Source organism: Pinus tabuliformis, chromosome 8 (genome assembly GCF_031772625.1).
Source record: "Pinus tabuliformis cultivar Carrire ecotype Pingquan chromosome 8, CPIR1, whole genome shotgun sequence".
NCBI lineage: Eukaryota > Viridiplantae > Streptophyta > Pinopsida > Pinales > Pinaceae > Pinus > Pinus tabuliformis.
The window spans coordinates 1,296,836,760-1,297,125,117 of NC_142294.1; the positions used below are offsets into that span (position 1 = coordinate 1,296,836,760).

The 288,358-nt window shown below is 40.3% G+C and overlaps 2 protein-coding genes across 2 annotated transcripts in view; one reads left to right on the plus strand and one right to left on the minus strand.

Annotated features, from left to right (window-relative positions):
- LOC149240211 (uncharacterized) overlaps positions 1 to 525 on the plus strand; it is a 960-nt gene extending 435 nt beyond the window's left edge. The window contains exon 1 of the mRNA XM_089370107.1: positions 1 to 525. This exon is cut by the window's left edge and continues 435 nt beyond it. Coding sequence (XP_089226233.1) covers positions 1 to 525 — 525 coding nt within the window.
- Positions 526 to 28,409: 27,884 nt separating this feature from the next.
- Positions 28,410 to 230,417, minus strand: LOC149240212 (sodium/hydrogen exchanger 4-like). The gene is made up of 12 exons (XM_089370108.1): positions 230,414 to 230,417; positions 229,894 to 229,953; positions 229,721 to 229,767; positions 229,374 to 229,568; positions 193,065 to 193,111; positions 192,838 to 192,904; positions 192,622 to 192,722; positions 129,921 to 130,022; positions 87,168 to 87,309; positions 30,074 to 30,136; positions 29,824 to 29,907; positions 28,410 to 29,421 (listed from the first exon to the last, which is right to left on the minus strand). The coding sequence occupies exons 1-12, from the start codon at positions 230,415 to 230,417 to the stop codon at positions 29,086 to 29,088; spliced, it is 1,248 nt and encodes a 415-aa protein (XP_089226234.1). The 3' UTR covers positions 28,410 to 29,085.
- Between the last annotated feature and the right edge of the window lie 57,941 nt (positions 230,418 to 288,358).

A 288,358-nucleotide genomic window follows, 5' to 3' on the forward strand; every position in this document is an offset into this window, starting at 1 on the left:
ATTGAATCTGAGCTGAGCTCTTTACTTGATGATCGAAGTTTGGGATTCATCTCTGCGGAAGATAAGACTCACTTGATTGAGCTGGAAAATCAGAAGGCTCACATCCTAAAGGAGCGTGAGGAATCCCTGAGGCTGAGGAGTAGAGCCATGTGGTTAAAAGTTGGGGACGATAATACTAGGTTCTTCCAAAACTATGCCAAGGGACGAAAGGTATCAAATACCATTTGGAATCTTCCTTTGCCTGAGGGAGGCTTTGCTGACACTTTCAACAAGCTATCCCACCTTGGCACTACTCACTTCAGGAACCTCTACAAATGCCCTCATGATACAAATCTTGCTGATATTCTAAATGTGGCCGGACATTTTCCAAGATTTGTCAATGAGGACAATGCAGAAGAGCTCTTCGCACCGGTCACTTCTGGTGAACTTGAAGGCACGTTAAAATGGTTCAGAAAGGACAAGAGTCTAGGCCTAGATGGCTGGACCATTGAATTGTATCTGGATTTTTATGAGATCCTGGGGTAGGACCTATTGAAAGTGGTGGAGGAGAGCAGAACTACAGGATCCCTATACCATGCCATCAATTCGACCTTCATTGCCCTCATCCCAAAGTCCGATTCTCCATCCTCTTTTGATGATTATAGACCTATATCCTTGTGCAATTATCTATATAAGATTATATCTAAGATTATTGCCAACCATCTTAGGCCGATTCTCTCTCGGCATATAGCCCCTCAACAATTTGCCTTCCTCGAATCTAGACAGATCCACGAAGCCATTGGATCGGCTCAGGAAGCCATCCACTCTATCTAGACCAAACATCTAAAAAGCATCATTCTCAAGACTGACATGTCCAAAGCTTTCGATCGGGTCAGCTGGCTTTATATCAAGATGCTTCTTATCCACTTGGGTTTTCCTCACAATTACATTACATGGATTATGGCCTGCATTACCACACCCACCTTCAGTGTGCTCATAAATGGCTCGGCCTCCCACTTCTTTCACTCTGAAAGGGGGCTTAGGCAGGGCTGCCCTCTATCTCCCCTCCTCTTTCTTATAGTCATGGAAGGTCTAAGTCGCTTAATTGCATCAGCCAAGAGGGATGGAGATATTTGTGGCCTCAAGATTACGGATGACTGCTTTCTCACCCACCTCCTATTTGTGGATGACGTGCTTATTCTGCTGGATGGCAGCATTCGAGATTCCAGATCTTTTTCCAAGATACTCCTCCTCTTCTCGTCCGCATCTGGGATGCTTGCTAACCAATCCAAATCCACCATCACCTTTACCCGCACTTCTGTTCATGAATCCCAATTTGCTCATCAGGTCTTTCCCTACAGTATCCACCCTTTGGACAGAGGTCTCAAATATCTGGGTTTTTGGCTCAAACCTACTGTCAGAGGATTGCAGACTGGGTCTGGCTTGTTACAAAATTGGAGAAGAGACTGTCCATCTGGAGTTATAGATATTTATCCAGGGCGGGCAGGTTGGTGCTTATCAAATCGGTCCTGGAAGCTACCCTAGTTTTCTGGATGGCTCTTGCATGGATCCCCAGGAATATCCTATCTCGTCTGAAACAATTATGCAACAGATATCTCTGGAACGGGAATCAGGATAAAAAATTATTTGCCTGGATCAGCTGGCAAAAGATTGCAATGCCAAAGAAATGGGGAGGATGGGGACTGAAAGACCTTCCCCTTTTCGCACAAGCCCTAGCTGCAAAAATGGGCTGGACCTTGTTGACTGGTCAGAATCTATGGACTCATATCTCATATCATAAATATATCTGGCCACAGAACATGTTGGATTGGGTTCGACTACCTAATTGGCCGTCGACTGGCAGCTCATCCATATGGAAGGCATTGCTACACTCCCTTCCCCATATAAGAGACAATCTGGTGTGGAGAATCAATGATGGTTCCCTGGGTCGGATCGGGCTGGATCCGTGGATTGGTAGTGGAGGAAGACACTTACTTTCTAGAGACCTCATCATGTATCTTCACGCACATGAGATCAGGGTTTTCTCGCACATTGCAGATCAAAAAAATACAGATATTTTTTCACAAGCATGGAAATCTGCTCGTCAACTCGACCTTCCCCCTCGATGGCACCAGGAATGGCATGAATATATTACAGCATTATCTGAATCTCACATAAGGATAAAAGAGGGACTTGATGAATTAGTTTGGTGCCTGGCAGAAAATGGTATATATTCCCCAAAGTCAGGTTACAGTTCCCTGATACAGCACAAAAGACCAGAACAAACATTGAATTGGTGGAGATACATTTGGAAGCTTACTGCACCTCCGTGCACCAGACTATTCTTCTGGTGCATTCTTAGAGACATAGTGCCCACGGGGGAGCATCTAGCTCACAAAGCTTTTTATAGGCCTACCTGGTGTACTCTGTGCAAATGTGAATCGGAATCTACGAAACACCTTTTTCTACTCTGCACCGCATTTCAATCTCTTTGGCGGAGCTTATCCTCATCTATCTGTTTCGCTGGTGTTAAATTGGCAACTAGGGCCAAACTCCATGTGGGTTAGCTTATTTCTGGCAGCTGATATTTTTATTGGATCCCTCTCGTCGAGAGGTGTAGGATTGATCCAAAGAACATCCGATTCCGATAAGTATTTATGGAGATATGAATTTATTTTGTTTATGTAATTATTATCAAGCCGACCAGCTCTTATGTAGGCTCTAGAAGCCCAAACGTCATGTCTATTCACTTATACATTTTTAGTATAAATTGGTGAGGATTCGAAGTCATTTTGGACATGTATTCTTGAGGTGATCTCCTCTCCACGTCTGGGTTTTTGGAAGGAGAGAACCAAAAGATACACTTGCCCAAGGTTGATGCCCTAACCGCAGGAAGCCGCAGGCATATGAGGATGAGCAGCAGACAGAGTTGGATACGAGGCACGCAGGCCCTAATCTATAATGAATCCGACAGCACAACTCTTATACGCACAACGATGAATGTTGAACGTTGGCAATGGAAGCAACTACGCACAACAAATGAACTCTATACGTTGTCATCTTTTGTATGCTCAGCAATTACTCATACACAAGTCTTTGGATTACAGACATCGAATATACAATGAATGGTCACATATATCTCAATACACAGTAAAGGATAGAGCTTCGACGTTTATCTCAGAAGCTCATATCTCGAAGGACAGTCTCGGCATTTATATCTCATGAATCTCGGTGTATCTAGTCTCGGTATATATATCTCAGAAGTCCCAGTGTTTCTAGTCTCGGCATACATATATCAGAAGCTCATATCTTGAAAGATAGTCTCGGCATTTATATCTCATGAATCTCGGTGTATCTAGTCTCGGTATATATATCTCAGAAGTCCCGGTGTTTCTAGTCTCGGCATACATATATCAGAAGCTCATATCTCGAAGGACAGTCTCGGCATTTATATCTCATGAATCTCGGTGTATCTAGTCTCGGTATATATATCTCAGAAGTCCCAGTGTTTCTAGTCTCGGCATACATATATCAGAAGTCTCGTCTCGGCATATGTCTCAAAAGTCTCATTGAGCATCGAAGTATATATCAGAGCCTCAGTATTTATCTCAGAGCATCGAAGAAGTCTCAACACTTATCTTAAGAGTCTCGATACATATATTTCAAGGTCTCGGTACAACTATAGGTCTTGAAGACCTAGCCGCAATTAAGAGGAGAACTAATTCGCAGCTAAGGAAGCAGTATAAGCAGCAGATCTGAGGAGCCATAATACACAGTCATCGACTGACCCTAAGCCGCAGCAAAAGGAGCCCTAAACGCAACAAGAACAATTCTGTTGACAGCATGAGGTAAGGGACTGTTTAGGCATCATTTTGTGACTGTGTTTTCTTCTTGTAGGAGGGCCGAGTTAGAGGAGCTCTAGATCAGATCTATTGGGGTATCTTTGAAGGATCAAGGATAACGTTACGCTGCCTGGAAGCTACAGGAGGACTGTGTGTTAGGCCACAGGCCATAACACCACAGTCAAGGTTTGTTCATGAGTGTTTAAGGGCTCATATATGCCCAGATCATCAACATAATCTAGGAGCTGTCTTGTGAGTTAATACTACTACAGTTAAAGGCTGTTTTGATGACTGTTGGAGGATTGGTGCTGTAATGTTTGGTGCCCTAACTGCTGAAGCAGTGACAGCTAGTGCAGCGAAAGACATCAGAGTTCTGGGAGATGTTTTGGGTCAAAGGTTGATCATGATTGGCTTAGTTTGCTGAACATCCTGTTGATACCAGATGTATGATCTTCAGAGGAAAATTCTGTCCTGTACGACCAGCATTGTCTTCTCTGGTCACGTCTTTTCTACTGCTGTCATAAATATCAGTCTTGTATATTTGTACTCTCTCTCTCTTTCTCTGCTGAACTTTGAAGATAAAAGAAGATTTGATCAAAGGGTTTCCCCACACATTGTGGGGTTTGTCCCTGGCTTGCGCCATATCTTGTGTCCTCTTGTCTTGGCTTGTCTTCTGCATATTATATTTATGTTCTATCTGCAGTTTATCGTAATGCTGATGTGATTGCTAACTGTGAAAATTTAAATTAATTGCTCTAGCATAGAACATACCAAAAATTAACAGCTGGGTCATGGGCTGGCAATGATCTAAGCAACGCTTGGGATGACTGGTCTGGCAGACACAAGGGATCTAAACTTCAGAACCCCCCCTTTCTTGTTAGCTGGTATATTTGGCAGGCTCGAAACCGTATTTGATAACAATGGTGTGTGTTGGCCGCACATAGAGGCTGGTATAATCTCTGCTTATAATGAATTGCCAGAACCTCCACCTCCTAGAGAGCGCCGCACACATCCACCTCCCAGCATTGACAAAACTACTCCCTGGGCTTTCTTTGATGGGGCTGCAAATCAACAGGGCTGTGGAGGTGGCTTCATTTTATATATAAATGAACATCATTTCTATAAAGTCAAGATGGGATTAGGAGCTGGCACCAATAATTTTGCGGAACTCATTACCCTCCGTCACTTATTGCATTTCTCCTTGGGACATCAGTGCTTCAACCTAAATATTTTTGGGGACTCAAAGATTATTATTAACTGGTTCAATGGCATATCTGTTTGTCACATACACACACTCAGCAACATATTAAACGAAGTAAATATTTTCAAGGCAGAATTTAACAATATCTCTTGCAATCATATTTACAGGGAGCATAACTGCAGTGCTGACCAACTATCCAAGGAGGCCGCGTCATTACCCAGAGGAGAATGGGTGATACAAGAGCAGAGGGGGATTAATGAATTCCACTATTATCATCGGCCTTATATAGACCAGCACTATCAGGGGGACCTCGGTCCTTGAACTACAAATGTATTTTGTTAAGTACTGTTAAAACTCAAATTTTTGAAATCTTTTTGAATATACATTGACATATATTTTTGAGATATTATACTGAAAGGGCCCTGCGTGGCCTATGTACAGGCTTATACAGACTTATAATAGTTTTATACAGCTGTTTTTTGGGCAGATCGCCTTGCGTGGTGTATCTGGATAGCTCAGAGTCCCTCATGTTAGTCCATGGTTGACTCAGTTTACAACATATGCAACAACATCTACAATATGTAATTTTTCTATATTAATGAAAAATTACGGATTTTTCCAGGGGATTTTTTTAAAAGAAAATATATAAAAATAAATGAATAAAAATAAAATCCCCAAAGGGATGTGCCAATTTAAATGCCGCCATAAGTTTTGATTATGTTTAATATTGATCAATTATCAATGGACTATATTTAAAGTTAAAAAGAAGACACGATGTGATGTTTTATTGCTTTCCATAAGGCATTAGCACCATTGAAAGGTTGAGATCATCCCCGCTCGGACCAACGGTGGGGGACGATGTTCGGGCCCCCAACCGAGCTTTCGAGACTTAATGGGGGGGAGGGGGTGGCCCGATCAGAAAAATGGATTATTAAAAAACGCCGAAAGCGGCGTGGAAGCTCCGCAGTAATTTCAAGGGCCTTCCCCCCTTACCACTTACCGTCTCTAACCCCCCTGAAAACCACCGTTCGCTACCTCCCGTGTCCCCCTGCTCCCACACCATCCACGACACGCCACTCATCATCCTCCTAGCCATACACATCACCCTACCCTTGGCCATTAAATTCTCGCGCCAACAATCATATGGACGTTGGCCATTAAATTCTCCCGCCAACATATAATTCCTTTAATGCCACGCTCCAAAATGGTAATATTTCCGTTAATCACCCCCATTTCTCACTTTAAAAATCCCATATCACCCTGCATTATTTCCTTTCACCATTTGTTTGATTAATGCAGGTTAAGACTTGAAGGTTTCCAAGTCTACGAGTGCTCTATGCAGTAGCATTTCCTCTCCTGTAACCGGTCAATTGCAGCCTAGTAATATTGTTTTCCCGAGCCTCCATTACAGTTCAAGATGTATTCTCATAAAGGAAAGGAAAAATGGTTTTCGAGAGTCCCGTTTTGCCTCCTGTTCATAATTTAAATGAATTCCCTTTGGTCGACACATAGTACATAACAAAAACCCAATGTGAGTTCAATTTATATGAACTTCATAACTGGGAAAATCAAAACTATTTAGATAATAGTGATGAATTGAGTATCTGGGAATCATTCTTGCCTCAGTTTATTTTTCCCCAGACTCATGTTTTCCAGGAATTCGTTACATGTTGTCATCTTAGGTATCTCCCTAGCCAGCAAGTTTTAATATCCCAAAATAATGAAATTCTATTCTCAATTACACAGAATCCATCTATTGAGCTCTTCAAGTTAATCCCTAAGCTTCCTTACATTCATTTTCCACTGATTCACTCATGGAAATATACTAGAAACTTACCTTCTCTCAACGATCCCATATCTTCGTGTCTTTTCTGTCTGAGAATTTTGAATTGCCCCGACATAATCCCCCATCTTCTACTTTTATTTTCCCTAAAATGTCAAGGCAAGTTATTTCTATGGTTACCTGCCTATTAGGTTTTACACAGATCAATGGGTAGATGAAGTAGTGTTAGGATTTTCGTCAATGTTTTCAATTGTTCAGAAGCCATCAATTATTTTTAATTACATTCAATACCTATCAAGTGTTATTCATGATCAATTTCTTAAGTTTAAAGCTAAATGTGCATTCAAACACTAGTTAGTCCTCATATATTTGATGTTGTTCTATCACACAGACAGGTTTAAATTTCAGTTGTAGAAGATGAATGAACAGGGAAGACCATTATCAGTTATTCACTAGACTTCTTAGTCAGAGAGAGCTCGGAAGAATATTCATTTAGCAATTTTATAGATCAGTTTTTGCATACATCCTTGTGTCTTTTTAGCAACAAAATTATACAAAGGATTTCACCAGAAATTAAAAGAGTTTTTCATCTCACAAAACAAGCTAAGGTTGGAGACTAGTATCTTTACCGGAATTATATAGAAATTCGACTTTATGGATGTGAACTCCCTCCCTACAAGTTTCCAGTTTTTTTACCAGCCAGAATTTTTTCCTAGTTGGAGTATATCAGGCAAATGTTAAATATGGATGACAAGCATTTTGTGTAAAGAAAGCAGAAAACACAGTTTAAATTGAAGGCACATATTGGTTCTTACATTGTCAACACCAGAGCAACGACAAAGGAAGCAAATGAATTACTAAAGAAAATTAATTTCAACTTGAGTTTCACATGGTCTTATGATCTATTGGGGATAATTTCAAAACTGAGAGTTGAGAAAAAGACCACACCATATGCACATACACCTAGACCAAAAATAGAGCAATATGCTATCAAGAGTGCACAAAGAATACACTGCAAGAGGCTAAAGAACAAACTTCCAGTCAAAAATATCTACAAACTCCCATTTCAAAGGACAAAGAAGTCAAGAGATCAAGGGAAATATGTCTCCTACATATTCAAGGTCTCAAGTTGCAGACTTTCATCTTTTCAAGAGGAGAAAGAAAGACCCAAAGACAAATACTAAGACTGATACTAAAAGTGATACTCAAGTAATAAATATTCAAGAAGAATCATCAGAAGAAAAGGGCTCACAGGAGAAAGCCACAATTGTTTTAATAGGTATTCCCACCACTTCATTCCCATAGTTTGAGGAGACAATGATGTCACATGTGTCTTCTACATCTCAAATTGCAACACAACAGAACATTTTTGCCAAATACAGGGAGATTAAGAAGAAGAATGAAACATTGAAGGCTACTACATATACATAATTTTGGACGCAGAATTCTACTACTCAGCATAGGTTGTTGTCCGCACTTGATATAGAGAAGGGATAATTCCAATTAGCATTCTTGGAACCTACAACTATTTCTAAGATGAGGGCCTATTAAGGACTTGATCCAGATTTAAAGAGGAACGCAACAAATTACAGAGATAACCATAAATACAGAGATGCAACGAAAATAATACGTCATTTCATTACTCTAAAATACTGAAATATGCTTACAAGCAAAAATGGATATAAACCAGCTAGGGCGATGGTAGCTTATCTCTGAGAAGAGATGTGGTGACTACATGCCTCTGAATTGTCTTACAATGAGGCTCGAAGGCCTATTTATTGTTGAGAAACAACGGAAAACCCTAAACATCCAAAAACCTAACCCTAGAAGATGAAACGCCAAACTGCGGGCCCCATTTGGGTAAATTGGTACATCAACTTCCTGGGGTCGTAACTTTGGCATACGATCTCCATTTGACGCGCACAATATCTCGTTAGAAAGATCTATTCGAGAATTACAACTTTGGGAAGAGAAATATCGGTCCATGGACCGACCAATGTTGCTCCCAGTTTTCCCAAAAAATGTCGTTTAGAGCCTCAAAATGGCTCCAAAAGTTCAGGACCCGAAAAACTGCTAAAAATAATAAATTGTGCTACAATTAAGGAAACTGAAAAGCTAAAAGAAACAATGGTGGGGGTCCAAGTGGACTTGGCGGGTGACCACCAATATCCACCTGGATCAGGACTCCCATTACAAGATAAACAACATCAACAAGACTAAATATACCTTTGCCAAATCTATCATAATCTACCACTAATTGATCTAGGTTTTGATTAATAAGGGGCTAATCAATATCGATTTACTAAGCATCCTACCACTCTATCTCCATCTTCCACTTGAATCCCTTCCCCACCTCATTAAAATCCAGAGAAATTAGCATAGAAATCAATTAGCACAATAAAAGATAGACCCTTAGGTGAGGTAAAATGCTAGAGAAACAAAACACCAACATACATGACAATTAACAACATAAGGACAACTCATAAATGATGCAAAAGTGAAAGAGTAAGAATTATTAGAGATCTTAAATGTGCCTCTTGGATAATACCAACGTCATCATCAACCTCTGCCCCCAAGAGTAGTGAGCCTCTATATAACCATCAAATTTGATAAATGCTTTTGGGCTTCAATAATACCTAATCATTGAAGGGTCAATTCAATAAGCCCACACAATGCCATCTTCCAAGTGTTGTGAGCCTCCATCCAACCATTAGATTCGATAGATATTTTTGGGTTCTAATAACTATTGAAGGGTCAACCAAGTAAGGTCGATGCATGTAGGGTACAAGCACCTTCATCCCCTATAGAGGTCAGGGTGTGCATGTTTGCAATTTATTTGAAGCTTTGATATGAGCACAATATCAACAATGCAAGAAGATACTCACACATAAGAATTAATAAGGAACCAAGTATGTAAATATGAAGAGGATTTTCGACCTATATATATATATATATATATATATATATATATATATAAGCAATCAAGTTTCACTGTCTAATAAAAGATGATAAAGTGGGTGAGTGATGAACTTAGATCAAGTGAATCAAAAGAGAGAAGGATAAAGTAAAACACCAGCAGGATGCTAGTTTCTTTTGGCTACTATTATCCATAATTGTGAAAGGTAACCAGTTCTTTATCTAACAATAAATATTCAACGTTAGAAGAAAAGGACTCACATGAGAAAGCCACAGTTGTTTTAACAATTATTCCCACCACTTCATTCCCATATGTTGAGGAGACAATAATGTCACATGTGTTTTCTACATCTCAAATTGCAACACAACACAACATTTTTGCCAGATACAGGGAGATTAAGAAGAAGAATGAAACATCGAAGGCTACTACATATACATAATTTTGGAAGCAAACTTCTACTACTCAGCACAGGTTGTTGTTCGCAATTGATATAGAGAAGGGATAGTTCCAATTAGCATTATTGGAACCTACAATTGTTTCTAAGATGAGGGCCTATTGAGGGCTCCCATTACAAGATACACAACATCAACAAGACTAAATATACCTTTGCCAAATCTATCATAATCTACCCCTAATTGATCTAGGTTTTGATTGATAAGGGGCTAATCAATATCGATTTACCAAGCATCCTACCACTCTATCTCCATATTCCACTTGAATCCCTTCCCCACCTCATCAGAATCCAAAAAAATTAGCATAGAAATCAATTAGCAAAATAAAGATAGACCCTTAGGTGATGTAAAATACTAGAGGAACAAAACACCAACATACATGACAATTAACAACATAAGGACAACCCATAAATGATGCAAAAGTGAAAGAGTAAGAACTATTAGAGATTTCAAATGTGCCTCTTGGATAATGCCAACATGGTCATCAACCTCTGCCCCCAAGAGTAGTGAGCCTCTATATAACCATCGAATTTGATAAATGCTTTTGGGTTTCAATAATGCCTAACCACTCAAGGTTCAATTCAATAGGCCCACACAATGTCATCTTCCAAGTGTTGCGAGCCTCCATCCAACCACTAGATTTGGTAGATATTTTTGGGTTCTAATCACTATTGAAGGGTTAACCAAGTAAGGTCAACGCATGTAGGGTACAAGCACCTTCATCCCCTACAGAGGTCAGGGTGTGCATGTGTGCAATTTATTTGAAGCTTTGATATGATCACGATATCAACAATGCAAGAAGATACTTACACATAAGAATTAATAAGGAACCAAGTATGTAAATATGATAAGAGGATTTTCAACCTATATATATATATATATAAGAAATCAAGTTTCATTGTTTAATAAAAGATGATAAAGTGGGTGAGTGATGAACTTAGACCAAGTGACTCAAAAGAGAGAAGGATAAAGTAAAACACTAGCAGGATACTAGTTTCTTTTGGCTACTATTATCCATAATGGTGAAAGGTAACTAATTCTTGATCTAATAAAGTTGGGTGCATGAAATTCCTTCATGATCATCCATGTAATATGTGGCCATCAACATTAAATGTGTTGTAGAGGTGGTACTAATAAAAAGACAATTATATAATCATATAAAGAGTAGGAAGATTAATTTTGATTATAAGTCCCTTCATACTTGATGGTATTAAAATATGTTAGTATTAAAAACACACACAATAGATACACTTTCAAAATAATAGACATGAATCTAAATTTCTTATATGCTTTGTATTCAATGGAAAAAATTTCCCTATACAAGCTAAAATATTCAATGAGGTTATGAGGACACCATTTAAATGGTAAGAAATCACATAATGTAATCAAATTAAGGAGATGATGCACATGATCCAATCATCTTTACAATCAAATCCATCTTTTGTTTATTTTCTCTTTCTAGCATAAGTTTTTAGTAAAAAAGCATTAGTCACTAAAATAATCACATAAAATAATACATAAATCTAATATTATCACATATAAAATAAATAAGTATTCTCTTTCCCTCTTTTAACTTTGAATAACAAAAAAATATTCCATAACCCTAGAAATATTAGTTAATTTTAGCATTATCATTGTTTCATATATGAAAAGGAAAAAGTAAGAGATGCTAATCTCTCTGTATATACACTGCGAGAGATTCTAAAAAATATAAAATTGTAAATGTGCATGTTTTTATTTTTGACATTGGTTGAATGTTTTTTTTTATGTGCTCGTTTTGTGAGTCTTTGTCCCATTTATAAAAATATTTGAAATGAATTTCCAAAATCAACACAAAAGAATTCTATTGAAAATATACAAGTATTAATTTAAAAAAGGGGGTGTATATATGTGTGTGAAAAGAAGTATAAAATATATTTATTGTAGTTACAGAATAATGTTTGAACCCCATTATATATCATTAGTAATGGGAGGATCAATTTATAGAAAGGTAATATATTCATTGTGCTTATAGAATAACGATAAGTAATTTTTTTCGAAAATAGCTTTAGCAGTGTAATGGCAGTTTTGGAGAGTGGTGTAGTTTAAATTTTAAGAAACGAAGATGATGGTGTTTTCACAAGAGGGTAGAGGATGCATGGTTTATATTGCATGAGATCCAACATATCCCCATGGTGGTGATGCAAAGGGGAGTTTTGATGTTAATGTTTGATGCTTCTACTTTACAACCATGGGGACTTTTTGATAATTAAGTCATTATTTAGTGTGAAAATTCCTTAAACCAGAATCCCTACTGCAACAACTGATGATATTTCTTCTACTTGTTAGATTTACATGGACACGTTATTTGCAATTTCCTATGACAAACATCGAAATACATACACTGCAGCCTACACCAATTACATAACATGTCGAAACAAGAAACTGAACAATAGAGAAATATACACACAAATGACAGTTGTTTCTAGACAAACATCCCCAGAAAAAACTAATGTGGGAAAACCGGTGCAATAGATCTAAGGGTTTTTATTATTAAGCTTAAGTATTTCTGAATACAAGTATTGGATGCCTTCCCAGCAATTCAATTACAAAGAATATCACTCGGCAAAAGAAATTAGTGAGATTACATCACTCTACATTGCAAGTCCCGACTAATCTTGCAACTGAACCAACGAGTCCACGATTACTTCTACCCTGCCCCTGCGTGGACCTTGTGTCAGCCTCTAAGGCACTATGTCACCTCTGCTGGGAATCAATTTTCCCTCTAGAGCTAATTCCAGGCCTCCCGAATCAGAATATCCAACTCCCCAACAAATTTCGAACTTCTACATAGGAGACTCTATGCTGCTCTGCATGGGGCCTGCGTGATCCCTTCCTGGCTCTGCGTCACTCTCTCTAGCCTTGCGCTGCCTTCTTTGTTCTCTGCCTCTCTATTGAGTATCCTTGGCTCTAGAGAAGATCCTCTAGCCAAAACTCCCTTTGCCCCTCACTGCATCATCACTAAAAATCACTGCATCGTGTCTAGCTTCAACAATTCAATCTGACTAACCAACTCTCTATGTGTTTTCCAAATGACCCTCAAGCTTCCTTAAATAATCTTTTTGTTGACATTCAACAACCCAGATTAGAAGCTAATCAATGGCTAAGATCATTTATGCTTGATCCTCGTCTTCTTCTAGAAGTTACACCCATAGTTAGATTAATACCCATTAATTATTTTAATTTCCTAAGTTTAGACTTAGGGAACTGTTAGCGCTTGGAATTCACCTAGGCTGAGATAGACAAACTCTCAAGGCTACATCAAACCATTTCACCTCGTAGCTAGCCCTACGAGGTATGAGAAGGCTCTCTCGGGTCAGATTCGGTAGATCTTTCAATATGATAAGCTGACCAATTAGGAATAAGATTTTAGGCTAGTAAATTGATAAGGGAGGTTGATTTAAAGATTTTTGGGGTTTTTGGTGGCAACTGGAGGGAGTGCAATTCAGGGTGCGGGGATTGGGCTCAGTTTTTGCAGGGGGATCTTTGGGGCAAGGTAGGAGTGAGTGCTGATGCCTTAATCTGAGATGGATAATCAGGAATGATAGAGGAGGAGCTAAAGAGGGCAAACTACAACTTTGAATCCTCTTTAGACAGTGGAAAACATAGATATTGAACAAAATTAAAAGCTGAGCATGGCATGCATGAATTCAAACTTTATCACTTCATCTGTTCAATTAGCAGCAAAGAAAGAGATGGAACACATAAACACACTTACAATAACATGTAGAGAACACACCATCAACACAACAATCCACAAGAATCCACAATGATGTCTGCAAAACCCTGGCCTTCCTTTTCCTTAAATTGCAGTAATAGATGTACAATATACAATAATACTTCTCCCACAAGAGTCCAACCATGAAAATGAGCAAGAGAAGGCATAATATAGACCATCTAACTCCTTTCCCCACCTCTAGGGGTCGAGCTCAGCTTCCTAGGAGCAGTTTGAACTGATTCTAAACTAAGCACTAGATAATAGGTAGTCAAACAACTTGCCTCTATTACTTAGCTAACTCATCCATGCATTAATTATTCACTTTTTACATCAAGGAAGCTTCTAGAAGGGTAAAGAGAGATAAAATCTATCAATGTGCCATGAAAATTATACATTCATCCATCATCTACAAGTAAAAATCATCAACCAAGGTGAAAACAGTGTTTTCTGGCCTGAAAAGTCAAAACTGCCAAATTCAGCTCGAGTGGTCGCGCCCCTTTGCAGCAACTTTTGAGTGGGTTCCACTGGTCCAAATCAGGTGCAAGATGGCTCATTGGAAAGCTTGGTCTGTCTACTTTCCATCCCAAGTGGAATTTCTGGATTTGGAGTTGATTTGACCCCTCAAAAGTCAATTCTCCCAAGGTCACTTTCTGCAACTCAAAAAGTGGGCAGAAAGTCAAAATTTTGATGTATTTTGAGCTTTTGGAGGCCCAAATCTCAAAATCAAGTTGACCCCAAGTATAGGTAATTCTAGTTTTTGCATGCCCTTTCCAAAAATGTCAACTTTTTGTGATTCTGAGCAGTCCTCCCGAGTGGTCGCGCGGGGGTTGAGACCACTCCATAGGCAAAAACCTGTAAATTTCCAAAAAATTTCCAAAATGCTCCAAAACTCTCAAATTTTTTTGATTTTGCTGCTGGATGAAGGCTAATGAGTACCATGGTGAGTGAGGGATGCCTCAGCCAAGATACAGAGTGGGTTTGTCCTTTTCTTCTTCTTCTGGGCCTCTGACAGCTTCCTTTGGAGAATTTTCATTTTAGCCTTGCAAACATGCAATCTTGCCCAATAGTGTGTTTTCATGTTGCGTAGCAGCTCTTTGTCATGATTTGCCTTCTCCAACAATCTCTCCAAGTGTGCATTCACACGGATAAGCATGGACTCCCGGTCAGCAGGTAATGGGTCACCGGGCCTCCTACGGTTCAAAGTTCGATCATTGTGGATCCTCCATAGCTCATCAAGTTCTTTTTCTTCTTCTAATTGTTTGGTGCGCTGTTCTAGATAAGTGATGGTCCATTGAGCCATTTGGAGCTTTTGCTGCAACACGAGGTTCTCCTCCTCTCTCTACCTGATAATCTCATAAAAATATGAAGAAAGAGAGTGGGCATCACGACCAATGAAATCATCATGTGTATCACCAGCTCTCTCATCCTCAATCATGGGCTGCTTGCCCTCCCGTACTGCCTCTGCTGATGAAGAATGCGAGGCCCCTTCCACCTGGTGTGGAGATAACACTCGCCGATCTGAAGAAGATGACGAGACCCCTTCCACCTGCTGTGGAGAAAATACTCGTCGAGCTGCTGCAAATAAGGTCCTAGGACCTCTCTGATAGGTGACCCGAGGGGAAGAAGCCACATGTCTCGGAACAATAATCTCGGGCTGGTGTGATGGACCTCCCACCTCATGAATGACCTCTGGCTCTCGCTGTGGCTGTGTGAAGAACTCACGGGAGATAAAATCTGCCCAAGAAATGCCCTGCTGACTCAGCTGATGGGAAACAACCAGCTGGATGAGACCATGATGACACAAGCTCCTGAGCTGCTGAGCTGGGGACTGCCTCTGAAACACGGACACCATCCTCTGTATATCCTGGAAGAAGTAAACCGGGATGTTCATCATCCTCACTCGGGTAAAGTGCATCAACAGGCGAATGTGACAAACAAAGACTCGTGAAAACCTTCCCTCACATGTGAAGTAATGCATGATAAGCCGCATGATAGGAGCATACTCCTCTTGGAGGAATCTGAAAGGAAAGTTCCCTGACAAGTTGTGTATGTATGTTGGCCTGACATATGGCTCAAAGTAAACAAAATCCAGCCACTTGCGCTTTGGCCACACCTCACCCACATTGGGTATCCTGGTAGCCAGTGAAATAGCCTCTGGAGAAAACACAAAATTCACCCCTGCAAGGGTGACCTGCCCGTCATGAAGGTGTAAAACAAATAACCGGGCCAGCTCCCTATGATGCTGAATCTGTGCAAGCCTCTCGCAAAACTGATAGCATGACATGTACTGAAAGCCAGTCACTGCCAATGGGCAAGCCTGCAACTCTGCCAAGGATGTGGGCTCTTCTCTCTTGTGGTGACCACCCTTGCCACCCTTACGAGGCCTCCGCTGTGTCTCAACCTCCGTGGATGAAGATCGGTCATCACCTTGCTCATTAGTCTCAGTGGTTGACATGATGTTATTGAGCAAGGTGGAACAAATAAGCCAAGATGACTGCTGCCCTGCCTGCAAAATGCTGTGAAGTATGCTGTTTTCAAGGGGAAAAATCATGAGGGAAATGTTAGGGGAGGGAATTTACATAAGGAAAGGGAAAATATATATATAAACAACAGGGAATTTCGAAGGAAACAATCACACAATGTTAAACATGTCATTCTATCTCTCATCATTTGCAAATTAATACTTTATTAGGGAAAATTTGTATTTTGAGCACCAAGGGAAAGGACAATAAAAATCTCCATGATGGAGGAAATAATGGCATGGGCATAGGGGAATAGGGTAGCATCAATGATGTACAAGTAACAGGCTGCTCCTTTGCTTATTTTGTCTTTTAATGCCTTTCATAAGCATACTCTGTTTTTTCACATGTAAAAATGGCCATTTGATGCTAATGGAAAACAGGGGTTTTGGGTATTTGATTACAAGGGGAAGAGAAGGGTTGCTGTGATTATTTTGCAATGGAAGGGAGAGGGATTGTATCAAGGGAATTAGGGGAATGAGGGGATATAGGGAATTAGGGTTAGGGAGTAATGAAACCTATTAACAAAGTCTGCCAACCAATTTTCACAACAGCAGTCTTTCAATAGTGCTGGCAGCTTCATAATTGCATTTGTCATGAGTGAATTAAGGTTTCATTGCAAGTTTTGACAATAGGGAAGGAGATTCAATTGCATAGGGAGTTTGAAGAAGGGATAGGCAATTGAATTGGGTTTTTCATGAGGGGAATAGGTAGGAAAACAGAGTCTAGGGAAAGGGAGATGATACCATGTTAATGCACAAACCCTAGCACAGCAAAACTGCTCCTTTTTGATAGCTAGCAGCTGGTACATTTGATAAACTTTGTCATGATTTTCACACAACTTCTAACCTTTGATATTTACAGCAAGATGACATTTTTCTTTTGTTTTTTATAACGCTATGCAAGTTATATTTTTTACTCTGTTTTTGTGTGATTATAAGCATGCCTTGTCATCATTTTCTTTTCTTTTTACTATATTTGTTTTCATTCTTTTGCTGTGCAATTTACATATATAATTTGCTGTGTGTAATAGTGTAGGGTTTGAGCATGATGCATGGTAGAAAACTAGGGTTTGAAATAGGGTTTAGGAGGGGTTAGGGTTTTAGCGCTTCTTTGCAAATGAGATTAATGAAAATGACACTCTAACACATGTGAATTTATAATGGGAAAATAATGGAAGGGAATAAAGGAAAAATTACCTTGAAAAACAAACAATACAACCTAACATAAGCTTGCAAAGACATCAAGTCACTTAACCTATTTTTCATTAATTTTTTGCATGATATTTATGACCATAACCCTCCTTTGGATCCATGACACAATTCAAAACTTAATAAAGGAGGCATACCTTGTAGAATCCACGAGCGAATTTGAGAGAAAATTGAAGTTTGGGTGAGTTTTTGTGAAGGCGGAACGAGTGGTCGCGCCCCTCCTTGGAGTGGTCGCGCACCCTTGGAGTGGTCGCGCGCGACCAAAAATACACTGCGAAAATTGGATGGAGTGGTCGCGCACCCCTGTGGAGTGGTCGCGCACCCTCCAAAGCCTGGAATTTGCTGGAAATCGCCCAAATTCGCCCTCTTTGCCTCTTGCTTGTAATTTTTCGCTCTCAAATGCACAATGAAACTTTGCAAGGAGGGAATTTACCTTTATAGGGTCGTTTTAAAAAAATTTGACTTTAGAAACCCACTTTATAATGTTTTCATTTTGCATTCTCTTTTAACACTGTTTTGGAGTTCATTTTGTCCTGAAATTAGCTCTTTGAGGCGTTTGACTTCGTTCTTTTTGCAGGTTGACCATCTGATGGGCTGTGGCGAAGGAACCAGGGTTGTTGCCGGCACTTTTGAAAACTTTTGAAAATTTCTTTATTTTTACAAAGTTCTCATGACCTTGGACTTAAAAACAGGGTTTTTAAATCCAAGGCATTAAATGACCTGTAGCTGATGAAAATAACATTGAAACAGATGTACATACCTCCTTCTGGCTTGCTGGGCACTCACTGGGTTTGGACTCATGACCTTGCAGTGATTTTTGACTTAAAACCCTAGACCTAAGACCATGGGACCTCAAGACAAAAACAAAAACAAGTATGACTCAATTTCATTGTGGTATGACTTGATCCAGCTAAGCCAAGAAGGGAACAAAGACTAGCCCTCCATTCAGTTTTATGGCATGCCTAGCGGGATGCAAAAATTGACACTAATGAGACACCTACCTATGCATATGCAAAGAGCTATTGATTACTGATGGAGGGCTCAAGACCGACACTAACAGGAACCATTAAAAATAATTAATTATTTTAATAAAACTGTCTCCGGGTGGAATTTCCCAAAACACTTTCTGGGTTCTTTTGAATACATGTGCCCAAGCTTCCCTACAAAATTTGAGATTTAGAGCACATCTGATGCTACCAAAAATCAACACTCCCCCTCAGCGAGGAATTTGCTCTAACAATGCCTCCCATTGAAGCATCACCCTGACTTCATAACATCATTCTTTGCGTTGTTGATGTTTGACATGCTGTCAGCGAACTATTGTGTTGCTGCTGTAACTATACTATTGTTGACCCTTCCACTGTCAACACTGCATCCGAACTACAACTCCCTCTGAATTACTACATTCGTGCTATTGTTGGCACTGGCACTGGCACTGCCAACTGCCTCTACATTGCAAATTGTTGCTGCTACTGCATTAGGAACAAAAAAACATCCCAAATTACTGAACAAGTGTTAAGTATAGATGCATCTCAGTACTGAAGATATAACTAGTACTAGTCCCACGCCATCCCTCTGAAGCCACTACATTGTTGCTGCTACTTCAATGTTCCTCCCTACACTGCTGGAACTCTACACTATGCTACTCAGACTTGGCGTTCTAGCCATTGCATCTGTTGCTCCAACACTCTTCTGCACCATATGATACTTAGTCCATCATGCTACTACTAATCTGGGCTTCCGTAGCAAGGTATTGATCCTAGAGGTGGGCTACTCAAATATCCTGCCCATTTGTAGCTCTTTCGAACTATAACTCTAAATCAACCCACCTCCCGCCTGCAGGTATCTTGGCTGTCATGGCGAAGTCTTCCTCCTCGATCTTCGCAGGTAGAGTCTTCAGATCGTGCTTCTCATCTTTGTCCTTCTTCCTGAGAGGACATTGTGTTGTGTAGTGACCCATTTCATCACACCTGAAGCATTTGATCTTCGAGACGTCCTTCTACCTCTGCTCCTCCTGCTGCCCCTTCGATGCAAGGGTTGCATTATCCTCCTCCTCCTTGGGTTTCAACCCACTTCTGCTACTTCTGTCAAGTTTACACTTGACGAAGTTTCTCCTTAGCTCCTCTTGCTTGAGAGTTGCCCACATCTCATCCCAATTCGGCAAAGTCGCCTTGCCCAGGATACTCTGGACAAAGACTTGACAATCTTTAGAAACAAAATTTAGGGCCAGTCTTACCAAATTGGACCCTTGAGGTGTAGAGCCCACAATTTCTAACTCGTCTCAAGTCTCCTAAAGCTTCGCGAGGAACAGATCTACGTGCTCCCCCTTCTGCATCTGTGCATATCTCAATTTCTTCTCTAAGTACATCTTTTGCTGCTCGGAAGATCCTTGATACAGCGTAGACAACACATCCCACATCTCCTTAGCAATGCCTCTGCTAGCGATGTGGCCGACTACATGATCCTTCACTCCGTCAAGGATCATTCTCTTTGCCTTTGCCATTTTTGCTCGATACTTCTTTAGTGGACCCGGATCTGCTGGCTCAGCGACCACGCTGTTGACATAGGTCTTGAGAGAATGCTCATCTAGAAGGAATGACATCCTTGCCTTCTAGATGACGTAGTTAGATGCCCCATCCAACCTGTCCTAATCCCTCATCCCACTGGTTTCCATCTCTGCCACGAAAATGTCGAACTGCTCATCTCTGCTCTTACTACTGTTGCTCAACCAATAAGAAGACGAACTTCTCAGGGGAAAGTCTAATGAGGAAAAATTCCCTCACTGTGCTTCTCTTCTCGCTTCTGACATCTTTCTTCCCAACAACATCGACCTGCAGAAAAACTGCGTCCCACCAGCTCTTCCTCACACTGAGGTTTCAGCGCTGCTCCCTCTACCATGGAAAGATTTTGATCTGGAAGCCCTTCTATCTGTTGACTCACTCAGAGAGAGACTACCTCAAAATTCAGTGCTCCTAGCTTGGACTGCGCAAACCCCTCTAAGGATTTGAACTGCGACCTCCTATAGCTATTTCGATCTCCTTTTCTACTTAGTGCTGGGATCTTTGGCATTGTTCTTCTTGCTTCACCTGCATTGCTCTGATACCATGTGAAAATTCCTTAAACTGGAATCCCTATTGCAACAAGTGATGATATTTCTTCTACTTGTTAGATTTACATGGACAAGTTATTTTCAATTTTCTACAGCAAACATTGAAATACATACAATGCAACCTACACCAATTAAATAATATGCTGAAACAAGAAACTGAACAATAGAGAAAGATACACATAAATGACAATTGTTTTTAGACAAACATCCCCAGAAAAACCCAATGTGGGAACACTGGTGCAGTAGATCTAAAGGCTTTTATTATTAAGCTGAAGTGTTTATGAATACAACTACTGGATTCCTTCCTGGCAATCCAGTTACAGAGAATATCACTCGGCAAAATAAATTAGTGAGATTATCTCACTCTACACTGCAAGTCTGTGCCGATCTGGTAGTTGAACCAACAAGTCCCCGACTACTTTGCATTGCCCCTGCGTGGGCCATACATTAGCCTCTAAAGCACTACGTCACCTCTATTGGGAATTGATTTTCCCTCTAGAGCTGATTCCAACCCTACCGGCTCAAAATATCCAACTCCCCAACAAAATTCGAACTTTTGCATAAGAGGCTTTGCGCTTCTTTGTGTGGGGCTTGTGTGAGCCCTTCCTGGCTCTACGTCACCCTCTCTGGCCTTTGCGCTACCTCCTTTGTGTGTCTCTCTGCCTCTCTACAGAGTATCCTTGCTCCGAAGAAGATCCTCCAGCGAAAATTCCCTCTGCCCCTCACTACATGATCACTACTAATCACTGCGTTGCCTCTACGTTCAACAATTCGCTCTGACTGATCAACTCTATATGTGTTTTCCAAATGACCCTCAAGCTTCCTTAAATAATCTTCTCGTTGACATTGAACGACCCATATTAGAAGCTAATCAATGGCTAAGATCATTTCTGTTTGATCCTCGTCTTCTTCTAGAAGTTACACCCACAGTTAGATTAATACCCATTAATTATTTTAATTTCTTAAGTTTAGACTTAGGGACCCATTAAAAATAATTAATTATTTTAATAAAACTATCTTCGGGTGGAATTTCCCAAAACGATTTTTGGGTTCTTTGGAATAAATGTGCCCAAGCCTCCCCGCAAAATTTGAGACTTAGAGCACGTCCAATGCTACTAGAAAGCAACATTCAACACTTATAATTTTGCTCAGTGTGGGTGGACTTTGTTTGATAGTGTTGTTTCTACACAATGAAGAAGGTATCTTGTTTGGTGGCAACCCCATTCAATGCTTCATTTAGGTGGCTACTCAAAGTGGGGAGGTACATTTGATGGTATTTGTAGATTGAGTAGAAATTACCTCAAAACCTAGTAGTATGCACCCCAAGGTTGTGGGCTCCTTAAGTTTTGGTAAGCTCGGTGACTCTAGATTATGGGAAATTTGGTGCTAGGGTTTATTTTTTCTAGCTGGTATCATCACGAAGAACTGAAGCAGCTAAAACCTATGTCCTTTGACAAAGTGATCCTCCTCTTCTTATGAGGACCGAAAGTAATATATTGTTGACCCTCAAAAGAAGTGTATACTTTTCTATACATTGTCCTCACTAGTTATTGTATGACATCTTCTAGCTTTTATTATAAAAGTTGTGCTCTAAAACTCAATTATTTTATATTTGAAACATCATGTTTATAAACATTATGTTGTATATGAGTACTATAAATAAAATGAGGAGACTTTTTTCACCAGGGAAAAAATTTGGGAAAAAACTATAGAATAATAATTGAACCTCTTTATATTAGGAAGACAAATATATGTTTCAACAAACAAGGTTCCAATTCATTATTTTTTCAAAGAACACTTTTTGAGATTTCCCTTCTCTCAAATATCTCGATGAAAGACAATGTTAAATGCCAACTACAAGAGTAGCAAGTAGCCTCAAGGAACTCAACTAGAATTAACTTTGTGACCTCTAGTCTCCCCATACCTCTAGTTTCCCCATTGACAACGAAGCTTCGATAATTGTTCTCACTAATTAAGCTAACCCTTAAGGATTTTTAATATTGAAGAAGACTATGATGGGTTTTGATCCACTTACGTATGCACGACACAAGACCATTAAGGATAATTTTTGAAGGAACGGCCATATAATTGACCACTACTTCAAGAGGAGCCCATGGATCTAGGGAAAGTCCTTTGGGGTATTAACCTTATCTGCTGGTGAAAAGCTTCTCAACAATGGATCCAACTCCTTTGGACTTTAAAATTTGAATGGCTTTTAATACAACTCCTTTGGATCAACAACATTTAATATAATCTCTTTGGTTATAACTACACATTCAAGCACTACCTCAAGATGATTGCATGGCTCTAGGGAAAGCCCTCGCAATAATTAAACATTGTTTGTTGGTGAAAAACTCCTTGCTCCTCACCAATGGATCCAACCCCTTTTGAAAATTCTAGTTATTAGCTTAGTAAAAAACTTCTTGTTTTGCCCTATGACATGTTTAGGCAACCTAAGGAAAACATAAGTTCATCACACAAGTATCATAAAAAAAGGCAAAAATTGCATATCATAATTATGTTTTCCAAAGTTTCAAATCTCAACATAAGTTTATTCTTGGGTTTTGGAACCGTGACATGCTAAAAAAATGACTATGGTTTGTGACGCTTATAGAATACTTTTTTCTTCATTTTGAAAGTGACTACATTACCCTTTCCCTCCTTACGGGGACAAAATATTTTCAAAGACAATAGTCTTTGTTCATGCCTTTGTTTCAAAAATGATCTTATTACCTTTTGACTTTGTTTTAAAATTACTGGGTTATTCTAATTTTTGAGAGAGAAGGTTTTCAACAACAATGTTCTTTGTTCCTCGTGCTTTTTTTGTTGGTGGAGACAAATATAATTTTTTCTCTTTGTTGAAGATATCATTATTTTATTATTCTAGCTTCATTATATGTTCGAATCTAGGTTTGAGTTTTGATCATAAGGTTTGTCAGCCTCACTATGTATTGTTCAAGAGATAAGCTTCTACCGTATAGGATACTAGAATGAAGCCTCTCATGGGATTCCTACTTGCGATGATTTATTGAGCTGTTTTTTCATGTAGATTTTCATACTAAAAGCAAAGACAAATGGATCCATTTATTGACCTATGTATTCCTTAATATCTGCCCCCATCCCACAAACATACCTCCCTCCAAATTTATGTCCCCATCCCACAAACATACCTCCCTCCAAATTTAGCACAGTACATTCCTACATGCAATAAACATCCTCTGAAGTATATATGTAAGATCCTCCTTGGAACTGTTTTTCATGTAGATCCTCGCACTAAAACTGAAAACAAATGAATCCATCATCCACCGACTGATCTTTTCCCTAATATCTGCCCCTATTCCCACAAACATTTCTCCGAATCTATTACAAATCTCTTTTTTTTAAGTTTGTTTTTTATCTGTAGACTTTAGTAGCCCAGGCTCTAGGAATAAAGAGAGAATTTAAATTAGAATAGGTTGAACATCAAGTTTCCATTTTGTTACTCGCATCATGCTTTGGCACTAGTTTTATGTACCAAGCTAAACGGAAAAATTTACTAAAATCATGCATAATTTTGTAATATTACGAAACACTTATTTGTATAAAATTTATCATACACGAAGATGGATCGGACCATAAACAAGAATGCAAATCAGCCCTCCTGGCCATCGTACTGCACAACTTAGGTTTGTATGTTTCCCTTATATAGCTTTTGGTTAATTTCTTAAATGGTGAGCATTTGCCATCTTATCAGTTTCCCAGACACAAGGAGCAACACCATGCCGATGAAAGATTTCCCACATACCGATTGTAGCAAGCAGTGATAATGAGAATTTGAGAATTTGGGTAGTCTACACACCATTCTTGGTTTCAGTGAAAACTTCAGCAGTGACTTTGCTTACATCTTCACGTGCAGATAAATCCAGAAGTCACAAGATGCTTGACACAATTCTTCGACGTGGGTGTGTTGTAGAAAAATGAAGATTTGGCAAGCGGTGACGGGAGCATGCAAGACATGATGCAAGATAAACGAGGCACGAAGCGAACAAATAAACTTCACGAAGATTCTGGCCCAGCTTAGGCTTCAAGGGGATTCCAGTCGTTAATTGTATGGTCACCAAGTTCAGCCTTTTAAGTATGGAATATCAGAGAGATTATGCAAAAGATTATGATGTAAGCGGGAGAAATAGCATAAGCTACACAAAGGAAGGACATTTGTAAATGTAAGAAAATATGGTATGTGATGAATGGTTCATTTAATGTGAAGACTTATTTTGTCTTACGCATGGACAGTGAGGTGTTCTTCTTTTCTCTTTTATTTTTTTTTATTTTTAAATCTAGGATAATCGGTAACTGGTGAGAGTTATCCTGAATAGACCCAGGATCAAATCTAAGTGGCTGCCACTATAAACCTAGGCTACGTGCAACAGCCTACAAGCCGCACAATAGCAGGAAACTTATGCCTCAACAAGAGCCGAGATGGTATGTGATGAATGGTTCATTTAATGTGAAGACTTATTTTGTCTTTACTAAAAATATGTTTGCATGGACAGTGAGGTGTTCTTATAGTTTGAAATGGGAGAGACCTGTGAACATGCATAGGTCGTTAACATTAATAAAATAAAATAAAAAACAATTTGATATGTTTTTACAATGAAAAGAAATTGTTCCAAGTACCAAAAGATTGCACTTGGGTTTCTTCTCGTCTGATCCAGCTTGCTGCTTAATAAATCTGGGGTTGAGATGAATTTATATATAAATATACACTGCAAATCAGATGCATGTAGATATGATAAGATAAGATAATTATATTTATGTCCAACTAATGACCACAAAGTAGGTCAAAGGGGCTATTGAATACAATGATGTCCATACAAAGCGGGAGAACCAAATGGTCTCATATAAAAGATACAATGCATGAAGTAAATCAACATCTGGCTCTAGTGGAAAAGACCCAGGAGCTAATAGGTTTGAGGATCAAACCCATCTCTCCTAACATCCGAGACTAAATGAAGAACACTAAAAAAACTCAACAAAGTCTGCTGGCCTGATGAAGAGCCGGTGGAAAGTGCGGACTGTCCACTAAATCATTCCCTGGGGGGGTTCGCGCGTCACTGAAGTCTGTAGTACCTAGTCTGTCTCCAAGGAACGGATCTGAGATAGTCTGCTGTTGAGATCTTATGTAGCGGGGTGAGGTCCCACAGATCTTCACTGATCTAGACTTTGAATATGTACTGGTTTCAACTGGTCTCTTGGTGCCCCTTTTTGAAGTTAGTACCCTGAAAAATGTTGTGATCCTCTGTGTGGGGTCTAGTTTGATGGGAGGTTGAAGAATATGCACTCGGAACCTGAGAGCCTCCTGCATATATAGGGCCAAACATCCCTGATTGGGATACCTGAAAAAGTCGGCAATGGTCCGAGAATCTTTGAACAAGCAATGAAGTGCACCTCGTAGTAGACAGGGCATCCAAGCATGAAGTGCACCTCGGTCTCCACTTCCTGTAAATGACATACCTGGCAGATTCTGTTTGGTCTATCCACCTGGTGGTCTGTCTCTACCCGAAGTCTATGAGAACCTACTCTGAACTGACCTAGAGGAATACGAAGAACATGCATCCAATGGTGAAACATATCCTGGGGTCGAACAATGAGCTCGTCTCTCAACTCCAAGAAGTGCTCAGCGTAGAAGGCCATCTTTGGGCGCAACCCTCTCAGAGGATTGACCCAGGGGACCTGGACGAACTTCCTGTAGATGTCCTCCCTAATTTAGCTTCTGTCTAGTAGGTAAAAGGTGACTAGGAGCATCTAAGGAATATCAGAAAGGAAGGAGACGATCCAACTGAATTCCCACTGAATCTAAGAGATCTAAAACTCCTACAAACCAACATTTGGCTCGGCCTGAGGGAGTAGAGCAGGGAATAGTCTCAGAACAACAATATGCCAAGTAAGGAAATCGGTCCCTACTCTTTATCGAGTTTGCAAAGCCTTGGACACGATGCAAGAATGAAACCAATTTGAAGAACGTTTCAATAGAAGTGAAGGTCTGAGGTTTTCTTCACCCCGTTGAAGATCATAACCTTGGTTTTACCCAGGTTTATCATAAATTGTCAATGATCACAAAATAGAGCTAAGGCATCCAATTGCCTCTGTAATCCTTCTGGAGATGAGGAGAGGAGGACAATGTCGTCAGCAAAGAGTAGAATAGATATCAGAACCTGATGAAGAAGGCAACCACTAGTGTCTTGGATATGTTCCTATAGAAATGCCTCCAACTCATCAATATAGATCCCAAACAGTGTAGGGGGCCGTGGAAAACCCTATTTAACCCCAATAGTGCTTCGGATGAAATCAGACATCCCATGAGCCACGTGAAGACGACCAAGAACAGACTCATATAGGCACATAATAGTAGTCAATAGGGTTGCAGAGATGCCAATATCTTTGTGTCTCTGGAGCAAGGCCTCCTTCGGAACAGAGTCAAAAGCTTTCTGAAAATCTACGAAACAACAATAGACTTTCGAAGAACAGTGTCGTGCCTTGTCAAGCACGGCGCAAAGGGTGAAGATGTGGTCAATGGTCTCATGAGTTGGTTGAAAACCTGTTTGTCCCCTTGCTCTGAGTTGTCTTTTCTCAAGATCACAAGAGAGATTCCTATGTAGAACAATAGCATACAACCTTGTGAATGTGTGGCCCACCATGATCATTGTCTCTGCTCAAGATCACAGGAGAGATTCCTATGTAGAACAATAGCATACAACTTCGTGAACGTGTCGCCCACCATGATCGGGCATCTGTGCCAAGAAGAATGGGTAATCCTACAACGTAACCAGGGCCCATTTGCACAGTGCGAAGGCACTCGGTTTGCCACGGCCCACCACAAAAACGAAAACCCAGTGAAATGGTAGACTGGAATCGGACTGTAGCGGGCCACAGTTAGCCTGGAGGAAAATAACGCACCTCGTAGAGCCTGCAATTGCCAATCTGGAGAGTAGAAGGTTGAATGCAGTGTGATGGACGAGATGCTGAAGCAGACTCTGTTTCATGGATTGCGATGATTGCAAGTTATACAAAGCAACAGCCAAAACGAGATGGTCTTTTAATATAACTGTAGAGGAGATTATATATATGTATGATGTGAATATATACATATAAGCTGAATTTTTCCAAGTACCATAAACATTTCCTGAGATTGAATGTCCATTGCAAAGATTTCAAATGTTTAAAGCTTTTGCCTAGCCTTGTACCATTTTTCTTTGGATGTATTCTTTTTACATAAGAAAAACCCTTTCATAATTTTTTGGAATATCCGCCATGTTACTAGGTATTAATACAGTTACCAGATCCTTGATCCTTGAGAATATTCTTCTAAATTATACATGGTCTTTCAACAACATTAAAGTAACAAGCTCTGAGAATCTAAAGATCGAAGAACCAGCAATATGTAAAATTATACATCAAGGTTTGGTTGATGCAAAGTGAAAGATAAACACTGGTAAGACCTTGCATGCCCAACAGAAACTACCCACATAAGTTAGAAGTATAACAACCCACAAGCCACACAAGTTGCACGCAGAAGCATCTAACATAAGCATGTGAGAAAGGAACAAACGGGAATTTACAATGATAGTGTGTATCAAAGAAAAATGAGAAATATTAAATTGTACATGTAATGCCACAAACTTGAAATCAATATTTTTATGTTAAATTAGGGCTCAAGTGACACTTATGTCACCTGCTAACCATTTCGAAGTTCAATGGTATTTGCCTCGTGGCTTTATCCACGTACCAAAATACAAAACAAGTAGATCATGCATCCACTCTGTATGAGGACACTACAAATTGAGATAATAAAAGAACATCAACAGGTATGTCCTGTACAAGAGCCAATTTTCCACAGAGGTGTTGTAATTCGAAACTTAAGCATTATAATGTACTTGAAGAGGTCATAATGATTATATCTCAAACAACCTATAATACAACCCACTTACAATGCCGGTGCACAAAACTAACATTCCGTCAGTTGGCAGCTATCTTATACTGGACTGGGTAAAAGATCAAAGAATGGGAAACAGGACACTCTAATCAATTTGACCGACCAACCTATAAAGCTTATTCATAATGCTTCTACAAACGAAGCATCCGAAGTAAAGGACAAAAAACATATGGCATGATCTCATTTCTCACTGTAGTAGCCAATCCATAGTGGAAAGCAGGACAGCCACAAGTCACAACTACAGGGTTGATCAAAGTATTTTCTTGACCATACTTTATATAACATTGACACAGCTGCCAGTTTGACTACATTAAGGGTTAAACAGTTTTAGACGTGTAGATTTTCAATGATTGTTACAATCAGAGGAGTCACCTTCTTTCACTGATCCGGAAACACATGGAACAAATCCTCGTCCACCAAAGATTGGTCGCATGTATGAATCATCGAATTTCCGCCAAAAATAATGAATGGTGTAAGTCGGTCTATGTAGGAGCATTGATAGACTGCTTCTTCGTCTAAGCACATTACCCTGATTAGGTTCATTTTGTGAAAGAAGTGGAAGTCCCCACTCCGCTTCAAAAGCTCTCTCCTTAGGAGAAGATGGATCCGATACATCACTGCGCCTCATATGATGAGGAATGATCCACTTTATCAATGGTTTGGTCAAAATACCAAAAACCTGAAAGATTGATGAGCCCACAGTACACCAGAATCTCAGATTTAAACTTTGAAAGAAGTAAAACTCAAAAAAATACAAATAATTTAATAAAGCATACACTACTGTAATACTCATAAGCTGTGACCAAATTCTGCCACTATATTCTTGGTAACCCCATCAGTATAAGACCAAAAACTTATCGATGAGCCCACAGTACACCAGAATCTCAGATTTAAACTTTGAAAGCAGTAAAACTCAAAAAATTAGAAATAATTTAATAAAGCATACACTACTGTAATACTCATAAGCTGTGACCAAATTCTGCCACTATATTCTTGGTAACCCCATTAATATAAGACCAAAAACTTACATTAACGGTAAAATATTTCACTATATTAATGTAAATAAATGATTTTACATTACCGTTGTACTAAAGAGGACCAAAATTATGGTATTTGTGATCATAGTGGCTTCCACGGGATTCCAGGTAATTCCAGAAACTGTGAACTGCAAGAGAAAGCCAGAATACATGCATGTGTGAAAAGATATGAGAAACTCTTGATTAAACTATATCAGAAAGAAAATTCCAGATAGAAACACCAAAAGGTATACAATATGTTTGGAAAACATACAAATCTATGTGCATAAGGCTTGAGATTTTGCTTTTACTAACCTGATTGAATGCCAAGGCAATTGAAACAGCTCCTCGCATCAAACCAGCCCACCAGATAACCACCTAAAAACACAACAAATGAATAAAACATAATTAAATCCCTATTACGAGAAAGATTGGATGATTTTTCTTTAAATAGGAAAGTCAACTTCAGTTTGCGATTGGTAAACGTGCATTGTGTTTCCAAGGGAACAGAAAACACTAAAGCCAATGGAAATAAACATCGGCATTAAGTCCAAAGCATATAATTCTTAGATTGTTATATTGAACCAATACCTTGTTGAAGAATGTAGGGCAAACATAATTAAAGAGATTCTTCTTAACATGATAACAATTTGAGAAGTGTTTTTACAATTTATCTTAGCTTGATCTTCTTTTTATTATTAGTGTGTGTGTTTACTTCATCAAACTGCTACCAAAAACAAAGAGACAAGAACACAAGATATTTGGCTTTCTGCCAGGGCCAAAACCTCTCCCTCTTGGAGAGGAAAACCCGCACAAAATTCTTCTTATAGAGATTCCAATTGACGAATACCAAGACCATGACCCTTGACCTGCTACGCCACTCCAAGACCAAGACACCAATCCTCTTCTTCGTCACTGCTGAGATCATCATCTTCGCTGCACCTCTGAGATCATCACTATTGCACCACCAAGACTTTCATTACTGCTGCAACACTATTGCTGCACCTTCACCTAGGTCTTCAACATAGCAACGAGCTCTTCTTAGGCATGAATAAGAGCTGTACTGAGGTCACTATTACATCACTGTTATATCACTGATATCTTTATTGGAACACCATTGAAACCATGATTGCATCTGTGTTGAGATCATGACTGTATCTAGAATGTAAGAGTGTCACTATGAGATTCTTTCATTATCATTGTCATGATCCTTCCTTCTTATTATGCCGACACTGTAATAGTCACTGCGTATTATGCCGAGACTGTGATGGTCACTTCCCCTTCTCATTATACCAAGACTGTGATTTTCTTCTTGCATCGAGCGCCAGCGAAGGCGGAAAAGGAGGTAGAGGATGATGACGATTGTACCATGAGTGCTCATGTACCTCTAAAGAAGAGGTGGGGAGACATCGAGTTGTAGTCAGGAAGACTACAGGCAATGAGGGGCGGGATCCTTGAGGTACCCAAACTCTTGGATCATACCTAGCTACGAGAGCCCCGAAGTTACAGTAGCAGGATGGCGGATGTCGGTAGAAGTGGATGCGGATGAAGCGGCAGAAAGTGCTAGAGTGCAGTAGTCCCAGGAAGCGCAGAGAGGGTTGTAGCAATGCGAGAGGCACAAAGGAGGTTGCAGAAGTGCAAGATGGCACAAAGAGGTTTGCAGTGATGCGAGAGGGATAGAGTTGCTGCAATAGTGCAGAGACAGCAAAGGGAGCACAGGGTAATGATAGAGAGAGCTTCAACATCAGGAGGGCATCTAGCCTGACAAGGATGTCAGTAGTTGGGTGGATCAGTTACTTACTTCTCAATAACTGAGTTGCGGTGTAGTAGCACGATGTAGCATGATGAGAAAGAACTACAGTTCAGATGCAGTGTGTTGGGAGAAAGGACCAGCAACAGCGCAGATGCAGAGGGAGTTGCCATACATATGTAGCAGTGGCAGTTGTAGGGCCATGGGCAGCAGTATGGGATGCAGCATTGCAAAGGATGTTGGGTGGGGAAGCCTAGCATCAGCACAGGTACCAGTGTCGTATAATCAGCGTCATTGTCAGTGGTGGTGTATTACTAGAGCACATTCTTCGCTAAGAGGGAGTATTGATTTGGGGTATCATCGGATGTGCTCTAGCCATGAAAATTGGTGGAGAGGCTAAAACACATGAGATCTCCAAGACCCATAAATGGTTTGGGCAGATTCTACTTGGTTAAAGAGATATTAAAATAATTAATATTTTTAATGGAGTTGCTACGTCTAAACTTAGGAAAAATAAAATATTAATGGGTATTAATATAAAACTGTGTTAGAAGGTTCTAAAAGACATGGATCAAGCCAAATCTAATCTTAGCCATTGATTAGAGATGTAATCTAGATCGTTGAAGACTCAACAGAAAAAGTATAAGAGGAGGCTTGAGGGTCAGTTGGAGATACACTAGAGTGATCAATGATTCGATTTTCTAGAGCGAGGTTTGCTAAGAGAAATCGAATCAGTGATCAGAGTTGCAGCGAGGAGCAGTGACTACGACGTAGAGAGGCAAAGATAGTGCCGGAAGACCAACGCAAAAGCAGACGCAGAGCCAAAGGGAGCCACACAGAGGCCAACAGTGACTGTGCAGAGGCCAGAAGGGCCTGCGTCATCCACACAAAGGCTGCAAAAGTGATGCAGATGTCCAGAGAGGTCCAGAGAGGCTACGTAGAGCCTCATAGGCCTGACGCAGAGGCCAGGAGCGTTGACTCAGTGCTTCAGAGTGTGCTGGAGAGGGTTTTGTGGGGCAAACTTACAAAATATTTGCTTTCGAAGAGAAGTATTATTGCCAGAATTTTTATCTCTGTCGGGTGAGCCAGTTTGGCACCCAGTTGTACTCAGAAAAACTGCATAATAATAAAAGCCTCAGAACTGTTGCATCGGTTTTCCCAAGTTGGGTTTTTCCGGGGATGATTGTCCAAAAATAACGGTGTCCCTTGTGTGTTTGTCTATTTCTTTCAGCGATTGATCTATAGATTGTTGAAAACTATATTGTGTTTATTTCAGTGTTTATATGGTTAAATAACTTGTTAGTAATTAAACAAGTAGGCAAAATACACTAGAGAATATAGATAAAATTTCTAACAAGTAATACTTAAAAATTGCAACAATTTGTAATAAAACAATTTAGCCAAATAGCTTAAATTATTCCCAAATCACTTTGACAATAGACTTGATTAAGACGCTAGAACTCACTTAACACTTCGACAATAAATTCCACCTTAGCTTTGGGGTGAGATTGGAGGGAAAAACTCTATCGATCATCCGTGTTTAGAAACACAAATAATTAGTGAGATGAAGAACCTCCCAGGATGAAATTCATCGCTAAAATCATAGGCTTACCTAGGTTGTTACAAAATTAACGGTTGTACTAACATCATTTACATTAAAAAATTTGCAAAATGGGTTTACAATGACATGACAGAGTGTTGGCTGATGATTTTGATTTTTGAAAAAATTGGCACAACTGTTTCCTTGGAATTGTGAAAAAATGGGTGCAACATGTTAGTTTTTGGTAGCATCAGAAGTGCTCTAGCCTTGAAAATTGGTGGAGAGGCTAAGGCACATGAGTTCTAAAGGATCCAGAAACCGTTTGGTGAAATTCCGCCCGGATTGTACTTTATTAAAATAATTAATATTTTTAATGGGGTTCGTAAGTCTAAACTTAGGGAAATTAAAATATTAATGGGTATTAATCAAAATATGTGTGAGAATGATCTAGAAGGCAGATCAAGTCATATTTTATCCATTGGTTAGAGGCTTAATCTTGGTCGTTGAAGACTCAACAGGAAAAGTATAAAATGGAGACTTGGGGTTCATTTGGAAATACACATAGAGAGATTAAGGAAATCGATTTTCTGAGGTGAGAAGTTCTCAAGAGAAAAATTGATTGGGTAGATCTTGCAGTAGAGGGGCAATGAGAATCCGGGAGAAGGACTTTCCGGAGAATACTAACAGAGAGGCGGAGAGAGCTTGCAGAGAGGTAACTCAGTAGCCAGGAGAGCTGACAAAGAAAAGTTGTCTGTCACACAAAATCTAGAATTGTCGGAACAACAGAAACTGTTGGGCACTGCCAGAACCGCCGAGAACTGCCGGAACAGTGGGGAGAGATGACATAGAGGCAGTGCAGTAGCCGGGAGAGCTGACATAGAAAAGTTACCTGTCACGCAGAATCCATAACTGTCGGAACAGGTGAAACTGACGGAAACTACCGAAACAACCGGGAGATCTAACACAGAGGACAGAGAAGGTGATGCAAGGCAGACACAGAGCCAACGCAAAAATAGTTGGGGTTAGCCAGTCTTGTGCCGGATCAGTCAAAATTTTTCCGGGTGAAGTGAGGTAAAACTCACTCAGATTTTTCGCCAATATTTTCTCTGTAACGGATTGCTAGATGAGCATCCTATAATTGTATTCAAATATTTCCCCTGCATAATAATCAACCCTCAGAACTGTTGCCCTGGTTTTCCTGCATTGGGTTTTTCCGGGGACTATTGTGTCCAAAAATAAATGTGTCCTATGTATCTTGTTCTTTGCTCTGTTTTTGTTTCATGGGATCAAATATTTAATTAGTGTAGGCTGCAAAAGTAATTTGCTTCAGTATTCAGAAGAATAACTTGATGAATATAAATTAAAAATCAAGTAGGTGAAGTAGATTCAGATTTGCTGCAGTAGGGGTTCCTTCGAGTCTAGGAATTTTCACATGGTATTAGAGCATTGATTTTGAAACAAAAAGAGCAGATCCAATATTGAGCAGTGAGGCTGAAAGTTGCACTTCGCAGCAATTTGAATCCCCTTGAAGGGATTGTGCAATCCTTGTCGGGAAGCAGATCCAAGGAAATCTCTCTCTGAGTGAGACGACAAAGTGGTACAATTTCCAGTTCGTGAGTTTGCAGAGGCAGAGGGAGTGATGCAGAGCCTCAACGCAGTGCTTGAAGAGCGTAGTTTCTGCTAGGGCAGAAATCCGTTGGAAAAGAACAAAGGCACGTAGAAGGGGAATTTTCTCCTCAAAGAACTTTCTGCCAGAATGTTCGAATTTCTCACTCGCTAAGCAGCTGAGCAGTGCTAAGCAGTGACTAGAGGAGTCATTTCAACAATTGGGTGAGATGGCATCACATGGGCTCAGAGATCAGGACAGGCTGGAAGGTGCTTTCAACTATGTCATATGGAAGACCAGATCTTAGCTGTTATGGAGGAACATGATCTCGAGACCTACGTCAATAGTGTTATAGATGTTCCTGCTGACAACGATCAAAAGAAGAAATACGAGGCCGAGCAGGGGAAGGAAAAGAGGTTCATTCTCAATGGAGTTCGAGATCATGAGGTCTCACACTTGTAGGATAAGGATACAACGCAAGAGATGTGGGAAGCCTTGTATTCTCTCTATGAAGGCTCTTCTGAACAGCGGAAGATGTATTTGGAGCAGAAGTTGCAACAGACTTTGATGCAGAAAGGAGAAAGGGTTAACCTCAATCTTCAACGTCTTCAGGACACTAGAGACTAGCTTGGTGCAATGGGGTCCACTCCTCAGGCAACTGCGATGGTGAGGATAGCCTTGAATGGAGTCTCGGATGAATGGCAAGTTTTCGTCCAAAGCATATTGGGCAGAGAGAAACTACCTTCATGAGAGGAGATGTGGGCAGCTCTTCAACAGGAGGACTTAAGGAGGGACCTAGAAAAGGTCAACCTCAATGGCAGCAGTGGGAGTGACACAAAGACGAAGGGGGGGAGGAGGAGCGTGTAGCTCTGGCATCGAAGGGACAGCAAAAGCCGAAGCGAAAGGAGGACATTTTGAAGGTGAAATGTTTTAGTTGTGGCGAGTTGGGCCACTATGCATCCCAACGTCCTTTGAAGAAAAAGAATAAGGATGAGAAACATGATCCTAAGCTGCTTCAGCAAAGATTAACAAGGATGAGTTTGCCATGAATGTCCACGCATCTCTCGGAGGGAGATGGGGCAATATTGAGCTGTAGTCGGGAGAACTACATGTGGGCAGGATCCTTGAGTAGTCCACCTCTTCGATCAATTCCTTGCTACGAGAGCCCAAGATTCAGCAGTAGCGAGATGGACTTAGTGTCAGATAATGCAATGGGGTGTTTGGAGGACAGATGCAATAGCTTGAGACCAGAGACTGATCAGCGCAAAGCAAGGTTGGCAACAGTGCAGTTGGCACAGTGTAGAAGTCAGCAACAGCGCAGAAGATTCAGAGGGCCAGAGACTAGTAGCAGTCATATTCCAGAATTCATTGTATTATGTTGAACACAATTAAGTTTAGCTAATTTTGGATGTTTTCAGTTGCTTCTCTCAACAACTAAGTTGCAGTACGGATGCAGTGTTAGCAGTGGCAGTGCTAGCAGCATAGCAAATGCAGCGTTTGAGAGGGAGTTGTAGTACAGATGCAGCAGTGGCAGTGGCAGTGTCATGGGCAGTAGTACAATAGCAGCAACAGCACAGTGTTGGTGGCAGCAATAGTGAAGAAAGGAGGTGCTTTAGAAACAGAGTAGCATGCAGGTGAACATTTTTGCTAGAGCACTTTCCTCGCTAGGAGGGAGTGTTAGTTTTTGGTAGCATCGGAAGTGCTCTAGCCATGAAATTTGGTGGAGAGGCTAAGGCACATGAGTTCTAAAGAACCCAGAAACCGTTTGGTTAAATTCCACCCAGATTGTATTTTATTAAAATAATTAATATTTTTAATAGGTTCCTATGTCTAAACTTAGGGAAATTAAAATATTAATGGGTATTAATCAAAATATGGGTGAGAATGATCTAGAAGGTGGTTCAAGTTGTGTTTTAATCTTAACCATTGATTAGAGACTTAATCTCGGTCGTTGAAGACTCAACAGAAAAATTATAAAATGGAGGCTTGGGGTTCATTTGGAAACACACACGGAGAAAACAAATTAATCAAGAATTCGATTCCTAGGGTAGGGTTTGCTAAGGATTTCAAATTAAGTGATCATTCTGCCACAGAGGGGCAGTGAGAATCCGGGAGGAATTTCCAGAGAATACAGATAGAGAGGCGGAGAGAGCCAACAGAGTAGAAAAATTGCTTGTCATGCAAAAGCCGGAACGGCCAGGAACTGTCAGAAAAGCAGACGCAGAGGGAAGAAGCCAGAACAACCAAGAAAGATGACGCAAAGGGAAAAAAGGGTGACGCAGAAATCGTTGGGTTTAGCCAGTCTTGTGCCGGATCAGCCGGAATTCTGCCGGGTGAAGTAAGGTAAAACTCACTCAGATTTTCCACCAGTGTTTTCTCTATAAAGGATTGCTAGATGAGCATCCTAGATTTGTATTCAGATATTTCTCCTGCATAATAATAAAACCCTCAGAGTTGTTGCACCGGTTTTACCGCATTGGGTTTTTCTGGGGACTATTATGTCCAAAAATAAGTGTCCTATGTATCTTGTTCTTTGCTCTGTTTTATGTTTCATGAGATGAAATATTTAATTAAGTGTAGGCTGCAGAAGTAATTTGCTTCAGTATTCAAAAGAATAACTTGATGATGTAATTTAAAAAATCAAGTAGGTGAAGTGATTTAGATTTGATGCAGTAGGGGTTCCTTCGAGTCTATGAATTTTCACATGGTATCTGAGCATTGATTTTGAAACAGAAAAAGAAGATCCAACAATGAGCAGAGAGGCCAATAGCTGCATTTGGCAGCAATTCGAATCCCCTTGAAGGGATTACGTAGTCCTTCCCTAGAAGGAGAGGTTCTGAGGAAATCTCTCTCTAAGAGAGTCGACAAAGAGGTATGATTTCAGAATCGTGAGCTTGCAGAGGCAGAGGGAGTCACGCAAAGCCTCAGCGCAGTGCTTGAAGGGCGCAGTTTCTGTCGTGGCAAAAATTTGTCAAAAAAGAGTGAAGACACATAGAAGGGGAATTTTCTCCTCAGAGGACTTCCAGCCAAGGAGTCTGAATCTTCACTTGTTGAACAACAGTAGAGGGGCAGATCTACAAGCTCCAGCAAGGAGTGCGTAGGCCGTTCTAGTGCTATGCAGAGGAGAGAGGAGGTCATTCGACATTTCGCAAAGATGGCGGCCGCATCTCCAGGATGGAGATGGGGAGATTTAGAGTTGTAGTTCAAAAGAGCTACAGATGGGCAGGATCCTTGAGGAGTCCACCCCTTGGATCAATTCCTTGCTACGGGAGCCCAAGATTCAGCAGTAGCGAGATGTTCTTAGTGTCAGATAATGCAGTGGAGTGTTTGGAGGACAAATGCAGTAGCTTGAGACCGGAGACTGATCAACGCATAGCAACGTTGGCAACAGTGCAGTTGGCACAGTGAAGAAGTTAGCAGCATCGCAGAAGATTCAGAGGGTTAGAGACTAGTAGTAGTTAGATTCCAACATTCATTGTATTATGCTGAACACAATTAAGTTCAGCTAATTTTGCATGTTTTTCAGTTGCTTCTCTCAACAACTGAGTTGTAGTATGGATGCAGTGTTAGTTGTGGCAGTGCTAGCAGCATAGCAAATGCAGCGTTTGAGAGGGAGCTATAGTTTAGATGCAGCAGTGGCAGTGGTAGTGTCATGGGTAGTAGTACAGTAGAAGCAGTAGCAAAGTGTTGGTGGCAACAATAGTGCAGAAAGGAGGTGCTTTCGAAACAGAGCAGCATGTAGATGGACATTGTTGCTAGAGCACTTTCCTCGCTAAGAGGGAGTGTTAGTTTTTGGTAGCATAAAAAATGCTCTAGCCTTGAAAATTGGTGGAGAGGCTAATACACATGCGTTCTAAAAAACCCAAAAACCATTTAGTGAAATTCCACCCAGATTGTATTTTATTAAAATAATTAATATTTTTAATCGGGGTCCTAAGTCTAAACTTAGGGAGACTAAAATATTAATGGGTATTAATCAAAATATGGGTGAGAATGATCTAAAAGGCAGATCAAGTCATGTTTTAATCTTAGTCGTTCATTAGAGACTTTATCTCGACCATTTTAGACTCAATAGGAAAAGTATAAAATGGAGGCTTGGCGTTCATTTGGAAAGAAACATAGAGAGATTGAGGAAATCGATTTTCTAAGATGAGAAGTTTTCAGGAGGAAAATCTATTGGGGAGATCTTGCAACTGAGGGGCAGAGAGAATCTGGGAGAAGTGCTTTCCGGAAAATACAGAACAAAGAGGCAGAGAGCGCTGCAGAGAGGCAGCGCGGTAGCCACCAGAGCTGACACTGAAAAGTTGCTTGTCATGTAGAATCTAGAATTGTCGAAACAACTGGGAGAGCTAACGCAGAGGCAACGCAGTAGCCGGGAGAACTGACGCAGAAAAGTTGTCTGTCACATAGATTCCAAAACTGCAAGAACAACCAAAACTGTCGGGAACTGTCGAAACTACCGGAACCGCCGAGAACGCTGACGTAGAGGGTAGAGAAGGTGACACAGGGCTGACGCAGAGCCAACACAGAAACAGTCGAGATTAGCCAATCTTATGCCGGATCCGCTGTAATTCTGTCAGGTGAAGTGAGGTAAAACTCACTCAGATTTTCTGCCAGTGTTTTTTCTATAAAGGATTGCTAGATGAGCACCCTAGATTTGTAGTCAGATATTTCTCATGCATAATTATAAACCCTTAGAACTATTGCACCGGTTTTCCCGCATTGGGTTTTTCCGGGGACTATTGTGTCCAAAACTAAGTGTGTCCTATGTATCTTGTCTTTGCTTTGTTTTCTGTTTCATGAGATCAAATATTTAATTTAGTGTAGGCTGTAGACGTAATCTACTTCAGTATTCAGAAGAATAACTTGATGAACGTAATTTAAAAAATCAAGTAGGTGAAGTAGATTCAAATTTGTTGTCGTAAGGGTTCCTTCAAGTCTAGGAATTTTCACAGTGGACATATTATGATCAGAAAACATACTACACGCGAATAATCCAACATGTGATTCCAATCAAGGGGTCAAGCCATTTTAGTAAAAGTTGAGGAAAGTACATTCGTCAATTGAACCCCTCATACAGAAAGACTTGACTAAGTTGTTGGATGCATGAATCATTTACAAAGTTCGTCATTCCACGTGGCTTTCTAACCTAGTTCCTGTATGAAAGAAGTCTGGGGAGATTCACTTTTGCATTGATTTCCGAAACTTTAACAGTGCTTCAGACAAAGATAACTACCTCGTGCCGTCGATGGAGCATATTTTACAGACAGTGTTTGGGGCAGAGATGTTTTCCTTACTCGACGGTTTTTCAGGATATAACCAGGTTCTGGTAGCAGAACCTGTTGACTAAAAACTACTTTCTGTACCAAGTGGGGTACGTTTGCATACAAGAGAATGTCATTTGGGCTCGTGAATGTAGGCGTAACCTTTCAGTGTGCCATGGACATTGCCTTTTGTGGACTCATTGGACAAAGCATAGTGTTGTACCTTGATGACGTGACTGTATTTTCCAGAAAACGGTCAGACCACATATGCCATCTGAAGAAGATATTCGAGCAATGCTAGAAATACGAGATTTCCTTGAATCCCAAAAGAGCGTATTTGTAGTGTTTGAGGGGAACCTCCTTGGGCACATCATTGCCAGAAGTGGGATCAAGGTTGATCCAGACCGAGTCCGGATCATTACACAGATTCCTCACCCAGCCAACAAGAAAGCAATGCAATCCTTCTTGGGAAAGATAAACTTCCTCCAGAAGTTCATCTTAGATTATGCGCAAATAGTGAAACTGATGCAAGACATGATAAAAAAAGGATGCTGTCTACAACTGGGGTAAGAGGGAAAAGAATGCATTCCCCGTATCAAGTACGCTATAGCAGATGCGCCTGCACTTTACAGCCCAGATTTTAACAAAGATTTCTTGTTATACACCTTCGCCTCCGACAACTCGCTTGTTGTAGTACTCACTCAGAAGGATGAGTTGAACGACGAACGTCCCATCTCCTTCATGAGCGCAAGCATGCAAGGACCCGAACTGAACTACCCCGCCTTTGACAAACAAGCATCCGCAGTATGCAAGGCAGTGAAACACTTCGAACCCTACTTGTTGAAGAACCATTGCACAGTCTATGTGCCTAACCCAGCAGTGCGATCACTGCTTGTACAGCAAGAGCTAGGTGAAAGATGTGTGAACTGGATGACCGGCTTGCAAGAGTATGATCTTGAAATCAAGCTAGTTCACACTGTCAAGGGTCATGGTCTCTGCAGACTCGCAACTAACATAATCCTTTCCTGTGATCTGTAATGCTCTGATACCATGTTGAAGACTCAACAGAAAAAGTATAAGGGGAGGCTTGAGGGTCAATTGGAGATACACCAAGATTAATCGGTCAGTTCGACTTTCTGGAGTAAGGTTTGCTGAGAGAAATTGAACCAGTGATCAGAGTTACAGCGAGGGGCAGTGAGTGCATAACAGAGAGGCAGAGATAGTGCCGAAAGACTAGTATAGAGGCAAAGAAGGCTACGCAGAGCCAACAGGAGCCACGCAGAGGACCAAAGTGACTGCGCAGAGGGCCAGAGGACCTACATGGGTGAAGCAGAGGGCCAGAGAGCCAACGCAAAGCATCAGTAGGCTGACGCAGAGGCCAGGAGGGTTGACGCAGAGCCTCAAAGAGGTGTTGGAAAGATTTTCGTGGAGTAGACTTGCTGAATATCTGCTTCTGAGAAGAGGTATTATTTCCAGATTGATTTCTCCATTGGGTGAGCCAGTTTGGCACCTAGTTGTACTCAAGAAAAGTTGTTTAATAATAAAACCCTCAGAACTATTGCACCTATTTTCCCAAGTTGGGTTTTTCCAGGGACGATTGTCCAAAAATAACGGTGTACCTTGTGTGTTTGTCTATTCTTTTAGTTGATGATTTGTAGATGGTTGAGACTGTACTTGAGTTTAGTTTCAGTATTTATATGGTTAAATAACTTGTTAAGAAATTAAACAAGTAGGTGAAATAAACCAGATAGTGCAGGAAAAATTCTAACGGGTTAGACTTAGAAATTTCAACAGAAGGAAGAAGAAGAGCTCGCTGGTTGGGAGCAAGAAATCGAGATGTATGATGTAGAGTGAGCACCACCCACTTCATGCGGAAACTCTTGGTATGAAGATGTGCGCCAGTACCTCGAGCATGGCACCATACCCTCTCACTTCTCTGTGAGACAGAAGAGGGCACTGCGCCTCAAAGCCTTATCGTATCAGTTGGTGCACGAAGTGCTTTATAGAAAGCACAGTAATGAGATTTTGCTGAAGTGCCTGGAGGCACATGATTTAGAGAAGGTCTTGCATGATCTGCATGACAGACCAGTCGAGGGCCACTTCGCGGGAAATACCACTGCGCACAAAGTTATGCGAGCCGGTTTCTACTGGCCCACATTGTTCAAGGATGCACACACCTACGTCCGCAAGTGCTTGATCTGTCAATGATGCGTCGGCAGAACACGAAGGTCAATAGCCCCACTGCACTCTGTTGCAGTAACTGAACCGTTCCAACAATGGGGCCTCGACATCATTGGGGAAATTTTCCCACATTCGTCAAAACAACACCTCTACATCTTGACAGCTACAGATTACTTCATGTGGTGGACAGAAGCAATTCCTCTTAAGCAAGTGAATGACCAAGAAGTCATCAGCTTCCTCCAACAGAACATCACCTCACACTTTGGTTTTCCAGTATCACTTGTGTTTGACAATGCAACTTACTTTTCGTCTTTAAAGCTTTATGATTTTGCATTGCAGTATGGTATTGTGCTTAAACACATCTAACTACTACCTGTAGGGAAATGCTCTCGTAGAATCCACAAATAAAAATCTTATCTGCATTATCAAGAAGACCATTTACTCTAAACAACATAACTGGCACTCTGCTTTGACGAATGCCTTATGGGTTGACCACGTAACACCCAAACCCTCTCTGAACACTTCGCCATACTTCCTAGTTTATGGGAAAGAAGCCATCCTTCCGCCAAACATCTACTTGCTTGCACTCCAATTGTCCCAAGAATCCCAAGGCAAGCCTTGTCTGCTAGTTCAGCGTAGGATGGATACACTTCACAAGTTGCAGGAAGAAAGGATGAAAGCAAAAGAAAAATTCACACTCCACCAAAACCATATCAAGAGATGGTTCAACAAGAAGTCTGCAGGGAACGCTAACTTCAATGTGGGTGACTTAGTCTTGAAGTGGGACAAACCCCATGAAGACAAAGGCAAACATATGAAGTTCCAGTCCTTGTGGATTGGTTTGTATACTGTCCAAGAGAAGCTTGGCCCACACACATACTGTCTACAATCACTAACGGTTGGATTGACAACCTTCCTTTCAATGGCCAAGATCTCAAACACTATTTTCAGTAAGCCGGGGCTGCGCCCCGCGCCATGTACATAGTCTGTTTACTGCTTCTTGTCTTTTGGCTTTTCCTTACTATTTTTGTTTTGTTTTGTTTGGTTTGCTTAATATCATGTTATTTTTGGTTTTGTAAATAAGTGTTGCCCTCTACTGACCTCTGGCTTTTGAATGAGTATGTGGCTGAGCTCCAAAGAGTCTTGTAACACTGCAACACTTGGCCAGTCCTGAGTCCATCTTCTTTATGCTTGGTTATAACCTTCGACCGATGAAGTCCTGATGGAAAATACGAACCGTCTGTAAGCAAATATTGGGTCCAACCATGAACTTGTGTCCACATTAGGAAGCCCCATGCCTGTACTCAGTCTTCTGCTCTATGTGTTCAAGCTCATCCAACTAGTAGAAACGGAGAAGTGGAAAATCTAAATGAGCAAACCTATGTCAGAGGTCTTACATGCTTCTCTGAAGGAACAACCTCTCCTGCTCTCAATAAGTCGGAATCCCTCTTCTGCCCAAAAATAAATAAGTGCCTATGCACAGTCCTCTTTTAAAAAATACAAAGGCAAAAGAAGAGAAAGGCTTCTTGCGCAGAGAGGTGAACCATGCAACTCCACTGAGGCACTGATTAGGCTAGCTGGCAATGGAGCAATGTGTGTGTTCCTGCGTGACTCCACCAAGGTACTATCCAGGCCTGCTGGCAGCGGAGCAACACTGGAGATGAAAACTTATACTCTGAAATTTTTTGACTCGCGAGCCAAACTACACTTCCTGATTTCGAATCACTGTGATCAAGTTGAAACTTGTTGTTGTGTTTAACTGAGTTGGCAAAAGGTGAACCATGTTTGTCCATGGGGTGAATGGGGAAGCCGAAGTAACCCGCACAACGATTCAATACTCCTTGATAGACCAAGGTCCTGTACTGTCAATGGAACAAAACAGAGAAGCTGCTATTCAACCAGTGTGTTGCCAAGTGTTGTAGGGGCTGCAACACCCTCCAAAATTTTGGCCTGCATCCGATTTCGGAGCCTTCCTTGGTTTTTTCCTTGATTTTTGCATACACTCAGGCTCATCCCATGAGCTCATGTTGAGTCTTTGCACCCTCCTCACTTGACCGTTCACCAGACATCTTTTAGTATGTTGATCACAATGTCATGCTTGCAATCATGTTCTGGCTATGTTGAAGGTCTGTCTTCGTGTGTACAAGTTGTGTTCGCTATGTAAGCATCTGTCGCACTCACACACGAAGTTGTATGCAACGTCGCGCGAGTGTTGTCGTGGTCGTTCAATGATCTATCTCAAGTGCTGCACTTGTTGCTCGCACCCATTGGTTAGTCACACTAAGCAAGTTGTCTTGTTGGTTGGAGGTATCTTGTCATCGAGTCGTGTTGGGTGTGTGGTTCACAAGGTCATACATGCACTCGTTCACTCGTTCACACACTTAGTCATTTTGCCGAAGTACTATCGACCAGACCACCCTCCACCAGTCGGACATCCACTGAGCTGCACCGCGCAGTCTCAATCCCTCAATGATCATGTACTGCTGCCCAAAATTGTGCAGAGCTTGAGGCTTCCTCCCAGGCAGTCTGCACTGCACAATCCTAGAATCAACCCGATTGACTGTCACCCAGAACAATGCAAAAGTTGTTCAGCAAGCCATCTCAATCTGCGCTTCCCCCAAGCAAATCTATCAAGCTTCCCGTTGGTCAACTGGAGAGTTTGACTGAGCAGTGACCCCGGGCTCCACTATAGTAAATTGCGCAGAAGCTGCCAACTTGCCCACCTCCTCCGACTAAAGAAATTGCACAGACATGAAGGGCATGCACCCGATGCCTGTCAATGCATTGTCCCCGAAATTTGCGCAGTTCTGTCAGTCAGTCGGCCTGCTGCTCCTAAAAACTGCGCAGTTTTCTTGGGTTGTCCTCCAGCTACCCGACACCCCACTCAGCCTAGAGACTGCGCAGGATGCCCTGCAGGCCAGCCTCCCATTTCTGTACAGTTTTAGCCAGCAAGCTCCCGCAGCTAGCCTCCTCGGAGAATCTGCGCAGTTTTCACTACCAGTGTCCTCCCTGCTGCCTACACTGCCTCCCTGGAAAATTTGTGTAGTTCTGCCCTTTAGACAAGCCAGATCCCTCAAATGGTCAATGTTGTTTGGAACTGCTCATCCTAGCCTCCCAGTGACCTCTACGTAATTTTCCTTGACAGTGCCCTGGAGCTCGCATCCCAACCTGAAATGTGCTCTGCGCAGTTTCAAAGCCTTGTCCTCTCTCCTGGTCACCTACACTCGAAAATAAAAGATGATGCATCATGGTAGACTAGGAGATTTTTGGATTTGATGTCGTCTCGTCATGAGTGATTGCAGATACAGGTACATGGATGAGACATGGCACGACGACGAACGGGATGAACAAGGAGCGCATGCTAGGAGACTTGTTCGCGAACGAATGAACACATGAAGCATGCCAAGTACCAGCGAAGGAGATACATGCACGTGCGACATCAAGCGAACACCAAGACCATCGAAGACTCCGCACACCTTGCCATGCGGAGGTGAAGCTATGATACACCAAGAGCACACTCATCACTCAACAACACTGTGGCTCGACATGGACACCACCATCAGCATGAACATACCAGCACTGTCGTGTCGAGTCATGTCATGAGTCATCTCAGCCACATCACTACTGTGGGCCATACTGTTGTAATCAATGTAATGTAACATGGAAGTCCAAGAGACCCACATGTAAAGTTCAAGAGTCATGTAAGTGAAACAGTCATGAGGGAAGTTGAACAGTCACAAGGGTCAGTTTCACGCTTGGCTATATATAACCCTCATTTGTACACGCAAACGACTTTTTGCCTTGGCTCCTCCCACATAGCCCTAAGAGTCTGTAGTCTTTTCTTTGAGGAATGAGTAGTAGCTCCAACGCCCCACTATCGGGGTAAGTGATATATGGTGTACTGATGTGTCTTGGAACTTTCGCTTAATTTAGAAGCCTGATAATAGGCCAACACATTTTCACACATGTATTGTATTCGTTTGTAAGACTATTCTTTGGACACCTATAATGCATGTTTCTTTAACCTGTATTAAGACAATAGAACTTGTTGACCACTACCGGTCAACTACCCATGCAGTACCCCCCCCTTTTCTTGGCAGAAAGGGGTAGCACCTGAACGACATGTCCGTGCCATCCTGCAGTCATCAGTAGCTTGATAATTTTAATTGTAAACCCAGTCTGCATGTATGAATTGTAAATAATCTTAGCAGATATGAGTCGTTTATGTAAAATTGCCTAGGTGGACCTAACTTTCTAATGATGATCTACGTCCCGGAAGGTTTTTCGTCTCACCGATCTAAGATCGGCAAAGTTTTCCTTCAGCCTGACCCCAAAGCTGGGACGCATTTCGTTATTAGAACTTTAGGAGAATCGTAGTGTGTTAATCTGCTAGATTATAGTTGTGTCACAGAAACTGGGTGATTTATGAGGGTTTGTGATAAAGGGGTTTCCCCCCTTAAGATGTAAATTGTAAAAGTCATGATGTAATGTGTCTTGAGGGTTGGAAAATGTTTTTAATCCCCTCATGAGTCCTAAGTCCTAGGTCCTAGGTGATGTTTCCAAAGGCTTAGTTCGATGATCCATTTAAAAAAATAAATAAAAATAATAAAATAATAAAATAAATAAAAAATTAAAAAATTAAAAGAAATTAAAAATAACAAAAAATTAAAAAATAGAGCAAAAACCCTAAATAATAAAATAATAATATTTTAAGTGAATGCATGCAAAATATCATTTTTTTAATAAATCGACGGATGAGATTAAGAGATGTCTTGATCTCCATCGACGGTCGAGATCATTTCGACATGGATCACTCGAACTAGCCATTGGGATCATTTCCTTTAAGTAGGATGCTAGGGGTCAGTTCAGAGAAAGAGGATCTGTGAGTCTGGTACTGAAGAAGCTCTCTTGTAAATCTGTTTCTGGTTAATAAAATAAGACTTTGGGGTCCATATCTTGCTGGTGTTACTCTCTTGAAATGCTGTGAGATCGTTTAATTTTCTGCATATTTTATTTGCAGCCATTAATAATAGCTTATTGTAGAGTATTGTGAGCACAGGTATCTTGTTCACTTGCTAGGGTTTGAGTGTTGTTAGGGTTTCTGAAGTAATGGCAGGTATCTCCATTACTTTTTGAGATCTAGCAGCATTTTTGCCCTCTTTACTGATGGTTGTTCTGAGCTGTGCAGAAAACCCTTTCTGAAGGAAATTTGTGGGCGTTTGGGGAAGTTCTTGGCTGAACCAGCCAACTCCCGCAAGCATTTTTTGCTGAGCCCAGTTGGATTTGATCCTGGGTCTATCATTCAGTTTATTTTTCTAATTTGCATGAGAGATTTTCTGAAGTTCTTCACAGTGAAAATCTGAAATCTTTATTTCTTTAAAATATTCCTGTGCTCATTGCTGAATCTGGTTGTTAAGGGGCCAAAAATTTGTACATTAATCAGCTGTTTTAGGGTTTCAAATTTTTCTGATCTAGGGTTTCAAATTCTTGCTTTATGCAGATTTTTCATTAGGGTTTTGTTTTTGTGTACATGATTTTCAGTTTTTGGTCCGAGGCATATATCATCAGTACTTGGTTTCCTTGCAGTTGTCGTCGAAAGCCCTCAGATTGGATATCAGACGCAAGCTTGCAGAGAATCATGTGCTGGGCATCATTACGACCACAAAAGACTGTTCCATAAATGATTTCAAGCCGCCATTTAAAGGGAAACGTGTGCAGTCAGTTCTGCGTGATGCACAATTAAACTTCGATCAGAGTGGAAGCTCCAGTCTTTTATCCACGTATTCAACATCAAGGGTTATGATCATCGTATATCATTTGATTAAATGCGCCCTTATTGACTTCGCGTGGTTTCATTTTCATTCTGTCTGTCGTCGAGAGCTGGAAACCACAGTTACGCAGGTAAAATTAAGCCACGGTTTTAAGGGTCATCCGCATCAGAAAACGAGTATCTCTGTGGTCGAATGATTTGGTAAATCGACTCTCGGCTCCATAACTCTCAGAAACGCCTGAAGGGGCCGCGGGTTAGCTAGGCACGGGGGTTGAAATTCGACTGATAAGGTCTCATTCTCGTGATTCTCGGGTCGATTTCTCATTCAAACGTTCACACCACCGCCTCAGGCCATGCTCCAATCCTCGCCGGCAGCAGGGGTTACGATTCATCGCCGCAGGTAAGCTCCAATCATTCAGTATTAGGAAAATCGATCTTGTTCTGCGTGGTTACGTCCAGGTAAGCATTGTTTCATTTTTATTGCCGCCGTCTGCTATCAAAGCTGCCCAGGTAAAACCGATTCCATTTTAAATGCAGTCAATAGCATGAAAAATCGAGATTTGTTTTGGGCACAGCGTCAGATTCTTGACTGTTCGTTGTTTTTTCAGAAGTTATACGTTTGATGTAGTTCCGTCGTCGTAGTCTTAGGTTTATTTTTATTTTTTTTTGTTTAAATTTAATTGTTTTACGATTAGGGTCGTATGCGTTTTCAATTTTTTTTTTTGTTCATTTTAGATTTTAGATTTTAATTTATAGTATGTATATATTTGCCATGTTAATTCTTAGGTTTTAGTTAAATTTAATTAGTTTTGTTTTAAGCTTAGATTTTAAACTTTAATTATTGTTTTAGTCTTAGGTTTTATTTTTATATTTTTGATTTTAATTTATATTTAGTTTAAGTTTCGTTTTATTTAGATTTTAATTTAGTCCTTTAAATTTTGCTTTTAAAAAAAATAAAAATAAAATAATAATAATAATAATAATTATTTATAAAAAAAAAAATTTAAGGCTTAGTTTTAGATTAATTTTTAGATTTCCTTTTTTTTTTAAATTTTGAAAAGTATAAAAATATTGTGGAAATTTTCTTGTCAGATCCAGTTATTTTCGGGAATTATCATGTTATATCTTTCATGCTGAATTTTCAAGTCGAGATACGAAATATGATATCTGGTTAATGATTTATGATTCTTGTGGTGGTTTTAAAGCATTCATCTTTTCGAAATTTTCAGTTTGGATATCGTTTTGGTCATTCTAAGAGCATTGTGATTGAGCTGATTCCTTTGATGACAAATGATTGTTGTTCACGGTTTATGTTTCTATATCATCTAACAGGTAATCGTTTTAACCACAATCTCTGAAGGCACTGGTCTGCTAAATTAATCAAATCCATCTAGTGCTTTTCATATCGTGTCTCGTGTCTCCCAACCAACTGGTCGACAGTTGGTCTCATCATCTCACAGGGACTACCCCCCTTAGCCGCGGGAGACAGGCTTAAACGGAGAGATCGGGGATCAGAGTGACAGCCCCCGGTCTGAGCGTTGTCGTGTCAATCTGCGCGACGACTTTTTGCCTTGGCTCCTCCCACATAGCCCTAAGAGTCTGTAGTCTTTTCTTTGAGGAATGAGTAGTAGCTCCAACGCCCCACTATCGGGGTAAGTGATATATGGTGTACTGATGTGTCTTGGAACTTTCGCTTAATTTAGAAGCCTGATAATAGGCCAACACATTTTCACACATGTATTGTATTCGTTTGTAAGACTATTCTTTGGAAGCCTATAATGCATGTTTCTTTAACCTGTATTAAGACAATTGAACTATTTCGGTTGTTTTAGTACATATGCTATTGGAAATGTGTTGTATTAGTTGCTAACGTTGTCTCGCCTGTGTGGACTATTCCGCCGGACACTCGACAGATTCATTCTCATAAACTTGTTATAACGACCGTCGCACTCGTGTGGACTATTCCGCTGGGTGTTGTACGTGTTATCTGTTCACTGTGTGTTTGTGACTGCCGCATTTGTGTGGACTACTCCGCCGGAAGCTACGCATGTCCTATTGTGTTGTGTGTCTCTAACAGAGTTGGGACTATTCCCTTTCGACTTTAGACTCACTCTCATCCTCCCCCTTTGCAATGAAAGAACCTTGACACAAGTAACACTAAGCACTCATCAGGCACGTGAACCTCACTATTCGAAGACAAAGCAAACCACTCTCATGTGTTGACAAGCAAGAGCTAAGGCAAATCTTTAAGATAATGGCAACCGGGCCATCATACCGGATGGGACTCCTACACCAAATGGTGTGAGGTCTAGTTGGGACTTCATACCAGGGAGATCCCCTGAATGTTGGTGAGTCCAACACTGTCAACATGTTCTTGATCAATGATGCCCCTTGTCAGGAGGGTTCACATCCATCAATCCAAGCCGCTCTCTGAAGACCAAGAACTTCCCTTTCGGCAAAGACTTGGTGAGAATATTTGCAATCTGCTCATCTGTCGATATATGATGGAGTCTAATGACTCTCTGCACCATGTCTCGAATATAATGATATCGGATCTCTATGTGTTTGGACTTGTAATGGAATACGGGATTCTCTGCCAGACGGATCCCACTCTTGTTGTCGCAATATATCACTGTAGTGTCTAGGACCTGCTCAAATAGCTCTCCAAAGAGCTTCCTCAACCAAACTACTTCGCAGCTAGCCATGCTAGCGACAATGTACTCTACCTCGGCGGTACTCAGTGCTATGGATTTCTGCGTCTTACTCATCCAAGATATGATGGAAAATACAAGGCTAAAACAACATCCAGACATACTCTGCATGTCGACAACATTTCCTTCCCAGTAAACATTAGTATATCCATGAAGTCGAACATCTCCCGTAGAATATCTCAAAACAAGGGTGATCGTCCCATGCAAATATCTCAAAATGTATTTGGCAGTAATCCAATGGGAATGGAGAGGCTCAGTCATGAATTGACTCAACGTGTTCACTACATAGCATATGTCCAAACGGGTGTTCACTAAGAATATTAGAACCCCAATCAATTGTCTATACTCGGTTGAATTCGCCAAATTAGGTCTTGCAGCTTCTCCGCATAACTTTTTGAAATTCATTTCCATTGGTGTGGGCAAGGACTTGCATCTTGCCATTCCAAATCCCTCCAACAACTTCACGACATATTTTCCTTGTGAACGGAAAATCTCACCGAGCCTTTACCACATCTCAAGGCCTAGAAAGTAGTGCATGAGTCTAAGGTCCATCTCAAATTCAAAGGCTAACTCCCTCTTACACTTGATCATCAGGGGCTCACTACCTGTTAAGAATAGATCGTCAACATATAAAACCAAAATCAGCGACATATCGTGGACTACCTTGAAATAGAGGTTGGGATAAAATTGATTCTTGTGAATCCCAACTTCACCAAATAACTGTCTATGCAAGCGTACCATGCTTTGGGGCCTTGCTTCAAACCATACAATGCCTTCTTCAACCTGCAAACATGTGTCTTTCGATCTTCTACTTCAAATCTCTGTGGATGCTCAACGTAAACTTCTTGTAACATGCCATGAAGGAATGTTGTCTTCACGTCCATCTGATGAAGGGTCCATCCTTGAATTGCGACAAGAGAAAATATTGAACGAATGGTTGTATATTGAGCCATAGGTGCAAATATATCGTCATAATCTTCTCCCTCTTTCTGGGAGAATCCTCGAGCCACGAACCTTGCCTTATATTTCTCAATGCTTCCATCGTCTCCATGCTTGATCTTGAATAGGAACTTTGATGTCACCACAGATTTCCCCTTTGGTCTCAGCACAACATTCCATACACCATTCTTCATAATTGATTCATATTCTTCGGCCATAGCATCCTTCCAAACTTGTTCTTTCACGACTTCTTCAAAGGTGGGAGGTTTGACTTGAATCATAGTGCTCATAGCTGCAACATATCCCTGGTACTTGCATGGCTTCTTGCTTTCTCTAAATGATCTTCGAACAGGAACGCGTCTCTCATCATCCTGTAATGTGTCACGAAGCTAAAGTTGCCTCTTCTTGGCAGGAAGATCACATGGAGGAGGATCACATGGATCCATGGGCTCCATGGGATCATCAACAATGTCTCTCTCGGATCCAGGCATGGAAGGACCATCTAAAATATCCATATCATCATTCATCTTCTTAGTAGGTGGAGGAAGGTCCCTTACTTTCCCAAGGGCAGTGTCTTCATCGAACATTACATCCCTACTAATTTCAACCTTACTTTGACCAGGAATATATATTCTAAATGCTTTAGAATTTTCACAATATCCAACAAACGTACATTTTCTTCTCGTGGCTTCCAGCTTGTTTCTTTTGTCCTTTGGCACATCAAAATATGCAAGGAAACTAAAGATACAGAGATGGCCAACATCAGGCTTGACATCTTTGGGGGTCATGTTGTCCAATGCTTGATGAGGCACCCTGTTTTGAAAATATATGGAAACATTCGTTACTTCTCCCCAAATGAACTTCTGCAACTTTTGATCATGGAGCATGGCACAAGCGACTTCTACAATAGACATGTTATTTCTTTCAGCTACTCCATTTTGTTCAGGATTATAGGGCACAATTGTCTCTTTCTTGATACCTTCCTTCTTGCAAAAATCGATGAACTCATTCGAAATGTACTCTCCACCATTGTCGAACCTGAAGATCTTAATTTTCTTCCATATTTTATTTTTGACCAAAGCTTTGAACTCCTTGAATATTTCGAAGGCCTCATCCTTGTGCTTCAAATAATATATCCACGTCTTTCTTGAAAAGTCATCAATGAAGGTGATGTAGTAGAGATGGCCACTAATAGAATGTACAGACATCAAACCTGTTACCCACCAATTTGTGGGTGATATTCCTAGGAGAACAAATTTCTCCTAGGTGGTCCTCAGTCAACAATCAATAGCCCCTTGCAACCACCAGATTGCTCGATGTGCCACTTTCTCCGCCACCTGAGCCAGCCATGTGGTCCCTCACCCATTTGTTATGAACGTATGTTTGAAGGTGGGCCTCCCTGTGAAAATCCGGCTAACCCCGAATCCTATTGCAACAACTGATGTTATTTCTTCTATTTGTTAATTTAAATAAACAAATTATTTGTTTTGTGCTATGGCAAATATCGAAACAAATACACTGCAACCTTCACAAAACAAATACTGCGGAAGAAATAGATGCGCACACACAATATGACACCGTTATTTTTGGAATAAGTCCCCAGAAAAACCCAACTCGGGAAAACCGATGCAACAGCTGAGGGTTTTAATATTATACAGTAGTGAAAATCTTAGTACAATCTATGGATGCTTAAACTAGCAATCCAAACAGAGAAATAACTAGCAATAATAATAAGTGAGAAAAATTTCTCACTCCACAGGCGATCTGACACTGACCTTAGCTCGAAATTGAGTCATCCCTTGCTACCTATGTGCAGTCTCTGCGTTAGCCTACGTAGTCATTGCATCCCTCTAGCTCTCAACTGCGTCACCTCTTACTATCTCGCCCGCTGTTGTCTGGGACACTGATTCTCTCGACCTCTGGAAACTCTATCCAACTTTTGGCACCTTGTCTCGACTTCTCCCCTGCAAAACGAAATCTCCTCTAGAGGGCTTTACGTTGCCTCTCTATGGAAATCACTACCTCTCTGCAATGTACTCGCCAGAACTAGAAAAGCTTCCTTGGCCTATTTATCTATGCCCCTCACTATTTTGATCTCAATCAATCACCTCTGGCAACTGAATGCTGCTACTCTAGAGATCGATTTCCCAGCAAAATCGAATGCTCAACTGATTTGGTGTGTCTTCTCCAAGCCCCATCGACTTTTTCTTATAATCCTCCGTTGAGACTTCAACGACCACGATTAAATCTTAATCGATGGCTAGGATTAACTAGAAATCAATCCATGTAATTTTCTAGAACATTCTCACCATGACTTAATTAATTATGATTAGTTAATCATATTTCCTAAGTTTGGACTTGGGAAATATTAAAAACTGACTAATAAATCTAATTAAGTCGTCTCTAGGTGGAATTTCCAGAAACAATTTCTGGGCATTGAGGAATACATGTATTCTAGTCTCTCCACAAAATCTTGTGGCTAGAACACATCCGACGCTACAAAAACTAACACTCCCTCTTAGCGAGGAATGTGTTCTAGTGTTGCAAGCCACTGAAACAACATCCTGTCTCTGTGTCATCTCTTGTCATGCTACTGATGTCTGGCCATATTTCCCACTAATCACTGTGCAACTCCGATATATGTTGCATCTGTGTTGTTGTTGACATTGCAACTCCTTCTCATATGTTGTTGTTGCAACTACAATTGAGAAGCATCCTAAATATTGAATCAACTATGATCAGTATGATGCATCTGTCTCTCGAGAACTGACTGCTACTAGAATTTCTTTGTCTACTGAAGACTTTGCGTTGCTGCTGACTCTGCGCAGCGCCAACTGCACTGCTGCCAACTCTTCACTACGCTCCCCAGCATCTGACTACTACTAGTCTGCAACTGTCACTCGTCCTCTAACTGCATCTACTGCCACTAATCCATCCTGCTACTAAAAATTGTGGGGCCCCGTAGCAAGGTGTTGATCCATGAGGTGGACTCATCAAGGATCTCGCCCATCTGGCACATTGAAGTCTCGTACTCCTCCACCTCCTGGATCTAGTGCCCAACTATCTCCTTTTGAGCCTAGAACCTGGTTGGGGCCCTTCCTTTGCAACCCACACTAGAGACTACAAGTTGCTCAATGAGGTAACCTTCTTGTTCATGGATATTTGTTACCTTGCCAATGCATCAATGATGGTTGTCTTCATTCATAGATCAAATTTCATTTGACCTTCTTTAATGCACCTTAAGAGAATGCGTTTATCATCTACATCACTTTGATGTCTCCAATTTTGCTATGTGAGGGAATCTTCAATAAATATCCCTTTTCATAAATTCAAAGGAGACCTTTTGATGACTTCAACTACTTAGAGGACTATGTCTATTCTCCTTTTTCATGCATGGAATCTTGATAACTCATCCAATTCATAGATGTCCTTGCAATCATGAAGTCATTTAACCAAACTTGAATATAGAATGAAAAGTTACTTGTCATGTGAAGATGAAATCTTCACCTTGATGCTTTCTTGAATGATCTCCTTCAATGAGATTCTTGCTTGAGCTACCTGGTACACTAAAGTTCCAAAACCTTTCTTGAGACTTCCTTGCATTGTTCAACACCAAGCACTACTGCCTTTTATGATATGTTGAGGTTATTTGATTCCTTGACTGTGAGGGTATGGAATCAAAATCAAGAATTTTGAGAGCACTGTCATTAAGATTGTTGTGGTATGACATGGGTTGTAATGACACCCAAATTTTGAGGCTAGCACCAAGACTGTGAAAGGTACTATGTTTTCCTTTTGTTATAGTGTAGATTAGGACTGCTTCTCAAATTTTCGACCTTCTCCGAGATGATAATATTTGGCTTTGAGTTATCATGCTTTGTGGTCATATTGATAAGGTTCTTGGTGACCTTTTTGATGACGACTGTGGAGAAAAGGTTCTTTGCTGATGTAGACTGCTTGTTGTAGACTTGATCCTTTACTCTTGATAAAACCCTTAACCTTACTTTGATGCCCTTCTTGAGGACCGAACATTGTATGTCTCTTTTGCTACCCTTCCTTTGACTTCTACACCTTAGCTCTGATAACATGTTGAAGAATCTAGGGAAAAATGGGATTAATGTGATCCTTCTAGACTTGATAACAATTTATGAAGTGCTTTTACAATTTATCTTAGCTTGATCTTCTTCTTATTATTAGTGTGTGTGTTTGCTTAATCAAACTGCTACCAAAACAAAGAGACAAGAACACAAGATGTTTGGCTTTCTGCCAGGGCCAAAACCTCTCCCTCTTGGAGAGGAAAACCCACACAAAATTCTTCTTATAGAGATTCTAATTGACGAACACCAAGACCTTGACCCTTGACCTATTATGCCACTCCAAGACCAAGACACCAATCCTCTTATTTGTCACTATTGAGATCATCATCATTGCTCCACCATTGAGGTCATCACTACTACACCACAAAGATCTTCATTATTGCTGCACCATGACTGCACCTTCATTGAGATCTTCATCACTACTGCACCAATGCTACATCTTCACCAAGGTCTTTGTTATAACAATGAGATCTCCATTCCGAGGTATATATATGATAGCTGAACTGAGTTTTTCATCATGACTGCAACTATGCCGAGGTTATGACTATGTTTAGAATGTACGCCACATCGAGATCCTCCTCATGAGACTAACTCGGTAACTATGAGATCACATGGATACTCCACATCACACATGACCGTGTTAGGTATGCCGAGACAGAGATAATGATGTCCATCCGAGAAACATAGGACTTCTGTCCTCATCTAAGATTCTGAGCCACTTCATTTATCCGAAATACCTTCCCACTGCACTTTATCCGAGATGTCTGCTCCCCTATACCTTGTTTGAGATTTCAAAGGTCCGAGAGACTGTTCTCCTATAATGCAGATTACAGTCCTTGCTCTGTTGGACACAGATTGTCAATGATGTCAATATGGCAATATTCGAGGAGCAGACAGAACGGAGCCAAGAGGAGCAGACGAAGCCAAGAGGAACAACAGAACAGAGCCACCAGAGGAGCAGATGGAGATGAGAGGAGCAGACAGAGCCAAAGAAGAGGAGCACACAGAGCCATCGGAGCAGATGGAGATGAGAGGAGAAAATATGCCACAGATAATGCTATCGGGAGCCATTGGGAGCCATATAGGCCACAAAAGAGTTATATGCTAGCGATTACACTATCAGAAGCTTATCGGGCCTGTAAAACCCATATATGCGTTTAATACATTATCGGAGCAGAAACCATATAAATATGCATTAACGTAAACGGAGGCGGAATACTTGGATATATGCAAATACACCATCAACAGCAAACAAACATGAGCCGTCAAATTTCCAGCGAAAAGATCCGACGGCTACCGAGTGATAAAGATGTGCGGAGGTTAACCGGCAGGGATGAGCGGATGGGCGGTAAGCGATATTCCCCGCACCGCTTTCGAAGGTGGGTGGTAAACGTACCATGGCGTGCGATACCATTCATTGCACGACACGTGGATGACGGGACGTGGTGGAAAACCGCTTTATCGCGCGTTAACATGCGGTTAAGTTACGGCATCAGGAGGAGCGAACGTCGTCAGATCGCCTGATGAATGATCGGATGGCAGGATTAACTTCACGTGTTTTTTTGACTGATTGCGATAATGAACGCGAACCCGATGCGGAATTATGTTATGATGTAATACCATATCGCATCCGCCCATCGCCTGTCCAACTAGAAGCGCCGATTGCGATTTAAGCATGGACCCGATACAGGAATAGGTGCGAGTAAAGTAAATTTGAAGTCCGCCGTTAGCATTTTTCACCTGTTTTTTCATAATTTTCCTGTGTAATTGTGTTTCTGAAAGGCTTACGATGGCTGTTTCCGGTGGTTTTAGAAGGTTGAACGTCAGGTAAATGGGCTGATTCATGGCAATACTAATTGCGATTGGACGCGGCAGGTCCGTTAAACTGGAAAACTTGCACAGTGAACTTGCGATTGGAGCATAACGTCATGATTGCGATTGGAGCATAACGTCTCAGTGAACTTGCACAGCGCAGAGGAAGGCGCAACAACTGAGGAGGAAGCCTAAGAGGCGGTGTAAGCGGAAATGAATGGACAGAGGCATGGGAATGTATAAAACAGTAAAAATAGAGAACTGTTGCCGCTGTTGTTGTGGTGAAGAACCAGAGGGTGAGGTAGTTGAAGCAACAGAGGCAAAAGGGGCAGAAAAAGCAGCGGAGGTTGTAGAGGTAGCAGAAGCAGTAGAGGCAGGAGAGTAGGAGTGAATGAATCTCAGCTGAATAGAGTGCAACAACATACTAGTGTATACCAAGATTGGGTTGGAGCCCAAGAGGATGGAGCCTCAAAACTGAACAGGACTGAAGTCATTGGGGGTAGGTGCTCCTAAGTGCAGAACCACTGCAAAACAGAGTTGGTGCTTTAGAGGTTGGAGCCTCACTGAAGTCCAAGTTGGAGCTTGGCAACTATTCACAATCAAATTTATACTTATATTGTATTTATTTCATTGCATTGTTTTGAGTTTTGATAAAAGCATTAATTCTAGTTGTTGATTTCTGTGTTCTGTGTATACATATACATATCTATATATGTTTTGGAAATCACTAGAACAATTAAAAAAATTATAAGAAACACTGATTCACCCCCCCCAGTATTTCCAACATGTTCTTCATCGAATCATCTCAGAAAAATGTGAGTTCCTACACCTTTGAAGTTGCAGAGATATCCAAAATTATCTAACTGTAATTCTGAACTTTACACGCTTACTTATAGTGGTTTGACCCTATATTTGAGCCGACACGACCAAGTGACCTATTGTGTCATTTATATGAGCCAACATGTCATCTTTTAGTTGTTTAATTCATTTTTGTAGGCCAACATGATGTTCTCTTCATCGTTTTGCTTGTAGTCTTCTTTGTTGAAGAATGATGTTTGTCTTGGAGGGCTTCTTGACACTAGGTTGACCCATGTACGTTACATAAATTCTCATAAAGAGCTCTTTAACATAATCTTGACTCTTTGACTTTCTTAGACCTATGGAATGAGCAAGAAAATCATTCATATAATTATATAAAAATAATATTTCCTTTTCTTGACAAGTACAAATATCAAAATTACATTGACAAACACTGAACCTAGTTACACTTTTCTTAAACACCAATCTGCCTAGAAAAATAAGATCTATAAAGCTCGAGATCCCCTAAAAGAAATTTTTCCTCTGTGTGTGCTCTTCTTCCACCCAATGCTAGCTCTTCACTAGCAAACTGCTGCAAAACTATTGTGTCCAGCTAGAGATCTTCACTGTGAAAATACTGGGTTGCTCCCTCTGCCTCTAGAATCACTCAATCCGGAGAGATCGATTTTTCTGTCCCTCACTCAAAAAAATTGAATCTCCTCAAGAAACTCGGCCTCTTGGCAAAGTGATTGCATTGCCTCTAGGGTTTCGATTTGCAGCCCACACTGAGCAACGAATCTCCTTCTATCTTTTCTACTGAGCTCTCCAGCTGATCAACTACGCTCTGATACCATGTGAAAATTCGGAAACCTGGAATCCTACTACAACAATTGATTAAGTTTCTTCTATTTGTTAAATAAACTGAACAAATTATTTATTGTGTGCTATGGAAAATATCGAAACGAATACACTGCAACCTTCACAAAACAACTATTGCGGAAGAAATAAAAACGTTGGAAGAAATAGATGCGCACACACACAATATTACACCGTTATTTTTGGACTAAGTCCCCGCAAAAACCCAACTCGGGAAAACCAGTGCAGCAGGTGAGGGTTTTAATATTATGTAGTAGTGAAAATATGAGTACAATCTATGGATGCTTAAAATAGCAATCCAAATAGAGAAATAACTGGCAATAATAACTAGTGAGAAAAATTTCTCATTCCACAAGCGATCCGACACTGAACTCAGCTCGAAACTGAGTCGTCCCTTGCTACCTCTGCATAGTCTCTACGTTAGCCTAGGTAGTCACTGCGTCCCTCTAGCTCAGAACTGCGTCACCTCTTACTGTCTCGTCAGCTGTTGTCTGGGAAACTAATTCTCTTGGCCTCTAGAACCTCTATCTAGCTTCTTGTTAGTTTTTGGTAGCATCAGATGTGCTCTAGTCATGAAAGTTGGTGGAGAGGATAAGGCATATGAGTTCTAAAGAACCCAGAAACCATTTGGTGAAATTCCACCCGGATTGTATTCTATTAAAATAATTAATATTATTAATGGGGTTCCTAAGTCAAAACTTAGTAAAATTAAAGTATTAATGGGTATTAATCAAAATATGGGTGAAAATGTTCTAGAAAGCGGATCCAGTGAAGATTTAATCTTAGTTGTTGATTAGAATTTTAATCTCGTCTGTTGAAGTCTCAACGAGAAAAGTATAAGGAGGCTTGGGGTTCATTTGAAGACACATAGAGAGTTGATCAGTCAGTTCGATATTCCTAGGGCAGGGTTGGCTAAGGAATTTGAACAAGTGATCAAGTAGTGAGGATCAAAGGCAGTACTGGAAGGAAGTGATTTCCAGTTCTAGTGAATATATATACTTCAAAGAAGACAATGAAGGATCAAAGAGCCAGCGCAGTGCCAAGGAGGGACAGCGCAACAACTGGAGGAGGATGACACATAATTGCTAGGGGATAGCAGAGATCAGTGCCAGGAACCACTCTAGGTGATTGGTAGGAGATCTCAATTTCTCAGCAACAGAAGCAGCATCAGTTAGGGTGACGCAGTCAGAGGGATCCAAGCAGAAGCCACGCAGTGACTATGTAGGCTCACGCAAAAATTGCGTAGTGGGTCATCCAGGAGCTAGGGCCAATGCAAAATCTTTCGATTCAGTGTGAGAAAATTCTCACTATTTTTCCATCACTTATCTTCTCTGAGTGGATTGCCATTTCTCTGGGGAATACAGATTGTATTTAGAAATTTACTGCCAATAATAGAAACCCTCAGTTCTGTTGCACCGATTTTCCCACATTGGGTTTTTCTAAGGACTATTGTCCAAAAACAAGTGTGTCAATGTGTTTGTTCATATGTTGGTGTTTCTCTTGCCTTTTATTTTCAGTTCATAATTTGTGAAGTCTACAACTGAATTTATTTTGATATTTACTGAAGCATTGGTAAATAACTTATTATTGTAAATAAGTAGGAGAAATAAATCAATCACTGCAGCAAAATTTTCACACTTCTAGCACTGGGTGTCGACTTCTCCCCAGCAAAACAAAATCTCCTCTAGAGGGCTCTGTGTTGCCTCTACGCTGCCTCTATGGCAATCACTACCTCTTTGCAATGTACTCACCAGAACTGGAAAAGCTTCCTTCGGCCTCAATATCTCTGCCCCTCTCACTACTTCGATCTCAGTGAATCACCTCCAGCAACTAAATGTTGCTGCTCTGGAGATCGATTTCCCAACCAAATCGAATGCTCAACTGATTTGGTGTATCTTCTCCAAGCCCTATCGACTTCTTCTTATAATCCTCCGTTGAGACTTCAACGACCACAATTAAATTTTAATCGATGGCTAGGATTAACTAGAAATCGAGCCATGTACCTTTCTAGAACATTCTCACCATGACTTCATTAATTCTGATTAATTAATCATATTACCTAAGTTTAGACTTAGGAAATATTAAAAACTGACTAATAAATCTAATTAAGTCGTCTCTAGGTGAAATTTCCAGAAATGATTTCTGGGTATTGGAGAATACATGTATTCTAGCCTCTCCACCAAATCTTGTGGCTAGAACACATCCGATGATACAAAAACTAACACTCCCGACCCCAACGGTATCACTTTTCATTAGTTTAGTGGAGTAATTTTGTTTACTTACCATGGATACTTTTGGGCATGGATTGGTGGGGGAATTTGGCGGAAAGAGTGGGTTAGGTTTGTACACTTGTCTCCTATGCCTGATTTGGTGGTTAGCATTGTATCCTAGTCCCGTGGGATCTCCTTTAATGGCCATTAACTTTAGGGTTGGCACCATATATATCACTCCCTTCCACTCATTTTAACCCCATTCATCACTTTTCCCATTTGGGCCCACATGTGTCCACTGGGTCCACATAGGGTTAGCCTCCCCCCCCCTTGTCCACACTTTAGGTCGGGCCCAGAATGATCCCTGGAGGTTGATGCAACTAAAAATAAAAGAGAAAGCATAATTTGGTCACTTACAATAGGAAATGTACCACAAAATGCAAAAGATGGTTGGGACATACAAATTTAGCATGTGGGAAAAAGCCAAACATGAGCTCTACCCCTGATTCATGGCCATCACCCTGGTTCCTATGGGTCCTAGATGAGCCACCTTCACACTAAGGAACCAATGATTGTCCCAACCCCTGGTGGGCAATGAGCTACCCCACCTTAAAAGGGGGTATCTGCTACTATATCCTACACTTCATGCTCTCATCCCCTGGAGCCCCAAGCAGTTACAAAAAGAAATCAATCAAAGGCAAAAGGCATATGAAGAAGGGTGCAGAAACAAAGCTGGGGTAATTCATGTACCACGATTTTCTCCCTCCTACACTCATATACCCAAGTGTGGGCTTCTCTAATGATAAGCTACCCTTGTACCATGACATGTGGCCTGGAGCCTTCCCCTGATCCCCACTCTATTCCATCACTATATCACATGCCACTTACCCATTGATGGATGTACCATGGACATGTCACCCCCTTTAAAGGTTGAAACCACCTAATAGGGTCTTTGGTTAATCTCCTTATTGAGCTTGGAGATACCTGTGCATGCCAAAGCCCACTATGGAAGGGCATGCCACCATGAAGTGCCCAATTGATTCCATGATTTGTAAGCTCTTTTACTTGATTACTCTAATGATTTGTTGTATTGGAGGGCAAGGGGACGCATTGGATCTTATGCAAGATTGTAGGTGGGTCTCCATTTGGGGTTTGGTCTCCCTATACGGGGTCCAAGCCCTCCAGAGGGTCACAGTGGCACTTGTAGGGTGAGTGTAGAGAGCCATGGGCCTCCACCATAGCAGACAACACTTCATGGATCCCCAATACCATTTAGTGATTACTCGTGTTCCACCTTTTCGATGAGGATGATGCACCTAGTTCACCGTGCCCAAACAGCTCCACACTTGCACCATACACTTAACAAATGTTCAGGGGTCCAAATGAGGATGTATCTCACTGCAGGAGACAAAGGGAGGTCTTATGTCATCATCCTAGCCCTTACAAATGGTTTACAGGCATTATCAATCCACTTGGAGACCCATGAGGATGTCATTGTGCCCCCACACCCACTTGGGAGCACCACATGTGACTTGCTTGGAAAACAAGGGGCCAACCCCTTGTCCACTATGTTTGGAGCCTTTTCACTCAACTTGGCACATTTGGACTCCATCAGGCCTCCTCAATGGCCCAACGACTCATCATATTCATTATGTTGCCCACTTGAGAGGCTATTCTTTATATTATTGAGCTATCTTGGTGGGATTGTCACCAAGTCATGTCATTATTATGTATTATTTTATTATTTGGGGCTAAATTAGGCCAATTAGGCAAATCGAATCCCCTTTAGAGTTGTATAAATATGAGAGAGGCTCATTCTAACCTCTCATCATCACTTGGATTGGACTAGTATCTCTTGATAGATTTTCGCACTTTTTGTTGGGATGAACTTCTTGGAGCTTTCTTGATGCACTATGATGTTTGGATTTTCTCTTTTGTCTTTGGAACTTCTTTCTAATGCGAAATGGTAAATGGATATACTCTCTTTCTCATGTAAGTCAAATTTTTTATGTCATTCTTGTTATCTTACTTGTCAAATGCATGTATCTTGTTATCATTATTCTTGTATGGGTTAATGTAATGCGAAATTCTTCTGGGACCTTGAATAAGTGATTAAATGCATGCATTGATCTTTGAGGGATTGGGTGAATGTTCCTAGAGGCACCTCTTAGGTTGAAGACCTCGAAACTTTGTCTCCTTCGCAAATTTGAAGTATAAATCCCTATTGACCTAGTTGTTTCCCTTGGAGAGGCTAGCGAAGATCAATTAGGGCTCCTTAGCTCACAAAAATTCTCGATCTATGTGTATCTTGACTCCATTAAGCCCAAGAAATAAGGCATTGATCCTCATATCCCTTTGGTGGTCAAATTTACCTCTCTTTTCTTCACTTTTCCAAATTCTAGGACTAACCTTAGAGGGTCACCTACTGCATCAAGTGAAATTCATTCTAGCCATTCAAAACCCTTGAATTTTTGTCCACTACTGCGTTGGGGTTTTCTCAAGAGGTTCTCCAAATTTGAGGCAAATTCGCCATTGGAATCCCAAGATATAGAAAGCCCTATCAGCAAGACCATTTCTTTCCCTAGGTTGATTTTGGGTTAGTGTCCTCAATTGGGTCATTGCATTTGTATTTCAAAGAAAATTAGTCCTTTGATCCTATTCTCCTCCCTAGTCAGGTCAAGCCCCTCAATTGGTGATCAACTCCATACCCTTGACCTAGCTTGGGTCCACTTGGGTTCTTTGTGGTCCCGCAACTTTATAACTCAAATTTCACAAGGATTACATAGAAGCTATTCCTCCACAAGGATTCTTAGGTCTAGGAAACTTATTATCAAGAGATATCATCCAAACCTAGGCTCAAGTGTCCTCTTAGCCCTTCCTAGAGAGCCCATCACCTTCCTTCTCAAGCAAGTAAGCCATTTATTTGAGCCTCTCTTATGAATAGGCTTTAGGAATCACTCCTTATCTGATCATTGACCTATTCATCATTGTGATTCCTCTTATATTGAATCTCCTCCTATCGGTCAAAGTCCATAACAAGTAGGGAGCCTTAGCTGAGGTGACAATGGTCTATCACTTCATTGTCGCCCCTTCACCTAGTAGTTTCTCTATAGGATCCCCTCCTAGGACCCCTGCTAGTTGTGAAAATTTAAACTATTGTAGCAACTGGAAATTATTCTTCTAATTGTTAATTTAATTTAACAATTTATTTTCTCCCACAAACAACGAATAATTCTCTACTGCAATTTTCACAAATAAACTGCGGAAGAAACATAGTGCTAGAAACTGAGAAAATCTAGCACACGCATAAAAATATGACACCGTTATTTTTGGACAAATGTCCCCGAAAAAACCCAACTTGGGAAAACCGGTGCAGCAGCTGAGGGTTTTATATTATTAAGCAGCAGTGAAATCTAAGTACAACAATCTGGATGCCGAACCTGACAAACCTACAACGAAAAATATAGGCAAAAATCTAGGGAGGAATTTTCCTCACCCCACAAGCAAATCCGTCTCTGAAGACTAACCTCTGAAACCCTCTACGAATTGCCCTGCATCACCCGTTGCGCAAGCTCTGATTCATACGACCTAGATCTCAATCTGAGTTGCTTCTTCTAATTTCCATTGACTCTGGAAATGCTTCTCCCGAACTCTGCAAAATTCTTCTGCCACTGGAACATTGAAACGACTTCCCGAATCTGCAAATCGAACTTCCTTTAGGGGCTACTGAACAGTCCATACATCAGCCTCACTATGGCTCTTCTACCTCTTTGTAAATGCACTCACTGGATCTTGAAATATTCCTCCAGCTTCACTGTCGCTGCCCCTCACTGACTCTGCTTCCTCACTGAAGCTCGAACTGTCCAGAAACTTACTGCTTCTACTTTAGAAAATCAAATTCTCCATGTGACTGGTGTATTCTCCATCACCACATCAATCCCTTCTTATATCTTCCTTGTTGGGATTCCAACAACCAAGATTAAATCTTAATTGATGGCTCAGATCATTTTTGGATCAATCCGTGTGAGTTTCTAGAGAATTCTCACCTTAATTAATTCTAATTAAGTTATTAACTAACCAATTTTCCTAATTTTAGACTTAGGAAACATTAAAAAAATAGGTTAATAATCCAATTAAGTCATCTCTAGGTGGAATTTCCAAAAATGATTTCTCGGTTTTGGAGATCTCATGTATTCTAGCCTCTCCACCAAATTTCGTGGTTAGAACACATCCGACGCTACAGAAACTAACACTATTTTGAGCGGTAGCAATACCACATATGTCAGAATGAATGAATTCGAGGATGTCTTTTGTCTTGTTCTCGCTAGAGGGGAATGATCCCCTTGTCTTCTTTCCACTAGCACAACTTGGACATAATCCATGTTGGGCTTGAACTTCGGGAATTCCAGAGATCAATTTCTTCAATTTCGGAAGAGGATCATAATGTAGATGGGCCAATCTTCGGTGCAATTTAGTATCATCGACCAATGCTAGAAGAGGTCTACCAGTGACTCTATAGAGTCCTTCAAATCTCGATCCTAATGTAAATGCATCTCTCATAGGAGTTCCAACCTGCCAAGTAAAAACCTTTCTCTTGATGAAGGAAACTCTCATCCCTTTGTCTTCCAAAGCAGATATTGATACCAAATTCTTCTTCAATCCCAGCACATACATCAGATCATGGAGCAAAACAGATTCCCCATAATCCAACTGAAATTTGACGGACTCAAAGCCTTTAACGAGATGAGTGGAGTCGTCTCCAAGAATAATTTTCAAATTCGACTCCCTCTCTTCCAAATTAGAGAGAACTTCCTTATACCCAAAGAAACAATGAGTGGCCTCACTATCAACCAACCAACTATCCCATGAATCCAGAGGAGAGGAACTAGTGAGAGAAAAAACAAGAATATATTCAGATTGAATGGCAACATTACTTTCATACCTAGAGAATCTTGACTTCTTTTGAGGACGAGAATCTTCTTCATGATCACTTGGAGCATCTCTTCTTCTTCTTTCATCTCTTCCATTATGATCATTCCCTCGATCATCTCTTCTTCATCGATCATTAAAAATGTAATTGTTTCTTCTAGCGTTGTGGCATGAACCATTGTTCTTCTCAGGGAAATCTCAAGCATAATGACCTTTCTTGTGACAATTGAAACATTCAATGTGTGATGATTCTCTATCATTCCTTCTCTTTGAGTTTCAAGGAGCTTCCTTGAATTGGAAGGACCTCATTTTCCTTTCTTTTACTTGTTTTAAGTGACGAATGTAGCGGGCTCTCCTTCTTCATGCTTTTGAATCCTGCCCCTTAATATCATCCTTGCTTCTTTTTTAGTGAGATTTCCAACAATATTATCAAATGGTAGGAAGGTATTGTTGTTGTTGTTGGCAATATGATACATGTGTTGTACTTGATGGCAACCCACTTGTAGCAGAGCAACTCACTTGTATAAGGTGACTAGATGAATCTACGTAACTAGATGAATCTACAGGAGAGATATCAAATGTGACAGAATGCATGGTAGTTCAAAGGAATCATTTTAGAAGTAATATGGCAAATTACAGTGTAACAGGTCTATTCAGAAGTAACAAAACATTGGTACAGAAGAACGGGAAGATGGAACTTAGATCTACTGATCAGAATAAAGAATTTAAAGGAAAAGGTTGATGTAACGCAGTTTAAGAAGTATACGCAGATCTACTTAGTCAAAACAACGTATACACGCTGGTCCATAAAACAAAAAGAGCGTATATGTATACACGCACTCTCTCAGGAGGAAAAGCGCGTACATGTTGGAAAACCAAGGTTTTGGTCCGAGGTATTGACCCTAAGTATTTGGTCCAAGGTATTGGTCCTAAGTGGTTTTGGTCTGAGGTATTGACAAAGAATCTAAGTATATAAGGAGGAGAAGATCAAAGGGCTAAGTGCACAAGTAATGAATATCTTATGAAGTGTTATATCAAAAGCAAATATGCATGTTATGGGTTTCTAATGCTTTGCTTGATCTAGACTAAATATGCACCTAAGCATTTGATGATGGATGAGATCAACGATAGATCAAGATCATAATGACTTATCATTATGTGATCTGATAATGGATAGGCTAGATCTGATTGGTAACACATGTTTTATCCTTTAAATGTGACGATCTGGGTATGTCTGAAGTCGGGAATTGCAGCGAAGTTATAAGTAAGTATTTGCAGATCTATACGCTGGTTCGCTTTGGTGAAGATGCGTATACATGCTGGTTCGGCTCTTCCAAGTAGCATATGCAAAAGAAAAGCTTGATGTTCAAGGATGACTGATCTATCAAATCAGTGATGTTGTTTTACTATTGTCTGTCAATGAAGTCTTCTTAGATCTGAACATAAAACTAAATGCATAAGGAGGCTGGTATTTGATTGATTGATTTTATAAGTGAGAAGAAGTGATCTTTGTTGTTGCTTGTGTAAAGCTCTGTAAGTTGACAGTAGATGTTTAGTATATTGCTGGTTGGTACAGACTTGATTCAAAAGTTTATATTTGCAGTAGTTTTGAAGGTATACGCAGGTTTTATTAATGGAAGTAGCGTATACACGCAATTTGGGTTTAGCCAAGTAGCATATACATTCTGATGCATGGTTTTTGAGGTTACAACTGGTTCTGAATGATGATGCAGTGTTCTGGGTTCAGATCTGTGTACTGGTTACAGTGATCTGTCTATTCCAGTTGATTGGTTGAATTTGATTAAGTTTGAATGAATGGTTGATTCAGTTGTGTCAGAGGTTCAGTGATTGTTTGATTCAGTTGTTCAGTGATTGTTTTATGTCAGAGGTTTCAGTGATTGATTGATTCAGAGATTGATGATTGGGTTTTAGTTATATCAGAGATTGATGATTGAGTTTCAGTGATTGGTTGATGCAGATGTATTTGATGGATGTATTGCAGTGGTGATTGAATTTGAGCTTCAATGTTACTAATGGGTCCAGTGTGAAAATTTGATGAAATGTGGCCTACATATAGTGTTGTTGTGTACCAGGAGCATCCAGTGTGAAAATTTATGAAACGTGGTCCCTGGAGGATACTGAGGGTTGGAGCCTTCAGTGAGGAAGTCGAAGCTTCCTGCCAATAGTGGCTGGTGATTTGATCAAGGGGTTGGAGCTCCCTTCCAGTGGCAGCTAGAGAACGAGTGAAGGTTGTAGCCTTCTGTAGGTTGAAGCCTATGTACTAGTAAATATATCGGCTAGTACAAGAACTAGGGGGTTGTAGCTCCCTTCCAGAAGAAGCTAGAGAACGAGAGAAGGTTGTAGCCTTCTGCAGGTGGGTGCCTGCGTATTGATATGAGTCTGCACTAGTACAAGATTGTAAACAGATTTTCTTATTATTAAAAGAAAACAGAGACGACAACAGCAAGTGGTTTTCACCCACAATGGGTTTCCACCTTAAATCTTGGTGTTCATGTGTGTCGCTTATGTGTGATGGTTTATTCTATTATTACTACGCATGGTTACTGTTTAATGTTTAATAATGTACTGATGCATTGATTAAAGATCAGCATATGATGAATTAACTGAATCATAAGTTCATTGGATATACGTTGGTTACCTTAAGAACAATTGCGTGCACAAGCAAGTTCCCTTCACCGAAGTAGCATATATAAATCTGATTATGGAAATGAAAAGGTTATTGATTTATAAATACTGATTCACCCCCCCTCTCAGTGTTATTTCCAATAGTTGCTTATAGCAATAACAAAGGTTTCCCAAATGGGAGGGAGACCTCTAAGAGTTACAATCACCAATTCCTTGTCAGGCACAGTTTCCCCAACTCTTTGCAATTGATCTTTAAGACCTGATATCCTCATTATGTAGGATTGCACGAACTCTCCTTTATTCATCTTCATATCTTTGAGTTGATCTTTCAAGGAGAGGATTTCATTCAAATTGTTGACTTCATACATGCCAGCTATCTTATCATACATACCCTTAGACTTCTTCAAATTTCCAACATTTGCAAGCAAATTATTTTGTAGACCATCAACTATAACTTGCTTTTCTTTTAACTCACCTTTCTTGTGCTTATTCTTGGCAGTAGCGAAAGCATTCTCCGAAGGCTCAGGTACATTTCCTTGAATAAATTCCAAAACATCATTGTTATCAGCTATGATCTCAAACTAATATTCCAAGCGGCAAAGTTAGATGAGTCACCCAACTTCTCATGTTCCTTGAAGAAAGAGAAGACATCTTGATTTTATTAGATAGGCTCCTTCAACTTTCCAAAGATGATTGCTTCAATTCTTGTCTCCTTTTGGACTTGTCCTTCACCGTAGCTCTAGTACCATGTTAAATTTGAGAGTGCTCTATGTTGTTTCAATTACCTTAAGCCCAATTCAATTCTTCAATTAGCAATCTTTCATCAATATTTAATATTCCAATCATCAACAGTAATTGACGATAGAACAGTAAGTGCAATGACACAAGAGATAATCAACACATCAACAAGAGACACCAAATTTTCAGTCAATGACTAAGGAAAAATCCTCTATGGGGAAAACCCTTTGAAATTCTTCTTCTATTAGATTGTCATAAAATGTTCAACAAAGAGTACAATGTGCCAATACAAAAATCATCCAGTAAAATTAAACCAACAATATTCAAAAATATGTTCCCAGCATCCAATCCAGATCAGAGACAACTTTTCTTGTTTGCAGTCAACTGCAGTCAAATGTCAAATTGTAACCCTAGGTCGCAACCACAAGGAGGAAGAAGTATGTGTGCGGTTGAGAGCTTCCCACCGCACGGAGGAGCCTCTATGCTTGCGGTTATAGCCGGAAATTGCATGTGTCAAGCCTATGGCTGGAAACCAAAACCCTAACATGTACGAGGTTCGGACCCTACACTCTCGGACCTGTAAAAACCAATCTCCTTGACCCAGCCTCAAACTTGTGCGAACCAATCAATGAAGACGAGAAGAAGAAGATGCTTGGTGATGTCCAAATGAGCTTGGGGTCACTTGTATTTATAGGCTTCCAAGGGTGTCCAATTTCCTTTTCGGGCCGACCTGTCCTTTTGTGCACATGTGGACTTTTCTTCAAAAATATACTTTCTTTTGTCCAAATTGAGCGCTTCAAAAGTCAAAATTGGTCCTCTCGAAAAGAGGAATCTAGTCCCATGGTTAGAATTTGTCACTAAGCTACCAAATTAACACTAGGTCACTCGTGTGGTCCCAAACACATTATATATGGTCATATTCCAACGAAACCCTAGAAAGACCTAGTTTCTTTGGATCTAGGAGTACCTCCTGGCATTGAGTAACCTTGCCTCCTAGCTCTAGGTCTCTACATAAGCCCTTCTTGGAGAGCCATTCGTTTCTCTTTGAAGCAATTGTGCTATTATTTGAGCCTCTCCTTTGAATAGGCTTTGGAAATCACTCCACTCCTCCAAATTGATCCTATCATTATAGTGATTTCCTTCATACCTGGACTCCTCCCATCAGTGAAAGTCCATAAACAGTAGGGGACATCAACTGAGGTGACAATGGGTCATTGTCCCGCTTTTGCGATTTGGTCTAGTAGTCGTCCCTTAGGTACCCCTCCCTCCTAGGAACCTTGCTAGAATGTGTGGTAACAATATTCATTTGAATAAATCTATGTTGCAGGAAACGTGGTATAGAGGTCTTAGGTACCCCTCCCTCCTAGGAACCTTGCTAGAATGTGTGGTAACAATATTCATTTGAATAAATCTATGTTGCAGGAAACGTGGTATAGAGGTCCGTTTCCGTACGGAAACGGGTACGAAACGCGGAAATGCGTTTGGTACGGCCGTGAAATGCGTTTCCAGCCGTACTGCCACATTTCTCGAAACGGAAACGTGGCCAGTACGGCCGGAAACGCATTTCAAGGCTGTATGACCCACGTTTCCTCATTAACTTGTGTTTTTTTTAATTTTTTAATTTGTTTTTAAATTTACTTTTAGGGTATGTTAGTGACGTCTTGTTGCTTCTAGATGCGTGTCTAAAGTTATAAAATTGAATTTTTGCCCTAGTGTTGATATGCAATTCATGGTAATGTTAAATTCTTAAAGTAAAAGTGATATTCTCCTTTATTTTTCATTTTCATCCTTTTACTTAAATTTTTAACATTACCATGAAATGACTCAAGATGTTTGAGAGTGGTTTCACCCTCATTGGATTTCATATGGAGAAAGTAGAATTTTAGATCTCACTCAAAATCCAGTAGACTTATTTGTTTTTTAGGATTTCAGGATTGGAGGGATTACAATGTTTCCATTGGATTTTATCATGTACTAGGGTATGGAACTTGTATTTAATCAAGAGAACCAAGCCCTCTATGCAGGGGAAACTCCCAATAATCAAGATCATGTAGGGTACTAGGGTATGAAACGTGTATTTAATCAAGAGCACTAAGGTCGTTCGACTATGTAGGAGGAGACTCCCAATACAACAGTGGTCATTCTAAAGAATGAGATGTGGATCCAAAAAATCCTGATTTGGATCTCTCTCTTGCAGCCTTATAGTCTTTATTGTACTTGCAGCCTCATATATTAATATAAATAAAGGCTAATTTTGAGATTTGGATATATAATAAAGGTTGCTTTTTGAATATTCTGATATTTTTATTTTCATTATGTGATCATTCATGAGTAAATGTGATGTAAATTAAATCTTAATGTTTAAGTGTAATAAATTATAATGTATCATTTATGCTTTATGATTGCACACACAGATATATATATATATATATATATATATATATATATATTCGCGTTTCCCCGTTTCCAAAATTTGGGGAGGTCGCATTTCGTATCGCTTCCCGTTTCGGAAACTCGTACCCATTTCCCCGTTTCATGCAACTTAGGAATAAATCTTAAGAAACCCTTTCTCCTCCTTGCCTTGACCTTAGAAGTACTTCTTCACACCATTATTCATAAAATCCTAGGTCTTGTGCAAGTTTCTTCTAGGTCTCTTAGAGGGAGGGAAATACCTTTTAAAGCCTCTTATCACCACATAGTGTCTCCCTTGAGAGCTCCTACCTCATAACCTAGTACCATAAACCCTAGAGCATTGATCAAAGGTGATTGCATATTTATCAAGACTCCTCCAATCAGGGAAATTCCATAAAGAGTAGGGGGCATTGGCTATGGTGACAATGGACCTTTGTCCCATTGTTATCACTTGGTCTAGTTCTTTGTCCTATAGGGTTTCCCTCCTTAGGGCCTGCTAGTCTGTGTGGTAACATGTCCTTCATCACAAAATCAAGGTAGTGATCCATAGAGAGACAGATGATCACATTGAGGGAATATTTTTATCTTTCCCTTTGCTAGTCACTAAGAATACACTCTTCCAAGTGCTGGACAAACCCTCTGGGGGGAATCTCCATCCAAATATGTGGGTTATTACTTATTAATGATGTTGTTTCTACCTTGTTTGGGGCATCTCAAATGAGAAGATCCTCCTAGTGAGTAGAATTTTGATGCAGGCAATTCAAGGCAAAGAGTGTGGGATTTTTCGACCCCAACTCTTTACTCCTTTCTTGCCTCTAAATGGAAAAATGACAATGGAAGGGTTGTGATAGAAACTCTAAAATTTTGAAAGGTAAAAATTTTAAAAAGGCAAAGGTAAAGCCCCCCATCTCAACTATCTATTTAGTTAAAAATTCCCAAAAAAAATATCCTTTTTATTTATTTACTAGTTTGCCGAAAATTTCATATAATTCTAGCTAGTAAATACTAAAAACCTTTGAAGAAAAGAGCTTCTAATTTTTATTTTAACCATGGAATAGATATATCTAGTTTTTTGAGTTGTATTTGCATATTTTACACAGGTAAATCTAGTTTGTGTATACAAATCTGCAAAAACACTTTGTTGTAGGAAACTTTCAGATTGCAAAATTTCATCATCAAGTGTTAAGTCATGGTATGTTCTATGCTTATAACAATTTACTTCTTTTTCTTATTATATTCCACAGATTAGCAATCACATGTACATAAAGTAAAGTGCAGATAGAACATTAAACGATCGACAAAAAACAAGCCAAGACAAGAGGCACAAGATGTGGCGGCTAGCCAGGGACAAACCCCACAATGTGTGGGGAAACCCTTTGATCAAATCTTCTTTTATCTTCAATAATTCAGTAGAGAGAAATAGTATAATAAATCTAATTTATATCAGCAGTAGCAAACCCTAGATCAGCAGCATCAGCATTAGCGGCTTCATCATCAAAACTAGGGCAGACGATATCTCACAAATCCACCGTTGAATCGGCTTGATTCCACCACCAAAAGTTGCAGCTTCCAGAGGAGGTTCAAATGAACCTACATCGCAGTTCAGATGAGGAGATCTTCTGGTCCACGTAGGTCAAACTTCACTTCTGCAGTTGCAGCTTCAGTTTCAGTAGCTTCAAACTAGGGCAGTCGATATCTTGCAAACCGTCCGTCAGATTGACTTGATCCCACCACCAAAAGTTGCGGCTTTCAAAGGAGGTTTAGATGAACCTACAACACAGTTTAGATGAGGAGATCTTTTGGTCCACGCAGGTCAAACTTCACTTCTGCAGTTGCAGCTTCAGTTTCAACAGCTTCCTTCAAACTAGGGCAGTCGATATCTTGCAAACCATCTGTCGAATTGACTTGATTCCACCACCAAAAGTTGCGGCTTTCAGAGGAGGTTTAGATGAACCTACAGCGCAGTTCAGATGAGGAGATCTTCTGGTCCACGCAGGTCAAACATTACTTCTGCAGTTGCAGCTTCAGTTTCAGCAGCTTCTGGCTTCACATGTGTGAGGGAGAGACCTTTTTCTGCACAGTAGAGAAGAGACACTTTTCTGCGCAGTAGAGAGAGAGAGGGATGTGATGAGATGAGTGAGTCCAAATGAGGAAAAGTCCTCCTGTATTTATACACAATGTTGGTGTTTGAATAGATGCAACTGTTGGGCTTCTGAGCCTACATGAGTTGTAGGTCAGCTTGATAATAATTCCATAATCAAAATAAATTCATATCTCCATGAATACTTATCAGAATCAGATGATCTTTATATCAATTCTACACCTCTTGATGAGAGGAATATAATAAAAATATTATCAGCCATGAATAAGATGACCCACATGAAGTTTGGCCCTAGTTGCCAATTTTAACACTCCCTCTCAACTAGGGAGAACTTCATCTGCAATCTGTCTATCGGTCGTTACTATACATCCATCAAATGCACTGCCCTGTATAGCCTGACCCTTGTCCTGCTCTACTCTATTCTGTCTGTTCTGCTTTGTCTTGTTCTGCCCTGTACTGATTTGTACTGCTCTGCTCTGTTCTGCTCTGCTCTGCTTTTGTCTGAATTATGAAGAAGAAGAAATGATCGAGGATGTATCATACTGACTTAAAGTCAGCCTCAGAGTATGTACCACTGGTCCCAAACCAGTCTCAACCGACCCGAAGTCAACGTCATAGTATGTACAACTCCTACCACTAGTCCCAGACAAGTAACATCCTCCACTAACTCAAAGTCAGTCTCAGAGTGAGTACCACTGGTCCCAGACCAATAACAACCGACCCGAAGTCAGTGTCATAGAATGTACCACTCCTACCATTGGTCCCAGACCAGTATCATTGATCCCAGATCAATGGAGGTCATCCTAGCGTAGGGAGTACGGTAGATACAACGATGCGTCCATCGGTACTACTATGGTCCCTAACTTCATTTCCCTGCTCTTTGATCAGATGAGAGGTACTTCCCATGAGTCCCAGACTGCATGGGTAGGATGTCTCAACAGGAGAACTTAGTCAATCCCGTCCTCACAGGAGAACACATCAATCCTGCTACAATCACCATGGAGAACACATCAATCCAGGCCTCACAGGAGAACACATCAATCCTGCTACAATCGGCATGGAGAACACATCAATCCAGGCCTCACAGGAGAACACATCAATCCTGCTACAATCGCCATGGAGAACACATCAAACCAGGCCTCACAGGAGAACACATGAATCCTGCTACAATCGCCATGGAGAACACATCAATCCAAGCCTCACAGGAGAACACATCAATCCTGCTACAATCGCCATGGAGAACACATCAATCCAGGCCTCATAGGAGAACACATCAATCCTGCTACAATCACCATGGAGAACACATCAATCCAGGCCTCACAGGAGAACTAATCATCCTGCTACACAGGAAAGCAAATCATCCTGTTCCACACGAGAGTGAATCATCTTGTCCCACACGAGAGCGAATCATCATGTTTCAATGTGCACCACCAGGGGAGGGTGAGTCACCCTGTGGTCGTATGTTGCTCCAGTAAGAACTGCAAGCCCTCAGAGCTCCCAGAGCTCAATGTATGTGTTGACCACTACGTGTCAACTTCCCAGCAGTACACCCCCTTTTCTTCGCAAAAAGGGATAGCGCTTGATCGACATGTCCGTGCCATTCAACAATCATCGACAGCTTGATCAATTTATGTTGTAAACCCAGTCTGCATATTGAATTGTAAATAATCTTAGCAGAGTTGAGTCATGTATGTAAATTTCCTAGATGCACCTAATTTTCTAGTGATAATCTACGTTCCGAAAGGTTTTTCGTCTCACCGATCTATGATCGGCAGAGTTTTCCTTCAGCCTAACCCCAAAGCCAGAATGGATTTTGTCATTAGAATCTTAGGAGAATCCTAGTGTGTTAATAGTTGTTTAACAAAACTGGGTGGTTTATGAGGGTCTATGTCAAATGAGTTCTCCCCCTTGAGATGTAAAGTTGTAAAAGTCATGATGTACAGTGTCTTGAGGGTTAGAAAATGTTTTTTTCCCCTCATAAGTCCTAAGTCTTAGGTCCTGGGTGAGTTTTCCAAAGGCTAAGTTCGAGGATCCATTTAAAATAAATAAATAAATAAATAAAAATAAAATAAAATAAAATATAAATAATAAATAAAAATAATAAAATAATAAAATAAAAACTTAAAAAATAATAAAATAATAATATTTTGAGTAAATAAATGCAGAATTTCAATTTTTTAATGCATTAAAAATTCGACGGATGAGATTAAGAGATATCTTGATCCTCATTGACGGTCAAGATCATTTTGACATGGATCACTCGAACTAGCTGTTGGGAATTTTTCCTTTAAATCGGGTGCTAAGGGTCATTTGAGAGAGGACTGGATCTGAGAGTCTGGTGCTAAAGAAAGCTCTCTTGTAGTCATTCTTTTGTGCAATAAAGAAGACTTTGGGGTTAAAAATCTTGCTGGTGTTACTCGTCTGAAAATGCTGTAAGATTGTTCTATTTTTTCTGCATAATTTTATTTTCAGCCATTAATGATAGCTTAATGAAGATTGATCTAGGCACAAGTATCTTGTCTGATCTTTGGGGTTTGAATGATAGTTTAGATTCTGAAATATAGTGGCAGGTATCTCCATTTGATCGAGGTTTCACTATTGTTTTCTCGTTCTATGTTGATGGTTGATTTTGAGCTGTGCAGGAAATCCTTTTTTTTAGATTACCGGGCGTTAGGGGAAGTTCTCGGCTGAACTAGCCAACTCCCGGGTTGTGTTTTCTGAAAGAGCCCAGCCAGTTCTTGATCCTGGGCTTATCATTCGAAATATTTTTATGAATGCATGCAGGGTTTTCTGAAGCGTTTTATATTAAAATTAAATTCTGATAATATTACTGTGATTAATGATAAATCTGGCTTCTTAAGAGCTTTCAGTTTGTAAATACTGTAATTTTTTTTTTTGCTGGGTTTAGGGTTTTCAGTTTTGTTTTATGCACATATCATTTCTGGGTGTTTGGTTTTTGCAGGTTGTAGGTACAGATTTTGAAAAATTTTCAATATTTCTATCAAGCAATCTAAAGCAGGAAGGGTTTTAAATTTTAATTAAGTTTCTGGACTACGGTTTCAGTTTCTATGCTCCTCATCAGCTCTGTCTTTCCCTCACGCACCTTACGCCAGCTGCAGAAAATCACGTTTTTTACATACACGGGCTTATGTAAACGATTTAAAGTTTTTGGGGCACGGGATCAGCGGGCATCTGCCCGTCGGACCACCTGCGAGTTGATTCCTCCCGCGTGCTTCAAGTCCTCGTCCTGCCATCCATGTGAAGGACATCGGGCCACCTGCAAACCTGCGTGAGTCCTTCCATGCTGTTGCTACATGCATCTGTCCGCCGTCAAAAAACCTGTAAAACAAAACATATACGGGCCAGTGTTTTATTTCATTGCGTTGGATGGTAAGGTGACGTTAGTTTAGGTTTGAAAGTGCATTTTTTGTTTGTTAAATTTAAGCTTTATTTAGGTTTTGTTTAAGTTTACGCATTAGGCTATTTTGATTTAGTTATAAATTTATTTTTTAGGTTAGAGCTTTAGACTTAGATTTAGTTTGATTTTTTATAATTTTAGACTAGATTTTAGTTTTATTAAAGTTTTGTTTTTAGATCTTAATTTTAGTTTTATTAATCATAAAAAATCATAAAAAATTTAAAATCATAAAAATTATAAAAAATTAAAAAGAGTCTTTTATTTTAGTGTTGATTATTTTATAGTTTTAGATTTAATCCTTATTTTAGATTTAGATTTAGGTTCTCAGTTATTTTGCTTTTCATTTAAATAAATAAAAAATAAAAATCTAGAAAAAGTTTAAAAACTAGAAAGAAATTGAATTTGGATTTTTATTTTTATTTAATTTGTTTTGATTTTTATAAAAAACAAATAAATAAATAAAAATGTTTCTTATAGTTTAGTTTTATATAGATTTTTTGATTTAGTATTTAATTTTCTTTGAAAAATATAAAAATATTTTGGGAAAATTTCAGTCTTGGCTCGGGACTTTTTAGGTTTCATCTTTTATGCTGAGGCTAAAATTTTGATGTGGGAATTAATGTTTAATATGATTTAATGTTCATCTGAAGATTAACTGCATAAATGTGATCTCTGATTAATATTTTTCGTGATTGTTTAAAGCACTTTATCTTTCGAAATTTTAACTGCTGGAGTATCATTTAAGCATTTTCTCGCATTTGAATAAAAATTAATTTTTTTTTGAATGGTTGCTCTACATGGTTTATATTTCTGCAGCATCTGATAATTGATCGTTTAAACATTAAATTCGCAAGGCACTGGTCTATTAATCTTAAAAAAATCAATTTAGTGTTGGTTTCCTTTCGTGTCTCCCAACCCAACTGGTTCACAGTTGGTCGTCCATTTCCCTACAGGGTCTACCCCCCTTAGCCGCGGGAGACAGGCTTAAACGAAGAGATCGGGGATCAGAGTGACAGCCCCCGGTCTGAGTGTTGTCGTGACAATCTGTGCGACAACATTTTTTGGCGCCGTTGCCGGGGACAGAGTTTTTTCTGTCCTTGGTTTATTCGACATTCATCTTCTCTTTTCTCATCATTCTCTCATCTTTCTCATCTCACGTTTGAGTTGGCAGATTCAACATTTTTTGGCGTCATCTCATCTTTTACGCCATTCATTAGCCTGTCAAACGGCCAACATTCTTTGGCGTGTTTTGATCTTTTCATCACCTTATCTTTCGTCATATCAGCAACTTCTCTTCGATTCATTTCTTGTTTGGGTGGCGACTCCATTCCATTTCTTTTATTTTTTCCCAGGCAAGAAGCCTTCCTCATATCTGCTTGTTGGTTGATTTTTTGGATCCTAGAATTAGATTCATTGTTCAAGTGGCGACTCCACTTCTTTCATCTCTTAATTTTCTTGAGCAGAAATCTCTTTCTATCATCCATTTGATCCCTTATTATTCATCATGGATTATTCATTTAAACCAATGTGGAAAAAGTCGAAGTCGGGATTAATTCGGCAAGGGTCCAAAAGTTGAAAAACTCGGCAAAGTCGGGAGTTTTTCGAAAAAGTCGGCAAAAAGTCGGCAAAATTAAAAAAATACAAAAATATTCATTTTTAAAAAAATCCGGACTTTTTCAATAAAATCCCGACTTTTTCAATAAAATCCCGATTTTTTCAAAGAAAAAAAAATCATTAAAGAAACTACCACGATTTTTTGGAAAAAGTCCCGATTTAATCCCGACTTTTTCGATTTAATCCCGATTTTTTCGTTTCTTAAAAAGTCGGCAAAAAATCGGCCGATTTAATCCTTTTCTTGAAAAAATCGCGTTTTGGGGAATAAATCCCGATTTTATCGGGACTTTTTCCACACAATTTTAAACCATGTCATTTTACTGATAATCTCCATGATTTTCCGGAAGAGGCCATTTCTAAATTATTTAAGTTCTCAGGTGGTGACTCGGTTGCTGTTAGACAACATTTAAACAGGTTTACTTGTGTAATGATCATATATTGTAGACTTCCTCAATATAATCATGAAGATGTCAAGATGTGTCTATTTGTCCATTCTTTAAAGGGTGATGCTTTGAACTGGTTTAATAGTTGTCCTGAAGATTCCTTCATTTCTTTGCAAGACATTGTCGATGCTTTTAAAGATAGATATGGTGATCCAGATAGCTCGCCTTGTGCCCCTAAAATTGTGCAACAAAATGAAAGTAATCTTGTAAAAGGTCCAACTGTCCAAGACAATTCTTCATATCAGAATGTGCCATCCACTTGTACCATTGCAGATCATAGTAGTGTTGACAATGAAAAGGAAGATCATAAGCAAATTATACAAGATCTATTGCTACTGGTAAGAAATATGGAGATAAATCAAACTAATTATGCTAATGATGTGAGAACTTTATGCACTCACCTGGCAAAGCATAATAGGGAGATGGAGATCATGCAAAATCAACATAGTAAGGAAATTGAAGCCATGAAGATTAATCATGACACAGAAATTAGTTTTATGCAAAGCAAGATGTCAGGCTTAGAGGAAAATATGACGACCATGCAAGCAAATCATAAGAAAGAGATAAACTCTATGCAACATTGCTTGATGACCATGGAAGAAGACCATGCCAGAGAAATCAGTGCTATAAGGGCTGAACACTCTAGTCAGATAGACGCCATTAAAATACAGTTTCAGAAATTTCAACAGCAGTCGGAAGATGAAGGAAACTAGGAAGAATCAATAGATCAAAAACCTTCTCATCCACTGCAACAAGCTCCATCTTACTATGAGGAGGTCATTGGTTCGATTGAAAGGTGGTTAATTGAAGGTGATCCAGATAGAATTAAAAATGATAAAGATCAGATGCAGGATAAAGAAAGACATGTCACGCATATCTTACATACTTCATCTGATAACTTTGAAGCAGAAAGTTCCATGTCATCAGTGATGCAGCCTGCCAGGAAGAAAAAGTGCAAAAGAAAGAGAATGAGAAGAAGATTTGATGCATCAGACGACCACGAGCAGCTTGATTTTCGGATAGGAAAAAGTCCTACCATATGTAGAATTTGACATGGCACATCCGACAAGCAGCCGACAGATTTGCCTGAAAGCAAACAAATGCTCAGTATACACTATATTGAACACATCTGATGCCATGGGGCATCCCCTGTATTTCTAACCTTACTCCTTGTTTTTTCAGCATTTTCATTTCTGTTTTAGGATTAAGATTTACTTTTCATGTTACTAGATAGTTAATAAATGAAGAGCTTATATTTTTCCTGTGCTTAACGTTATATAATGATTTTTTGGATGGACGCTACATGTTTTGTTGTGTGTTGCATGCGTGCAGATTCTGGATTCTCACATTCCTACAGTGCAGCAACGTGTCCCCAAGTGGAGCCAGATGTTGACCACTACGTGTCAACTTCCCAGCAGTACACCCCCTTTTCTTCGCAAAAAGGGATAGCGCTTGATCGACATGTCCGTGCCATTCGACAATCATCGACAGCTTGATCAATTTATGTTGTAAACCCAGTCTGCATATTGAATTGTAAATAATCTTAGCAGAGTTGAGTCATGTATGTAAATTGCCTAGGTGAACCTAATTTTCTAGTGATAATCTACGTTTCAGAAGGCTTTTCGTCTCACCGATCTATGATCGGCAGAGTTTTCCTTCAGCCTAACCCCAAAGCCGAAATGGATTTTGTCATTAGAATCTTAGGAGAATCCTAGTGTGTTAATCTGCTAGATTATAGTTGTGTCGCAGCACTGGGTGGTTTATGAGGGTCTATGTCAAATGAGTTCTCCCCCTTGAGATGTAAAGTTGTAAAAGTCATGATGTAAAGTGTCTTAAGGGTTAGAAAATGTTTTTTCCCCTCATAAGTCCTAAGTCCTAGGTCCTAGGTGAGTTTTCCAAAGGCTAAGTTCGAGGATCCATTTAAAATAAATAAATAAATAAAAATAAAACAAAATAAAATAAAATAATAAAATAATAAAATAAAAACTTAAAAAATAATAAAATAATAATATCTTGAGTAAATAAATGCAGAATTTCAATTTTTTAATGCATTAAAAATTCGACGGATGAGATTAAGATATATCTTGATCCTCATCGACAGTCGAGATCATTTTGACATGGATCACTCGAACTAGTTGTTGGGAATTTTTCCTTTAAATAGGGTGCTAGGGGTCATTTGAGAGAGGATTGGATCTGAGAGTCTGGTGCTAAAGAAAGCTCTCCTGTAGTCATTCTTTTGTGCAATAAAGAAGACTTTGGGGTTAAAAATCTTGCTGGTGTTACTCTTCTGAAAATGCTGTAAGATTGTTCTATTTTTTTTGCATAATTTTATTTTCAGCCACTAATGATAGCTTAATGAAGATTGATCTAGGCACAGGTATCTTGTCTGATATTTGGGGTTTGAATGATAGTTTAGATTTTGAAATATAGTGGCAGGTATCTCCATTTGATCGGGGTTTCACTATTGTTTTCTCCTTCTATGTTGATGGTTGATTTTAAGCTGTGCAGGAAATCCTTATTTTTTAGATTACCGGGCGTTAGGGGAAGTTCTCGACTGAACTAGCCAACTCCTGGGTTGTGTTTTCTGAAAAAGCCCAGCCAGTTCTTGATCCCGGGCTTATCATTTGAAATATTTTTATGCATGCATGCAGGGTTTTCTGAAGCGTTTTATATTAAAATTAAATTATGATAATATTACTGTGATTAATGATAAATCTGGCTGCATAAGAGCTTTCAGTTTGTAAATACTGTAATTTTTTTTTTGCTGGGTTTAGGGTTTTCAGTTTTGTTTTATGCACATATCATTTCTGGGTGTTTGGTTTTTGCAGGTTGTAGGTACAGATTTTGAAAAATTTTCAATATTTCTATCAGGCAATCTGAAGCAGGAAAGGCTTTAAATTTTAATTAAGTTTCTGGACTACGGTTTCAGTTTCTATGCTCCTCATCAGCTCCGTCTTTCCCTCACGCACCTTACGCCAGCTGCAAAAAATCACGTTTTTTACATACACGGGCTTATGTAAACGATTCAAAGTTTTTGGGTGCTGGATCAGCGTGCATCTGTCCGTCGGACCACCTGCAAGTTGATTCCTCCCGCGTGCTTCAAGTCCTCGTCCTGCTATCCACGTGAAGGACATCGGGCCACCTGCAAACCTGCGTGAGTCCTTCCACGCTGTTGCTACATGCATCTGTCCGCCGTAAAAAAAAAAACCTGTAAAACAAAACGCATATACGGGCCAATGTTTTACTTCATGCGTTGGATGGTAAGGTGATGTTAGTTTAGGTTTGAAAGTGCATTTTTTGTTTGTTAAATTTAAGCTTTATTTAGGTTTTGTTTAATGTTTACGCATTAGGCTATTTTGATTTAGTTATAAATTTATTTTTTAGGTTAGAGCTTTAGACTTAGATTTAGTTTGATTTTTTCTAGTTTTAGACTAGATCTTAGTTTTATTAAAGTTTTGTTTTTAGATCTTAATCTTAGTTTTATTAATCATAAAAAATTTAAAATCATAAAAATTATAAAAAATTAAAAAGAGTTTTTTTTTTAGTGTTGATTATTTTATAGTTTTAGATTTAATCCTTATTTTAGATTTAGATTTAGGTTCTCAGTTATTTTGTTTTTCATTTAAATAAATAAAAAATAAAAATCTAGAAAAAGTTTAAAAACTAAAAAGAAATTAAATTTGGATTTTCATTTTCATTTAATTTGTTTTGATTTTTATAAAAAAAATAAAAATAAATAAATAAATAAAAATGTTTCTTTTAGTTTAGTTTTATATAGATTTTTTGATTTAGAATTTAATTTTCTTTGAAAAATATAAAAATATTTTGGGAAATTTTCAGTCTTGACTTGGGAATTTTTAGGTTTCATCTTTTATGATGAGGCTAAAATTTTGATGTGGGAATTAATGCTTAATATCATTTAATGTTCATCTGAATATTAACTGCATAAATGTGATCTCTGGTTAATATTTTACGTGATTGTTTAAAGCACTTTATCTTTCGAAATTTTAACTGCTGGAGTATCATTTAAGCATTTTCTCGCATTTAAATAAATTTTTTTTTTTTTTTAATGGGTGCTCTACATGGTTTATATTTCTGCAGCATCTGATAATTGATCGTTTAAACATTAAATCCGCAAGGCACTGGTCTATTAATCTTAAAAAAATCAATTTAGTGTTGGTTTCCTTTCGTGTCTCCCAACCCAACTGATTCACAGTTGGGCGTCCATTTCCCTACAGGGTATACCCCCCTTAGCCGCAAGAGACAGGCTTAAACGGAGAGATCGGGGATCAGAGTGACAGCCCCCGATCTGAGCGTTGCCGTGACAATCTGTGCGACAACAATATGCAACATGCAGGACCCTTGTACAAGGGTTTCTTGACGACTCCAAGTCGTTTGGGAAAATCATAGATTAGATCTTTCCTCGGGGCTTTGACAATGTGTATTGACCTGTACATCATCTTAATGCGATGGAGCCTCCTTGCTCATCGACTTACCATATCCCAAATGATGTCTATCTGCTGGAGCAATCGACGAATACTGGATTCCTCAATAATCAAATCCCACCTCTAGTTGTTACAGAGAATCACAGTGATATGTGTTCAAACAGCTCACTGAAGAGCTTCCCCAACCAGGCAGCTTCATATGAGATCATACTCGTAGATATGTACCTAGTCTCGGCGGTGCTTATGGCAACCGACTTATGCTTCCTGCTCATCCATTATAACTAAGCAGAATCCAAAGAGAAACATCACTAAAAGTGCTCCAGTGATCCTCCACACTGCTTGCCTAATTAGCATTCGAATAATCATGCAGTTTCATATTTCCGCAATGTATCTCAATCCATGAGAGATTGTGTCCTGAAGACATCTCAAAACATTCTTGGCACCAATCTAGTGAGACTCAACCAAATATGAGCTCACAATGCTAACTGCAAAACATATGTTTGGATGGAGGTTCACCAAGAACATCAATGGGAATGAGTTTTTGAAACTCAAAGGCATTTCCCAAATCTGGTCCGACATCAATACCATATAACTTCTGAATGTTAAGATCCTCGAGGTAGTCACAAGCTTGCAGTCCATCATTCCAAATCTTTTCAGAATCTTTACCACATATTTTCCTTGAGATAGGAAAATTTCCCTTGGCTTCTGCCAAACTTCAATTCCTTGGTTCTTCATTTCAAATTTCCCTTGGCTTCTGCCACACTTCAAGTCCTTGGTTCTTTATTTTAAATTCAGAAGCCAACTCCCTCTTACATTTGTGAATGAGAAGGTATGCACCTATTAGAAAGAGGTCATCCACATACAACACCAATATGAGAGGCTTGTCATCTTCAACCTTAAAGTAAAGGTTAGGATCGGCTTCACTCCTAGTGAATCCCAGCTTCATCAAGTAGCTATCGATCCTCTCATACCATGCTCGGGGTGCTTGCTTTAGCCCATAGAGAGCCTTCTTCAACCTGTGTACATGAGATTTTCAATCATAAATCTCAAATCCTTCAGGTTGCTCCACATAGACCTCTTCTTTGATCGAACCGTGCAAGAACGTGGTCTTGACATCCATCTGATGTAGGTTCCATCCTTGTGAAGCCACAAGGGCTATGATCAAGCGGATGGTCGTATCCAAGATCTAGTTATGTTCCTGCACATTTGGGTGGCTCTTCAAGGGGTTGACTTTTTTTATTTATGAATTTTCCGCAAAAATTACAGACATGTAAAATCAGGGCAGCAAGCAATGTTACACAACAACCCCCCTAGCCAAGTGTCTAATCATAGAAACACTTAGATATTTGATTAGGATATTTTTAATACACCAAAATTGACTGTTTACATACTATATTTAATGAAATTTTGAGTGTCTTGGCTTGTTGTTAGTAATTTATTTACATATTTTCAGACCTGTTAAATAGGACAACAAGCAACTTTCTATAGTAACTCATCTAACCAAGTGATGAATCATAGGTATAATTGTATTTCTGGTTAGCATATTTTGAGTACATTAAATTAGACTACTTATATTGCATCTTGTTCATATTCAGTATTTGTGTGCTGGTTTAATTCTCTTTCATTTGCAGGATTTTATATCAAGCTAACAGATCACCATGAAGAACTCCTCCATTCAATCATTTGACTCCATTACCAGGCACTGGTCATGGCGTAACTTGGTTGGAGTTAAATCATAGGAAGCCTCCAAAAGCCCTTTTCATAAGAGGTGGGCTTAAAGAGTGGGGACTTAGGCCAAGGTGACAGTGGGCCCCTATCCTATGTGTCCCGACCAGAGCACGTTGTACAAGAATCTTCAACAATCTGCTAAAAAGAATGGTAACATAACCATAGTGCCTTAAACGACCTTATCAAAATGAAAAAATTGGGCGATAACTTGAACCAAGGATCTCGTTGCACTCATATAAATACTCCCACAATTAAGAAGATTCTAACTTTGTCTTCATTTGTGAGCTTTTGTTCTTCATAAAAGGAATCTAGCTACCTCAACCAATGATCTAGTTGGAATTTGGAAGGCATCCATCTAAACATCACAAGGTAAAATCGCCACCTTGATTTCCACTTTAAGAGAGGAACCTAGATTTGCAATCATTATCTAGTACTCCTAATTTCTGAGTTGGAACTACTTCCTAGGGCCTTCTTTTGGTTAATAGCCTACAAGGTTGCAACAAAATATGTCATGAGCTGTAGCAAATGTGGAAAATTCATCAACTATCTATGTATAGACTTGTCCTTGAATTTGGCTTTGAGTAGTTCAACATGACTCTCTTATTCATCCTCCGTTGCCTTCTTTGTTTGAGAATGAAGTCACTACAATAAACTATGTAGGAACCCAACATCTATGTGCAAAATGATTCTCTAATATCAAGTGGTTCCAAACTTGAACCTAGAGAAATTAGAACAACAATGATAAATTTAGCTTGCATAAAGTGGTCTGATTATGGCTAGAAATTAAATGATGCTGGCCATATAGGAACATAAATGAAATCACAAAACATCCATACACATTGATGCAATAAATTGGACAACACTTTTTTTAACTTTGAAATTTCATTAAAAGAATAAGTTTGTATAGTATGATATGAATAGCATGGATCTTTACAATAAAACTATCTATCTATTTGTTTATCTATGAATGGGTATTAATAATATCGCTGAAAGGAATAAAAATCACTCGATAGCCCCTTTGTTCATATTTAAAATACACTAAGTACCGTTATTGATAAGACGAAGAGAGAAAGGGGAACAAGGCAGCAATGTATTATGGCTCTTGAGCTTCCACATGTAATTGTTTATTGAGATGTCCATCCATGTCACACTCATGTTCGCTTCATCACTAATAAATGGTCTGGCATTGAATTTCATTTTGGAATGTCTAAATGCATAAAAACTTGCCTTTTAAAGTAAGAAATGATTATTAGCAGAAGGCATGGCAGTTCAGACAGCATAGTGAATGGCATTCAAATCAAATTCAGAAGATATTATCTTGTACTGAGTACATCTTCTGCTTTAAACATGAAAAGAAACAGAACATTTCAAGGATAAATACCTGATTCCTAAATGAAATCCGTCTGATCTCAGAATCCCTTCGCATATAATTTGATAAAGCAGAAAGAGGGAACACAAAAGCAGCTCGTCCAAGTAGAATCAATGACATAACTGAAGAAAAGATCCCAATGATTGTCCTAGGGCTGCAACCAAAAGGTAATTAATAGTAAGAAATTTTATAAATTCATAAAAAACATTATACATTAACACAGATCAAATGAATAAAAATCTGAATCTGGTCAATTATCCTTGCAAGCACTGACTTAAGAAAGTGCGATTATAAAATTCATTACTCACATAAATGGGATGCAGAATTCAGAAAGAAACAACAATAGTCCACATTTGAAGAAACTTAAGCCATGAATAGGATGGCCAACCTGGACTAATGTAATCTTACTTCCAACATTTAACAAGATGTTTATAATGAGCTTGCCCAGACCCAAAACGCACAACACCTGAACTATCTTGTAAAAATATTATAACACCACATTTTAATATTACAACACATATCATAACGTTAATAAACAAATGACATGCTAAAAAGCATTTTGGGGGGAATATCACAATTTTGCAAAATAGGATATCAATTGTTGAGACTATAGTCTCCATTAAGTGAGGGATGAACTTGTGTTGGACAAAATATTTTTTACACTGTCTATTTTATTATGTTAATCAGTATAACTAAAGTCATAAATATGATTTTGGGAAAGACTTCCTTGGGACTGTTTCCTCTAAATCTAACAGGCATTGTGAAAGACCTCACTGCGAAACCTAGGTCAAGGGCAGCAAAAGAGAACCACCCACAATCACCGCGATCATTTGTTTTGCAATCAAGTGCTTTTACATGTTTCGGGCATTCTAACATGGATACAGGGTTGATCTGAATGATTGACCAATTTTCACTATAAACATGTTCTCTCACCTTACTAGGGGGGTTAATCTTTAACCCTAGTATAGTGGACCTCCTCTAAGGCCTTAGGGTTATATGAGGAGCACTAGGAAAACTTAGATTGAAGTAGAGTGTCCATAACCATTCCACGCTTAACACCTTTCATAATTCCCTTGATCTCACATCCATTCTTCCAGTTTGTTGACATTTGTTCATTGGGATTTGGCACTCATATATCCACATCCTTGAGTTAGGACCGGAAAACCTTTCCCTAGAGGTTGATGTAACTACGAAAAAGATAAAATCATAAGATGGCGACAACAAAAGTTAAAATGAAAAAGATGGCTGGATCATAATTGGCACGTGGAAAAAATCCTAGCTTGATCTCTACACCCCTCATTAGCCATCATTTGATTCTTGAGTATTGGATGCTCCATCACATGACTAGCCATTGCTTGATTCTTGAGCACTAGATGCTCCATCACATGATGAGGAAAGCTTGCATGTCTATAATATCCCTAACTCGGAATAATCCTCAAACCCCAGAAAAACTCCAACAAATATGTGCAAATGATATAATAACCCAGAAATGACAAAATAACAGTGGCACAACATATAATAATGTAAACAGGAATTATAAGTAGAAACTCAAGAAATGCAGCGGGAAATGCTAAGCCATTTTATTATACTGAGCAATAAAATGAGTACAAGAGGTGATTAGACAAATGGCACCTCAACTTGCACAAGGCAAGTGAAGAAATACTCTCAGAATAACAAGGAATGGCCTCTCTGCGTGTATGCTGCTGGAGAACTGCCGTGCTGCTACTGCTGCTAGAAAACAAATAATGATTTGGGGCTGCTCCCCTCCTCGAAAAATGTTGAAACTCTGGAATCGGGCTCTACTCCAAAAACCCAAAAAAACCCAGAAAGCTCTCCTGGAATAGTTGACCCCCGAAAATCACCCCCTTGGGGTTCTGCGCAGTTCCTCAGTGCTCTGCATTGCCACTAGAGGAAACCCCTCTAAACTCTGCCTGAAACTCTGCCAAAAATCCTCCAATAGGCAAAGGCTGGTCCCCTGTTCAATCACCCAGCATGAATCCTCCAACAAAAACCCCAATCCAACACTGCTGCAAGAAAGAATTGCGTCCCTCTCCCAGTGTTGCGCAGTCCTCCAAAATGCTGCTGAAACTATTGTTGGAATGCTGATAAAACTACTGTTGAAATGCCAAAGGAAATACCTTGCCCGAGCAGGCACTCGAAGTCCCCCAGGGCTAAGGGTGAGATCTCTGAACGGAGACACTCAATGCACTAAACAGTGTTGCAGACTAGCTAAACAGCCAGCGTGCTCAGAAGTCTAAACGACTAGCTCCAAATGCACATAACTAAATGATCCAAAATGAGGGGGCTCCTCTCTATTTTATAACCTCTGCCTCTCACAATCCCTAGGCTCACCTCCTCCTTCGTGATTCCCCTCTTGCCATGTGTTCTTCCCTCCTGCGCGGTCCCTCCATGTGTCTGTGTGGGCCCCATTTCTGCGTCCCCCTTTGGCCCCCTTGGCTCCTCCTTAAGTCACAACGTTGTGCTACTAGGAAGTGACTTTTTATTCTTAAAGTGAGTTATGTCCCTCGTCCTCGCTTTTTATTTATAAATAACTATAGAAAGCAAAAATTGGGCAAAATCGAATATTCCAATTATCCATGGCTAATTAGGAATATTAGAGTCTCCCCCGGCAAAATGTTGCTTGTCCTCAAGCAACTGAAGTGATGGATGCTGCAAGATATTTTCACTCTCCCAAGTGGCATCCTCATCCGGCAAATTCTTCCACCTCACCAAGAATTCCCAGACCGTCCTGCTCCGCAGCTGCCTCTCCCTGGTATCAATGATAGCCTTCGGCTGCAATACCAAATTCCCCTCGTCATCCATGGGTGGTAGCTCATCTGTCATTGTCACCTGCTGCCCCAATGCCTTTTTCAGGCATGATACATGGAAAACGTTATGAATCTCGCTGCCTTGGGGCAACGCCAACTCATATGCAACCTGTCCAACCCTACGTATCACCCTGTACAGCCCATAAAAGCGGGGCTTGAGCTTCTCAGCCCCCTTCTGCTTTAGCGACGACTGTCGTTATGGCTGTAACCATAGGTATACCATGTCCCCTACCTCGAACTGTCTCTCCACCTGACCCCTGTCGGCATACAGCTTCTGCTGGTTCTGTGCTGTAGTCATGTTATCCTTGAGAGCTCAAAGAATATCCTGACTCTCTTGGATTCATATCTTGGCTCTGGGAGCCTTGCTATCACCAAACGTCATGTCAGCAAAAGATAAAGGATGATACCCATATAAGGCATAGAATGGTGACATACCAATGGACATGTGATGTGAAGTATTGTAGCAATACTCCCCTAGATGCAGCCACCTCAACCATGCTCGCTACTGCCCACTAACATAGTTACGCAAGTAGCCCTCTAGCCACTTGTTAACTATCTTAGTCTGCCCATCCGTCTGTGGGTGATAACTGGTACTCGGTGTCAACTCCGTCCCCACCAACCGGAAAATCTCCTGCCAAAACCCGCCCATGAAACGGTTGTCCCTATCACTGACGATGGTCTTAGGAAGACCATGTAGCCTGAAGATCTCTCTAAAGAACAACTCGGCCACTTGTGCTGCTATATAGTGTGCGGATATGGCAAAAAAGTGTGCGTACTTCGTCAGTTGGTCAACGACGACAAAGATGCAATCCTTGCCCTGTACCATGGGCAACCCTGTGATGAAGTCCATCGAAATACTCTCCCATTTCCCCTCCGGAATGGGAAGAGGCTGCAATAATCCCGCGAGATGGCTCATCTCTCCCTTGTTCCTCTGGCAAACATCGCACTCCCAGATGTGCTGGAGTACGTCCTCCTTGAGGCCCTTCCATGAGAACCTCTCCCTAATGGCCCTGTAGGTTTTGGTAAACCCCTGATGTCCTGCCAACGGTGAATCATGTGATGCCTGGAGTATCTTCTTCTTGAGCTGAGACCCCTCAATCAAGAAGATCCGGTCCCTGTAATAGATGATCTCATCGACCACCCTGTACATGTCATCTGCCACCTGCCCATCCAGAACCTCACATGCAAACCTGCCCTTGGAGTACTCTACTAAGAGTCGAGCCCTCTAGTCTGTATCCAAGCTCATAAGAGACAACGTGGCTAGTCTACGTGAAAGGGCATCTGCTACCACGTTGTTCTTACCCTTGACATACTCAATGTCAAAGTCATATGCTTGGATCTTGCTGATCCACTTCTGCTGCCTCTCCTGTAGCTGCTTCTACTCCAAAAAGAACTTGAGGCTGTTGTGATCAGTCCTTACCCTGAACCTGTTACCCACCAGATACTGCCAGTACTTAGCCAGTGCATGCATGATGGCCAGCATCTCCTTGTCGTATATAGAATACAACCTCTTGTGCGGAAGGAGCTTCCGGCTCTCAAAGGCTGTAGGCTGACCTCCCTGCATCAACACTGTGTCGATCCCCTCCTGACGCATCACACTCCAAAACAAAAGGCTGCGTAAAATCTGGCAATGCAAGCACTGGGCAGCTACTCATAACCTCCTTGAGCCTGTCAAAGGCTCGCTGTGCTGTATCTGACCAACTGAATGCCCCCTTCCTCGTCAAATCTGTCAGGGGTGTAGCAAGCTGTGAGAAACCTTTGACGAACTTCCAGTAGTAAGTACAAATGCCAATGAATCCTCGAAGTTCTGTCACATTTCTCGACTCCGGCCATTCTCTGATGGCCCTGATCTTCTCCCCGTGGACTCTCACTCCGTCCACTCCTATGATGTGTCCCAGATACAACATCTCCGTCAACCCAAACTCATACTTGGAGAGTTTGGCATAGAACTGTTGCTCCTGTAAGATATGCAATACCGTCTCAATGTGCTGGAGATGCTCCTCCCAAGTCCTGCTGTAAATGAGAATGTCATCAAAGAATACCAACACAAACGTCCTCAGGTGACTACAGAAGATGTGATTCATGCAAGACTGAAATGTAGCGGGGGTGTTGGTTAGCCCAAAAGGCATCACCAAGAACTCAAAGTGCCCATAGTGACACCTGAAGGCGGTCTTGGGAATGTCCTGCTCCATCACGCGAAACTGATGGTACCCAGATCTCAAATCAATCTTTGAGAAGAATCGTGCTCCCCTCAACTTGTCCATCAACTCATCGATCCTGCATATGGGGTACCTGTTCTTCAGGGTCTTCTTATTCACGGCCCTGTAGTCAATGCACATCCTCAATGTACCGTCCTTCTTCTTCACCAACACCACAAAAGAAGCAAAAGGACTCGTGCTTGGTCGAATGTGCCCAAGAGCCAGCAACTCCTGGATAGCCAGCTCAATCTCGTCCCGATAGGCCTTGGGGTGCTTATAGGGGGTGGTGATCACTGCTTGGATGCCCTACTCAAGCTCGATAGTGTGCTCAAACCCTCGATCTGGTGGTTGTCCTGGTGGAATCTCTCCAAACACTATGGCATACCGATAAAGGATGGACTGGATCTCTGGATGTACCGTTTGCCCTGTAATCCCTGCCTCTGATGCACGCAGCTCCACTGCCCACTCTATGTCTCCCTTCCAGAAGACTGCCTCCATCCGATGAGCCGACACTGTCTGAGGCGGATATGTGTGTTGTCCCTGTATCTTCTCATGCCTACCTGTGTTCTCATCATCCCACTCTATCTCTAGGGTCTTCCAATCCGTCGTGACCTTCCCTAGAGTAATAAGCCACTGAACACCCAGTATCATGTTGGTGTCTGGGATATCGACCACGAAAAAGTGGTCAGTCAATGTGTAGGTGCCCATCATCACTGAGAGCTCTAGAACATAACGAGCACATGTCATGGTCTGATCTCCTGGGACCAATACTGAAAACCCATCGAAGCTCTCTGTCTGAATACCTTTCCGCTCAACCATCTATGCATTGATGAAGTTGTGGGTTGCCCCACTGTCAACCAAAACCGATACACACTGGCCACGTACTGTCCCTCATACGCGTAGTGTCAGATACTTGGGAACTCCTCGCAATACTGCAAGGGCCCCTCCGGTGGGTGCAAAAGATGCACCACCTGCTGCTGGTGGTGGAGGTGGCAAAGGTCCCTGTATGGCATGGCTATCTCCTGCCTCCACATCCTCCTCGTCATCCTCTTCTCCACTGCTCTTGGAGAAGACCTCAATAAAATGTGCTTTGCCAGCAGCACATCTATGTCCTGGTGCACACGGCTCCTGACAGATGAAGCACAACCGCTTCTTCTTCAGCTCCCTCCTGGCATCGTCGTCAAGTTGTACTCGTCCTGGATTCCCCTTTGGAGGAGGAATCCTCACATCCTTCCCCTTAGACTAAAAAGTTTGTCTCTGGGGGTAAGGTGTCCGGGTCCTGGGTAAGACATCTTGTAAGTCCCGGGTCCTGCTAATAGCGTCCTGGAGTGTGCTGGTTTAGTGGATCGGACTAAACCCCGAAGTGACTCTGCTAACCCCTCAACATACATATAGACCCTCTATGCCATGGATAGGTCTGGCACCATCACGGAGATCCTCAAGAAATCTGCAATGTAGGTCTCTGGGCTCCCTGTCTGATTGAGCCTCATCAGCTCAACAAAATGATGCTCTGGATCCCTCTGATCAAATCGCTTCATCAAGGTCCTGGTAAACTCAGCATATGTCGTCACTGTGGAGTGCCCCAATGTAACCATCCCATGAAACCACCAATCCTTGGCCTCACCATCCAAATGCAATGTTGCCACCTTGATGGCCTCTGTCTCTGACATCTAGTTAAGCTGGAAATAAATGTCCATATTTTCCACCCAAGACTTTGCCAAACAGTTTGATGAACCATCAAACGTAGGCAAGTGGAATCTACTCGCTGCACGGTGAGTGTCGCCATCATGGTAATGCTGGTACCCTCTGTGATGGTCGCGAGGTTTGCTATCTCGCTGGAGCTGAACAAAATCCCTGACTGAGAGGGCTTCCCTGAACTCCTGCCCATAGGCCTGGTACTTTGCAAAATAATCGCCCATATGTCCAGGCTCTGCCTCCTGCTGGGCTACGGCCCCCGTGTCTGCTCCTAAGAAAGTGGGCATGGTAGAGCGTGTAGGGGCATGTGAGGCCACCTGCTGCGCAGTATCACGCTACTCTGGCAAGTGATGGGATGCACCTGATCCCTCACCAATCTGAAAAACTCATGGGCTCTCACGCTGTCTGGCCTCTACTGCCGTGAATCTCTGCCCCATAGCCTCAATCTGCCTCGACAGATCCTATACTAATTTGAGGAGCACATTCGCAAATTTCTTCCCGTCCTCATCGGCCATCTGTTCTGCGTCCACTACTGGCTCTCTCTGTTCTGCGTCTACCACAGGCTCCTCCTGTTCTGCGTCCACCACAGGAACACAGTCTCCCTCCCCGTAGGTATTCTCCAACCTACGTCCAGTGTCTCTGTACCTCCTACCTCTGTAACAAATGTAGGGTTTTTCCCCTGGTGTCATAGATTGCTAGCTCCATAGGCTAATACAGATCTATGCTCTGATACCACTGTAATATCCCTAACCTGGAATAATCCTCAAACCCCAGAAAAACTCCAACAAATATGTGCAAATGATATAATAACCCAGAAATGACAAAATAACAATGGCACAACATATAATAATGTAAATAGGAATTATAAGCAGAAACTCAAAAAATGCAGCGGGAAATGCTAAGCCATTTTATTATACTGAGCAATAAAATGAGTACAAGAGGTGATCAGACAGATGGAACCTCGACTTGCACAAAGCAAGTGAAGAAATACTCTCAGAATAACAAGGAATGGCCTCTCTGCGTGTATGTTGTTGCTGCTAGAAAACAAATAATGATTTGGGGTTTCTCCCCTCCTCGGAAAATGCTGAAACTCTGGAATCGGGCTCTACTCCAAAAACCCAGAAAAACCCAGAAAGCTCTCCTGGAATAGCCGACCCTCGAAAATCACCCCCTTGGGGTTCTACGCAGTTCCTCAGTGCTCTGCGCTGCCACTGGAGGAAACCCCTCTAAACTCTGCCTGAAACTCTGCCAAAAATCCTCCAATAGGCAAAGGCTGGTCCCTTGCTCAATCACCCAGCATGAATCCTCCTGCAAAAACCCCAATCCAACACTGCTGCCACAAAGAAATGTGTCCCTCTCCCAGTGCTACGCAGTCCTCCAAAACGCTGCTGGAATGCTGATAAAACTACTACTGAAATGCCAAAGGAAATACCTTGCCCGAGCAGGCACTCGAAGTCCCCTAGGGCTAAGGGTGAGATCTCCGAACAGAGACACTCAATACACTAAACAGTGTTGCAGACTAGCTAAATAGCCAGCGTGCTCAGAAGTCTAAACGACTAGCTCCAAATGCACATAACTGAATGATCCAAAATGAGGGGGCTCCTCTCTATTTTATAGCCTCTGCCCTTCACAATCCCTAGGCTCACCTCCTCCTGCGTGATTCCCCTCTTGCCATGTGTTCTTCCCTCCTGTGCAGTCCCTCCATGTGTCTGCGTGGGCCCCATTTCTGTGTCCCCCTTTGGCCCCCTTGGCTCCTCCTTAAGTCACAATGTTGTGCTACTAGGAAGTGACTTTTTATTCTTAAAGTGAGTTATGTCCCCCGTCCTCACTTTTTATTTATAAAAAACCATAGAAGGCAAAAATTGGGCAAAATCGAATATTCCAATTAGCCATGTCTAATTAGGAATATTACAATGTCGCAAACCCGATGAGCATGAAACTGACTCATCTTTAAGGGGTAAATAAATTCTATATCGTAAAATGCAAGCTTAGACACCTAAGCTATGCCACATATCAAAGCATTATGAAAAAGAAGTAAAAGGCATTGTTGCCTCAAAATCTAGCATGCTCTATGAGACGCCTCACAAGGCAAGAACTTGACTAAGATACAACAACAGGTGGCTGCCATTGCCACCTTAGCACTCCATCTCTTGCTTTTTAGTGAAATTTCACCACATGGGAGCCTTCCCAGTGTATATCACCTAAAGGGTATTCTAAATCAATAGGTTGAAGGTGATGTATGAGAAAAGGCTTAGTTAAGGTACTTCTCATTTGGATTTCTCACTTGGATTAGGGCACAATTCTTTATTCTTAGGAACAATGTACCATGAAATGGGCCTACTTCATCACATGATTAGCCATCGCTTGATTCTTGAGCACTGGATGCTCCATCACATGATGAGGAAAGCTTGCATGTCGCAAACCCAATGAGCCTGAAACCGACTCATCTTTAAGGGGTAAGTAAATTATATATTATGAAATGCACGCTTAGACACCTAAGCTATGCCCAATATCAAAGCATTATCAAAATGAAGTAAAAGGCATTGTTGCCTCAAAATCTAGCATGCATTGTCAGATGCGTCACAAGGCAAGAACTAGACTAACATATAACAACATGTGGTTATCGTTGTCATCTTAGTTCTCCATCTCCTGCCTTTTAGTGAATTTCTCCACACGGGAGCCTTCCCAGTATATATCACCTAAAGGGTATTATAAGTCAATAGGTTGAAGGCTATGTTGCAGGAAACGTGGGGTAGGAGGGCGTTTCTGTACGGAAACGAGTATGAAACGCTGAAACGTGTTTGGTACGGCCCTGAAACGCGTTTCAGACCGTACTACCACGTTTCACAAAACTGAAACGTGGCCAGTACGGCCTGAAACACGTTTCAGGGCCGTACGACCCACGTTTCAGCATTTGTGTTTTTTTTTATTTATTTTTATTTGTTTTCTAATCTATTCTTACGTTAGCCTAGTGACTTCTAGTTGTTTCCAGATGACTGTCTAAAGTTATAAAAGTGAACTTTTGCCCTAGTGTTGATATGCAGTTGAAAAATAAAGGAGAATATCACTTTTACTTAAATTTTTAACATTACCATGAAATGACTCAGGATGTTTGAGAGTGGTTTCGCCCTCATTGGATTTCATATGGAGAAAGTAAAATTTTAGATCTCACTCAAAATCCAGCAGACTTATCTGTTTTTCAGGATTTCAAGATTGGGGGGATTGCAATGTTTCCATTAGATTTTATCATGTACTAGGGTATGGAACTTGTATTTAATCGAGAGAACAAAGCCCTCTATGCAGGGGAGACTTCCAATAATCAAGAGAATGTAGGGTACTAGGGTATGAAACTTGTATTTAATCAAGAACACTAAGGTCATTCGACTATGTAGGAGGAGACTCTCAATCAAGCACGAGACAAAAAATTAGAAATTTCTAGTGGCTGATTTTGGATATTTCTATTTTCATTATGTGATTATTCATGAGTAAATGTGATGTAAATTTAGATACTTATAGTTTATGCATTGACAATTGACAATTTTATCATAATGTAATAAATTAAAATGTATCACATATGCTTTATGATTGCACATATTTCTTAAATGTCCTAATATATATATATATATATATATATATATATATATATTCGCGTTTCCCCGTTTCCAAAATTTGGGGAGGTCGCGTTTCGTATCGCTTCTCGTTTCGGAAACTCGTACCCGTTTCCCCGTTTCGTGCAACCTTGGTTGAAGGTGATCTACGAGAAAAGGCCTAGTTAAGGTACTTCTCACTTGGACTTCTCACTTGGATTAGGGCACAATTCTTTATGCTTAGGAACAATGTACCATGAAATAGGCCTTGAAAAGAATACTTCAGACCTAGGGTTTACTTTAAGGGTGTAATCAACAATATGGAATGGCAAACCTTCAACAAGTCGTAAGTAGAGGCCATTTTGCAAAACTATGGTTTTATGAGGCCCTAAATTGCCTAGGGTTGATGACATCAGCCCTAATGAGGCAATTATCACCAAGGTAGATGCTAGATTTTGAGATGGTAAGGTCAAACAAGGTGAAAAGGTGCCACATTAGCTTAACGTTGCACTAGCGGTTTTCCTTGAAGGGCCGAAAAAAGTAAGGAAGAGGAAAAGATAAGAGTTTTCAAGATATTTGATCATCAAAAAGGATCCCAATGCCTTTTACCTACTTCGGTGAAGGAGTCTTATGAAATTTTTGCATGGAGTAAGGGGGAAAACACTAGTTTTCACTTTTTAAACCAGCCTATCTTTTTATGAGTGTAGAAATTAACTAGAAAAATGCTCACTAGGAAGTTTTCTAGGGAGTTCAAGGATTACAGATTGCAACATCTTACCAAGAATTTCCAATGAACATTTGCATTTAGACAAGGAACAAAATAGAAACCCTAGCAATATTTCATCACATATAAGTTCATAAAAGATATGCAATAAAATACCCACAAATTATCCAAGAATATGCCTTCATTAATCCCAGAAAGATGTCTCCAACACAAAAACTAGTCTCTAATAGAAAAAATCCACATAATATCACATCTCCCCAAGCAACAAAGTATAATAGGCTAAATTGAGCTCTTCTAGTGAGACCGAAATCCACAAGCGTGATGATGACAAATGAAAAGAGGTGATATTCTTCTATATGAGGTCTAAACCTCTAACAATCAACTACAATCCCCTAAAGCAAGTTTAATTTTCAGTAGACACAAAGTAAAATGGGTTAGGCCAATGTAATAGCTCAAAAATAAAATAAAGCCAATGCCCACACGTGTGAGTTGCAAGCTCCTAGTAAGCATGAAATCATGCCTTTTAGGGCATGAAAATGCTCCAAAGGTGCACTAGAATGGCTAAATGAGTCTCTAATCATCATGATCAACCATCAATTTGAAGAAGGGACACATCCTGAAGCTTTGCATCAAGCTCCTCCTTCGGTGGGACACTCAACTCTTGCTCTAGAGAAAATATCATAGCCTTCTCCTCATCAAATTCGACATATCTCCTTAGTATTATCACCCTAAGATTCTTATATTATTTGTAGGCTCAAGTTTCTTCATGCTATCCTTAGGGATATGAAAATGGACAGTAGCTCAAAAAGTTATGAAATGAGATACATCTGACTTCCTCCCGGAGAATTTTTTTTTTTTTGGTGTGATCATGCCAAGTATTATATGAGGGCTCCTGTTCTATAAATAAACTGTGGTGTTTCATGCTTCTTCGCATAGATGCAATGGCAACCCCTAATCATGCAACATGGCTCTTTCTTCTCCCAATATGATTTTGTTCTTCCTTCCATCCACCCCATTTTTCTGTGAGTTATGGGGTGCTATCAATTCTCTTCTAATACCCTCTTTGGCACAAAATTCCTTGAAGGTGCTAGAAACATATTCTTCTCCATTATCACTTCTCAAGGCTTTCAATTTCTAACTAGTCTCCTTTTCAACCAATGCTTTGAATTCAACAAATTTTGAGAAAACTTCATCCTTCTTCCACATGAAGAAGATCTAACATTTCCTTGAAAATTCATCAACAAAAATTACATAATACCTATGATTTTCTATAGAGGCTGTAGAAAATGGTCCACATACATCAAATTGGACTCACTCCAAGATTTCTCTAGCTATTCTATCTCGGCCCTGGAAGGTGGATTTGACATATTTCCGCAATGTGCATCCCTTGAAGGCATCATGGTAGTTAAAGGTGCATTTCGAGAGACCGATGGTAATCTGCTGCATGATTTTTAAGGTTCCATGGTGTAAGTGTCCCACGTGCCTATGCTGAAGTTCTCTAACATCCCAACTTTGCACTTCTCCTGCCTTACTACTTAGTGCAATGAAAGCTTCCACCTCAAGTTTTTAAAGATTCCTCACTCAAACTCTAATCTATTTCACTTTCCTAGTAGCTACATGTCTCAGAAAGTATTTCCCATTACTAAAAACAACATCATAACCTCAATCCTCCAATACATCTACATAGATCAGGTTCTTCTTCAGCCTAAGTACATACATAACATATTTTAGATGAAGATGGGAGCCTGACTCCCTCTTAAAGGTTATAGTACCAATTCCTTTGGTATAGTACCAATTACTTTGGTATTGTACCACCCATCATCCCCAAGTTCTATGTGCATATGGAAATCCTTCTCCTCTAGGCTATTGAAGAATTCTTTGGATCCTATGATTTAGAACAAGGCACTTGAATCTAGATACCACACACTCCCCATCACAGTGCTGGCCATGCATGCAATAAGGGTGAAGTCTAATTCGAATTGTGAGGCAAGTGCTTCACCTTCTACTAATCTTGAAGGCTTCTTGTTATACTTCTTATGCAGACACTTTGTTGCATAGTGCCTGAATTTGTGGTAGTGAAAACATTTTATCTTACTCAAGTCCTTCTTTCCCTTCCCAACCAAGGAAAAACTCTTCCTCCTCGGAATTGGATGTTACTCTGTCTCTAGTGTTCTGCCAAATTTCTTCCTACACTAAATCAAGCCAAAGTCTCTCCCAATTTGGCAATTTGTCCCTTCCATTTATAGAGTCCTGGTAGCTGTGTTAGGATTTTGGAAGGCATAAGAGAGCTAGGATCACTAGAATTTCTGAAGAGATGATATTTTTTCCAACTCCTCCAAGATGATCTTGACACTGAGTGAACTTGGAGAGGTAACATGGAATGGTTTCCCCTTTCTAAATGCAAATGTTTATGAGCTTGTCCCTCAATGCCAATTTCCTAGCATCACTACTATTTTCGAATAGCTCAGTGAGGGTCTTCCACATAGAAAAAGGAGTCTCCTTTCCATGTAAATTCAAGACTATGTTGTCTCTCACACCCTCTAGGATGATTCTCTTGGATTTCTTGGTATCCGTCTTCCACTGTGCAAGTGCTTGTGCATCAGATGTTCCTGGTTGTGGAATGTTAGTTTTAGTATACTCCATCACACCATTATCATCGAGCACTTGTTCCCTCCTGTCCCTCCAAGCTATGAAATTCGAGATTCCATCTAGGGCATACTCCAATATCAATATGTTTAAAGACATTTTCCCACACAGAACAAAATTGCTTCACTGAACCTGCAAATTGAAATCTCTAAAGGAGAAGCTCTATTGATTGGTTTATAGTTTGGTTTCTGCTCTGATACCATGTATAAAATAATAGAATTTTTCTACTATTGATGTATTCGAACTAAAAATAAGATATTTCAAATTTCCTCTACTATTCTATGGAATGGAAATCACAATTTAGAAACACATGCAATGATATGCAACCATTAAAACACCACAAGAACACAATGATTTATAGGGGAACCCAACTAGAAAAACCCGATCCCCTGCTTTTCATTAATCAAATGAGAATGATAAACTATTACATTGTCTTAATTCGATCTTGAAGCACAACCTGCATTTTAAACCTGTTCTCCTACTGATTGTACTACTCCGGCCAACGCTTAGCCAATTCAAGGCCCCAACTCACTCCCATTTCCTTGCACAATCCTAGAGGAAATTAGCTCCTAAAAGACATGGAAATTCTCTATTTTCTTATGCAACTCCCAAGGAATAGATCACCTGCATTAATGCCAAGATTTTTCATTTTACACTCAACTAATATACAATTTACAATTACAATGTGCCTTTTCCCCCACTCCATCTAGGCAATTCAAATTCCATGCATGTTTGGACTATCTGTAGCTTATTGACTAGTTTAAATGAGAGATCATTGAGTTAACAACAATTCTACTACTCAAATGACCTTCAACTAACTTAATTAATTACTTGAGCTTAGTTAATTGAATTCAACTAAGAATAAGTAAACTATATTGCTAAAATTTAGGAATCGCTACATGTACAACTCTACTTCTAGCCTATAACTCGAATTTACTGAGTTAACTAATAGACAAGGCCATGTCACTCTAGCTAACTACCATCCAAGTCATCCTGTTGATGTGGAAAGTGGAATTACTAAATTTGACTAAGGCACAAGTCAAATTTAGCCTTTCTTGCTACAATTTATACCAACAAATACACAAATAAATGGAACAATTTGGATATCAACTCAACAATGTGTTTATATCAAAGCATCACAAATTGATATGATAAAGGCAACACGTTTCTATTATTTGCGTTATATATATATATATATATATATAATTTCCATTGAATTAGTAGCCTTAAATTTGTTGAAATGCCCACAACAAAGAAATATTTAATTTCAAGTGCAGGGGATATCTTTGAAAATCCACAAACCAAAGGTTTTAGGAGTTCTAGATATCATTTTAAAAAAGAAAATCAATAAAACGACAATTGTAATAATAGTTCAAACTTCAGTGTTACTATTGATTGTGACAATGGTAATTGGAAAGAATATTGTTGTTCCAACGAATCCTACTATTTAGGGGTCAAGGATTAAATATGCTCAGAAGATGAAGCTCATTGCCAGAGCTGGAAATACCCTTATTGTGGTTGAGTGGTTCAACGAGTTGTACAAAGGTCCAATTCCTAATATTTCTTGGTATTGGTCATGGACATGTGAAGGCATATCCCTTATTCTTGAGGGAAAGTCCCCTCCTACCCATCCATGATTCACCACATTTTAAAGTAGGTCTAGTCATAGTCGCACTTCAACTGTGATAATTCGTGGCTCTAGCATGTTCAGTGTTGGGTTGTGTTATATTCTTTCGACGACTAGCCCTAGTAGTAAAGCCGAGGGTTTAGAGGGGGGGGGCTAGAGCCCCCCTTTTGTTGCGGTGAGGGATTTCAGGGGGGCAGTAGGCCCCCCTGTATGGGGTTCTGGACAGCGCCCCAGGAAATTTTTTTTTGGACCCTATATTAGGTGGGCGGACCTACCTATGGTTTTGTGCATGGATTTCACACATGGTTTTGGGCGCGATGGTTTTCGGTCCATGGTATTTTGTAGATTCGGTCAAGGGAACTACGGTTATGTTCTAATCCAGGGTTAATGGATTGGGGTTTATGATGCTTCGAAATGTATATATATGTATTGTAACATTGAAAGGAACATAATGAAAAATCAATCTGGTAGTCCCAGTTTTGGGATCCAGGGGAAAATCTTTATGTATATTTGTTTTATGTGTTATGCTCTTGCCATTGTTTATTTTCTATTTTTAGAATTCGTATGCAGGTAATTTCTGTACAGGGTTAAAATATACATTTGGTATCAGAGCTGTTTTGGCTTCAAGGGGACGCCTTTGCTGTTGAGGGGTTTTTCTCGGGCCTGTGGTAGACCCTGTTCAATGGGAGATCTGTGGGATCGATTCTTGTGGTGAAAGAAGATGGAGAGCAGTGGAAAGATAAAGATCGAGAAATTTAATGGTCAGCGTTTTGAGTTGTGGAAACTCAAGATGGAGGATCTGTTGGTGAGTAAAGATCAATGGATCGCAATAGATCCGGGTACTAAACCAACGAAAATTTCCAATGAAGACTGGAAGAAGCTGGATGAGAGGAAAAAAAGCACGATAAAATTGTGTGTCTCAGATTCATTATTGCTGAATGTATCAGGGGAAACTATGGTGAAGGCTTTGTGGCACAAGTTAGGGACTTTGTACCAATCTAAGTCTCTGGTGAATAAACTGTTCCTATGGAAAAAGTTGTATAACCTGAGGATGAAAGATGGAGAATAAGTGACAGAGCATCTGAACGCATTCAATACTATGGTAAGCTAGTTATTATCTGTTGATATTAAAATTTCAGATGAAGATAAGTGCATCAATTTGTTGTGTTCTCTACCAGATTCGTGGGATAGTATGGTTGCTGCAATAGGTAGCAATGCAACTGCCTTGCAGTTTGATGAAATAGTCTCATCCTTACTGACGGAGGGGATGAGACAAAAAAATATGGAGAGACAGAATGGTGATGCCTTATCTGTATGAGGACCATCCCAGAACATAAACATAAATAAGTCCTCGAGTGGGAGATCTAAATCTAGAGGGAGATATAAATCTCCAGGAAAACTTGTAAAGGTGTGCTAGAAATGCGAAAAGGAAGGGCACTACAAAAGGGACTGTAAATCTAAAGCTCCTAAGAAAGGAAAGAGATCTGATGACGCTCCTTTTGTAGAGGCGAAAACCACCTCAGATGAAGGTGGTGATGTGTACTTGGATTCTTCTTCAAGTACACATATAGATCATGATGCATGGTTGATTGAATCAGGTGCATCCTTTCACTTCACTCCATAGAGAGAGTGGTTCTGCGAGTATGAGAAATATGATGGTGGTGATGTTTTCTTAGAGGATGACAGGAAGGCTAGAATCATTGGTTTTGAAAAAGTCAAGTTGCAGTTGGAAGGTGGAAGGATTAGAACACTTCCGGGTGTTCTGCATATTTCTGCATTAGCCAGAAATCTGATTTCTGTAATCAAGCTAGATGATGCAGGTGCAAAAACAATGTTTGAGAAGGATACCTGCAAGATGGTTTAGGGAGCACTGGTATTGATGCAGGGAGTTCGGATTGGAACTTTGTACAAGCTGCAAGGTAGCACTGTGATTGATGGGTGCAATAGTTCTGTGGTTCCTGAAAGTGGAGCAGAAAATCTAGTGGTCTCTAGAGAAAAGGCCATGCTATGGCATCAAAGGTTTGGACATAATGGAGAGAAGGGACTTCGAATACTTCATGGTAAACGTATGGTAGAAGGTATGTCTAATATCTCTCTAGATTTTGATTTCTATGAAAATTATGTATATGGGAAGCATAATCGAGTGAGTTTTCCCTATGGTGGTAAGATGGCGAAACATATATTAGAGCTTGTGCCCAGTGATGTGTTTGGACCTGTGTCGGTTCCATCATTGGGTAAGTCTATGTACTATGTATCATTTATAGATGACTTCTCAAGGAATACATGGATATATTTCCTCAAGAATAAATATGAATTCTTTGACAGGTTTAAAGATTTTAAGGCTCTGGTGGAAAACCAGACAAAGAAGAAGATAAATGTGTTGAGGATAGATAACGGTGGAGAGTTTTGCAAGAAGGAATTTGAAGAGTTCTGTAAGAAGTGTGGTATAGCATGGCCGAAGACTACTCCATACACACATGAGAAAAATGGAGTTTCAGAAAAAATGAACAAGACGTTGATGGAAAGGGCAAGAAGCATGCTTAGTGGTACCGGGTTAGGACAAGAATTCTAGGCAGGGGCAGGGAGATTGCATGTTACCTGGTCAATAGATCACCTTCATCAACGTTGGAGGATAAGACTCCATAAGAGGTATGGACTGGTAAGAAACCTTCTCTTTCACATATGAGGGTATTTGGACGTGATGCATATGTACATGTTCCAAAGGAGAAAAGAACAAAGTTGGATAGTAAATCTGAAAAGTGCATCTTTATTGGGTATAAGGATGGTTTAAAAGGTTATAAGCTTTGGAACCCAGAAACAAAGAAGTTTGTGTATAGCTGAGATGTGGTGTTTAGAGAGATGAAAGATTTTATTAAACATGAAGTCTTGCAAAAGGAAACTGAGAAGATAGAGTTTAGGCTAAAGGAGGAAGAATCAGATTTTACAACAGAAGAGGAATTTGAAGATGAAGAGCAACAAACTCCAATTGTGAGAAGATCAGTTCGAAAAAGAAGGCAGCTAGAAAGGTACAGTCCATCTGCTTTCTATTCAACTTTTTCTTTATCTATTACTGATGATGATCCAAAATTGTGAAGACATCAGTAAATTCAAAGCATGGCAAACTCTGGAAAGAGGCCATGGTTGATGAAATGACATCTTTTCACAAAAATGAGGCTTGGGATTTGGTGGAGTTACTGGTTGGAAGGGAATCCATTGGTAGAAAATGGGTGCTCAATAAGAAGATGAATGCAGAAGGAAAGGTGGAGAAATATAAATCTCGGTTGGTAGAAAAAGGTTATTCCCAGGTGCCGCGAATTGATTTTGTTGATATTTTTTATCCTGTTGCCAAGGTAGCTTCTATTAGATCACTTTTATCTGTTGTTGTTGCTTTTGATTTTGAGGTAGAATAGATGGATGTGAAGACAACATTTCTTCACGGGGATCTGGAAGAAGAGACCTACATGAAGCAACCTAAAGGATTTGCAGTGAAGGGTAAGAAATAACTGGTATGCAAGTTAAAAAAGTCTTTGTATGGGTTAAAACAGTCACCAAGGATGTGGTATCACAAATTTGATACATTTATACGGGGACTTGGCTTCACTAGAAGCAAAGTAGATCACTGTGTGTATTTTAAATTAATTGGTGACCGTGTTATTTATCTAGTCTTGTATGTGGATGATATGTTGTTGGTTGGAAATGACAAAGAAATTATCCAGGATTTGAAGACCAAATTGTCCTCCAAATTCAACATGAAAGATCTTGGTGCTACAAACTATATTTTGGGCATGGAAATTAAACGATCGGTCAAAGAGGAATCTGTGGTTAAACTAGAGGAAGTATGCCGAGACAATACTGTAGAGGTTTAATATGCAGGATAGTAAACCAGTGAAGGTTCCTATTCCTGTAGGTGTAAAGTTATCTACTGAACAATGTCCCAAGGCATAAGAAGAGGAAGAGGAAATGTCCCATGTTCCATATGCAAGTGTAGTTGGTAGTCTGATGTATGCGATGGTTTGTACTAGACCAGACATTGCACATGCAGTGGGAGTATTGGGTAGGTTTATGTCAAAACCAGGGAAGGAGCATTGGACAACAATGAAGTGGGTTTGCAGGGATTTGCATGGCACTAGTGATTATGGTTTGTGCTACCAAGGAAGACCGGGATTGGACAGAGTTTTGGACATCTATGGATTTTTTGATGCAAACTAGGCTAGAGATCTGGATCAGAGAAGATCTAAAAGTGGGTATGTTTTTAAGCTATTTGGCGGTGTAGTCAGTTGGATGAGTAAGAGACAATCTATAGTGGCACTATCAACTACAGAGGAAGAATACATGGTAGCCACTCATGCATGCAAGGAAGCATCTTGGTTGTAGAGAGTGTGTTCAAGTATGGGGTTAGTACAACAAGATATAAAGATAGATTGTGACGGCCAAAGTGCAATTTTCTTGTCAAAGAACCTTGCTTATCATTCAAAGACAAAACATTGATGTTTAGTATCACTTTGTGAGGGATATGGTAGAAGACAAAAAGGTGTTGCTGGTAAAGGTGGACACTTTGAAGGATACCGCAGATGCATTGACAAAGTTTGTGAGCACTGAGAATTTATCTTGGTGTATAGAAACAATGGGTGTTGCAGGGATGGATCAATGACTAAGCTCTCTTGTGGCCCCTTGTGGAAAGAAACAAGTGGGAGAATGTTAGGTTATGTTACATTCCTTCCACGACTAGCCGGGGGTAGAGTTCCCCCTTCGTTGCGTCGGGCGAAGTTGGGGGGCGGGGGGTCATGGGGGGGTGGTAGCCCCGTCTACAAGGTTCGGGGCAGTGCTCCGGGAATTTTTTTTTTGGACCCTATATTAGGTGGGTGGACCTACCTATGGTTTTGTGCATGGGTTTCGCACATGGTTTTGGGTGCGATGGTTTTCGGTCCATGGTATTTTGTAGATACAGTCAAGGGAACTATCGTTATGCTCTAATCTAGGGTTAATGGATTGGGGTTTATGGATGCTTTGGAATGTATATATATGTATTGTAACATTGAAAGGAACATAATGAAAAAACAATCTTGTAGTCCCGGTTTTCAGATCCAGTGGAAAATCTTTATGTATATTTGTTTTATGTGTTATGCTCTCGCCATTGTTTATTTTCTGATTTTAGAATTCGTATGCAGGTAATTTCTATATGGGGTTGAAACCTACATTCAATGTTGCCACTTTTTTCCTAAGAGGTTGATCTCAATCCACATTGAATGCATAATTAAGTAGGAACGAAACCTTGCAAGTAAGCCAACTCTCTATCCCGAAGAAAATTTAATCTGATATTAACCTTAAAGGAATCTAGTAGGGTTTAAATATCTCTCTAGCCATTCCAACCAATCCCATGAAGAGTGATAGGCATCAAGGCAGCCTGTTTTGCTACTTCAATGCATGCAAGTTTCCAACTTTCCACTGGTTGGACATGGTAAAACTCACTAGTAGTCTCCTCTTTCAAGGGATGCATAGGTAGTTATTGTAGTAGCCTAGATCCAATAGAAAAATAAATAATAAGACGAAGTTTGAATCTCTGCAAAGTTCTCTAATTGATTCGAATTAACATTAACTTATCATAACCGAGCACGACATAAGAAAAATAGTTGGTCATGCATAATGAAATTCAAAGTGTTCTTTGTGTATCCGTGATATTTCTAGTATAATAGTAACAAGGAAAAGGAAAATCGTCGCTAAATTTAGAAGAGGGATGAAAAGCTTGGCTTCCCCATAGTACCCAATCAAAATTTTTGCATTATCTCCACAGCTGGACCAAGGATACAAGGCTTACAACAAGTATCAGTGTAAGTATCCTTTTCATTGCCTAGGATATCATTACTTCAAGCTTGTTACTTGGCATTAATGGTGTAATAACCATGAAATTTCCTTATACCATGGGGATAGATTTCATGGCAGAGGCGAGGCAAAATGGTAGATGAAGGTCCGCATTGAACATTTTCAAAAGGGAATTCATATTGGCGTAATTATGTCTTGAAAAGTGTGCCCTAAGGGCTATAGAACCATAGTATTGAGGTAAATTTATATAATATTTATTATTTTGGGATGCTACATGAAATTGGGTTGATAAAAATTGAAATATTATTGTTGTAATTTAATATTTCAGATTATAACATAGTTACCAACTTAATAAGCACCCTCTAGAGTTCTCAATTTTTTAGAGGCCACATTTAGTCCCTATTTTTACTACCATTTTAGTGATATTAATAGTAGCACCATTTGTTTAGTGGGGGTTTAAAGGAAACATCTTTTTCAACTATTGAGATTCCCAAGGTTGAAAGCTCATAGGGAAAAAAATCAAGAACAAGGACGAGGTAAAATTTTATAAATTGCATTAATTTCCTAATTCTGAAAATATTTGAAGTCCCCATGCTATCTAGGGCTAAAATCCCTCATTGAAGATGCCCAATGCTCCTTGTCCAAGAAATATCCTCCTCCCAAGGAAGTAACTAAACTAAATGTTTGTATCCCATGAATAAATCCACGATCCACACATCTTCAACGCCCCAAGAAAGAATGCCACACAAACATGAAGACGAGCTATAAAAATCTATGATTAAACTATCTCTAATATGTAAATACCTCATGGAACATCCAAGGCTATTCTACACACTTTTCCACCCACATCAACTAAAGCACCCTTAGGAATGATGTAAATACTTTCAAAGTAATCCCAAAATCTAAGAGTGATTTTGGAAGATGAAAAAAAAGTTGTACAATTCAAATAATTGCAATCAACTAATCCTTCGGAAATATTCTAATATGTTTGGCTAGAGGTGAAGTCTAACTTAAATGCCTTTCTCTTTTCCACAAGTTAGACTTGTATCTGTTAGAAAACTATATATTACAGAGTAATGGAACACATAAAATATTGCAGAAACACAAACACAGAAAACACATAAAACAAGAGAGACACAGATATACGTGGTTCACCCAATTTGGGCTATGTCCACAGAGAAACAACCAGTAATTCCTTTATATTATCCAGCAAAATGAATAGATACAACCTACAACAGGTCTGCTGTAATTTCATCTTCACTCTTAGACAATCTCCTCTCTCTTTCTTGCTCAGAATAATCATATACACAACCACAATACAATACCCTGTAGAATGGTTCAAGCTAATAACCGTCACACAAAAAGATCATCAACTTCCAGGTACTTTAAGGGATATTGTTTTTCAATTGCAATATGTTTGGTCACAAAGCCATTGACTGCTTTACACGAAATATGAAACATATAAGATGTTATGCTTGTAACAAGTTTGGGCATATAGCAAAAAAATGCAGGAGCAAATTTCGGCCAGCATAACAAAAGGAACAAACAACATCACACTCCAAGGTATGGAAGAAGAAGGAAGTACAGTGATAAATATGTGGCATAGCTCAGTATACATATACATCAGACTCAGAAGGAACTAGCAGTATAAAATTTCAGTGCTCTAATTTTCATACGCAGTTATAATGAAGACAAGTTGCGTATATATGCGAGTTAGAAGCTGCATAGTCACATATATATTGGTTTGATGAAGAAGCAGTGGGACAAACTCAAGAAAAGGGGTTTGATATGGTTCAGTCAATTATCAATTATCTTTTCTGTTCTGATTGATGATTATTACAGTCTGTTGATAATATGTAGAAGTGATTTTGACCCTCATAAGTTGATGATGATGCCTTGATGATCCTTATCGATATATGCAATGATTATATCTGATAGTGAACAGTTGGCACAAGTTCAAGGGGAGAATATGCTATGCTTCTAATAATGCATTGTTGGCATTACGATTAGAAGTCTTTGGTACTTATGTTATTGAAGAATTTAAATGATACATCATGCTACGCTGCAGTCATGAGTTTCCTATGATGAAATCTCAGATGATACTTATATTGCTTGAGCCACATAATTGTTATTCAGATCAGATTTATGGATGATTGTGGATAACCTTTTGATAATGCATACACTACATATATGTTGCTTACATGGTGATCTTCATAAGGAGAAGGAGAAGTACAAAGCTTGAGTACACAACTTCATTATTTGACGATGAGTCACTCATTTCTTTTATGTTGTTGTCATCATGCCTTCAAAGATAAATAAAGTTCATATGGTGCAGTTATGATGCAAGATTCCTATAGTTCTTGGCTCTCACGAGGTTGAGGATTGTTGTTGTTGTTAGTATCAAGAAAGCTTGACAAATAACTATGAGGTAATGGTTTGCTAGCTACATATTGCTATCCCTTTGATGGATACACATTATCCTGGATACATGGATGATTACATAAGTTGCATATTGATAAATATTGTTGGTTGGCCAAGAGAATGGTGTTGTTACAGGTTCCCTGAAGACATATCTATTTGGTGACATGGCTTACTTAGTCATATAATGATGATTACTTCTTACTTTATGATCACAGGTTTGATACATCATGCTTGTTGATTATCATGGTTGATGCTTATCAGATATGGGATGTTTCCTAGTGATGATACATGGTTGATATATTGAGGGTTCTTGTGGAAATATCATGTAGATTTTGATGATGATGTTATGATCATAGATTATGACTATGGTGTTTTCACATACATTTGATATGATGTGAATGTTTTTGTGTTATTGCTTGGAGATATGACATATGCTTAGTTGATTCATGGAAGGTTATGATAAGGCTCTTTCTACCAAGGAAAAAAAGCAATTTGATCTTGATGAGATCAAGAGGATGAGTTGATATCTATATACGACATACTTTGTCACAGTTTGATGATATTTACTTTGTCATATCTTCGAAACTGATGATGGACATATACAGGTTGCGGGTCTGGATGTTGTTGACAGATGCTTATGGTGCAGATCATATATGGTGTATGATAGTTGCTGATGACTATCATGGTCTTGTTTAGATCTTTGGTCTTTGTTATAAATGTCATGTATATCACTCGATGAAAAGGTCATATAAAGGCCCATGATGTAATAATATGTCTATGTCTGTCGTAGTCTTTTTAATGAGTCCTTTTTGGTCATAGGATGTAATTTGTACCCCCACTATGCATGAGAAGGATGATGTAATAATTGTTATATTTCAGTCATGTATAAACAATTGGCATATCCATACTTGGTTGGGTGGATGAGTCAAATTTGGTATATCCCCACTTGGTTGGGAGATTTATGTATGTATGAGTCATTGGTGATAGGAAGGTCAAACTCACATAGTTGAGTTATAGAGTCATGTTATTCTTTTGGAAAATGTTTTTGTAGACTCTGCATGTGCTCAAAGGGAGCATGGACGGTTTAGTGCATTGCATCATGTACAAAGGAAGAGTTTAATCAGAGAATTCAGCATGTGCCTAGCGGGAGCATGATCAATGTTTATATTCAGCAATTCAAATATGACAATCTTCATATCAAAGGGGGAGAATATCTTGGTCCACCCTTGGCCCTTGATGTCAAAGGGGGAGAGTATTTTGGTGTTGCTTGTTATCTCTAACAGTTTCTACAACGTGCAATAATCAACACCAACATGGTTGAAATCAAGTCCAAAGGGAAGATTGTTGGCATTATGATACGCGTTGTACTTGATGGAAACCCACTTGTAGCAAAACAACTCACTTGTATATAGTAACTAGATGAATCTACGTAACTAGATGAATCTATAGGAGAGATATCAGACGTGACAGAATGCATGGCAGTTCAAAGGAATCATTTCAGAAGTAATATGGCAAATTACAGTGTAACAGGTCTATTCAGGAGTAACAGGACATTAGTACAGAAGAACAGGAAGATAGAACTTAGGTCTACTAATCAGAATAAAAAATGTAAATGAAAAGGTTGATGTAAAACAGTTTAAGAAGTCTACGCAGGTCCACTTAGTCAAAACAGTGTATACACGCTGGTCCACAAAACAAAAAGAGCATATACGTATACACGCACTCTCTCAGGAGGAAAAGCGCATACATGTTGGAAAACCAAGGTTTTGGTCTGAGGTATTTAGTCCAAGGTATTTGGTCCGAGGTATTGACCCTAAGTATTTGGTCCAAGGTATTGGTCCTAAGTGGTTTTGGTCTGAGGTATTGACAAAGGATCTAAGTATATAAGGAGGAGAAGATCAAAGGGATAAGTGCACAAGTAATGAATATCTTATGAAGTGTTATATCAAAAGCAAATATGCATGTTATGGGTTTCTGATGCTTTGCTTGATCTAGACTAAATATGCACTTGAGCGTTTGATGATGGATGAGATCTAATGATGGATCAAGATCATAATGACTTATCATTATGTGATCTGATAATGGATGGGCTAGATCTGATTGCTAACACATGTTTTATCCTTTATATGTGATGATCTGGGTATGTCTGAAGTCGGGAATTGCAGCGAAGTTATAAGTAAGTATTTGCAGATCTATACGCTGGTTCGCTTTGGTGAAGATGCGTATACACGCTGGTTCGGCTCTTCCAAGTAGCGTATGCAAAAGAAAAGCTTGATGTTCAAGGATGACTGATCTATCAGATCAGTGATGTTGTTTTACTGTTGTCTGTCAATGAAGTTTTCTTAGATCTGAACATAAAACTAAATGCATAAGGAGGCTGGTATTTGATTGATTGATTTTATAAGTGAGAAGAAGTGATCTCTGTTGTTGCCTGTGTAAAGCTCTGTAAGTTGACAGTCGATGTTCAGTATATTGCTGGTTGGTACAGACTTGATTCAAAAGTTTCGAAGGTATATGCAGGTTTTATTAATGGAAGTAGCGTATACACACATTTTGGGTTCAGCCAAGTAGCGTATACATTCTGATGCATGGTTTTTGAGGTTACTGTTGGTTCTGAATGATGATGCCGTGTTCTAGGTTCAGATCTGTGTACGAGTTACAGTAATCTGTTTGTTCCAGTTGATTGGTTTAATTTGATTAATTTTGAATGAATGGTTGATTCAATTGTGTCAGAGGTTCAGTGATTGTTTTATGTCAGAGGTTTCAGCGATTGATTGATTCAAAGATTGATGATTGGATTTCAGTTATATCAGAGATTGATGATTGAATTTCAGCGATTGGTTGATGCAGATGTATTTGATGGATGTATTGCAGTGGTGATTGAATTCGAGCTTCAATGTTACTAATGGGTCCAGTGTGAACATTTGATGAAATGTGGCCTACATATAGTTTTGTTGTGTACTAGGAGCATCCAACGTGAAAATTTATGAAACATGGTCCCTAGAGGACACTGAGGGTTGGAGCCTTCAGTGAGGAAGTTGAGGCTTCCTGCCAATAGTGGCTGGTGATTTGATCAGGGGGTTGGAGCTCCCTTCCAGTAGCAGTTGGAGAACGAGTGAAGGTTGTAGCCTTTTGTAGGTTGAAGCCTACGTACTAGTAAATATATCAACTAGTGCAAGAAGTAAGGGGTTGTAGCTCCCTTCCAGTAGCAGCTGGAGAACGAGTGAAGGTTGTAGCCTTCTGTAGGTTGAAGCCTACGTACTAGTAAATATATCGGCTAGTACAAGAACTAGGGGATTGCATCTCCCTTCCAAAAAAAGCTGGAGAATGAGAGAAGGTTGCAGCCTTCTGCAGGTGGGTGTCTGCGTACTAGTATGAGTCTGCACTAGTACAAGATTGTAAACAGATTTTCTTATTATTAGAAGAAGACAGAGACGACAACAGCAGGTGGTTTTCACCCACATTGGGTTTCCACCTTAAATCTTGGTGTTCATGTGTATCGCTTATGTGTGATGGTTTATTCTGTTATTACTGTGCATGGTTACTATTTAATGTTTAATAAAGTATTGATCCACTGATTAAAGATCAAAATATGATGAATTAACTGAATCATAAGTTCACTGGATATATGTTGGTTACCTTAAAAACAATTGCATGCACACGCAAGTTCCCTTCACTGAAGTAGCATATATAAATCTGATTATGGAAATGAAAAAGTTATTGATTTGTAAATACTGATTCACCCCCCCCCCCTCTCTCAATATTATTTCCAACATTATGTTCTATCAGCGTTTTACTTATATGTTAATGTGAGAATTGACATTGGTCTAATAAGAAGAATTGAAGTAAATTGCTCTGATCATAGAACATACCATAATTTAACAGATTGTCAGTTGGGCATCCATAGTTGTACTTAGATTTCACTAATGCATAATAAAATAAAACCCTCATTGTTGCACCAATTTTCCCAAGTTGGCTTTTTCTGGGGACATTTGTCCAATAATAGTTGTGTAAATTTATGTGTGCTAGCATTTCTTCCAGCGTTTATTCTTCCGCGGTTTTATTTGTGTAGATTGCAGTGAGTCGTTCAGTATTCGCTGTAGGAAACAGTAAATAAATTGTTAAATTCAATTAACAATTAGAAAAATAATTTCCAATTGCTGCAATAGGATTCCAGCTTTCGAAATTTTGACAATGCGCTGTAAATTGGTGCCATGAGTGTCGCTTCCTCCACCTTGTCCCTTTCCCCTGTTATTACCTTTCAGCTGACAAAAGTCCTTGAAGTTAATGGCCTCTCTAAATTCAGGCCCATATGATTGATACTCTACAAAATAGTCCCATGGGCATCTCCTCTTGCCCTTGCGGCCCTCTAGTGTCAGATGCTATAAATGTAGGAATCGTGGACCAAGTTGATGTGCTGGTAATGAGGGGTGCGTTCGGGCCATGACCCCCTTGGTGATGCAAAGTACCGGAGCCCTCACCAATTTGGAATTCTCCTTGAATCGCTTTGCCCTTGTTGTTACTGCAATTTTTTTGCCTCGGCTCCTTAATACCTTCGGACAAATCCTGCACGGCCTTGACAAAAGTTAGGGCAAACTCCTCCTCTTTACTCCCTGTGCCACCCAAGTTATCCCTCATGTTTGGCCTTTCGACCCCTGGTTCAGCAACCTCTGGTTCTGGGGTGATTTGTAGTTGCCTCTCTCTTCTTTTGTACCTGTGCCTCCTGTAAGTTACATTTTGTTGGTCTTTTGGTGTCATAAACTGATGCTGCTCCCCACGGCTAAGTCAAGACTATGAGCTATGATACCATTGTAATATCCTTAAGGAAAATTTACAGTAATAAACAAAGCATGCATAGACATAAACATAGAAAATTTACTCAAACATCAGAACACCAAATAAAGCGAAAAACTGCGTTGTTGAGCCATTTTATTGATAAAGCATGAAGTTACAGTGGGTGCTTGGAAAGTATGCACCTGGGCTTGCCCAAGTCAAGCTAGCTAAGCCCAAGCCCAAGTGATAAATATGAAGTCCCCCAAGCATACTAGTTGATCTTCCTTTGGCTCTACGCTGAAATGCCCAGAAAATTAGTTGTTGGTTGTGTAGAATAGTTGTTACGGCATCCTTTGGTGCTTAGAAAATTCTAGGAAATTAACCCCGGGCTCTCCACCAAATACCCAGAATAACCCAAGAAAGGAATTTTTCGATTATTGACCTAGGAATTTCAGCGCAATTTCCCTCAATGGCACTGCTGCTAGGAAATTCGACCCACCTGACAATCCTACTGCTAAAAGCCCCCAAAATGGTTGCAATCACCAAAAAAACTCCTCACAGGACTCCTCCTCAACTTTTAGCCCCAAACTCCCTTCTCTCCTCAACCCCCAAGCGTGAGTCCTCCAAGCACTGTGCAGTGCCTGCTCTGCTGCTCCTATAACCTCCCTCAAACTCGCATTTCACTGCTCCTGGATCAAACTGGAATGGATGAGACTCCCTCCTTGGGCTGGCACTTGAAGTCCATCGAAGCAAGGATTGAGATTTCTGCTTGGAATCACTCTTGTGCTAAACAACACTTGTAGGCTTGGCTTCAGCGAAAGCGTGCTAGTCTAAGACAATTCTCAAATAATCATGAATGACCAAAATGAGTGCCTCTTCCTATTTTTGTCAAAGAGCCTCCAAAATGCCCATGTGGGCCCAACTCGACTTTCCCCCACTAAACTTGTTCGAATGAGTGCAGGTTTCCCTTGTGGGACGCATTTCTCTATGGGTGGGCCCCACGTACCACTAGTGGCTCGATTTTCCTCCTCTGTCCTCTAATGTTTGGGCTTCACTTTACTCAAAAATGCATGTGGGACCTCTAAACCCACATTCCATCAGTGCAAGTGCAAATTTATCCAAGATTGGGAAAATTTGATATTTCCGCTTAGCAATGTTGTTAAGTGCGAATATCACAGTTTTCTTGTCTATGATGTGCACATAACAAGCTTCGGTCCCAGAGGATTGTTGCTGTTATCGTTGTTGATTTTTGGTAGCATCGGATGTGCTCTAAGCCTCGAAATTTGTCGGGAGGCTTGGAAACATGTATTCCACAATAACGAGAAATCGTTTTGGGAAATTTCACCAGAAGACAACTTTATTAAAATAATTAATTATTTTGAATGGAGGCTTAAGCCTAAACTTAGGGAATTAAAATAATTAAAAGGTATTAATCTAACTGTGGGTGAAACTTCTAGAACAAGACAAGGATCAAGCCAAAATGATCTGAGCCATTGATTAGAATCTAATATGGGCCGTTGGTTCTCAATTAGAGGACTATAAGAGGCGAGATGAGCATTTGGAAAACACATTGAATGGGAGATCAGAGATCGAATTTCTGAAGAGAGCAGTGCAACAGTTGCTAGAGAGAAGTTCGAAGTGATTTCTTGCAATGAGGGGCAGCGATAGTTTCGGTTGGAGGTTTCTCCTAATCCGGGAATACTCAGCAGAGGAGGCAGAGAGAGATCCGGGAGAGGCAGCGCAGAGGCTACGCTAGGCAACGTAGGCTGAGGTAGAGGCAGCGCAGAGCCTTGAGGAGATCCATTTTTCTGCTGCGCTCCCCTCTGAGAAATTCAATCTCTTGATCTCTCTCCGATGTGTTTCCAAATGCCCATCAAAGTGCTTATAATCCTACAGTTCAATAATCAACAGCCCAGATTAGATTCTAATCAATGGCTCATATCATCTGGACTTGATCTTCGTCTTCTTCTATAAGTTTCACCCTCAATTTGATCAATACCCTTTAATTATTTTAATTTCCTAAGTTTAGACTTAAGTACCCATAAAAAAAATGAATTATTTTAATAAAGTTGTCTCTAAGTGGAATTTCCCAAAATGATTTCTAGGTATTGTGGAATACATGTGTCCTAGCCTCCCTGCAAATTTTGAGGCTTAGAGCACATCCGATGCTACCATAAATCAACACTCCCTCTTAGAGAGGAATGTCCTCTAGTAATGTAACTTGTGAAACATCACCCGTCTCTATAACATCTCACTCTGCGTTGTTGATGTCTAACATCACTGCCCATCAACCACTACGCAAATGTTGCATCTGTACTGTTGTTGACCCTGCCACTGCGAACACTGAATCTCTACTGCAACCCTCATAAGTTCTGCGTCTGTGTCATTGTTGGCACTGCCACTGCCAACACTGCATTTGCACTGCAACCTTCTCGAACTATTGTTGCTACTGCTTTAGCAACGGAAAAGCATCCAAAATTACTGAACAGGTGTTCAATATGATGGATCTGTTGTTGAAGTTATGACTATTGCTAGTCTCTGCGCTGACCCTCTAAAGCCTCTGCATCGTTGTTGACTCTGCACTATGCCAACTGCACTGCTACCAACTCTACTACGCGCTGCTCAGTCCTTGGCGCTCCTAGTCACTGCGGCTATCACTCTGACACTCCTCTGCATCAATTGACCCAATCCATCCTGCTACTTTTGATATGGGCTCCCGTAGCAAGGTATTGATCCAAGAGGTGGACTCCTCAAGGATCCTGCCCATCTGCAGTTCTTTCGAAGTACAGTACTAGATCACCCCACCTCTCCTCTGCAGATATATGTGCAACCATGGCAAACTAATCCTCCTCGATCTTTACCACTATAACCTGCAAATCATCTTTCACATCCTTGTCCTTCTTCTTGAGAGGACACTACAAAGCATAGTGACCAAGTTCACGAGACCGGAAACATTTGATCTTTGAGACATCCTTCTTCTTTCTCCACTGCTCTTGTTGCCCCTTATAGATGCAAGGGCTGCATTCTCTTCCTCCTCCTTGGGCTTCGTCCCATTGTCGTTGCTGCCATCAGGTTTACACTTGACTAAATCTCTCCTCATCTCTTCCTGTTGAAGAGCGGCCCGCATCCCTTCCCAATCTGGCAATCTCTCTCTGCCCAAGATACTTTGGACAAACACTTTCCATTCTTCAAAGACTGAATTTAGGGCCAGCCTCACCATTTCGGTAGGTTGAGGTGTTGACCCCACAACTGCCAACAAGTCTCGGATTTCCTGAAGCTTCATTAGGAACAAATCAATGCGTTCCCCTTCTGCATTTGCGTGGATCTCATCTTCTGCTCCAAGTACATCTTTCGTTGCTCTGAAGATCCTTCACATACTGTAGCCAATGCTTCCCACATCTGTCGAGCAGTATCCTTGCCGGCAATGTGACACACTACGTGATCTCTCACTGCGTTGAGGATCAATCGTTTGGCCTTGTGAAAAATTCTGAATCTAATACATCAGAAACCCCTACTGCAATATCTGGTTTATTATTTCCTACTTGTTATTTACATTAACAAGTTATTTAATAATATAAACATCGAAATAAGCACAATTGCAGCCTTCACAAACATACAGATCAACAACTGAAATAAACTGAGACAACACAAGGGACACCGTTATTTTTGGACAATCGTCCCCGCAAAAAACTCATGCGGGAAAACCGATGCAGCATATAGAGGGTTTTATTATTAAGCAGATTCTGAATACAACTAGGCTGCCAGAATTGGCTCACCCTTCAAAGAATTTCCTTGGCAGCAATACTTCTATCCAGAGACAGATATTCTGGTTGATTAACAACCAGATGAGCGATCCCACAGTAACTCATGTTGTTCCTTGTGCTAGACAGCGAATGCTGCTCCACGCACTTTCTGGAACTGTTTCACCCTCTTTGGCTCAGCGTCAACCAATCAACTCTCAGTCTGTCCCACTGGATCACCTCAACGCAACTTCTGAAGTCCTCTGCGTCAACTACGTCATCCTCTACGACTTCTGAGTCAACCTCATGGCCCTCCTACATCCTCTGTGCTGGCACCCTCGGCTTCTGCGTCAAAACTTGTTGCCTCTAAGTCAGCCTTCCTGGGCTCTACGCTGCCTCTTCCAGCGCTCTACTACCTCCCTGATATGTATTCCTTGGCCTTCTGCCGAGCTGCCCCTCACTGCAACTAATCGCTTGTTTGATTTCCTCGGCAAACCATGTCGCTGAAATCGAATTAACTGCCATCTCTGCTCCCCTTCTAGACTCCCTCTGAATCTTGACTTCCCTCCTGGAAATCGGCCAACTGTCGAATCATTCATCTCCAATCCCCCTTTGTTGCTGCAACTCGGATCTGAATTTCTTGGCTAGAAATCCATCGAGGTAGTTCTTCCCTCTACCTTGATCCTGTCTCTTTAGACACTATTTTGCACCGACAGAAACAGCGTCCCACCAACTCCTCAAATAACAATCAGCACAGCTCCCTTAGCCTCGGCAACTAAAGAATCTGAGCACTTCAAGCTCTGCGTAATCACAGCGAAGGTTGAATCTGCTCCTTCGGCCAATTGCGTCAATCCCACCTGGCTGAGAAGGATGACGTCGCTCTGCGTGAACATCTTCTAACTCTACGCTGGCCCTTCCCTTGGCTCGAAACGCTGACGTAGGCTCTGTGTGAGCCTCTGCATCACCCTCTAAGAACTGCGTCACCTCTTCTCTTGCTGCTTCAACTCTAGAACAACGTTGTCTCTTGGGACAATTGCTGCTGCTGCAAATTTTTCAGATTTCTTCTACTGGCGTCTTCAGTCCTCCTGTGATCTGCAATCGCTCTGATACCATGTGAAAATTTCTGAATCTAATACATCAAAAACCCCTACTACAATATTTGGTTTATTATATCGTACTTTTTACTTACATTAACAAGTTATTTAATAATATAAACTTCGAAATAAACAGAATTGCAGCCTTCACAAACATACAGATCAACAACTGAAATAAACTGAGACAACACAAGGGGCACAGTTATTTTTGGACAATCGTCCCGGCAAAAAACCCCAATGCAGGAAAACCGGTGCAGCATAGAGGGTTTTATTATTAAGCAGATTCTGAATACAACTAGGGTGCTAGAAATGGCTCACCCTTCAAAGAATTGCCTTGGCAGCAATACCTCTATCTGGAGACAGATATTCTAGTCGATTAGCAATCGAATGAACGATCCCACAACAACTCCTATTGTTCCTTGTGTTGGACAGCGAAAGCCGCTCCACACACTCTCTGGAACTGCATCACCCTCTTAGGGACTGCGTTACCCACTCTGGCTCAGCGTCAGCCAATCAGCTTTGAATCTGTCCCACTGGATCACCTCAATTCAGCTTCTGAAGTCCTCTGCGAAAGCCTCTTGGCCCTCCTGTGTCCTTTGTGTTGGACCCCTCAGCTTCTACGTCAGCCCTTGCTGCCTCTGTGTCAGCCTTCCTAGGGTCTGCGCTGCCTCCTCCGACACTCTGTTGCCTCCCTGATATGTATTCCTTGGCCTCCTACCAAGTTGCCCCTCACTGCAACTGATCACTTGTTCCATTTCCTCAACAAACCATGCTCCAGAAAATCGAACTGACTGAACTCTCATGTTTCTTGGTGTATCTCCAACTGACCCTCAAGCCTCCTCTTATACTTTTCATGTTGATGATTCAACGGCAGAGATTAAGTCTCTAATCAATGCCTAAGATTAGATCTGGCTTGATCTGGCTTGGCTTTCGTCTCTTAGAAGCTTCTCATCCTTATCTTTATTAATACACATTAATATTTTAATTTTCCTAAATTTAGACTTTAGGGTCTCATTAAAAATATTAATTATTTTAATATCTCTCCATCCGGGTGGAATTTCCCCAAACGATTTCTGGGTCTTGGAGATCTCATGTGCCTTAACCTCTCCACAAATTTTCATGGCTAGAGCACATCTGATGCTACCAAAAGTCAATAGGCCTTTGCCATCTCACCGTTGTACTTCTTGAGCGAATCTGGATCCACAGGTACAACTACCACAATGTCGACATAGGTTTTGAGATCGTGCTCATCCAGAAGGCATGAGATCCTTGCCTTCCAGATCACATAGTTGGATGCACCATCCAACCGATCCTGAACTCGTAACCCACTAGCTGCCATCTCTACCAATGAAATGTCGAACTGCCTTCTCTCTCCTTTGCGCGGCACTAGGCTAGCCTACGCACTCCCTGTTGGAATTAGTAGATTTGCTTCTTCTCAGCACTGAAGAAATTGAATTCCCTAGCTAGGAATTCTCCGAGGAAAAAATTCCCTCAATAGTATCTCCTTCCCTCTTCTGACGTTTTTCTACCTCAGCAACTGCTGCAGAAAACTGCGTCTCACCAGAAAACTACTCTGCGCTGATGCGATGCTTCTAAGCTGCTCCCTCTAACACTGACAAACTTCGATCTGGAAATCTTTCTCTCTTTCAACTCACTCAGAGAGACTTTCCTCAAAAATTTTGCCCTCTTGGCCTGGACTACGCAATCCCTCTGGGATTCGATTTGCTGCCTACGCAACACTTCGACTTCCCTCCCTCTCTTCAGCATTGGCCTCTTCCAGTTTTGCTCTCTTGCTTCACCGGTGCTCTGATACCATGTGAAAATTTGGAAGACCCAAATTTCTATTACAACAACTGATTAAGCTTCTTCTATTTGTTAAATTATTGAACAAATTATTTACTGCATCCTATAGCAAATACCGAAACTAATACATTGTAGCCTTCACCAATTAAATTAAATGCGGAAACAATAAACTGAGAAAGAAAGAAATACACAACACATGACACCATTATTTTTGGACAAATGTCCCCAGAAAAACCCAATGTGGGAAAACCGGTGCAACAGCTAAGGATTTTAATTATTATGCAGTAGTAAATCCAAGTACAATTCATTGGATGCCCAACTGGCTCTCCGATACAGAGAGGAACTGGAAAAGCAGTGAGTGAGAGAAATCTCACACTTTTCTGGGAGATTCGATTCTGATCAGAGGCTTGCAGACTGGCCCCACGTTGCCTCTATGCAGCTTCTGCATCAACCCTATGCAGAACTGCGTCACTATTGTTGGGTTCTGTGTCAATCCCTCTGCTGACCTCCTACTGACTGGAAATTCGATCTCCAGGCCTTCTGGTCTCACACCCCGGCTTCCTGCATTGAATCTCGTCTCTCCTACCTGGAATTCGAACTCTCTCTGAAGCTCTGCGTTACCTCATTGAACTGCTCTCTGCCTTCATTGCCTTGCAATCCCCGAATCTGGAAAGCTTCCACCGGTCTACTATCCCTACCCCTCACTACAAGAAATCACCTTGATCGATTCTCTAGCAACTGTTGCGTTGCCCTCTCTAAGAAATTCGATCTCTTGATCTCTCTCCGATGTGTTTCCAAATGCCCATCAAACTCCTTATAATCCTCCAGTTGAGTAATCAATGGCCAAGATTAGATTCAAATCAATGGCTTAGATCATCTAGACTCGATCTTCGTCTTCTCCTAGAAGTTTCACCCTCAGTTTGATTAATAACCTTTAATTATTTTAATTTCATATTTTTAGACTTAGGCACCCATTAAAAATAATTAATTATTTTAATAAAACTCTCTCCAGGTGGAATTTCCCAAAACGATTTCTGGGTATTGTGGAATATATGTGTCCTAACCTCCCTTCAAATTTTGAGGCTTAGAGCACATCCGATGCTACCAGAAATCAATATCAAACCCGGATCTAGCCCCTCCACGGCTAGCATTAGCCTCTTAAGGCCCTGCATCAGCCCTAGAAGCCTATGCGTCATCCTTTCTGGCCTCCTAGAGCCCTGCCTCAGCCCTTAGGCCTCTCGGTTCTTCCTCCTTGGCCCTGCGTTGAGGGTTTCACGCCATTTTTGGCCTAGCCATGGCCTTAAGATTCCTCAGCCTCCCTCCTTGACCTTAGATAGTTGCCCTTAGGGCTAGCCGTGAGCTTTTCCGGCCCTTTCCTCCCCTCTTCCTCCTCCATCCTCTGTTTCCTCTTCTCCAACCTTCGCTCTCCCTTCTTTGCTTCCTTTGACCCTTTTTGGCCCTCATTCAGCCCTAAGCCCTAGCCGCTAGCCCTTAGAAGGCCTTCTCCCTCCAGTGTCAAGCCTTCTTGGCCTTCTTGTGCCTCCTTTGCCTCTTCCTTCACCTCCTAAGCCTTCTCTTGCCCAACGCTAGCCCTACTGGGCCTAGCGTTGCCATCTTGCCCCTAATTTGACATTTATCTATTTCTGAAATATATTTGGGACTGAAGCTTGGTGTATTTTGCAAAAAATTTTGCTCAGAAGCTTGTGCTTCAGGTGGAAACTTCATTGCAAAATTTTGACAGACTTGGGCAAGTTTATCTACAAGGCCTTGGGCCTAGGGTTTGTTCTCTAAACCCTCATGCTTTAAATTTTGATCTATAACAGTGAACTAAAAGCCCTAAAAACACATATAATTGGTCAAACTACTTCAAAATTTATATGGTACAATTTTCCTAAAATTTTGGCCACTTGAGCATTACATATATAGCCTAGATCTAGTTCTTAGCTTGCTAGAATATCTCTACATAATTGTGAAATCAGATCTAATATTTTCTGAATATCACATCTTAAAAGCCCTAAAAATCTAGATTTTTAGTTTCACAAGTTCACTCTAAGTTTTGGGCATATTTTGGTACTTGTAGCACAAATAACTAATTGTTTACACATTTACTTACTACTGTAATAAGTGTTTCAGATCTGATATAACAGTGAGTAATTAATCATAGGTGGTTTAAAATTCACTAAGTTATATTGGAAAGTCATTAGATTACTCATTGGTCATCTTATGGTTCATATGTTTGGCAATTTCCTTGATTTAAAGTGAGATATTTATTGTTGTCCCGTATCCCATCATAAGTAGCTCTTCATCATTTACTTGGTTTATAATGATTTATGTGTTAGGCTCTAAAAATTGTTTGTCTTGTGATTGATTTTGAGAATTTGTTAACTTGGCACTAAAATCACTCACACATCTAAGTTCTAATATTGTTAATGGTTTGAGTTACTTTGGGCATTTGAAATCTAAGTTGAAGTATCTCTCTCTTATATGTGTTTTGGGCATCCAATTGGCATTATAAGTTATAACATTGGCATATGATCAATGGTAACCTTGTTATAGAATCATTATTGGAATATCTTGAGCTGTTGTGATTGGCATCTTGTGCTGATAACCATTGGCTAATTGATAAGTGGATAAATGTTCCAAGTTCCTTTCATTTTTGTCATTGGTTAAATATTTTGTGGATTGATCTATTTTTGGCACAAAGCAAATTTGCACTTTCTTGGTTGTGAGATTGCACATAACTCATTGATAAGTACTCTTGTCGTTAAGGATACATCATAACTTAAAGTACGTAAAACATTAAGCTAATCTCAAAACTAAGAATTTCATTCATTATCATCAATCATAAGCATTATAAGCTTAGTTTTGCATTAAAACTTTACCTCCAAGCATAAGCTTGGTTGATAGACTCTTAGCACAACCCTTTCTCATTTAGCTTGAGGGATTCATCCCTTCTTAGTGGTTAACATAGTGACCTTGTAGTCCTCAGAGCCACAGTGTCTGCAGCACCTGAGGGACTAGGTGGTTGGAACACAGGAGCAGGTATCGTTAATCAAACCTTTGTTTGCTTCTCGTTGGCTTCCATCCCACAACCTACTCTAAAGATTGTTCTCAAAACAGTGAGCAGAAAGGTTCCATTTAAACTAGGCATATAATCTAAAACTAACCAAGATCCTTGCATCACACTTAAATTTTAGGACTTGCACTTCATATAGGTTAGTTATTCATTTCAGCAACAATTGTCCATCCGGTTACTTGGTAATAGTTTATAATAAGAAAGAATTTTGACTCCATAAGGCATTGGTCTCAACTTCAAATCTAATTAGATCCTTGAGTCTTGATATTTTTTATCAAGTAGCTAGGCCACTCAACTGTGTCTCTCGAGCAAATTGCTTCCCAACTTGCTTTCCATCATCTCACTTCCATAGGAACTACTCCCCATAGCCTATTGTTGGGAGATAGCTAGAACGGAGTGGGCAAGGATCAGAGTGACAACCCCCACCCTGAGTCGTTGTCACAGTGCCTGTACAATCTGAGCGACAATAGGATCTACATCAAACTTGTGTTCCCCAAAGGAAATTCCATCCCCTACTTGTTTTACACTCAATGAAACACCGACAGCTACAATCCATGAAGCCTTCAAGGATACTAGAGCATCTTTATCATCAGTGAATTCTTTGCTGATGATGGTCAAATATGTATGTAGGGCTGCTTTGCCTAGCTTAGAAGCAGATAAAGTTGTCTATGCCCATATAGGAACACTTGGAGCTTTCTTGTTTGGTAATTTAGTTCCACTACCAACATCTAGGATTCCTAAGAAACTCTCCCCATTTGTCCCATTCAAAATATCAAAGGTATGTATTGCTCCAAAAATTTTCCATCCTACGAAAGAGTTGAAAGCATCACACCTTGAATATGAATGACCAATGTTGCTTCTCAATGTTACTGATAGTTGTGAATCAACAAGAATCTCCATTGCTAGCAACTCAAGCATCGCCATAGAAGATGGAAAAGAAACTTCATTAGGCTTCATTAGGCTAAAATAGTTGAGGTAAACCTCATAAGTAGAGGTTACCTTCATTTCATTTGAATCATCACTTGTGGATCAATTCAGCCCTCTTAGAGATTTCGGCCTAGCTGAAATTTGTGCAATAAAGGGTTGATATGTGCATCTATCTTGTAAGTTCTTTCATGTTGGATTTTATTTTATGACTATTGCATGGAATGGTTACTGTCTAGAATTTCTATGTGCTACTAATTATTGAAAAGCTTTCTATGGAATCTTGGAAATGGTAGTGTATGCCTTACTCATCTTAGAATTTGTATGAAAATCCCATGAGTGAGTCTTTAAACTAGCTCTCCTCATTGACTTTGCGCCCTCAAAAAAATGGTTCCTAGGGTTTGAAGCCTAGGATTTCATATTCCCTTACTTCTTGTTAGGGTTTAGTATTTTCTCCTAAGTAGGTATTCCATAGACTCCATCACCCAAGGTCAAGGCACTGGCCTTGTTCACATTGCTGATCACACCAAAAACATTCTTGAATTTATACTTTTCTTCCCCAAACCTAAACTTTGACCTCTTAAGGAAAGCCACTAGCTAGGGTTAGGGCATTTATTTCAACTAGGGTTGCCTATGTTTCCAAGTGGAGGGATTCAACACTTGGTTGTGAGTATTTTCCTCAAAATCAACCTCTTCTCATGGCTAATTTCTCCCTTTTTGGGCCGATATCCTTTGCCCTGGATAAATTGTTCCGTAACGAAACCCTAGTTTTGTCACAAGCTTCAACTTGGGGCTTGTTGAAGGCTTGTTGTACCATAAATTGATTGCATTACAAGTCTTTTCTTGGCCTTGTGGTCCTAGATAAGCCTGTTGACCTTGCTTATCCTTGAAGCTAGGTCTTTTTGCCCTAATTTGGCCTCTTAGAGAATCCGCATTGCCCTGATTATGCTAGTTGAGCTTTGCTTCTAAGAAGAGGATCCCTCCTTTGCCTATTTTGTCACCGTTACCACTTGGACTTCATATATCCTTTAGGTGACCTAATATAGAGAAGCCTCCCTTGTGGTGGAGTCCACTAAAGAGCAGGAGGTAGTGCTTGTTGTGATAGTGGGCCCCACCTCATAGTGTTGGCACTTATTCTAGTTCTTGTTTGAGGCAATAATGTCCACGTGGATAGCCCCTTTTCCATATGTAATGGGGGCTAGCATGGCATCCTCTCAAATTATGGTGGTGATGTTGGAAACACTGAGAGGGGGGTGAATCAGTGTTTCTTACTTCCTTTTTTTTTAAATTGTCCTAGTGATTGCCATAAGCATATACAGATATGTATATGTATACACAGAACACAGAAATCAACAACTGGAATTAATGCTTTTATTAAAAACTCAAGACAGTGTAATAAAATAAATACAATATAAGTATATATCTGATTGTGAATAGTTGCCCATCTTCAACTTGGACTTCAATGAGGCTCCAACCTCCAAAGCACCAACTCTGTTTTGCAATGGATCTGCACTTAGGAGCACCTACCCCTAATGACTTTAGTCCTGTTCAATTCTGAGGCTCCAACCTCTTGGGCTCCAACCCAACCTTGGTATAAACTGGTATGTTGCTACACTCTATTCAGCTGAGGTTCTCTCACTCCTACTCTCCTGCCTCTGCTGCCACTACAGCCTCCGCTGCTTCTGCAGCCTCTTTTGCCTCTGCTGCTTCTACTACCTCACACTCTGGTCCTTCACCACAACAACAGCACCAACAGTTCTCTGTTTTTACTGTTTTATACATTCTCATGCCTTTGTCCATTCGTTTCCGCTTACTCGCTGGCTCTTTGGCTTCCTCCTCGCCTACTTCAGCTTCCTCACCACTGGCTTGTCTGTCGTTGTAGCTTCCTTTGTCTCATCATGCTCACAGGACACGTTAATTCATAAGAGAGTGCCAAATAATCCACGGAGAACACATCTCACTGGTTACGACTATAACAGCGCTCCTTTAACAATGATTGTGGGCATGCACAGAGTTCAGCTTCATTTAATGGATAGCCACATCCAATCGCAATCAATTTCGCCATGAATCACCCCATTTCCCTGACGCTCAACCTTCTAAAAACCATCAGACATAGCCATCGTAAGCCTTTCGGCTCAAAACCACCCCACAAGCAAAAACATGGTTACACAGGAAAATATATGAAAAAACAGGCGAGAAACACTAATGGCGGATTTCAAATTTAGTTTACCCGCTTCTATTCTTGTATCGGGTCCATAGCTCCATTGCAATCAACGGATTTAACATCCCTTCGAGACTAGCGACACAGTGGATGCGATATTACATTGGACCATGTTGCAATCGGACCAACGGGTCCGTGACTTACATCGCAATCAGTGCTCGGGAGAGTGTAATTACTTTGTGTATTGTTGCGATGGGCAGATGCGATTCAACCATAATACAATTCCGCAGCGGGTCCGCACTTGCAATTGCAATCAGCGTTCAAGACTTTTGGGGGTCCTTTATACATCGACCCCATGACATCGCCGATGGCCGATGGGCCAATCCTCCAGCGGATGCGATCTAGCATTAAGTTGTGTTACAATCGGACCATCGGGTCCATGTTATAATCGCAATTGCACGTTCGGGGGTGACCACTCTTTATTCATTGCGATTACCGCGGATGCGACATAACAATAGGGTGCGATATAATAGGACCATCGGGTCCACATACCTTATCGCAATCGAAGGTTTCGGGTGTGACACTTAATGAACCCGCCGATATAATATACTGCTCTGCCTATGATAGTGTATTTGTAATATGTATGCTATGGCCTCCGTTTGTGTTAAACGCATATATATAAGGTTACGCATATATATATGGTTTTCTCCTCCGATAATGCATTTGCCTATTCATATATATTCTCCACTCCTTTAACCCTAAATATATATATTGCTTCGTTGTTTCCTTTAACCCTATGTATATATATATATATATTGCTCCTCTAATGGCTCTGTCTACTTCCTCCGATGGTTGTTTGCGTCCTCTGTTGCTCTGATGGCTCTGCTTGTTCCTCTGTTGCTCCGATGGCTCTCTGCATCGTCTATTTGCTTTGTCTACACCTTTGTTGCTCTGATGGCTATTTATAGTTGTTACCTGCATGCATATAAGCTCTCCGATTACTTATTTGCATGCCTCCATTGGCTCTGTCTGCTCTTTGCGCTATTTGCTCCTCTGGTGGCTCTGTCTCCTCCTCTTGGCTCTGTCTACTCCTTGAATATTTCCATATTGACATCAATGACAATCTGTGTCCAACAGGTGAATCATAATTAGTCAAGTTTTGGGAGGCATAACTTTTACATTCAATCTCGTATTGATGTGATTGTTGTACAATTGAAAGGTTTTTGGGTGTGCAATAATGTTACTAGGTGTGGCACTTGAGTGGCAAAGTTTTACCATCAAAAAATGTCATTTAAGGCTTCAAGCTAGCCCTAAAAGCTTTCAAACCACATTTCTCCAAACTAGGTCTCGCCACTAAAACTACTCTTGTAAGTTGATTTCTTTGATTCTTCAACCCTTAAAGCATCAAGATGGATGACAAACAATATAATGATCCAATTCATATCAATTTGAAGCTAACGAAAGTAACCATACTATAGCATTTAAGTGCATCTTCAAAATAAAATCAAGGTAAGTGAAACCCAATCAAGGATTCTCATTCATCATGGACCAGTTTGGTCATGTAAATTGAATTTTTAACGATGGAATCTAGCATTTTTAGAAACATAACAACATGAGGATTAAGTTATTGCATTAAAGTAGTGCACACCTTGACTTTGTCATTCTCCATTTTTGCATATCCAATGCATCCATCCCCACATAGAGAAATATGAATGTTTCTGCAATGAAAGACATGGTGGCAAAGGAATGCCTGCACAAGAAGACGAGAATAAATACTTACCAACAAATTCAATGCAGAAAAAAATTGACTTTGGATATGTAATGTAAAAGTCACAACATGAGGAAATATTATACAAGACATCTAATATTATAGTTTTCTTAAGCTAAAAGTATAGAATAAAAGTTAAATGAATTACACTTGTGCATGGAATAAACTTCTCCCATGTTGTATTACCTCCAACCATGGCTTCATATGTGTGCTAAAGACAAAGCAAGTTAGCATGCAATGCACCTAATGAGACTCCTAAGACAAGTTGGCAACACATGTTTCATAATGGGTATCGTGAGTTAACTGTTAGACACCAAGGTATGTCGAACACTAAACCTTTGATTCTAGCATAAACCAACATAACTAGCACTAGTTCGCATTCATCATCATTATCCATTGCAACAAACATTATACATGGTCAGTTATCAATAATCTAGTTCCCACCAACTTGAAAGTTTATCATCGCTCATTCATGTTTTAAGTGAAAAGTCGAGAGCGATCTGGAACTCATACAACTCAACACATCAATACTTGTATAACAATATTTATATAGTGCTAGTTCCATCGTGTAGCGCTTCAACAATCATGTAGTCTTGTTCTTATTTGTGAGTTGTTTCGCTAGGCATGTTCATATTCATACATCCCCTTTCTATGCATATGTCCCACATTCACCTCAACGCATTAACACTTATACAATGAGATTCACATGATGTATTATTTTCACATTAGTATGGAGGCAAGGCAAGTATCAACTTAAGTTATATTTTTCAAGAAAATAGTTAGAGTTCACAAAAATGCATTTCAACATAAGTATCAATCTATGGCAAAATGGAAAACAAAGAAAGTCAACACCTATGAATAAGCACACTTGTATTCCTATGTTTACCTTGAATTTGTATTAGACATAGTGCTAATGATTACTTATGTCAAAAATACTATTCATAAATGTGTGAAAAAGATAATAATAAAACTAGTTCACCTCGTGACTAATTTGTGTATATTTATACACTATCATGATGCTCATTATAATCATAAATTTATATTAATCATTTATTACTCAATATTCTAGTACAAAATTGCAAAAATATTCATTCAAGCTTGTAATAAATAGCATTTGGTATTGTTGCCCCTCATATCGGATGATGTTTGCACTTGCGATTTCCATCACAACACTAGTGGTTTTTATAACAAGGAATGAACTTGCAAGATGATGTTCTTGGATCATTTGGACTAGTGGTGCATGTGTGCTTTGGCTTATAGATGATCATATTTTTTGGTTTTATTGGTGCTTGGGTGGTTGCTAAATGATGTTGCATAATGATGATGTGAGGTAGTGACAAGACTTTTCAAGTGTCCTAGTGATTGAGCATGTTATATTATTGATATCACTATGAGGGGGTGTTCCACGTGGTTCCTTTCTTATGTTCAACTAGGCTAGGTGGTTAGAAATGGTTTATATGTTGGGATTACCCTATCACTTTGGAGGTCTATTCTAAATGAGCATTGCACACTTACTTGGAGAGTGCCTAGCACATAGATCCCCTTTTTTACATTGTTTCAACATGGTTTATTGGTGTAATTGATATGGTTGTAGTTTCCTTATGTGAATGCCCTAGCTTATTTAGGTGGTTTTAACACATATTGTTGAAGAATTTAACTAGGTTCAGTGTTCATAGATTGTATTTGAGTCACACTGAAATGTATTTATCAAAAGAATGAAAAAGAAATTTTTATTATTATTAATATAACTTATTAAAGCATGGGTTTCATGCTTGGTTCATCATGTTTTAGGTCAAAGTCCCCATTGAGGATTTATTTTGTCATTAGAATCATTTTCCATTTAAAGAGACCCTTTTTGGGCTTTTCAATCAAGTAAAAAGATTTATTATTGAGTCAAATAAGTCATTTGTCACCTCCACACCAAGTCGGCCTTAAAGAGAGTAATTCAACCTCACCAGAAGCCTATATATTGAACCAGTTCGAATTCATTTGGAATATACTCTCACACACAAAAGTTTGATATTCAAGGAGGAGGCAGAAAAAGTGCGAAATTCCAAGAAGAGAAGGAGAAGTGCTGGAAAGATCAAGATCGAAGTTTTTGGGTCATCTCTCTCTCACACGTGTGGATTTTCTGGTCTACTACTGGAGGGTCGAAGTGTTGTCGCTGTGTCGAAATTTAACTATTATGTCGAAGTTGTTTTTGGGCTAATTGTTGGGCCGAATTTGTTGTTGGGCTAACTGTTGGGTCAAAGTCGTTGTTGGACTGACTATTGGGTCGAAGTTGTTGCTGGATCGAAATTCTATTGCTGCTAGGTCAAAGTTATTGTTGAAAGGGTTATCATCTACAGAAGGAAGAAAAGGTTGACTTGGTGTGGAGGAAGTCTGTGTCTAGGTCAAGAGTCTTGGATTATCTCGTGAAGTTATTAAGGAAGAGTTGTTGACTAGGTTTTCCCCTAGATAGGGGTTTTGCCTTGGTTGTCCGCCTACATCTGGGCTTTGTGATCTTTGTGTTATTGTCTTGGTAATTGCTTGATGAACTAAAGATAAAAGAAGAACATAAGAAAACATAAGATTATCACAAGTAATTATCAACATAAAGAAAATCTTTCTGCCTTTCTGATTTTCTAACATGGTATCAGAGCTAAGGTGAAGAAGGGAAAAAGGCAGCTCAAAGATCTATTGAAAGGAGAATAAGGAGTTCTAAGAAGCTTTGAATAAGGGTCATCAAAAGGATCATATAAGAAGTCAAATCTATCATCTTCAAGGACAATGTCTAACTCAATGAAGGGAGAAAACAAACTAGAAGGAGCATCTAACTACAGGGCTTGGAAGAAGAGGATAGACCTCATCCTCGAAAAGAATAAAGTTTTGGATCTAGTCAAAGGAAAGCTAAAAAAGCCTTCTAATGAGTTAAGTGATACCGAAAAGGAAAAGTTCATGGAAATAGAAATATCGGCCATGACTCTAATGGTGGATGGAATAAATGATAACCTCATCCCTATTTATTCAACATAGACTCTGCTCAAGAAATTTATGAGGCATTATCCAAATTATTCACTATCATGAATCTTGGTCAAATAGCAAGTCTTAAGCATTGAAGGAAATGTAACTAGGTTCGATCTTCATAAATGTACTTTTGATACTTGTATTTATTCAAGAAAAAAAAGAAATTATTTTGGTATTATTTGTCAATGAGTTTCTTGCTCATTGAAAATAGGTCAAGCACATTTTGAAGTGCTTCTACAGAATCAAATTCAAAATGTAACTATCATGAGAGCCTTTGAGGGCATGTTATATCATATATGTCAACATACAAGGTCATGGGAACACCTCCAAGGCAAGTCAAATCCTCTCCTAGCATCAACGAAGTCTCCAAGCAGCTGCATAACGAATAAATGATGAAATTATCATGTCAGCCTAATGGACAGTCAAGTCGGCCTAAAAAGGAGGGACAGACCTCTATCTATAGAGGTTGTCCACTCCTCATACAACACATCTTCTTCACACTAAAATCCACAAGCAAGAGAGCACGAAGAAGAACAAAGAAAAGCCAAGGAAAAGAGTTACAAATGCAGCGTGGTAAGGAGACAGACAGCAAAGGTAAGAAGATGTTTTCTAGGGTTTTCGCAGCCACACGTCCGAAGATAAAGGAGGCTTCTTGCAATCATTACAGCGGTAAATCTCAGTCACAAGTGTTTTAGTTTTGGGCTAAGAAACAAGGACCATAAGGCCTCCCCAACCAACAAAGAAGAAGGAAAAGACAGTGAGAAGGAGACTGTTTAGGGTTTTTGTCCACACGTGCAACAAGTAAACCCTTGCAAATTTGACAGCAGAAGAAGGCGGCAACATTCGATGTGTATCTAGGTCTACAAGGTATCCAAAGGAAAGTGAAGAAGACTCTCTCTATAACGAAGTAAAGAAGCCCTAATGTTCTAGGGTTTCCTAACTTAGACAAGCAGCAGAAGAAGGACGAAGTGCTAAGGAGAAAAGTGTCGGAAGACAGAGGTCCATGTGCCAGAAGTTATAGTGCAGAAAGAGGAAGGATTTGACTTGTGCTTGGAGGATATCCTAGTCAAGGGTCTAGGGTTTGGCAGTTGTTCAAATAAGAAGCTTCAATAACAGAAAACTTACCAAGGGTTTTCCTCTCAAGAGTGGAGAGGTTTTGTCCCTAGCAGAGAGCCAAACTTGTGTTCTTGTTATTTTTGGTAGCAGTTTGATGAAGTACACACATATGCACTAATTTTCCAGTCGTCATCCCTATTGAGATTTCTCGACCTTTTTTCAATTTCTATGGCCTCCCTAAACTTCCAGTGATGAAAATGCATAATCTTGGCAATAACACGAGCCTCTTCAATACATATGTGATACTTAGTCTTTTCCGCGTGTTCTGCCAAGGCAGAAGACCGGGTCCTCCCATGTTTTATGTCAGCTGAGTGCTCATGAATCCTTTGATTAATAGAGTGCCTTGTCTCACCAACATAGGGGGTCCCACAGGAACAAGGAATAACATAGACACCTTTCATGTCCTTGGGGTCAATAGGGTCTTTTACCGATCTAAGGGAGCTACGGATGGTGTTAAGGGGTCTAAAGGTAGAGGGAACATTATGCCTCCTGAGGATCCTCGCAATCTTATCAGTGGTCCCCTGGATGAAAGGGAGATGAACCCTTGACACTCGATCCTTAGGGTCTTTCTTAACCCTGGGACCTTTGTTGGCTTTAAGGAAAGCTTTCAGACCTTGGTGCCTACTATAACCATTATTAACAAAAACGTTAAGGAGATGGGCTTTCTCTTTATCAAGGTTCTTTTCATCAGAGATTCTTAGCGCACGAGTCACAAGCGTGTTGAGAACACCCAACTTTTGAGCAGGGAAATGATGGGAGCTGGCATGAAGATACTGCTCAGTATGAGTTTTCTTCCTAAACACTTGGTGGGAGAAAGAACCGTCATCATTCTTTGAAATGAGAACATCAAGGAAAGGCAAACACCCATCAACTTCTTGCTCCATAGTGAACTTTATGGATGGGGATTGATTGTTGAGATGCTAGAAAAATAGATCCAACTCTTTCTGGCCATGAGACCAGATGACACCAGTGTCGTCAACAAATCTCTTCCACAGCTTGGGCAAGAGACGGGCTGAGGCCAAAGCTCTAGATTCAAAGTCTTCCATAAAAATATTAGCAACAACCGGGGACAGGGGGGAGCCCATAGCAACCCCGCGGGTATATTCATAGAATTCACCTTCGAAGCTGAAAAAAGTAGACGTGAGACAAATTTCAACTAAATGAGCGGTATCAGGATCGGTTAGGCGGTTGATGACCTCAATGGCCTCCTTTATAGGAATGCAAGTGTAAAGGGAGACCACATCAAAACTCACAAGAATGTCCCCAGGGTCGAACTTTATGCCTTTAAGCTCATTGAAAAATGACGAAGAGTCTTTGACGAACGACTTTGTGAGGCCAACAAGGGGTCTAAGCTTCAAGGCAAGGTATTTAGCTAGGAGGTAGGTTGGACCACCTATGGTGTTGACAATGGGTCTTAGGGGAGCCCCTTCTTTGTGAATCTTTGGAAGCCCATAGATTCGTGGAGTGATGGGGCTACTCTCAATAAGTTTATGGCAAAAGGAACCCACAGAATTACTGGATTTAATAGCAAGAGCGACAGTTCTGGAGATCTTTTTCAGGGGATTCTTGCTAAGCTTTTTATAGCTGCCACTGTTACAAAGATGATCCAACATCTTCTAGCGATAATCCTCCTTATCAAGGATGACAACAGCCCCTCCTTTGTCGGCTTTAAGAACCACGATGTCCTTGTTGTGGTTCAAGGATTTGAGGGCTCAAACTCAACCTTGCTAATATTGCTTCTAGGGGGCTTTGCCTTCCTAAGGACAACAACGCAGTCTTGCCTTATAGTGTCCTTAATATTATCAGGCAAGCTCCTAATCCCAAACTCTACGTCACACATAATGTCTTCTAGCGGATCTTCTTAGGGGCGAGGGAAAAATTTAAACCTTTCTCAAGGAGGCTAAAGACGGAAGGGAGGAAAAGAAAAAGAGGAAAGAAGAGGAAGCTTATTATTATTATTATTATTATCATCATCATAACCCTCATCATTGTTGTTATTATTATTATTATTATTTCGTTCGAAATCTCATCAATATGATACTTTCCGCTACTAATACTACTATTATTATAGGATAACTCACTATTATTATTCTTACTAATTAACCTATTACTATTATTATTATTATTATTATAACTAACATTTATATTGCACTCACCCAAATTATTATTGTTATTCTTATTGTTATTGTTATTGTCATTATTATTGTTATTGTTATTATTATTATTATTCTCATTATTGTTATTATTGTTATTATTATTATTATTATCAACAGTTTTATTGAAATAATAATCACGTCAACTATTATTATTAAACCTACCTAAATGCATATTACCATCAATAATATTACAAGAACCCGACTCAAAGGAATGTAGAAAAATAATAGGGAACGGACGATGGCCTGGAGATCTAAACGAGGTACTGACGCTGACAGCGACACTGTTATCCTGCATAGAAGAGGGGCTGAGGTCGCACGGACATGAACCGTTGGGATCACGGAAAAGAACCTTGATAAAGAGAAAGCCCATCTCCTTGACGTTTTTGTTAATAATGGTTATAGTAGGCACCAAGGTCTGAAAGCTTTCCTTAAAGCCAGCAAAGGTCCCAGGGTTAAGAAAGACACTAAGGATCGAGTGTCAGGGGTTCATCTCCCTTTCATCTAGGGGACCACTAATAAGATTGCGAGGATCCTCAGAAGGCATAATGTTCCCTCTACCTTTATACCCCTTAACACCATCCGTAGCTCCCTTAGATCAGTTAAAGACCCTATTGACCCCAAGGACATGAAAGGTGTCTATGTTATTCCTTGTTCCTGTGGGACCCCCTATGTTGGTGAGATAGGGTGCTCTATTAATCAAAGGATTCATGAGCACTTAGCTGACGTAAAACATGGGAGGACCAGGTCTTCCACCGTAGAAAAGACTAAGCATCACATATGTATTGAAGAGGCCCGTGTTATTGCCAAGATTGCGCCTTTTCATCACCGAAAGTTTAGGGAGGCCATAGAAATTGAAAGAAGGCTGAGAAATCTCCATAGGGATGACAGCTAGAAAATTAGCAGTTGTTGGATCCTTGCCCTTTCATCCTAGCCACCCGCCCTCGCCCCTTGTGTTGTTATTTTCAGCGTGATCTTCTCTGTTTCCCCCCATTGTCTTTTGGATCGTTTGTTCTCCTTTTTTGCTCTTTGATTTTTATTCAATTTTTGGTATTTTATTTTAATTTTACTGGTTCTCTTCTAGGTTGAAAATAAGAACGTAATGGTTCTCTGTAATAAAGATCTTTTTAATTAACATAATGTATTACTAAATATAAATCTTTTTACCAAAACATTGATGTAGGATTTTCAAAGTTTGGAACTAATTTATCCCCTTACACCTTTAAATATAATTAAATAAAGTTAAAATAATGAATTAACGAACTAATTTGTAACAACTATATTCTTTCTCAATATTTTTGCATGGACTTGAGTCTATTTTCCTAATGGTTTTAATTAAAAAAAGTGTTGCATATTCAATTATTTAACTAACTAGATAACATATACTTTTAATAAAATTTTATTAATTTTTATTATTTCATATACAATTAATATTATAAGTTTTTATTTATCTATATAATTTTAATTGATTATTGGTTCATACTCTTGGTAGTTAAATACAAAAAATTACTTTTACTCAAATATGGTAATAAATTTTACTAACTTATAAATTAGTTAATTGATTTTTGTTGAAATTTGGTACCGGAGGACAGGTGGTTCCCTAAGGCTTTGATCTTTGGCCTAGGGAAAAGTGTCCAAAAGAATTTAATTTTTCTCCTAAAGTAACTTTATAATTTTTATAAAGTTAAATCTAATTTGAAAGTGACTTTAAGTGATAAAGTTACTAAGTCTAATTTTAAAGTGACTTTATAAAGTCAATGAAAAATTAGAAAGGAAAAGTGACTTTGGAAATAAATGACTAAGTGGGTCTTTATTAAAGTGGGGTGAATTAAAAAAATAGAAAGTGAGATTTAAATGAGCATTTAATCTCAGCCATTGATCTAAATCTATTTCAGCCATTGGATTTAGGGATCACCCAAAAGTCATTTAGGGTTGGGTTAAGGGAGGAAAAGGAGAAAGAGATCATTCATTCTTTCATGAGCAGATTGGGAGAAGGAGAGCAAGAGAGCAAGGGAGATTTCTGGACAAGGAGGAGAAAGAGGCAGCAGTTTGGCACACACACCAAGGCAGCATTTCAGCAAATCTGAACAGCATAAAGAACAAGCAGAAAAAGGCAGTTTTTGTGAGCAAAATAGTGGAAAAAATTATTTTTCAGCACGAATATCGAGGAGGCGATTTTCTGCACTTTTCCCGAGGGCTGTCCGTACAAGTCCGTACGGCCGTCCGTACAGTCCGTACAGTCCGTATGGTCCGTACATCCGTACGTCCGTACAGTCCGTACATCCGTACAGCTCTTCCAGCAGTTTTCAGATTGTCGTTTGGGCTAAAAACAGATAAGTTTTGCTTGCTGGAAAAATTTCTGTTTTGCTGATTTTTTTGCTGAAAATATTTTCTCTGTAAAAGGCATTTTCCAGAAATAAAGAAGAGCTCTCAAACTGGTTTTCCCCAAGAGTTGTAGGGGGTTTTTCCAGGGTCAAGTTGACCAAAAATCACTGAGTTTAAATGTGTTTTTATGGCTGTTTTAATTGCTGATTTTTTATTTCTGCAATTTCCAGCACTCTGAAAAATTTCCAGAATTTGTGTTTTCAGCAATATTTATTTTTTCAGTCTGTTAAATGTATGGCTATGGGAATGGGCATTTAACTATATGGGAGAAATAAGGTGAAACTGAAAACCGGGGTGGGAAACAGAAAATTTTACAATTTTTCCCTGTCCCTGTCCCTATCCCTATCCCTTGGTCCAGTCTAGTTTCCCAGTCAAATATAGTCGTTTCGTAGTCAAATATAGCTGTTGGATGATCTGCTCTCTCTATTTAACATGCAGCCATGATCTGGTTCTTCAACTTGTCCTGACGATGAACCACACTTGTTGGTTCGAAACGCATCGACAAATGTATGATGATGTGATTTTTGCCGAAACACCTCTCAATATTAATTATTTTAATATTTCCTCATCCGGGTGGAATTTCTCCAAACGATTTCTGGGTCTTGGATATCTCATGTGTTCAAGCCCCTCCACAAAATTTCAAAGCAAGAGCACATCTGATGCTACCCAAAATAAACACTCTCTCTTAGCAAGAAATGTGCTCTAGCAATACTTCCTAATAGAAGCATCACACTGATCGCTAGTATCAGTCCTCTGCATTGTTGATGCTCGGCCTACTACCCCTCACCTACTGCGCTGCTGCAACCTGTATTGCTTCCCATGACACTGCATTGTCATTGCTACATCTATTCTGTAGCTCCCTCTGAATGTGTTGCATCATGCTACCCATAGCACTGCCACTGCTAACTGTTGCACTGCAACTCCTTATACTATCCACTTCTGCTACTGAAACGGATTCTTCACCATCCCCATCTTCTCCCTTATATAAACAAACTTTGTTTCTCCTAGAGCCTTGATGAGGATGTCTACCACCTGTTCCCCTGTTGGGGTGTACCTTAACTATACTGCCCCTCGTTGGACACAGTCTCTAACGAAGTGACACCTGATATCAATGTGCTTCGACTGATCATGAAAGATTGGATTCTCAGAGAGCTTGATGCAACTCTGATTATCACACAAAATACTGGTCACTTCCATCTTTCTCCTGAATAGATTCACAAGCAATTTCCTAAGCCATATGGCTTCACACGAAGCTGTGCTAGCTGCCATATATTCAGCTTCAGCTGAGCTCAGAGCCACGGATTTTTGTTTCCTACTACACCAGGAGGTCATTCCTGATCCAATGTTGAAACAATACCCAGTGGTACTTTTCCAATCTACTGAACTTCCAGCCCAATCTGCATCAGTGAACCCACTCAGTCTGACGTCATAACCCTGGGTGAACATTAGTCCATGCTCGACTGTTCCTCGAATATATCTGAGAAAGTGCTTGGCTATTTCCCAGTGCGCCCTCTTTGGTTCCACCATGAACTAACTGAGGGTGTTGACAGCGTAACAAATGTTTGGCCTGGTATTGACCAGATACATCAGGGACCCTATGAGCTACCTGTACAAGGTGGGATCGACTTCTTTATCTTCGGATGCATCAATCTTCTTCCAGTGGGTGATAATTGAAGTAGCCATAGGTCTATAGTCCTACATTCTGAACCTTTGAAAAATATTTGTAGCGTATCCCCCTTGTCCAAGCAAAATTTCACCATTCTGCTGCCAAACTTCCAACCACAGGAAATAATCCATCCGTCCCAAATCCTTCATGTCGAATTTTGGGGCTAGGTTCTCGTTGCAATCTTTGATGACCCTGGATGAGCCTGTCAGGAAAAGATCATCCACATATAACACCACAATTAGAGGCTCATTCTCTACAATAAGATAGTAGAGATTAGGATCTACGTCACTCTTGATGAATCCCATCTTCTGCAAGTAAACCTCAATTCGATCAAACCATGCTCTAGGTGTCTGTTTAAGACCATACAAGGCTTTCTCAAAAGCCTCTAGTTGTTCAATGTATACTTCTTCTTCTACGACCCCGTTCAAGAATGTCGCCTTGACTCTTAACATCCATCTAGTGAATCTCCCACCCCATTTGTGCTGCAAGGGATACCAAGGATCTAATAGAAGCATACCCTTTAGCCACAAACCTAGCTTTGTATTTTTCCACACTACAATGTACAACGTATTTGACTTTGTAGAGCCATCTTGAACCTACCACTAACTTGTCTTGAGGCCTAGGTACCACTTCCCAGACATCATTGACCATTATGGAATTGTATTCCTCCACCATAGCATCAACCCATACTTGATGCTAAACGGCCTCCTGAAAACTTGAGGGTTCTCCAACCTGAGCCACCAAGGTTTGGTATTTGTCTGGCTGTCTACGCTCCCTTTTCTCATTCTTGGGTGCACCAACGAAATTCTCTGCATCTCATAGTATCTGTAGAAGTTCCCGGCTCGTTCTACCACTGGTAGTGGGTATATCTATCTACTCCTCTTCCTAAGACTCCACCTGTTGTGATGCCTCTGGAGTTTTGCCTTTAGGAGAAATATTGGTGCTAGTTTTTGCTAGACGAAATGGCTGGACCAACGGATCATTCTTTGTCTTCTCTTCGGAAGGCATTTCTCGGAATTTCCTGAAAGTTCTATCCTCCATGAAATTTACATCCCATCAGATAACGATCTTCGTATTCCCACGGAAGATAGACTCTATATGCCTTAGCATTCTCGCTATATCCCACAAGATATCCTTTCTCCACACTCTGATCCAATTTCTTCCTCTTTTATTTGGGTACATGGCAGTATGCCAAACTCCCAAATATCGTGAAATGACTCACCGCAGGCTTCTTACCGGTGAAGACACTCTCCGAAGTAATCTTACCTAATGCCCTATGAGGAGTCATGTTCTGGACATACACTGTCATGTTTCATACTTCTGCCCATAGAAACTTGGGCATATCCTCATCATACAACATCGCCATGGCTGCTTCAACAATAGTCCTGTTCTTCCTTTCTACTACTCCATTCTTCTCCGGATTATAGGGGGTTGCCCACTCTCTTCTAACACCTTCCCTTGCGCAAAAATTAGTGAAGTCCTTGTCGATGTATTTTCCACCATTGTCTAAGCACAATATCTTTATATTCTTTCCTGTCAAATTCTCAACTAGAGCCTTGAACTCTTTGAATCGACCAAAACCCTCATCCTTGGTTTTTAGAAAGTAGATCCAAGTCTTTCTCGAATGGTCGTCAATGTAGGTGATGAAGTACTCAGCACCACTAAGAGCTCTTGTAGACATGGGTCCACAGATATCTGAGTGTATTAATTCCAGAACACTCTTAGCCCTATTGTTGCTTCTGGAAAATGCAGCTTTGGCGTACTTGCCTAGTGCGCATCCTTTGCATACATCATTTCATTTTGCACTGAACTCTAGAACTCCTGATATTGTTCTCCCGAGAATTCTTAAAGCCCAATGGTGTAAGTGTCCCATCCTCCTGTGCCATAGTTCATTCAAATATTTTTCCCAACTACTGCCTATCAGTGCCATTGGAGATTCTAGCTGTAATCTATACAACCTGTTACTACTGACTCCAATCTGAGCCTTCTTTTTCGAACTCGGGTGTTTGACATATACTTTCTCTCCTCAATTAAGAAAACATCATAGCCCTTGTTTTGAAGCTGATATACAGAGAGTAAGTTCATCCCCAATCCAGGCACATGCAGCACATTGGTTGCTCGAAGCCGATCCCCTACTTCTGTTTGAAATACTACGGTACCTCTTCCTATGGGAGTACATTTTCACTTATTTCCCATGGTTATCTAGAAGTTCATCCTTTCTTCCTGATAATTCAAAAAACATTATCGTATTCCTGTCATGTTCCAGGAAGCTCCACTATCTATATACCAAAGCTCAGAGGAGGCAGAACTCACTAAGCAAGCGACTTCTTCTTCTAGTTTGGAAGCTAACATAGAATAATCATGATCCATGTTCCTCGTGCTCTCTTCTCCCTCTGGAGATCTGCGTGGGTCCTTCTAAGTTGATGCCCCGACATCATGCTCCTGACTCATAGCAGATTATTTACTCTTGTTGCCTGATCTCTGCTATGATACCATGTGAAAATTTCTGACACGAAATTCTACTGCAGTAACTGATTTATTTCTCCTACTTATTTCTCATAATAAGTTGTTTACAAAACCCTTCAGCAAACATTAAAATAAATTATATTACAGTTATCACATAATAGCATAGAGAAAAAAATAACAGTCATATACAAGCACAAGAATCAATCCCATCAACAGTTATTTTTAGACAATTCTCCCCAGAAAAACCCAATGTGGGAAAATCGATGCAGCAGATGAGGGTTTATTTATTATTCTTCGGCAACAATCTCTTTACAAGGAATAATTTTGCAGTACATAGAGAAACCTTCAAGAAAACACCTGAGATAATTTTCCTCCTCAACTAGGAGAAATTTTGACACCACAAAGACCCTTTATCCTTCACTACGTCACCCATGCGTCATCTGTGTGAGGACTACGTGAGATCTCGTCCCTACCTGCGTTGTCTCTCAAAGCTCTCCCTCTGCGATGTCTCTTTGAGGCACTGCGTCACTTCATCCTCAGTCTCTGACTGATGCTGAAACCCTCCTCTTCCTTCACCCTGCAACTCTCTCTCTAAAATCGTACTCCTTGAGAATCGATTTCCCTCGAGTTACTGAGTATTTGTCCGATGTGTCTTCAAATGACTCTCAAGTCTTCTCTTATACTTTTCCAGTGGATGGATCAACAGCTGAGATTAAGTCTCTAATCAACAACTAAGATTAAAACAAGCTTGATCCTCATCTCTTAAAAGCTTCTCAACCATATCTTTATTAATACCCATTAATATTTTTATTTTCCTAAGTTTAGACTTAGGAACCCATTAAAAATATTAATTATTTTAATAACTCTTCATCCAAGTGGAATTTCTCCAAATGATTTATGGGTCTTGGATATTTCATGTGTTCTAGCCCCTCCACAAAATTTCGGAGCTAGAGCACATCCAATGCTACCCAAAATCAATAACAAGAACAAAGGATCATTCATGATGTCTAAAGTGTTGAAGAATCTAGGGCAAATAATGGCTTAGTGATTCTTCTTCTAACTTATTGATAAACTTTGTGTTGTTTTTCTCTTCTATATGCTTATCTTCGTTATGTTAGTGTGTTCTTCAAACTAGAAGATCAACAATAGAACATGTACACAGTATGTTGGCTCCAAGCCAAGGCAAAACCTCTCCTCTTGAGATTAAAACCCTTGAATCTCTTCTTATAGGTGTTTAGTGTATGAATACCAAGACCCTTGACAAATCTTTGACTAAAGATTACCTTCAATATACTTGTCACTATCCCTTGCACTGTCTGACCTTTGTTTCACAGTCTTTAGCTTTTACTGCACTCCTTCAAATTTCGGCCTCCTTATGCATTCGTCTTCTTAACACAGTTCTTTGCTTCTCGGCTACCACAATTCTTCACTTGACAGTGTGTTGAGATCTTCGGTATGCTGGGAGTGATACAACAGTCTTACACCTAGAGAGTATAGATCATCCATGTTTGTGAGACAGACTTCACCGAGAGACAGTCCTTACTGTGATGATTTCTTCGTTGGATAGATCATGTTTTGCACTTCACCGAGAGATAGACTTCACTGAGAGACAGACTTGTTATCCGAGCTTCTCCGAGTTACTGTAGTTTTGTGTCTTCCTTCTTCGCTATTTCTTCTTCAGAGATGATCCGAAGTTCTGAGCTTGTAATGCCACATCATGTGTTATGTATATGAGTCAGCGTTGACATATATTAGGCCGACATGTGAGCCATGAGTTGGGCCGACTTAAGGAGATCACTCTTTTTCATTTAGGCCGACTTGCAAGGGATAGTGACACTTATTCATTTGAAGCGTAGATCTTTTTGACATGACTTCCATAATATTTATGTTAAGACACAAAATCCTAAAGACATCAAGAAGATGTCCTTGACCTATGGTACACACATCTTGCTCATGAAACCCATGATGCAAGGAATAATAAATGTTTCTTTTCATAATATTATATTTACAAGGCATAATGAAAACCGAACCTAGTTACATTTTCTTCAACACTCCCTCTTAACTAGGGAGGTATTTATTAAATCGTACAAGGCTATTCATCACTAAAGAGATCTCATAAAAAGAGTCAGACTAGTAATCCATCTGTATAGCATCATGATAACCAACATTGTCACATAGCAAGGCCTTGAAACAGCTCTATTTCTTAATGAATCAGAGCACAATGTTGGCGAGACTAATGATGATAGACACCTTCATCATTGTCTCTCAAGGTACATACCCACCCGGGTGTTCACCGAGTATGACCTTCTAGGGCTATTCTTATCTTGGGTCCCCAGCCCTCAAAGAATATCGGTCCTCTTGCCTACTCTTATCTTGGATTCCCTATACATCCTCAAAGAGCATCAGATGCCAGATGATTACTCAATCCTCCATCCTTTCTTCCAAAATGAAGATAAGGATGATGTGTCTATGTCAACCAAGCCAAGCTTATTTCTGAAATACATAAGCTTTTTATTGGGTAAAGACTTCGTCAGAATGTCTACAGATTGATCATCTATGGGGATATACTCTAGCTTCAGCACACCATCCTGTACCAACTTTCAAATGTAGTAGTATTTGTTGTTTATGTGCTTTATTTTCCCATGGAATATTGGGTCCTCAGATAGTCTTATGCAGCTAGTATTAGCACAATGTATGACGGTAGGGTCCAATGGTCCTGCAAACAAATCGGATAGCATCTTTCTCAACCAGAATGCTTCCCTTCTTACTTCACAAGCTGCAACGTACTCGGCTTCAACACTACTTAAGGCCACTGTCTCTTGCTTTTTGCTCATCCAAGAGACCATAGAGGATCCTAGGTTAAAACATCCTCCTGTAGTGCTTCTTCCATCCTTTTCGCTTCCTCTCTAGTCGGAATCAGTGAATCCTTCTAGATTTACACTTCTTCCTTTTTCATATTTCAGGAAATAATGGATGGTTCCTTGTAGATATCTTAATATGTGTTTTGCATCTATCCAATGATCATGTCTCGGTTTTATTTGAAATTGACTAAGAATGTTTACTGTAAATCATATATCTACCCGAGTATTTACAAGATACATCGAAGATCCTACTAGTTGTCTATACTTGGTAGGATTTACTAGACTGGATTCAGAGTCTCTTAGCATCTCCAAGTTTATGACCATCGAAGCAGTCATGGGTTTGCATTCCATCATATCAAATTTCTTTAGTAATTTGATCACATACTTTCCTTGTCCCAAGTAGATTTCATTTGGCTCTTGCCAAACTTCTAGACCCAAATAGTAGTGCATGAGTCCTAAATCCTTCATGTCAAATTCTGTTGTTAGCAATTTCTTACATTCTTGAATTCTTTCTTCGATCCCAGTGATTAGAAGATAATCTACATATAGAAGTATGATGAAAAGTTCATCATTTTCTATTTTAATGTAAAGGTTTGGATCAACTGTACTTTTCTTGAAACCCAACCTTTGCAAGTAAGCATCCATTCTGGCATACCATGCCCTAGGAGCTTGCTTGAGGCCATAGAGTGCTTTCTTTAATTTGCAAACGTGAGTTTCCCTTTCCTTTACTTCATATCCTAATGGTTGTTCGATGTAGACTTCTTCATCTATGGTGCCATTCAAAAATGTTGTTTTGACATCCATTTGATGTACCTTCCATTTCATGGATGCTGCCAGAGATATCAGAGATCGGATTGTGGTGTACCTTGTTGTGGGAGCAAAGGTTTCTTCATAGTCAATGCCTTCTTCCTGAGAGAAGCCTCGAGCCACGAATATTGCCTTGAGTTTGTCAATGCTTCCATCGACAGCGTGCTTGATTTTATATAACCATTTAGAGGTTACCACTGACTTGTCATCTGGTCTTGGGACAATTTCCCAAACTCCATTCTTCATGATAGATTGGTATTCCTCATTCATTGCATCTTTCCATTCTTGATGTTTGGCTGCTTCTTCAAAGGTAGAAGGTTCTTCTTCAATGAGCTTTGATATGTATGTTGCATATCCTGAGTATCCTTTTGGTTTCTTGCTTTCCCTGAAAGTTTGGTTTGCCATGTCACCTTCTGCTTCTTGAAGAGTGGATGTTAACCAATAAGGTATTTTCCTTCCTTCAAGGATGATGATAGGTTCACTGGGACCTTCTTCTTCATGGTGAGAGATTTCTTCTTCATTAGAAGCTTCCTCTTCAAACATAGGAAGATCCTCTTCATCAGAATCAGATGGGAGATCCTTGGATTTCTTGAAGGCAATGCTTTCATCAAAGATTGCATCTCTACTTACTTCTATTTGGTGTCCTTCCTTTATGTAGATTCTGTAGGCTTTGGAAGAGTTGACATATCCAACAAAGATTCCCATCTTGCTTCTAGGATCTAGCTTCTTCCTTTTGTCCTTGGGAATGTGGATATATATTGGACATCCAAATATCCAGAGATGATCAATATTAGGCTTCTTTCCAGTAAAGACTTCTTCAGGAGTTATATTGCCAAGAGACCTGTGGGGACTTCTATTTTGAATATATACTGCAGTTTTTGTTGCTTCTCCCCACAAGAATTTTGGTAGGTCTTGATCATGGAGCATAGCCTTGACACTTTCCTCTATAGCTCTATTCTTTCGTTCAGCTACTCCATTTTATTCAGGATTATAGGGAACAATGAGCTCCCTCTTAATCCCAACCTCTTTACAGAATGCAATAAGTTCTTTGGAAGTGTATTCACCTCCATTATCATATCTTAGGATCTTTATCTTTCTTTCTATAAGCTTTTCTACCTCTGTCTTGAATTCTTAGAATTTTACAAATACTTCATCCTTTGTTTTAAGTAGATACAACCAAGTTTTTCTTGAATGGTCATCAATGAATGTAACATAGTATAGATGACCTCCAAGAGATTTGGACATAGGTCCACATACATCAGAATGAATGAGATCCAATATCTCTTGAGCTCTAGATGTGTTGTTTGCAAAAGGTTTCTTTGTACTCTTTCCTAGGGCACAACCTTTGCAGACTCCTTCATGCACTTCTTTAAGATTTGGAATACCATTAAAAATGGATATTAGGGTTGGTAGAATTTTGTAATGGAGATGGCCCAATCTTCTCTGACATAATTCACATGGGCTTATTTCAACGTGTACAAGTGCTTGATTTTGAGGGGATGAGGGTCTGTATAGTCTGCCTTCTCTAACTCCAATGACTCTAGCTTTTTCAATGCTTGAATCTTTGGCCCAAACTACTACTTTACCATCAATAAAAGCAACAGAAATTAGATTTTTGTACAAACCTAGAACATATAATATGTTGTTGAGATGAATGTTACCTCCACCTTCCAACGCAATTGTTGTTGATCCAATTCCTTTGATGGGATAGCTTTTGTTGTCACCAAAAGTGATGAGGGTCAAGCCAATTCTAATCTTAGCCATTGATTAGGGATTTAATCTCGACTGTTGAATCGTCAATAGAAAGAAGTATAAGAGAAGGCTTGAGGGTCAGTTGGAGATACACCAGGAGAGATCAAGAATTCGATTTTATGGGGCGAGTTTTGCTGAGGAAATCGAGTTAGTGATCAGTTGCAGTGAGGGGCAGTTCAGTAAGGGATTTCCATCCAAGTTTGAAGAATACATATCAGAGAGGCAGTGAAGTGTCGGGAGAGACAGCACAAGGCCTCGAAGGGGTGATGCAGACGTCGTAAGAGCTGACGCAGAAGATGCAGAGGGCCATAGAGGCTGACACAGAAGCCGTAGAGGCTGACGCAGAGGACCTCAGAGGCAGTGCTGGGAGATTCTATGGGCAGACTGGGAACTGATTGGCAGATCCTGAGCGAGAGAGGAAGACGCAGATCCTAAGGGAGTGACACAATTCCAAAGCAGTGCTTGGAGTAGCTTTCGTTGTCCAACACAAGGAACAACCGGAGTCGCTATGGGGTTTGATCATCTGGTTGTTGATTTGCTGGAATATCTGTCCCTGGATAAAGGTACTACTACAGAGGATATTCTCTTTTGGGTGAGCCATTTCTGGAACCCTAGTTGTATTCATGAATCTGCTTAATAATACAAACCCTCTATATGCTGCACCGGTTTTCCCGAATTGGGGTTTTCCAGGGACAATTGTCCAAAAATAACGATGTCCCTTCTGTTATAGTTTTTGTTTACTTCAGTGCATGATCTGTATATATGTGAAGGTTGGAATAGTGTTCACTTCGACGTTTATGCAATTAAATAACTTGTTAATGTAAAGAACAAGTAGGAGATTGTAAACCAGTAATTGTAGTAGGGGTTTCTAATTTGTTAATTTCAGGAATTTTCACATGGTATCAGAGCGATTGCAGATCATAGGGGACTGAAGACACTAGCCAAGAAATCTGAGAGTTTGCAGCAGAGAAGTAGTTATCCTGAGAAACAGCATTGTTCCAGAGCCAGAGACGCAGAAGGAGGAGTGACGCAGTTCAGAGAAGGTGACGCAGAGGCTCTTGCAATGCCTGTGTCAGCACTCTGAGCCAAGTGAAGGTGACGCAATAGTTGGGAGGAGCCCATGCAGTAGCTGCATCAGCTATCCAGGCCAAAGCAAAGGCAGAGGGGGGAAGATCACGCCTACATAGCGCCAAGTCATCTTTCTCAGCTAGGAAGGATTAACGCAGTGGCGAAGCATAGCTGATGCAGCTCTCACTGTGATTAGTCAAAGCCAGAAGGGCTCAGATTCTTCGAGTTGCCTGGGCTAAGGGAGTTGTGCAGATTTTGATTTGAGGAGCTAGTGAGACGTTGTTTCTGTCGGTGCAAAACAGTGTCTAAGGTGACTGAACCAAGGTAGAGGGAAGCACTACCTCAACAGATTTCTAGCCAAGAAATCTAGATCCGAGTTGCAGCGGCAAAGGAGGATTGGAAGAGGAGTGATTCAACAGAGGATTTCCGAGAGGGAAATCAGTCTAGAGAAGAGGAGCAGAGATGGCAGTGAACGAATTGTGGGATCAAGACAAATTGGACGGGGCTTCCAATTTTGTCATCAAGAAGGCCAGGATCATGGCAATCCTAGATAAACATCGCATCAAGGACTATGCCCTGAAAACTATATTTGTCCCAGTTGACCCTAATGCAAATGAGAAGTATGAGGAGGCCGAGGCGAAGGCAAAATGCATGATCCTAGACGGGGTCAAAGATCATGCCATACCACATATTGTTGAGAAGAACACATCAAGGGAGATGTGGCAGATGTTGACCACCTTGTACCAGGGCTCTTCCGTGTAGCAGAAGATGATATTAGAAAATCAGCTAAGGTCATATCAGATGCAAAAAGGAGAAGAGATAGATCCGTTCCTCCTTAGGTTGCAAGGAATTCGCGGCCAGCTTACTTACGTGGGGTCTACACCGGATCCAGAGTTCATGGTTAGGACTGCTCTGAATGCAGTCACCGAGGACTGGGAGACGTTTGTCCAAAGCATTTTGGGCAGAGCAACTCTCCCCAAATGGGAGGAGATGTGGCCAGCTCTTCGACAGGAAGAGCTCAGGAGATTGACCAAGGAGAGGAGTAGCAGTAAGGGAGTTCGAATCAAGAAAGAGGAGGAGGAGGATGCAGCTCTAGCATCAGCAGGACAGCAAGGGGTTCAGAAGAGGAAGAAGAAAGACATCTCCAAGGTCAAGTACTTCAACAGTGGAGAGATGGGACATTATGCATCTTAGTGCCCCAGGAAGAAAGGCAAGGGAGAAGCTTCTGACTCAAAGGTTGCTCCAGTAAAGGCAGAGAAGGATGTTGAAAATGATGACGATTGTGCCATGAGTGCTCATGCGCCTCTAAAGAAGAGGTGAGGAGACATAGACTGTAGTCAAGAGGACTACAGATGTGGGGCAGGATCCTTGAGGTGCCCAAACTCTTGGATCACATCCGGCTACAGGAGCCCTTAAAGATAGTAGCATGATGACAGGTGTCGAGTGGAGCAAGGTGTGATGGAGCAGCAAGGCAGTGCCAGAATGCAAAAGTCTGTAGCAACGTAATGGAGGTTGCAGCAATGTGAAAGGCATAGAAGAGGTTGTAGCAGCGCAGTGGCAGCAGAGGGAGCTTAGGATAGCAGCAGAGGTAGCTTTAGCATCACGAGGCTTCCAGACTGACCAGGATGTCAGTGTTTGGGTGAAGTCAGTTACTTACTTCTCGGTAACTGAGTTGCAGTGCAGTAGTTAGCAGTGGCAGTGCTATGGGCAACATGATGCAGCATGTTGAGAGGGAGTTGTAGTACCGATGTGCAGAATCAGTGTGATGCTTCTATGGTGAAGCATTGCTAGAGCACATTCCTCACTAAGAGGGCATGTGGATTTTGAGTAGCATTAGATGTGCTCTAGCCTTGAAATTTGGTGGAGAGGCTAAGGCACATGAGATCTCCATGACCCAGAAATCGTTTGGAGAAATTCCACCCGGATGAAGAGATATTAAAATAATTAATATTTTTAATGAGTGCGTAAGCCTAAACTTAGGAAAATAAAAATATTAATGTGTATTTATATAATATGGGTGAGAAGATTCTAAGTGACGAGGATCAAGCCACTTCTAATCTTAGCCATTGATTAGGGACTTAATCTCGGTCATTGAATCGTCAACTGGAAAAGTATAATAGAAGGCTTGAGGGCCAGTTGGAGATACACCAAGAGAGATCAAGAATTCGATTTTCTGGGGCGAGGTATGCTGAGGAAATCGAGTTAGTGATCAATTGCAGTGAGGGGAAGTTTAGCAAGGGATTTCCGTCTAAGGCTGAAGAATACATAACAGAGAGGTAGTGAAGTGTCGAGAGAGACCATGCAGGGCCTAGAAGGGCTGACATAGAGGCCATATGAGCTGACACAGAGGACACAGAGGGTCGTAGACACTGACGCAGAAGCCGTAGAGGCTGACACAGAGGACGCAGAGGGCCTCAGAGGCAGCGCTGGGAGATTATGTGGGGCAGACTAAGAGCTAATCAGCAAATCTTGAGCTGGGAGAGGAAGGCGCAGATCCTAAAGGAGTGACACAGTTCCAAAGCAGTGCTTGGAGCAACTTTCACTGTCTAGCACAAGGAACAGTCGGAGTCATTGTGGGGGTTGATCATTCGGTTGTTGATTTGCTGGAATATCTGTCTTTGCATAGAGGTACTACTACCGAGGATATTCTCTGTTGGGTGAGCCATTTCTGGCACCCTAGTTGTATTCACGAATCTGCTTAATAATACAAACCCTCTATATGCTGCAACGGTTTTCTCGAATTGGGCTTTTCCAGGGATGATTGTCCAAAAATAACGATGTCCCTTGTGTTATTGTTTTTGTCTACTTCAGAGCATCATATGTATATCTGTGAAGGCTACAATAGTATTTACTTCGATGTTTATGCAATTAAATAACTTATTAATGGAAAGAACAAGTAGGAGATTGTAAACCAGTAATTGCAGTGGGGGTTTCTAATGTGTTAGATTCAAGAATTTTCACAAGTATCCTCCCAATGAGTTTATGGGCATCATAACAAATATGTCGGAGTGGATCAATTGCAATATGTTTGTGGTCTTGCTATTGCTCAAGGGGAATGGTCCCCTTGTAAGTTTTCCTTCGGCACATCCAGGACATACACTTTCATGCTCTACTTTGACCTCGGGCATACCTGTCACCATCTATCTCACATCGAGTAGGGCTTTATAATGAAGATGGGCAAACCTCCGATGCCATAGTTCAAATTGTAGAGATGTGTCGCAAGACATGGCTCCCAATGACTTCCTCCAACTTGATATAAAGTGTCAACCATGAACCCAAGAGTAAAAGCATCTTTAAAATTTCTTTTCCAAACACGTACCTTTCCATCAATGAATGCCAGCTTGAATCCTTTGTCCTCCATGGTTGAAGTGGACACTAGGTTCTTCTTGAGATCAGGTACATATAGTACTTCTTGAATGAATAGTGTTACCCTGATTGAATTGAAGGGTAACACTCCCCACTCCCTTCATGGGATAGGTGGCATCGTCTCCAAGGATGACCTCCAAGTTTGTCTCCTTTTCTATCAGATTAGAGAGGGTTTCCTTGTATCCGATGAAGTGCCTTGAGGCACCACTAATAATCAGCCAATTTCCCAAAGTGTCCGGAGGCGAGGCAGTGGAGAGAGTCGATATAAGATAGTACTCTTTTTGCTTATTGTTAACAACATTTGATTCTTCATACCTAGAGTTCCTTGATTTCTTGGAGGGTCGACCATTTCCTTGATGTCCCGCATTCCTTTTTCTTTTTCCATCGGGCCTGCCATTCCTTTAATCGTTGTTGTTGAAGATGCCCCTGGAATGATTGTGATCACCATCATGTGATGTGTCCCTTCTATTCAGACACTCCCTTGCATAGTGGCCAAACTTATTGCAAACAAAGCACCTACCCTTCCTTCCTCCTTTAGATCCAGGGATTCCATGGAAAAGACCATTAGACCCTGCATTATTTCTCCTTTCGGCATGAGCAGAGAATGCAGTGGGGTTGCTTCTATTAGAAGGCAATTCTTGCTCCACCATTCTTGTTTCTTCTTCAAACCCTGGAATTCGATCATTGTTGAGGACAGTAGTTCTAAATACATACCACTCAAGTGGGCATCCTCCAAGGGTGGTGAGAGTAAGTTCCCAATCAGGAATGACTTCTCCAATCGAGAGTAGACCATTCTTGATCTCAATAATCCTCAAGAAATAGGATTGAATGTTCTTGTCCTTGCCCTTCTTAATATCCTTCAACTTATTCTTGAGAAATAAAATTTGATCAGCATTAATCTATCGTAGATTTCCTAAGAGGTCTTCAATTCGGAGATATAGGCTACCAGGTGCTTGTCAAATGGAATCCCTGATAATCTTCTTCGCTTTAACTTCAGCCCTATTGTACTTGGTCTTCGCAGCAGCCGGTGCATTTGAAGGGGGTTCAGGGATTTTACCATGCACATAATCCATCACTTCTTTTTCTTCCAAGGTCAAATCAAGAGACATCTTCCATCCATGATAGTCAGATTTATCATGGAGCTTGTCTTCAACCGAGAAGTAGGATGAGGAACCCATTGAACCTTTTGTCCTTATCCAACTGTTTTTGGTGATTGCTCTTTTGCTCTTGCTTGGACTTTGTCTTCACCTCAACAATGGTATGTTCTATGCTTTAGAGCAATTTTACTTCAATTTCTTAATTAGCCCAATATCAACATCCACTTTAGCAATCACATCAACATGATAGTAAAATGTAGATAGAACATAAACATAAACAGTAGAAGGCAAGCGAAAACAAGAGGATACAAGATGTGGCACCAACCAGGGACAAACCCCAATGTGGGGAAACCCTTGATCAATTCTTCTTATAGTCTTCAATAGTTCAGCAGAGAGAGATAGTACAATTTACAAATCTGATAGTTTATAACAGCAGCAAAAGAGCCCTAACTAGAAAAGACAACGCTGGTCAACAAGGCAGATTTGACATTCAACAAATTGGTCAACTTTAGTCAACTTCAGCCTCCAAACAGCAAGATGAATTAGCACTCAAAATAGCCCAAAAACAGCCCAGTCAAATCTAGTCAAACAGCCAACCTGCGGCCAGACCTAGCTGCAGTCAACACTGGTCAAAGTCAACGTTTGACCTCGATTTCTATGCCCAGAAATGTAGCTTTCCCAAACAGAATACCTCACCCAAAAACGCAGTCAAAGAAGATCAATGCATGCTGGTCAATGCTTGTTCAAACTGTCCAAAAATTCGGTCTATTGAAAGTTCGACCTCTTGAAATTTCGCTCTCCTGAAATTTCAGACGTGTGGAAAGAGAGAGGCCTAGAAATCCATACCCAGTCAATGAGGATAGAGAGAGAGAAGTGTGAAGATGATTGTATCTAATGAGGCTAAGTCACCTTCTATTTATATGCAAAGTTGAGGATGAATAGACGTAATTGTTGGGCTTCTGAGCCTACATAAGTTTGTTGGCCAACCTTGACAATTTGACCATAATCAAAATAAATTCATAACTTCATTTGTAAATGTCAGAATCAGATGATCTTTAGATCAATCCTACACCTCTCGAAGAGAGGAATCCAAGAAAAATATCAGTTGTCATAAATAAGATGACCCATGTGGAGTTTGGCCCTAGTTTCCAATTTTAACATTTGTAAAAATTCCTCGATTGCAATTACTGGAAATTTATCTCCTAACTGTTTAGCATTTTAATTGTTATTACGGCAAATATCGATAAACTCACAATTGCAATCTTCACCAAAAATAAAATACGTTGTGGAAATATAAACTAGAAGCTAAAAAATATGCACACAAAATAAAAATAACAACCAATATTTTTGGACTATAGTCCCCAGAAAAACGCCGAAGGGAAAACCGATGCAGCAGATGAGGGTTTATTTTATTATTATGCAGCAACAAAAATCTATGAAAAATATTTGGATGTCGAACTAGCAATCCTCCGACAAATAAACTGGCCAAAGATAATTTGGAGAAAAATTCTCCCTCTACAAAATAACACAACATCCCTCTAGCCTGCTCGCACTGCTGGCCTGGGCAAATCGTACGATCCCTTAATCAACCTCAAACTAGGTCATATAGCCTCCTCCTACCTCTAGAAAAAATTGACCTGTCTTCCAGATGATATTTTCGGCCTCCAACAACTTAAACAAATCCTTCCCGACAATTCGATTAATTGGACTAGCTAACTCGCACAACCTGAACGACTTTCTCTACAGAATATTTCGGCCTTCCTTTTCCTGCCTCTTCAACACTGGAAAACTGTTGGGAAACTCCTTTGAAATTTTCTCTGTTGCTCCCTCTCTCTGATGCTCTCCCTCTGGCTTGAACTCTTCCCTCGTGGAAACTTTGTGCACTGGGTAGCTCAATCTACCTTGCTCTGGCTCTCACTATTGTGTCTATCTCCATCCCATCGACTTGCTCTTATAATCTCCCACTGGAGCTTCAATAAGCATTATTAGATCCTCATCAATATCTAAGATCATCTTAGACTCTATCCGTGTGAGTCTCTAGAGCATTCTCAATCATCCTTAATTAATTCCCATTAATTTATCAATTTTCCTAAGTAAAACATTTTTTTAATTATTGATCAATTAATGTAATTAAGGTGTTTCACAAGCTTATCTCACGAAACCCTTTCTGAGTTTCAGAGATATAATGTTCCTTAGTCTCTTAGACACAAATTTGAGACTAGAACAACTATACGATGCTACCAAAATCTAACACTCCCTCTTAGCGAGGAAGGTGTTCTCCCATAAACATTTCCCCTATGTAGTTGGACCACGTTGTTGGTGTCTAACATCCATAACAACCTGTCGTTGTCCACCAAACTACAACCACTGCTACTCTTCCATGGATCCTTCTTGATTTTGCAACTCTAAAGCCGCACACTCCTCCATCTGGAGGGATAGCCGCTATCAATGCAAAGTCCTCCAACCTGGAGGTCAACTCATCTATCTTTGTTGAAGTTGTTGTCTGTTGTTGTCCTTTCTTGTCCTTCTTCCTTTATGAACATTAGGTGATGTAGTGACCAAACTCACCACATCCGAAGCATTTGACCTTCAACAAGTCCTTCTTTTTGTTGATTTTTGTAGAATCGGATGTGCTCTAGCCTCGAGATTTTGCTGAGAGGCTAAGACACATGCATTCTCCAATACCCAGAAAACGTTTGGGAAAATTCCGCCTAGAGATGATTTAATTAAAATAATTAACTTTTCTTTAAATGGTTCCCTAAGTCTAAACTTAGGAAATCTGATTAATTAAAAGGTATTAATTAAATTTGGTGTGAATCTTCTGGAAGAAGATGAGGTTCAACTCTCAGTTAATCTGAGCCTTTGATTATGATTTAATATTGGTCGTCGATGCTCCAATGAGAGATTATAAGAAGGACCTTTATGGGCACTTGGAGAACATATCGAGTGAGAGAGATCAAGAGATCGAATTTCTCAAGAGTAGCAGCATTGATTTTTTGGAGTGAGATCGAGTGATCCTCTTGCAGTGAGGGGCAGGGATAGTAGTCTAGAGGAGAGTTTTCCAGATCTGGAGAGTGCAAGGCAGAGAAGTGTTAAGTTATGGTATGTTTTATGCTTAGAGCAATTTACTTTTCTTTCTTATTATTATTCATAGATTAGCAATCACATGTGCATAAGTAAAGTGCAGATAGAGCATTAAACAATCAACAGAAGACAAGCCAAGACAAGAGACACAAGATGTGGCGGCTGGCTAGCGACAAACCCCACAATGTGTGGGTAAACCCTTTGATCAAATCTTCTTTTATCTTCAATAATTCAGCAGAGAGAAATAGTACAATAAATCTGATTTATATCAGCAGTAGCAAACCCTAGATCAGCAGTATCAGCGTCAGCGACTTCATCATCAATACTAGGGAAAACGATATCTCGCAAACTGACCGTCAGATCGGCTTGATTCCACCACCAAAAAATGCGGCCTTCAGAGAAGGTCTAGATGGACCTACAGCGCAGTTCAGAAGAGGAGGTTTGATGGTCAATGCTGGTCAAAGTTTGGACCTGCAGTTGCAGCTTCAGGTTCAACAGCTTCCTTCCACAAGTGTAAGAGAGAGTCTCTTTTCTGCGCAATAGAGAAGAGCCTCTTTTTTGGGCAAGAGAAAGAGAGAGAGATGTGATGAGATGAGTGAGTGCAAATGAGGAAAACTCCTCCTGTATTTATACACAACTGTTGATGTTTGAATAGATGCAACTATTGGGCTTCCGAGCCTACATGAGTTGTAGGTCGGCTTGATAATTATTCCATAATCAAAATAAATTCATATCTCCATAAATACTTATCAAAATCGGATGATCTTTAGATCAATCCTACACCTCTCGACGAGAAGAATCTAATAAAAATATTATCATCCATGAATAAGATGACCCACATGAAGTTTGCGTAGTTGCCAATTTTAACACTCCCTCTCAACTAGGGAGAACTTCATCTGCAATCTGTCTGTCGGTTGCTACTATTCATCCATCAAATGCACTGCCCTGTATAGCCTGACCCTTGCACTGCTCTGCTCTATTTTGCCTGTTGTGCTCTGTCTTGTTCTACCCTGTACTGATCTGTACTGCTCTGCTCTGTTCTGCTCTGCTCTACTTTGTTCTGTACTGCTCTGCTTTTGTTCGAATTATGAAGAAGAAGAAATGATCGAGGATGTATCATACTAACTCAAAGTCAGTCCCAGAGTATGTACCACTGGTCCCAAACTAGTCTCAACCAACCCGAAGTCAGCGTCATAGTGAGTACAACTCCTACCACTAGTCCCAGACTAGTATCATCCTCCATTGACTCAAAGTCAATCTCAGAGTGCCTACCACTGGTCCCATACCAGTGTCAACCGACCCGAAGTCAGCGTCATAGTAAGTACCACTCCTACCACTATTCCCAGACCAGTATCGCAGTTTCAGAGAGTGTACCACTGGTCCCAGACCAGTCTCAACCGACCTAAACTCAGCGTCATAGTATGTACCACTCTCACTGGTCCCAGACCAGTACTCCACTAACCCGAGGTCAGTCTTAGAGTATGTACCATTGGTCCCAGACCAGTGTCAGCCGACCCGAAGTCAGCGTCATAGTGGGTACAACTTCTACCACTGGTCCCAGACCAGTATCATTCATCCCAGATCAATGAAGGTCATCCTAGCGTAGGGAGTACATTAGATACAGCGATGCGTCCATCGGTACTACTATGGTCCCTAACTTCATTTCCCTGCTCATTGATCAGATGAGAGGAACTTTCGATGAGTCCCTCACTGCATGGGTAGGATGCCTTGACAGGAGAACATAATCAATCCCATCCTCACAGGAGAACTAATCATCTTGCTACACAATTGCCATGGAGAATACATCATCCAGGCATCACAGGAGAACTAATCATCCTGCTACATAATCATCATGGAGAACACATTATCCAGACCTCACAAGAGAACTAATCATCCTGCTACCTAGTCGTCATGGAGAAAACATCATTCAGACCTCACAGGAGAACCAATCATCCTGCTACATAGTTGCCACAGGGTGTACATGTACACCACCAGGGGATAGTGAATCACCCTGTGGTCATCTGTCGCTCTAAGAAGTACCCCGTACCCCCCAAGAGCTCCCAAAGCTCAATGCATCATACAGGTCCCTCATCATAGGGTCTTTGAACAACACCAAGTTGTTCTCGGAAAGTCAGGAATTTGACTTTCCCTAGGGCCTTTGTCAAAATGTCGGTGACCTCTTCATCTATACCGATATGTTGGAGCCTGATAGCTCCCCGTTGCACCATATCTCGAATATAGTGATACCTGGTATCGATATGCTTGGAGCGATCATGAAATATAGGATTCTTTGACAAACGAATCCCACTCTGGTTGTCACATAGGATCACGGTGGTATCCAATGTAAATCCAAACAGCTCACTAAAGAGCTTTCGCAACCAGACTGCCTCACAGGAGGCCATGCTAGCAGCAATATACTCTGCTTCGGCGGTACTCAAAGCCACCGACTTCTTCTTCCTGCTCATCCAGGATATCGAAGCAGATCCAAAGGAGAAACAGCACCCGAAAGTGCTCTTATGATCCTCCACATTGCCTGCCCAATCAGCATCAGTGTATCCAAGTAGTCTCACATCTCCGGCAGTGTATCTTAACCTATAAGTAATTGTGCCACAAAGATATCTCAACAGATTCTTGGCACCAATCCAATGTATGTGGTGAGGTTCAACCATATGTTGACTTAACGTGTTGACTATGAAGCATATATCTAGACGGGAGTTCACTAAGAACCTTAATGCTCTAAAGAGTTGCCGATACTCAATAGCATTTCGTAAAACAGGTCCAGCAACACTATCGCTTAACTTCTTGAAGTCAAGCCCCATCGGGGTAGTTACAGGCTTGTAGTCCACCATACCAAATATTTCCAATATCTTCACCACATATTTTCCTTGAGATAGGAAAATTTCCCCTGGCTTCTGCCACACTTCAAGTCCTAGGAAATAGTGCATCGGTCCTAGGTCCTTCATTTCAAATTCAAAAGCCAACTCCCTCTTACATTTGTGAATGAGAGGGTCTGCACCTGTTAGAAAGAGGTCATCCACATACAACACCAGTATGAGAGGTTTGTCATCTTCAACCTTAAAGTAAAGGTTAGGATCGGCTTCACTCCTAGTGAATCCCAGCTTCATCAAGTAGCTATCGATCCTCTCATACCATGCTCGGGGTGCTTGCTTCAGCCCATAGAGAGCCTTCTTCAACCTGCATACATGAGATTTTTTATCATAAATCTCAAACCCTTCGAGTTGCTCCATGTAGACCTCTTCTTTGATCGAACCATGCAAGAACGCAGTCTTGGCATCCATCTGATGTAGGTTCCATCCTTGTGAAGCCGCAAGGGTTATGATCGAGTGGATGGTCATATATCTGGGAATAGGTGCAAATATCTCATCATAGTCTATACCTTCCTTCTAGGAGAAGCCACAAGCAACAAAACGAGCCTTATACTTTTTCGTACTTCCATCTGCTGCATGCTTTATCTTGTAAAGCCATTTAAAAGTGACAACTATCTTGTCCTGGGGTCTGGGAACTACTTCCCAAACATCATTATTCATAATAACTCATATTCTTCGGTCATAGCATCCTTCCATATCTGATGCTTGACGGCATCTGAGAATGATGAAGGCTCATTTTGTATGATCGTGCTCATGATGGTCAGGTATCCCTGATACCTATTAGGTTTCTTACTTTCACGGAAGGTTCCTCAAGGTGCAGCATGTCCTTCAGCATCATCAGGTAGCCCCCTAAGCTATGAAGGCCTCTTCCTAGACGAGGAAGGCTCGTGTGGAGGAGAATCAATTGGATCCATGGGTTCTTCCACATCAGGCATTGTTTCATCATCCTTTTCTTTCGGTTCCCTGGTGTCGGCTTCTTGAGAGCTCCTCAAAGTCAGAAGATTGTCCACCTTCCTGAGAGCAATATCTTCGTCAAAGGTGACATCATGACTAATCACGACTTCCCTTTGACCGGCTACATAGATTCTATATCCCTAAGTATTTTCTCCATAGCCCATGAAGATTCCTTTCTTTCCAGATGCACCCAATTTATTCCTTTTCTCTTTCGGCGCATGAAAATATATAGGGCTTCCAAAAATTCTAAAATGAGATACGTCAAGTTTCTTACCAGTGAACATTTCTTTAGGAGTCTTGGAACCCAATGCTTGATGAGGGCATCGGTTTGTACATATACGGTGGTGTTTGCAACTTCGGCCCATAGAAACTTCAGAAGTCTTTGATCATGGAACATGGCCCAGACTGCTTCCACAATCGTATGGTTCTTCCTTTCCGCCACACCATTTTGCTCAGGAGTATATGCTGTAGTAGTCTCCCTCTTGATGCCAGCCTCTTTACAAAAATCATGGAACTCGTTAGATTCATATTCAGTCCCATTATCAGTCCTTAAGATTTTGATCTTCTTTTCGGTTTGATTCTCGATCAAGGCTTTGAAGTGTCGAAACCAAGAGAACACTTCGTCCTTCTTTTTCAAGAAGTATATCCACGTCTTTCAAGAATAGTCATCTGTAAAAGTAAGGTAATATGAATATCCTCCCAAGGAGTTCACAGGCATATATCAGAGGTCTTGCTTTGGCTTGAGGGGAATGGTCCCTTTTTAAGCTTTCCTTCGGCACATCCCGGACATACACCTTCTTTCTCTACTCGGAATTCGGGCATCCCTGTTACCATTCGTCTTACATCGGGTAGAGCTTTGTAACGAAGGCGGGCAAACCTCCGTTGCCAAAGTTCGGACTGAAGAGATGTGTCACAAGACATGACACCCAACGGACTTCCACCGACCTGATATAATGAATCAACTCGAAACCCAAGAGTGAAGGTTTTTCCATATACGTAACTTGCCATCGCTGAAGGTTACCTTGTAACCTTTGTCTTCCATTGCCAAGATGGACACCAAGTTCTTTTTGAGGTCAGGTACATATAATACATCCTGTAAGTGGATCGTATTACGTTGATTCAATTTGAGAAAGACATTGCCTACACCTTTCACGAGATATTTCATATTATCTCCAACGACAATTTCCAAGTTAGTTTCTTTCTCTATTAGATTATGGAGAACTTCTTTGTAACCAGTGAAGTGCCTTGAGGCACCACTATCAATGAGCCAAATTCCCATTGAGTCTGAAGGAGAAGAGATAGATAGAGCAACTAGTAGATAATATTCATCCTGCTTATTTTTCAGAAACAAAACTTGATATGTATCATTAACTTTAAATAAACTTACCAGTCTATCGTAGATTTCCTTGGAGGTGTGCCAGTCGGAGATGTAGGCCACCAAGCACCTGTCCATAGAGTCCCGGATGATCTTCTTTGTTTTGACTTCTCCGGTTTTCCATTTGTTCCTGGCAGCAGCGGATGCATTTGATGGAGGCTCAACAATATTGCCTCTCACATGGTCCAACACTCCTTGTTCTTCCAGGGTTAGATCGATAGACATCTTTCATCTGTGATAGTCAACTTTCTCATGGAGCTTGTCCTCGGCAGGAAACAGTGATGAGGACCCCATAGTTCTTTTAGGATAGACTTGCCAATCTTCTCTTCGGTGATTTCTCTTGCTCTTGCTCGGGCTTTGTCTTCACCTTAGCTCTGATACCATGTTAAGTTATGGTATGTTCTATGCTTAGAGCAATTTACTTTTCTTTCTTATTATTATTCATAGATTAGCAAACACATGTGCATAAGTAAAGTGCAGATAGAACATTAAACGATCAACAGAAAACAAGCCAAGACAAGAGACACAAGATATGGCGGTTAGCTAAGGACAAACCCCACAATGTGTGAGGAAACCCTTTGATCAAATCTTCTTTTATCTTCAATAATTTAGCAGAGAGAAATAGTACAATAAATCTAATTTATATTAGCAGTAGCAAACCCTAGATCAGCAGTATCAGCATTAGCGGCTTCATCATCAAAACTAGGGCAGACGATATCCTGCAAACCGACCGTCGGATCGGCTTGATTCCACCACCAAAAAATGCGGCCTTCAAAGGAGGTCCAGATGGACCTACAGCGCAGTTCAGAGGAGGAGGTTTGATGGTCAACGATGGTCAAAGTTTGGATCTGCAGTTGCAGCTTCAGGTTCAACAGCTTCCTTCCACATGTGTGAGAGAGAGTCTCTTTTCTACGCAGTAGAGAAGAGCCTCTTTTCTGCACAAGAGAGAGAGAGAGAGATGTGATGAGATGAGTGAGTGCAAATAAGGAAAAGTCCTCATGTATTTATACACAATTGTTGATGTTTGAATAGATGCGACTGTTGGGCTTCTAAACCTACATGTGTTGTAGGTCGGCTTAATAATTATTCCATAATCAAAATAAATTCATATCTCCATAAATACTTATCGAAATCGGATGATCTTTAGATCAATCCTACACCTCTCGACGAGACGAATCTAATAAAAATATTATCAGCCATGAATAAGATGACCCACATGAAGTTTGGCCCTAGTTGATTTTTGTAGAATCGGATGTGCTCTAGCCTCTAGATGTGCTCTTAGCCTTTGATTATGATTTAATATTGGTCGTCAGTGCTCCAATGAGAGATTATAAGAAGGATCTTTATGGGCACTTGGAAAACATATCAAGTGAGAGAGATTAAGAGATCGAATTTCTCAAGAGTAGCAACGTTGATTTTTGGAGTGAGATCGAGTGATCTTCTTGCAGTGAGGGGCAGGGATAGTAGTCTGGAGGAGAGTTTTCCAGATCTCGAGAGTGCAAGGCAGAGAAGGCATAGAAAGGTTCAGAGAGGCAGCATAGTGCCACGCAGAGGCAGTGCAAAGCTTCAGAGTGAGTTCAAAATTCAATTGGGAGAGTTGAGATCAAATGCCAGAAACCGGGGTGTGAGACCAAAGGGCCAGAGGGTCGAATTTCCAGACAACAGGAGATCAGAGGAGGAGGTGACGCAAAGCCCAGAGATTGTGACGCAGATCTGTGTAGGTTGACGTAGAGACAACATGGGGCTAGCCTTCCAAAGCCTGATCAGTGTTGGGACTTTAGAAACATTGTGAGATTTTTCTCACTAACTCTTTGCCAATTTATTCTTTGTATCAAATTGTCAATTTTCCCTCACATGCTGCACCGGTTTTCCCAAGTTGGGTTTTTTCGAGGACATTGTCCAAAAACAACTGTGTAAATGTGTGTGTTTATTTCTCTCAAGTGTAGTATTTAGTTTCCACGGTATTTATTTTGTGTAGGTTGCAGTGTATGTATTTCAATATTTGCTGTAGAAAACTGTGAGTATTTTGTTTATAGGAATTAAACAAATAGGAGAAATATCATCAGTTTGTTGCAGTAGGAATCAAGTCACCAATTTTTCACACTTTTCACCTCCCTTTGAGCTTTGTCCCTGAGTGGGAACCTTCTTCAATCTCCCTTTACTCGCAAGGGATACATTCTCCTCTTCCTCCCTCTCAGCTTTTAGTCCTCTATTGTTGCTGCTAATAGTACCTTCGACTAGACTAAACCTTAGCTCCTCTTGTGTGAAATGACTCCAACCACGTTCCTCGTCTAGTAGCTAATCTCATCCAATGATCCCCTGAAGAAAGGTACTCCATTCTTTGGAAAATCCATTTATAGCAACCTGCACAAGTTCGTTGTCATCAGGCTTCTCTCCCACAACTGCTAGCCTTCTAGAGCCTGACCAATGTCGGATCTCCAGAAACAGTGTGAGATTTTTCTCACTAACTCTTTGCCAGTGTATTCTCTGTATCAGATTGCCAATTTGGGCATCTAACAATTTGTACTCGGAAACTACTCCATAAAAATAAAACCCTCAACTATTGCACCAGTTTTCCCAAGTTGGGTTTTTCCGGGGACATTGTCCAAAAACAATTGTGTAAATGTGTGTGTTTATTTCTCTCCAGTGCAGTATTTAGTTTCCACAGTATTTATTTTGTGTAGGTTGCAGTGTATGTATTTCGATATTTGTTGTAGAAAACTGCAAGTAATTTGTTTAAAGGAATTTAACAAATAGGAGAAATATCATCAATTTGTTGAAGTAGGAATTGGGTCACCGATTATTCACACTTTTCACCTCCCTTTGAGCTTTGTCCCTGAGCGAGACCCTTCTTCAATCTCCCTTTACTCATAAGGGATACATTCTCCTCGTCCTCCTTCTCAGTTTCGGTCCTTTGTTGTTACTATTGATAGTACCTTCGACTAGACTAAGCCTTAGCTCCTCTTGTGTGAAATCACTCCAAACGCGTTCCCAATCTGGTAGTTGATCTCATCCAAGGATCCCATGAACAAAGGTCCTCCATTTTTTGGAAAATCCATTTATAGCAACCTGCACAAGTTCTTTGTCATCAGGCTTCTCTCCCATAGCTGCTAGCTCATCACAAACATTCTGAATTTTGGTGACATAGGGACTCATGCCTTTACCCTCCTGCATCTTTGTGGTCATCAGCTTCTCTTTGAGAATCATTTTACGATTCTCTGATGGATCCTGGTATAGGTTTACTACGTCATCTGACATGTCCTTTGTTGTTGCCTTCTCTACAATATGTGGAATGATATGATCTCAGACCCCATCCAAAACCATCCTCTTCATCTTGGCCATCTCTTTCTTGAAGTTAGCCAGCTACTGCACATATGTTGGCTCTTCCATGAAATTTTTCACGAACTCCTTCAAACCATGCTCATCTAATAGACACTACATCTTGGCCTTCCAGATGCCAAAATTTGAAGCTCCATCAAGTCTATCCTGATCTATAAGACCTGTTGTGGCCATCACAGCGAAAACTCAAAACTAGTAAATAAACTGAAATCTCCACTTTCGTGCGGCCCTACTTCTACTACTTGCACTCCTTCAGGAATGCACAGATCTGCCTCCAAATGCCCTTCTCCGACTAATACACTGCATTCAACTGCTTAGAGAGACTATTTGTTCTACCTTCCGTATGTCCTTCTCCGACAATTGGCACACAAATTGCAATCTCTGCAACTCAAACTAGCTATTCTAGCAAACTTGCATAGCTTGATGCAACTCGAAATCTCAGATCTCGTCCTAGATACCGGAAAGCCTCTGAGAAATTCTCGAAATTCCACGGTGTGCTTTTCTCTTCTTGCCTTGCACAGATCTGTAGCTGTAATCCTTGCTCTGAAACTTTTGCGCCCAAATTGGCTCAACGAGTTATCTGATCGACTCACCGAAACCCTCTATCTGGCGAATCCACTATCTGCTGGAATTTTGCTCTGGGAAAATCGAACTTTTCTTGCACTACTCTAGAAATCGATTTTCCTACCCAACAATTCACATTGCTTCGCTAGCCTGTGCAGATTAGAAATTTGTGCTTCAAATCTACCTCTGAAACTGCACAATCTCCTGATCTTTCGACTCTAAGCCTCCAATCTAATCTTCCATGCACTGACACCATTTGAAAATTCCTCGATTGTAATTACTAGAAATTTATCTCCTAACTATTTAGCAGTTTATTTGTAATTACGACAAATATTGATAAACTCACAATTGCGATCTTCAAAACAAAAACAAAAAATACGCTGGGGAAAAATAAACTGGAACCTGAGAAAATATGCACACACAATAAAAATGACACCAATATATTTGGACTAATGTCCCTAAAAAACCCTTAAAGGAAAACTAGTGCAGTAGACGAGGGTTTATTTTATTATTATGCAACAATAAAATCTGAGTACAATATTTCAATGCCCAGCTGGAAATCCTTCGACAAATAATCTGGCCAAAATAATTTGGAGAAAAATTCTCCCTCTACAAAATAATTTGGCCTCCCTCTGGCTTGCTCACACTGCCTATCTGGTTGCTCACACTATTGGCGTGGGCAAGTAATACGACCCTTGAATCAACCTTAAACTGGGTCGTCTAGCCTCCTCGCGCTTCTGGAAAAATTCGCTTTGCCTTCGGGGTGTTCTTTTCGGCCTTCAACAACTGAAAAAATCCCTTCCCGACAATTCCCTCAACTAGACTGGCTAACTCGCACATCCTGGACGACTTTCTCTGCAGAAGATTCTGGCTTCCCTTTTCCTGCCTCTCCGACACAGGAAAAATACTTGGAAATTCCTCTGAAATTTTCTCTGTTGCTCCCTTTCTCTGATACTCTCCCTTTGGCTTGAAGTCTCCCCTCACTAAATCTCTATGCACTGGGTAGCTCGATCAACCTTGCTCTGGCTCTCACTACTGTGTCTATCTCCATCCCATCAAGTTGCTCTTATTATCTCTTGTTGGAGCTTTAACAACCATGATTAGATCTGTGAAAATTCTATCACTGCAGCAACTGATTTAATTTTCCTACTTATTCTTCAATAAGTTATTTACGAAATCGCTTCAGTAAATATTAAAATAAACTCTACTGCAGATATCACACCATAGAATAGAAACAAATACATGCACAAAAACCAAACACATCAACACAGTTATTTTTGGACAAATGTCCCCGGAAAAACCCAATGCCGGAAAACCAGTGCAACAGAGGAGGATTTTATTAATCAGCTATTCTTGAGTACAACTGCGTGCCAAACTAGCTTACCCAACAGAGATAAATTCTCCAGCACCTCTTCCAGACTCGGCGTCAAACTTGATGGCTTCTATGCAGCTCCCAGACCCTCTACGTCAACTCCTGCCTCTCTGCGTCAACACTAAACCTCTATGTGTCACCCACGCAGGCCCTCCAGTGACTGCGCAGTTTTGCTACCTCTGCGTCTGCCTGAGAGGCTCTTCGTCTGCCTCTCTGATCCCTGCATTGATCTTCTGGTACTGTTCCTGCCTCTCTATTCGCTACTTGCTACCTCATGCTGCACTCCAGACCTCTAGTTCAAATTTCTCAACGAACCCCACTCTTGAAATCGAACTGACTGGTCTCCCTCAATGTATTTCAAACTGACCCTCAAGTCTTCTCTTATACATTTCCTGTTGATGAATCAACGACCGAGATTAAGTCCCTAATCAACGGCTAAGATTAAAATAGACTTGATCTTCGTCTCTTAGAAGCTTTTCATCCTTATCTTTATTAATACCCATTAATATTTTTATTTTCCTAAGTTTAAACTTAGGACCTCGTTAAAAATATTAATTATTTTTAATAGATTTTCATCCCGATGGAATTTTCCAAAATTATTTTTGGGTCTCGGAGATCTCATGCTCTTTAGTATCTCCACCAATTTTCATGGCTAGAGCACATCCAATGCTACCCCAAATGAACACACCCTCTTAGTGAGGAATGTGCTCTAGTATGTTAATTTTAAGTATGTTCTATGCTAGAGCAATTTATTTCAATTTTCACAGTTAGCTCAATACCTTTTCTAGATTAGCAATCACATCAGCATTAAAGTAAACTACAGATAGAACATAAATATAAATCGCAGAAAACAAGCCAAGACAAGAGGACACAAGATGTGGTGCTAGCAAGGGACAAACCCCAATGTGGGGAAACCCTTGATAAATTCTTCTTCTATCTTCTTCAATAGTTTAGCAGAGAGAGAGAGATAGTACATTTACAACAGAAGTCAACATTTTAACTTTCTATATCTACATGAGATCAGTTGAAGACATGTTGCTTCAACTGATTCTCCAAGGTGGCTCCTTCACCCATCACAGTGTTGCATCTCGTCCATTTGCTGCACTTCACTGCGCTGCACCATGCTGTACTTATCATCACAGTGCTGGACCTTAGTGACCATGCTATGCAATTCATGTTGCTGCTCCTGTTACTATGCTGCTTCAATCATTGCGCTGCTCTTATCAAGGATCTGCACCCAATGTTGTACTCATCGCTGATTTGCACTCAATGACTGCTATGCTGCATTTCATCATGCTTCATTAATCATGACTATACCTACCACTATATTGCATTATGTGCCATTGCTGCACCATGTTGCCATCCTGACCTATGTGTTCGCTGCACCTTGCTTGTTTGTTGTCCCTAGCTTGCTTGTTGTCCTTAGCATGCTTGTTGTTGCATGCTAGTTGTCCCTTGCATTCTAGTTGTGACATTGCATGCCTGGTGTATTTTCTACTAAGTACCATACAACTGTCCCAATGTTAGCTAGCTATCCCTTACATGCTGCCCTCCTTCGGAGACAGATGTTCCAGCTGTTCCGGCAGTTCCCGGCAGTTCCGGCTTTTCCAGATTTTCCAAGAGTTCCGGCTTTTTTCGACAGTTCTGGCTTTTCTGGCTTTTCCGGCAGTTCCCGCCTTTCTGACAGTTCCAGCTTTCCTGGCTTTCCCGGTTTTTCAGGCAGTTCCGGCCTTTCTGACAGTTCCAGCTTTCCTGGCTGTCCCGGTTTTTCCGGCAGTTCCAGCTTTTCCAGCTTTTCAAGTAGTTCCGGCTTTTTCGGCAATTCTAGCTTTTTCGACAGTTTCGGCTTTCCTAGCTTTCCCGGCTTTTCCGACTTTTCCAACAGTTCCGACTTTTCCGGTTTTTCTGACAATTCTAACTTTTCCGACAGTTCCGACTTTTCCAGCTTTTCGAGCAACGTAGAGCTTATTCGCCCATGACTTCATTTAGATCTAGGGCATGTTATCTAGGGCAGCGTACACCCTAGGGCACTCCCTCTAGCTCTCATCTTCATCAAACCCAAAACAGGATGAAGTGAGATCACAAGAGTGAGTGTGTGTGTGACAAATGACTTCAAGTCCTCTTTTATTTATACTAAAACATAGAGGTTGAATAGACATGACTGTTGGCTTCTGAGCCTACATAAGTTGCTGGCCGACTTAACAATTTGTCCATAATCAAAATAAATTCATATCTTCATAAATACTTATCGGAATTGGATGATCTTTAGATCAATCCTACACCTCTCGATGAAAGGGGTCCAAGAAAAATATCAGCTGCCATAAATAAGATGACCCACATGGAGTTTGGCCCTAGTTGCCAATTTTAACACTCCCTCTCAACTAGGGAGAACTCCATCCGCTGATCCATGTGTCTGAGTGTACTATCTCTGCCATCAATGCCCTACACTACTCTGCTTTGCTCTGATCTGCTGAGCTCTGCTCTGCTGAGCACTGCTTTGCTCTGCTCTGCTGAACCATGAAGAAGAATTGATCGAGAATGTCTCATACCATTCTCTACTAACCCGAAGTCAGTTTCATCTGAAGAGAGTGTGTCACATCACTCTTACTGACCCAAACTCAATTTTATTGATCCCATATCAATATCACAAGAGAGTGTCTCAAACCACCCATACTGATCCCAGATCATTTTCATGATCCCAAATCAATATCACAAGAGAGTGTCTCAAACCACTCATACTGATCCCAGATCAATTTCATTGATCGTAGATCAATATCACAAGAGTGTCTCAAACCACTCATACTGATCCGAGAATAGTTTCATTGATCCCAGATCAATATCACAAGAGAGTGTCTCAAACCACTCATACTAATCCCAGATCAGTTTCATTGATCCCAGATCAATATCACAAGAGAGTGTCTCAAACCACTCATACTGATCCCAGATCAGTTTCATTGATCCCAGATCAATGGAGGTCATCCTAGCATAGGGAGTACGGTAGATACAATGATGCGTCCATCGATAGAACTACTATGGTCCCTATCCTCATTTCCCTGCTCATTGATCAAATGAGAGGTACTTCCCATGAATCCCAGACTACATGGGTAGGATGCCTCGACAAGAGAACGAATCATCCTGTTAGTGGATGCCACGGAGAACGAATCATCCTGGCCCACAAGAGAATGAATCATCTTGTTCCACAGTCGCCATGGAGAACGAATCATCCTGGCCCACAGGAGAACGAATCATCTTGTTCCACAGTCGCCACGGAGAACGAATCATCCTAGCCCAAAAGAGAATGAATCATCCTATTCCACAGTCGCCACAAAGAACGAATCATCATGGCCCACAGGAGAACGAATCATCCTGTTCCACAGTCGCCACAGAGAACGAATCATCATGTTCCACAGTCACCACGAAGAAAGAATCATCCTGTTCCAAAGTCGCCACGGAGAACAAATCATCCTGGCCCACAAGAGAACGAATCATCCTGTTCCATAGTCACCATGGAGAACAAATCATCCTAGCCCACGGAGAACTAATCACCCTGTTCATAGTGCACCACCGGGGGAGGGTAAGTCGCCCTGTGGTCGTATGTTGCTCCAGTAAGTACCCCAAGCCCCCCAAAGCTCCCAGATCTCAATGCATGCAACATGCAGGACCCTTATAAGAAGGTCTATCAAAGACTCCAAGTCGTTCGAGAAAGTCACAGATTTGACCTTTCCCCAGGGCTTTGACAAAATGTTTGCGACCTGTACATCAGTCTCAATGTGATGGAGCCTCCTCGCTCATCGACTTACCATATCACAGATAAGGCATTATTTGATGTCTATCTGTTGGAGCAATCATCAAATACGGGATTCCTCAATAATCGAATCCCACCTCTGGTTGTCACAAAGAATCAAAGTGGTATTCATCATGTGTACAAACAGCTCACTTAAGAGCTCCTACAACCATGCAGCTTCACATGATATCATACTCGTAGATGTGTATTCGGTCTCGGCGGTGCTTATAGCAACTGATTTATGTTTCCTGCTCATCCATGATATCAAAGTAGAATCTAAAGAGAACCAGCACCGAGAAGTGCTCTAATGATCCTCCACACTGCCTGCCCACACAACATTCGAATAATCATGCAATTTCATATTTCCAGCAGTGTATCTCAATCCATGAGAGATTGTGCCCCAAAGATATCTCAGAAGATTCTTGGCACCAATCCAGTGAGGCTCAACCAAATATAAGCTCACCATGCTAACTGCAAAACATACGTTCGGACGAAAGTTCACCAACAACATCAACGCGAATGAGTTTATGAAACTCAAAGGCATTTCCCAAATTTGGTCCAACATCACTACCATATAACTTCTGAAAGTTAATATCCTCGAGGTAGTCATTGGCTTGCAGTTTATCATTCCACATTCGGAATCCAACTCCCTCTTACTTCTGCAAATGAGAGGGTCTGCACCTGTCAAAAATAGGTCATCCTCATAAGGTGTCGATATGAGAGGTCTATCATCCACAATCTTCGGTTAATGGTTTGGATCGGTTTCACTCCTAATGATTCTCACCTTCATCTGACAGCTATCAATCCTCTCATACTATGCCAGGGGAGTTTTGCTTCAAACCATAGAGGGCTTTGTTCCACCTATATACATGAGAATCCCGATCATGAATCTCAAACTCCTCGGGTTGTTCCAAACCTGTGGACCTGCTACATGAGGGGAATGGTCCCCTTGTAAGATTTTCCTTTGGTACATCTCAGACATGTACTTTCATGCTCTTTTTGAATTCAGGCATCCCTGTCACCATCTGACTCACAGACCTTCAATGCTATGTGTCAATGGACATGGTCCCCAGTGGACTTCCTACAACTTGATACAACCCTGAACTCAAAAAATTCTATTTTCAAACACATACCTTTCCATCGATGAGTGCCACCCTGAAACCTTTGACTTCCATTGCTGAAATGGACACCAGGTTCTTCTTGCGATCAGGTACATAAAAGAGATTCTGTAAATGAATTGAATTACCCTCATTCATTTGAAGGATAACATTCCCTACACCCTTTCGAGATAGGTGGCATCGGCTCCAAGTATAATCCCACGATTGTTTCCATCTCTACCAAATTAGAGAGTGCACCCATCTATATGATGAAGTGCCTTGAAGCACTACAATCAAAAAGCCAAATTCCCAAAGAATCTGAAGGAGAGGGCCAATACAAGATAACGCTTCTTTATCTTATCATAAACAACATTTGATTCTTCATACTTGGGGTTCCTTGCTTTCTTTGAAGAGTTGACCATTTCCTTGATGACCTGCATTACCTGTCATTCTTTTGATCATTGAACATGTCCCTGGAATGATTGTTATCTTCATGAAGAGATGTGTCTCTACCATTCGGACACTCCTTCACATAACGGCCGAACTTATTGCAATCAAGGCATCCGCCTTTCCTTCCAGCCTTAGATCCGAACTTCCCAATGAAGTGATCTTTAGGTAGGCCATCAGAAACTTTTGCTGCACCATTTTGATAATATTCTCTGCTTCGACTTCACCCTCGGTGAATTTGAAAAGGGATGAGTAATCCACTGATCCTTTTGTCCTTTCCCAACTGTCTTCGGTGATTGCTCTTTCACTCTTGCTTGGGCATTGTCTTCACCTCAGATTTGATACCATGTTAATTTTAGGTATGTTCTATGCTAGAGCAATTTATTTCAATTTTCATAGTTAGCTCAATATTTTTTCCAGATTAGCAATCACATCAGCATCAAAGTAAACTACAGATAGAACATAAATATAAATCACAGAAGACATGCGAAGACAAGAGGACACAAGATGTGGTGCTAGCAAGGGACAAACCCCAATGTGGGGAAACCCTTGATAAGTTCTTCTTCTATGTTCTTCAATAGTTTAACAGAGAGAGAGAGAGATAGTACATTTACAACAGAAGTCAACATTTTGACTTTCTATATCTACATGAGATCAGTTGAAGACATGTTGCTTCAATTGATTCTCCAAGGTGACTCTTCACCCATCACAGTGCTGCATTTTGTCCACTTGTTGCACCTCACCGTGCTGCACCATGTTGTACTTATCATCATAGTGCTAGACCTTAATGAGCATGCTATGCAATTCATGTTGATGCTCCTATTACTGTGCTGCTTCAATCATTGAGCTGCTCTTATCACGGATTTGCACCCAATGTTGTACTCATCGCTGATTTGCACTCAATGATTGTTATGCTGCATTTCATCATGCTTCATTAATCATGACTGTACCTATCACTGTACGGCATTATGTGCCATTGCTGCACCATGTAGCCATCCTGACCTATGTGTTGGTTGCACCTTGCTTGCTTGTTGTCCCTAGCTTGCTTGCATGCTAGTTGTCCCTTGCATGCTAGCTGTAACATGGCATGCTTGGTGTATTTGCTACTAAGTACCATACAACTGTCCCGATGTTAGTTAGCTATCCCTTGCATGCTGCCCTCCTTGGAAGACAGATGCTCCAGCTGTTCCAGCAGTTCTCGGCAGTTCTGGCAATCCCAGTAGTTCCAGCTTTTTCGACAGTTCTGGCTTTTCCGGCAGTTCCGGCTTTTCCGGCTTTTCAAGTAGTTCCGACTTTTTCCGGAAGTTCTAGCTTTTCTGACTTTTCAGGCAGTTCCAGCTTTTCTGACAGTTCTGGCTTCTAGCAATTCCGGCTTTTCCAGCAATTCTGACTTTCGGTAATTCTCGCTTTTCTGGCTTTTCCTGTAGTTCCAGCTTTTCTGACAGTTCCAGCTTTTCTGGCTTTCCAGGCTTTTTTGAATTTTCCAGCTTTTCAGGGAGTTCCGGCTTTTCCGACAGTTCCGGCTTTCCTGGCTTTCTCGGCCATTCCAGCTTTTCCAGCTTTTCCGACTTTTCCGGCACTTCCGGCTTTTTCGGCTTTTCGAGCAACGTAGATCTTATTCTCCCATGACCACATTTAGATCTAGGGCATGTTATCTAGGGCAGCGTATACCCTAGGGCACTCCCTCTAGCTCTCATCTTCATCAAACCCAAAACAAGATGAAGTGAGATCACAAAAGTGAGTGTGTGTGTGACAAATGACTTCAAGTCCTCTTCTATTTATACTAAAACGTAGAGGTTGAATAGACATGACTGTTGGGCTTCTGAGCCTACATAAGTTGCTGGCCGGCTTGACAATTTGTCCATAATCAAAATAAATTCATATCTTCATAAATACTTATTGGAATTAGATGATCTTTAGATCAATCCTACACCTTTCGATGAAAGGGATCCAAGCAAAATATCAGCTACCATATATAAGATGACCCACATGGAGTTTGGCCCTCGTTGCCGATTTTAACATAGTAATACTCCACACTGAGCATCACTCTGATTATACGGCACCAATACCTATGCTGATGTTAGGCCTCCCCACCCATCATCCTCTGGACTGCTGCATCATGTACTGCTGCCAATGGCTCTATCACTACCACTGCTACATATGTACTGCAGCCCCCTCTGCATCTGTGCTGTTGCTGGTCCTCCTTCCCAACACTACATCTGCACTGCAACTCCCTTTGCATCTGTGCTGCTGCTGGTCCTTCTTCCCAACACTGCATCTACACTGCAACCCCTTCTCATCATGTTGCATCATGCTACTACTAACTGCTACTGCACTGCAACAACATACCCATTTCTGCAACTGAAATGGATTCTTTATCATCCCCATCTTCTCCCTGAAATAATCAAACTTGGTTCTTCCAAGGGCCTTGGTAAGGATGTCTGCCACCTGTTCTCCTGTAGGAGTGTAGCTCAATTGTACAGCTCCTCGTTGGACACAGTGTCTGACAAAGTGACACCGAATATCAATGTGCTTTGACTGATCGTGAAATATTGAATTCTCAGAGAGCTTGATGCAACTCTGATTATCACACATGACCCTCGTCGCCTCCATCTTTCTTCTTAATAGGTTAACAAGCAATTTTCTAAGCCATATGGATTCGCACAAAGCTGTGCTTGCAGCGATATATTATGCTTCAACTAAAGCTCAGAGCTACGGACTTCTACTTCCCACTGCACCGGAGGTCATTCCCGATCCAATGTTGAAACAGTACTCAGAGGTACTTTTCTGATCCATTGAACTTCCAGCCCAATCTACATCCATAAATCCACTAATTTGATATCCTTACTCCTGGTGTACAAGAGCCCATAATCGATTGTTCCCTATTTGGCACTGCCCAATGTGCCCTCATTAGTTCCACCATGCACTCACTGAGGGTATTGACAGCGTAACAAATGTTTGGCCTGGTATTGACCAGATACATTAGGGACCCTATGAGTTCCCTGTATAAGGTGGGATAAACATCGTTGTCTTCTGATGCATCAATTTTCCTCCATTTGGTGATCATTGGAGTGGCCATGGGTCTACAATCCTGCATCCTGAATCTCTTCAAAATTTCTGTAGCATATTTCCCTTGTCCAAGGAAGATCTCCCTCTTTTGCTGCCAAACTTCCAACCCCAGGAAATAATGCATCTGTCCCAAATCCTTCATGTCAAATTCTGTGGCTAGATTCTTCTTGCAGTCCCCAATGAGCTTGGATGATCCTATCAAGAAGAGATCATCCACATATAATACTAGGATTAGAGGCTCATTCTCTACAACCAGATAGTAGAGATTTGGATCTGCGTCACTCATGACAAACCCCATCTTCTGCAACTAGCCATCCATTCGACCATACCATGCTCTAAGTGCATGTTTCAGCCCATACAAGGCTTTCTTCAATCTGCATACATGAGACTTCTTCTCATGTGTCTCAAAACCTTCTGGTTGTTCAATGTATACCTCCACTTCTATCACCCCGTTTAGGAATGTCGTTTTGACATCCATCTGATAAATCTCCCATCCCATCTGTGTTGCAAGAGATATTAGGTTCTAATAGATGTATACCTGGCTACTAGGGCGAAGCTCTCTTCGTAGTCAATTCCTTCCTTCTGGGCATACCCCTTAGCCACAAACCTGGCTTTGTATTTTTCCACACTGTTGTCTGCAGCGTATTTAATCTCGTAGATCCATCTCCAACCTACCACCAATCTCTCTTGAGGCCTCAGCACTACCTCCCATACATTGTTCACCATTATAGAGCTGTATTCCTCCACTATTGCATCCAACCAAACCTGATGTTGAGCAACCTCCTGAAAACTGGCAGGCTCCCCATCCTGAGCTACTAATGTTTTGATATCTATCTATCTGGTAAGAGGTGCTTCTGTTAGCTCCTCCTCCTCTTGTGATTCTTCCTGATCCGAAGAAGAATTCTTGTCTTCTGTTGGTTGAAGTGGTTTGACCAATGGCTCATCTTTTGACTGCTCCTCAAAAGGCATTTCTTGAGATATTCTGAAGGCCCTATCCTCCATGAACTTCACATCTCGTCGAACTACTACCTTCCTGCTCCCTGGAAGATAGATTCTGTATGCCTTAGCGTTCTCGCTATTTCCCACTAGATATCCTTTCTCTGCAGTTTGATCCAGCTTCTTCCACTTTTCCTCGAGTATGCGGAAATATGCTATGCTCCCAAATATCCTAAAATGACTAACTTCAGGAGTCTTCCCTATGAAGACTTTCTCTGGAGTAATCTTGCCCAATGCCCGATGAGGAGTCCTATTCTGAACATAGATTTTCGCATTGCATGCTTCTACCCACAGGAATTTTGGCATATCCTAATCATACATCATGGCCCTGGTTGCTTCCACGATAGTCTGGTTCTTCCTTTTTGCTACTCCATTCTGCTCCGGATTGTATGGCGTTGTCCACTCTTTCTAATCCCCTCCCTGACGCAAAAGTTTGTGAAGTCCTTGTCAACGTATTCTCCACCATTATCTGACTGCAAAACTTTATTTTCTTTTTAGTCAAACTGTCCACCAGAGCCTTGAACTCTTTGAATCGACAGAAAACCTCATCCTTAGTTTTCAGAAAATAAATCCAAGTTTTCCTGGAGTGGTCATCGATGAAGGTGATGAAGTATTCGGCACCACTAAGAGATTTAGTGGACATTGGTCTGCAAATATCTGAGTGTATCAATCCTAGTAAACTCTTGTCCTTGTTTTTACTTATAGGAAATGTTGCTTTGGCATACTTGCCCACAGCACATCCTCTGCATACATCATCTCTCTCTGTACTAAGATCTGGAACCCCTGTTACAATTTTCCTAAGGATTCTCAGAGCCCCATGGTGCAAATGTCCCATTCGTCTATGCCATAGTTCATTCAGATCCTTGTCCCCATGACTACCTATCAATGCCACTGGTGATTCTAGCTGTAACATGTACAACCTGTTACTCCTGATTCCGATTTGCACTTTCTTTTTCCATCTTGGGTGTTTGACATACACATTCTCCTTGATGAAGAAAACATCGTAGCCCTTGCTTTGAATTTGTGATATGGATAGTAAGTTCATCCCCAGTCCTGGCACATGCAGCACATTGGTGGCCCAGAATTGCTCTCCCATTTCTGTTTGAAACACTATGGTCCCCTTTCCTACTAGATTACACTTTGCCTTATTCCCCATGGTGATCTGAAAATTCATCCTCTCCTCCTAATACTCAGAAAAACATTCCCGGATTCCTGTCATATGCTAGGAGGCTCCGTTGTCTATATACCATACCTCAGATGATGCCAAGCTTGTTACACCAGCAACTTCTTCTTCCAATCTGGAAGCCAACATAAAGAAATCAAGATTTCTATCCCTTGTGCAATTTTCGAAAAATCTGCATGAGTCTCCTGATGTTGATGTCTCTGCATCATGATCTTGACCCATAATTGATTTTCCCTTCATGTCTCTGAAACCTTGCTCTGATACCATGTGAAAATTCTATTACTGCGACAACTGATTTATTTTTCCTACTTATTCTTCAATAAGCTATTTACGAAATCACTTTAGTAAATATTAAAATAAACTCTACTACAGATATCACACCATAGAACAGAAACAAATACATGCACAAAAACCAAACACATCAACACAGTTATTTTTGGACAAATGTCCCCGATAAAACCCAATGCGGGAAAACCGGTGCACCGGAGGAGGATTTATTAATCAGCTATTCTTGAGTACAACTGCGTGCCAAACTGGCTTACCCAACAGAGATAAATTCTCCAGCACCTCTTCTAGACTCAGCGTCAGACTTGTTGGCCTCTACGCAACTCCCAAACCCTCTGCGTCAGCTCCTGCCTCTCTGCGTCAACACTGGGCCTCTCTGCGTCACCCATGCAGGCCTTCCATTGATTGCGCAGTCCTGCTACCTCTGCGTCTGCCTCTCTGATCCTTGCGTTGATCTTCTGGTACTGTTCCTGCCTCTCTATTTCGTACTCACTACCTCATGTTGCACTCCAGACCTCTAGTTCGAATTTCTCAGCAAACCCCGCTCCAGAAATCGAACTGACTGGTCTCCCTCAGTGTATTTCCAACTGACCCTCAAGTCTTCTCTTATACTTTTCCTGTTGATGAATCAACGGTCGAGATTAAGTCCCTAATCAATGGCTAAGATTAAAGTAGACTTGATCTTCGTCTCTTAGAAGCTTCTCATCCTTATCTTTATTAATATCCATTAATATTTTTATTTTCCTAAGTTTAGACTTAGGACCTCATTAAATTATTAATTATTTTAATAATTTTTCATCCGGATGGAATTTTCCAAAATGATTTCTGGGTCTTGGAGATCTCATGCTCTTTAGTCTCTATGCCAATTTTCATGGCTAGAGCACATCCGATGCTATCCCAAATCAACATGATCCTCATCAACAACTTAGACTCGATATGTGTGAGCCTCTAGAGCATTCTCAATCATCCTTAATTAATTCCCATTAATTAATCAATTTTCCAAGCTAGGCGTTTTTTTAATTATTGATCAGTTAATTTAATTAAGGTGTTTCACAAGCTTATCTTGTGAAACTTTTTTCTAGGCTTTGGAGATCTCGTGTTCCTTAGTCTCTTAGACACAAATTGAGACTAGAACACATGATCGATGCTACCAAAATCTAACATCCTTTGGTCTTTGGGGTGCATCGTCTTCCTTGGAAACACTCTAGGATGAATGATCAGCGTTCCAAGCTCTAGAGGGACAGGAGGTGGTCATGATCTATTAGAATAATGTTATTTAGTGATTAATGCTCATTCTTATTAGCTGTTTCTGTTTTTATCTTTTTAGCAGTTTCTTAGAAGAAACTGGTTGTTTCTATTTCCTAATAGAAACTTGATGTTTCTATTTCTGTAAATATCTATGTATTACCTATTGAGCTTCATTTGCTCATGTAAATCAATTCAATTCATTCATTGATTATGGTATCAGAGCACGGGTAATTTTTCGAAATAATTTTTCATTGTTTGAAAAATTTCGTCCTTCATTTCGAAATTGCTCTCTACTGACATAGCAACAGAGAATCCACTGTTGTCGGGCGTTTCTAGAGGGTTTCTCCATCGATTCACAGAGTTCCTCATTCTTTTTTCTGTGGAGAGAGAAAATAGATCTGTCATTTTGTGCAGAGAAAAAATTCAGTGCAGACCGTGCAATTTTGAGCAACTTCGATATTGCACAGTTCAACATTTCTCAAGTCATCTGTTTAATACTCAAGAAAGTGGCTGGGGCTTCCCATAATTCATATCTCTACGTAATGTTCATGCCCTGACAAAAGGTTATCTGGTGGATGATACCTTGATTGTGGAAGCAGAAGTTAGTGCTCAAAGGGTAATTGACATTCAAGTAGATGATCTAAGAAAACAAACAGGTCAAAGAGGGGCAGTGAGCCTGTCGCAAATCAACAAGAAAAGTCTTTTGAATTCCCGTAACTGTCCTCATTGTCCCGGCGTTGGCAACGCGACGTTCAAGAAGCAGTTCGAAGCTCTATCGAGGTTGCGTAGCAATTCTGAGTAGTGCGGAATCAGGCTTTGGGTTTAAAGAACCACCGAAATTTTGCGCAGGGAATACGAAGCAAAGTCGTCGTTGGGGCAGATTTCCGAGTAGCCTTCGTTGCTAACTGCTTCCGCGAGGTCTTTCCATCGGTCGACTTCTGAGCTATCTACAAATGTCATCGCAGTCAAAGTTCTCATATTAAGGGTCGTTCCTGTTTGTCGTCGAGGAGTATTGAATGTGGATTTCTCCCTTGCATCGACTTGGTAACGAACCTGTCTGGAATTTTTTTTTTTTAATACTCGAGCTACAGACTAAAGGCCGTATCAATATTTATTAAACCCCAAACGCTGCGGACTGCGAGTGGCCAGTAAGAAAAATGTCGTGCATGTTTATTATTTAAACGTCCATGGTGAGTGTGTAGCTGTTGTCTGACAGTGACCATAAAAGCGTGTTTGTGGATGCCCATAAAAGCATGCTTGTGTATGCTACGCATCAAATATTGTTTATTTTTTTCTTCGTCATAGTCTAAATTTTCTGTTAGAACAAAGCATGTAGAAACCCATTGTCACTACATTCACCAGCTTGTTGAAGACGGATTCGTTCAGTTGCGATATGTTCCCACAACGAAGCAGCCCTCCGACATCTTCACTAAGCCTCTTGGTCCTAATAAGTTTGTAAAATTCAGAGGGTCTATCGGTGTTGTAAATAGATTGAGCATTAAGGGAGGGCATTAGAATAATGTTATTTAGTGATTAATGCTCATTCTTATTAGCTATTTCTGTTTTTATCTTTTTAGCAGTTTCTTAGAAGAAACTGGTTGTTTCTATTTCCTAATAGAAACTTGATGTTTCTATTTCTGTAAATATCTTTGTATTACTTATTGAGCTTCATTTGCTCATGTAAATCAATTCAATTCATTCATTGATTATGATCAATGTTGGATAAATCCCAAGGTCAATGCTCTTCTCTAAGTGGTCAACATCCTAGCTACAGTGCCCTGAAGTGTCGTTAACTAGGGTTGGACTTCCTCTCTAATGTGTGGAGAGGTCTAAATCAATCCCTCAAAGGACAACAACAGTACCTAGGACAAAACATTTGAAACATACCCTCAAAATCAGGTGAGATCATCATCACAATTAAATAAACCATAACAGTATCACACTGAACCATATTTAATGCAAAAGGCACAAGAATACTATTACGAAGGCCTGGATTGCTCCCCACTCAATGGGGTTCTAACCATATTTCCATGGGGTTTCGCTAGTGGGTTGTGCTGGTGCCATATGGCATCAGGCAAGTATTTTTACCATTCAATTGTAAATGGGCCCCCATTTTCACCATGGGTTAGGGGGGTTCCTAACAAGATTCCAAGTCACTTAGTAGATTGGAGACCCTAGGACTAGTGGGTGACTAGTTCCTTTATTGATGTTGATGCAAGGATGCTTTCAGATCTTTTCTTGGAATGGATAAATTTTATTCATCATATGTACATCTACGGAAGTCAAGGAGAAATACCTCCCTAGCTAATAAGAGGGAATGTTGAAATATTGTAGTTGCGGTTGGTATTTAAGTCAACAAAATCAAAAGGAATTAAATCGATATTTTATTCTTCATGTAGCCTTCAAACAGGACAGGTTGGCCCCACTAAGAGAAGGGGAATGACCCCTTGGACAAAACCCACTCGATAAGACATATAAATTGACAAAGAGACCTCCCCATTTGGCTTCATCAACTCGACTTCTCTCAAGCAAATTTTATCTGCTGTTCACACATGCGGAGAAAGAATTCTGTAATGTGAGATTCTTGGGCGAAATCTCCTCAAGAGAGTTGGGTTTAGGTCCAACACACAATAGCAAACCCAAGGGTGTCCTTCTTGGGGCTATAGACGTTGGGAACTAGGTCCTCTAGACCTCACCAAATACAACATACATAAATCCAAGATGTCCCCAAATGCTCTCCTCCTCCTCTTTTATAGATCTAATGGACCCCACTATAAGCCTTATTTTATTAATATTTTACTCACTTGGTGCTTTTTCCCTCTTTTAATTTTAATTAAAATACCCTTTAAATTTAGGAAAATGGTAAATCAGCCACCATCCCTCCTCAGACCACTGAAAGTCACTTCCCACCATCTCATCATGTATATCTTCTCATTCTGATTCTAACGAACTATTACACTAAGGTGTTATGTCAAATAATCCTCCCAAAATGTCACCTTAAGTGTAATTAATTGAGTTAGGCCCAATAATAACCCTATTTTCTGAAAGTTGTCGGAATGCAACGGAACAAAAGGACAATTGTGCGGATGATGGAATATGCCAAGCGAATGCCATCAAATCCCATAGAAACTCCTCAAAACACCATGAAATGCCTCCAGAAGACCAGGCCCACGGATGGAGTAAACCTGCTCCTGTGAGCTAGTTGCCTCTGACCCTGGAAATCCATCATGTCCATGCCATAAGAAAAACCAAAAAAAGTTCCACTATGATACTCTTAAGGTTACTTTGCTAGTTTCTGTAGCATCAGATGTGTTCTAGCCTTGAAAGTTTGTGGAGAGGCTAGAATAGAGGAGATCTCCAAAACCCATAAATCGTTTCTGGAAGTTCCGCCTAGAAATGACTTAATTAGATTTTAGCCAATTTTTAAATATTTCCTAAGTCCAAACTTAGTGAATATGGTTAATTAATCACAAATAATTAAGTCAAGGCGTGAATGTTCTAGAAACTCACACAAATCGACTTCAAGTTAATCCTAGCCATAGATGAAGATTTAATCTTGGTCATTGGAGTCCCAACGGAGGATTATAAGAAGAAGTCAATGGGCACTTGGAGAAGACACTTCAGCGATTCAATTTCATAAGCAGATCGATTTCCAGAGTAGTAGCAATCAGTGCCGGAGAGAGAGCTAGTGAGATTGAAGCAGTAAGAGAGGGGCAGAGACAGTGAAGCTGGTGGAAGGATTCCAAATCTGGTGAGTGCATTTGCAAAGAGGCAGAGGAGCCACAGAGAGGCTAACGTAGAGTTGCGCAGTAGCCTCTAGAGGCAAAGTGAATTTGCTGAGGAAGATTGACGTTTTCCATTCCAGAGACCGAGAAGGAGTATGAGAGTGCCATAGAAGCGTCTTTCTAGTCAGCAAAGGCAGAACGACTTCATCAAAATCTAGCAGAAGGCAAGTCGTCCAACCAGCTACACAGAGCAGTGTAGAGGCCAACACAGTGCCTTGAAAGGTTGAAATTCTAAAGGCAAGTGGTGCAGGGAAATTCCCTGTGGGGTGAGGAAAATTCCTCTCCAGATTTTTGCCATTATTTCTCAATAGGATTGCCAAGTTCGGCATCCAGTTGTTCTCAGATTATTTCACTGCTGCTTAATAATAAACCCTCAGTTGTTGCACCGGTTCTCCCAAGTTGGGTTTTTCAAGGGACATTGGTCCAAAATAACTGTATTATTTTATATGTGTGTGCTAGCATTTCTTCCAACATTTATTCTTCTACAATTTTATTTGTGTAAGTTGCAGTGTCAGTTATTCTGTATTTGTTGTAGCAAACAGTAGATAAATTGTTAAACTAAAATTAACAATTAGAAGAATAATTTCCAGTTGCTGCAATAGGATTTCGGTTTTGGAATTTTCACATGGTATCAAAGCGCAATTGATAAGTGGGAGAGCTCAAAGGCGAAGATAGAAGGAGTTTCATTGTTCAGTGTGAGCAGCAGATCGAAATTCCTAGAGGTAGCGCAGACACCTTGCCAGAAGGTCGAGTTACTTGAGTAGATTCAATTTTTCTGAGAGAGGGATGGAAAAATTCGATCTCTCCAGATCAAGTGATTCCAGAGGCAAAGGGAGCAGCCCAGTATTTTCGCAGAGCAAATCTCTCGCTGGATGCAATGGTTTTGCAGCAATTTGCTAAAGCAGATCTAGTGTCGAGTAGAAGGAAGAATAGCACACACTGAGGAAAAATTTTCCTCAAGGAACTTCTAGTCTCAAGATGTTCATTTTTCCTTGTAGATCAACAGTCATTGTGAGCAAAGTTTCTCACTCCAAAAGGGAGTGTGAATAGTTGAGCAGTAGTTGAGCAGAAGGGAAGAGGAGATTTTCGACATTTATTGAGATGGCCACTATTGGGCTTTGTGATCACAACAAGTTGGATGGAGCTTCCAACTATGTCATCTAGAAGGCAAGCACATCCTTCCTTTTGGATGAATTTGGCCTAAATATGTATCGAGATGCAGTGGTAGTAGTACCCCAGGATGCAGATCAGCTAAAGGAGTACAGAAGGGAGATGGCGCGAGCGAAGAGATTGATCCTAGATGGTGTCTGGGATCATGTTGTATCACACATAGCGGCCAAGGGAACAACCAAAGAGGTGGGATACACTTTCCACGTTGTACCAGGGAACTTCCGAGCAGCAGAAGATGTACTTAGAGGAGAAGTTAAGGTTCATCTGGATGTAGAAGGGGGAAGGCAGAGACTCTTTCCTCACCAGGATTCAGGAGGTTTGAGACCAATTGTCAGTTGTTGGGGCAGTGCCTCAACCCACAGAGCTACTGCGATTGGCCTAAACAATGTCTCCGAGGAGTGGCAAGTATTCGTCCAAAGTATCTTAGGCAGAGATACCTTGCCAAGGTGGGACAGGATGTAGGTTGATTTGCAGCAGCAGGAGTTGAGACGAGCTCTATTGAAGAGCTCCATCAGTGGCAGCAGCGGATTGAAGTAGGTGAAGGAGGAGGAGAATGTGGCTCTTGCATCGGAGGGTCCAGTCAGGGACATGGGAATAGAAGGTCAAGTGCTTCAGGTGTGGTGAGCTCGGTCATTACAGTACCCAGTGTCCTCTCAGGAAGAAAGGCAAGGAAGAGAAGCAGGACCAACAAGGAGAATCAGCAGAGATCAATAAGCTTTCCTCCAGGCTGGACAAAGACTTCGCCATGTTTGCTAACATACCTCCAGGAGTGAGGTGGGGAGATTTGGTGTTGTAGCCCCAAAGTGCTACAGATGGGCAGGATCCTTGAGGACTCCACCACATGGATCAACACCTTGCTACGAGGGCCTGTAGTATTCTGTAGCAGGATGGATTAGTGACAGTTGGTGCAGTCAAATGCCAAAGTAACAAATGGAGAGACTAGTGGCAACCAGATGCAGAGGAGCACAGTGCAAATTTGGTAGCAGTGTGATTGGCATAGTGCAGGGCCAACAACAGTGCAAATTCTTCAGTGAAAGTGCAGAAACTAGCAGCAGTCAAGACTTGAAAGACAGATGCATCATGTTGATCACAATTGATTCAGTATTTAGGATGCTTCTCAATTGCAGTAGTTGCAGTTGCAACAACAACAGATGAGAGGGAGTTGCAGTGCAAATGCAGTGTTAGCAGCAGGCTCAGCAGCAGAACAGATGCAACGTATATCAGAGTTGTGCATTGGTTGGTGGGCAGTTTATCCAGTCAGTAGCAGCGTGACACGAGATGATGTAGAGACAAGGTGCTGACATAGGATGTGTAGTAGAGCACTAGAACACATTCCTCGCTAAGAGGGAGCGTTAGTTTTGTAGCATGGGATGTGCTCTAGCCTTGAAATTTTGTGGAGAGACTAGAATACAAGAGATCTCCAAAACCCAGAAATTGTTTCTAGAAATTCCGCCTAGAAATGACTTAATTAGATTATTAGCCAGTTTTAAAATATTTCCTAAGTCCAAACGTAGGGAATATGGTAAATGAATCATCATTAATTAATTCAAGGCATGAATGTTCTAGGAACTCACACAGATCGACATCAAGTTAATCCTAGCCATCGATTAAGATTTAATCTTCGTCGTTGGAGTCCCAACAGAGGATTATTAAGAAGAAGTCGTTGGGCACTTGGAGAAGACACTTCAGCAGTTTGATTTAATGAGCAAATCGATTTCCAGAGTAGCATCAGTTAGTTACTGGAGAGAGAGCCAGTGAGATCAAAGCAGCAAGAGAGGGGCAAAGACAATGAAGCCGGAGGAAGGATTCCAGATCCGATGAGTGCATTTGCAGAGAGGCAGAGAGGCCACAGAAAGGCTGACGCAGAGCTCCACAGTAGCCTCTAGAGGCAAAGTCAATTTGCTGAGGAAGATTGACATTTTTAGTTCCAGAGGCCGGTAAGGAGTCCTAGAGTGTCGGAGAAGTGTCTTTCTAGTCAGCAGAAGGCAGAACAACTTCATCAGAATCCAGCAGAAGGCATGTTATCTAGCCAGCTATGCAAAGCAGCATAGAGGCTGACGCAGTGCCTTAGAAGGCCGAAGTTTTGAAGGCAAGTGGTTCCGGGAAATTGCCTGTGGGGTGAGGAAAATTCCTCTCCAGATTTTTGCCAGTATTTCTCTGTAGGATTGCCAGTTTCGGCATCCAGTTGTTCTCGGATTATTTCACTGCTGCTTAATAATAAAACCCTCAGTTGTTGCACCAATTCTCCCACGTTGGTCTTTTCCGAGGACATTGATCCAAAAATAACTGTGTTATTTTATGTGTGTGCTAGCATTCCTTCCAGCGTTTATTCTTCCGCAGTTTTATTTGTGTAGGTCTTAGTGTGATTTATTCAGTGTTTGTTGTAACAAACAATAGATAAATTGTTAAATTAAAATTAACAATTAGAAGACAATTTCCAGTTGCTATAATAGGATTCCAGTTTTGGCATTTTCACATACTTAAACTATGATGATGATCTCACTTCATTTTGAGGGTATGTTTCAAATGTCTTCTTGTAGGTACAGCTGTTATCTCTTAAGATATTGATTGATACTTCTCTAGCACATCAGAAAGGACATCCAACCCCCACTGAAATACCCTTCAAGGCACCATAACCAAGACATTGACCACATAGAGAAGAGGGTTGACCTTGGGATGGATCCAACACTAATGATGGTCTCCTCTTCTCCCTCCAGAACTTGACACGCAATTGATTGAAGCTAGGAAATTTCTTAGAAAGACGATGTACCCCAGATACCATAAGACACCACTGGGCTAACATTACACCTTTTTGATGGACACTACCCTATTGCTAGACCAATTTGATGATGATGATGATTTGGCATGCCTCTAGAAGGGATGGTACACCTTTCTGGGTGATGATGTCATAACCTATCCGTATGTCATCATCCTCACGAGGCCTAGAGTGTGTAAAAAATTCTAACATGAAATTCTACAGCAGTAACTGATTTATTTCTCCTACTTATTTTCCACAATAAGTTATTTATTAAACCCTTCAGTAAACATCAAAGTAAATTCTACTGCAATTGTCACATAATAGCATAGAGAAAAGAACAGTAAAATACAAGCACAAGAATCAATCACAACAACGCAGTTGTTTTTGGGCAATAGTCCCCGGAAAAACCCAATGCGAGAAAACCGGTGCAGCAGATGAGGGTTTATTTATTATTCTTCAGCAACAATCTCTTTACAAGGATGATTTGCAGAACATAGAGAAACCTTTGTGAAAACACTTGAGATAATTTTCCACCACCCTTTGCAGAAATTCTGACACCCAAGAGACCCTCCAACCTCCACTGCATCACCTTTGCGTCATCTCTGTGTGAGAATTGTGTCCCTTGCTGCGTTGCCTCTCTGAGTTGTCCTTCTGCGTTGTCCCTCTGATGCACTGTGTTCCCTCCTGAGTGTTCGACTGATGTTGATACCCTCCTCTTCCTCAACCATGTAACTCTCCCTCTTAAATCGAACTCTTACTTCTTGAGAATCGATTTCCCTCGGGTTACTGGGTATTTGCCTGGTGTGTCTCCAAATGACTCTCAAATCTTCATTTATACTTTTCCTATTGAGATATCCACGATCGTGATCTAATCTCTAATCAACGGATAAGATTAAATTAGACTTAATCCTCGTCCCTTAGAAGCTTCTCACCCATATCTTCATTAATACCCATTAATATTTTAATTTTCCTAAGTTTAGACTTAGGAACCCCATTAAAAATATTAATTATTTTAATAAAATACAATCCGAGTGGAATTTCTCCAAACAATTTCTAGGTCTTGGAGATCTCATGTGTTCTAGCCCCTCCACAAAATTTCGGTGCTAGAGCACATCTGATGCTACCCAAAAATCAACAGAGTGATGGGGTAGGATTGATTGATGATGACATGACAATGGAGGAGGGTTTTGCTTGATGATGCAGGTTTGTTGATGAGGAAAAGGTTTGGAGTGAGAAGCACTTTTTTGACCCATTCTCAACACCCTTTTCATGGAGATCTTCACCACTTGAGAATGACGTCAACCTTGGAGAACCTTTTGCTCAACATTTGGGCTAAAAGGAGGCATTTTGTTATGTTTTTTCATTGAGAAAGTAATATTTTAGGTCGGCTTGTGAGTTAACTTGTAAACGTTTAAAATATTATTCTTAGGGATTTTAGTCTAATTTTTCCCTAAATCAACTTGGTTGCCCTCACATAAATCAAGCGAAGTCAATTTAGGAGGATCACTATCACACACACTCATTATTTCTCTTGTGAGAGTGTGCACTAGTTGCTCTTGTCCCATGGATGCAATGGATTACTAAAGATAGTGAATTTCCTTCGGGAGGATAAAATTGCTTGGAGGGATTCTCTCTTGAATTGATGAAGTGATGCTATGGTAAATTGTGTTATTTTATTGTGAATATCTTCTTCCATTTTCCAATGTTGTAGAATTAGAATTTCTATGAAGTTCTTATGATATATTGAATATTTCACGGCTCTTAAATATGCTTTACAAGATTTGTCACCAATTATCCATCAATGAAACTTAGAATAGCATTCCTTAACCTTAAATTTCCAATTGATTGACAATTGCTAGGGTTTGATTGAGAAGCTTTCCTCTCTCTTACTCAATCCAATCAAGGTCTTCCGCCTTTGACCTCACTCCTTTTTGACTCCATATACCAAGGTTGATAAAGAACTAGTCCTTGGCGTGTCAATCCTTTAAAAAAATTAATCCTTTTCCTCTTTCATTGATAAATTAGGGTTAGGTTATGGAAAAATCTGCACTTAATAGCATAAAATATCCTAAACATCATGGCCCTAGTGTGAGGCTTTGCATCTCTTAAATTGAAAAAGAAAAATATCATTTTATGCATTTTCAGTCATATTTTTGGGGCTGACATCTAGGGTTTAGTATTTGTTTCTTGCATTTTCATCCACTAAAAATTTGTAATAGTTTCCCTTGTTTTCCCATTAAATAGCCTTTGATTACTTATTTATTATCATTAACTGTGGGCTATTTTTTCTATTGTTGTCATAAATTTTAGTGTTCCACAGGGATGCGTCCCCCAGGGTCGGGTGCACGCACCCCTCGCACCCCACGCACCGGGGACGGGGGCACGTACGGGGAAACGTTTCCCCACGTCCCCCTTTTGGGGAGACGCAAGGGGGGACGTTTCCCCAGTGTGGGGGACGCGACTCCCCAGGCGTCCCCCCTCAAAATGGGCTATGCGTCCCCCCTTAAATTTGCTTGTAAACAATGATTTATGATAGGGAAAACGTAGTATTTGACCATATTTCCCTACTAATGCTATGCTATTCATGGTAATGTTAAATTCTTAAAGTAAAAGTGACATTCTCCTTTATCTTTCATTTTTATCCTTTTACTTAAATTTTTAACATTACCATGAAATGACTCAGGATGTTTGAGAGTGGTTCTGACCTCAATGTATTTCATATGGAGAAAGTAAAATTTTAGATCTCACTCAAAATCCAGCAGACTTAATAGTTTTTCAGGAATTCAGGATTCAATGGAGTGCAATGTTTCATTGCATTTTGTCATGTACAAGGGTATGGAATTGTTATTTAATCAAGAGCACCAAGCCCTCTGTGTACTTTAGAGTGAATTTTAGACTCATCACTCCATTGTTTTTGAGTTTTAATTATATCAATTTACTATTCTAGTCTTTAGATCAATTTCTCAGGAATTCAGGATTTGATGGAGTGCAATGTTTCCATTGCATTTTGTCATGTACAAGGGTATGGAATTAGTATTTAATCAAGAGCACCAAGCCCTCTGTGTACTTTAGAGTGACTTTTAGACTCATCACTCCATTGTTTTTGAGTTTTAGTTATATCAATTTACTATTCCAGTCTTTAGATTTCAGTATCTATTATAGTCTATTTTGCTTAGTACTAATTAGATTCTAGAATGATAAATGACGAATTTTAATTTTAAATCAATTTAGAATCTAGAATGATGAATGATGAATTTAATTTTTAAATCAATGTAGATTCGAGAATGGTGAATAATGAATACTGAATATGGATCAGAGTATTTCATTATTGAATCTCATGGTTTATGGATGAATCATGTATGTATTAGTAAGGATGATGAGTATGGATCAATGTATTTCATTATTTAATTCAATTATGTATGTATCATTCTATTTATGCTTTCATTATTGAATATGAATTTGAAATATATATATATATAGATATATTAAAAGGGAAAAAAATTGTATACCCCGACGCCCCCCCGCCCCCCCTAAATTTCCCTAGAATTTGAGGGTACTCCCACACATCCGCTTTGTGTGTCTCCCTGCACCCGCGTCTCCCTGTCCCAGAGACTTGGTGGAACATTGATAAATTTTGCATGTTGTAAATTCTTCTTATTTTAAACCCTAATCTATAAAAGAAATCATTAAATTTAACATGGCATGTTTTTGGAATCTATTTGACCATCTGTAGGACTTATCTTAGCCCTCTAGACTTAGCCATAGATTCTTTGTACTCATTACCCCATGTCGTCCAAAGCCTTACCTTATTTAATATATTATATTATCCATGCTTGACAGAGCCCTATCTTATTTAATATTATCCATGCTTGTTTATTTAGCAAAATCCTTGGAGAGTATTTAGCCTAAGAATTCTTGAGTTACTTAATCTCTGAGATCTATCGGGGAAGCCTCCCTTGTGGGGATAACATCCATCTACACAACAATGCCAAATATCTTCATCCATGCCAAGGTGTTCTCACACCAAGGCTCCAACAATGAATGCCAAAGAAAATCCAAACAAGCTCAAAGCTGCTGGGGCAAACCATGTCAAGTGATGAATGTAAACAACATAATGATTAGGAGTATGTCACATCATCAATGATAGACTGTAGCATCAAATATCTTCTCATCAACTATCCACCTACATCATTACAAAGGAAGCACCAATGCATCAACATTATCAAATACACATGTCCAATCAAGCACATATAGATGCCCCTAGGCCACCCAAAGCTCTATCATCCTGCTAACTTGCTTTGTGATAAAAAGCATAAGTGTGTGTTTGATGAAAATTACAAGTGAAGCTTCATGTAAAATGAGGGGTGGCATGTTCTATGATAACCTCCTCTGTGCTGGACTCCTATCATTTATATTCTGTGCATCCACAAAAAAGGATACCAATACAGTTGTTTTTTAGTGGCAATTTCTTTATGTGCTCAAGGATACCATCCATTTCTATGACGAACAACTTCCTACAACTTGGCATTTTCCATTTAAAGGGTGAATTTCATGTATATGTTCTTTCCGCTTGACTTCTATTATTGTTTCTAATAAATAGACCAGAGAAAGATTCCCTCTCTGACTCCAATTATTATGTAAAATAAACTTTTGCATTCAGACTTCCATGCACACTGCAAGTTGTTGCTTATACATGACAATCATCATGGTATAACAACCAGAAACCTTGGTATTTTATCTGAGGCAAATACCATTTTATGATATGTAATATGTATTTATCTATAGTGCCCCAATTACATTTAGTTCATCCTTTACAGTTCCAATGATCTTTTCATAAGACTAAGTCTATTGATTCAAGTCATCTCTACAACGCCATCCTCATAAAAAAAGAATGTTCCTAAGGGAAAGAGAAAACTATTGAGAAGATCCAGTTGAGCATCATAGTGGAAACATATAAATATTGCCTGTTAAGAACATTTAAAAAGGTCAACTGAATGGACCACAATGAAAAAAAGTTATTTATATATAACCTAGAGCTAGAGAGATTTTCTAATTGAAGCCTCTTAAAGAGAGACATGATAATATACAGCTACAACTAAGTTGCAGAAGCAAGATTAAGTGCCTATTAGTAAGTGCATTATCATTGTAGAATATATTGTATGCAGGGAAAAGAAGATTGTGTTTATTTGTCTCATCATGCATATATATGTGTAGATTCAACATAAACGAATGCCAAAATAAACTTAGAAATAAATGTTTAAAACAAAAAAACATGAATATCAATAATTCAAGTGAAAACACACAAGTTAATATACATAATACAATGCATGAACACATGAAAATACTTCCAAATATGCCGAACAGAGAACGTAAATTTCTAACAATCTACATAGTATGTGGTCCAAATGCATGTGTTGAAAATTTAAAACCTGTAGCTTACTTAGTAGTGATTCGTGATTTCTCTGTCACATTGTGCCATGTATAATGCGACATGACAATTCCACAGAAGAAAACTGTAAGAATCCCACTTAGGTAAAAAAGCTGCAGACAAAGATAGTTCGGAAGAAAAAAATATTAGAATATAGATCCAACTCTGAGTAGAAAAGTACACAAATTCGGATCGTGCAAAAGCTGTTAACACTTCAGCTAATCTCACCTCAGCTAACATATATGACAAATAAGCCATTAGTGCCATGAGCGCAATTTCACGATCTGTTGAATGCCTATACAAAAATGATTGATTAGTATAAAGTTTCAGAATTGATAAATCTGAAGAATATGATCAAATTAACCATATTATTGGTGCACAGTTTCACATGAAAAAAAGGAAATGCAGAAAACAAAATGAACCACAAAAAAGGATTCCAGAGACAGCTAACTCACCTTCCAAAGTACAAGCTCTTTATGACGTATGCAGTCAAAAGCCCAGTCTGAAAAATTCACGAGAAGATAAGATAATTTAATTAATTTCCAAGGAGTTACCACAAAAGTAGGTCAATGGGACTGAATAGTACAACTAGAAACAGCAATTCCATACATTAGACGATTTCAAGATAGAAGATCTTCAACAATAAGCACTTACAAGACAGCGTGTAGTATATCAATCCATTATCCAAAGAAGTAGCTCCAAAGACAATCAAAAATAGCTTCCAAATATCAAAATACATCCAATAGATCTCTAGTAGCCAAGAAGGAACCAGTGCGAGTTTCTCTAGTAAGGTCGAATTGTTCAAGAGATGATGGTGAGAGGCTCAAATGAGGTCTCTTCTATTTATACATGTCCAATCAAGTTTAGTTTTAGCCTAAAGCCCTCTTAGCTGCCAAATGATGGGCAAAAGCTAATTGAGGTTACAAGCCAACCTCATAGTCAATGTAATAACATAAGAAAACACCCATAGGAGGGTCGAAATGATGCCACTATCCATGCGTGAGCCTCTTGGAGGCACGTGTTGAGCTCTCTAGGTGCCAAGTTGAGTGAAGAGGGCTCCAAACATCATCCTCTAGGTGTTGGCCCCTAGATCTCTATGCAAATCGTCATGTGGACCCCAGTTCTGTGTTTGGGGCAAAAAATGGGTCTCATGGGTCTCCTGGTGGTAGAATAGCCTAGATCTGCTGCAACATTGAGGGCTCAGAGAATGGTGCGCTAGCGCTCCCATGTCTCAAGGGGTGAAACAAACCTCATCTGGGCCTCGAATCAGCTGCCAAACCATGTGATCACTACCAGGCCAATTGGGGCACAATGGTCCAAGTGCATCATCTCATGACTAATGTGGGGCAAAGTGCAAACTACTAGGGGTGATGTAGGTGCCCATGGAGTGATACGATGCTCTACAAGTAACAGGAGTCCCATCGCTCTCAACGCTTCACCTATAGGGTGTCATATGCTCCTCTAGTGGACTTAGGCCCCAGTTAAGTTGCCCAGCCCATGGTGAAAATCACCTGCCAATCACACACAATGTTCAGTGCTACATCTTCACCATTAGGTGCAATTAATCATTAGTGCATCTAAGTGAACCAAGTTTGTTAGTCAAGGGAAAATTGAGACTTCATATGGGAGTTTTCTTCTAAATTTAAGGCTTTGATCACATAATAGTGTTACCTCCTGATGTCGCTCGAATTGTACAAGCACGATACGACAACAACTCAGGTCGGGGGTTGTCACTCTGATCCCCGACCTCTCCGTTCTAGTTGTCTCCCAATAGCAACCTATTGGGGGTAGTCCCTATGGAAGATAGAAATGCAAGACTTGATGGAAACCAACAAGTTCAGGAGACAAGGTTGAATGCCTAGCCACTTGGTTAATTTTAGCAAGTTAAAGGATTAGATTTAATTATTAATGAAACCAGTGCCTTAAGGATGTGAAAATTCGGAAACCCGAATCCTATCGCAGCAACTGGAAATTATTCTCCCAATTGTTAATCAATTTTAACAATTTATTTACTGTTTCCTACAACAAATACTCAATAACTCACACTGTAATCTACACAAATAAACCGTGAAAGAATAAATGTTGGAAGAAATACTAGCACACACACATAAAATGACATGGTTATTTTTGGACCCATGTCCCCAGAAAAATCCAACTTGGGAAAACCGGTGCAGCAGTGAGGGTTTTATTTATTATGCAGCAATGAAATCTGAGAACATCTATTGATGCCCAACTGGCAATCCAAACAGCAAGAAAATTTGAGCAAAACATTGAAGGGAATTACCCTTCTCCCACAGGCAATCTCTGGTTGGACTTTCCCTATCAAAAAACTCAGCCTCCTACAACACTGCGGCAGCCTTTGCGTTGCTCTGCATAGCTGACTGGACAGCTTGCTTCAGACTAGACTCAGATGAAGTTATTCTGCCTCTGGGAACTGACAAAATCGTCTCTCTGACACTATGGGACTCCTTCCCAGCCTCTGGAACTGAGAACGAATTTCCTACTCTCCAAATCGATCTTCTTGATTGAAGCAACTGCGCTGCCCCTCAACGTTGCCTCTCAGGGATAATCCAGCTCACTTACTGTTGCCTCCTTGAATCTAGAAAATCTTTCCTCCAGATCACTGCCTCTGCCCCTCACTCACTACTTCGATCTCACTGGCTCTCTCTCCGAAAACTGACTACTGCTACTCTGGAAATCGATCTGCTCATGAAATAGAACTTCTCAAGTGATTTCTCCAAGCCCCATCGACTTCTTATAATCCTTTGTTGAGACTTCAACAACCAAGATTAGATCTTAATCGATGGCTAGCATTAACTTGAAGTCGATTCGTGTGAGTTTCTAGAACATTCACACCTTAAGTTAATTAATTAGTCATATTCCCTAATTTTAGACTTGGGAAACATTTAAAAATTGACTAATAATCTAATTAAGTCATTTCTAGACGGAATTTCCAAAAACGATTTATGGGTTTTGGAGATCTCATGCATTCTAGCCTCTCCACAAAATTTCAAGGCTAGAACACATCCGATGCTACAAAAACTAATGCTCCCTCTTAGCGAGGAATGTGTTTTAGTGTTGCTTCCCCCTGTAGCAACACCTTGTCTCTGCATCATCTCCTGTCACGTTGCTGATGTCTAGTTGTTGTTGCCCACCAACCATTGTGCAACTCTGATATGTGTTGCATCTATGTGGCGGTTGACTCTGCTGAACTACTGCCAACACTACATCTGCACTACAACTCCCTCTACATCTGTTGTTGCTGCAACATCTACAACTGAAAAGCATCCTAAATATTGAATTGTTATCAGTATGATGCATCTATCTCCTAGGTCTCTAACTGTTGCTAGTATCTGCGTTGTCACTGAAGAATCTACATTGTTTCTGACTCTGCGCTGCTGCCAACTCTACACTGTGCTCCCCAGTATCTAACTGCAACTAAACTTTGCATCTGTCACTCTGGCATCTGACTGCATCCGCTGTCACTAATCCATCCCGCTACTAAATATTGCGAGCTGCCATAGCAAGGAACTGATTCAAGAGGTGTACCTCCTCAAGAATCTTGCCCATCTGTAGCACTCTGGGGGTACAACACCAAGCCACCCCACTTTATCCTGGGGGTATGTCAGCAAACATGGCAAAGTCTTCCTCTAGCCTAGAGGACAACCTCTCGATATCTGTTGATGTTGCATGTTGGTCCTACTTCTCCTCTTTTTCCTTCTTCCTGAGAGGACACTGAGTGTTGTAATGACCAAGATCACCACATCTAAAGCACTTGACCTTTGACAGGTCCTTTCGTTGCTCCCCCTGTCCATGATTAGGACCCTTTGATGCGAGGGCCACATTCTCCTCCTCCTTCACCTACTTTGATTTGCTATTGTTGCCACTGATGGAGCTCTTCACTAGCTCCCATCGCAACTCCTCCTACTGCAAATCGGCCCACATCCTGTCCCACCTTGGCAAGGTATCTCTACCCAAAATACTTTGGACAAATGCCTGCCACTCCTCGAAGACACTGTTTAGTGCCAATCGCACTAGCTTTGTGGGTTGAGGCGCTACCCCAACAGCTGCAAGTTGGTCCCTGATCTCCTGAAACCATGTGAGGAAGGGGTCTATGCCTTCCCCCTTCTGCATCCTGGTGCATCTCAACTTCTCCTCTATGTACATCTTCCGCTGCTCGGAAATGCCCTAGTATAGCATGGTGAGAGTCTCCCATATCTCTCTAGCAGACCCTTTGCTAGCTATGTGTGAAACAATGTGATCCCGAACACCATCAAGGATCAACCTCTTCGCCCGGGCCATCTTCTTTCTATACTCCTTCAGTTGATCTGCATCCGTGTGGATAGCTACCACTACATCTATATATGTCTTCAAGTTGTATTCATCTAGAAGGAAGAACATCCTTGGCTTCCAAATGACATCATTGGAAGCACCATCCAACCTGTCCTAATCTCGATGTCCAATAGTGGCCATCTCAAACAATGTCGAAAATCTCCTCTTCCCTTCTGCTTAGTTGTTGATAGGTTATTCGCACTCCCTTCTGGAGTGAGAAAATTTGATCACAACTACTATTAATCTGCAAGGGAAATCGAAATTCTTGAAATTAGAAGTTCCCTGAGGGAAACTTTCCCTTAATGTGTGCTCTTCTTCCACCTGACGCTAGTTATGCTCTAGCAAACTACTACAAAACTACTGCGTCCAACTAGAGATATATTCTGCGAAAAAAATATTGGCTACTCCCTCTGCCCCTGGAATCCCTTGATCTAGAGAGATCAAACATTTTGTCCCTCCCTCGGAAAAAAGCGATTCTCCTCAAGAAATTTGACCTCTTGGCCAAGGTGACTACACTGCCTCTGGGGTTTCAATTTGTTGCCCACACTGAACAGCGAAACTCCCTCTTTTTTCGCTATTGAGCTCTCCAGTTGATAATCTGCGCTCTAATACCATGTGAAAATTCGGAAACCCAAATCCTATAGCAGCAACTGGAAATTATTCTCCTAATTGTTCATTAATTTTAACAATTTATTTATTGTTTCCTATAGCAAATATTGAATAACTCACACTGCAATCTACACAAATAAATTGCGGAAGAATAAATGTTGGAAGAAATACTAACACACACATAAAATGACACAGTTATTTTTGGACCAATGTCCCTAGAAAAACCCAACTTGGGAACACTGGTGTAGCAATGAGGGTTTTATTTATTATGCAGCAGTGAAATCTGAGTACATCTATGGATGCCCAACTGGCAATCCAAACAGCAAGAAAATCTGAGCTAAAAACTGAAGTGAATTACCCTTCTCCCACATGCAATCTCTAGCTAGACTTTCCCTATCAAAAAACTCAGCCTCCTGGAGCATTGCATCAGCCTCTGCGTAGTTGGTTCGACAACTTACTCCTGAATGGGCTCAAATGAAGTCGTTGTGCCTATGGAAACTGAGAAAATCATCTCTCTAGACCTCTGGGACTCCTTCCTAGCCTCTGGAACTAAGAAAGAATTTCCTTCTCTCCAAATCGTTCTGTCTGACTGAAGCAACTGCGCTGCCCCTCAACATTGCCTCTCTGTAATAATTTGACTCACTTGCTGTTGCCTCCCCGAATCTGGAAAATCTTTCCTCTGGATCACTATCTCTGCCCCTCACTCACTGCATCGATCTCACTGGCTCTCTCTCTGGTAACTGATAATTGCTACTCTGGAAATCGATCTGCTCATGAAATCGAACTTCTCAAGTGATTTCTCCAAGCCCCATTGACTTCTTCTTATAATCCTCTATTTAGACTTCAACGGCCAAGATTAGATCTTAATCAATGGCTAGGATTAACTTGAAGTCGATCCATGTGAGTTTCTAGAACATTCACACCTCAACTTAATTAGTTTTGATTAGTTAATCGTATTCCCTAAGTTTAGACTTAGGAAATATTTAAAAATTGACTAATAATCTAATTAAGTCATTTCTAGGTGGAATTTCCAAAAACAATTTCTAGGTTTTGGAGATTTCATGCATTCTAGCCTCTCCGCAAAATTTCAAAGCTAGAACACATCCGATGCTACAAAAACTAACAATGGAGTCAACTTGCTTTAGAAAAATTATGAACCAGGTGACTGGATGAACAACCGTTGCTTGAATGCTTATCTACCTTATATGCTATGCAAATCTTATGACTTCGGTGCAATGCAAGGATCTTGATTGCTTTTAATTAGATGCATATTCTAGGTGTATCCTTCCTCTTAACTATTTTGAAGCTAGTCTCTAGAGTAGGTGGGGAACCAAGCAGAGGCTTGATTAACGATACCTCCCCCTAGGTACTAACCACCCAGTGCCTCTAGCGTTGTGGAGACTATAGCTCTGACCACTGCAAGGTCACCATGTTAACCACTAAAGAGGTGCTCAAATCCTCAAGCTAGGTGAGAAAGGTGTTCCTATTTTTCTATCAACCAAGCTTACGCTTTGAGGTAAATTAATAATGCAAGAATATTCTTAGGATGCTTAATGCAAGATTATTGGGTGCTTCTTGAGTTGAGATTGTTCAAGTACTTTCGTTATGATTAATCTTAAATTATATCAACAAGTACTTATCAATGGAAAATAAGAGACAATCTTAACCACGAGAGTATGTGCCAAATTTAACAAGTGCCAACAAGATACAAGAGACATCCACAATACAATTGCTCAAAAATATAGATCACCAATATGCTCAAGATGAAGATATCATCCATGAAAGATACTAATCATGAAACAATAATGACATTAATAGCAAGAAAGATAATTGGAGCACTTATCCACTTAGAACAATTATACAAATAAGATTAGCAATGCTCTTTAGACCATTTGAAGCCCTTCAAGAAAATGCCAATTAGATTCCTCAATGTCAATGATTCAAGAGATATTCCACAAGTCCTCAAGTTAAGAACACTTGGATTTTAGATGATTTAATGCTCTTTCAAACACAATTAGAACAAGTTACTTCAATGCCAATTAAGCTAATAGAGACAATGTAACCCAAGATATCAATGTCAAGTGCTTTTAGAGAGTGATCTTATGTGCACAATTAAGATTACGAAACTTTCTCAAGACAACAAATGTTAGTGTTCTTATCCAATACCACAAATACTAGACAATAATAGCACTTTAAATGATGAAACAAGTCTTTTCCACAATGATTTATTAGAGCATGAGAAATAGAAACCTTATATTACTTATGCCCCAATATCATCCAAATGAGCAATAAATGAACTTACGACAGCAGTGAGAGTGTTATGACAACAGAGAATTAGATCATTTTAGACCAATTTAGATGCAAAGTGCAAGATGGATATGCTTGCCAAATGTCAAACCAACTTTGCTAACATAAGATTTTAAATGAATTAACCCCTTTTATGATGCAATTGCCACTGTTATATCAGACTTATGATGCAGAGATAACAGTCACTAAAATTTGTAAACTCATGCCAAATGATGAATGCCCAACTCATGCAATGTTTTGCAGATTTGTTTAGATGACTTATGGATGAGTTATTTGACACTTCTATGGATTTTTAACGACTTTCATGAATTGATTATCTTGCTGTAGGTAAACAGTGAGAAGAAGAGGGTTTAGATCAAACCCTTAGGCCTCTACGCCTAGGAGAGGGCTAGTCTTATAGCCTAAATTTTCTCTAATAGCTATGTCGCCTGAAACCACAAACTTCTACCTAATTTCTCGGCAAAACACACCACAAATTAGCTTCAAAAATCAAGTGATCACCAAATCAGGGCAAATGAGGCAAGGTTAGGGCCAAGGAAGAGGGTTAGAAGCCAAGGCAAGGCAACGCCTAGCCTAGCCTAATGAGGATAGCTGCTAGGGGAAGAAGACTTTGTAGGCATTCGACAAAGGTAAAGGAGGCCTTAAAGGCCTGCTACCAACTCCAAGAGGGCTACGGCCTAGAGAGGGCAGTCCCTTGGGGATTGCGGCAAGGTGAGGGAGGAGGCATAAGGGTTGCCTAGAGGGAGGAAGGTTGAGCGGAGGCAAGGGAAGGCAGGCTGAGGGCTAGGAAGAGGACGGAGAGCTGGAGGAGGGAGGATGAGGAGAGATGGGAGGGACAAAGGGCTATGAGAGCCTGCGGCCAAGCCTAACAAGCCTAAAAAGGCTTGCAACAAGACCTAAAGGGTTGTCGTCTAGCCCTAAGGGAAGTTGAGGCCTCTCTTGGCTCACGACAGGGCTCAATAAGGAGGTCGCGACCCTTTTAGGGCTGCGGCTAGGCTTAAGGTGGACATTGGGCTTGGAGGCCCTAAAAAATTTTGAAACCCTTGCCAGAATTGTGAACTTGCTTTAGATCTTCAATAATGAACCAAATCACTGCAAAATTCCTTGATGTTGGCTTTGCAAAAATTTGTAGACTAGACCTTACCCTCGAAGGCCTAGATCTAGCTCAAACCCCCAGCAAATCATCTTGAAATAGCTTGTCTCCCCTGCACAAATGAAAACAAAAATACCCAAAACACCAATATATACAAAAGATTCAAAACAAACCCCAAATCGTTGCAAAACAAGGGTTAAAAAAAATTATTCTACACAAAGTTATTTTACAAAACTAATTTATAAAATATATACAAATACACAATGCTTGAAAGATTTTTTGAAGAATAATTTTTTATAACAATGACAATGGCTTGATGTATTTCAAAAGATAGCTATTAACCACAGTCTTAGCAAAGTAAGAAAATCACATAAATTACCCGAAGCCCAAACAAGTTCAGTTTGTGCCCACAGTCTATGAACTTGGAGCCTAAGGGTCGGGGAACCCGCAAACTCTATATATTTTCTTCAAGAAAACTTGTTAGACATATGGCAAATCAAATCACCTAAGATAGGCTCAAATCTACCAATAGAATGCTCTTATCACCATCTAATGAATAAACAAGTCTATACAATTTTAAGCACTATTGACCACTACGGGTCAACTACCCATAGCAGTACACCCCCTTTTTCACAAAAGGGATAGCACTTGATCGACGTGTCCGTGCCATTCGACTGTCATCATCAGCCCGATCATGTCATGTTGTAAACCCAGTCTGCATGTGTAAATTGTAAATAATCTTAGCAGATCTGAGTCATGTATGTAAATTGCCAAGGCAAACCTAATTTTCTAGTGATAATCTATGTTCCAGAAGATTTTTTGTCTCACCAATCCATGATCGGCAGAGTTTTCCTTCAGCCTAACCCCAAAACTGGAATGGATTTTGTCATTAGAATCTTAGGGGAATCCTAGTGTGCTAGGTTGAGTTTATGTAAAAGTAATTTGGAGATAATTCTAACTCTTTGGTTAGGTTATTACAAATTGCTTGATCTGCTAGATTATATTTGTGTCGCAAGACTGGGTGGTCTATGAGGGTCTATGTCAAATGGGTTTTCCCCCTTGACATGTAAAATTGTAAAAGTCATAATGTAAAGTGTCTTGAGGGTTAGAAAATGTTTTATCCCCTCATAAGTCCTAAGTCTTAGGTCCTAGGTGATTTTTCCAAAGGCTAAGTTCGAGGATCCGGAAATAATAAATAATAAATAATAAAATAAGAATAATAAAACATAATAAAATTAAAAAAAAACTAAAATAATAATAATAATAATAAATAAAATAAAATAAAATTGAAAAATAAATTAAAAAAATAAATAAAAATTTGAAAAATAAAATAAAATAATAAAATAATAATAAGTCAAAGTTTTCAAAAAATAAATGCAAAGTTTTAATTTTTTTCAAATATTAAAATGCATTTAAAATTTCGACGAAAGAGATTAAAAGGGATTTTGATCCTCATCGACGGTCGACATTAGTTTGACATGGATCACTCGAACTAGCCGTTGGGAATTTTTCCTTTAAATAGGGTGTTAAGGGGTCATTTGAGATCATTCGATCTGTGAGTCTTGTGCTAAAGAAAGCTCTCTTGTAGTCATTTTTTGTGCAATAAAGAAAGACTTTGGGGTTGAAAATCTTGTTGGTGTTACTTTTTTGGAAATGCTGTAAGATGTTTTATTTTTCTGCATAATTTTATTTGTAGCCATTGATGATAGCTTGATGAAAATTGATTTAGGCACAAGTATCTTGTATGATCTCTGGGGTTTGAATGATAGTTTAATTTCTGAAATATATTGGTAGGTATCTCCATTTGATCTGAAATTCACTGTTTCTTTCTCCCTCTATGTTAATGGTTGATTTTAAGCTGTGCAGAAAATCCTTTTTTTTAGATTACCGGGCGTTCGGGGAAGTTCTCGGCTGAATCAGCCAACTCCCGGATTGCGTTTCCTGAAAGAGGCCAGCCAGTTTTAATCCCGGGCTTATCATTAGAATTTTTGTTTCAAATGCATAAAGGGTTTTCTGAAGCATCTCACATTAAATTTAAAATTCTGAAAATATTTCGTGGCATATTGATAAATCTGGCTACCTAGAACCTTCAGTTTGTAAATACCAGTGTTGCGGGGGAGCGCCCCCCCCTCGCTCCCGCTCCCGATCCGCGCTCCGGGCGGGAGCGACTCGGGAGCGGGTCGGGAGCGCGCTCCCTAAAAAAAATTTCGCTCCCTGCCTTTTCGGGAGCGTTTTGCCTTTTTTGCTTTTTTTTTTTTGTAGTAATGTTCGAAATGCAATTTTTTTTGAAAGAAACAAATAGTTTTTGAGTGGGGCAACTTAATGATCAAGTCTAGGCCCTAGTATTGATATGCTATTCATGGTAATGTTAAATTCTTAAAGTAAAAGTGACATTTTCTTTAATTTTCATTTTCATCCTTTTACTTAAATTTTTAACATTACCATGAAATGACTCAGGATGTTTGAGAGTGGTTTCGTCCTCATTGGATTTCATATGGAGAAAGTAGAATTTTAGATTTCATTCAAAATCCAGCAGACTTATCAGTTTTTCAGGATTTCAGGATTGGGGGATTGCAATGTTTCCATTGAATTTTGTCATGTATTAGGGTATGGAAATCATATTTAATCAAGAGTAACAATCCCTCTATGTACCTTGATGTTAGTGACATTGGTTGTCGAACTCCTCTATCATGACCCTTCTAAAAATGTACGCATCACTCAAACAAAATCTTGACTTGACATGCTATGCTTTTTCTATCTTATGTTAATGCTTAGAGGGTGATATTAATGACAAAGATCCCTATACAGATACAAAGGTAATGACAAAGATACCTCTGGATATTAATGCTTGGAGGGTGATATTAATGACAAAGATCCTGATTTTGCAACAAGACTAAAAAATTAAACATTTCTCGTGGTGGCAAGAGGCCCAAGCATAAGAAATAGATAATAGATTTACTTCTCTTTTCTAGTTTCTAGTAGCTTTTATAACTATTGACTCTTTCATATTTATTATGATATTTTTTTAAACAATATATGACAATTTAAGTTTGAAGTTGGCAATTATAACTCATTAGTAATGAATTATGAATATGATGCTTCATGAAAGTTGAAAGTTGTTTCATTTCATTTCATTTTATAACATTTCATTTCATGTTAGATATTATTTGTTGTAATGGTTACACTTAGCTTACAAGTACAACTTTGGTGATCAATGATGATAAATGTTATATATTGAATTTTGAAAGCTTGAAACTTTAAGATTGATGAATCATGAGACTCAATATGTTGTATGTTACTATGTTACTAACTTGCGGACGTGGTTGATGAAGATTATAACTTCTAGATGATTGTTGTTATATGGTTCAATCTATGCTTTTTTATGTTTTTTATATCTAATTCATCATTCTACATGTTTTTGTTGACATATATGTATCAAAAATTAAAAAATATAAAAAATATATATATTTTTAAAAAATCGCTCCGGGATTCGCTCCCAAACCGGGAGCTTCTGAAAATGGTCGCTCCCGCTCCCGCTCCCAAGTAACATTGGTAAATACTGTAATTATTTAGCTGGTTCTTAAGGCTTTTAGGGTTTCATTTATTTTTTGCATTTTCAGGTTCTGGCTGTTTGTTTTCATTGTTTTTCAGGTTGCTGGTTACAGGTTGCAGATCTGAAGGTGAGCTTCAATCTTGAAGCTAGATCTAGGCCCTAGAGGGTAAGATCTGCCCTCGGAACCAGTTCAGTTTTTTACAAGTGTACAATTCTGCTGCTTGGGGTTTTCATTTCATAGAAAATTTTCGAAATTTTTTTTAGAACAGGTTGTGGGTTTGCTGCGTCACCTCCAAGCAGTTTTCTCCAACTTGCAGCACACTGGCAGCATTTTTTTTCTCTGCGTCATTCTAGCTATACGCTCCTTACTCCTCACCCTCACTCTTCCATTTCGCAGCCAACATTCTCATTCCTGCTCCAGCTTCTTCATCGCCTGCCATCCCGCAGCCATTTAATCCATTCTCCATGCCGCATCTCTGCTTCTCCGTACGCTGCGCCTTTCCACGTATTCCTGCAGCAAAATCATCCCCATGCAGCCTCCATCAAACCTGCAAACTCCAGCCATCTTCACGCATCTCTCCGCTTACATTTGTCACTCCATCTTATACATTGTCAACCTCAACGTATTTCTGCCATCCCTCATGATCTGCGTTCGTCCTCTCATCCTTCACGCAAACCTGCAAAGAAACCCACACTTCTTCCTCAATCGCTCTCCTTCACGCTGCTGCAAACTGACCATTTCCTTCCTATGCGTTTCATTTCACCTCACGCTGTTGCAAGCTTCATTCTCATCAATCTTCTCTGCATCCAACCGGCATGTTGCCCCTGCCATACCTGCGTTCCTTCGTCAACCTCACCTGTACACACGCGCACAACAAAACAAGGAAAGAAATTTTTTATACGTAGGTTTCAAACTTTTGATTTTATGCAAGTATATACATTAGGTTAGATTTTTTTTTTTTGTTATCTTTTTGTATATTCGTGGCTTAGGTTAGCATTCATTTTCTTTTTTTTTATGAAGTGGGTTAATATATGAAACTTTAAATAAAAATAAATAAAATAAAAAAATAAAATAAAATTAAATTAAAATAAAATAAAAAAAAAAATTCAAAAACTTCAATTTTCATAAATTAGATTAGACTTTGATTTTATTAAATTAGATTTTAGTTTTAGATTTAGATCTTATTTTATGTTTTTTTTTAATATAGTTTAGATTCTAAAATTTTATTAGTTTTGTTAAATTTCACTTTCATTTAATTAGGATTTAATCTTTAGTTTATTTTAGTTTTGATTTTTTCTTGTTTAGATTTAGATTAGTTTAAATATTTGATTTTTAGAGTTAAGTTTTATTTTTGGTTTAGCTTTTAGTTTAGTTTAGTTTAATCTTTATTTTTAATTTAGTTTAGTTTTGTTTTATTCTTGGTTTTAAAATAAATCAAAAAATCAAAAATAAATTAATTAATTAAAAAATTTCGATTTGGTTTTTGTTTCTTTTTTTTTAAATCATAAAAAGTAAAAAAGTTCTTTTAGGATTTAGTTTAGTTTAGTTTCTGCGTAGAATAGTTTTGTTTTATTTTTCATTTCATTCATGAAAAATAAAAAATTTCATAAAAATTAAAAAAGTTTAAAAGGGTTAGTCTTTAAGTTATTTTTAATTTAGATTTAAGTTTAGATTAGATTTTAGCTTTGTTTTATTTTTAGACTTAAAATTTTATAAAAAAAATATATAAAAACTAAAAAAAATTCAAAAAGACTAATGAAAAAATCATTTTTGGTGTCTTTTGTTCCACTTCTCTATAGTTAAATGTGCTTAAATGTTTATCTAAAGTTAACTATATGAAAGTGGTAATTGGTTAGCATTTAAATTGTATGGTTGTTTAAAGCATTCAATCTTTAGAAATTTAATTGTTGGATCATTATTAAAGCGTTGCGTTTATTGAATAGCTTGTATTACTTGGGATATTCGATGATAAATGATTGTTTTACAAGGTTCATATTTCTGCAACATATAATAAATAATCATTTAATCAATAACTCCATAAGGCACTGGTACATTAACTTCTGAAATCAATCAGGTGCTAATCTTCCTTGTTGTGTCTCCCAACCCAACTGGTCCACAGTTGGTCTTCCTTTACCCCATAGGGTCTACCCCCCTTAGCCTCGGGAGATGGCTTAAACGGAGGGATCAGGGATTAGGGTGACAGCCCCCGGTCTGAGCGTTGTCGCGCTGCCCTGAGCGTCTGTGCGACAACATTTTTTAGCGTCGTTGCCGAGGATAGAGATTTTTTGTCCCTAGCGCTTCAACAGCATTTCATCCTCATTCTTCTCTCCCATCTAGAATCTGGAATCTTTTCATTTGAGCTGGCGGGGTCAACCATTTTTGGCATCATCTCATCTTTTCCGCCATTCATTAGCTTATCAAATGGCCAACATTCTTTAGTGTCATTTGATCTTTTTATCACCTTATCTTTCATCATATCAGCAATTACCCTTCAGTTCGTTTCTTGTTTGGGTGGCGACTCCATTCCTTTTATTTTTCCAAGACAAGAAGCCTCCCTCATATCTACTTGTTTGTTGCTTTTTGGATCCTAGAATTAGAAATTTCATTATTCAAGTGGCGACTCCACTCCTTTCATCTCTTGATTTTCTTGAGCAGAGATCTCTTTCTATCATCCATTTGGTCTCTCATTATTCATCATGGATTATTCGTTTACCCCCTGTCATTTTACTGATGTTCTCCATGATGTTCCGGAAGTGGCCATTTCTAAATTACCTTTGTTCTTGGGTGGTGATTCAATCGCTGTTAGAAAGCATTTATGCAAGTTTTACTCATATAATGTTCATATAATGTAGATCTCCTCAGTATGATCATGAAGATGTCAAAATGCGTCTATTTGCCTTTTCTTTAGAGGGTGATGCCTTGAATTGGTTTAATAATTGTCCCAAAGACTCTTTCACTTCTTTACAAGACATTGTCAATGTTTTTAAAGATAGATATGGTTATCCAGATAGCTCACCTTGTGCCCCTAAAATTGTGCAACAGAATGAAAGTAATCTTATGAAGGGTACAGTTGTCGATGAAAGATTTCAAGACAATTCTTCATATCAAAATGTGCCATCCACCTGTACCATTGCAGATCAAATCCATGATAATGGAAACGCAGGGACAAATTGTAAAATCAGCGTCGACAATGAAAGGGAAAATCAGAAGCAAATTATAGAAGAACTAATGTGGCTAGTAAAAAATATGGAGATCAATCAAACTAGTTACGCCAATGATATGAGAACTTTATGCACCCACCTGGAAAAACGTGATAAGGAGATGGAAATCATGAAAATTAAACACTTTGATCACGTAACCGACATGCAAAGTCAGCATGCTAAGGAAATTGAGACCATGAAAGCTAATCATGATAGGGAAATTAATTCTATGCAAAACAAGTTATTAACTATGGATGAAGAAATGACTATCATGACATTCGATCATAATAATCAGTTGGCTACCATGCAAGAAAATCATAAGAAAGAGATAAACTCTATGCAGCATTGCTTGATGACCATAAAGGAAAAGAACGATAAAGTAATAAAAGATATGGAAGCCAGTCAAATATGTCTTTAGAGTAAGTTACTGACCATGGAAGAAGACCATGCCCGGAAAATCACTGCTATGAAGGTTGAACACTCTAATCAGATGGATGCCATTAAAATACAGGTTCAGAAATTTCAACAGCAGTCAGAGGATGAAAGAAACCAAGGAACGTCAATAGATTAGAAGCCTCCTTATCTGTTGCAACAAGCTCCATCTTATTATGAGGTCCTTTGTTCCATTGAAAAGTGGATAATTGCAGGTGACCTAGATAAAAGGGAAATTAATAATCAGGTTGATGCTCACACGGTTAATCCACCAGTGATAGAAGATCAAGTTATAACTCATGGCACCTGTGAGATTAATCCATCATCCTTGGCATGGCAAATGAAGAATGAAGAAAGACATGTCACACATATCGTACATACTTCATCCGAGAGCTTTGAAGCAGAAAATTCCACGTCATCAGTGATACAGCCTGCCATGAAGAAAAAGCGCAAGAAAAAGAAAATGAGAAAAAGATTTGATGCATCAAACGATCGCGAGCAGCTTGATTTTCGGATAGGGAAAAGTCCTACCGTATGCAGAATTGGACATGGCACATCCGATAAGCAGCCGACAGATTTACCTGAAAGCAGGCAAATGCTTAGTATACACTATATTGAACACATCTGATGCCATGGGGCATCCTCTGTATTTCTAACCCTACTCTTTGTTTTTTCAGCATTTTCATTTTTGTTTTAGGATTAGATTTACTTTTTAATAGATAGTTAATAAATGAAGAGCTTATATCTTTCCTATGCTTAATGTTATATGATGATTTTAGGATGGACGCTACTTATGTTTTAATGTGTGTTTCGTGCATGCAAATTCTGGATTCTCACCTTCCTGCAGTGCAGCAACGTGTCCCCAAGTAGAGCCAGATGTTGACCACTACGTGTCAACTACCCATAGCAGTACACCCCCTTTTTCACAAAAGGGATAGCACTTGATCGACGTGTTCGTGCCATTCGACTGTCATCATCAGCGCGATCATGTCATGTTGTAAACCCAGTCTGCATGTGTAAATTGTAAATAATCTTAGCAAATCTGGGTCATGTACGTAAATTGCCTAGGCAAACCTAATTTTCTAGTGATAAGCTACGTTCCGGGAGGTTTTTTGTCTCACTGATCCATGATCGGCAGAGTTTTCCTTCAGCCTAACCCCAAAGCCAGAACGGATTTTGTCATTAGAATCTTAGGGGAATCCTAGTGTGCTAGGTTGAGTTTATGTAAAAGTAATTTGGAAATAATTCTAACTGTTTGGTTAGGTTATTCCAAATTGCTTGATCTGCTAGATTATATTTGTGTCGCAAGACTAGGTGGTCTATGAGGGTCTATGTCAAATGGGTTTTCCCCCTTGACATGTAAAATTGTAAAAGTCATTATGTAAAGTGTCTTGAGGGTTAGAAAATGTTTTATCCCCTCATAAGTCCTAAGTCCTAGGTCCTAAGAGATTTTTCCAAAGGCTAAGTTCGAGGATTCAGAAATAAAAAATAATAAAATAAGAATAATAAAAAATAATAAAATTAAAAAATAACTAAAAATAATAATAATAATAATAATAATAATAATAATAATAATAATAAATTAAATTAAATTAAATTGAAAAATAAATTAAAAAATAATAAAAATTTGAAAAATAAAATAAAATAATAATAAGTCAAAGTTTTGAGAAAATAAAGGCAAAGTTTTAAATTTTTTAATATATTAAAATGCATTTAAAATTTCGACGAAAGAGATTAAAAGAAATTTTGATCCTCGTCGACGGTCGAGATCAGTTTGACATGGATCACTCGAACTAGCCGTTGGGAATTTTTCCTTTAAATAAGGTGTCAAGGGGTCATTTGAGATCATTCGATCTGTGAGTCTTGTGCTAAAGAAAGCTCTCTTGTAGTCATTTTTTGTGCAATAAAGAAAGACTTTGGGGTTGAAAATCTTGCTGGTGTTACTCTTCTGGAAATGCTATAAGATGTTTTATTTTTCTGCATAATTTTATTTTCAGCCATTGATGATAGCTTGATGAAGATTGATTTAGGCACAGGTATCTTATCTGATCTCTGGGGTTTGAATAATAGTTTAACTTCTGAAATATAATGGCAGGTATCTCCATTTGATTTGAATTTCACTGTTGTTTTCTCCCTCTATGTTAATGGTTGATTTTAAGCTGTGCAAGAAATCCTTTTTTTTAGATTACCAGGTGTTGACCCCTACCGGTCAACTACCCATGCAGTACACCCCCCCTTTTCTTTGCAAAAAGGGGCAGCACCTGAGCGACGTGTCTGTGCCAGCCTACAGTCATCAACAGCTTGATTATTTTAATTGTAAACCCAGTCTGCACGAATGAATTGTAAATAATCTAAGCAGATCAGAGTCATGTATGTAAAATTGCCTAGGTGGACCTAACTTTCTAATGATAATCTACGTCCCGGGAGGTTTTTCGTCTCACCGATCTACGATCGGCAGAGTTTTCCTTCAACCTGACCCCAAAGCCGGGATGGATTTTGTTATTAGAACTTTAGGAGAATCCTAGTGTGTTAATCTGCTAGATTATAGTTGTGTCGCAGAAACTGGGTATTTTGTGAGAGTCTGTATTAAGTGGGTTTGTCCCCTTAAGATGTAAATTGTAAAAGTCATGATGTAATGTGTCTTGAGGGTTGAAAAATGTTTTAGTCCCCTCATGAGTCTTAAGTCCTAGGTCCTAGGTGATGTTTCCAACGGCTTAGTTCGAATGATCCATTTAAGAAAATAAATGAAATACTAAAATAATAAAATAAATAAAAAATTAAAAAATGAAATAAATAAAAAATAATAAAAAGTTCATAAAATAAAGCAAAAACCCTAAATAATAATATTTTTGTGAATGCATGCAAAATATCTTTTTTAATAAAATCAACGGATGAGATTAAGAGATGGCTTAATCCTCATCGACGGTTGAGATCACTTCAACATGGATCACTCAAACTAGCCGTTGAGATCATTTCCTTTATATAGGGTCTTAGGGGGTCATTTCAAGGTTTATCATCTGATCTGTGAGTCTGTACTGAAAAAGCTCTCTTGTAATCTGATTTTCTGGTTAATAAAAAAGACTTTGGGGTCCAAATCTTGCTGGTGTTACTCTCTGGAATTGCTGTGAGATGTTTATTTTTCCGCATATTTCAGTTTTCAGCCGTTAATAATAGCTTGCTTTCAGAGTATTGTGAGTACAGGTATCTTGCTCACTTGCTAGGGTTTGAATGTTGTAGGGTTTCTGGAAAAGTGGCAGGTATCTCCATTATTTCCTGAAATCTAGCAGCATTTCTTGCTCTTTTTACTGATGGTTGCTTGAGGTGTGCAGGAAATCTTTAGGTGAAGGATAATTGTGGGCGTTTGGGGAAGTTCTGGGCTGAACCAGCCGACTCCCACAGGCTCTTCTGTGCAGAGCCCAGCTGATTGTGCCCTGGGTTAATCATTTAAATTTTATTTCGTGTTTTACATTGAGAGATTTTTTTCTGTTCACAGCAAAGTTCAAAATTTCTGATATATTGAAAACATAACTGCAATTATTGTCAAATCTGGCTGTCCCAGAGCTGTGAAAATTTTGATTTTAGTCAATTTTTTTTTGAAGGGTTTACTGCAAAATTTTGTACATCTGCCAAATCCCCTTTTCTGCAGGATATCTGTCATCAGGGTTACAGCCTTTTTCTGATTTTGGCATTCGACAATTTATAAATTGGTGAACTGGCTTACGTTTCCATCCACCGCTGTCGTCTTTCACCGTGCCTGCGTTACCAGTCATCGAAGTGATTTCAAACTGCAATAAGGGCAATCCAGCATTGGTATATACGGGCCAGAAGAGCAGTTTCAGGCCAGTCAAGAGATAAAACTGGGCACGCTGCATCAACGTGAGAACCAAACATGAATGAGGGTGCCTTCTGTATGGTTCAATCATCCCAGGTATTTCCAAAACCCTGCTGTCTTCATTAACCTGCAAGCACATCACCAAAACTACGAAAAACGTCTCTGAAACACCTGCGTATATTTATTTTGGGGGAAAACACGTAACCTGATATTTCAAATCCTTTTTTTTCTCGGCGTTTGATTCGTTAATGAAATCGTGGATAGCTCAGCATTATGGTTTGCATTTAGTTTGATTGAAATTTTGTTTTAACAGCTAGGGTATTTCTGAAATTGCCGTGCCCATTGCTGTCTCGTGACTCCATTCTGATGCAGTCCAATTATTTATTTAATACGGTTTATGCACTGTGAAGCAGACGTGAGCATTTCGGGGGTCGTTTTGCCTGTCGTAGTTTTGTTTTATATCAGTCATTCTGCTTGATACGTAGTCACAGCTACGCCTTTTCCTCGTTTGGTCAAACGCATTCTCGATTTCCCAGTTTCTTTTTCGAGCCAGGGTCACGATTGCGTTATTTCTGGGCATTTATTTGTTTGTCGACTGCTTGCATTTGCGTTCTGGGGCTTGCATCACGCCATCCCTCTGCTCTAAACGTCAACGAAATCTTTGCTCCCGTCAACGAAGTCTTTGCTTCTTTCTCGCTTCGTGTACCTGGTCTGGCCGCTTCTGATATCCGTTTACTCCCGCTTGTTGATATTGTGACTGCGTCGTTTTTTGGGTTTGGCCTGCGGCCGTGTTTCATTTAAGTTTTCGTTCCAAGTTTTGGATACGTCTGCAGTCGTGGTTTTGGTTCATCGAAATTTTGGTTTGATTTATTCCTTAAAGCAGTTAATCCTGTAGCGTAGGTTAGCTTAGGTTATAGTTTCGATCAAAATTTTTTTTTAGGTTTTGTATTGTTTCATATCAGTTACGTTTTGTTTGTATTTTAAATAGTTTCATTTTATTACCAATAGCTTCATAAATAAAAAAAAATATATATATATATATATATATATAAAATGCATTTCATTGTTTAGATTTTAAAATTTAATTTGATTTTATCTTTTTAGATTTTAATTTGTTTACTTTCAGTATAGTTTAGATTTAAAATTTTCATTTTCAAATTAAAAAAAAAAAAAAAAAAAAAAAAACTAAAAACTTTTAGAAAATTTTCTTGCTTGCAGAAATTTTCATGTTAGGATTCAAAAGTTACTGATGTGGAATGAATATTTACTCGTACATGAATGTTAGCTGCATGTGGTATCTAGTCAATGACTGTGTGATTGATTAAAGCATTTATCTCTTTTTAGTCGTTGGATATCGTTATTTGAGGAACTTTGTGGTTTTACTGGATATATAAAGCATTATCCTCTTTATTTGATGATAAATGATTGCTGTCTGTGGTTCATTTTCTTATATCATCTAGCTAGTAATCATTTAAGCACCAATCTCTTAAGGCACTGATCTATCAAATTAATAAAATCATCTTAGTGCTCCTCGTCTCCCGGCCCAACTATTTGGCAGTTGGTCTCATCATCTCACAGGGACTACCCCCCTTAGCCGCGGGAGACAGGCTTAAGCGGAGGGATTGGGGATCAGAGTGACATCCCCGGTCTGAGCGTTGTCGTGCCAGTCCGCGCGACAACATTTTTTGGCGCCGTTGCCGGGGACAGAGTTTTTATGTCCTTGGCTCTTTCATTCCAAGCTTGTCTGTGCTTAACTTCTTGTTCAAGTGGCGACTCCACTTCCCATATTATCTGCAAGAGTGTACACTAGAAGACATCCAGGCAGTCTGTGCAACCCCACTCCTGATCCTGAAAAGGTTTACAGGGTGCGATCACACAAACTCGCTTCTCGTACACTCCTTACAAATCTTGGACAAGAAGCCCTTTCTGACATTCATCTGCTCTTTAGGGGTCGAGTTAGGCGTAGCACCATGGGTATGTATGCCCCTTGTGATTTTTCTAACATCCCAGGGTACCCCAATGATATTCCATCTGTTGGGATAGACAAATTACCTAACTTTCAAGGAGACAATGTTGTTACTGCTAATTCCCATTTGCGAGATTTCAACATATGGTTGGCTAAGTATGCTAGATCTCCTGATTTTGATCATGAAGATGTCAGGATGACTCTTTTTATCTTGACTCTAGGAGGTGATGCTTATGACTGGTTTACAGAAAAACCTCCAAATTCATTTGACTCTTTACAATCAATCATTAATTCATTTAAAGAAAAATATGGAGATAAGAGAGAGGGAAGACATCTTGTAAGAGCTCTTACTCTAATGAAAAAGAGAGAGGATGAAACTGTTGAAGAATTTAATAGAAGGTTTAATGGTATTATTAGAGAATTACCTCAAGACTATAAACCTACAGATAAAACTCTCCAAGATTTTTACATTGATGCCTTTGGTCCTGAACCTTCTTATGAGTTAAGGCGTGCTAAACTTGGTGATTATCGAGATTGCCAAGCCTTAGCTATAGAACTTGAAAAGGACAAGGCAGCTTCTGGGAAGTCTGAAATCCCAGGTTATGATAGGGCTGCTACAAAACTAAAGGAACCTAAGGGAAAAGCAGCCCAAGAGCCTGAAAATGAACTTGTTCTCAAGTTGCTTCAAAAAATTGAAACCATGGAAATTAATCATAACAAGGAGATAAACACTTTGCAGAATAGGTTGATTCAAATGGAAAGAGCGCAATCACAAAATTTTCAACCTCGAAATAATAATAACAGAAATAGTAATTGGCAAAGAAAGGGTCAATCTAGTGAGCAGAGGCCTCCTAATCCGCTTACTAATCTGGTTGATAATGCTCCTCCTTACTGTCGTGCTTGCGATGCTTTTCACGAAGAGTCCTCTTGTCCCATCATCAGAAGACTCCTAGATAATGGAATGTTTGGGACAGGTAAGCAAATAAACGTAGTAGGGAGCAAGTTTCCTTTGCCTATGAATGATTGGATAGAGGTTAAGGAAAAGAGCTATGATGTTGTGAATCCTCAATCTGCTTTTAGTATAAATAACCTTGAAAACGAAGATGACATTTTGGCCAGGTTATATGGTGAGAAACCCTCTCCTGAGAAAATTCTGGAAATTGCTAGAGATAAGGGTTTAACATACCAGAGAAGGGATAAAGATCAGAGCGGGAATCAAATTCCTCCTCGAACTTTAAACCCTGGTATAAACTCTGGAATAGATGTCGATTTAGGGAGTTGGTTTAATAATGCTAAAATCTGGGTTCGCGTATCTGAGATCGCTAAGATCCCTTCCCAAAGAGACAAGTTACTAAAAGCAATTCAGGGTCCTCAAGTCAACGCTTCTCAACAGAAGATTCGTGAGGTTGACTATCATGATGCTCCTATTTATCTGCAAAGCGTAGATGCTGATAACAAGGATCATCAACCCTTCTTTATCACCTTATTAGTCAATGGGTATAAATTGAATAACTGCATGTTGGATTCAGGTGCATCTGCTTGTGTTATGACTAAAAGGGTTATGGAACAGCTTAACTTAAGAGTTTCCAAACCCTATTATAATATATGTGCCATGGATTCTAAGAAAATCGAAGTACATGGTTTAATCAAGGATTTGCAAGTTCATCTTTCGGTTTACCCAGACATCATGGTTGTTATGGATATTGTTGTCGTTGATGTACCTGATGCTTGGGGTATGCTGTTATCTAGAAAGTGGGCCTCTGATTTAGGGGGAAGCATTCAGATGAATTGGTCATATGCTATGATTCCTTCTCCTAGCGGTGATGGTTTCGTTAGACTGAATAGAGAGCCCGAGAGGAAATTTCATGTTGAAGATCCTAAAAAGCCTCATAACGAAATAATTAGAGAGCAATCTGACATCGGGAACTATTCTATCATGTCTAACTTTATAATTCCTCCCGATGATAAGGCAAAAAATCTTAAAGATGAAGTCTGGTATATGTACTTCGATGGTGCGTTCTCTAGTCATGGTAAGGGTGCTGGAATAGTGCTTAAGTCTCCCCTTGGTCACATATTCAAGTTTGCCTATCGTCTAGAATTTGAAGCAACCAACAATGTCGCTGAGTATGAAGCCATATTGTTGGGCCTTGAATTGGCCAAAGCTTTGAAGATTAAATTGCTTAGCATCAAGGGGGATTCCGATCTGGTTATCATGCAGCTTAAAAACAAATTCACATGTAGAAATCAGAGATTAAGAAACTATCGAAATGCTGTGTGGGATACTATGGAGCACTTCGATGCCCTTAACCTTGAAGCAATTCCTAGAGAGCTAAATAGTTCGGCAGATGAACTTGCCGTAGCTGCTACCACTTTCCAGTTGTCTGACGAGTTAATTAACGATAAAATTAAAATGGAAGTAATATTCAGACCATCTGTTCCAGACAACTCAGAGCATTGGCAAGTTTTTAATGATGAAAAACAAGTCGTTCGTTTTCTCAATAGTTTAGACGAGTTTGAGGATTTCCGGTTAGTTTCTGGCGAGGATGGGTCTTTAGATCATAGACATATCATAAATCCCACTCCCATAAATGTGGTTGCCTTAGAGCAACATTTCGGTCGGCATGATGCCACGAAGCTGAGAGAAGAAAACAAGTTGGACCCAGGTGAGTACCTTGAAGTTAACATTGGTACTTCTGAAAATCCGAAAATAGTTAAAATCGGTAAAGGTACTAGTTTGGAGGAAAGGAAAAAGTTAACCGATTTACTTCGCGAATATCGAGATGTTTTAGCTTTTTCCTATGATGAATTGAAGGGCTATAGGGAGGATATTATGGAGCATACTATTCCATTAAAGGACAAAAATGCTAGACCCTTCCGGCAGAAACTTACGCAGATTAATCCTAAGTTAGCCCCCCTGGTCCAGAAAGAGCTTGCGAAAATGCTTGCAGCAGGGATCATCGCTCAAACTAGGCATTCAACATGGTGTTCGAATTTAGTGATTGTCAGGAAAAAGAATGGTACAATAAGACTTTGTGTCGATTTTAGAAACCTTAATCTAGCGTGCAAAACGGATAATTACCCTTTGCCAAAAATGGAAACTTTGTTGCAAAGAGTAACTGGGTCTGGAATGATGTCATTGCTAGACGGTTTTTCTGGGTATAATCAAGTTTGGGTTAAAAAGGAAGATTGACACAAGACCACATTCACAACACCATGGGGCACTTTTGAATACATCAGAATACCATTTGGGTTAACAAATGCTGGAGCTACATTCCAGAGGGCCATGGATTATGCCTTCAAAGGGTTAATCGGTAAAATTATCGAAATTTACCAAGACGATCTTACTGTTTTCTCTAAAGATGGTATCAATCATATAGATCATCTTAGGAAAGTTTTCGATAGATGCAGAGAATATGGAATTTCTTTGAATCCGGCTAAATCTGTCTTTGGGGTAACAGAAGGGAAATTACTGGGTCATATCATTTCTAAGGAAGGAGTCAAGGTCGATCCCGAACGAGTTGAAGCAATTCAAAAGATTCCTCTCCCGCATAACCTCAAGTCCCTTCAGTCTTTCCTTGGAAAGATAAATTTTATTAGAAGATTCATCCCAAATTATGCGGAAATAGCTAAGCCCATTCAAAGTCTTCTGAAGAAAGATGCGAAATTTGTCTGGCAAGAAGAGGGCAAAAAGGCTTTCCAAGAAATCAAGTCTGCTATCGCGAAAGCTCCTGTCCTAGTTAGTCCTGATTACTCCAAGGATTTCATGATTTTTTCTTTCGCTTCTGAAGATACCATTGCCAGTGTCTTGCTTCAAAAGAATAAAGATGGTCATGAGCAGCCTATTGCTTTCATGAGTAGAGCACTTCAAAACTCCGAATTGAAGTACAATACCATGGAAAAGCAGGCTTATGCCCTGGTCAAGTCTCTTAGGCATTTTAAAACTTATGTGGGTTATTCTAAGATCATTGCTTTCGTCCCACATTCTGCTGTTAAGGACATATTAACTCAAACTGATTGCTTAGGGACTCGTGCTAGGTGGGTTACTAAGATACAGGAGTACGATTTAGAAATTAGACCCACTAAGCTGATCAAAGGCCAAGGTTTAGCTCAAATGTTAGCTGAAAGTAATGAAAAGACTCTTGGTTTGTTCTGCCTTGACGATCTATCTTCACCAGAATTAAGAAGGTTAGCTGAGCATGAATGGTATAAGGACATAGTTTACTACTTAACAAATCTTGCATGTCCTAACCACTTAGTCGCTCATAAGAGAAGGGCTCTTAGACTAAAAGCCACTAAGTACTGCCTTATGAAGGATGGCCTTGGATGGAGAAATCCTGAGGGCATAGTGCTTAGGTGTGTTGACGATGTTGAGTCCAAAAGATTAATCTCCGAATTTCATTCAGGATTTTGTGGTGGTCATTATGCCGCTAGAACTACCGCCCACAAAATCCTGAGAGCTGGCTATTATTGGCCTTCGATTTTTTCTGATGTGCACAAGTATGTTAGAACGTGTCAAGCCTGTCAACTGTTCACTGGGAAGCAGAAGCTTGCTGCCCTTCCTCTACAACCTGTTATTGTAGAGGCACCTTTTCAGCATTGGGGTCTGGACTTCATAGGGAAGTTCCGTGAAAATTCTAGCAATGGCTACTCATAGATTTTGACTGCTACTGATTATTTCACTAAATGGGTCGAAGCCATTCCTGCTAAGAATGCCACTGAAAAGGTGATTATGGATTTCATTGAGAATAACATCATTACTAGATTTGGTGTCCCCGCTAAGATCACTACGGACAATGCCAAGGCTTTTAGTTCTTCAGAGTTTACATCTTTTTGTTTCAAATATGGCATTGTCTTATCTCATTCGTCGAATTACTATCCTCAGGGTAATGGTTTGGCTGAATCAAGTAATAAAAATCTAATAACCATTATCAAGAAGATAGTAGGAGATAACAAGAAGTCTTGGGACAGCAAAATCAAGTATGTTTTGTGGGCAGACAGAATTACTAAGAAGAAGTCTACTGGTAAATCTCCCTTTGAATTAGTTTATGGCTTGGATGTTACCTTACCTGTGCACCTAAAATTGCCAGCCTATCAGCTTCTCCAAAATTTTTCCACTAATAAAGATGTTGTTCAGAATAGGATAGATCAGATTGTGGAATTAGATGAGGCTCGTCGGACAGCTTTTGAGGCTATATGTAAAAATCAATCTAATATTAAGAAAAGCTTTGATAAATGCTCTCGATCTAGATCTTTGCAGGTTGGAGATATGGTTTTACTTTGGGATCGCAAAAATGAAAAGCCGGGAAAACATAAGAAGTTTGATAGTTTGTGGCTGGGACCATACATCATTAAAGATATAGCCGGGCCAAACTCATTCTACTTGAGCAGATTAGATGGCAAACCACTTGATCTACCAGTGAACGGCCAAATGCTCAAGCTGTTCTTCAGAGATCATATCTGATGCCATGGGGCATCTTCTGTATTGTATTTCTATCCCTACTCCTTGTCTTTTCAGCATTTCATTTCTGTTTTTAGGATTAGATTTACTTTTCATGTTGTTAGTTAGTCAATAAATGAAGAGCTTTTATCTTTCCTGTGCTTAATGTATATGATGATTTTGGAATGGACGCTACTTATTTTTATTTGTGTGTTGTATGGATGCAGATTCTGGATTCTCACATTCCTACGGTGCAGCAACGTGTCCCCAAGTAGAGCCAGATGTTGACCCCTACCGGTCAACTACCCATGCAGTACACCCCCCCCTTTTCTTTGCAAAAAGGGGCAGCACCTGAGCGACGTGTCCGTGCCAGCCTACAGTCATCAACAGCTTGATTATTTTAATTGTAAACCCAGTCTGCACGAATGAATTGTAAATAATCTAAGCAGATCAGAGTCATGTATGTAAAATTGCCTAGGTGGACCTAACTTTCTAATGATAATCTACGTCCCGGGAGGTTTTTCGTCTCACCGATCTACGATCGGCAGAGTTTTCCTTCAACCTGACCCCAAAGCCGGGATGGATTTTGTTATTAGAACTTTAGGAGAATCCTAGTGTGTTAATCTGCTAGATTATAGTTGTGTCGCAGAAACTGGGTATTTTGTGAGAGTCTGTATTAAGTGGGTTTGTCCCCTTAAGATGTAAATTGTAAAAGTCATGATGTAATGTGTCTTGAGGGTTGAAAAATGTTTTAGTCCCCTCATGAGTCTTAAGTCCTAGGTCCTAGGTGATGTTTCCAACGGCTTAGTTCGAATGATCCATTTAAGAAAATAAATGAAATACTAAAATAATAAAATAAATAAAAAATAAATAAATGAAATAAATAAAAAAATTAATAAAAAGTTCATAAAATAAAGCAAAAACCCTAAATAATAAAATAATAATATTTTTGCGAATGCATGCAAAATATCTTTTTTAATAAAATCAACGGATGAGATTAAGAGATGTCTTAATCCTCATCGACGGTTGAGATCACTTCAACATGGATCACTCAAACTAGCCGTTGGGATCATTTCCTTTATATAGGGTCTTAGGGGGTCATTTCAAGGTTTATCATCTGATCTGTGAGTCTGTACTGAAAAAGCTCTCTTGTAATCTGATTTTCTGGTTAATAAAAAAGACTTTGGGGTCCAAATCATGCTGGTGTTACTCTCTGGAATTGCTATGAGATGTTTATTTTTCCGCATATTTCAGTTTTCAGCCGTTAATAATAGCTTGCTTTCAGAGTATTGTGAGTACAGGTATCTTGCTCACTTGCTAGGGTTTGAATGTTGTAGGGTTTCTGGAAAAGTGGCAGGTATCTCCATTATTTCCTGAAATCTAGCAGCATTTCTTGCTCTCTTCACTGATGGTTGCTTGAGGTGTGCAGGAAATCTTTAGGTGAAGGATAATTGTGTGCGTTTGGGGAAGTTCTGGGCTGAACCAGCCGACTCCCACAGGCTCTTCTGTGCAGAGCCCAGCTGATTGTGCCCTGGGTTAATCATTTAAATTTTATTTCGTGTTTTACATTGAGAGATTTTCTTTCTGTTCACAGGAAAGTTCAAAATTTCTGATATATTGAAAACATAACTGCAATTATTGTCAAATTTGGTTGTCCCAGAGCTGTGAAAATTTTGATTTTAGTCAATTTTTTTTTGAAGGGTTTACTGCAAAATTTTGTACATCTGCCAAATCCCCTTTTCTGCAGGATATCTGTCATCAGGGTTACAGCCTTTTTCTGATTTTGGCATTCGACAATTTATAAATTGGTGAACTGGCTTACGTTTCCATCCACCGCTGCCGTCTTTCACCGTGCCTGCGTTACCAGTCATCGAAGTGATTTCAAACTGCAATAAGGGCAATCCAGCATTGGTATATACGGGCCAGAAGAGCAGTTTCAGGCCAGTCAAGAGATAAAACTGGGCACGCTGCATCAACGTGAGAACCAAACGTGAATGAGGGTGCCTTCTGTATGGTTCAATCATCCCAGGTATTTCCAAAACCCTGTTGTCTTCATTAACCTGCAAGCACATCACCAAAACTACGAAAAACGTCTCTGAAACACCTGCGTATATTTCTTTTGGGGGAAAACACGTAACCTGATATTTCAAATCCTTTTTTTTCTCGGCGTTTGATTCGTTAATGAAAATCGTGGATAGCTCAGCATTATGGTTTGCATTTAGTTTGATTGAAATTTTGTTTTAACAGCTAGGGTATTTCTGAAATCGTCGTGCCCATTGCTGTCTCGTGACTCCGTTCTGATGCAGTCCAATTATTTATTTAATACGGTTTATGCACTGTGAAGCAGACGTGAGCATTTTGGGGGTCGTTTTGCCTGCCGTAGTTTTGTTTTATATCAGTCATTCTGCTTGATACGTAGTCACAGCTACGCCTTTTCCTCGTTTGGTCAAACGCATTCTCGATTTCCCAGTTTCTTAATCGAGCCAGGGTCACGATTGCATTTTTTCTGGGTATTTATTTGTTTGTCGACTGATTGCATTTGCGTGCTGGGGCTTGCATCATGCCATCCCTCTGCTCTAAACGTCAACGAAATCCAATCTTTGCTCCCGTCAGCGAAGTCTTTGCTTCTTTCTCACTTCGTGTACCTGGTCTGGCCACTTCTGTTATCCTTTACTCCCGCTTGTTGATATTGTGACTGCGTCTTTTTTTTGGGTTTGGCCTGCGGCCGTGTTTCATTTAAATTTCCGTTCCAGGTTCTGGACTCGTCTGCAGTCGTGGTTTTGGTTCATCAAAATTTTGGTTTCATTTATTCCTTAAAGCGGTTAATCCTTTAGTGTAGGTTAGCTTAGGTCATAGTTTCGATCGAAATTTTTCTTTAGGTTTTGTATTGTTTCATATCATTCACGTTTTGCTTGTTCTTCAAATAGTTTCATTTTATTACCAATAGCTTCATATAACAAAAAAAAAAAATATATATATATATATATATATATAATGCATTTCATTGTTTAGATTAAAATGCATTTCATTGTTTAGATTTTAAAATTTAATTTGATTTTATCTTTTTAGATTTTAATTTGTTTACTTTCAGTATAGTTTAGATTTAAAATTTTCATTTTCAAATAATAATAAAAAAAAAAAAAAAACTTTTAGAAAATTTTCTTGCTTGCAGAAATTTTCATGTTAGGATTCAAAAGTTACTGATGTGGAATGAATATTTACTTGTACATGAATGTTAGCTGCATATGATATCTAGTCAATGACTGTGTGATTGATTAAAGCATTTATTTCTTTTTAGTCGCTGGATATCGTTATTTGAGGAACTTGTGGTTTTACTAGATATATAAAGCATTATCCTCTTTATTTGATGATAAATGATTGCTGTTTGTGGTTCATTTTCTTATATCATCTAGCTAGTAATCATTTAAGCACCAATCTCTTAAGGCACTGATCTATCAAATTAATAAAATCATCTTAGTGCTCCTCGTCTCCCGGCCCAACTGTTTGGTAGTTGGTCTCATCATCTCACAGGGACTACCCCCCTTAGCCGCGGGAGACAGGCTTAAACGGAGGGATCGGGGATCAGAGTGACAACCCCCGGTCTGAGCGTTGTCGTGCCAGTCCGCGCGACAACACCAGGCGTTCGGGGAAGTTCTCGGCTAAATCAGCCAACTCCCGGATTGCGTTTCCTGAAAAAGCCCAGCCAATTTTAATCCCAGGCTTATCATTAGAATTTTTGTTTCAAATGCATGAAGGGTTTTCTAAAGCATCCCACATTAAATTTAAACTTCTAAAAATATTTCCGTGGCATATTGATAAATCTGGCTACCTAGAGCCTTCAGTTTGTAAATACTGTAATTATTTAGCTGGTTCTTAGGGTTTTTAGGGTTTCATTTATTTTTTTCATTTTCAGGTTCTGGCTGTTTGTTTTCATTGTTTTCAGGTTGTTGGTTACAGGTTGCAGATATGAAGGTGAGCTTCAATCTTGAAGCCATATCTAGGCCCTGGAGGGTAAGATCTGGCCTCAGAACCAGTTCAGTTTTTCACAAGTGTACAGTTCTGCTGCCTGGAGTTTTCATTTCATAGAAAATTTTCGAAATTTTTTAGAATAGGTTGTGGGTTTGCTACTTCACCTCCAAGTAGTTTTCTCCCACTTGCAACACACTGGCAGCATTTTTTTCTCTACATCATTCCAGCTATACGCTCCTTACTCCTCACCCTCGCTCTTCCATTTCGTAGCCAGCATTCTCATTCCTACTCCAGCTTCTTCATCGCCTACCATCCCACTGCCATTTAATCCATTCTCCAGGCTGCATCTCTGTTGCTCCATACGCTGCCCCTTTCCACGTATTCCTGCAGCAAAAGCATCCCCACGCAGCCTCCATCAAACCTGCAAACTCCAGCCATCTTCACGCAGCTCTCTGCTTACATTTGTCACTCCATCTTATACGTTGTCAGCCTCAACGTATTTCTGCCATCCCTCATGACCTGCGTTCGTCCTCTCATCCTTCACGCAAACCTGCAAAGAAACCCGCACTTCTTCCTCAATCGCTCTCCTTCACGCTGCTGCAAACTGACCATTTCCTTCCTCTGCCTTTCATTTCACCTCACGCTGCTGCAAGCTTCATTCTCATAAATCTTCTCTGCATCCAACCGACGTGCTACCCCTGCCATACCTGCGTTCTTCCATCGGCCTCACCTGTACACACGCCCACAATAAAACAAGAAAAGAAATTTTCTATACGTAGGTTTCAAACTTTTGATTTTATGCAAGTATATACATTAGGTTAGATATTAGTTATCTTTTTGTATATCTGTGACTTAGGTTAGCATTCATTTTCTTTTTTTTATGAAGTGGGTTTATATATGAAACTTCAAAAAAAAAAATCAATTTTCATAAATTAGATTAGACTTTGATTTTATTAGGTTAGATTTTAGTTTTAGATTTAGATTTTATTTTATGTTTATATATATATATATATAGTTTAGATTCTAAAACTTTATTAGTTTTGTTGAATTTCACTTTCATTTAATTAGGATTTAATCTTTAGTTTATTTTAGTTTTGAATTTTTCTTATTTAGATTTAGATTAGTTTAAATATTTGATTTTTAGAGTTAAGTTTTATTTTTGGTTTAGCTTTTAGTTTAGTTTAGTTTAATCTTTATTTTTAATTTAGTTTTGTTTTGTTTTATTCTTGGTTTTAAAATAAATCAGGAAAAAAAATTAAAAATTAAAAATAAATTAAAAATTTTCAATTTGGTTTTTGTTTCATTTTTTTTAAATCATAAAAAGTAGAAAAGTTCTTTTAGGATTTAGTTTAGTTTAGTTTCTTCTTAGAATAGTTTTGTTTTATTTTTTATTTCATTCATGAAAAATTAAAAAATTCATAAAAATTAAAAAAGTTTAAAAGGGTTAGTCTTTAGGTTATTTTTAATTTAGATTTAAGTTTAGATTAGATTTTAGATTTGTTTTATTTTTAGACAAAATTTTATTAAAATTAAAAAAAATTTGAAAAGGACTAATGAAAAATTCATTTTTGGTGTCTTTTGTTCCACTTCTCTATAGTTAAATGTGCTTAAGTGTTTATCTAAAGTTAACTATATGAAAGTGGTAATTGGTTAGCATTTAAATTGTATGGTTGTTTAAAACATTCAATCTTTAGAAATTTAATTGCTAGATCATTATTAAAGCGTTGCGTTTATTGAATAGCTTGTATCGCTTGGGATATTCGATGATAAATGTTTGTTTTACAAGGTTCATATTTCTGCAACATATAATAAATAATCATTTAATCAATAACTGCATAAGGCACTGATACATTAACTTCTAAAATCAATTAGGTGCTAATCTTTCTTGCTATGTCTCCCACCCCAACTGGTCCACAGCTGGTCCTCCTTTATCCCATAGGGTCTACCCCCCTTAGCCTCGGGAGACAGCTTAAACGGAGGGATCGGGGATCAGGGTGACAGCCCCCGATCTGAGCGTTGTCGCCCCACCTAGACAGTCTGTGCGACAACAAGCACAATATAGGGAAACACATACCCAGCACATACCACAGATCAATGAGACAAAGACAACATGAACTAAACCCCAAAGTCTTTTATTATGAATTTCAAACGTTCCCAATAGAACAGTGGCTTCACACCAGTGTTTACAAAATTACATCAGCGAAAGATATCGAATAGAAGCAAAATGCCTTCTATTTATAGAGAAATCCCTCCAAGTGGAAAATAATGGCTAATTGGTTTGATCCCCATCAAAATTAATCTTGACCGTTGATAAATAATTGATCATCTTTTAATCTCTGTCATCGAAAATATTTATTTTTTAAGAATTTTGGAATTTTCTCCTAAAAAACCATTTTTTATTAATCCAAAAATAATTATTTTGGATTAATTTCCTCAAAAATTTGACTATCACTTAACCACCAAGGTCCAAGGGCTCAATTTTTCTTAAAATATCCATTTTTGACTTGGTAGGGGACCTCTAAAAATTAGTTTATTTTTGACCCCCGATTTTTTGGTCATTTTCCACTTGAAGAAATTAATTTCTCTAGAAATTATTTTTTGACTCTAAATTAATTAATTTTTTGGCTTAAGATTTAATTTTATTTTTGCCAGAATTGACACAAGGGGGGATTAATTAATTTTCCACCCTCAAATACTTTAGCCATGGTGTCTAATAGCGAAGGACAATGCACTAAAATATGTTTACATCAGATAATTACAATTTCAACCCTCAAAGAGGAGATACCCATTCGTTATAGACCCTCATAATTTTAATTTTTTACCCATTTCTGCGACACAATACGATCTAGTAAACCAAGTGATCTGTAATAAAATAATTTAACCAAATAGCTTAAATTATTTCCAAATCACTTTTACAATAGACTCGACTAAGAACACTAGGACTCACCTAAGATCTTGACAATAAATTCCACGCTAGATTTGGGGCTTAAGCTGAAGGGAAAAACTTTGCCAATTATCCGTGTTTAGAAACACGCATAATGGGGTGAGACGAAAAACCTCCTAGGATGAAATTCGTCTCCAAAATCATAGGATTAACTAAGTTGTTACATAATTAAATGGTCATACTAGCATCATTTACATTACAATTTGCAAAAATTGGGTTTACAATGTCATAGGAACTGGATGGGTGATGATTATGAACTTTAAAAAATTTGGCACAACTGCTTCCTTGGCACTGTGACAAAATGTGTGCAACATTTCCCTACGTAGGAATGGCTAATAAACAATCATATTAGGTGTTCCAAACCCCTAAGGGGAAAGACATGTCATCGATACATCCTTTTGTCAATAGGTGGCATGTGAATAATGATAAAATGGATGGGAATGAAAGGGTCTCAGGGTCAAATGACATGGGTACGAGGATAGAAATAATGAGGAAGTCCACATATTGTGTTTACAAATGTGGGGAGGGACCAATTGTGTTTACATGAGTCACACCAAGCTTTTCTTTTCCACCCCTCATTATTTGTCTTTTATTTTTTCTTGAATTTTTTGTATTACTGCTTGAAGCTCTAGGACATGACAACATGTTGTGAATGATGTATAGCAATTATTACCCCTTAAAGATGGAGAAGTTCATTGCCCACCAGGGGTTGCTACGTGCATGGGTTCCTTTCATGATGTGATTGGCAATCATAGGCCCCACGAACCAGGGTGATGGCCATAATGACAAGGGCTAGAGCTCATGCTTAAGCTTGATCCCATGTGCTATTATTTAATGTTCTAGCCATCTTTTGCATTTATGATTTTCTTTTTCTTTTATTTCTTGCTTGTGGCCAAGATATGCTTTTAACTTTCTTTTAGCTACATCAATCTTTGGGGCATCATTTCCAAGCCTAAACCAGATATATGGACAAAGGGAGGGGGTGCGTTGATTTGGGGTAGCATCGTATTTTCTCTAACCATGAAAATTGGTGAAGAGGCTAAAGCACATGAGATCTCCAAGACCCATAAATGGTTTGGGCAAATTCTACCCAGTTAAGGAGATATTAAAATAATTAATATTTTTAATGGAGTTCCTAAGTCTAAACTTAGGAAAAATAAAATATTAATGAGTATTAAAATAAAACTGGATTAAAAGGTTTTAAATGACATGGATCAAGCCAAATCTAATCTTAGTCATTGATTAGAGATGTAATCTCGGTCGTTGAAGGACCAACAGGAAAAGTATAAGAGGAGGCTTGAGGGTCAGTTGAAGAACACACTAGAGTGATCAGTGATTCGATTTTCTAGAGCGGGGTTTGCTAAGAGAAACCGAATCAGTGATCAGTTGCAACAAGAGGTAGTGAGTACGAGAGGGAGAGGCATAGATAGTGCCGAGAGACCAGCGCAGAAGCAAAGAGAGGCAGACGCTGAGCCAGAGGGAGGCACGCAGAGGCAGAAGAGACTACACAAAGGCCAGAAGGGCCTGCGTCATCCACGCAGAGGTTGCAGGAGTGACGCAAAGGGCCATAGAGGTTGTGCAATGCCTCAGAGGGTTGACGCAGAGGCCAAGAGGGCTGATGTTGAGCTTCAGATTGTGCTGGAGAGGGTCTCATGGGGCAGACTTTCTGAATATTTGCTTCCGAATAGAGAGGTATTACTGTCGGATTATTTACTCTGTCAGGTGAGCCAGTTTGGCACCCAATAGTACTCTGAAAGACGGCATAATAAAATAACCCTCAGAATTGTTGCACCGGTTTTCCCAGATTGGGTTTTTCCGAGGACGAGTTGTCCAAAAAATGTGATGTCACTTATGTGTTTGCTATTTCTTTCAACTATTGATTTGTAGATGGTTGAGACTGTATTGTGTTTATTTCAGTATTTATATGGTTAAATAACTTGTTCGTAATTAACAAGTAGGAGAAATAAACCAAAGAATAGAGATAAAATTTCTAAAGGGTAACACTTGGAAATTTCAACAGGGTGTGTCAGTGCCTTGTGGACCCACATAAGGGAAAAAGTGAAATAGGGCTTGTAATAATGCGTATAGAGGGGAGTGACAAATATGGAACAGGAAAACAAGGCCACGCTACCAAAATCAAGGTTTTCCAAATAATGCCCTTCCTAAATCCATAGGCCAATAGGGGAGATCCCACAGAACTAGGATTGAGAATTAATCCCCCATTTAAGGTGAGGGAACAAAACCACGGTTAAACCCTTCCTTCTTACAAGTCACCCAATAATCCATGCCCAAAATGCTCAAATGAAAAGCAAGCATAAGCACCTGATTGCACAATGAAAAGCATACTTTTTTGTTGGATTGCCCACCTTCTACATATGCTCTTGACAATGGGTGAGAAAAATACCACTGGCGCAGGTGGCAGAGATAAAGTGGCACATCACATTGGCTACGAAGTGGCTATCAGCGGTTGTCAGCTGTCAGCTGGAAGAAGATGAATAGGAGAAAAGTTCTCCTAGGGGTACCCGCTTTTCGTGGGCAATAGTGCGAATTCGAGAATTTTCATGGTATTGTTGAATAAAATTAATGGCATAATTTGCTTAAGATTATTTCCAAGTATTTCATGAAAATATCCAAAGGGGATATTACAAATGCCAGGCCTTACTTTAAAGTGGGCTCGCACACTTTCCAAGGTACCAAATTTCAACAGATATTTCTGTCTCTAATACAAATAAAAATTCTGCATAAGAGATATCTGCAATAAAATTAGTAATATCACTATTATCATGTATTCCCACTTATTATACTTTTTAAGATGAAGTTAATGATTTCCGTTCGGTTCTCTTTCACATTTATCTGCAATTTTCTGTTATTTTTTATGTCCATTATCTAACAAACCAAACATTATACCACATCTCTAAAAACAATCAGTATCAGACATGATATAAACAGCCCTCCATATTTATTAACCAGATAGACACAATAAAGCTGAAGATATGTACACAGAGATATTGAATAAGAGAACCTAAGAAAAGTAAGATATTTCTCTGGCTCTAATTCAAGTAAAAGATTCTATAAGAGATCAGATGTACCGCAACTCCAAGTACTGTACTTGTGAAAAAAAGGTATAGAAAATCAGCTATTATGTATATCACTGTCACGCCATCAAGTCTTGAAAAATCGAACTTCTGGACAGCTCTGAAAAGCACTACAGATGTTGCATCGTTCACAACTCCCTCTCCAAAGACCAAACTGTAAAGTAAGGGAGTTTCATCCTGATGCAAAACCTGTATGGAAAAGAAAAAAAACATCAAGATGGACATTTCTCAAAGGGATTTTTTAGATCGAATGAAAGTACTGATAAATGTGTTCTTCCAGTTAATATTACAAAAGCAGAACAGAACAAATGAAGTTAACACACAAGATACTTTTTGCTAACCTGTAATGTACAAACTGTATCAGTGGATGAAAATATTGTTCCAAGTGCTATAAGCAATCATGGATCAATAACAAAATCATTAGCATGCTTAATCAAGAAAAAACATATGACAGAGGTAAATACAAGACATAACATGAAATATTCAGTTGAATAGCTATGCATTGCTAACATACCAAGATAGTCCCTGATTTTGAGTCCTGAAACATCCAATCTTGGAAATAACAACCAGCAACCTGACCAAAAGAACTTCAGTTAGTTTCAGCCTTCATAATATTCTCAGTAAAGGAAGGTGCTGAGATATGTAAGAAATTAGTAAGTGATATCATCATATATATGTCACATATCAGTCTTATTACACAGTATGTGCACATGGGACCAATGATACATGGATTCTAACTTCTTATTTCACTAATATAAAGAACTTTCCTGCTCACCTATCTAACTGGATCCACCCAGGGAGGACCTAGGATCTGCACTTTCACAGATCCGGATCAGCATAGGATGTGTTTCCAATTTGGAAGTGCTGAAAGATCTGCTCAACATCTGTTTTTGGCATTACCAGAAACATCAAGCTAGCAGATCTTCCAACAAAGAACATTTTGTTAAAAATACATTAGAAAACATAGAACAAAAAAATTAATCAAAATGCAGGGCACTAAAATCATAACTTTTGCCTAGAAAATAGCCCCTCACCCATCCTTGAACACACAAATCTATGTTTCTTGTAGCAATCTGCATCTCTTCATTCTTTAGAGCAATTTTGAGTGAATATAATTAGGGGTCTGAATTTTCTGTTTGTGGTTCATGGTCTTTTATATATATTTTATAGTTTTTCTTGCATATGTCATTCCCCCATATCCAGATCCTGACTTTTCAAAAAATCCAAGAGACCTATATTTGTTTCCATGCAGCTTCTCACTGATTAAAGAAGTTGCAGTTTTCATGATTCCCCCTTTAAAAATGGAAAATGACCCAAAAGATTCGATTATTCCACTCTTTTTATCACTTGCACAAGTAAAAGGATCTTCATATATGTGGCTGCCATCTCCATTGTAAAACTTCCACACTTCCTCAAGTTTTTGTAGAGCTATTTCCAATTTATTGCAATTAGCTTCTTCATCCTTGAAAAGTACAGGTTTAGATTTTTGTTGTAATATCCACTTAAAATTGCTTTGTAGTTTTCGTCTCCATTGTAAAACTTCCACACCTCTGGAAGATTTTTAGAGCTATTTTCAATTTATTGCTACAAGCTTCTTCATCCTTGACACCTACAGATTTACATTTTTTTTGTAACTTAAAATTGTTTTATCTCCCTTAGCATTTGCAAGGAAATTGAACTTTATTTTTCGACACTAGATGCATTTCTTTCTTATTGGACCTTGCAACCCCTGATTTTGGCAAAGGGTAACCCTAGTGAATATCTTCACTAGCCCTTGTATTTTTTAGTTTTGGACAGTTGGGGCATGCTCTTGTTTTCAAGAATATTGATGAGCTCGAGGGTTTGATGCCATAAGGATAGATCGTGTAATGTGGAATTGTACTTGTTACCCACCACCCGTGGGTGACACCTATAGGAGAAATTTTCTCCTAGATTTGTCTTCAGCCGGCAGCAAGCAGCCCCTTGCAACCACCAGATGTTAGAAAATAGAGAGATTAGAGAGTGATTACACACAACACCAAACACACTGTTATATCTTTATTGATCACAACAGTTACACATATATAGGACATAAAACATTGACTTCGACACATTTAGATCACGACTACAACTCATACATAGGAAACAACAACTTCTAAATTGACACTTGGGAACTCACAATGATAACTCATAACAACACATGGAAGCATTACTTCCAACACCCCCCCTAAATGCTTACATGAAAAGCATTGAAAACACATATTACAACAACAAGGATAATTTATGTCTGACTGGTCTTCATCGGCACTCACATCCACTCTAGAATCTCTCGAACACCGCTCTTTCACCACCACCTTCGAGCTTTCACTTGACCTCAATTTAAAATGTAACTGCCTCTAACCATCGTTAACGAACTTTGCAAGATCAACAATATTGACACCTCAGCTCATTGGGGCTTCCATGATAAGAGTCGTCAAGTAATGAACCATCCTATGGACCAACCATCATTTGTCAAATATTTCGCTTTCGGCTATCCGTCAGTTGCTAGCATGGAGGTATATATACTGGATGTGTTCAAAAGTTGATCAAACAACTTGACCACAAGAATTGATGTTTCAGACACCAAGGCTTCCAGTTTAAGAACCACCAACCCTTTTTATAACCAATAAAAACACACAAGAATTGATGTTTCGAACACTGGGGCTTCCAGTTTAAGAACCGCCAACCCTTTTTATAACCAATAAACACACAAAAATCAACCACCAAAACATACAAAGACAATCAATTACTGCTCTTTATTGATCTGTGCAGATCAGATCAAATATAATAATAATAATAACTTTGCATATTCGTATTTGCCATCAGATCTGCAGCCATAAGAACCACCAACCCTTTTTATAGCCAATAAAAACACACAATAATTGACGTTTCGGACCAGGGTTGCGGGGGAGTGGCTCCCCCCAACCCCTCGAACCCGCTCCCGGAGCACGCTCCCTTCAAGAGTCACCTCGGGAGCGGAATTTTCACTCCCTAGCCTTTTTTGTAATTTTTTTTTGCAGTAACATTCCAAATGCAATTTTTTTTCAAATAAACAAATAATTGTTGAGTGGGGCAGCCTAATGATCAAGAATATGGCCCTAGTATTGATATGTGATTCATAGTAATGTTATATTCTCCTTAATCTTCATTTTCATCATTTTACTTAAATTTTTAACATTACCATGAAATGACTCAAGATGTTTGAGAGTAATTCCGACCTCATTGGATTTCATATGGAGAAAGTAGAATTTTAGATCTCATTCAAAATCCAGCAGACTTATCAATTTTTCAGGATTGGGGGAATTGCAATGTTTCCATTGGATTTTGTCATGTATTAGGGTATGGAACTCGTATTTAATCAAGAGCACATCTCTTTATGTACCTTGATGTTACTAACATTTGTTGTCGAACTCCTCTATCATGACCCTACTAAAAATTTTCCCATCACTTAAACAAATTCTTGACTTGACATGCTAGATAACATTTCATTTCATGTTAGATATTATTTGTTGTAATTATTACACTTAGCTTACAAGTACAACTTTGGTGATCAATGATGATAAATGTTATATATTGAAGTTTGAAGACTTGAAACTTTAAGATTGATGAATCATGAGACTCAATATGTTGTATGTTACTAACTTGTGGATGTGGTTGATGAAGATTATAACTTCTAGATGATTGATGGTATATGGTTCAATCTATGCGTTTATGTTTTATTTACACTTAGCTTACAAGTACAACTTTGGTGATCAATGATGATAAATGTTATATATTGAAGTTTGAAGACTTGAAACTTTAAGATTGATGAATCATGAGACTCAATATGTTGTATGTTACTAACTTGTGGATGTGGTTGATGAAGATTATAACTTCTAGATGATTGATGGTATATGGTTCAATCTATGCGTTTATGTTTTATATATCTAATTCATCATTCTACATACTTTTGTTGACATATATGCATCAAAATATATATATATATAATATAAAAATTTGCTCCCGAACCAGGAGCTTCTGAAAATGTCGCTCTCGCTCTCAAGTAACCTTGTTTCAGACACCGGGGCTTCCAGTTTAAGAACAACCAACCCTTTTTATAACCAATAAAAACACAAACATCAACCACCAAAATGTATGGAGACAAAATTAATGACTGCTCTTTATCAATCTGTGTAGATCCGATCAAATATAATAATAACTTTGCATATTGCTATTTACCATCAGATCTGCAGCATTTGGATCTTGATCTTTGGATAAACAATACCACTATTTTATTAGTTCAGATCTAGAATGAGAAATGCCAACACCTGCATGCCACAATTGTACATCCTGAACCATCTGATAATCTCGAGAACCACCATATAAAACATGTAGACATTGCTCTCAATTGTAGATCCACACTAGATCAAACCAAATCTATGTTGATCCAACTTCTTCTCAAGCAAATCTCTTTTTCTTTTACAAAGATTTTCCCACAATGGAACTTCACACACATCAGCAACACTGGATCTTCGCAATTCTTCTTTACATGCAACTATCCACAATCCACACACATATCAAATATTCATACAAACAATAGATCAAACACTTTATTAAACGAATCTATGTACAAAGGATTGTCATGGCTGAAATTGCATGATCTCAAACCCTCTCGTGAGAGTGTCAAGGTTGAACCAACTCTGGTACCATGTTAGTGTTGATTTTTGGTAACATCAGATGTGCTATAAGTCTTAAAATTTGCAGGGAGACTTAAAAACATGCATTCTCCAATACCCAAAAATCGTTTTGAGAAATTCCACCCAGAGAGTTTTATTAAAATAATTAATTGTTTTTAATTGATCCCTAAGTCTAAACTTAGGAAATTAAAATAATTAATGGGTATTAATCTAAACTGTGGGTGAAACTTCTAGAAGAAGATGGAGATTGAGTCCAAATGATCTGAGCCATTGATTAGAATCTAATCTGGGTCGTTGGTTCTCTACTGGAGGATTATAAGAAGGACATCGATGGGCAATTGGAGGACACATTGAGTGAAGATAAGAAGAGGTTTTTTGACACAGAGCAGCTGATGGAAAGAATTTCAAAGTGATCTTTTACAATGAGGGGCAGGGATAGTTCTGGTTGGACATTTCTCCTGATCCTGGAATACTCAGCAAAGGAGGCAGAGAGAGATCCAGGAGAGGCAATGTAGAGAGCCAGAAGAGGGTGACGCAGGGCCACGCATAGACAGCGTAGAGCCTTGAGGAGATCTGAAATTTGCTGGAGGGATCGATTTCTGTAGCTAGAAGCAGAGGTGTGAGACCAAGAGAGCAAAAGTCAGAATCTCAGAGGCAAATCAATCAGCTAGGAGGAGTGACGCAGACCCCATTAGCTGTGACGCAGGGCCAACGCAGTGAGTGTGTAGAGACAGCGCAGAGGCAGCCAAGGGCTAGCCATTCAGTGGTTGGATCAGTCAGATCTCCAGTGATAGTATGAGGTAATCTTACACATCTCTCTGTCAATGATATTCTTTGTATTGGATAACCAAAAAGGCATCCAAAGCTTGTATTCAAAAATTACTACTGGATTATAATAAAACCCTCAGTTGTTGCACCAATTTTCCCGCATTGGGTTTTTCCGGGGACATTTGTCCAAAAATAACTGTGTAGATGCGTTGTGTATTTCTTTCTTGTTCAGTTTCTTGTTTTCGCATATAATAATTAAAGAGTGAAGGTTGCAGTGTATTTACTTCGATATTTACTGTAGAACACCGTAAATAACTTGAATGGATTAACAAGTAGGAGAAGTAACATCAATTTATTGCATTAGGGATTCCAGTCTAGGAATTTTCACATGGTATCAGAGTTGCAGGTGAAACAAGAGAGCAGTGTCGAAAGAACCCAGTGTTGAAGGAAGAAGGGAAGTCTAAGTGTTGCATAGGCAGCAAACCGAATCCCAAGAGGGACTGCGCAGTTCAAGCCAGGAGAGCAAGATTTTCGTGGTAAATCTCTCTCTAAGTATGTCGACAAAGAGGTAGGATTTCCAAATCGAGATATGTCAGCCACAAACGGAGCAGCGCAGCAAAGCTTTAGCGAAGAGGGGTTCCCAGTGTGACGCAGTTTTCTGTAGGGAATTCTTAGGCAGAAAGACATCAGAAGAAAGAAGAGACACATGAGGGAATTTCTTCATTACAGAATTCCTAGCCAAGGAATTTGAATTCTCATTTGTTGAGTAGCAGCAGGAGAGAGGAGGTCATTTGACTTTTTCGAGTGGCAGAAGTGGCATGCAGTGGGTTGAGAGATCAGGATCGGTTGAATGGTGTTAATTTTAGGTATGTTCTATGCTTAGAGCAATTTATTTAAATTTTCATAGTTAGCTCAATATCTTTTCCAGAGTAGCAATCACATCAGCATTAAAGTAAACTACAGATAGAACATAAACATAAATCGCAGAAGACAAGAGGACACAAGATGTGGCGCTAACCAGGGATAAACCTCAATGTGGGGAAACCCTTGATCAATTCTTCTTATATGTTCTTCAATAGTTCAGCAAAGAGAGAGAGATAGTACATTTACAACAGAAGTCAACACTTTGACTTATCTAGATAAGAACATAGATCATCTCTAAGAAGATGAGATCAGTTGAAGACATGTTGCTTTAACTGATTCTCCAAGGTGACTCCTTCACCCATCATCGTGCTGCATCTCGTCATCGTGCTGCAATGTTGGACCTCATGAATGTTGCACCTATTGATGTACTGTGGTCCCTTGTGCCATGGTTGAATCATGTTGTCATACTGCATGTCTCATGTGCTTGTAGCACCATGCTTGCCACTGCTATCCATGTTGTCCACACTTGCCATGCTGCACCATGCTGGCTGCTGTCCATGCTTGCTGTTGTCATGTCATAGCTGTTGTCCCACTTTGCTGTTGCTGCACAATGTATGTTGTCCTATGTCATAGGGTTGTCCTATGTCATAGGGTTGCCCCAACATAGTTTCTATACCTTGTTGTTGTCCTATGTGACTTTGCAGCACTATGTAGCTTGCTTGCCTTAGCATTCCTCTGATGTCCCATTTACTATACAGTGGTCCCATGCCATTGCTGCCTAGATCTATAGGTGTAGTTGATGTCCCTAACAGTCATTGTTGCCTAGATATATAGGTGTAGTTGTTGTCTCCTTGATGTTGTCCCCTTAGCTTTTCAATACATGTTGTTGTCCCATGTGTCTTAGCAGCACCATGTAGCCCAGTCATCCCATTTATTAGCATTACTGTCCTTGGCACGTTTGAGTACTCAAACTCTCATGCTATCCCTGTTTTGAGGGTCACCTATAGCCCGCCTTTTCAGCCGTATAAGGCCTGCATCTAGGGCACCATAGCTTAGTACTAGGGCTGCCTTTAGATAGCGTTTAGAGCTGCCCTTTAGACTGCGTTTAGGGCTGCCTCTTGACAGCGTTTAGGGCCTCTCTTAGACTGCGTCTAGGGCTGCATTTTGACAGTGTTTAGGGCTGCTCTTAGACTGCGTTTAGGGTTTCCTTTTGGACAGTGTTAGGGCCTCTCTTTGAGGTGAAAAGATTCCTCCAAGATTGCAGCGAGGGCATGCTTCCTAGACAACGTTTTTGACTTCTTCTATGACAACGTCTAGGGCTACGACATCTCCTCTAGGGCAGTTCACTTAGTCTTCTTTCCTCCAACGTCTAGAGCTTCCACTCCTAGATTTCTCTTCCACTAAAACCCAAGACAAGTGGAGAGAAATCAAGATAGAAGTGTGTGTGTGAAATGACTCTCAAGTCATCTCCTTTTATACTAAAACGTTGAGCACATGTGGGGTTTATTTGGTTGTTGGCCAACTTTGAAAAATTGTCTTATAACACAAATAAATTCATAGCTCCATGAATACTTATCGGAATAGGATGATCTTTAGATCAATCCTACACTTCTCAATGAGAGGGATCCAAGAAAAATATCCGCTGCCATAAATAAGATGACCCACATGGAGTTTGGCCCTAGTTGCCAATTTTAACACTCCCTCTCAACTAGGGAGAACTCCATCCGTTGATCCATAAGTCTGCCTGTACTATCTCTAGCATTAGTGCCCTGCACTACTCTACTCTATTCTGCTGAACCATGAAGAAGAAGAATTGATCGAGAATGTCTCATAGCATTCTTTATTGACCTGAAATCAGTTTTATTGATCCCAGAACAATATCACAAGAGAGTGTCTCAAACCACTCACACTAATCCCATATCAGTTACATCAATGGAGGTCATCCTGGCATAGGGAGTATGGTAGATACAACAATGCGTCCATCGATAGTACTACTATGGTCCCTAACCCCATTTCCCTGTTCATTGGCCAGATGAAAGGTACTTCCCATGAATCCCAGACTGCATGGGTAGGATGCCTCGATAGAAGAACAATTCATCCTGTCCCTAAGTTGCCTCGGGGTATCACAAGGGAAGACTGAGCCATTCACCCTGTACACAGCGCACCATTAGGGGAGGGTCAGTCATCCTATGGTCGCATGTTGCTCCAGTAAGTACCCCAAGCCCCCCGGAGCTCCCAGAGCTCAATGCATGCAACATGCAGGACCCTCATAAGAGGGTCTCTCAACGACTCCAAGTCGTTCGGGAAAGTCACAAATTTGACCTTTCCCCGGGACTTTGACAAAATGTCTGTGACCTGTACATCAGTCTCAATGCGATGGAGACTCCTCGCTCATCGACGTACCATATCCCTGATAAGGTAGTATCTGATGTCTATCTCCTGGAGCAATCATAGAATACAGGTTTCCACAACAATCGAATCCCCCCTGGTTGACACAAAAGATCACGGTGGTATCCATCATGTGTACAAACAGCACACTGAAGAGCTTCCACAACCAGGCAGCCTCATACGAGATCATACTCGTAGCTATGTATTCAGTCTCATCCATGATATCGAAGCAGAATCCAAAGAGAACCAACACTTAGAAGTGCTCTTGTGATCCTCCACACTACCTGCCTAGTCAACATTCGAATAATCATGCAGCTTCACATTTCCAACAGTGTATCTCAATTCACGAGAGAATGTGCCCCCAAGATATCTCAGAAGATTCTTGCCACCAATCCAGTGACGCTCAACCATATATGAGCTCATCATGCTAACTGCAAAACATATGTCCAGATGGAAGTTCACCAAGAACATCAACACGAATGAGTTTATGAAACTCAGAGGCATTTCCCAAATCTGGTCTAGCATCACTATCATATAACTTCTGAAAGATAAGATCCTCGAGGTAGTCCCGGGCTTACAGTTTATCGTTCCACATCCGAAATCCAACTCCCTCTTACTTCTGCAAATGAGAGGGTCTGCACCTGTCAGAAATAGGTTGTCCTTAGAAGGTGCCGATATGAGAGGTCTATCATCCACAACCTTCGAGCAATGGTTTTTTTAAAATTGGCAACTAGGGCCAAACTCCATCTAGGTCATCTTATTCATCGCTGATAATATTTTCATTAGATTCCTCTCGTCGAGAGGTGTAGGATTGATCTAAAGATCATCCAATTCCGATAAGTATTTATGTAGATATGAATTTATTTTGATTATGGAATAATTATCAAGCCGACTAGCAACTCATGTAGGCCCAAAAGCCCAACAGTCGCATCTATTCAATCATCAACAGTTGTGTATACATACAGGAGGTCTTTTCCTCATTTGGACTCACTCATCTCATCACATCTCTTTCTCTCTCCTGTGCAGAAAAGAGGCTCTTCTCCTACTGCGCCGAAAGAGACTCTTCTCTCACACGTGTGGAAGGAAGACGCAGATTTCGTTCTGCAACTTCAAATCCAAAGTTTGATCAGCGTTGACCATCATTCTCCCTCTCAGAACTGCGATGTAGAAGAATCTGAATCTCTGTGGAACGCTGCATTTTTTGGTGAAGGAATCAAGCCAATCCGACGGTCGGTTTGCGAGATATTGTCTGCCCTAGTTTAGGATTGATCTAGGGTTTGATGCTGCTGATGTAAATCTGATTTATGTACTATTTCTCTCTATTGAATTATTGAAGATAAAGGAAGATTTGATCAAAGGGTTCCCCATATTAGGGTTTGTCCTGGCTAGCCACCACATCTTGTGTCTCCTGTCTTGGCCTATTTTCTATCGATCGTTTAATGTTCTATCTGCACTTTACTCAATGTACCTGTGATTCCTAATCTTGGATAATAATAATAAAAAGAAGTAAACTGCTCTAAGCATAGAACATACCATAACTTAACATGGTATCAAAGCTGAGGTGAAGACAAAGCCCGAGCAAGAGCAAGAGCAATCACCGAAGAGAAGATTGGCAAGGCTATCCTAAAAGAACTATGGGGTCCTCAACACTCTTCCCTGCCGAAGACAAGCTCCGTGAGAAGGCTGACTATCATGGATGGAAGATGTCTCTCGATCTAACCTTAGAAGATCAAGGAGTGTTGGACCATGTGAGAGGCAATATTATTGAGCCTCCATCAAATGCACCCGCTACTGCCAGGAACAAATGGAAACCGGCTAAGTCAAAACAAAGAAGATCATTCGGGACTCTATCAACAAGCGCTTGGTGGCCTACATCTCCAACCTGAACACCTCCAAGGAAATCCACGATAGACTGGTGAGTTTATTTAAAGTTAATGATGCAAATCAAGTCTTGTTTCTTAGAAATAAGCTAAAGGAAATTAAGAAGGGCAAAGATGAGAGTATGCAAGCATACTTCTTAAGAATCACCGAGATCAGGAACGATCTCCTATCTATTGGGGAAATCATTACTGTTAGGGAAATGGCACTCACGACTCTTGGAGGATTACCATCCAAATGGTACAAGTTCAGGACTACTCTTCTCAACAATAATGTAATTCCTGGTTTCGAGGAATTAATGGCAAGACGCATTCAAGAAGAGACAAGGATAGAAGAGCAAGAAATGCCCATGCCTAAAGGTCCTCCTGCTGCCTTTTCTTCTCATGCTAAGAAAAGAAATAATTCTGAGGCTAAATCAAACGCTGGACCTAAGGGTGGAAGAAAAGGACGATGTTACATTTGCGATAAAGCAGGTCACTATGTAAGGGAGTGCCCTGAGAGAAGGGACTCACACCGAGACGATGATCAAAATCCCTCTCATGGCAATCAAAGGAATGGCAAATTTAATAGCAGAGGTAAAAGGAGTGCTGGAAATCAACGAAGAGAACAATCATTCAAGAAGGCTAGAAATTCCAGGTATGAATCTAACACTGTTGACAATAAGCAGGATAAATATTATCTACCAATTGCTCTATCTACCTCTGCTCCCTCGGACTCGCTGGGAATTTGGCTTATTGATAGTGGTGCCTCAAGGCACTTCACTGGTTATAAAGAGGTTCTTCATAATCTGATAGAGAAATAAACTAGCTTGGAAATTGTCCTTGGAGATAATATGAAATATCCCGTGAAAGGTGTAGGCAATGTCTCTCTTAAATTGAATCAAGGTAATACGATCCACTTACAGGATGTATTATATGTACCTGACCTCAAAAAGAACCTAGTGTCCATCTCGGCAATGGAAGATAAAGGCTACAAGGTGACCTTCAGCAATGGCAAGGTACGTGTATGGAAAAACAATGTTAAAGATGCCTTCACTCTTGGGTTTCGAGTTGATTCATTATATCAGGTCGGAGGAAGTCTGCTAGGTGTCATGTCTTGTGACACATCTCAAGCCTTGATCGTGAAATCAGAAAAGAAGATCAAGATCTTAAGGACTGATAATGGCACTGAATATGAATCTAACGAGTTTCATGACTTCTGTAAAGAGGCTGGCATTAAGAGGGAGACTACTACACCATATACTCCTGAACAGAATGGTGTGGCGGAAAGGAAGAATCATACGATTGTGGAAGCTGTCCGTTCCATGCTCCATGATCAAAGACTTCCGAAGTTTCTATGGGCCGAAGCTACAAACACTGTCGTATATGTACAAAATCGATGCCCTCATCAAGCATTGAATTCCAAGAATCCTGAAGAAATGTTCACCAATAAGAAACCTGACGTATCTCATTTTAGAATTTTTGGAAGCCCTATATATTTTCATGTGCCAAAAGAGAAAATGACTAAATTGGGTGCACCTGGAAAGAAAGGAATCTTCGTGGGCTATGGTGAAAATACTAAGGGCTATAGAATCTATGTAGCCGGTCAAAGGGAAGTTGTGATTATTCATGATGTTACCTTTGACGAAGATATGGCTCTCAGCAAGGTGAACAATCTTCCTACTTTAAGGAGCTCTCAAGAAGCTGACACAAGGGAACTGAAAGAAAAAGATGATGTAACAATGCCCAATGAACCCATGGATCCTATTGATCCACCTGAGCCTTCCTCTTCTAGGAAGAGGCCCTCTTCGCTTAGGGGGCTACTCGATGATGCTAATGGACACACTACACCCCGAGGAACCTTCCGTGAAAGTAAGAAACCTAACAGGTATCAGGGATATCTGACCATCATGAGCACGATCATACAAAATGAGCCTTCATCATTCTCAGATGCCGTCAAGCATCAAGTATGGAAGGATGCTATGACCGAAGAATATGAGTCTATTATGAAGAATGATGTCTGGGAAGTAGTTCCTAGACCCCAGGACAAGACAGTTGTCACTTCTAAATGGCTTTACAAGATAAAGCATGCAGCAAATGGAAGTACGGAAAAGTATAAGGCTCGTTTTGTCGCTTGTGGCTTCTCCCAAAAGGAAGGTATAAACTATGTCGAGATATTTGCACCTATTGCTAGATATACCACCATCCGCTCGATCATAGCCCTTGCGGCTTCACAAGGATGGAATCTACATCAGATGGATGTCAAGACCGCGTTCTTGCATGGTTCGATCAAAGAAGAGGTCTACGTGAAGCAACCCGAAGGATTTGAGATATATGATCGAAAATCTCATGCATGCAGGTTGAAGAAGGCTCTCTATGGGCTGAAGCAAGCACCCCGAGCATGGTATGATAGGATCAACAGTTACTTGATGAAGCTGGGATTCACTAGGAGTGAAGTCGATCCCAACCTTTACTTTAAGGTTGAAGATGACAAACCTCTCACACTGGCGCTCTATGTGGATGACCTCTTTCTAACAAGTGCAGACCTAAGTTGCAGGAAACGCTAGCAGGGGAGGAGTTTCCGTACGGAAATGGAAACGAAATGCAAAAACGCGTACCGTATGGCCCAGAAACGCGTTTAAGGCCGTACTGGCACGTTTCTCGAGGTGGAAACGTGGCCAGTACGGCCGAAAACGCGTTTCTGGGCCGTACGACGCCATTTCCACATGCAACTTGACTTTTTTTAAATTTGTTTTGATTAATTTGTCTTCTAATTTTTAATTAGGTTTTTCTAATGCCTTCTAGTTGCTTCTATATGCCTGTCTAAAGTTATAAAAGTGAACTTTTGCCCTAGTGTTGATATGCAGTTCATCAGGAAGTTTGAGGCATATGCAGTTCATGGTAATGTTAAATTCTTAAAGTAAAAGTGATACTCTCCTTTATTTTTCATTTTCATCCTTTTACTTAAATTTTTAACATTACCATGAAATGACTCAGGATGTTTGAGAGTGGTTTCGCCTTCATTGGATTTCATATGGAGAAAGTAGAATTTTAGATCTCACTCAAAATCCAGCAAACTTATCTGTTTTTCAGGAATTCAGGATTGGGGGGGTTGCAATGTTTCCATTGGATTTTATCATGTCCTATGGTATGGAAATTGTATTTAATCAAGAAAACCAAGCCCTCTATGCAGGGGAGACTCCCAATAATCAAGAGCATGTAGGGTACTAGGGTATGAAACTTGTATTCAATCAATAGCACTAAGGTCGTTTGACTATGTAGGAGGAGACTCCTAATCAAGCACGAGACAAGAAATTAGAAATTTCTCATAGCTGATTTTGGATATTTCTATTTTCATTATGTGATCATTCATGAGTAAATGTAATGTAAATTTAAAGACTTATAGTTTATGCATTGACAATTGACAATTTTATCATAATGTAATAAATTAGAATGTATCATATATGCTTTATGATTGCACATATTTCTTAAATGTCCTAATATATATATATATATATATTCGTGTTTCCCCGTTTCCAAAATTTTGGGGGGTCACGTTTCGTACCCGTGCCTGTTTCGAAAACTCGTACTGTTTCCCCGTTTCGTGCAACCTTGGTGCAAACCCTCTCATTCACAAATGTAAGAGGGAGTTGGCTTCTGAATTTGAAATGAAGGACCTAGGACTAATGCACTATTTCCTTGAACTTGAAGTGTGGCAGAAGCCAGGGGAAATTTTCCTATCTCAAGGAAAATATGTGGTGAAGATATTGGAAAGATTCGGTATGGTGGACTGCAAGCCTATTACTACCCCGATGGAGCTTGACTTCAAGAAGTTAAGCGGTAGTGCTGCTGGACCTGTTTTACGAAATGCCACTGAGTATTGGCAACTCGTCAGAGCATTAATTTTCTTAGTGAACTCCCGTCCTGACATATGTTTTGCAGTCAACACATTAAGTCAACATATGGTTGAACCTCACCACACACATTAGATTGGTGCCAAGAATCTGTTAAGATATCTTCGTGGCACAATTACACATGGGTTAAGATACACTGCCGGATATGTGAGACTACTTGGATACACTGATGTTGATTGGACAGGTAGTGTGGTGTATCGTAAGAGCACTTCCGGGTGCTGTTTCTCCTTGGGATCTACTTCGATATTCTAGATGAGCAGGAAGCAGAAGTCGGTGGCTTTGAGCACCGCCAAAGCAGAGTATATTGCTGCTAGCATGGCCTCTTCTGAGGCAGTCTGGTTGCGAAAGCTCTTCAGTGAGCTGTTTGGATTTACAATGGATACCACCGTGATCCTGTGTGACAACCAGAGTGGGATACGTTTGTCAGAGAATCCTGTATTTCATAATCGCTCCAAGCATATTGATATCAAGTACCACTATATTCGAGATATGGTGCAACGAGGAGCAATAAGGCTCCAACATATCGGTATAGATGAACAGGTCGCCAACATTTTGACAAAGCCCCTAGCAAAGGTCAAATTCCTGACTTTCTGAGAACGACTTGGTGTCGTTCAAAGGCCCTCTAATGAGGGTCCTATATGATGTATTGAGCTCTGGGAGCTCCGGGGGGGCGCGTGGTACTTCTTGGAGCGACATATGACCACAGGGTGACTCACCATCCCCTGGTGGTGTACGTGACACCCCATGGCAACTATGTAGCAGGATGATTAGTTCTCCTGTGAGGTCTGGATGATGTGTTCTCCATGACGATTGTGTAGCAGGATGATTCGTTCTCCTGTGAGGTATGGATGATGTGTTCTCCATGACGATTGTGTAGCAGGATGATTAGTTCTCCTGTGAGGCCTGGATGATGTGTTCTCCATGGCGATTGTGGACAGGGTGATTTGCTCTCTTGTGTACAGGATGATTCGCTCTCCTATGGACAAGATGATTTTCTCTCTTGTGGGACAAGATGATTCGCTCTCTTGTGGGACAGGATGACTCACTCTCCGGTGGACATGATTGATTAGTTCTCCTGTCGAAGCATCCTACCCATGCAGTCTAGGACTCATGGTAAGTACCTCTCATCTGATCAATGAGCAGGGAAATGAGGACATGGACCATAGCAGTACCGATGGACGCATCGTTGTATCTACCGTACTCCCTATGCTAGGATGATCTTCATTGATCTGGGATCAATGATGCTGGTCTAGGACCAGTGGTAGGAGTTGTACCCACTATGACACTGACTTCAGGTCAGTTAAGGACTGGTCTAGGACTAGTGGTACACACTCTGAGACTGACTTTGAGTCAGTGAAGGATGATACTGGTCTGGGACCAGTGGTAGGAGTTGTACCCACTATGACATTGACTTCGGTTTGGTTGAGGACTGGTCCGGGACCAGTGGTACACACTCTGAGACTGACTTTGAGTCAGTGGAGGATGGTATGATACATCCTCGATCATTTCTTCCCCTTCATAATTCGAACAAAACAGAGCAGAGCAAAACAGAGTAGAACAAAGTAGATCAGAACAGGGCAAAACAAAACAGAGCAGAGCAGGCAGAATAAAGCAGAGCAGAGCAGGGGTCAAACTGTACAGGACAGTGCATTTGATCGATGAATAGTAGCGACCGACAGACGAATTGCAGATGGAGTTCTCCCTAGTTGAGAGGGAGTGTTAAAATTGGCAACTAGGGTCAAACTCCATGTGGGTCATCTTATTCATGGCTGATAATATTTGTATTAGATTCCTCTCGTCGAGAGGTGTAGCATTGATCTAAAGATTATCCAATTCCGATAAGTATTTATGGAGATATGAATTTATTTTGATTATGGAATAATTGTCAAGCCGACTAGCAACTCATGTAGGCTCAGAAGCCCAACAGTCGCATCTATTCAATCATCAACAGTTGTGTATAAATACAGGAGGTCTTTTCCTCATTTGGACTCAGTCATCTCATCACATCTCTCTCTCTCTCCTACGCAAAAAAAGGCTCTTCTCCTACTGCACAAAAAGAGACTTCTCTCACACGTGTGGAAGGAAGACGCAGATTTAGGGCTGCAACAGCAGATCCAAAGTTTGACCAACGTTGACCATCAATCTCCCTCCCAGAACTGCGCTGTAGGAGAATCTAAATCTCTGTGGAAGGCCACATTTTTTGGTGAAGAAATCAAGCCAATCCGACAGTCGATTTGCGAGATATTGTCTACCCTAGTTTAGGGCTGATCTAGGGTTTGTCGCTGCTGATGTAAATCTGATTTATGTACTATTTCTCTCTGCTGAAGTATTGAAGATAAAGGAAGATTTGATCAAAGGGTTTCCCTATATTGGGGTTTGTCCCTAAATAGCCGCCACATCATGTGTCTCTTGTCTTGGCCTGTTTTCTGTTGATCGTTTAATGTTCTATTTGCACTTTACTTAATGTACATGTGATTGTTGATCTGTGGATAATTATAATAAAAAGAAGTAAACTGCTCTAAGCATAGAACATACCATAACTTAACAGGTTTGGATTGGTTTCACTCCTAGTGAATCTCAGCTTCATCAAACAGCGATCAATCCTCTCATACTATGCTTGGGGTGTTTTGCTTCAAGCCATATAGGGCTTTCTTCCACCTGTATACATGAGATTCCCGATCATGAATCTCAAACTCCTCGGGTTGTTCCAAACCTGTGGAGCTGCTACATGAGGAGAATGGTCCCCTTGTAAGATTTTCCTTCGGTACATCTCAGACATGTACCTCCGGTGTTATAGATGAGATATGTCAATTTGGAGACCATCCTGCAACTTGATACAAATTTCCAACCCTGAACCCATGACAAAAGCATCTTTGAAAATTCTATTTTCAAACATGTACCTTTCCATTGATGAATGCCACCTTGAAACCTTTGACTTCCATTGCCGAAATGGACACCAGGTTCTTCTTACGATCAGGTACATAAAGAGATTCTCGTAAATGAATTGAGTTACCCTCATTCAATTGAGGGGTAACATTCCCTACACCCTCTCCGGGATAGGTGACATCGGCTCCAAGTATAATCCCACGATTGTTTCCATCTCTACTAAATTATAGAGATCACCCTTCTATTCGATGAAGTGCCTTGAAGCACTACAATCAACAAGCCAAACAGAATCTGAAGGAGAGGGCCAATATAAAATAACGCTTCTTTATCTTATTAGAAACAACATTTGATTCTTCATACCTAGGGTTTCTTGCTTTCTTTGAAGAGTCGGTCGTTTCCTTGATGACCTACATTACCTGTCATTCCTTCGATCATTGAAGATGTCCCTGGAATGATTATTATCTTCATCAAGAGATGTGTCCCTGCCATTTGGACACTCCTTCACATAATGGCCAAACTTATTATGATAATATTCTCTGCATCGACTTCACCCTTAGTGAATTTGAAGAGGGATGAGGAATCCATTGATCATTTTGTCCTGTCCCAACTGTCTTCGGTGATTGTTCTTTCACTCTTGCTTGGGCTTCGTCTTCACCTCAGCTTTGATACGATGTTAATTTTGGGTATGTTCTATGCTTAGAGCAATTTATTTCAATTTTCATAGTTAGCTCAATATCTTTTCCAGATTAACAATCACATCAGCATTAAAGTAAACTACAGACAGAACATAAACATAAATCGCAGAAGACAAGTGAAGACAAGAGGACATGAGATGTGGCGCTAGCCAGGGACAAAACCCAATGTGGGGAAACCCTTGACCAATTCTTCTTATATGTTCTTCAATAGTTCAGCGGAGAGAGAGAGAGAGAGAGAGAGAGAGAGATAGTACATTTACAACAGAAGTCAACACTTTGACTTATCTAGATAAGAACATAGATAATCTCTAAGAAGATGAGATCAGTTGAAGACATGCTGCTTCAACTAATTCTCCAAGGTAACTCCTTCACCCATCATCGTATTGCATCTCGTCATCATGCTGCACCTCACTGTGCTGCACCATGCTACACCCACCATCACAATGCTGGACCTTAGGACTGTTGCACCTAATATTGTACTGCAGTCCCATGTGCCATGGTGGAATCATGTTGTCATACTACGTGTCTCATGTGATTGTAGCACCATGCTTGCCACTGCTATCCATGTTGTCCACACTTGCCATGCTACACCATGTTGGTTGTTGTCCATGCTTGTTGTTGTCCATGCTTGTTGTTGTCATGTCATAGTTGTTGTCCAACTTTGCTGTTGTTACACAATGTCTGTTGTCCTATGTCATAGGGTTGTCCCAACATAGTTGTTATACATTGTTGCTGTCCTATGTGACTTTGCAACACTATGTAGCCTGCTTGCCTTAACATTCCTTTGTTCTCCCATTTATTATACAGTTGTCCCTTGCCACTGCTACCTAGATATATAGGTGTAGTTGTTGTCCCTAACAGTCATGTTATACCTTGTTAATGACCCCTTGTTGTTGTCCCCTTAGCCTTGCCATACCTGTTGTTGTCCCATGTGTCTTAGCAGCACTATGTAGCCCAGTTTTCCCATTTATTAGCATTGTTGTCCTAGGCATGTTTAAGTCCTCAAACTTTCATGTTGTCCCTATTTTGAGGGTCACCTACAGCCCACCTTTTCAGTCGTATAAGGCCTGCATCTAGGGCACCATAGGTTAGTGTTAGGGCTGCCTTTAGACAGCGTTTAGGGCTGCTCTTTAGACTACGTTTAGGCCTGCCTCTTGACAACATTTAGGGCCTCTCTTAGACTGCATCTAGGGCTTCCTTTTGACAGTGCTTAGGGCTGCTCTTAGACTGCGTTTAGGGCTTCCTTTTGGATAGCGTTAGGGCCTCTCTTTGAGGTGATAAGATTCCTCCAAGACTGCGGCTAGGGCATGCTTCCTAGATAGCATTTTTTACTTCTTCTATGACAGCGTCTAGGGCTACGGCATCTCCCTTAGTCTTCTTTCCTTCAACGGCTTCCACTCCTAGATTTCTCTTCCACTAAAACCCAAGACAAGTGGAGAGAAATCAAGATAGAAGTGTGTGTGTGAAATGACTCTCAAGTCATCTCCTTTTATACTAAAATGTTGAGCATATGTGGGGTTTATTTGGTTGTTGGCCGACCTTTACGAATTGTCTTATAACACAAATAGATTCATAACTCCATGAATACTTATTGGAATCGGATGATCTTTAGATCAATCTTACACCTCTCAATGAGAGGGATCCAAGAAAAATATCAACTGCCATAAATAAGATGACCCACATGGAGTTTGGCCCTAGTTGCCGATTTTAACAGACGGCACATCCAACTATGTGATCTGGAAGGCAAGGATGTCATGCCTTCTAGATGAACATTTTCTCAAGACCTACGTCGACAGTGTGGTAGTTGTGCCCGCGGATCTAGATCCGCTCAAAAAGTACAAGGGAGAGATGGCAAAGACAAAGAGAATGATCCTCGACGGAGTGAAGGATCATGTGGTCTGTCACATTGCTGGCAGAGGGACTGCCAAGGAGATGTGGGATGCATTGTCGACGTTGTATCAAGGATCTTCCGAGCAGCAGAAGATGTACTTAGAGCAGAAGATGAGGTCCACACAGATGCAGAAGGGGGAACGCATTGATTCATTCCTTGCAAAGCTTCAGGAGACCCGAGATGAGCTAGCAGTTGTGGGGTCTACCAGTGTTGTTAAAATCGCGATAAAATCGCGATTTTATCGGAAAATCGCGATTTTTTCCTCTGCCCGATCAAATCGCGATTTTTATTCGTAAAAATCGCCACTTTAAAAATCGCGATTTTTTCGAAAAAATCGCGATTTTTAAGGAAAAAATCGTGGGGGCTTGGTACAGCATAGTTTTATAACTTTTTTTGGGTTTTTTCATGCAATTTTTTTGAAAGAAACAAATAATTTTTGAGTGGGGCAACTTAATGATCAAGTCTATGCCCTAGTATGGATATGCTATTCATGGTAATGTTAAATTCTTAAAGTAAAAGTGACATTCTCCTTAATCTTCATTTTCATCCTTTTACTTAAATTTTTAACATTACCATGAAATGACTCAGGATGTTTGAGAGTGGTTCCAGCCTCATTGGATTTCATATGGAGAAAGTAGAATTTTAGATTTCATTTAAAATCCAGCAGACTTATCAGTTTTTCAGGATTTTAGGATTGGGAGATTGTAATGTTTCGAGGTGACACCATCCGCCCAGCCTACCCCTGCCACCAGTAGAGGACGTGGTCTACCTCCTATAGCTCCTACTTCTAGTTCTTCAGCTTCTAGAGCACGTCAGACTCCACTGCCATTTCCACCAGCACAGGCACCAGCTTCTACATCTAGAGGGAAAGAGAAAGCTGTGCCATTTTCTCGCAAGAGGGGCAGAGGAAATCAATAGGATTAGACTTTCATTTTATTGTATATGACATTATGACATGATGAGATACATTATCATATTTTTTGTTGATATTTTGAGGCTGAGTTGGACTTGGGACTCAGGACTTACTATTCAGGACATGATTCAATGTTATGTGTGATTTTAGCGCTAGAAATGATATTAAACATCTTATATATTAGTTTTTTTATCATATTTATGTGTCAATGTATTTATTTTATGTTGTAGATGGTTTAGATATTAAAAAAATTGAAAAAAAATGAAAAAAAATGAATATTTTTGTGCCAAACGATTTTTTCCCGCTTTTTTCCGATTTTTTCCCGATTTTAACGATTTTTTCCGCTTTTTTCCCGGCGCCGATTAAATCCCGATCGCGATGTGTGCAACACTGGGGTCTACACCTCAGTCTTCTGAGATGGTAAGACTGGCCCTCAACTCAGTTTCAGAGGAGTGGCAAGTATTTGTCCAGAGCATCCTGGGCAGGGAGAACTTGCCGGACTGGGAAGGAATGTGGGCAGCTCTTAAGCAAGAGGAGCTGAGGAGAGACTTGGTCAAGTGTAAACTTGACGGAAGCAGCAGCAGTGGGTCGAAGCCCAAGGAGGAGGAAGAGAATGCAACCCTCGCATCCAAGGGGCAGCAGGAGCAGCGGAGGCAAAAGAAGGACGTCTCGAAGATTAAATGCTTCAGGTGTGGTGAACTCAGTCACTATGCAACACAGTGTCCTCTCAGGAAGAAGGACAAAGATGAGAAGCATGATCTGAAGGTTGCACCCGCGAAGATCAAGGAGGAGGAGTTTGTCATGACAGCTGAGATACCTCCAGGAGGGAGGTGGGTTGATTTAGAGTTGTAGTTCGAAAGAACTGCAGATCGGCAGGATCCTTGAGCAAGCCACCTCTCGTATCAATTGCTTGCTACGAGAGCCCATATCAGAAGTAGCAGGATGGACCAATACCAATGGATGCAGAGGAGTGCTAGGAGAGACAGTTGCAGTGGCTAGGAGCGCTAGAGACTGAGTAGCATAGAGCAGTGTTGGCAACAGTGCAATTGGCATAGAGCAGAGGTCAGTAGCAGCGCAAAGGCTTTAGTGGGTCAGCGCAAAGGCTTTAGTAGTAGTCAGAACTCCAGCAATCAAATGCATCATAGTGAATACTTGTTCATAATTTAGGATGCTTTCCCGTTGTTGATGCCAGATGCAGTAGCAGCGACAGTTGGAAGAGGTTGCAGTGTTGGCATTGGCATGGCCAGTCGCAGGATAGATGCAGAATTTCAGAGGGAGTTGCAGTACGGATCCAGTGTTGACAGTGGCAAGGTCAACGGTAGTACAAATGTAGCATTTGCGCTATAGTTGGTGGGCAATGATGTCAGACATCAGCATCGCAGAAGGAGATGTTACAGAACAAAGTGATGCTTTAGCAGGTTGCATTGCTAGAGCACATTCCTGGCTAAGAGGGAGTGTTGATTTCTGGTAGCATCGAATCTGCTCCAAGTCTCAAATTTTGCAAGGAGGCTTAGACACATGCATTCTCCGATATCCAGAAATCATTTTGGGAAATTCCACCCAAGACAGTTTTATTAAAATAATTATTTATTTTTAATGGGTCACTCGGTCTAAGACTCTAAACTTAGGAAATTAAAATAATTAATGGGTATTAATCTAAATTGTGGGTGAAACTTCTAGAAGAAGACAGAGATTGAGTCCAAATGATCTGAGCCATTGATTAGAATCTAATCTGGGTCATTGGTTCTCAACTAGAGGATTATAAGAAGGACATCAATGGGCACTTGGAGGACACATTGAGTGAAGATCAGAGGATTGATTTTTTGAAGCAAAGCAACTACCAGAAAGAATTTCGAAGTGATATTTTACAGTGAGGCGCAAGGATAGTTTCGGTTGGAGATTTCTCCTGATCCGAGAATACTTAACAGAGGAGGCAGAGACAAATCTAGAAGAGGCAACGCAGAGCCAGAAGAGGCTAATGCAGGGCCACGTAGAGGTAGCATAGGCTGACGTAGATGCAGCACATAGCCTTGAGGAGATCCGAAATTTGCTGGAGGGATCGATTTTTGTAGCTGGAAGTCGGGGTGTGAGACCAGGAGAGCAGAAGTCAAAATCTCAGAGGCAAATCGATCAGCGAGGAGGAGTGACATAGACCCCAGTAGCTATGATGCAGGGCCTATGCAGTGAGTGCGTAGAGACTGCGTAGCGGCAGCTAGGGGCTGGCCATTCAGTGGTTGGATCAGTCAAATCTCCAGTGATAGTGTGAGGTAATCTCAAACATCTCTTTTTCAGTGACTGGATAGCCAAGAAGGCAATCAGAGATTGTATTCAGAAATTACTACTACATAATAATAAAACCCTCAGCTGTTGCATCGATTTTCCCACATTGGGTTTTTCTAGGGACATTTGTCCAAAAATAACTGTGTAACGTAGACCCTAGTAGCTGTGACGCAAGGCCTACGCAGTGAGTGCGTAGAGACTGCGTAGCGGCAACCAAGAGTTGGCCATTCAGTGGGTGGATCAATCAGATCTCCAATGATAGTGTGAGGTAATCTCAAACATCTCTCTGTCAGTGATATTCTCTAAACTGGATAGCCAGGAAGACAGCCAGAGATTGTATTCAGAAATTACTACTGCATAATAATAAAACCCTCAGCTGCTGCACCGGTTTTCCCACATTGGGTTTTTCCGGGGACATTTGTCCAAAAATAATTGTGTAGATGTGTTGTGTATTTCTTTCTTGTTCTATTTCTTGTTTTCGCACATAATAATTAAAGAGTGAAGGTTGCAATGTATTTACTTCGATATTTACAGTAGAACACCATAAATAACTTGAATGGATTAACAAATAGAAGTAACATCAGTTTGCTGCAGTAGGGATTCCGGTCTAGGAATTTTCACAATTAGAAAATAAATAGATTAGAGAGTGATTACACACAACACCAAACACATTGTTATATCTTTATTGATCACAACAGCTACACATACATAGGACATAAAACACTGACTTCGACACATTTAGATCACGACTACAACTCATACATATGAAACAACAACTTTTAGATTGATGCTTGGGAACTCACAACGATAACTCATAACAACAAATGGAAGCATTACTACCAACACCAGATAGCTTGATGTGCCACCATTATTCGCCCCCTGAGCCAGCCATTATGCGCCCTCACCCATCTGTTATGATCGCATGTTTGAAGGTGGGCCTTCCAACCCTGAAAGTATGTCTTTTCATTATGTAATTGGTTATTTCTGCTTACTTATCATGGACAAATCTAGGCATGAATTAGTGGGGGCATTCAGCAGAAAGAATGAACTTGGTCTATACTCTTCTCCCCTTGTCCAATTTGGTGGTTAGTCTTGTATCCTAGTCCCATGGGATCTCCTTTATTGGCTACTAGCTTTAGGAGTGAGACTACATGGGAGACCCTGATTTTGGTTGCGTGGTCCCGCTTCCCAACATCACATACATCTTTTCCCTCTGCTCATTATAACCCCTTTTCTCATATTTCCCATCCAGGTCCACATTTTTCCAATGGGTCCGCAACGAGTTATTCTCCCCCTCCCCTTGTTCACACTTTGGGTTGAGCCTGGAGCGATGCCCCGGAGGTTGATGCAGCTAAAAGGAAAAGAAAGTTAAAAACATAATTTGGCCACATACAACAAGAAATGTAGCATAAAATATAGAAAATGGTTGGTACATGAAAATTTAGTACGTGGGCAAAAGCCAAACATGAGCTCCACCCCTTATCATGTCCATCACCTTGATTCCTAGGGCCCTTTTATGAGCTCCAGCATCATTATGGAACCCACGATTGTCCCAACCCCCGGTGGGCGATGAACGGCCCAACCTTAAGTGAGTATTCACCGCTACATCGTTCACATCATGCTCTCATTCCCTAAAGCCCCAAGCAATTATAAGAAGAAAAATCAATAAAAGGCAAAAGGCATATAAAGAAATGTGAAAATACAAAGGCCAGGGTAACTCATGTACTGCGAATGCTCCCTCCTACATCTATACACCCATGTGTGGGCTTCCCTCATTATAGCTACCCTTGTACCATGGAATATGGTTTGGAACCTTCCCTGTTGCCCCACTCCCTCTCCCCATTATTTCACATGACACCTACCATTTGACGGATGTACCATGGACCTATCATTCCCTTAGAGGTTGAAACCACTTAATAGGGTCCTTTACTAACTTCCTTCTTGAGCCTGGGTACGCCTGTACTTTCTAAAGCCCATTATGGAAGGGCATGTGAAAATCGCAAAACTGAAATCTTATTGCAGCAATTGGAATTAATTCCTCTAATTGTTAATTAATTTAACAATTTATTTGCTACAGAAAATACCGCATTAATCACATTGCAACCTTCACAAATAAAATACTGTAGAAATAATAGTGCTAGAAACTAAGAAAATTCTAACACACACATAATAAAGATGACACTGTTATTTTTGGACGAATGTCCCCGGAAAAACCCAACTTGGGAAAACCAGTGCAGCAGTTGAGGGTTTTATTATTATGCAGCAGTGAGAAATTCTGAGTACAGTAATCTAGATGTCGAATCTGGCAATCCTACAGAAAAAAACACTGGCAAAATTCTAGTGAGGAATTTTCCTCACCCCACAGGCAAATCCGGGCTCTGACTGCAGCTCCAAGTGAGTCGTCCAAACTACCTTTGTGCAAGCCTGCATCACCTTAGCGTAGTCCCTTCCCACACACATCTTGAATTAGCTCTTGTAGCTGTCCTATTTGCCACTAGCTGAGAAATTGTCTCTTTGGCCTTCTAAAACCCTTTCCTGGCATCTGGAACTGAAACTCAACTTCTCTCCAACAAAATCGAACTGCCCTCTAGAGGCTTCTGCGCAGCCCCTACATCAGCCTCACTGTGGTACTTCTGTCTCTCTGCAAATGCACTCGCTGGATCTAGAAAACTTCCTCCATCCTCACTATCCCTGCCCCTCACTCTTTCGATCTCTGGCTCTCCGGCAACTACCACTGCTCTCTGGAAATCGATCTGCCAAGAAAATTGAACATCTGGTTTTCTGGTGTATCTTCACCAATGCCCATCGACTTCCTTTTATAATCCACTGTTGGAGCACCAACGGCCAAGATTAAAACTTAATCAATGACTATGATCATCTTGGAGTTGATCCATGTGAGTTTCTAGATGATTCGCACATTGACAATTAATTTTGATTAATTAACTATATTCCCTAAGTTTAGACTTCGGAAATATTTAAAAACTGGTTAATAATCTAATTAAGCCATCTCTAAGTGGAATTTCCAGAAACAATTTCTAGGTTTTGGAGATCTCATGTATTCTAGCCTCTCCACCAAATTTTATGGCTAGAACATATCCGATGCTACGAAAACTAATAGAGCATGCCACTATGAAGTGTCCACTTGATTCCCTAATTTGCAAGCTCATTTACTCAATTGCACTAATGAATTGTTGTACTGGAAGGTGAGGAGACGCATTAGATCTTATACAAGATTGCAGTGTTGATTTCTAGTAGCATCGGATGTGCTCGAAGTCTCAAATTTTGTAGGGAGGCTTGGGCACATGTATTCCAAAGAACCCAGAAAGCGTTTTGGGAAATTCCACCCAGAGACAGTTTTATTAAAATAATTAATTATTTGCAATGGGACCCTAAGTCTAAACTTAGGAAATTAAAATAATTAATGGGTATTAATCTAATTGTGGGTCTAACTTCTAGAAAAAGATGTGGATCAAGCAAAAATGATCTTAGCCATTGATTAGCTTCTAATCTGGGCCGTTGAATGTCAACGAAAAGATTATTTAAGGAGGCTTGAGTGTCATTTGGAAAACACACAAAGAGTTGATCAGATAGATTGAATTGCTGAAGCTAGTGCAGCACATTGATTTCGTAGTGATCACGTAGAGAGGGGAAGAAAGAGTTTTGGCCGGAGTATCTTCTTCGGAGCCAAGAATACTTAGCAAAGAGACACACAGAGGAGGCAGTGCAGTGCCCAAAGAGGGTGATGCAAAGCCAGGAAGGGCTCACGCAGAGCAACACAGAGCCTTCCACGCAGAGGTTTGAAATTTGTTGGAGGGTTTGACGTTCTGAACCAGGAGGGCTGGAGTCAGCGCCTGAGAGAAAATCTATTCAGCAAAGAGGTGATGCAGTGCCATAGAGGTTGTGACATAGGCCCACGCAGTGACTGCGTAGGGGCAGCGCAAAAGTAGTTGGGGACTCGTTGGTTCAGCTGCCAGATCAGCAGAGACTTGCAGTGTCGAGTGAGGTAATCTCACTAATTTGTTCTACCCGTGATATTCTCTGTACTGGATTGCCAACAAGGCATCCAAAGGTTGTATTCAGAAATAACTTCTTCTTAATAATAAAAACCCTCAGATTTGTTGCACCGGTTTTCTCGCATTGGGTTTTACTGGGGACATTTCTCCAAAAATAATTGTGCCATTTGTGTTGTATCCTTCTATTGTTCAGTGTCTTGTTTTGGCATATTATTTTAACTGGTGTAGGTTGCAGTGTATGTATTTCAATGTTTGTTGTAGAAACTGCAAATAACTTGTTCACATAAATTAACAAGTAGGAGAAATATCATCAATTTCTGCAGTAGGGATTCCAGGTTTAAGGAATTTTCACATGGTATCAGAGCAATGCAGGTGAAACAAGAAGCGCAGTGCTAGAGAACCCAGTGCTGAGCAGAGAAGGAGAGTGAATAGTTGCAAGAGGCAGCAGTTTGAATCTCTAAGGGATTGTACAGTCTAGGCCAAGACGGTTGAATTTTCGAGGAAAGTCTCTCTCTGAGTGACTAGACAAAGAGGAAGGGCTCCCAGATCGAAATCTTGTCGTGGCAAAGAGAGTAGCGCAGTAGCCTCAGCATCCTCAAAAGAGAGAGAAGCACAGTGAGGGAATTTTTCCTCAGTAGATTTCCCGCCAAGAAGTTTGTTTTCTTATTGGCTGAGGAGCAGCAGTAAGAAACAGAGAGGAGCAATTCGACATTTTCGTGGCAGAGATGGCAGCGAGTGGACTGAGAGATTAGGACAAGTTGGATGGGGCATCCAACTATGTGTGTAAAGACCAAGAACTGAAATACAGTAAGAATCAGAACTGAAATACAGTAAGAACCAAAACTGAAATGCAGTAACCGTAAGGGATTTTGAACACCTACCTGAACTGCTGCCTGCTCTGGTGTTGCTCTGGTGTAGTTGATGGCGTTGTGGTTACTCTGATCCAATTACCGGGAAACCAATTCCACCCAGCCAGACTGAGCAGAGCCTGGCTGCTCAATCCAGTAAGCTTCTCGCAGAAGCTCACTGTCCCCCGTGCCCAGAACCTCAGAATGCCTAAAGCTCTTCCCTTGGTCAATTGTCTTCCTCTGGTTTGCCCTCCCTTCTCTCCTGATTTTCTCCTCCTCCTTTTCTGCGTTCCTCTCCCCCGTGATCGGCTCAGATCAGTGGTTTTATAATTGCAGGCTTGGCGGTGGCCGCCCTCCCGCCTACGGCCACCGCTCTTCCTCCTCCCGACACGCCTCCGCATGCATTTCACTCTCAGATATTTATCCATCTGATCTATGTACTTTGTTTATATTCCACGTTTGGTTGATGCGTTACCTTTTACATAAGGTTTCAAATTTTATTTTTTTATTATAAACTTTAATTTTATGAAGTTTAATTTTATATATTTATAAAGTTTTAAATTTATATTTATTATAACGTTTAATTCATATTTATTTTTAAAGTTTTACTCATATTTATTTTTAATATGAAGTTTAATGTTATCAGTTTTAATATAAAGTTTAAACTTTATATTAGTTAATTAGTTTAGATGGGTCGTTACATACACTCCCCCTTCAAAAAACTTCGTCCCGAAGTTAGAGTTTTTTATCTTATCTGATTACTTACGATAGTAATTGGTACCTCCTTCTTAGATTTCAAAATTTTTGTTTTAGTATCAAGAGACTATAAAATTAGAGTTTTAGGTTTATGATTTTAAATGGATAATTCTTACCCTACCCAGGTTCCCAAGCTATTCTAAAATCATCCTATCCTTCCTAATCTCTTCCGCTCCCATCCTATCCGTCCTCTACTGGAGTATGCCATGGCGTCAGTTTTACTGACCTAACCATTCATAAACTCTAAGGTGACAGCGTCGGTTATACCGACCTGATTCCCAGTAGGCATCTGGCAGTCATCATCACACGTCTAGGGGAATGTGATTCACACAGTCCTCCCATGACTCCAGGGTTCGGAGGATAAACGATGGGTAAGACCTCCACCCCTCCCAGTAGAATTAGGGCGAATACTTTATCATAGAATCACTTTGAGCTTTAATGGTTCTGAGATTCTGTCATCACGTGGTTATCCTGGTAACTGTTCATTATCTGCAATCATACACTTACCCATACATTTGTAAAATGTGCATTTAGCATAATCAAAATAACTTCATGTATTATTCACATATGACATTACAGTATAACATATTTTGCCATATTCCATGCATGTCTTTTGACTTTCATCTAGAATGTATTCACTTCCAGCCTTCTATTCCATTGTTCATGTTGACATGCAAAAATAAAACAGATTTATAATATCTTAATTTCTATCAGAAATAAAATCATTTACGGTCTTTAACTTTACCTTGACAACTATAAAAATGAACCACATATATCGTTTTGGTATCCATGTACCAGCAGAAATTAAACATATATTGTCACAAAATTTCACGTATATCTATAATCATTCAAAATGTTTCTGAGTCTCTGATTACAGTGAAGTAAATATATACTAAACAAAGTTTTTAGTTCTTCAAAATTGACATAGATTAGGGTATCTTTGGCATATGTCCTCTGCATTTTCCCAAGTTGCTGATCCAAGACTATACTTGTCCCATTGGACCTTAACTTGGTCCACCAGACGGTTCCTCAGTTGTCGAACCCTACGTTCCAGTATACGTAACGGTTCGACCGTTACGACTCCCTCGTCCGATACCTGCAATTCCTTCCATTGAAGGTTATGAGATAGATCAGCTATATAATGCCTTAATACAGAAACATGAAATACATTATGAATTCTATGCAAGTGAGGTGGCAGGGCAAGACGATAGGCAACAAGTCCAACTCTTTCCATGACTTTAAACGGTCCAATAAATCAGGGTGACAACTTTGTCCCTTTTCCGAATCGAATAGTACTTTTATTTGGTTTGATGCGGATGAAGACCTGATCCCCTACTTCATACCTCCTATCAATTCGGTGAGCATCAGCATAACTCTTTTGTCTATCATGTGCTTCCTTTAATCATTCAATAATTTGTCTTACCTGCGCTTCCATCTCATGGATTAATTCTGGTCCTATTATCACTCGATCTTCTAACCTGTCCCAACTTAACGATGTTCTGCAAGGTCTGCCATATAAAGCTTCAAATGGAGGCATCCCAATCGAACTGTGGTAACTGTTGTTGTATGCAAATTCGACTAAGGGTAAGTACTTTTCCCAATGAAATTGTTGATCCATCACATACATTCGCAACATGTCTTCAAGTACTTGATTTACTCTTTCAGTTTGCCCATCAGTCTTAGGATGGTAAGCAGTGCTTAAATTTAGCTGAGTACCTAAGGCAGTTTGCATGCAAGTCCAAATCTAGAAGTGAATCGCGAATCTCTATCGGATATAATCTTCCTAGGTACTCCATGAAATCTAATAACTTCATTTATGAATACTCGAGTTACGTCAGCAACATCGTAAGTATCTCTTACGCGAATGAAATGGGCGCTTTTTGTTAACTTATCCACCACTACCAAAATGGCATTGTGTCTTTGAGAAGTAAGAGGTAGTCCAGTGATAAAATCCATCAAAATGGTCTCCCATTTAGACATAGGAATGTCGTGGGGTTGTAAGAGGCCCGCTGGGTGACAATGATCTGCCTTTACTTGCTGACATTCCAAACATTTTGCAACAAATTGAGTGATATCACGCTTCATGCCTGCCCAAAAGAAGAGTTTCTTGGTATCTGCATACATTTTCCCTACTCCAGGATGAGCACAATATACTGCTCTGTGGGCTTCCCCAAGGATGGTATCTCGAAGATCTTTATCATCAGGAATATACATCCTTCCATGGAATCGTAAGATCCCATTGTTTTCTAATTCATATCCCTCAAATTTAGATTCTTTTGCCCTATTACCTTCAAGACTTGCTCTTACCTTTAAATACCAGCTGTCTTTTATAAGATGATCCAGTACTCGTTGTCTTAAGTCTACTTTAATGGGTATGAGAGAAAATATCCGAGGTCTTCTGCTTAAAGCATCTGCTACTACATTTTCTTTTCCCTTAATGTATGATATTTCGAAGTCATATTCACTTAGGAATTCACTCCAGCGCCTTTGCCTGGCATTTGAGTCTTTTTGGGTGAACAAATATTGTAGACTTTGATGGTCGCTTTTAAGTGTAAAACTTCGTCCCACTAGATAGTGTCTCCAAATCTTTAAAGCTAACACTACAGCGGTTAATTCTAAATCGTGAGTAGCATAGAGTTCTTCATGAGGTTTTAACTTTCTGGAAGCATATGCTATCACTCCTCTATCCTGCATCAACACTGCACCCAGCCCTTGTTTGGATGCATCAGTACATACAGTAAAATTTGTCCATGTCTAGGACTCTTAGGATTGGTGCACTAGTGAGTAGTCTTTTGAGTTCAGAGAATGCTTTATTACATTCCTTAGTCCATTCATACTTAACACCTTTACACTAAAGGGTGGTAATTGGCTTTGCGATTTTGGAGAATCCCTCCACAAATCTTCGGTAATAACCGGCTAAACCCATAAAGCTTCGTATCTCATGTGCATTTTTCAGTATTGACCAATCCATGATCGCTTTTACCTTCTCAGGATCTACTGAAATCCCTTCACCTGATATGATGTGACCCAAATAATGAATCTTTTCCTGAAAGAATGAACACTTGGATAGTTTTCCATACAACTGATGTTCTCTAAGGCAGGACAATACTATCCGCAAATGATCTTCATGCTCTTTCTCATTCTTGGAATAGATGAGAATATCATCTAAAAAGACTTGCACAAATTGATCAAGATATTCACGGAAAACACTGTTCATAAGATTCATAAATACGGCTGGCGCATTTGTTAATCCAAATGGTACCACAGTAAATTCATAATGTCCAAAACGTGTCCGGAATGCAGTCTTAGAAATATCATTTTCAGAAATCCTTAGCTGATGATATCCTGATCGAAGATCAATTTTTGAAAAGACAGCAGCTCCTTTCATTTGATCGAAAAGATCATCGATTCGAGGCATAGGGTATTGATTCTTTATTGTAGCTCGATTCAAGTCTCGATAATCTATGCACAATCTTAAAGATCCATCTTTCTTCTTCACAAAAATTATAGAAGCGCCCCAAGGTGATGTACTGGGCCGAATACGCCCTATATTCAGTAGTTCTTTTAATTGAATTTGCAATTCCTGAAGTTCTGGAGCTGTCATTCTATAAGGCGTTTTAGAGATCGGTTGGGTACCTAGTTTTAATTCAATAGTGAGATCCAATTCTCTTACCGGGGGTAATCCAGGTAGTTCTTTTGGAAATACATCCGGGAATTCGGCTAACACCGGATATTGTTCTAAGGATGGCCCTTTTCCTTGGCTTACTTCTTGAATTACATAAGCCTGACAACCTTTCCTTAAACAACGCTTCATCTGCATTGCTGAAATGTTGCGTAAACTTCCCTCTTGATTCCTTGAATTTGGATTACTTCTCCTTCATCATTTATGCATGGAATCCTTTTCCCATAACAGCCTACCCAAGCTTGGTGAGCTTCTAGCCAATCCATACCTATGATAAGATCATACGTTCCTAAGGCTGTGACATAAACTTTCAACTTAGTCGAACAGACCCCTAGGTCAATTTTGCATTGATCCACACTCAAGCCCACGGTTTGGAGTTCTCTTGAGGCCATTTCCACTTGATGGAAATCATTTTGTCTACGAGCTGCCAACCCACATTTGTTTAATGCATATGACGAAATGAAACTATCTGTGGCACCAGTGTCAAATAAGATTTTGAGTTTTATACCATTGATAATACCTGAAGATTCCTCTACAGTGGATTGATGTGCTGCTTGGTCGTTGTTGACTACTGCGTGAATTCTATGATTACCTCGATTGTTTGATATCGGTTCCTTTCCAGTCCTATGCAATATATTCGACGAAGCTTCTGGGCAGTCACGTTGAAAATGCGGTCCCCCACATCCCCAACAATTAAGCTGCGTTGATCCTCTTGAATCAGGAGGTGAATTTCTAGAGAACGAGTTTCGTCCTCTCATGTTGATTCCTCTCGAATTCCTTCCTCTACTAGCAGTCCCTCGAGATGTCCATGGACTGGTGTTTGATGATTCCACGGCTATAGTGTTTACTGCCATGGAAGCTCTTGTCCCCACATTTCTTGGGGTAAACCTGTTACCATAAGGTGGCCTCGAGCTACCTTCTCTGAAGAAGTTTCGAGGAGTTTTTGCTGGAAATCCTGGTTGGATAGGCCCTGTTGGCCCCATATCTTTTTTGATTCCAAGGTGCTCTTTTGCATAACGACCACATTCGACTGCCTCAGCTACTGATGATGGTTTCCACATGCTTACCAAGGCTCTGGTGCGAGGCTTTAACCCAAATATGAAGCGTTCAGCTTGACGTTCATCAGAGTCTAAGTAGTGAATGTATTTTACAAGCTCCATAAACCTTATCTCGTACTATTCCACCGTTTTACTTCCCTGAATTAATGTATGAAAGGCTCTGGCTTGCTGTTGTTGAAAGTATGGAGGTAAATACTTTGCGCGGAACCTTTCCTCAAATAGTTCCCAAGGGACATTATCCGATGTAAGGTGTAGCTGCTTCTCCAGATTTCCCCACCAAATCAAGGCACTTTCCTTTAATTGAAACACGACATTTTTTGTTTTTGCTGAAAAAGAATATTCTCTTAACCTAAAGCATCTGTTCATTCCTTCTAACCATGCTTCGGCGCGTTCACCTACTCGACCTCCTTAGAATTCTGGGAGTCTAATTTTCTGAAGCTCCCTAGAAATGTCTTCTTTCGATCTTCTGGGCTCAAAATTATTTGGTTCCGCTGAACTGGTGGCTACATGCCGGAATTGCAGGTATCGGACGAGGGAGTCGTAACGGTCGAACCGTTACGTATACTGGAACGTAGGGTTCGACAGCTGAGGAACCGCCTGGTGGACCAAGTTAAGATCCAATGGGACAAGTATAGTCTTGGATTAGCAACTTGGGAAAATGTAGAGGACATATGCCAAAGATACCCTAATCTATGTCAATTTTGAAGAACTTTAAACTATGTTTAGTATATATTCACTTCCTGCCTTCTATTCCATTGTTCATGTTGACATGCACAAATAAAACAGATTTATAATATCTTAATTTCTATCAGAAATAAAATCATTTACGGTCTTTAACTTTACCTTGACAACTATAAAAATGAACCACATATATCGTTTTGGTATCCATGTACCAGCAGAAATTAAACATATATTATGTCACAAAATTTCACGTATATCTATAATCATTCAAAATGTTTCTGAGTCTCTGATTGCAGTGAAGTAAATATATACTAAACATAGTTTAAAGTTCTTCAAAATTGACATAGATTAGGGTATCTTTGGCATATGTCCTCTGCATTTTCCCAAGTTGTTGATCCAGGACTATACTTGTCCCATTGGACCTTAACTTGGTCCACCAGGCGGTTCCTCAGCTGTCGAACCCTACGTTCCAGTATACGTAACGGTTCGACCGTTACGACTCCCTCGTCCGATACCTGCAATTCCTTCCATTGAAGGTTATGAGATAGATCAGCTATATAATGCCTTAATACAGAAACATGAAATACATTATGAATTCTATGCAGGTGAGGTGGTAGGGCAAGACGATAGGCAACAGGTCCAACTCTTTCCAGCTAGATTTTGTACCTGTGATTGACTCGGTCAAGGATATACCTGAAGTAGGAATCTCGGATTCTTTTCTTGGATGCATAAGCATTAAGTCAAGCCTTTGAAATATACTAAAGCCATGAGCTTGAGGGGTCTCGGCTCCTTTTGTAACTTCACTATGAGGCACCCAACAAGGTTTTAGAAGGGCTTTAAATCAATTCGAATTCTTTATCAGAACGGATACTCATGTGAGATCATAAGTTCAGTCACCCACAGACGTATACGGTTCTTGGATCCCATAGGTGGTATAGAATTTAGATTGCTTGAAAAACTCCTTAAATGATGGGAACCTTTGTTGACTTTGTCAAGAGTTTGATTACCCATTTTAGTACATCGAATTCTGAGGTAGATTAGTGGATTTGGTAATCTCAGACCTCATATTATGTGCCCAGAACTACGCTCTTCTAAATGATATTTGAAACAAGGTCTTGTATGATCTTGTATGATCTTCATCCAACCCAGATTGTAAGAACCCAGGAATTAATTCCTGAGGTTTCAATTGGCCAAGTTAGACTATAGGACCATCATTCGAAGGCTCCAGCATCTAACTTCCTTTATCATCGAACAGGTCAACTCTCAAAGACTTCAACATAGCTCAGAAATTAGTGAGACAGGTTCAGTTAAATCAAAAACGATAGAATGACGAGTTTGCATCAACGAGACGAGGTGGTATCAACGAGACGAGTGTCAAGCCGCCCTAGGATGAGTCTGCTTTGCTGCCCGAACGAATAATGCAACCGCACGGCAAAAAGGATATTTAGAAACTAAAAGTTAACCGTCCGACACAAAATAAGGCATCTTACACCAGGGTTAATCACTTTAGTGAATTTCGATGAACACATATTCCGAAGCAGTATTTTTATGCCCAATTAGTAAAAGATAATTTACCGGGTTCACCCCATTTTCTATGGGGTCTGTGTTAGCGGGTTGTTTAAAAGAGTAGTCAACACATTCTTCGTCTGTTCCCTGCACACCATTCGTGAGAGGGAGACTACACACATTTGTGAGCGGATTAAAAAAAAAAACAACAACAACTCTCGAATAACTCAGAACGAACCTGAATTCGTGAGTCTTCTCCTGTTATCTAATTCTTCTTCTGCCGAAATTTCTTTCAATAAGTTAAAACACTACCAAGTTTTAGGGCTCTCCATGAAGTTGCAATAACATCATAAAACGGCTCCTAGGGCTCTATGAATAATCATTATCGACCACACGACAACCATTCTGTACATATTTATCACTTTAGGAATCATCCGAATAGTCATACAACAAACAAAAAAATAAACGCCCTTCTCACAGGAATTCCAAAATCATGGAACATATTGCAACAAAACAAACCGCAGGGATTATCTAAACAGAGGATGAAAGAGATGAACAAAATGTGCGTCTAGATGATTCGCTCAGTCAGAAATCGAAAAGGCAAAAAGTCTTAATCGCTTCCAGAGTCATCAAAATCGTGAATTGTTTACATATTCGGAGTTAATTATTTACCAATTCAGGAATGACCGAATGACGATTCCGTATCAACCAAGGGGATTTCATGTCGCGTTTAGACGGGTCAGTACTCGGTATTATATTTTGCTCTGTTGAACCTATGCAACAGAATAAATGCAGACGCACAGCAAAAGATTGACAGAAAAGCAGGAAAATTACCAAGGTTTGAAAACTATAAGGGCCTATGAGGTTGAAAGGGTTTGAACACGCCCTCTGATACCATATGTAAAGACCAAGAACTGAAATACGCTAAGAATCAGAACTGAAATATAGTAAGAACCAAAACTGAAATGTAGTGACCGTAAGGAATTTTGAACACCTACCTGAACTGTTGCCTGCTCTGGTGTTGCTCTGGTGTAGTTGATGGCGTTGTGGTTACTCTGATCCAATTACCGGGAAACCAATTCCACCCAGCCAGACTGAGCAGAGCCTGGCTGCTCAATCCAGTGAGCTTCTCGCAGAAGCTCGCCTCCGCATGCATTTCACTCTCAGATATTTATCCATCTGATCTATGTACTTTGTTTATATTCCACGTTTGCCTGATGCGTTACCTTTTACATAAGCTTTCAAATTTTATTTTTTTATTATAAACTTTAATTTTATGAAGTTTAATTTTATATATTTATAAAGTTTTAAATTTATATTTATTATAAAGTTTAATTCATATTTATTTTTAAAGTTTAACTCATATTTATTTTTAATATGAAGTTTAATGTTATCGGTTTTACTATAAAGTTTAAACTTTATATTAGTTAATTAGTTTAGATGGGTCATTACAATGTGATCTAGAACACAAGGATGTTGTGCCTTCTAGATGAGCATTTTCTCAAGGTCTATGTCGACAGCGTGGTGGCTGACCCTGCGGATCCAGATCAGCGAAAGAAGTACCAAGGGAAAAATAGCGAAGGCCAAGATGATGATCCTTGCTGGAGTAAAGGATCATGTAGTCTGTCACATCGCTAGCAGAGGGACTGCTAAGGAGATGTGGGATGCCTTGGCGATATTGTATCAAGGATCTTCCGAGCAACAGAAGATGTACTTAGAGAAGAAACTGAGATCTGCACAGATGCAAAAGGGGGAGCGCATAGATCTGTTTCTCACGAAGCTTCAGGAGACCCAGGACGAGTTGGCAGCTGGGGGGCCTACACCTCAAGGTTCCGAGATGGTGAGACTGGCCCTAGCATCAGTCTCAGAAGCATGGAAAACCTTTGTCCAGAGCATCCTGGGGAGGGCATCTTTGCTAGATTGGGATAGTATGCGGGCAGCTTTCAAGCAAGAAGAGCTGAGGAGAGATCTAGTCAAGTGTAAGCTTGTCGAAAGCAGCAATAGTGGGTCGAAGCCCAAGGAGGAAGAAGAGAATGCAACCCTTGCATCCAAGGCGTAGCAAGAGCAGCAAAGGCGAAAGAAAGACGTCTCGAAGATCAAATGCTTCAAGTGTGGTGAAATGGGTCACAGCGCAACACAATGTCCTCTCAAGAAGGACAAAGATGAGAAGCACGATCTGAAGGCTACACCCGTGAAGATCGAAGAGGAGTTTGCCATGACAGCCGAGATACCTCCAGGAGGGAGGTGGGTTGATTTAGAAGTGTAGTTCAAAAGAGCTACAGATGGGCAGGATGCTTGAGGAGCCCACCTCTCGGATCAATTCCTTGCTACGAGAGCCCAAATTAGAAGTAGCAGCATGGACGAGTATCAGTGGATGCAGAGGAGTGTTGGAGCGACAAATGCAGTGGTTAGAACGCCAAGTCTGAACAGCATAGTGCAGAGTTGCAGCAGTACAGGGAGGCACAATGCAGTAGCAGCAGTAGCGCAATGGCTTCAGAGGGATAGTGTGGGACTAGCAGAAATCAAATCTTCAACATCGAGATGCATTTATGCTGAACACTTGTTCAGAAATTTGGGATGTTTTTTCGTTGCTGATGCAATAGCAGCAGCAATTTGTAGTGCAGAGGTAGTTAGCAGTGGCAGTGCTAGCAGCAACACAAATGCATCACTTGAGAGGGAGTTGTAGTACAATTGCAATGTTGACAGTGATAGTGTCAGCAGCAATACAGTTGCAGCAACAGCGCAGTAGTTGGTGGAAAACATGTCAAACATTAGCAGCGTAGAGGACGATGTTATGAAGTCAAGGTGATGCTCCAATGGGAGGCATTGCTAGAGCACATTCCTCACTAAGAGGGAGTGTTGATTTCTGATAGCATCAGATGTGCTCTAAGTCTCAAATTTTGCAAGGAGGCTTAGGCACATGTATTCCAAAGAACCCAAAAACCGTATTGGGAAATTCCACCCAATGACAGCTTTATTAAAATAATTAATTATGTTTACTGAGACCCTAAGTCTAAACTTAGGAAATTAAAATAATTAATGGGTATTAATCTAACTGTGGGTGTGACTTCTAGAAGAAGATGTGGATCAAGCATAAATGATCTTAGTCATTTATTAGCTTCTAATCTGGGTTGTTGAATGTCAACGAGAAGATTATTTAAGGAGGCTTGAGGGTCATTTGGAAAACACACGAAGAGTTGATCAAGTAAATCGAATTGTTGAAGCTAAAGCAGCACAGTGATTTCGTAGTGATCACGCAAAGAGGGGTAAAGAGAGTTTTGGCTGGAGTATCTTCTCTGGAGCCAAGAATACTCAGCAGAGAGGCAGAGAGACACACAAAGGAGGCAATGCAGTGCCCAAAGAAGATGACGCAGAGCCAAGAAGGGCTCACACAGAGGTCCGAAATTTGCTGGAGGGTTTGACATTCTGAGCCAGGAGAGCTGGAATCAACTCCTAAGAGAAAATTGATTCAGCAAAGAGGTGACGTAGTGCCATAGAAGCTATGACACAGGCCCACATAGTGATTACGTAGGGGCAGCACAGAAGTCGTCGAGGACTCGTTGGTTTAGCTGCCAGATCAACCAAGACTTGCAGTGTAGAGTGAGGTAATCTCACTAATTTCTTCTGCAGAGTGATATTCTCTGTACTGGATTACCAGCAAGGCATCCAGAGGTTGTATTCAAAAATAACTTCTGCGTAATAATAAAAACCCTCAGATTTGTTGCACTAGTTTTCCGCATTGGGTTTTTTCGGATTTGTCCAAAAATAACTGTCATTTGTGTTGTATCCTTCTATTATTCAGTTTCTCGTTTTGCCATATTATTTTAAATGGTGTAGGCTGCAGTGTATGTATTTCAATGTTTGTCGTAGAAAATTGCAAATAACTTGTTCATGTAAATTAACAAGTAGGAGAAATATCATCAGTTGCTGCAGCAGGGATTCAGGGTTTAAGGAATTTTCATATGCGGGTGGGTCTTCATCTTGGGATGCGCCTCCCCATACGAGATCCATGCCCTCCAGAGGGTCATTATGGCATTTGTAGAGTGAGCATTGAGAGCCATGCGCCTCCACCACAATAGAGAGCAGATCGCCACACCATGGGATGCTTCAGCACCAGCGATTGTTTGCTTGTGTCCTAGTTATTCGATGATGATGATGCACTTGGACCACATTGACCAACTAGCTACGCACTTGCACGTCACACTTGGAAGTGGATCCAAGGCCCAGATGGGGATTTGTCTCACCTTGGGAGACAAGGAAGGGCGTGTATCATCGTTCCAACCCTTATAATGGAGCACAAACTTCCTTGATCTATTTGGAGACCCATGAGGCCATTCTTTGTGCCCCCACAACCACTTGGGAGCATCAGAGGTTATTTGCTTGGAGATTAAGGGGCCACCTCCTTTATCATGGTTGTTGGAGCCCTCCTATTCATTATGGTGCATGAGGGACTCAATTTGGCCTTCCAACAACCCTATTGACTATTGCTCTATCATTTTGGCCCTCTTGAGAGGCTTGTCATTTACTTTTGGAGCTATTTAGTGGGCTTGTCACCAAAGTAGTGTTATTTTGTACATTATTTTATTCTAGGGGCATCAGTAGGCTAATTAAATGTAATTCGAGCTTCTAAGGCTCATATAAATACAAGAGAGCCCCATTGTATCATTCATCATCATTTGGATTGGATTTCTTCTCTTGTAAAAAATTAGGACCTGCTATTGATGGATGAATTGGAACTTTCTTGATGCATTTTGATGTTAGGTTATTGCTATCTTATCTTGGAGCTTCGCTTTTGCAAATGTGATGCATGGATACTCTTTTGTCATGTAAGTGCTCTTTTATGCAAATTTCTTATTGATACATGTCTAATGTATGGAATGGTTATGTCATGATTTTACTTGTGCCCTAAATTAATGTGAATTCATAAAACACTTGTAATCTTGATACATTGCATATGTTATTCATCTGACAAGAAGAATGAACATTCCCCGAGGTTGGTTTGTGCACCTTTACCTTGATATTCCTGAAAAGGCAGCAATTTGAATCCCCAAAGGGTTTGCGCAGTTCAGGCCAGGAGGGCTAGATTTTCGTGGTAAATCTCTCTTGAAGTGAATCAACAAAGAGGTAAGATTTCCAAATCAAAATCTGTCAACGGCAAAGGAAGTAGCACAGCAGAAGCTTTAGCGAAGAGGGGTTTTTCTGGTATGACGCAGTTTTTTGCATGCAATTGCTAGGTAAAAAGATGTCAGAGGAAAGAGAGAGACATGGTTGAGGGAATTCTTCCTCAGAGGACTTCCAACCAAGGAGTCTGAATTCTCACTAGCTAAGCAGTAACAGAGAGGGGCAGAGCTGCAAGCTCCAGAAGGGAGTGTGTAGGCCAATCTAGTGTTGCGCAAAGGAGAGAGGTCATTCAACTTTCTATTTGGCAGAGATGGCAGCCAGTGGACTGAGAGATCAGGACAAGTTGGATGGGGCATCCAACTATGTAATCTGGAAGGCAAGGATGTCGTGCCTTCTGGATGAGCATTTTCTCAAAGCCTACGTCGACAACGTGGTGGTTGTGCCCGCGGATCCAGATCCGCTCAAGAAGTACAGAGGAGAAATGGCGAAGACAAAGAGAATGATCCTCGACGGAGTGAAGGATCATGTAGTCTGTCACATCGTTAGCAGAGGGACTACTAAGGAGATGTGGGATGCGTTGTCTACGTTGTATCAGGGATCTTCGAGCAACGGAAGATGTACCTAGAGCAGAAGATGAGATCCATACAGATGCAGAAGGGGGAACGCATTGATCCGTTCCTCACGAAGCTTCAGGAGACCCGAGATGAGTTAGCAGTTGTGGGGTCTACACCTCAAGGGTTCAAGATGGTAAGACTAGCCCTAAATTTTGTTTCCGAAGATTGGCAAGTCTTTGTCCAGAGTATCCTGCGCAGAGCAACTTTGCTAAATTGGGATGAAATGTGGGCGATGTGAGAATTTTTGAATCTACACATCAGAAATCCTACTGCAATCACTGGTTTACCATCTCCTAATTGTTTTTTACATTCAACAAGTTATTTAATTATTTAAATAGCGATGAAAACACTATTGCAAACTACACATACATACAAATCATGAATTGAAATAAAATGAGATAAATACACAAGGGACACCATTATTTTTGGACAATCGTCCCCGAAAACCCCCAATTCGGGAAAACCATTGCAGCGTATAGAGGGTTTGTATTATTAAGCAGATTTATGAATACAACTAGGGTGCCAAATCCGGCTCACCCAACAGAGAATAAACCCGACAGAAGTACCTCTATCCAGAGACAAATGAACAAACGCCACAGGTGACTATGTTGTTTCCAGTGCCGCGCAGCGATGGCTGCTCCAAGCTCTGTGTCGAAACTGCGTCGCCTCCTCTCGGAGCTGCGTCACTGCGACACTGCATCACTGCATCAGAGCTCTCCCTCTGTGTCACTGCTTCAAAGCTCTCACTCTATGACGTCTGCGAAACTGCGTCACTGCCTTAGAACTCTCCTGGTGCTTCTCTGCCTCTCTGCGATGTATTCTTGACCTTGGACTGAAGTCCCTTTGCCGAACTTCCCCTCACTGCAATAGATCACTTGTTCGATTTTCTCAACAAACCTCGCCCCAAAAAAATTGAACTAACTGATCTCTCAAGTGTATCTCCAACTGACCCTCAAGCCTCCTCTTATACTTTTCCTGTTGATGAATCAACAGTCGAGATTAAGTCCCTAAACAACGGCTAAAATTAAAACAGACTTGATCCTCGCCTCTTAGAAGCTTCTCACCATATTTTTATTAATACACATTAATATTTTTATTTTCCTAAGTTTAGACTTAGGAACCCCATTAAAAATATTAATTATTTTAATAACTCCTCATCCGAGTGGAATTTCTCCAAACGATTTCTCGGTTCAGGAGATCTCATGTATTCTAGCCCCTCTACAAAATTTTGGAGCTAGAGCACATCTGATGCTACCCAAAATCAACACTACCTCTTAGCGAGGAATGTGCTCTAGTAACACTTCTCAACAGAAGTACTACACTGATCCACTGCATCGGTCCTTTGTGTTGCAGATGCTTGGCCTGATGCCCTTCGTCCATTGCACCGCTGCTTCCAGTACTACTGCCCATGACTCTGCCACTGCCATTGCTACATTTGTACTACAGCTCCCTCTCAAAATGTTGTCTCATGTTGCCCATAGCACTGCCACTGCTAACTGTTGCACTACAACTCAGTTGCTGAGAAGTAAGCAACTGAAACTTCACCCAAAAACTGACATGTTGGTCAATATGGATGCCTCGTGATGCTGAAGCTACCTCTGCTGCTAATCTATGCTAACCCTCTGTTGCTACTGCGTTGCTGCAAACTGCTTGTGCCTCTCGCACTGCTACAACATCCACTGCACTGCCTCAAACTTTGGCACTCTAGCTCTGCCACTGTCGCTCCATCACACCTTGCTCCAACTGACACCCGTCATTTTGGCATTTTGCTACTATCGTTAAGGGCTCTCGTAGTCGTATGTGATCCAAGAGTTTGGGCACCTCAAGGATCTTGCCTATGTCATGCATTCCTCTCGACTACAACTCCATGTTGCCCCACCTCTTCTCTAGAGGCACGTGAGCACTCATGGCACAATCGACATCCTCGCCTTCCCTGTCAGCTTTCGCTGGAGTAGACTTCGATTCAGAAGCTTCCTCCTTGCCCTTCTTCCAGGGGCACTGAGTGGCATAATGTCCAAGTTCCCCACACTTGAAACATCTGACCTTGGAAATATCCTTCTTCTTCCACTTTTACTACCCTTGTTGTCCCAATGATAAGAGAGTTGCATCATCCTCCTCCTCCTTCTTGACCCAGGCTCCTTTGCAGCAACCCCCCACCTTGGTCAACCTCTTGATTTCTTCTTGTCGAAGAGATGCTCACATCTCCGCCCAATTGGGAAGAGTCGCTCTGCCCAAGATACTTTGAAAAAATGTCTCCTAGTCCTCGATGATTGCATTCAGGGTAGTCCTGACCATGAACTCGGGATCTGGTGTAGACCCCACGGAAGTCAATTGGTCTATAATCCCTTGCAACTTGAGGAGGAATGGATCGATCCCTTCTCCCTTATGCATCTGGTACTGTCTCAGTTGATTTTCTAATAGCATCTTCCGTTGGATGGAAATGCCGTGGTACAAGGTGGTCAGAGTCTCCCACATCTCCTTTGTTGTGTCCTTCTCAGCAATGTGTGGTACTACATGATCTTTGACCCTGTCTAGTATCATGCACTTGACCTTCGCCTGGGCCTCCTCGTACTTCTTCAATGGATCAGCGTCGACGGGAACAGAAACTACTTTCAAGGCATAGTCCTTGATGCGATATTTGTCTAGTATTACCAAGATCCTGGCTTTCCAAATGACAAAATAGGATGCTACATCCAATCTGTCCTGATCCCTCAATCCATTGACCGCCATCTCTGCTCAAAAAATAGGATTGGTTCTCTTCTCCCTCTCCTGTTGTTAATCTAGCAAGACTCGGATTTGGATTTCTTTGGCGCTAGAAATCCTCTAAGGAACAAGCTCCTCTAGACTCCCTCTGAGTCCTGATTTCCTTCACGGAAATCCTCCAGCCAAATGTCGAATCACTCCTCTCCAATCCTCCTTTGCTACTGCAACCCGGATCTAGATTTCTTTGGCTAGAAATATGTCAAGGCAGTGACTCCCTCTACCTCGGCTCTGTCACCAACAGCAACAGCATCCCACCAGCTCCTTAGATCGAATCTTCTCTACTCCCCCAACCCTGACAACTGAAGAATCTGAGCTCCTCTGGCTCTACGCAATCACTGTGTGAGCTAGAACAGCTACTCCTAGCCACTGCGTCCCTCCTTCCTGGTTCAAAAATATGACGTGGCTCTGAGCCTACTCTGCCCCTCTCCTTCTGTGTTGGCCTAGACCGCTGACGCAGTTACTACGTGGACTCCCAACTACTACGTGAGCCTCTGGGTCACCACTTCTGCAATGCATCACTCTCCCTCTGCGTCTCTAGCTCTGGAACAATGTTGTCACTCGGGACAGCTGCCTTTCTACAGCAAATTTTCTGGATCTCTCGGCTAGTGTCTTCAGTCTCCTATAATCTGCAATGCTCCGATACCATGTAAGAATTTCTGAATCTACACATCAGAAATCCTAATGCAATCACTAGTTTACCATCTCCTACTTGTTTTTCACATTCAACAAGTTATTTAATTATTTAAAAAGCGATGAAAACACTATTGCAAACTACACATACATACGGATCATGAACTGATATAAAATGAGATAGCTACACAAGGGACACCATTATTTTTAGACAATCATCCTCGAAAAAACCCAATTCAGGAAAATCAGTGCAACATATATAGGGTTTGTATTATTAAGCAGATTTTTGAATACAACTAGGGTGCCAAATCCAGCTCACCCAACAGAGAATAAACCTAGCAAAAGTACCTATATCCAGAGACAAATGAACAAACCCCATAGGTGACTGCGTTGTTCCCAGTGCTGGGCAGTGATCGCTGCTCCAAGTTTTGTGTTGGAACTGCATCACCTCTAGGAGCTACTTCATTGCGTCAGAGCTCTCCCTCAATGACATATGCGACACTGCGTCACTGCATCAGAGCTCTCCCTCTGAGTCACTGCATCAAATCTCTCCCTCTGCGACGTCTGCAACAATGCATCACTGCGTCAGAGCTCTCCCTCTGTGTCACTGCGTCAGAGCTCTCCCTCTGTGTTACTGTGTCAGAGCTCTCTTGGTGCTTCTCTACCTCTCTGCTATGTATTCTTCGCCTTGGACTAAAGTCCCTCTACCAAATTGCGCCTCTCACTGCAACAGATCACTTGTTCAATTTTCTCAGCAAACCTCGCCCCAGAAAAAATTGAACTGACTGATCTCTCAAGTGTATCTCCAACTGACCCTCAAGCCTCCTTCTATACTTTTCCCATTGATGAATCAACTGCCAAGATTAAGTCCCTAATCAACGACTAAGATTAAAACAAACTTGATCCTCGCCTCGTAAAAGCTTCTCACCCATATTTTTATTAATACCCATTAATATTTTTATTTTCCTAAGTTTAGACTTAGGAACCCCATTAAAAATATTAATTATTTTAATAACTCCTCATCCAGGTGGAATTTCTCCAAACGATTTCTGGGTTTTGGAGATCTCATTTATTCTAGCCCCTCCACAAAATTTCGGAGCTAGAGCACATCAGACGCTGCCCAAAATCAATAAGCGGCTCTTAAGCAAGAGGAGCTGAGGAGAGACTTAGTCAAGTGTCAACTTGACGGAAGCAATAGCAGTGGGTCGAAGCCCAAGGAGAAGGATGAGAATGCAGCCCTTGCATCCAAGGGGCAGCAGTAGCAGTGGAAGCAGAAGAAGGACATTTCAAAGATTAAATGCTTCAGGTGTGGTGAAATGGCTCACTACTCAACACAGTGTCCTCTCAGGAAGAAGGACAAAGATGAGAAGCATGATCTGAAAGATGCATCCGCGAAGATCGAGGTGGAGGAGTTTTCCATGACAGTCGAGATACCTCCAGGACAAAGGTGGGCTGATTTAGAGCTGTAGTTTGAAAAGAACTACAGATGGGCGGGATACTTGAGGAGTCCACCTCTCGAATCAATACCTTGCTATGGGAGCCCAGATCAATAGTAGCAGGATGGACTAAGTGTCAAATGATGCAGAGGAGGTTGAAGTGACAATTGCAATGGCTAGGAGCACCAAAGACTGAGCAGCGCAGAGTAGAATTGGCAGTAGTGCAGTTGGCACAGAGCAGAGGTCAACAACAACGCAGAAGCTTCAGAGGGCCAGTGCAGATACTAGCAGCAGTTAGAATTTCAACAGCAAATGTATTGTGTTGAACAATAGTTCAATGATTTTGGATGTTTTTTCGTTGTTGACGCAATAGTAGCAGCAATTTGAGAAGATTGCAGTGTAGATGCAGTTGGTAGTGGCAGTACCAGTAGTAGCACGGATGCATAATTTCAAAGGAAGTTGCAGTACGGATGCAGTGTTGACAGTGGCAGGGTCAGCAGAAGTACAGATGCAGCATTTGTGCAATAGTTGGTGGACAGAATGTCAAACATCACCAGTGCATGGGGAGATGTTACAAAATAGAGTGACACTTCAGCAGGTTGCATTGATAGAGCACATTTCTCGCTAAGAGGGAGTGTTGATTTCTAGTAGCATCAGATGTGCTCTAAGTCTCAAATTTTGCAAGGAGGCTTAGACACATGTATTCTCCAATACTTAGAAATCGTTTTGGAAAATTCCACCTGCAGACAATTTTATTAAAATAATTAATTATTTTTAATGGTTCCCTAAGTCTAAACCTAGGAAATTAAAATAATTAAAGAGTATTAATCTAAAATGTGGGTGAAACTTCTAGAAGAAGGCAAAGATCAAGTCAATATGATCCTAGACATTGATTAGAATATAATATGGGTCGTTGATTGATCAACAAGAGGATTATAAGAGAAGGCTTGATGGGCACTTGGAGAACACACAAAAAGAGTTCAAAAGATCGAATTTGTAGATCAGTTGTCGGTGAGAAATTCGAAGTGATCTTTTGCAATGAGGGGCAGGGATAGTATCTGAAGGGAAATCTTTCCCGGTCGGAGAATACACAGCAAAGAAGGCAAAGGGAGATCCAGCAGTGGCAACATAGAGCCAGAGGGGTTGACGCAGGGCCACGCAAAGGCAACGCAAAAGCCGAGAGGAAGTCCGAAAATTTGCTAAAGGGTTCAATTTTTGTAGCTGGAAGCGGGGTTTGAGATCGGGAGAGCAGAAGTTTGAATCTCAAAAGACAAATCGATTAGCCAGGAAGAGTGACACAAGTCCTAGATTGTGTGACGTTGGGCTGACACAAAGGCAGCGCAGAGGCAACGAGGGGTTGTTCATTTAAGGGTTGGATCAACTAGAATTTCCAGTGATAGTGTGAGGTAATCTCACATATCTCTCTGTCAGTGATATTCTCTGTAACTAGATTGTCGGGAAGGCATCCAGAAGTTCTATCCGGAAACTACTACTACATAATAATAAAACCCTCAGAGTTGCTGCACTGGTTTTCCCTCATTAGGTTTTCCTGGGGACTTTCGTCCAAAAATAACGATGTCATTGTGTTGTACCTATTTACTATTCAATTTCTTGTTTCCAATTATAAATTTAAATGGTGTGGGCTGCACTATATTAGTTTCGATATTTATTGTAAGAAACAGTAAGTAACTTGATTAAGAAATTAACAAGTAGGAGAAAATTAATCAGTTGCTGCAGTAAGAATTTGGGCATCCTAATTTTCACAAATGAGACTTCTTGAGGGACCTAGCCCTAAAAACCCTTATTAAGACTTGGTTTCCAAATGGTCCTTGTAGAATTACCTTCCAAAAGTTGTAGGATCACACGGGACCAAGTGGACCCAAAATTAGGTCAAGTAAGAGGGATTGGTCACTCAAGGAGGAGCTAGGAGGATCAATGGACAAATCTTCTTGGAATAGAATGCAATGATCCAAATGAAGTCAGTAAACAAGGGAAACCTAGGGCAGGAAACGGTCCTCGAGCTAGGCCTTCAATATCTCAAGATCCCGCTGTCGAATTTGCTTCAAATTTGGAGGGCCTCTAAAGCAAACTCCAGCGCAGTTGTGGACCAAAAATCGAAGTGTTTGGAGGGCTATATTATGAGATAATTGATGCCTAGGTAACTTATGTAGGCTAGACCTAGAAAGAAAGAGAGAAAGGTGAGAATAATATGCTTTAAGATGATCACCTATGGAGGACTAGTGCCTAATCCTTTGGAAGAAATGGAGTCTAAATGATTTAAAATGTTTGGGATGGGTTCACTTCATCAAGGAGTTCTTTAGAATAATTTTGCATGTCAATTAGGGCATGGGACAATTGCTTCAAGGTCTTTATACTTCGATGGACAATATGCGATGACTTATCAAGATAAAATTTCAACAAAATATCTCTAGGAACATTTACTTATTCCAACATGACCCATGACATGATGCAACGCTAATAAAAGACAAATTTCCACTCTTTCGCGCAAGAAAAGCAGCAAATTTCAGCCTAGTATAGTTAAACTCCCCAGCAACATGCATGTGACATAAGAAAATGACAAAGCAGCATTAAAAGAGCACCCACATGTGAAAACAAGTATATCCAATCATCATCATATGCCAATATAGAAGCTCCAAGACAAAAATGAAGAGATCCAAACATCAAAATTCATCCATCCATCCAATTCCATCCTCCAAAAGGAATAGCAAAAATCTCTTAAGAGAGAATGATCAATCCAAGTGATGATGAGAGAATGAATCAACTCATCTATTTATACAATGTCTAATGAATTCGATTTAGCTTATTTTGGCGTAATTTAGCCCCTAGAATAATATAATATGCAAAATAACAAGTACTTTTGGTGACAAGCCCACCAAATAACTCAATAATAAAGGAGTAAGCCTCTCAAGAGGGTCAAATGATCAATAACATGTGTCGTTGGGCCTTAGAAGGGGCCTAATGAAGTCCATAGGTGCCATAATGTGAAATAAGACTCCAAAAATAGTGGACAAGGGGTTGGCCCCTTGTTCCCCAAGTAATAAACCTGTGGTGCTCCCAAATGGATGCGGGGAGCACACAAATGTCCTCATGAGTCTCCAAACAGATCGAAGATGCTTGTAGACCAACTGCAACAGCTAGGATGATGATATAAGTGATGCCACATCATCATATAGATCCTAGACCATCTGCCAAGTGTATGGTGCAATTGTGGCGTTGGCTGGGCATGGTGAACCAGGTGCATCTTCCTTGTCCAATAGGTGAACCACAAGCAATTTCTAGATGACTCTCAGGATCCATGGAATGATATCTAGAGTTGTGGCGGCCCATGGCTCTCTACACACACCCTACATGTGCCAATGTAGCCCTTTTAAAGGTTAGGACCCTATATAAGGAGACCAAACCCAAAATGGAGACCATCTGTAATCCTGCATAAGATCTAATGTGTCCCCTTACCCTCCAGTAAACCAAGTCATTAAATAAATCAAGTAAAAGAGTTTACAAACCATGGAAAACAGGTGGGCACTGTTGATTTGGGGTAGCATCAGATGTGCTCTAGCCATAAAAATTGGCACAGAGGCTAAAGCACATGAGATCTCAAAGACCCAGAAATCGTTTTGGAAAATTCCATCCGGATGAAGAGTTATTAAAATAATTAATATTTTTAATGAGTTCCTAAGTCTACACTTAGGAAAATAAAAATATTAATGGCTATTAATAAAGATAAGGATAAGAAGCTTCTAAGAGATGAAGATCAAGTCTATTTTAATCTTAACTGTTGATAAGGGACTTAATCTCGGTCGTTGATTCATCAACAGGAAAAGTATAAGGGAAGGCTTGAGGGTCAGTTGGAAATACATTGAGGGAGACTAGTCAGTTCGATGACTGGATTGCAGCAAGAGGTAGTGAGTACGTAATAGAGAGGCAAGGACAATGCCGGAGGATCAGCAGATCAGAGAGGCAGACACAGAGCCACTCAGGAAGACGCAGAGGCAATAGGACTACGCAATCACTGGAGGGCCCGCATGGGTGATGTAAAGAGGCCAAGTGCTAGTGCAGTGAGGCAAAGGGTCTGGGAGTTGTGCAGAGGCTACATGGACTGACGTTGAGCCTAAGGGAGGTGCCGGAGAATTTATCTCTGTTGGGTGCGCAAATTTGGCACCCTAGTTGTACTCAATAAAATTTGATTAATAAAATCCTCCTCTATTGCACCGGTTTTCCCACATTGGGTTTTTGCGGAGACAATTGTCAAAAAATAATTATGTTGATGTGTTTGATTCTTGTGCATGTATTTGTTTTTGTTTAATGGTGTGACATATGCAGTAGAATTTATTTTAATATTTACTAAAGGGATTTCGTAAATAACTTATTGAAGAATAAATAGGTAAAATAAATCAGTTGCCGCAATAATATAATTTTCACATGGTATCAGAGCTAGGAATCAGAGACAGGAAGGGAAAATCAATTAAGTGTCGAGATCATGATGCAAAGGCATCTACGTTGGGAGACTCGTGCAGATTTTCAGACAATTGCACAAGAGATAGTAATTTCGATTTCCCTACGCTGGCTTCCAAATTGGAAGAAGAAGTTGCTTGTGTGACAAGCTCTGCATCATCAGAGGTATGGTATATAGACAGTCAAGCCTCCTGGCATATGACAAGGATCTGGAAATGTTTCTCAGATTATCAAGAGGAAAGGATGAATTTCAGATCACCATGGGGAATAAGGCAAAGTGTACTCCAATGGGGAAGGGTACCATAGTTTTTCAAATAGAAACGGGAGAGTGGTTTCGTGCTACCAATGTGTTGCATGTGCCAGGACTGGGGCTGAACTTATTTTCCGTATCACAACTTCAAAGCAAGGGCAATGATGTTTTCTTCATTAAGGAGAAAGTATACGTCAAACACTCGAGTTGGAAGAAGAAAGTGTAGATCGAAATCAGAAGTAACAGGTTGTACAAGTTACAAATAGAATCACTAATGGCACTGATAGGCAGTAATGGAGACAAGGATTTGAATGAACTATGGCACAGAAGAATGGGACATTTACACCATGGGGCTCTGAGAATTCTCAAGAAAACTGTAACAGGAGTTCCAGACCTTAGTACAGAACGAGATGATGTATGCAGAGGATGTTCTCTGGGCAAGTATGCCAAAGCAGCATTTCCTAGAAGTAAAAACAAGGCCAAGAGTGTGCTAGGATTAATACACTCAGATATCTGCAGACCAATGTCCACTAAAGCTCTTAGTGGTGTCGAATACTTCGTCAACTTCATTGATGACCACTCTAGGAAAACTTGGATTTATTTTTCGAAAACCAAGGACGAGGTTTTCTGTCGATTCAAAGAGTTCAAGGCTCTAGTGGAGAATATGATAGGGAAGAAAATAATTTTTTGTGCTCAGACAATGGTGGAGAATATGTCGATAAGGACTTCACTAATTTTTGCGCTACGGGAGGCATCAGAAGAGAGTGGACAGCTCCTTACAATCCGGAGCAAGATAGAGTAGCAGAAAGGAAGAACGAGACTATCATGGAAGCAGCTAGGGCCATGATGTATGATCAGAATATGCCAAAATTCTTGTGGGCAGAAGCATGCAACATGACAGGCTATGTCCAGAATAGAACTCCTCATAGGGCATTGGGCAAGATTACTCTAGAGAAAGTCTTCACCAGGAAGACACCTGAAGTCAACCATTTCAGGATATTTGGGAGTTTAGCATATTGTCGTATACTCGAGGAGAAAAGGAAGAAGTTAGATCAAACTGCAGAGAAAGGATATCTAGTGGGATATAGCAAGAACGCTAAGGCATATAGAATCTATCTTCCAGGGAGCAGGAAGGTAGTAGTTCGACGAGATGTGAAGTTCATGGAAGATAGGGCCTTCAGAAAATCTCGAGAAATGCCTTCCGAGGAGCAGTCAAAAGATGAGTCGTTGGTCAAACCACTTCAACCAGCGAAAGCCAAGAATTCTCCCTCAGAACAAGAGGAATCACAGGAAGAGGCAGAGATAACAGATGCCCCTGCTACCAGAGGAAGAATGAATCGGGAACTTAAACAGATTCTGCAGGATGCAGAAGATCTCATCAATGCACCGAGCAACAATAAAAGGGAGGAAAAATAGCCAGATAGATATTAGGCCTTAGTAGCTCAGGATGGGGAGCCTTCCAGTTTTCAGGAGGCCGCTCAACATCAAGTTTGGATGGATGTGTTGGTAGAGGAATACAACTCTATAATGGTGAATGATATCTAGGAAGTAGTACCTAAGCCTCAAGACAAATCGGTGGTAGGTTTGAGTTGGATCTAAAAGATTAAATACGTTGCAGACGGCAATGTGGAAAAATACAAAGCCAGGTTTGTGGCTAAAGGGTATGCTCAAAAGGAAGGAATTGACTACGAAAAGACCTTCGCCTTAGTAGCCAAGTATACATCTATAAGAACCGTGATAGCTTTTGCAGCACAGATGGGATGGGAGATTCATCAGATGGAGGTCAAAATGGCATTCTTGAATGGGGTAATAGAATAGGAAGTATACATTGAACAGCGAAAAGGCTTTGAGACACATGAGAAGAAGTCTCATGTATGCAAATGGAAGAAAGCCTTATATTGGCTCAAACAGGCACCTAGAGCGTGGTATGGTCGAGTTGATGGCTACTTACAGAAGATGGGGTTTGTCAAGAGTGACGCAAATCCAAATCTCTACTATCTAGCTATAGAAAATGAGCCTCTAATCCTAGTATTATATGTGGATGATCTCTTCCTAACAGGATCATCCAGGCTCATCGAGGACTGCAAGAAGAATCTAACCACAGAATTCGAAATGAAGGATTTGGGACAGATGCATTATTTCCTAGGGTTGGAATTTTGACTATAGGCCTATGGCTACTCCAATGATCACCAACTGGAAGAAAGTTGATGCATCAGAAGACAAGGATGTTGATCCCACCTTATACAAATAGCTTGTAGGGTCCCTAATGTATCTAGTCAATACCAGGCCAGACATTTGTTACGCTATCAACACCCTCAGTCAGTTCATGGTGGAACTGAAGAGGGCACACTAGGTAGCAGCCGAACATGTTCTCAGAAATTTACAGGGAAAAGACGATTATGGACTCTTGTACACCAGGAGTAAGGATATCAAGTTGAATGGATTTACTGATGCAGATTGGGCTAGAAGTTCAGTGGGTCGGAAAAGTACCTTTGGGTACTACTTCAACATTGGATCAGGAATGACCTCCTGGTGCAATAGGAAACAGAAATTCGTAGCTCTAAGCTCAGCTGAAGCAGAATATATGGCCGCTAGCACAGCTTCATGCGAAGCCATATGGCTTAGAAAACTGCTTGTGAACCTATTCAGAAGAAGGATGGAAGCGACCAAGATCATGTGTGATAATCAGAGTTGCATCAAGCTCTTTAAGAGTCCAGTATTTCATGATCAATCAAAGCACATTGATATTCAGTGTCACTTTGTCATAGACTGTGTCCAACGAGGAGCTGTACAGTTGAGATACACTCCTACAGGGGAACAGGTGGCAAACATCCTTACTAAGGCCCTTGGGAAAACAAAGTTTGCTTATTTCAGGGAGAAGATGGGGATGATAAAGAATCCATTTCAGTAGCAGAAATGGGTACGATATTGCAGTGCAGATGCAGTGTTGGGAGGAAAGGACCAACAGCAGCACAGATGCAGAGGAAGTTGCAATGCAAATGTAGTGTTGGGAAGAGGGACCAAGAGCAACATGGATGCAGAGGGAGCTACAGTACAGATGTAGCAATGGCAGTAGTAGAGCCATGGGCAGCAGTACATGATGCAGCATTGCAGAGGATGTTGGGCAGGAAGGCCAAACATCAGCACAGGTATCGGTGTCAGATGATCCGGGTGATGCTCAGTTGTGGAGCATTACTAGAGCACATTCCTCGCTAAGAGGAAGTGTTGATTTGGGGTAGCATCGGATATGCTCTAGCCATGAAAATTGGTGCAAAGGCTAAAGCACATGAGATCTCCAGGACCCAAAAATCGTTTTGGAAATTCCATCTGGATGAAAAGTTATTAAAATAATTAATATTTTTAATGAGTTCCTAAGTCTAAACTTAGGAAAATAAAAATATTAATGGGTATTAATAAAGATGAGGATGAGAAGCTTCTAAGAGATGAAGATCAAGTCTATTTTAATCTTAGCCATTGATTAGGGACTTAATCTCAGTCGTTGATTCATCAATAGGAAAAGTATAAGAGAAGGCTTGAGCGTCAGTTGGAAATACACCGAGGGAGACTAGTTGGTTCGATTTCTAGAGCGGGGTTTGCTGAGAAATTCGAACTAGACGACTAGATTGCAGCGAGAGGTAGCGAGTACGTAACAAAGAGGTTGGGACAATGTCGGAGGATCAGTGCAGAGATCAGAGAGGCAGAGACAGAGCCACTCAGGAAGACGCAGTCACTGGAGGGCCTGCGTGAGTGACGCAGAGAGGCCAAGTGCTGACACATTGAGGTAGAGTGTTGACGCAGAGGGTTTGGGAGCTATGCAGAGGCTAGTTGGATTGACGCTGAGCCTAGGGGAGGTGCTGGAGAATTTATCTCTGTTGGGTGAGCCAATTTGGCACCCTAGTTGTACTCAAGAAAAGTTGATTAATAAAATCCTCCTCTGCTGCACCGGTTTTCCCACATTGGGTTTTTCCGGGGACAATTGTCCAAAAATAACTGTGTTGATGTGTTTGATTCTTGTGCATGTATTTGTTTATGTTTAATGGTGCGATGTCTGCAGTAGAATTTATTTTAATATTTACTGAAGGGATTTCGTAAATATTTACCTAGTGGTGGAATGTGGACCCAAGTGGGAGGAGTGATGAATGGGATTATAATGAGCGAAATGGGGGTGATATATTTGGATCAGTGTTTTTAAAACCGGAACCGGTGACCGGACCGGTCCACCTAATGAACCGGTTTACCGACCGGAACCGGTCTAACCGGCACTGGTTTGGTCTAAACGAACCGGTTTTAAAAAAATACATTAAATAATTAATTTTTAATGAAACAAAACTATTTTTAAGATGTAAAACCATGATTCCAAGCCAATAGAGACAAAATATGCAAAGTTTGTTCATTTATATACCATGTAAAGGTGAATACATCAAAATGGCACCGAGTGCAATACATATCATCAACAAAATAGCAAAATACATAACAAATGAGGCTCTAAATGGCCTATAAAGTCCAAAAACATTGCTGCAAGCTATGAGGCCATTGGCCTACTACAAGTCTACAGTATACACATGATCAATCATCAAGTTCATTACCACTACTAGTAGTAGACACAAGATCATCATCAGGAGCTACATAGACATCATCTGGTTCAGAGTCTGAGGATGCCTCAGCCTGATCTGCAACCTCAATATCAATGCCACCAATGACAATAGAAGTGGACCTAATGGAAGAACGAGTTTGTCGACCTGCATGACTAGTGCCTTCCATTGGTTCCTTGCCTTTCCTTGATGCCGCTATTGATCCTGGTTCTGATGCCACCACATAATCTACTTCATCCCCCGCCAAAGCCATGTCGATATCAAAATCAGCCTCAAACACAGGTTCTTCAGTCTCCTCCACCCATTCTGATGTTGGATCAGTATCGTCCAACACAATGGGATCTAGATCAGGGGTTTTTCTTATCATTAGGAGCTCTAATTGCATTTATTGTTTACCCCCAAACCATGAAATCCTGAAAACCATTAAGTCTGCTGAATTTTGAGTGAAATCTAAAATTCTAGTTTCTCCATATGAAATCCAATGAGGTCGAAACCACTCTCAAACATCCTGAGTCATTTCATGGTAATGTTAAAAATTTAAGTAAAAGGATGACATTTTCATCCTTTTACTTTAAGAATTTAACATTACCATTAATTGCCAACATTGTTAGGGTTGAAACACCCTTAGTCCCCCCCCAAAACCCCTCAAACACAGTCAAAAACATGTTTTTTTAACTTTATGGTGGTTGTGCCTAAAACCGGCCGGTTTAGGACAAAACCGGCCGGTTTGTAACAAACCGGCCGGTTTTGTCCTAAACCGGCCGGTTTTCACCGGTTAGGGCCAAAAATCGGGCAAATGAAGGGTCTGACCGGGTTTTTAGGCCGGTTCGGACCGGCCAGCTAGCTAACCGGCCGGTTTGACCGGTTACCGGTTTTTCTGAGCGGTTTTTAAAACTATGATTTGGATCGAGGAGAGGGACCACGCAACCAAAATCAAGGTTTCCCATGTAGTACCATCCCTAAAGCCCAAAGGTCAGTACAAGAGATCCCACGGGACTAGGGTCCAAGGTTAGCATCCAAAAAGACCTAGGGGACAAGAGCACAGACACAGTCCACTCTTTCCGCCAAATCTCCCCATTAATCCATGCCCGAGAGTTTCTATGATAAGTAAACTAAAATACCCAATCACCAAATGACAAGGCATACCTTTAGGTTTGGGAGGTCCACCTTAAAACATACGATCATGATAGATGGGTGAAGGACCACATGGCTTGCTCAGGTGGGGGAGAAATGGCACAATGAGCTAGTTGGAAGCTGCAAGGGGCTGTCGGTTGAGGACAATCACGGAGAAAAAAATTCTCCTAAGGATATCACCCACAAAATGGTGGGTAACAATGTATAAGCATGGTAGATCCAAAATTTGAGGTTTGGTCTCAAACTTACCTCAAAATCTCGTATGGGGTCCCGCGATCTAGCCGGGGTGCCACAAAGTGGTCTCGATGGGTCTCCAACTACTAAGAGAGGCCTCCTTCTCTCCAGGGTTAGTGCTTCACTTAGTGCAACAAGCCCCCCTAGTCTCTCAGTGTGACACCATCCTCATCTGGGCTTTGAATCAGCTCCTACCCATCAAGTTGTGCAAGGCAAGTCTGGGGGCATGTTGGGTCAAGTGGTGCCATCATGACGAATCCTCAAAACCAGATTAAAGTTAACCAATGTCGTGGATCCTGGAGATGCTATGGGACATGTATCATTTGCTAATGATGTTAGGAGGATCGAAACTCTCATTGTTGCACTTGTTTTGGCCGACATACACCTCTGAAGGGCCTAGGTACCTGCGGAGTGGGTGCCTTAAGCCTAGGTTGTTCAACCACCGAACAAGAACAACATGGATTCTAGTGAAAGCACCCAATCATTACGGACCAAGATCAATAATGCATCTAAGTGAACCAAGCTTGAATGTTAAGGGCAATTTAATACTTCATACAAGGATCATTTTCCAAAATCAGGGCCAAGATCTCGGAAAGGTGCTTCCTCCCTAGGTAGGGGTGGCTAAACTTCAACCATATTAGCTGCTTCCAGTGCCTAAGGGGAAGTAACAGTTCCCTGGTCCACCCTTCAATTGATAGGTGTTAGTGAACAGTAATGTGGTAATGAAGGAGAGAAAGCTTCATGGTCAAAGGGACCAATTGATGGGGGTGTCCACATCTTGAGTGCATAGATGTGAGGAGAGAACATTCATGGATGCAAGCATTACTAGTTCGTCCTTGGTTTTTCCACCCCCCTTGTGTGCCTTTTACTTCTTCATGATTATTCCCTGTATTACTACTCATAGCTCAAGGGTTAGAGCTTGCTTTTGTATGATGTAGCAATTTTATCACCCCTTTAAGATCAATCAGTTTATCGCTCATCGAGGTTGGAACTGTTGACCACTACGTGTCAACTACCCATAGCAGTACACCCCCTTTTTTCGCAAAAGGGATAGCGCTTAATCGACATGTCTGTGCCATTCGACAGTCATCGTCGACCTAATCATGTTATGTTGTAAACCCAATCTGCATGTGTAAATTGTAAATAATCTTAGCAGATCTGAATCATGTATGTAAATTGCCTAGGCAAACCTAATTTTCTAGTGATAATCTACGTTCCAGAAGGTTTTTTGTCTCACCGATCCATGATCGGCAGAGTTTTCCTTCAGCCTAACCCCAAAGCCGGAATGGATTTTGTCAATAGAATCTTAGGGGAGTCCTAGTGTGCTTCGAGTCTATGTAAAAGTAATTTGGAAATAATCTTAATTATTTGGTTAAGTTATTACAAAATTACTTGATCTGCTAGATTATATTTGTGTCGCAGCACTGGGTGGTCTATGAGGGTCTATGTCAAATGGGTTTTCCCCCTTGAGATGTAAAATTGTAAAGGTCATGATGTAAAGTGTCTTGAGGGTTAGAAAATGTTTTATCCTCTCATAAGTCCTAAGTCCTAGGTCCTAGGCGATTTTTCCAAAGGCTAAGTTCGAGGATCCAAAAATAAAAATAAAACAATAAAACAATAAAAGATATAAATAATAAAAATTTAATTTAAAAATAACTAAAAAATAAACTAAAAAAGATAAATTAAAATTAAAAAAAATAAAATAATAATAAGTCAAAGTTTTGAGAAAATAAATGCAAAGTTTTAATTTTTTAATATATTAAAATGCATTTAAAAATTTCAACAGATGAGATTAAAAGGGATTTTGATCCTCATCGACGGTCGAGATCATTTTGACATGGATCACTCGAACTAGCCGTTGGGAAATTTTCCTTTAAATAGGGTGTCAGGGGTCATTTGAGATCAAATTCGATCTTAGAGTCTGGTGCTAAAGAAAGCTCTCTTGTAGTCATTTTTTGTGCAATAAAGAAAGACTTTGGGGTTGAAAATCTTGCTGGTGTTACTCTTCTGGAAATGTTGTAAGATGTTTTATTTTTCTG

What these genes read in the sequence shown, in the direction of transcription:
- LOC149240212 (XM_089370108.1), bottom strand. An exon ending in CAAAATCAGGGACTATCTTG is followed by an intron (nt 229,768 to 229,893) that starts GTATGTTAGCAA and finishes GATTGCTTATAG; the next exon opens with CACTTGGAACAATATTTTCA. An exon ending in AAGAGCTTGTACTTTGGAAG is followed by an intron (nt 192,905 to 193,064) that starts GTGAGTTAGCTG and finishes ATTTTTGTATAG; the next exon opens with GCATTCAACAGATCGTGAAA.